Source organism: Ahaetulla prasina, chromosome 2, assembly GCF_028640845.1.
Source record: "Ahaetulla prasina isolate Xishuangbanna chromosome 2, ASM2864084v1, whole genome shotgun sequence".
In the NCBI taxonomy this organism is placed as follows: Eukaryota; Metazoa; Chordata; class Lepidosauria; order Squamata; family Colubridae; genus Ahaetulla; species Ahaetulla prasina.
In genome coordinates, this window is record NC_080540.1 from 102,801,358 (window position 1) to 103,089,715 (window position 288,358).

The following is a 288,358-nucleotide window of genomic DNA, read 5'->3' on the forward strand; positions in this document are numbered from 1 at the left end:
TGCAACTTGCTTCTCAAAACCTATTTCCCAGTTTTTCCAACCCACAGGTGGTTTTATTTACTCACATGTAGTGTGACTACAGTTTCCAGAATAGTCAGCCAGCATGGCAGTTTACAATTCTGGGAAGATTGCTCTGTACAAATCGTAATTGACTTTGTACAATTCCCCCGCAGTTATCTTGTTTATGATCTGATAAAGACTTTAAACTGCATTGTACAATTGGCATTATTATGCCACGTTTAGTATTACTTTAACCCTTAGCTCACTGTCTTTTTTGGGAACTGTTTACAGACCTCTTCACAATTTCTCCTGTTGCTATCCTAGGCAAAAAAACAGGTTAGATGCATGGTTTGCCCATCTTCTTAATTGGTGGGATGGAAGGGGCATGAAGTGCTGCATTTTTAGGCTGTCACTTGGGCAATGTCTGACAATTCTGAGGTCGTGTTAATTAAGGCCAACATATGTTGATTTAGTCTTTTTAATCAGCCTGAAATTTAAATGCTGTTTAGCACATGCCTACTATGAGAAGTGGCTGCTCGTTTTCTTTCTTTCTTTCTTTCTTTCTTTCTTTCTTTCTTTCTTTCTTTCTTTCTTTCTTTCTTTCTTTCTTCCTTCCTTCCTTCCTCCCTCCCTCCCTCCCTCCCTCCCTCCCTCCCTCCCCCCTTCCTTCCTTCCTTCCTTCCTTCCTTCCTTTCTTTCTTTCTTTCTTTCTTTCTTTCTTTCTTTCTTTCTGATTTCCCTGTGATCAAAAGGCCTGGAATACTTTAAAGGCTCAGTGCATTTCCAAAACAAAGCAAAGCAAAGCAAAACAAAACAAAAAAACCCAAACATATCTTCTGAGCTGCTCCTCCTTCTTCCTCTTTTTCTTTTGGTCCCTTCAAATATTGACTCCTAGACTAATCCCCACAGTTTTGTTTATTAGAGCTGAAAGGGAGTGACTACCCCAAAGTCACCCAGCTGGCTTTGTGCCTTTGGGACTAGAACTCATGGCCTCCCCATTTCTAGCCTAGTGCCTTAAAACCACTACAACAAACTGGCTCCTGAGCTGTATTTGCAAGTAAAACTCTGTTCCGAATTGCTTAATCCTGGCAGATGGAACGCCAATGAAATCCCAGGTGCTACGTTTTGTTCAAAGTTTCATTTCAAAATAATAAGTAGTAAAGACAATGACTATTTTCCTACTCAATCTACCACCCCTTGCCTCCAAAAATGCAGGTGCATCACTAGAGAGCAGCAAAAAGATACAGAGAACATTTTTGCAGTTCACTGCAGGGGTGCTATTCAGCAGGTTCTGACAGGTTCTGGAGAACCAGTAGAGTAAATTTGGAGTAGTTTGGAGAACCAGCAAATACCACATCTGGCTGGCCCCTTCAAAGTTTGCATCATTTTGTAATATATAAAATGTATATATATAACGTAACTTCCTCCAGAAGTTGTAAATGCTCCAACACTGGAAGTTTTTAAGAAGAGATTGATGCACATTTGTCTGTAGTGGTGTAGAGTTTCCTGCCTAAGCAGGGGGTTGGACTAGAAGACCTCCAAGGTCCCTTCCAACTCTGTTATTCTATTCTATTCTATTCTATTCTATTCTATTCTATTCTATTCTATTCTGTTCTGTTCTGTTCTGTTCTGTTCTGTTCTGTTCTGTTCTGTTCTATTCTATTCTATTCTATTCTATAGTTTGCATCATTTCAGCTTATCAAGCCTGGTTTCAGAGAAAATAAAAAAATGTTTCTGCTTAATATCTTATCCTTTTTCGAGATGGATGGAAAAGGTTAAACATAAGAAAAGTTTTTATAGTTAATACGGCCATAATTTAACTATTAATGAGAGAAGGTTGAGTGAGCACTTACTTTACGATATAGCTATTGTTATGAAATAACATAGGGTAATAATATTGTTTCCAACAAAATATAGGAACAAATAGCTAAGTTTTAGCCATGATGATCCATAAGTGCATCTTTGAAATAATAATTTGAAAGTTATTAATTTTAATGTAAAATTGCTGAGCTTTTATTTATTATTTATATTTTATTCCTTTTTATAGTTACCTTTGATCATTTTGAAATTCTCAGAGCCATTGGAAAAGGAAGCTTTGGAAAGGTATGTTTTTGTAAACTATATCTTTGTTAATCATCTAAAGAAATAGTTCCTTCTTACCAAATAAGCATAAAATATTGTCCAGAGCTACATGCTAAATCTAAATGGCTTGCAACCGGAGCCTTGTTCCTTGTATGCCTAAAATCTTCAAATAATATTACAAGACATCAAATTGTCCATATTGATAACTCCAAGCTTCTGAATGTGTGTGTGTGTGTGTGTGTGTTTCTAATAAATGCAAACCTTCTCATAGAGCAAATTTGGGCATGCTGCATTCTGCTTCATTTTCCTCTTCCAATTCCCATCATGTTGTTTTTGTAGAGGATTTATATGAAAAATTATTTCCACTTTAAGTCTGTTTGCAGCCATTGTATTAGATGTGAGCATTCATGATTCTCTTGGCTTGTATTATTCTGAGAGAATGTATCCGATACTATCTGGGGGACACATCTAAGTCAGTAATGTGATCTCATGTGGATTCCATCACAGAATGGATCCCTTATCATATCTCCTACATAGTCCCAGGTTGCAAAACAAAGAAAGAGGATGAATATCATTGTGCCTGTTGTTAAAGGCATCAGAAATTCTGCAGTTTAATCTCCTTCATGGAAAAAGGAAACCTTATTCTAGCCTGCAAGCCATGGAGCCAAGGATTGTTGCTACAAATAACATAAAACATTGTCCAGCCCTTCTCTATAGTTTTATCGGAGCATAACTTGTTTATTTATTTTAACAAATTTATATAGTCAAAACATTAAAAATCTCAGTTAATAATTCACAGCTTAACCTCCCCCCAACCCACTCTGTAGTGGCAACAAGAGAATCAGACAAACATTTGATGGGCTCTAAATGCCGACAAAACTGTGTCTTCAAGGTCTTGAGAAGAACAAGAAGATGGAGAACCAATCATACCTCTGGGGGAATGATATTTCAAAGGAAGGGAGCCACCGAGAAGACCCCTTTTCTAGGTCCCATCAAATGTACTTCCTTGATAGTTGGGGCTTGCAACATGCCCTAACTTCTGGTGGGCTGTGTAGATGTAATTGGGGGAGAGACGGTCTATAGTCTTGTATTTTCATTTATTCATTTGTTCTCCATTTCATGTCAGAATTGACTTGTGAAAAATGATAGAGATCTTGCCCCAGGTACTAAAAAGTACTGTATGTTATCTCAAAGACAAGCAGTTGGACAATGATGAAGCCTAAGAAATAGAGGCTCTGACTACCTCTGGGTTAATTCAAGTGGGGATCAGATTACTAATTAGAAGGACATCTTTGAAACAATTTGAATATTTTCACCTTATATCATATTTTCCCTGAAAATCATCATATTTTCATCATATTTTCCCTGAAAAATACTAGCTTTGGTATTGGCAATTTAGCAGCCTTGGTGGAAATATTAATGTGGGGAAACATAATTTCCCCCAAATAGGATTAAGCCCCATCCCCAAAGGCCCTTAAGACCTGGGTGTACTCCTGGGGCTTCCAGGGAACTGGAGGTGTGCTCAGATACCTCCTTTGTTGAGGTGACTATTTTTATCGTCTCTTTGCCTAGGGGTTTGTATATTTTCTTTTTTTATACTGTTTATTTCTTAATATAGACATGTTATATATGTCGTTTATATATATTTGTGACTCTGGAAGGTAAACAACAATTATTTGATTGTTGTGTACCAGTGGTGGGATTCAAAAAAATTTATTACCGGTTCTGTGGGCGTGGCATGGCTTGGTGGGCGTGCTAAGGGAAGGATACTGTAAAATCTCCATTCCATCCCCACTCCAGGGAAAGATAACTGCAAAATCCCCATTTCCTCCTGATCAACTGGGACTCAGGAGGCAGAGAATAGATGGGGGCGGGGCCAGTCAGAGGTGGTATTTACTGGTTCTCTGGATTACTCAAAATTTCCGCTACCGGTTCTCCAGAACTGGTCAGAACCTGCTGAATACCACCTCTGCTGTGTACCTTCCAGAGTCACTTTGTTGAGATGGCTCTTCATATTTAATTAATAAATAAAGAATAAATCAGCAGTACTCATCTAGTCCAGCCTTATAGTTCTCATCATGGCCAACCAGCTGCATAAGAAAGCCTACTAATTTCCCTGCAGATGGTCTTCAGAGGCAAATCATACGTCTTACACCTAAGAATAAAAACTGGGGAAATGAAGTTGCAGCACTGAAATAAATGTTAGCTTCTACTGAAGACGGGTTATAGAACAATCTGCATTTCTGCTATATTCGTTCTACACATTCCATTTTATGGAACACGATACTTTGCTTTATTCCTTTAGGTATGCATTGTTCAGAAGAAAGATACCAAGAAAATGTATGCAATGAAGTACATGAATAAACAAAAATGTGTGGAACGGAATGAAGTGCGAAATGTATTCAAAGAGTTACAGATCATGCAGGGACTGGAACATCCTTTCCTTGTAAACTTGTGGTAAGTAACACACATTCCTTATGAGCATCCACCTATCCGAGTATTGCAGCTTCCATTATTTTTCTGGGATTATGTTGCCTTGGTTTCTCTGTAAAGCGTAGTTTTGTTTGTTTTTTCTAACTACATGACAATTGTTCATCCCTGCTGTTCTTCAGTGTTTATTGGTTTCCTCTTTTTTTGTTGTTAAAATAACCCAGTTTTCTGAGCGGGCTCTGAGAGCAACAAGAGATTCTTTCCAAAGCTACCTGTGGTTCAAATTAATACTTGAAGCAGGACCTTGATAATAGAGCTCCCGCTCCCCACCTTCCCACTTTCATCTACTTCTGTTATTAAGTTATTGCTAACCTCAGGGTACAAATGTTATATGTTTGATTTGTTGTTGTTCTTGTTGTTCAAAAGAAGAAATTGTAATGTTTTCTTCAATGGTGCTGGATCTAGCAAGAGATCTTTTTGGACAGGTTAATGTTATAAAAGAAGGCCTTGATTAGGCAAAGCAATGGTCTGATATCAAAATTTAACAACAATTCACATATTTCAGCATTCTTGGTTTTCTTGCTGATGTGGGTAGACTACAGTGGTGGGTTGCTACCGGTTTATCAGGTGAACTGGCAGAGGCAGCAGTGGGAGGCTCTGCCCACCCGCCTGGACGCTTCTGTACATGTGCAGAAGCTTCTGTGCATGTGCAGAAGCTTCTGTGCATGCGCAGAAGCATTGCACATGAGCGCATACACGCCCACGATCAAACCGGTAGCGACAGGTTTTGAAACCCGCCCCGGTAGATTAGCAAGCTTCAGTACTGATTAATTTTTATGAACTAATATATTGTGACCGAGACTTATAATGATATTGAACTTATTAATAATGCAGTATAGGTAATGATTATCCTGATTGTTATCAATATTTTTAAATCTGTTTATGATTAATACTGGATATTCTATGCAAAGAAGATAATATCTGGCATATTTTGTCCCTGGGAGAGGACTCCAGGTTTCAAAGTGACATAGAAATGTTTAAAATTAAATTAATAAAACAATTTTAAAGACATTAACTGTTTTAATATTTTCAAGTACTGGATCTTGTGAATTCTTTAAAATTTAAAATTGAGAGAAGAAGAAAAACCATTCTATTGAATGTTGTAGGAAATCAGTCATGATATTAAGCAATCCTGGGGTTCTTTCCTTCTCTGGCAAACTGTCCATCTTTTGTTATTGGACCCAACATCCTTGTTTCAAATGCTTCAAAGTCACTTCTAGAGAATGTCACAGGGAAAAACCATTGTCTGCACAATTCTGATCTTTGCAGATACAGACAAATCCTGCCATATGGATATCTTTTTCAAAGTTTTCCTTGCTGCTCTACCAAGTACCGGTTGGCAATGTATTTCTACCACTTCAGTATCTTCACTGTCAATTCTAAGACTGGTGACTGTAGCTGTTGGTATTAGTTTTGCCTCTTTAATTTCATTCACATTTTTTCTGTTCCTGGCCTTCAGCTATCCTTTCAGCTGAGGATAGAAACTGTGTGTATCCGCCCTAAATATTCCTGCAGTTGAATACCTTGCTCTCATATGTCAAAATCTCTTTTGTTGAACTCCAGTTGCAATAAGCCCATGAAGTGGCTGCATCTGAAGAACCAATTACTACATTGGCATTATCTTTGAAGAAACAAAATCTTTGTTAGCACAGATTGTACATTAAATCAATTGTCCTTTGCTAGGAAAAAGGAAATAGAAGAAAATTGGTTGGCTGGAACACTAGACCCTACAAGTACCATCTAAGCATGCAATCTATTCTTGCAATTGGTGGAGGCTTTTCCCTTGATTGGCAACATTTGAGTCTCACTGTTGATCACAGTCTTAGAGGGTCCAGCAGAAATATACAGATCACAGCTATACATTCCAAATGGCCATTAAGAACATGGGAATAGCATGGTTTATGCCAACATGGTTTCTCCCAGCTTCAGGAATTCATGGAAAACTGGACGTGTAGCTCAATCCTTAGAAAGTTCTTCACCACCCTCTCTCTTCATTTGTTCTTTAAGTCCCTATTCTATATTGTGTCTGAAAACCTTCACCAGGCTTTAGGACAAAGCAAGTTTTGAAATCAGCCTCACGGTCTGTTTACTTTCAAGACGTCTGTGCTGATCAGAACACTAATAATACATATTAGAACCTTCCTCTTTTTTTTTTTTTTGATTTAGGAAGTGCTCTTTGGCTCTAGGGGCCTTGAAACAGAAATAATGAAATACAGGCTTTTATAGAATGTAACTGTTAGAACCCCAGTCTCCTATTTTGATTATTATTTCATTCAGCTTTGGGTTCTAGGTGGCGTTGCTGGCAGAGTGTTGAAAAATTAGCTGTCGCAAAACCTCTTAGATGGGGGCGGGGGGGGGAATGATAATGAAACAGATTTCAGTGAATTTCAGCAAAGGTATTGTATCCAAACTGACACCTGAAACTGACACCTGAAATGAGAAGGCAAATGTTAAAGAATCAGATATTTAAAAAAAATCATGCTTGATTTGTTTTAACACGTGTACACGTATCATTTGTCTTTTTTAATGCAACATTTTTTCTGACTATTGGGAATGCTGTTTAGTCTGGACAGTCATATACTGTAAGCTTCTCTTTGGGGAATTGGGTGATCTTAACAGTTCTAATCAGTGGTGAAATCCAAATTTTTTTACTACTGGTTCTGTGGGCGTGGCTTGGTGGATGTGGTGTGGCTTGATGTGGCAGGGGAAGGATACTGCAAAATCTCCATTCCCTCCCCACTCCAGGGGAAGGATACTGCAAAATCTCCATTCCCACCCCACTCTGGGGCCAGCCAGAGGTGGTATTTGCTGGTTCTCCGAACTGCTCAAAATTTCCGCTACCGGTTCTCCAGAATCTGTCAGAATCTGCTGGATTTTACCCCTGGTTCTAATAATTTAGGCTAGTTAACTAATTTGCTGTATAACAACAATAAAGCCCTTGATTAAAAAGAGCAAGAACCATAATATTTCACAATGAGATGCAATGGAAAGCATCATTAGGCGTCACTAATGTTTGGTTTGAATCCTGGTGACTTAATGTGGGTTCAGTAATAAATTGTAGCCCTTCTAAGGGCATTTCTTCATTTCTTTAATCCTGTCTATCCATTTTACTTTGTCTTCTACTTTTCTCAGCCTTGCCAGGCCTAATATTTTCTTCCGGTCCATAATGGAAAGCTGTGATTTCTTAAATATGAACGAGCTATGAAGCTCTTCCTCGTGGCCACATTAAAATGCTTTCTTCTGATCCTTGAAGGTGAAGAAATGTAGCCAGGATAGTTTGTCTTGTTTTGCCTAAGTAATGAAGCCGGAATTGTGTTGTCTTTATTGCTTTAATGTGGGTTACATTAAGGAAAAGTGATTGGTGATTTCCTCTGATTTCATTTACCTTCCCAGCACCGCCAGCTGGTGGAAAGAAACTCCTGCCAATTTCTCTCCTTATCATGGGGAGGGGTGGAGGGAGAAAATTTTTGATAGGTGTCTGGATTAGTGGATTTAGCAATGTCTCAAACTTTGTTCAATTTTTGTGCAAGCGTTTTGGGTGACTATATTCAAAAGGCATGATATAATATTGCTGCTATGGAATGATGTTAAGGCCATGTCCAAAAGGAATTGTCAAGTTTTCTTTGACTGCAGCCATGCAAAAGCTTTGGGCCTTTTGTTCAGATAACTTTTTTGTTTAAACTGTGCTAGTCTCTGCATGAGGATTAAAAATAAATTTCCTGTGTTCTGCACAGGACAGTCCCGGTCGAAACCGGCAGTGAGAAAAAGACCAGAGTCAGTCCGTAGGTTCTCAAAGTCCAAATGAATTCAATCATCCTACTTCCCGGAAGGGTCAAAAAGCTTGCTCCAATTGAGCATTCTTATAACCACTGAAAATAAATCACTCTGCTTTAATTACAGAAGCAATAGTCAGCAATCACAGCAGACTTGCTTGGGCCCACCTTTGCCATTGGACATTTAACTTGAATGCTACTATCAAATAAATGTTGTAGTTTGAAATCTGAGGAAGCTGGACTTTGGAAATAGAAATGGACCCTAGCTGTTGTATTGCACTATAGAAGCCAACAGTTCCTTAACATATGAATTTAGCAACCCTATGGACACCTATTCAGGAGTAAACTAGAGTTTTATCCTCAGTTATGTTCTTCTGAGGCTGTTCTGAAGATAGCATTGGAATGCTCGAAATAAGTAAGAATGACAGCTAGGTACTTTCATACAACATGCCAGTCAAGTCTTAGACAATCTCAGGAATGCCTTCATTTTTATTTTTATTTTGTAATCTGAATTGTAACACAGATAGAGAGGAATAATGGAATTTTAACTATCCTGATTTAGAATCCAATTCTCTTATCTGCTATTTGATTTGGGGAAAAAAGTATTCCATTTTTTTCCCCAAAGGGAGCATGTTCTTCCAAGGCAAACAGCATCTCTAGAAGGTTCATCCAAAGTGGGATTAAAGTGGGGAAGGGAATTAATGCCTATAATTGTTGTTTACATTTTAAAATATTTACTAATTACATCCAACTGAGTTTGTTCCTATTTGACATAGAGAATAGATAACCTAAAAAAAACCCGGAGCCTGTAACTTCAAGAGTCCAAAACACATTGCAAACGGCTGAATCTCTAAATCTAGCAACCAAACCAGAGTGTCAAATCTGGATTGCTGCCTACTTCATATTTAAAACACAGAATTTGAACCTCTCCCCTACCTGTGATCCCTCCTCCTGCCCTCCACCTTCAAACCAGTTTCTCCTTAGCAGTTTTTTTCATACAGAAAATTGAGATGGGAGAGTCCTACGGCAGCTCTTCCTGATCAGTGTTTCTGCTGTTGAATTGCCCATATGTGCTGCTTGAGAAGAAATTGGTACATGGTAAAGTGGTGCTATCATTTTATTTAGTTTGGTCCCCAGGTGCCTCTATTCCTTTTCATGAGTCTTCCCGGCATGTAAAAGGTTTCAACTATTTGTCTCCTCTGGTGTTAATTTTCTTAGTGTTTATTTTTCCCTGTTTAGTCTATCTAGCCTGTATAAAGCAGAAAGCAGCAGCCTGTCACTAGAGAGACCCTGTCTTATAAGCGCTCAATGAAGAAAACAGGCAACATGATAAATGAGGGCATCTTATGATGCTCTTTTAGCTGGAGCAATAAATAACACCTGCCTTCCCTGCTTCTCTGAGCTGTTGCCCATTGACTATAAATAATATGTTTTTGGCAGTCAATAGCAAAACGAAGGTAAATTAATTTCCCCGAGCAAGTCTGTCTGTGTGTCTTTATTTATTTATTTATTGAATTGATATAGTACCTATTCACCCATGCCGATTCAAGGCAGTTTACAGAATATAAAACTACATTTAAAACAATAAAACTAATAAAAAGAATCAAATAAATTAATATAGTATAATTTATTTATTTATTTGCATTTATATCCCGCCCTTCTCCGAAGACTCAGGGCGGCTTACACTATGTCAAGCAATAGTCTTCATCCATTTGTATACTATATACAAGGTCAACTTATTGCCCCCCAACAATCTGGGTCCTCATTTTACCTACCTTATAAAGGATGGAAGGCTGAGTCAACCTAATAATATCACCCCCCCCCACCCTCTGCCCCAGCAACAGCAGATCACACGAGCCATTTAATGGGCTCCATCCCTCTCTGGGTTTCCCAGGCCTACTGGCAGAGCCAGGTCTTCAACACCTTCTGGAAGAGTACTAGAGTGGGGGCCATTCTAATCTCTGGGGCAATGATGTTCCAGAGAGAGGGAGCCACCACAGAGAAGGCCTTTCTTCTGGGTCCCATCAGATGTATCTCCCTTGGGGATGGGACCTGCAGCGTTCCCTTCTTCCCCGCTCTGATGGGTGGGTAGATATGACTGGCAAGAGACCAGATAACCTGGTCCCCAGCCATGAAGGGCTTTAAAGGTAACAACCAACACCTTGAATTGTACCCGGAAGCAAATTGGCAGCCAATGCAGCTCCCGCAGGAGAGGTGATACATGTGCACACCGGGGTCTGTACAAAACCATGTGGGCCACTGCATTTAGCACCAACTGGAGCTTCTGGATGCTCTTCAAAGTAGCCTCAAACCCATGGATGTTGAATGGATACTTTGGACACAAATCATTTTAAAACACAAGCAGCCTCGGTAACTCACTTGTGCTAGAATTTAAACTGGGATTTTCTCTCATTATGGCCAGGCCAACCTCTTTAAGCAGAAATTACAGAGTTAAACCTTCATTCAAACTGGATTGTATTTTGTCATAGATGTGAAAAATATTGAACCATGGATCTTCTTAGGTCTATGCTTTTATGCCTGCCTTGGTGAGAATTTATTGCCTGGCCCTTTAGGCTGGAGTTACTTAACTAGCAGGTCAAGGCTATAAATCCATCAGACTGTGTCACTGTTGTAAATGCATTCTGAATTCAAAAGGAATTGGGTTCCTGTGGGTAGCAAACACTGTTTTCATTGAGCAAGGCAGGGTTCATTGTCAGAGTCAAGCAAGGGTTGATATTTCTAAGAAACCTTCACAGTGAGAGCCAGTTACAAAAGATGCTCAGCTTAAAGTAACATACAAAACCTGCAAGGTTGGGTTATCAAGAGAAATTATTCTAGGAAGGCCATAGATAGGTGGAACCTTATGGAGAGGGGAATTTTAGTCTCTCCCCACATGCAATTAGCACTGATCAGTCTGGATTTCCATCTCTTAGTTGCTTCTGTGTAAGCTTGCAATTGCATCCCTGAATAAGTGAACACTTTTGCACTCCCTCGTTTTCTGATTCTTCACACAGAAGTGTTATGGGAAGATGAGGGAATAGAAGGAGAACTTACCAAATTTGTGGATAATATAAACTGGCAGGAATAGCCAACACCCTAGATCAGGGGTGTCAAACTCGCATCGTCATGGTGGCATCACATGATGTATGGTGACTTTTTTCCCTTTTGCTAAACCGGGCGAAGGTGTGGCCAGCGTGTGACACATCTGGCCCATGGGCTGCAAGTGTGATAGCCCTGCCCTACAGGATAGAATTAAGATCCAGATGGATCTTGACAGACTTGAACACTGTGCCCTATCTAACAAAATGAAATTCAATGTACAGAAAAGTAAAATCTTACACTTTGGCAAGAAAAACCAAAAGTACACATATAGACTGGGTGAAACCAGGCTTAATAACAGTAACTGTGAGAGGGATCTTGGAGTTTTAGTGGATAACCAATTAAATATGAATCAACAATATGCGACAGCAGCCAAAAAAGCCAATGCAATCCTAAATTGCATTAACAGAGGGATATAATCAAGATCAAGTGAGGTACTAATACCACTCTATAAAGCCTTAGTATGACCACACCAAGAATACTGCATCCAGTTTCGATCACCATACTATAAAAAAGAAGTTGAGACTCTGGAAATAGTGCAGAGAAGAGCAACCAAGATGATTAGAGGACTGGAAGCTAAAACATACAATGAACGGTTACAAAAACTGGGCATGGTTAGTCTAGTGAAGAGAAGGACCAGGGGAGATAGCAGTGTTCCAATATTTGAGGGGCTGCCACAGAGAGGAGGGAGTCAAGCTATTTTCCAAGGCACCTGAAGGCCAGACAAGGAATAATGGATGGAAACTGAACAAGGAGAGATACAATCTGGAAATAAGGAGAAAATTTCTGACAGTAAGAGCAATCAACCAATGGAACAGCTTAACTTTGGAAGTTGGAGCTTCATCACTGGAAGCTTTCAAGAAGAGACTGGACTGTCAGGTGTCAGAAATGATGTAGGGTCTCCTGCTTGGGAATGGGGTTGGAGTAGATGACCTACAAGGTACCTTCCAACTCTGTTAATCTGAATATAAGTGGTGGTGTCTCAGGGGTCAAGAATATATATAGTGTCTTGCCCTACCAGTATTAGTGAGGGTATGGCTTTCTCCTTGGTAGTTCCTTAATTAGGGTATTGTTTTTCTACTTGATTGTGTTAATTCCCTGGCAGGACACACCTCTGTATAGATATAGGGAGTAAACCTCAGACTCTCACACTAATGATGTTAACTAGTAGGGTCATGAAATGTCTGCTAGCAAACAATCACAGTCAGAGAGCATCAAGGAGTCCACAATTCCTCCCTGAGCTACGTATTTCTCTTCTTTAAGAAGCAAGATTTCCAAACAAACAGTTTTGAATGGCACAATCATTAAAAAAAATGCTGGGCTGAATTCAAAGCAATTTTGCAAACTTGCCGTTATTTGTTATTATCTTTATTATAAACATAATTAAGTAGTTTGCAACATAAAAATACAATTTAAGGTAATAGAATGAGTCCTGGGACTAGAGTTGTTTGCTTAGAGCATTGGTTGATAGAAATGCCTTTAAAGAATGTTTTTCCCTTTTGTACTACAATCTCAATTTATCAACCATGTTTTAGAATTCTAGGTTTTCTTTGTCAGCTTCTGGGAGAATTCAGACCCTAAGCTCCTATAAATTGAACACAATGGCAATGATGTCGCCTTGTATTGCACATTTCCACGAAGTGTCTTCTTGAGTTAATCTGTTTTCTAATGAAAAAATGTCCTGGATCTGTTCAGAAGAAGGAATCGTGACTCAGAGATTTAGCTACTCCTAGTTGTTACTTGGTTATCAAGCACCTTCAGTGTAATTGAATTGGTGGTTTATTTTTCAGCCAGTGGAAGCACCTAGTCCAGGATCATGTCTGGTTAGTATTTGGGTGGAAAATTTCCAGGTAATCTTTGGACTGTAAGCTACAGTAGGAAATAAGAAATAGCTTCATCCTCATCATCCTCATCATTATCATCTCAGGAGAAGGCAATGTACTTCTCTATTACTGTTAAGAAACTACATGGATGTGTCCATGAATTCCAGGAAAGAAGCTAGACTGAAATGAGACTTGATTTATTATTTACAATTCCACTTACATAGTGAGCAACCAAGCTTGGTTGTTTTCTTGAAGACCCAAACGAGATAACATCATCAGTGCAGATAACATCATCTATATCAGTGCTGCTGATGTTACCTAGTTTATTTTATTTATTTATTTATTTATTTATTTATTTATTTATCAATTATATATCAGATAACAGGTAAAAGTATAAACATAATTTGGATACATGAAAAGAGTAAGTAAAAAGGAATATTAGGACAGGGACGATAGGGACATAGGTGCATTTATGCACTCTCCTTACAGACCTCTTAGGAATGGGGTGAGGTCAACAGTAGACAGTTTAAGCTTAAAGTTTGGGGAGTTTGGGGAAGAAACTACAGAGTCAGGTAGTGCATCCACTCTGTTACTGAAGTCATATTTTCTGCAATCGTTTGGAGTGGTTTACCTTGAGTTTGTATCTATTATTTGCTTGTGTATTGTTGTGGTTGAAGCTGAAGTAGTCATTGACAGGTAGGACATTGTGGTAGATAATTTTATATACTATGCTTAGGTCAGACTGAAGTCAGCATAGTTCTAAGTTGTCTAAGCCCAAAATTTGGAGTCTGGTGGCATAAGGTATTTTATTGCGAGCAGAGAAGTGGAGGACTCTTCTTTGACTTTTCTTTCATTGGGTAATGAAACGCCTGCATGAAAACAACCAAGCTCAGAGAGCGCCAAGGACCCCTCATTTCAACTCTGAGCAGCAAATATTCTCTTTTATTGATAGTGATCAGCAATACCCCTGTTTACTGTTGTTTTCTTTTTAGTTTATTTCTTGCAACTCTTTCTCCTTTGGTTGTCTTGTAACAATTGTATTGTTATCAATGTTGTTGCTGCTGCTGCTAAATCTTCCAAGGAGATTTAAAAGATCACATGGATTATATTAACAAGAAAACAAAACTTAGATAATAATATACTAACAACTTGCCCAACTGTTGGCTGTCTACATAAACTGGTCACGAAGTATGAAAGAGCTCTGTTTCCCAAAATTAAAGCCACATAAATATGCCAAAGACTTTTTTTGTTTTCAGAGTGAGATGGGTGGCATATGCATTTATTAAACAAATAAATAAATAGAGAGGAAGTTGCTTTTATCTTTGCAGTATTGATGAATACAAAGAGACAACCTGGGGAGAAACCATCTACCATGATTATGCACTAGTAAAGTATCTGATTTTCTGACCTTAGAACATTTGATGCTCAGCAGTCTTTCAGTCCTGCATGTAATGAAAAGAATTATTTTGGAGTTGGCAGGCTGCACTTTAAGGAATTGTTTGCTCTTTCTCTCTTTCCTGTTTTAAAAGATAAACAACCTTAAAACTTCTAGGTTGATAGAGATTCCTGTAGAGAATATTATGACCACGTAACAACTCAATTGTTACATGGACATCACCAGATGGTCAACACAGAAATCAGATTGACTATGTGCTCTGCAGCCAAAGATGGAGAAGCTCTATACAGTCAGTAAAAATAAGACCAGGAGCTGACTGTGGCTCAGATCATGAGCTTCTTCTTGCAAAATTAAGGCTTAAACTAAAGAAAGTAGGGAAAAGCACCAGGCCATTCAGGTATGAACTAAATCATATCCCTGATGAATATACAGTAGAGGTGACAAATAGATTTAAAGAATTAGATCTGATAGACAGAGTGCCTGATGAACTATGGATGGAGGTTCGCAACATTGTACAAGAGGTAGCGACTAAAACCATTCCAAAGAAAAAGAAATGCAAGAAAGCAAAATGGCTGTCTGAGGAAGCTCTGCAAATAACTGAGGAAAGAAGGGAAGCGAAAGGCAAGGGAGAAAGAGAAAGATACACCCAGTTGAATGCAGAATTCCAGAGAATAGCTAGAAGAGATAAGAATGCATTCTTAAATGAACAGTGCAAAGAAATAGAAGAAAACAATAGAATAGGGATGACCAGAGATCTATTCAAGAAAATTGGAGATATGAAGGGAACGTTTCATGCAAAGATGGGCATGATAAAGGACCAAAATGGCAGGGACCTAACAGAGGCAGAAGAGATTAAGAAGAGGTGGCAAAATGACACAGAAGAACTATACAAGAATGAGCTTAACATCCCTGATAACCACGTTGGGGTGGTCACTAACCTTGAGCCAAACATCCTAGAATGTGAAGTCAAATGGGCCTTAGGAAATATGAACAACAACAAAGCTAGTGGAGAAGTCAGTATTCCAGCTGAGCTATTCAAAATCTTAAAAGATGACGCAGTAAAAGTGCTACACCCAATTTGCCAGCAAATTTGGAAAACTCAACAGTGGCCACAGGATTGGAAAAGGTCAGTTTACATTCCAATTCCAAAGAAAGGCAATGCCAAAGACTGTTCAAACTATCGCACCATTGCACTCATTTCACAGGCTAGTAAGGTTATGCTTAAAATCCTACAAGCTAGGCTCCAGCTGTATGTGGATCGAGAACTACCAGAAGTACAGGCAGGATTTCGTAGAGGCAGAGGAACTAGAGATCAAATTGCCAACATACGCTGGATCATGGAGAAAGTTAGGGAGTTCCAGAAAAACATCTACTTCTGCTTCATTGACTATGCTAAAGCCTTTGATTGTGTGGATCACAACAAATTGTGGCAAGTTCTTAAAGAGATGGGAGTACCAGACCATCTTATTTGTCTCTTGAGAAACCTGTATGCGGGTCAAGAAGCCACAGTGAGAACTAGACACGGAACCACTGATTGGTTCAAAATTGGGAAAGGAGTCCGGCAAGGCTGTATACTATCACCCTGTCTATTTAACTTATATGCAGAACACATCATGAAAAAGGTAGGGCTAGATGAATCAAAAATTGGAATTAAGATTGCCGGAAGAAATACCAACAACCTCAGATATGCAGATGATACCACTCTAATGGCAGAAAGCGAAGAGGAACTAAAGAGCCTCTTGATGCAGGTGAAGGAGGAGTGCAAAAATTGGCTTGAAACTCAACATTAAGAAAACTAAAATCATGGCATCCAGCCCTCTCAATTCCTGGCAGATAGATGGTGAAGAAATGGAGGTAGTGACAGATTTTATTTTCCTGGGCTCCAAGATCACCGCAGATGGGGACTGCAGCCAAGAAATTAAAAGACGCTTGCTCCTTGGGAGGAAAGCTATGGAAATCTAGACAGCGTACTAAAAAGCAGAGACATCACCCTGCCAACAAAAGTGTGTATAGTCAAAGCTATGGTTTTCCCAGTTGCAATGTGAAGGCTGTGAAGGTTGGACCATAAGAAAGGCTGAGCGCCAAAGAATTGAGGCCTTTGAACTCTGGTGCTGGAGAAGACTCCTGCGAGTCCCTTGGACTGCAAGGTGAACAAACAAGTCAGTTCTAGAGGAGATCAACCCTGACTGCTCTTTAGAAGGCCAGATCCTGAAGATGAAACTGAAATACTTTGGCCACCTAATGAGAAAGAAGGACTCACTGGAGAAGAGCCTAATGCTGGGAAAGATTGAGGGCAAAAGAAGAAGGGGCCGACAGAGAACGAGGTGGTTGGATGGAGTCACTGAAGCAGTAGGCATGAGTTTAAATGGACTCCAGAGGATGGTAGAGGACAGGAAGGCCTGAGGAACGTTGTCCATGGGGTCACGATGGGTCGGGCACAACTTCGCAACTAACAACAACAAACAACTCAATTGAGCACCAGATTGATTTCTTATACCCTTCTCTGTTGAACAGGATATTAAAACCACACTACCAATCTACTGTGATACCAATTCCAAGGGCTGGACCACTTGTTCAGAAACACTTACATTGTAACCATTGTAACCACCCAAATAGTTCATTCAGATGTTTAATCTTGACACAGCAGAGCAAGTAAAAAAAAATCCCTAATACTTTTTGAGACAGTTTTTATAACAACTCTCTTGATCTGCAAGTAAGCAAATACATTTCTTTGTTTTAACTTTCACAATCTATGTTTTCTACAGTAGAACCATATTTATTTGCAAAGCAAGTACAATGAGCTATGGTTTGAAAAGGTTCACACATATTGCAGTCCTATGCTCACTGCCCATTTAGTAAGGAAATAATTTGGTGTTTCTCATACCCTTTGCCACGATACATGCAAATATTTATGCACGTACAAATACGTTAAGTATTTATGAGTCTAGGAGTTCATTGAGTTGCAAATATTTTTAAAACATGTAAATACATACTTCAGCTATGTGTAATTATTGTTTTGCTATTGAAAGTGGCTTTATTCTGAGTCGAACCACTGGTTGATCTATTTCTAAGGATGTAAAAAAAATATGTTGTGATTTGCAGTGAGAATGAATTAACTTGATCCACCAGAACTGATCATGTCATGGAGTAGATGGGCAGGAGTGCACAATGCATTGCACAATGCATTATATGGGAAAGATGTCTAAGAAACAGCATGTACAGAATGGGATAAATTTTAAAAATGATCTATTGATTTTTTTAAATATATATATAGAGTTATTTGTGTTTTCAAAAACCTTATATTTCAAGAAATTATGTACGTCATCATATACAGATTTTCCAGTAGCAATTGTGTATTTGTAGAAAATTGACAATATCTAACATTAAGACTAAAACATACCAGATTTAGAATGATTAGCTTATCACAATCTAGAGATAAATTAAAATTGGGCCATGTTTTACAGGACTTTAGGCTGTAAAAGTTTTTCCAGGACTGGAAATAGCCAGGACTGAATCTGAGAATGGTTTTTTTTAATTATTGACTTACAGTTTCTCAAATTGCAGATCATGACTCTGTGAGGGTTATGAGCAATATGTAAGAGGGAAGGTTATGAGTTTTGTGAAAACACGATATAGATGTGTGCAGCCAAACTAAAAGCAATTTAAGATTCATTCCCAGCTTTGCTGCTTGCTTTGTCTGTATAAACTGGCCATAGGCTTGCCCAGAAAACAAGATTAAATTTTGACAGCATTGTTATTTTTCCACCAGAAATATGCACTGGGTGACTTTGTGGTCCTGCAAAGTTTGAGAAACATGATTATGCTTTAATTATTAAAATTATTTATCATATTTATTTCTAGCCCAAGCCTAACTTCAATGAACTGATCAGTTTTATTCATGGGAGGATGTATATAAACTCATTTATCATTTCAGGGTGTTCTGAAAATTTTGAGGGACTCTGGATTACCAATCTGTCCTGAGGGAGCAATATAAATCCAATATAGTAGGCTAGTTTATGTGTTCTTTCTGATTCTGAAGAGGTGATTTTCTAGAGCAGTTCTTCACCATCTTGTGCTAATAATATGTATTGGATGACTCTACCCAGAGTTTTCAGATAGCATGCCAAATCTATTGTAGTGTAGACTTTTGCCTTGCTTCTTATTCTCATGAATTTTGCTTCATCCATTGACTTAGAGATGATGTGTTTGCCTTGTATTTAATTATGTGGCTCCTTAGGGAATCTCTTGGCTTGGCAGCAGCTAACTTTTCTCTCTGTGTTCAAAAACAGTGACTGTTCCAAGACTAAATGTATTGATTTTTTTTAAGCACATGTCATTTGTTGGCTTTTTAAAGATGTAGATATTGAGAGGAAATTTTAGGAGAATGTATAAAACGAAATATGAGAAATTAGCAGCAGGACTGAATTTATAGCAAGACTCAGTTCTACAACTTTTCTGTCTAGTGACAAAGCTTACTATGGGAATATACAAAATATATACTCTTACGTTTGCACTATTTTTTTCATGTTATTGCAGAACTTAGTTATCAAATAAGGCAAAACTATTTCCAGCAACAATTCATGATAGCCTTCAAAATGAGAAATGCCATACTAATTATTAGTCAGGACATAGCAATACATCTTTTTACGAAAATATTATTTCAAAAAAACATTAAGAACCAGGTGAGTCATAACAATATAGTGTGAGGTCATACTATTTTAGATTACAGATTCCTGTTCCTTTTTTTTTTGCTTTGAAACTCTTCTCTTTTTATGGTTTATTATGCTGTACATCCACAAAGTAATGTCCTGAAGCAGAATCATGCAATCCAACATTCCTATCAATGGACTGTTTTAGGGGTTTCTCTTATGTATTGTGTATCCTTTTCCAGGTACTCATTCCAGGATGAAGAAGACATGTTTATGGTGGTGGATCTGCTTCTTGGAGGAGATTTACGTTACCACCTGCAGCAAAATGTCCGTTTTGAAGAGGAGACTGTGAAACTATTCATCTGTGAGCTAGCACTGGCATTGGATTATCTCCAAAGCAGGAACATCATCCACAGGTGAGTCATGGGCTGGAGAGTTACATTAATAATAATAATAATAATAATAATAATATCATCAGAGTTGGAAGGGACCTTGGAGGTCTTCTAGTCCAACCCCCTGCCCAGGCAGGAAACCCTACACCATTTCAGACAAATGGCTAGCCAACATTTTCTTAAAAATTTCCAGTGTTGGAGCATTTACAACTTCTGCAGGCAAGTTGTTCCACTGATTAATTGTTCTAACTGTCAGGAAATTTCTCCTTAGTTCTAGGTGATTAGTTTCCACCCATTGCTTCTTGTTCTACCCTCAGGTGCTTTGGAGAATAGTTTGACTCCCTCTTCTTTGTGGCAACCCCGGAGATATTGGAACACTGCTATCATGTCTCCCCTAGTCCTTCTTTTCATTAAACTAGGCATACCAAGTTCCTGCAACCTCTCTTCATATGTTTTAGCCTCCAGTCCCTTAATCATCTTTGTTGCTCTTCTCTGCACTCTTTCTAGAGTCTCAACATCCTTTTTACATCGTGGCGACCAAAATTGAATGCAATATTCCAAGTGTGGCCTTACCAAGGCATTATAAAGTGGTACTAACACTTCACGTGATCTTGATTCTATCCCTCTGTTTATGCAGCCCAGTATTGTGTTGGCTTTTTTGGCAAGTGCTGCACACTGCTGGCTCATATCTAAATGGTTGTCCACTAGGACTCCAAGATCCCTCTCACAGTTACTACTATTGAGCAAGGTACCACATATCCGGTAATGTTTTCAATGAGTATCAGATGATGGCTTGCTGGGCCACTGAATCATAGATAGATTGAATTTCACTAGTAAGATGCAAGCCCATGTGTCTCCCTTTTAGGTAATATTTGTGACTGTATGGTATTCACAATACTCTCTGAAACAAAGAGATTTGAACCAACAATATATTTGATGAACGTATCTTTTCTTTTATGTACACTGAGAGCATATGCACCAAGACAAATTCCTTGTGTGTCCAATCACACTTGGCCAATAAAAAATTCTATTCTATTCTATTCTATTCTAAAAGAAATATTCAATATTCAAATTGAATATCTTAATACAAATATTTTCTTTTATTTCTTCTTTTTATAACCGACCATCCTATTCTGCAATACATACACAAATCTTAACTACTTGTCCTGTAACTAATGGTAGACAAACTTTCAGAGTATATCTATTTGATAGACAAACTTATACATATTTTAAAAATGCATATACTCATGTATAAGCTTTTCTGCTAACTTGACTGGTGTATGTCTACTGTATGTGTGATGTGTGTGTATATATTTATAGTTTATATTTCATACATATTAAAAATGGGAGAATATGTGATTGAGAATGAGTAGTATAGCTTGGCTTTCTATGAATCCCTGTATACCAACCCTATTATTCCTAAATTTGGAATACTTTGTTCAAGTGATCTAGAGATACAAATTCATTTAAATCAATGCATGTAAGCCTGGCTTACATGGCATACACCCATGTAAATATGTACACATATCAGCCTTATGAAAGTTGTAAGTAAAACAGTTCCTGGAAAACAATTTGAATGTGGGAAATGTGATGAAAAATGCTAACCTTTTGTTACTCTTTTTGTTGTAACTCCTGCCGTGTGAGCTTTCCCTACTCTTGAGAAAGAAATATGTACCATGAACACTGTGGAGAAAATAGAAAAGTCTATTCTATACCCTTCCTCTGTGAACCGTCATCCACTCCCACAAAGACTGGTAGTTTAAAGAAAAGATAAAGAAAGCTTCATTACATATAAGTGAATTTTGTTTTTAAAAAAATCTGGCCTGATATTTTGCATTTACAAAATAGCTTCTGTAATGATTTCCACAAACACTGTAATGTTAAAAAAAAAAAAACTTCACAGAGTGAAGTTCGCATCTATCAATTGTTTTGACAGGTGATTCTCTAAGATTAGCTCTTTGGCCGCAATTGAGTCTCTGTAAGTCCCATTATTTCAAACAAACATTACAAGTGTCACATCTAGAAAACCAATTTGTATCACAGAAGGCTTAGATCATCCTCTCCTCTTCCTCTGGCATAATATTCCATATTATTTTAAAGTCATCTAGTCTTCAATATATTTTATTATGTCAATGGCATGAATCATGGAGCACAGTTATTTAAGAAATATATCTAAAATCTTATTGGGCAAGATTGTGATCATATTTACTGTGCTTTCATCTGGGAGTCTTTAATACCTAATAAGGTTGTAGAGAAATATCACTAGGACAGGGGTGAAATCTAAAAATTTTCCCTACTGGTTCTGTGGGCGTGGCTTAATTGGTGGGTGTGGCTTGGTGGTCAGGTGACTGAATGGACATGGTCAATAATAATAAATAACAAAAATAATAAAGTATACAAAACTTGGGAGGCCCTGGTCTACCTTCTTTAAAAATAGAGGCCCCAGTCTACCTTTTGCCTTTTATTGAGAGGCCTTTTATTGAGAGGCCCCGGTCTACCAATTGCCTTTTAGTGAGAGGCCCCAATCTACCAATGCCTTTTACTGAGAGGCCCTGGTCTACCAAGTGCCTTTTACTGAGAGGCACCTGTCTACCAAGTGCCTTTTTTTGGCAGGCACCGGTCTACTTTCTTTAAAAATAGCGCTGATCAGCTGTAGTGCAGCCCTTTGAAGTGCCGTGGCAGTCATTTAAGGCCGTTTGCAGCTATATCACCACCGAGAGCTTCAGGGACAGAGAAGAGGAACAGCGAGGCATGGGCAGTGGGGCGGGGGCAGGAATTTTTGCTACCGGTTCTCCGAGCTACCTGCCCCCATCGCTACCAGATCGCGCGATCCGGTCCCAACTGGGAGCATTTCACCCCTGCACTAGGAGAAATTTAGTAGAAACACTTTAGGACTTAGAAGTCAAAAATAAAGTGCTAGTGGAATTTTTCCCTATGTAAATACTCTTAAATGAATAATGAAAATATTATTTTTAAATTTAAAAATTAAAATTGTCCAAATCATTCAAGCTGATAGCACTATCAACTAGTGATTATAAGATAAAAGACAGAAATGAAATCTTTTATTTTAGCTTTCTAAGGGTGTGTGGCTTTTCTTTATCAGACAGGATGTGGACAACAAAAATCAAAAAGATTGCACGTATTATTTAAAAGAGATGAAACATTTCATACATGGTATCATATTTACTCAAAGAAATTAGAAAGTGATCAGGTTGAACAGACGGTTTTAAGCTAACAGCATTTTAAAAATGTAACCTAAAAAGCATTCAAAGTGATGTCTTTGCAGTTTTTATTTATTTATTTATTATTTATTTATTTATTTTATTTGTCACAACAGTACATATAAGCATAAGCATGAAATAACTATACAATATATAAGTGTAAATATAATCATAAGTATGTGATAACTATATGAAATTGGATACAATCAAAGGGAACATTAGGACAGGAATGGTAGGCATGTTGGTGCTCTTATGCACGCCCCTTACAGACCTCTTAGAAATGGGGTGAGGTCAATAGTAGATAATTTTTGGTTCAGCTTTGGGGATTTTGGGAAGAGACCACAGAGTCTGGTAGTGCATTCCAGGCATTAACAACTCTGTTACTTAAGTCATATTTTCTGCAATCGAGATTGGAGCGGTTCACATTAAGCTTAAATCTATTGTGTGCTCGTGTATTGTTGTGATTGAAGCTGAAGTAGTCTTCAACAGGAAGGACGTTGTAACAGATGATTCTATGAGTTAAACTCAGGTCATGTCAAAGGCAGTGGAGTTCTACATTTTCTAAACCCAGGATTTCAAGTCTGGTGGCATAAGGTATTTTGTTGTAATCAGAGGAGTGGAGAACTCTTCTTGTAAAATATTTCTGGACACACTCAATTGTATTAATGTCTGAAATGAGGTATTGGGTTCCAGACAGGTGTGTTGTATTCTAGAATTGGTCTAGCAAATGTTTTATATGCTCTGGTTAGTAGTGTAGTGTTTCTGGAGAAGAAGCTACGCAAGATTGATGAACGTATCTTTTCTTTTATGTACACTGAGAGCATATGCACCAAGACAAATTCCTTGTGTGTCCAATCACACTTGGCCAATAAAAAAAAAATTCTATTCTATTCTATTCTAAGATTAAGTTTACAACTCTTAAAGCCTTTTTTATGATGTAGTTGCAGTGGGCTTTGGCACTTATATCATTTGATATGAAAATTCCAAGATCTTTAATAGGGTAGGGGTCATCTACAAGGTAATGTCCATCGAGCTTGTATTTAGTGTTCAGATTCTTTTTTCCAATGTGTAAGACTGAGCATTTGCTGGTTGAGATTTGGAGTTGCCAAGTTTTTGACCATTCCGACACAAAGTCAAGGTCTTTTTGAAGGGAAGCTATATTGTTGGTAGTGTTAAATAGTTTAACATCATCAGCGAAGAGAACACAATTACTTATAATATGGTCAAGAGATCATTAATGTATAATATGAAGAGTGTTGGTCCAAGAACGCTGCCTTGGGGAATGCTGCTATTGACAGGAACAGGATTTGATAGGGCACTGCCTATTTTGACCACTTGTTGTCTGTTTGACAGGAACGCTGTTATTCAATTGTGGAGGGGTCCGGAGATGCCGTAGGATTTTAGTTTTAGGAGAAGTTTGTCATGTACCACTGAGTCAAAAACTTTACAGAAGTCTATGTAAATAGCATCTATTGCTTTGCCCTGATCAAGATTTGTAATCCATATGTTTTTGCAGTGCAGAAGTTGTAAATTACAGGATAATTTTTTTCTGAAACCAAATTGTTTATTAGAGAGTAGGTTGTTTGTTTCTAGGTGGAGGGTAATGGATTGGTTGATGATTAATTCCATTACTTTGCAGGTGATGCAGCATAAAGAGATTGGTCTGTAATTTTCAGCTAGGCTGGGATCTCCTTTTTTGACGACAGGGATGACTGTGGCTAGTAACCAAAGTTTGGGAAGGGAGCTGGTCGTTAAAGCTTTTTCAAAGATTATGCTTCGGGGTTCTGCTATATTAGTGGAAAGCTTTTTTAAGAAGTATGCACATAGGCCATCAGGTCCAATAGATAGAGATGGTTTCAATTTGCGAAGGGTTAGGGTTATGTTTCCATGCTGAAATGTCTTTCAGGCTTCTGGGCAAGTTAGAATTGTCTTGCTGCAGTTTGTATATTTCTCAGGAGCTTTGTCTGTAGGTACCCATTTTAAAAACAACATAGTTGTGTTCCATTCTGCTGTATTTAACTGTTGTACCTGGACAAATCGAGTTGCTTGTGTTGCACCTTCAGAGTCAGAGGTGCTTCAAAGCCAAGTGAGCTGGTAATGAAGGTATAAGATTAACTTTTTCTGCTGTGCACCTGTTCACCCAGCCAACAAATAATGAATGAGGATAAATTACACTTGGCGAGACAGAAAGATTCCAGTTATTTAGCACAGGGTTTGAAATTGGAAATTGGCCAAAAAATGGATTGTTTCATTTAAAATACAAACAAGCTTGATAAATAAATAAATAATTCAGTTTGTGGCTTGTCTGTTTTTACTTTATTATCTTTAGCAAGAAGTGTCCTAGATTCAAAATGATGTTGAGAGAAGAAAGGGAGATATATATATATTTATATATATATATCTATATCTATCTATATCTATCTATTTCTATATCTATATCTATATCTATATCTATCTATCTATCTATCTATCTATCTATCTATCTATCTAGAGAGAGAGAGAGAGAGAGAGAGAGTGAGAGAGATTTTGTAGCTTACATCTTTCACCATTTTGGTTTTCAGACCAATTAAGAGATCAGCGAGGTGCTCTGCTGAGGAGTGGAGTTATGCGTTATAGCTCACTTGATACGTTTGCTGGATGGTGTTATCCAGTGTGATGGAGAATATCAGATGATGATGACTATAAGGAGACAGAATTTGGTGCCAGACATATGTTGACTTTTTTCATAAGGAATTACAGGACCATTTGAGTATAGAGCTAAATAATCAGATGCTTTGAGATCATTACTTCGTTGCGTTGATAAATTAATGTTTGACGACCTTTCTCACTGATTCCTAACACTGAATTCTTTCACAAGCCTAGCTGTATAACAAAGTATGAATGTTTAATGCTATATTTTAGAATTTTAGTTTTTTCCTGACTGATAGGAATCTGAATCTGATACCCCCACTTTGGCTTTCATAAGCAAACTTCTGTATTTCATAAAAATGAAAATTGCCTGCAAATTCATTGCACAGTGGTTTACGTCCTTTTAATACTGTAGCAACTGTTAAATCAATTTAATAATAAAATACTGCTTTGGAAAAAAAGATTCCACAGAATCCTGAAATAAGACTGGATTCTAACTAAATGAAATTCTGTCAAATGCATGTGACTGCACAAATGTTTTGCTATAAGTTGGAGTGAAGTAGTTTCATTGCTTCTGAATTACAAAAGGCACTGAATTCTCCTTTTCAGTACATCCTCATTATTACTTTGTAATCCAGGCTTTTTCTCTGGTTCACATACACATATATGCACATGCGCACTTTATTCCCAGAGCACCAGACTCTAGGCTTTTAGTTTTCAGGATCCGCTGAAATATTACAAAGTGAAGATCAAATTTAAAATTCTTCTGACTTATTCTTTGGACTGAATATTATGCCAAAATTAAAAAAAATAAATGGTTAGGGGAATGTTGTGAAATGTGATTATTTTTTCATTCTAGGTTCAGTTTCTATGTGCATCCAAGAATATAGGAAAAGAGGGAAGAGGGGTTTGAAAATATAGGTCCAGAAGATAGTTTGGGGTAAAGATAATACAAACATCACACTGCTGGACATTTGATAACAGTCAGGGCTTGAGGTGGTGCAACACAAGAGCAGCCACCTTCTCCTTTCCCCCATTTATTGTGGGATCAGCCTTTTTAATGCTTCTTGGCCCTGCAAAACATTTCCAAGGGAATATTTTCTCTCAGAGCTATGCTAGGAGGAACAGAGGAGGCAACCCCAGTGAGTGCCACCACTACTGTTGTGTTGATGTAAGTTCTCTGTAGACCCACCATGCTTTGAAGGAAACAGTGAGTGAGTGCCACCACTACTGTTGTGTTGATGTGAGTGCTCTGTAGACCTACCATGCTTTGAAGGAAACATGCCAGTCTTGGTATCCTGAAGCAGCACTACAGCCTTGTCACATCAGCAGATGTTTGCTAATGTTTTTACCTCAGCAGTGAAAACAATAGTCATACTTCTTGATGTGCTGAGGTTGCTTTCAGTATGCTCCAGAGGCGATCTTTGCTTGACCTGATAAAATGTTTCTACTTTTGCTGGTTGTTATTGTTGTTTTTTCCTTTTAGCTATTTTATTTATTTCTCTTTTAGTGAGGAAGCGGTTAATTGTTTCATTACATTATAGAAAAACAGATAATAGCCAAGTAGAGTGGTATTTACACAATAGGAAGTAGAAACTATGAACACTCTAATGATGAAAGTAAGTTAAACCTTTCAGAATGGAAGATGTATAACAATGCTAAATATGATTTCTGAGATGTATCCCTTATGAAGATAGGATGCTACTAAAATGCTCTATTTAAATGCATAAAAGTAGACTTTTGATTTTGTTGGGATTTAGTTACATTATCATCAAAATATTATTTCTTGAATGCCTTGAGGAAGGAAACATAGTAAAAATTTTATAAATTTAATGCAGTTTGTGTGTTGCAAACTATTTTATTTTAGGTGTGCTTGTTTGGCTATAAACAGGTTTTATTATTTTATAAACTTAAGGCACAGTTTGTATGTTGCAAAGTGTTTTATTTTAGGTCTGCTTGTTTAGGTATGTTATCTTATTTCAAAGGTAGTTTTAAATATTTGTATAACTATTTCCTTTTCCTTCCTCTTCAGGTAGGTCAGTAGTAAGTGCTGAGTAGACTTTATTTATCCTTTACTTATCTGTTAATAGTTTTGCAAATTAGATCACCAAATTGCCTTTTAAACTGTCTCTCAGTTTCTTTGATGATTGGTGACAGCAAATGACTGAGCCTTTTTTTCTCTCCACATTTGTTGCTATTGTGATGCTCTATTTTATTTTTTTGTGGCAGAAGTGGTTGAGAAATTAAACATTTAGAGCATTTTTGTCAAAGGTAAAGTTTAAACGTTTAAAGGCTCAATTGTTCCGGGTGACTTCCAAGAAGGATGTAGGTAATTTCTTTTTATTTCCTCTTTTCTTCTCTTCCCTGTGTGACCTTTTTCTTCCTTTTCTCAGGGGATTTGTTTTCCCTGTGGGTTGTGTGTGCGTGTACAAGTGCTTCCCTGCAGCTTAGTGTGTATTCAGTCACCCTGTTTGTTTAATGTTATGGCCTTTTGAGCATGCAGTTGTTATTGCAGGATATCTGTTATTTGGAGGACACCTGCTCCATTGCAAATGGTAATTTCCATTGTGCTAAATGTCATTTGAAGGCAGAATGCTCCCCTTATATCTGTAGATGGTTGCTACATTTATATGCAACTACAAGGAAAATGATTAAGATCTATTTTCCAGGGCCACATGAATACACATATCTAGATTTAATTTAAACTCAAGGATAATATTCCTGACCATAAGGTTATTATTATTAATAATAATAATAATAATAATAATAATAATAATAATAATAATAATAATAATAATAATAATAATAATAATATCAGAGTTGGAAGGGACCTTGGAGGTCTTCTAGTCCAACCCCCTGCCCAGGCAGGAAACCCTACACCATTTCAGACAAATGGCTAGCCAACATTTTCTTAAAAATTTCCAGTGTTGGAGCATTTACAACTTCTGCAGGCAAGTTGTTCCACTGATTAATTTTTCTAACTGTCAGGAAATTTCTCCTTAGTTCTAGGTTGCTTCTCTCCTTGATTAGTTTCCACCCATTGCTTCTTGTTCTACCCTCAGGTGCTTTGGAGAATAGTTTGACTCCCTCTTCTTTGGCAACCCCTGAGATATTGGAACACTGCTATCATGTCTCCCCTAGTCCTTCTTTTCATTAAACTAGACATACCAAGTTCCTGCAACCGTTCTTCATATGTTTTAGCCTCCAGTTCCCTAATCATCTTTGTTGCTCTTCTCTGCATTCTTTCTAAAGTCTCAACATCCTTTTTACATCGTGGCGACCAAAACTGAATGCAATATTCCAAGTGTGGCCTTACCAAGGCATTATAAAGTGGTATTAACACTTCACGTGATCTTGATTCTATCCCTGTGTTTATGCAGCCCAGAACTGTGTTGGCTTTTTTGGCAAGTGCTGCACACTGCTGGCTCATATCTAAATGGTTGTCCACTAGGACTCCAAGATCCCTCTCACAGTTACTACTATTGAGCAAGGTACCACATATCCGGTACTGGTGCATTTTGTTTTTTTGGCCTAAATGTAGAATATTACATTTTTCACTGTTGAATTTCAATTTGTTAGATAGTGTCCAATGTTCGAGTCTGTCAAGATCTTTCTGTATCTTGAGCCTATCTTCTGGAGCATTGGCTATTCCTGCCAGCTTGGTGTCATCTGCAAATTTGATGAGTTCCGCATCTGGTTTGTATAACAGTGGAACAGTTTACCACTGGAGGCTATGGGTTCTAATTCTAGGAGGATTTTTTTTCCTTTTTAATAGCTGAGGTTGGGTAGCAACTTGGTTTAATTGGTTTTCCTGGACATTGCAGAAGATTGAACTAGTTTATTCTTGTTGTCGTTTCCGATTCCAATTCCAATAAAGATGATTAGGGTACTGGAATTTAAAACATATGAAGAACGGCTTCAGGAATTGGGTATGTCCAGTTTAATGAAGAAAAAAAAGGACTAGGGGAGACATGATAGCAGTGTTCCAATATCTAAGGGGTTGGCACAAAGAAGAGGGAGTCAAGCTATTCTCCAAAGACAGAACTAAGGCAGGACAAGAAGCAATGGATGGAAACTAATCAAGGAGAGAACCAACCTAGAACTAAGGGGAAATGTCCTGACAGTTAGAACAATTAATCAGTGGGCCAACTTGCCTCCAGAAGTTGTGGATGCTCCAATACTGAAAGTTATTTCAGTAACTCTTCAGTTAAGAAGAGATTCCAATTGTCTAAAATGGTTCAGGGTTTCCTGTCTGAGCAGAAGGTTGGACTAGAAGACCTCCAAGGTCTTTCTCAACTCTATTATTCTGTTAATTCTACATTTATGTGATTCTTTGATAGTCTTATGCAGGTAGCACATTTCCTGCATAAATTTCAAAACTTAGATCTAGTATAGATTAAAGTTTCCTGAATTCCATTATATTTTCATGATATTTTCTGTCTGCTAGTAAAATGATTCTTAACTGGTGCTGCCCATACCATAAAGGGAATTCAAAAGAGCCCTAAGGCAGCTTGCTGAAACTTAAGAAAGTTCTTAAAACTTACTTTATATGATAAACAAGAGGATAAAATACCAGCAACCATTGGAAAAAGTAAACATTTTGTTCCTGTAATGGTGGATTCCAGGTTTGATGCCAGAATAATTGGTGGGAAATTTGCAGAAGGTTGTGAACTGCTTGAGTACATTGTGTATTATTTGGACAAGTCACAACCATGTGATAAGTCACAATTTTCTTTCTTTTTTTTTCTAATTATAAATTTAACCAGTGGGATTAAAGCTATTACAAGAAGGCTAGTCACCAATTTCCCAGAATTCTCACTCTAGAACAATTTATTTGCCCCAATTCTACCTGTAGAGTACTTGGGTGTTGATTAATGTTAAAAGTAATAAATATAAAAATTCAAATTAATGATTCAATTCCCAGTGCATGTATGTTACAGTATAGTAAATTATATCCCTGTCATTTAAGCCCCCTGCCCCCAATCATTTTGCAAATAGTATGTTGGGATTTTAAGAACATTTAGATAATGAGATGGCTATTTGGATTGGCAAGCAATATATGTCATGCCTTCAAGACACAAATGAATTCAGAATTCAAGACTCTTGGTTTCAGTTAATTCTTGGGTACCTTTTCAAAATGATGAAATCCAAACGTTTTTGGCCAGCGTGGGAGGGAATCACAAGCCATTTGAAAACTTTAGCACAGTGTGGAAAACAGGTTATATAAATGAGATAAATGTAACATGATGAAATAGTTTTGGCCGTCTGGAAGATTTTGCTAGTCATGTAATTAACCTTATTCCCAAATGAAGTGGCATTAAATTGATAAAACAGCTTCTTATCTGTAGAATACAACATCTGTCCTTGAAATCCTCAAGAGATGGTCAGGTCAGTGTTTACTCTGCTCTATGGGGACTGCCGTAAGTCAGTCTGTGTTTTTAAAATATCAGAAGACCTGGTGAGGGGAAGATGGGAGAATATAGCTAAATAACCTGGACTCACGATACAGACTTTTACTTAGCTGGCAAACATGCGTTGGTGAAAGAGAAACTAGCAGGGTCCCTTTTTTCTCAGTGAAAGGGGATTTATCTGTTTGCATGGTGTTTTCCATGTTCTCTGTATGGTGTGTATTAAATTACAAGGTGCTTGACTAATTCCCATGGCAGGCGCTTGGAAGCAATGTAATTAGCCTATTAAGCTCAGGTAATTTCTTGTAAAGTCAATCAAGTGCACAGAGCAGACAGATCAGTTGTCACTTTAGTCCAGCAAAAAAAGGATGTTTGCCTTCCTCCACAATTTTTGAAAACTATTCTTTCTCCCCTAGTTATGGGGGTGGGTGGGAGAGAGAAAGGTCCCTGGTTTAACAATTGCAAAACATGTGGAAAAATATTAAGTTTGGTTGATTCGGAACGTATTTTTATTGCTTGAAAAATACGCATCCAAGTGATACCAATTAAGAAGTTGGCTAGAGCATTGGGGAGGGAGGAGCCTTGAAAACAAGGGCATGTTTTTTTTAATGCTTGTAATTGACTTGTTTTGGGTGAATAGACAGAGGCAAGAATTGACTAGGACAGCAGGACAGGATGCTTGTGGAAAGAGAAGGAGTTTGAAGTAGATCTAGGTAGTAAAATGCTCTCACTAGTGCTACCTCTAGATGCTGCCTTTCTCTCTGCTGCAGAAAAAACAGTGGATCAATCTACATATGATAACACATGTGCAAACTTAAGCATTTTAAAAAAGAAAACAGCTGTAACAGAGACACTGTTTGAGGGGAAGGTAGAATTTGTCTTTGAAACTCTAAACTGCTATTGGCATTTGGAAGGGATCTTCAAAACATGAAAAGAAAAAGTCTAATATTTTAGACTTTAATCTAAAATATTCGTTTTAGACATTTTTTTTCAGAGAAAAAAAAAATCAGGAAATGTCCAGGAGTGCTTTTAATGAAGAAGTACAGGTAATCCTCGCCTTATGACCACAACTGAGCCCAAAATTTCTATTGCTAAGTAAGATATTTGTTCAGTGAGCTTTGCCTATTTTATGACATTTTATGACTTGCCATAGTTGCTAAGTGAATCACTGCAGTGGTTAAGTTAGCAACACAGTTGTTAAATGAATCTGGCTTCCCCTTTGGCTTTGCTTGTCAGAAGATCACAAAAGTGATCATTTGGCACTGAATCATCATAAATATAAGTCAGTTTGCCAATTGTGATCACATGACCATTGGGGATGCTGCAAAGACTGTAAATTTGAAAAACAGCCATAAATCACTTTTTTCAGTGCCATTGTAACTTTGAATGGTCACTAAATGAACTGTTGTAAATCAAGGATTACCTTTTTTAAGATTTTGTGAACTGCAGCTCACTTTATTCCAGTGGTAGGATTCAGCCAGTTTGCACCACTTCGGGAGAACCGGTTGTTAACTTTCTGAGCAGTTTGGTGAACTGGTTGTTGGAAGAAATCATTAGGGCAGAGAATCAGTTGTTAAATTATTTGAATCCCAGCACTGCTTTATTCAATGCATACAGTGTAGCCAGCACATTACTATTGTTAAGAACTTAACAAACACGATAGGTTTCTAACTTGATGAACATATCTTTTCTTTTATGTACACTGAGAGCATATGCACCAAGACAAATTCCTTGTGTGTCCAATCACACTTGGCCAATAACATTCTATTCTATTCTATTCTATTCTATTCTATTAATTGATAAGGCAGTTGTATTCTGTCATGTAACTAACCTTCCCATCACTTGTCTTACATTTTACATCAATCTAGCCACTCTGTGCAGATGAAGTGATGCAAGGGACCAAACTTAAGGGACTAAAAAAGAAAATAAAGAAAATAAAAATAAAAAGAGTTATAGTCAAGATGAGGTGGATTTCAATATGCACTCTTCCGCTGTGCAATACTGTGTGAATTGGAAATGATAATATGTAGTAAAAATGCTAGCTTTTTGTGCTAGGTGGGTCTGCTCAGAATAGACTTCTGTTTGGCATAGGAATTGTTCTGTTATTATATGTGCAATAGTGAGTAAAAAGTCATTAAAGTAAAATAAAATCTAAAGGAACAAAAATAAAAGGCAAGAAACCAAGTCATAGCGTATTTTATTATTTATTTATTTATCTTCCACATTTATTGTTTTGATAAATAGTGCACTGACACATATAATATTCCTTTGTCCTCCTATTTTCCCCATAATATCCCTGTGAGATAGATTGGGCTGAGAGAGCATGACTGGCCCAAAGTCATCCAAACCAGCTTTCATGCTTAAGACAAGATTTGAAGTTATGGTTTCCTGGTTTCTAGATTAGTGCCTTAACCAGTAGATATACCAGGTTTCATAGCAAAAAAATAAGTTCTGAAATAAACTAAGCTTGTTTGTGATAACTGTGTTTCTAGAGCTGACAGTTTTCTCCTCTTGTCAAAGTGTCTGCTTTACTACAGATCTTGGTTTTAAAGGGGAAAATAGTTTAAAAGTCATATCCAGTGGAAACCCTGTTTACCCAATTTTTTTAAAAAATCAGTCCAGCTGAATTACAACTTTAAACATATACATGCATTCAGAGACATATACAAATACATGCAAACACATAAAAACATAAACTCCTGCACAGGCAATCTGTATGCAATTATTTAAGAACAATAATTATACTGAAATATTACTTGAGAAAGACTTAGCAAACGATGCAAATTCAAAATATACAGAAATAAAGATATGCTTAGAAATATGCTCTGGTGTTCCACTATAATGTGTTCCATTATAATGTATTTAATCCAGTCCTCTTCTTCCAGGTTTATTTATATATTTTATTCCTAACAGAGATCATCAAGAATTATCCTGAGATGAAATTGTCTTTTGTTTGGATACATGATTTCATTGTCCTTTGAGAATAGAAATCCCAACCATACATAAGAGCCTACTGAGTTGGAAATCAGATATCACCGAAATGTATACTTAATGTTTCTTAGATGAAATGACTGTAATTAGTAATTGTAAAAAAAGAAAAGAAAAGCTAAAGCTAATTCATGACACTTATCATTAGATTTTCACTCTCATTTTCCTGATAACTTCTCAGTTGCAATTAGCTCTATAAATATCGTAAATATTCCTAAAACCATGCTAAAGTATATGGCAACGTTCTTTTAAAAAATAACGAAGAGGTTTAACAAAACTCTTTTATTTACATTGGAGGTTTGCTGTATCTGGGAGAGAATTGAAAGTGAACTTTCTTTTTCCAAAAGAAAAGGAAAAGAGATGCAATCTGATTTCAAATTTCTCTTTTTTCTTTAGTAAAATATAGCCACAGAAAAAGTTAATTTGGATCAGTGACACATTGTTTCAGTTTATTCATTCATTATTAATTGTAAAATAAAGAAGAAAAAATTAAATATGGGTTCTTTCCTGCTCCCCTCCTTGTGAACTAATTATAGCATCAATGCAGGATTGCAAGAGGGTTTTAAATTAAGAAAAGAAAACAGTGACTCCTATTACCCCTTCTGTGATTTAAATTACTCCGCTTCGACTAGTTTTAATCAACTATCAAAAAGCCTGATTGTAAATTGTATTCCTCAAAATATTGGGGTTAGAGAATCAAGTTGTCTTCTTTATTTAAATAGAAAAAGAATGTTTCCTTATTTCTTTTACTTCTTGATTTGCTTGCTCCCATGTTCCTTTCTTCCAGTGAAACTCAGTGAAAGGATGGATTTCCAAGGATTCCCAGTGCTTGGAAGGATTCTGTCTTTCCTTTCCATAGGCAAGTCCAGAGGGTTCCTCCACAGAGGGTCCTGACACACAGCAATAGCTGTAGCGCTTAGAATTATATACTGCTTCATAGTGCTTTACAGCCCCATCTAAGCAGTTTACAGAGTCAGCATTTTGCCCCCAACAATCTGGAACCCCATTTTATTGACCTCAGAAGGAGGGAAGGCTGAGTCAACCTTGAGCCAGTCAGGATCAAATTCCTGGCAGTCAGCAGAATTAGCCTGCAATACTGCATTCTAACCCCTGTGCTACCACAGCTCTCACATAACCTCTTTTCTTTTTGCCTAGAATAGGCAGCCAGAAAATAAAAATCAGTTAAGTGTATTGTCCTCTGAGTATTTTAAGGATCTGTTTTAGAACATACTGTACAGGTAGTCCTTACTTAGCAATTGTTTGCAGTTATGACAGTGATGAAAAAGTAACTTTGCAAGCAATCCAAAAATTAAAGTCTTTGTAGGTCTGTAAAGCAAAGGATAACTGAAGTAAGATAATAGGCATAGTCATGTTTCCTGGCTGCTTTGCTTAAGACAATTACAATTAGGTAGTCCTTGTTTAACAACCACAACTGGGACCAGCTATTGTCTTCTTGCTAAAAATTAAGTTATTTTTTCCTCATCTTCCTCTGAATAAAGGGCATGTCACTGTCTATTTTGGTAATCATGAATATACAGTGGGCAGTAATATAGTTCATGTATACATGAATTATATATATGATAGTTTTATGTTTACATGTGTGTGTGTGTGTATATATACAGACATATATATGTAATATTTTAGTTAAAAACATTTTAAAATTTCTCTCTCCCCTCCCTCCCTCCCTCCCTCCCTCCCTCCCTCTCTCCCTTCTGCTGTCCTGAAATATTTGTGTTATGCAATACCTGTTTGTATGATTAATATAACTAAAGTTTGATTAATATAACTAAAGTTTCAATTGAATTTTCTGCTTATATTTACCTTAAAAATACATTAACATTTATATCTTCCTCCTTTGTCTCTCAGGATATAAAATTGAATTTTAATGTTGTTGGCATTTATTCTCCTATTGTACTCCTATAATAATTATTTTTGTATTTATATTCCACTTTTATGTTTTTACAACTCCAGATAGTATGTATAATGCCTCTACATCCTATTTTCGCCTCCTATTTTGGGGGGAAAGAGAGTGAGGGATTAAGAGAAGGCTAACACCCATAGTTGCCCAGTTTCTAGTCCAACATTTTAACCATTATACCAAATATATGCATATAGCATGCTATTTTTGGTTTGTGTTCAAAAGCGATACAAGGTTGGACCTTCTGTTGAACAGGAGACCAATGGAATCTATAAAAAAGAATCAGAAATGTTGCCAGAAAAGTCAATGGTAGGGTTAGGGTTGAATATTGAAATGTTCTATATTATTGATCTTACTTACTTAGGAAATAAAGACCTTTTTATTGAGGCTGTTGAGTGGAAGGATTTCGCAATAGCCTTCTCATATAGTATTTTAATTTTCCCTTTATATCCTGGATTTTTTTTTGTACAATCTTAATATGGATTCTCTGAATTATCTCATAATCTTTGTTTATTACAATGAAATATTGATGTCATACTTCTGAAAAATAGATAATCAGGATGCCAATCTGACTAATCTTTTGGTTTGTATATGTAAAGCACATGTCCCAAAAGATTCATTTGAGAATTCATGAAGCAATCCTTCCTTGTTTTTAAAAATGTATACTTGCAACCAAATTCTAACAGTGCATAATTCAGTAGAGGAATTAATGGCTATAGCCAAAGTCTTATAACTTGTGATCCCCTGTAACTTTTGGAGTTTATTACAGATATTCTTTTTAGCTTACAGAATAGCTTTTTTTCAAACGCCAACTTAAATATGTTTCATCAAATATTCAGTATGGTAGATTTTTTTTTTAAAAAAAAACCATCTCGCAAAATTTTCTGTATTGGTATTGTTCTTGAACGGTGGATCATATTTTATTCTATTGTAAATTTAATAAGAGCCTCCAGCAGGTTGTTGCATATTTTTAAATCAAACCCAGAAATAAAGCAGAGATACTTCTGAGTATGTTACAACACAAAGGTAGCAGCCAGATGTTTATTTTATTAAAGGGTTTGAAGAGTTTTATGTAATATTTAAGAAATATTCTATTAGATAAATTGTTTTATCTAATGCAAACTTTATATTTGTAACTTGCTATTGGGCCTTTTTGTCTGTAATTGAAACTGAAACTGAAACTGATTATGGATTTTTTCCCCACTCCTCTTTCCCACGTGTATTTTATTCTCACAAATACCCATGACCTGAGTCAGGCTGCCAGATTTTGACTGAGGATTCAGTAAGATGATGATCAAATGCCTTAAACTGAGCACTCCAAGAAGTGTAAAATATGGTTGCAAAATGCAAGTGGCTCCCAGTTAAACTAACAAAATAGACTTCAATGGAGCCTGTATATGGCATTATTTTATATTAATTAACAGTAATACTTTAAAGAATTCAGTTTATTTTTTAATTTTGGAAGTTCCCTCCTTGTTTTAAAAACAGACTTACAGTTTGTGAAATTTCATCAGTTATGTGGAAACAACTAGTAATAAATAGAAATAGAAAATATTTTAAATCAATACATCAATAAAACTGTGTTAACTTTACTAAAGAGAGAACTGGCATAGTTTTATCTTCTTTAACAGTACTATATACAGAATTGATGATTGTGGCAAGAGAAGACGAGAGGCATGGAGAAAAAATATTGCTGCCTGCCAGAGGATTAGAAAAATCATTAAACATGGAAAGTATAAGAAATTCAGTGACTACAAATTAATGAAAACAAAAACCAAAACTATGTTTCTAGTTTTATTAGCACTCATGATCCCAATAATGAGTTACAACTAACAACTGCATGTAGAACGAAACTCATTGATAGCATTTGCAGAACACAGAGCAATTGGGGGATACTTTATGAAGCTCTTACATCCTACTCTAGATCTTTATTGTTTATTTTTATTTATTTATTTATTTTTGTCACAACAATATACATAAGCATCACACAGAATGATTATATAGTATATAAACATATATATGAGGAAATATAAGGAAGTATAAGCATATATATATAAGAAAAAAACCACAATAGGACAGGAACGGTAGGCACGCTTGTGCTCTTATGCACGCCCTTTATAGTCTTCTTAGGAATGGGGTGAGGTCAATAGAAGATGTTTTTGGTTAAAGCTTTTGGGATTATGAGAAGAGACCACAGAGTCAGGTAATGTGTTCCAAGCACTCATAACTCTGTTACAGAAGTCATATTTTCTGCAATCTAGATTGAAGCGGTTAACATTAAGTTTAAATCTATTGGTTGCTCTTGTATTATTGCAATTGAAGCTGAAGTAGTCTATGAGTTAAACTTAGGTCTTGTCGAAGGCGATGGAGTTCTAAGTTTTCTATACCCACGATTTCAAGTCTGGTGGGATAAGGTATTTTGTTGTTTTCAGAGGAGTGGAGAACTCTTCTTGTAAAATATTTTTGGACACGTTCAATTGTATTTATGTCAGAAATGTGGTTCCAGACAGATTGTCATAATTTTGGTTTTATTGATGTATTTTCTCTTTTTTAAATTTCTATTTTAGAGACATAAAGCCTGATAACGTCTTACTGGATGAGCTGGGTAAGTGACAATTATATCTGGCTGCAGGAACATGTATATGCTTGCAACTGTATAGCAAAATATAATGTTTTCTGTAGGATCATGACAGGCTTTATGAAGCCATCTTCTAGTGAGATGGAAAACAAGTTCAGGCAAACTGTTATCCTAGCTCTGGTGTTTTTGCTGACTAAAGATACAAATAACACATTTCTACGGATTTCTTAATGTATCATAGGTTTTATTTTTTTAAAAGATCATGTAATCTGATAGTGCAGTCGTTAGTGATCCAGTTAAGAGAGCAATACAATGTTCTGTTATTATTTTTATGATGCACGCTGGGTCATGTTTTAAACCAAAGGCAATGTAATATTATGCAATAAGAGATAGACAACATTATGTGTTTTGTCTTTTGTTACTCTGTTTTAGCCCCTACAGATGCTTGAGATTTAATAAGGCGAATCCAATATATATTTCTTAGTAATTTAATAAATTCAGTGGAACGTATTTCCAGGTAAATATGTATTGGATGACACACTTAATTCTACACATCCTCACACGTCCCCAAACAAAAGTGAAAATAGGACAAGTTGATGAAAAATACAGTATCTAAACAAGGTCTTACATTGGGCCAGAGATCCAGCCACCCCAGCCCCTTATAACTCAGTGATTTCTACCAAAGAACATGGTTGAAGAGCAAGCTTGTACTAAGGGTTATTGCTATGTATGGTGATTAAATATGGAAGTATTTTTCCTTTGAAAAATATTTAGGTTCTTCTGAAAAAGTTTCACAAATGTGTTGTTGTGACCGGGGCCCAAGTAGTGATTACCAAACACAATTCAATCCTGAACAAACTTATTTTATTAAAACAGCTGAGAATTAATTCATTCTCAGCTTAGTTCAAAACAAATTCTTCATAAACAGTCCTTTGGCCTTATCACCAACCTTTGATATCTTTGGCAACCAAAGGCTTTTCTTGAGAAAAACCCCACAAAGTTCAAGAGACGCTGACAAGAAACACAGAAATTAATGTTTTTCTACAAAGAACCCAATGGCTCGTTGCTGCTCTTTTAAGCCTTATGGGAGGGGCCAATCATCTTCTGGCCTTACTCCCGAGTTGTTCTTTTTGCTTCAGCTGCTCTTGCCTTCTGGTAACTCTTCTCATGCGTGGACTAGAAACAGGCTCCTCCTGTGCCTCTGCCTCTCTGCTGTCCACCTCTAGAGGCTCTGGACTCTTTGCATCGCTCCCAAATGGCCCTGGCCCTACCTCTGCCTCTGACGCAAAGCCCTCGTCCGGGCCTTCCTCTGACTTCAGAATTGGCCCATTGTCCTCTCTAGCCTTCTCACTGTCCGACTCCACTACCAGGTCCACAGGGTGCTGGCAGACCACAACACGTATTTTGTTTCATATCTTAGCATAATTTTCTTGCCTGTTCTCGATGAAATGAAGTGATATGCAGGAATAGCCTACTTTGTGGTAAATAGTGTTTATGCTAATTGTAAACTACCCCTGGGTTTCCCCAAAAATAAGACATCCCCTGATAATAAGCCCAATCGGGCTTTTGAGTGCATGTGCTAAAATAAGCCTCCCCCCGAAAATAAGCCCTCCCTGAAAATATTTAAATGCAAAGCTATTTTCATTTGAAATCAGATAAGATGGCAAGAAGAGCCCCATCTTGCTCCATGTGGTCCAAAATAATAAGACCTCCCAGAAAAATAAGGCCAAGCGCTTATTTTGGGGTTCAAAAAAATATAAGACGGGGTCTTATTTTCGGGGAAACCCAGTAGTCAAAGACTAGCCAAAACTAGTTCAAATGTAGGATTTGCATGCCCCAATGTTTTAATCCACGCTGTTATTGTGACAATGTTGTGACCAAGGTATGGGTTTAAAGGAGACCATTGAAATCAGTACTTTTGCAAAGGCTTTCAATTTAATGCATTTTAGCTGGTTATTTTAGAATATATTTGGAATTGTCTTTTCTCCGTTTGTCCTTGAAATGAGGTCATTCTAACTATTTCCTCTTTGCAATTTCTCTGTGTTTCACCAACCATGGCAAGAGAGGTGTGTAATTCCATTCATGTGTGCAAAAAGCCTTTTACCTATTGTTCAATTTTTTCCCCTCCGAGACATTGTTTTTGCAGCCTATGTACCTATATTTAGACTGTTAAGACTGCTTGTTTTCCAGTGGCTTTCCTTCCTTGGAGGATCATATTTCAAACTCCAGCCCAATCTTCTGTAGTTTTACTAAGTTTATGTGATGTGATTTCTAGGGTATTCACTACCAAAGTCTTATTAGCTTATTAGCTACAAAATCCAAGCATGCTGAGATTAAAATAAAACCATCATATTGCTAGTTAAGATGTTAAAAAGAAAGTTAAAATTTCAATTATATTAGGCATATTAAGCTGATTTAAAAAGCTACGCTCTTAAAGCCTTCTTAAAAGTATGTGCACAATGCAGCCTCAGTATTCCATTGAGAAGCCTCATCATTAAAAAATTCAGGCCTCGTGCAGTAGACAGATTGTTGCTGTCAGAGATAGAGATCCCCAAACAATTTGAATAGATAGTGGGAATTCTATGAGTTTAGAATTCATATTCTAAAGCTATGATATGAGAATATGATTGGGCTAAGTCAGGAGTGGGTTCTACTTACCTTTACTACTGGTTCGCATCGTGCCTGCGCGCATTAAATATGGAAGCTTCTGCGCGTGCGCAGAAGAGTTTTTATGACATTTGGGTCAGTGGGCGGAGCGTCCCGCCGTTTTTACTACTGGTTCTATAGAACCGCTCTAACTGGGGGCAACCTACCACTGGGCTAAATCTATCAGGCGAATAGAAACAATAGCAATGTTTTCCATCGTATAAGGGCAGCCCTGCTTGGAGCACATTACCAAAAAATCAAGTATTTAATTAGTAGAGGGATCACTGTTGTTACCTACTAGGAAAAGATGCTTTTGGCATACAAATTGAAATTGATTAGAAAGCAGTTCTGGCCACAGATATCGCCTGAGATATTAGCTATAGATCCATATTAAAAATAATTCCCATGCTATATATCCTGAAGGAAGCTTTCCTGAAGGAAAGGTCTATAACGCTCTTTTCATCACACTCTTTTTATGTACAACATATACTTAATGAATAAACTTTATGCTGAGCTAGTGGTTCAGATAGATAGGAGCAGATCAATATTCTCAAACTGTAAGGTAAGTGTAATAAGAGAGAGGTTTAGAAATTGAACAGCAGTAGTATTACGTATGTTTAAACCATATGAAATAATGAAAGATTATAATTAGATAGAAATGTTTATTACTATTAGAAATATATAAGCTGGGTGAATGTGATAACTATGATTAGTAATATTATTTTATTTGTCCTGAAATGTATGGAATGTTGTTATGTATATGTAATATAAAATAAAAAACTTGATAAAAATAATATTCTAAAACTGTTCCATGTGGCTATCAAAAATATGGCTTTGGGATAATGATTAATCATGACAGATTAGTATGAGTATTGTATTCCAAGCATTCCAAGGACTGATTATTCTGTTACAGAAGTCATATTTTCTGCAATCTAGATTAAAGCGGTTGACATTAAGTTTAAATCTATTAGTTGCTCTAGTATTATTGCAATTAAAGCTGAAGTAGTCTTTGACAGGAAGGACATTACAATAGATGATTCTGTGAGTTAAACTTAGGTATTGTTGAAGGCGACGGAGTTCCAAGTTTTCTAAGCCGAGGATTTCAAGTCTGGTGGGATAAGGTATTTTATTGTTTTCAGAGGAATGGAGAACTCTTCTTGTAAAGTATTTCTGGACACGTTCAATTGTATTGATGTCAGAGATGTGGTGAGGGTTCCAAACAGGCGAGCTGTATTCTAGAATTGGTCTAGCAAATGTTTTATATGCTCTGGTTAGTAGTGTGGTGTTTTTGGAAAAGAAGCTACGCAAAATTAGGTTTACAACTCTTAGAGCTTTTTTTGCTATGTAGTTGCAGTGGGCTTTGGCACTTAGATCATTTGACATGAAAACTCCAAGGTCTTTAACGGGATGGGGGTCGTCTGTAAGGTAATGTCCATCTAGTATGTACTTAGTTTTGGGTTCTTTTTTCCTATATGTAAGACTGAGCATTTGCTGGTTGAAATTTGAGCTGCCAATTGTTAGACCAAGCGGTTAGATGATCAAGGTCGTTTTGAATGATAGAAGTATTGTCTGTGGTGTTAAATAGTTTGACATCATCAGCAAAGAGAACACAATTACTTGAGATATGGTCACAAAGATCATTAATGTATAGTATAAAGAGTGTTGGTCCAAGGACGCTGCCTTGAGGAACGCCACTCTTGACAGGAACAGGATTTGATAAAGCATTGCCAATTTTGACCACTTGTTGTCTGTTAGACAGAAAAGCAGATATCCATTTGTGGAGGGGTCCTGAGATGCCATAGGATGTTAGTTTTAGGAGAAGTTTATCGTGTACTACTGAGTCAAAAGCTTTGCAGAAGTCTATGTAGATTGCATCTATTGATTTGCCTTGATCTAGATTTGAAGTCCATATGTTTTTGCAGTGGAGAAGTTGTAAGTTACATGATAATTTTTTCCTGAAACCAAATTGTTTGTTGGAGAGTAGGTTGTTAGTTTCTAAGTGTGAGGTAATGGATTGGTTGATGATAGATTCCATGACTTTGCAGGTGACGCAGCAAAGGGAGATCGGTCTGTAGTTTTCAACTAAGCTGGGGTCTCCTTTTTTGAAGATAGGGATGACTGTGGCTAGTGACCAAAGTTTGGGAAGAGAACTGGTAGTGAAAGCTTTATCAAAGATAACACTTAGGGGTTCTGCTATATTAATGGAAAGTTTTTTTAAGAAGTATGCACATAGTCCATCGGGTCCAATAGAAAGCGATGGTTTTAAGTTGTGAAGAGCTTTTCCAACGTTATCTTCTGTGAAATCTATATGAGTTAAATCATCATAATCATTGGTGGTTCGTTTGTGGAATGTCGGATATGTGTTATCGGAGTTAACAAAAACTGAGCCACACCCATTGTGGGTGGGCCTGGAAGGATGAGGATTTCTTATGTCCTATTTCCTTCTTTAGGTTTTCTCTAAGAGTTTTGCATATGCAATACTTTGCATTATGGTTCTGTAATGTTTTATGAAAAGCTTTAAAGAATGAGAAGGCAACATATTCATTTTTTGGAATATAGCACATAATCCACATAAAATTCCTTGCTTCCCTCTATGTTATAGTTGTATATGGTAGAAACATTTGATTGACAATTTATCTTTTTATATCATTCTTAGGGCATGTTCATGTAACAGATTTCAATATTGCTACAGTGATAACTAATGATACACAGATTACTAACATTGCTGGCACGAAACCATATATGGGTGAGTAGTCAATGGATGCAAGATATTTGCATGGCATTGTTTTTTGTTTTTTTTTTACATTTATATCCCGCCCTTCTCCGAAGACTCAGGGCGGCTTACAGTGTGTAAGGCAATAGTCTCATTCTATTTGTATATTTACAAAGTCAACTTATTTTGTTTTTGTTTTTAATGGAGATTTTAAGCTTCCTTTAAGCTTCCTTCTTAGTAAATATTAAAACAGTTTTAAGAAATAGAGCCTGATTCAGAAAATACTTCAAGGCTGATCTGGCTTCAGTTCTGCTAACCTTAAAGGACCTTCCATGGATGGCTGATCTGACCTCAGTTTACCTTCATGAAATCCTATAAATCTAATCCAAAACTATAGATAGAGTTCTTTGGTTTCTCCATGTGAGTCACAATTGACAAAACCCATCCCACATTGATGTTAAGGTACACATGGGGCCAAAATATTACTTTTGACAGGTAATACCAAATTATACCAAATTAACAGGATATCATAGTGACATTAATTGGATTTATTGATGCTTCCTCTCGAACCGCTGTTGTTTCCTCTATTCTTGTTAGTTACTGAAGATTATAACCAATTCACCACATATTCTTAGAATCAAAAAAGTATTAATTGCAGCTATTTTCTATTCAATACACTTGCCAGCAATGTGGCTGGGGGAGGTGACCAGTGATAATACCAACCTTGGATTAAAACTATATACAGTCAGTGTCACTTGCTTGTCCCCTTCTATTTGCTCTCTATATATTATATTTCATTTTAAAGTGTGTTGAAATATTTCAGTGGGCTAGGGGGTAGAGCTAGTATTTTCCTCAAAGTAATAATCATTTTAAAATAGGAAGGAATGTTTCAGATAACTTGAATTATGTTCAAGCTTCATCTTATTATGCATGTACCTATTAAGCAGGTGCAAAATATGCTCTTCTCCAACAACAACAACAACATAGTAAAGGTGGCCCTTTTCATGCTTTTGTTTCTATATGAAATAGCTAATGAGTTAGTCAAAATGCAACCTGGAGGTTGTGAGAAAGAGGTGTGAAAAGCTTTATGCGAGAGTAAGACCAAAGAGTTCAAGGGCACAAAGTACAGTACATTGTACAATGACCTTCTGAACAGCTATGTTTTTTGAAGAATTTGGGAAAGTCTGTTGGTTCTCATGTTGTTGTTTTTAAATTTAATAAGACAAAGTAAACTTCCTTTTTTAATTACTGGGAGATGCAGTTTTGTCCTAGGTCTGACTGGATCTCCTCCAAATGCTGTAATTAGACTAGCATGATTCTGATTAAGGAGTTAGCAGTATGATGGTCCAGATTAAAATTAACTGAAAAAAGAGGAAAATTGTTTCTCCTGAACTTTCTAATAATTCACACATAAGAAAGAGAGTCTGACAAAAAATTATCTATCCCAGCATTTTCTTCTCATGCAGATCATCTCAGGAAAGCCAACAAGACCATAAATGAAGAAGGTCACATTGACCAGCAGCTGAAGATGTTCTGGAGTTGCTTATTGCATAATTCCAGAGAGAATTTCTTATGAGAACTTGTATATCAGTGGTGGGATTCAAATAATTAAACAACGGGTTCGCCCAGGGTCAGGTTGGCTGTCGTGGGAGGCGTGGCCCCATCCCCGTCTTTCAGCTCCACCGCATATGTGGGGCAAGCCTCCCGTGACAGCCAACCTAACCCTGGGTGAACCAGTTGTTAAATTTCCACCCTTTTGCCAAAAGGATGTTTCTGAGGGTGCTTATGTGCCCGTTGGTCTTGTGGCTGTTTTAGCCTTCTGGACGCAGCTCTTTTAAGAGGTGAGTTTTCTGAGGAACAAGGGGAAGGGTTACCATAGAGACAAGGAATTGATGTTCCTGAGCTCGTGCAGGAAGATGAAGAATTGGGGGAAGTGGAGGGAGAGACTCCCCCCCTCCCCATGGAGCTGTGTGCAAGGGATGTTGGTCAGTCTTCAGGGAAAAGTGAGAAGGGTGAGTAATTTAAGTTGTCAGCACGATCGAAGCTGGGCCCAGGGTTAGTTTGGCCAGGCAAATTACCCCTGCTATCAAAATGGATCCTGGGCACTGCGCTGCAATGGAGAAATGGACAATGAAGTGGCTGGTGCAAGGGAAGGAGGAGCAGGGAGAAGAAAGAGGGAAAGCAGCCTTCTCCTTCCCTCATGCTGGTCACTCATTGCCCATTTCTCCATTGCAGTACAGCCCAGTGCCCAGGATCCACTTTGATAGCAGGGGATTGGTAATTTAACAACTAGTTTGCCTGAACCAGAACAAACCGGCTGAATCTCACCACTGATAAGACTATGGAAAGAAAAACCAGTCATCTTGTGGAATATTCTGTCCTAAGGCAAACCTTAAATTTCTCTTTTTTTGCAGCACCTGAGATGTTTACTGCTACAAAAACTTCAGGTTATTCCTATGCTGTTGATTGGTGGTCATTAGGAATTACAGCCTATGAACTCCTCAGAGGCCGGGTATGGTACAGTTAACATATATGTATTATTGGACCATCCATCCATTTATCTCCCTGCTCATGATTTCACCACGTTTAGACTATTCGGAAACAATTACTTTCCAGATCTGCATCCACTGTATACAAGTAGTCCTTGACTTACGACTACAATTGAGCCCAATATTTCTGTTGCTAAGTGAGACGTTTGCTAAGTAAGTTTTGCCCCATTTTACAATCTTTCTTGCCACTATTGTTAAGTAAATCACTGCAGTCAGTGGTGGGATTCAGCCAGTTCGCACCACTTTCGGGAGAACCGGTTGTTAACTTTCTGAGCAGTTTGCCAAACTGGTTGTTGGAAGAAATCATTAGGGCAGAGAACCGGTTGTTAAATTACTTGAATCCCACCACTTACTGCAGTTGTTAAGTTAACAAAGTGGCTATTAAGTGAATCTGGCTTCCCAAATGACTTTGTGTGTCAGAACGGCGCAAAACGGGATCGCATGACCCCCAGAATGCTGCATCTGTCATAAACATTAGTTAGTTGCCAAGCATCCAAATTTTGATCACGTGACCTTGGGGATGCCCCAACTGTCATACATGTGGAAAATGGTCAGAAGTCACTTTTTTCAGTGCTGTTGTGACTTTGAACGGTCACTAAATGAATTGTTGTAAGTCGAGGACTGCCTGTAGCAGGGTCATTAAAATTCTAAAGAGAAGCTGTTCTGCTTAAAGAGATTAATTTACTGATAAATATCAATGTGTGCTGTAACGGTTATCATAAAAATATCATCAATTCAAAAGCTATAAAGGGAAAAAAAATGGAACTATACTTCAAAAGACCTTTCCCAATTATGGATCAAGGATGCATTCTGAAGAAGTGGACTGCTGTGTGTGAATTAGTAACCCAACACATTTCATGTTGCAATGAGCCTCATTGGTTCATTGGGTCATAGCATATTTTCAAACTGTGCAGTGGATAGTATAAAAGACAGTAGGCATTTTATGAAACATATGAATAAAGTAGGAAATTTATTATCGTGTAAATATGCAAGTTCTTATTTGTCCTGTTCTGTATCTTAGGGATAGTAGGGTATCACATTTATAACTTCCTATTCAAGGGTATTTGTGCCATTTTTAAAAATTTATCTAGGCATATATGATTCCATTAGAAGCAGTGTGGGGATGGGGGTAGGGTGATTTTGTTGGAGCTGAGTATGTGGGACAATTCCAAGTAAGTAACATGATGCTTGTCTGATTATTGGAGGGAGTTCAAATTTCTAAAGCACAACACATTTATGTTCTTTTGTTTTACAGTAATGCTTATGTCAAGGGAATATTAATCTTTAATGCCATTTGCATCTTATGTAGAGGAGAAAAAAAACTAATTTCTTTTATAATTACTTCTAAAATAGTTGCTTAATTTTCAAAATGAAACTGAATTATTACGATTCAATCAAAAGTTTATGTTGTTTAAAAAAAAAGCTGTAAAAGCAAATGGTTATCTTGAATACATGGTGCCTTATATTTTCTGTATTCTTTGCTGTTGTTCTGTGTACACACAAAGCGAATTATACCAAAGTTAAGCATTACTGAATGTGTGCCTAGATTAATGGTTTTCAAATCTTCCTGTTTCGGTCGTCTCCCCATGCTATCTATTTTTCTTAATAGAATTTTACATTTATCAGGTTGCTTTCTGTAGCACATAACTAATATTAAATAGGTTCTAGATAAAGTTTGCATCTGAAATGCAAAATCTTGGTTATTGTAAGAAAAATGCTATTGAAAAGCTTGCATATGCCTGGGGCACAAATTCCAACGTAGTCAGATGATTGAAGTGAGAAGCTATGTCTTGAACTGTTCCATAAAGAGACGATGCCAAACTGCATCCTGGAAATGTAGGGAATGGAAGTTGCCAATGATTCTGAAATAATAGCATATCTATTTTCCCCTACGTGCCTATGACACATTTTCTTTCATCCTCACTTGTCATTCTGCTGCACTGGTGGTAGCAGACGACAAATTGAGACTAGAATTTGACAAGGTGGCTCTTTGCTCTTTGCTCAGGCGCAGGGTGGGCTTCAAAAATTTTAGCAAGGGGTTCTCTGCTCGGGTGGTGGGTGGGCGTGGCCATGGTGGGTGTGGCCTAGTCAGCATCCTGCACCAAAGCAGGGGGGCGTTTTTGCCCTCCCTGGGCTCCGGAGGTTTCTTTTGAGCGTCCGGAGAGCTTCCAGAGAGCTTCCAGAGCCATTTTCGCTCTCCCCGAGCCTCCCTTTGCGCCCTGCACTTACCCTGCATCCAAAATGGGTCACGGGGGGGGGCTCCTGGGAGGTGCAGGGGGGGCGGAGCCAGCCAGGATGGGATTTGGGGGGACTCCGAACGGAACAGAATCTTAGCTAGAGGTTCTCCTGAACCCCTGCGAACCCCCAGCAGACCAACCCTGCTCAGGGGTAGCTAAAGGTTTTGCTTTTAATTTCTGAGGTAGGCATAGGCAAATGTGGCAAGTGTGCTTGCATCTCCCAGTATTGCACAAATTCTAATGGCTGGCACCATTTGTGCTGTTCTTTACTACAATGCAAGAACAGGTTGAAAATGCTTTTCCATTGTTTAATTTTCTTTTCAAAGTTGAATGAAAATAGCTCACTACTGCAGGCATGCTGAGAAAATACTCTCCTTAATTTAATTGATTGCATTTATGTCCTGAAGATTTATTACAAAACATTTTGAGAGCATGTTTAAAACTGTGTCATTTTCATTCTGTTTTGTCTTATTTCAAAAGAGAATATATTTCAGTTCAGAAAAAAAATACAAATTTTAAGTACGGTATTTCTAGGAATGTTGAAAGAATTCACACCTACCACTAAAATGATTTTCCTTGACTCAATTTGCATAGAGTGAAACACCAATTGCACAATGCTTGATGTCTTGCTGTTGCTTAGATATTACTTTTTAAGTGTAACTTTTCTGTTGTCTTCCTTTCCTATGTTGATCTGTTCAAAAAATTACCCAGTGTCACAATGCCTTAACTAAGAACATTAGTGGACTCTGAGGAAGGAGGAGAGACAGAGCAAAGTCTCTTGGAGAAGTTGTCAGCCCATTACAGTCTAGTGTTACTTTTTTTCCTCTAAAAAACCTAAAAGAGAGAATTCATTAATTTGTTCTTGTTGGATGGTGAACTGTGTTTCAGCGTCCTTGCCTTCTTCTCTCCTTGCAGAGACCATACCACATTCGCTCTAGTAATTCTGCCAATGAAATTTTGCATGTGTACAAGACGGCCACCATCATGTATCCTGCTGCTTGGTCACAGGATATGATCTCACTGATTAAAAAGGTGAGTGAACTTTAGAAATCAGATGTTGGTTAAGATGCCTTCTAAGCCTTTTGACTCATTCCACCAGGAGTAGAACATTACTGGAGATTCAGGACTGCTGCTAAATATGGAAGCTATGAGTAATCCTACATTTCCTTCCCCCTCCCCCATGGAATGCATTTTAACACCTAGTGTGATGTTATTTTACACCAAACAGTGTCACACAGCCATTGCACTTGATTGGCTCTGATTTTAGGAGTGCAGGAAAACCTAAAATGCAGGATCATTTGAGGAACATAGGAAACTCTTTTATCTTACACTGGATTGGACATTTCTTACTTGATTCTCCTTCAGTTTATTTATTTATTTATTTATTTATTAATTAAACTTTTATACCGCCCTTCTCCCGAAGGGCTCAGGGCGGTGTACAGCCAAGATAAAAAGCAATAAGTATACAAAGTTAAAAATCAATTTAAAATACCTATTCAATAATGGCCGAATTAAAACCGTCAAATTTTATTTATTTTATTTATTTATTTTTCAAATTTATATACCGCCCTATCTCCCTAAGGACTCAGGGCGGTTCACAGGCAGTTAAAATACATATAAATACAGATTAAAAACAACAATTAAAAAATTTATTCTATTGCCCAAATTTAAAATAGTATAAATAATAAAAACCCCTTAAAACCCATAACTTTAAAATCTAATCCAGTCCCGCGCAGATGAATAAGTGTGTTTTAAGCTTGCGACGAAAGGTTCGGAGGTCCGGAAGTTGACGAAGTCCTGGAGGGAGTTCGTTCCAGAGGGTGGGAGCCCCACAGAAGGCCCTTCCCTGGGTGTCGCCAGGCAGCACTGCCTAGCTGACGGCACCCTGAGGAGTCCCTCTCTGTGAGGCGCCTGGTCGGTGAGAGGTATTTGGTAGCAGTAGGCGGTCCCGTAAATAGCCCGGCCCTATGCCATGGAGCACTTAAAAGATTGTCACCAACGCCTTGAAGCGCACCCGGAAGGCCACAGGTAGCCAGTGCAGTCTGCGCAGGATAGGTGTAACACGGGAGCCACGAGGGGCTCCCTCTATCACCCGCGCAGCCGCATTCTGGACTAACTGAAGCCTCCGGATGCCCCTCAAGGGGAGCCCCATGTAGAGGGCATTGCAGTAATCCAGGCGAGATGTCACGAGGCGTGGTGACCGTGCATAAGGCATCCCGGTCTAGAAAGGGGCGCAACTGGCGCACCAGGCGAACCTGGTGGAAAGCTCTCCTGGAGACGGCCGTCAAATGGTCTTCAAAAGACAGCCGTTCATCCAGGAGAACGCCCAGATTGCGCACCCTCTCCATCGGGGCCAGTGACTCGCCCCCAACAGTCAGCCGAGGACTCAGCTGACTGTACCGGGATGCCGGCATCCACAGCCACTCTGTCTTGGAGGATTGAGCTTGAGCCTGTTTCTCCCCATCCAGACCCGTCGGCTTCCAAACACCGGGACAGCACTTGATAGCTTCATTGGGGTGGCCGGTGTGGAAAAATACAGCTGGGTGTCATCAGCGTACAGCTGGTACCTCACACGAAGCCACTGATGATCTCACCCAGCGGCTTCATATAGATGTTGAACAGAAGGGCGAGAGAATCGACCCCGCGGCACCCACAAGTGAGGCGCCTCGGGGCCGACCTCTGCCCCCTGTCAACACCGTCTGCGACGGTCGGAGAGATAGGAGGAGAACCACCGATAAACGGTGCCTCCACTCCCAATCCCTCCAACCGCGCAGCAGGATACCATGGTCGATGGTATCGAAAGCCGCTGAGAGGTCTAATAGGACCAGGACAGAGGAACAACCCCTATCCCTGGCCCTCCAGAGATCATCCACCAACGCGACCAAAGCCGTCTCCGTGCTGTAACCGGGCCGGAAACCGGACTGGAACGGGTCTAGATAGACAGTTTCATCCAGGTACCGGTAAACTGATATGCCACCATACTCTCTACAACCTTCGCCTGGCCAAGGTTGAGACCGGACGATAATTACCTAAGACAGCGGGTCAGGAGGCTTCTTGAGGAGGGCCTCACCACCGCCTCTTTCAAGGCGGCGGAAAGACTCCTCCAACAAGGAGGCACTCGTAATCGCCTGGAGCCAGCCTCGTGTCACCTCCTGAGTGGCCAGCACCAGCCAGGAGGGCACGGGTCCAGTAAACACGTGGTGGCATTCAGCCTACCCAACAACCTGTCCATGTCCTCGGAGCCACAGGGTCAAACTCATCCCAGAAAATGTCACCAAGACCACCCTCAGGCGCCTCATCTGAATCGCCGCAATTTTGGTCTAGACCGTCTCGAAGCTGAACGATTTTATCGTATAGATAACCGTTAAACTCCTCAGCACGTCCCTGCAGCGGGTCATCCCGCTCCCCTGGTGAAGGAGGGCAGGTCACCCGAACAGGCGGCTGGGCGGTTATCTGCCGGCGCAATGAGGAGGCGTAGCAGCGCCTCGCTTCCCTCAGTGCCACTGGTAGGTCCTAGTATGGGACCTAACTAGTGTCGATCAGCCTCTAAGCGGCTAGACCTCCAGGAGCTCTCTAGGCGTCTTCTCCGGCGTTTCATCCCCCTCAGCTCCTCGGAGGACCAAGGAGCCGGTTGGGATCTGCGCCGGGTCAGAGGCCGCAGAGGCACGACACGGTCAACACGCCCAGCCGCAGCCCGTTGCCAGGCTGCGGCTAGTTCCTCTGCCGTGCCGTGAGCCAGACCCTCAGGAAGTGGCCCAAGCTCCGTCCGGAACCTCTCCGGGTCCATCAGGCGCCTGGGGCGGAACCAACGTTGTGGTTCCGTCTCCCTGCGGTGTTGAGTGGCGGTCAGAAAGTCCAGGCGAAGGAGAGAGTGATCTGACCATGACAAAGGTTCTATGACTACATCTCTCAAATCCAGATCCTTCAACCACTGACCAGAGATAAAAATAAGATCCAGAGTGCCACCCCCGATGTGAGTGGGGCCATCCACTACTTGAGTCAGGTCCAAGGCCGTCATGGAAGCCATGAACTCCCGAGCCACTGTCGATGACGAGCCGGCAGATGGCAAGTTAAAGTCCCCCATGACTAAAAGTCTGGGGGTCTCCACTGCCACCCCGGCAAGCACCTCCAGGAGCTCGGGCAGGGCAGCTGTCACGCAGCAAGGAGCCAGATACGTGACCAGAAAGCCCATCTGACACCTATGACCCCATCTCACAGAGGGATTCACACCCGGCGATCTGAGGTACAGTGGTCTCCCTCGGCTCTAGACTCTCTTTAATAGCAACCGCCACCCCCCCACCCCTACCCTGGGCCCTCGGCTGATGGAATGCACGGAAACCCTAACCTAAAATACCCCATATAAAATTACAGAAAATTTAAAAATTTAAAATTTAGAAATTTAAAAAATCTAAAAAATCAGTCCAGTCCCGCTTGGATGAATAAATAAGTTTTTAATTCCCGACGAAAGGTCCGAAGGTCAGATATTTGGCGCAAACCGGGGGGAAGGTCGTTCCAGAGAGTAGGAGCTCCAACTCTTAGTTTATTCATACCAATATTTTTGTCTAAAACAATAATATAGAATGTTGCAATCTTTTAAAGAGTTTAGAAGTGCTGGATAGGAGTTTAGAATTTGAGGAAAAGTCAGAGCAGGATATTCACAACCCTGCTCAGGGGTAGCTAAAGGTTTTGCTTTTAATTTCTGAGGTAGGCATAGGCAAATGTGGCAAGTGTGCTTGCATCTCCCAGTATTCTGGGAAATTCACAAATTCTAATGGCTGGCACCATTTGTGCTGTTCTTTACTACAATGCAAGAACAGGTTGAAAATGCTTTTCCATTGTTTAATTTTCTTTTCAAAGTTGAATGAAAATAGCCCACTACTGCAGGCATGCTGAGAAAATACTCTCCTTAATTTAATTGATTGCATTTATGTCCTGAAGATTTATTACAAAACATTTTGAGAGCATGTTTAAAACTGTGTCATTTTCATTCTGTTTTGTCTTATTTCAAAAGAGAATATATTTCAGTTCAGAAAAAAAATACAAATTTTAAGTACGGTATTTCTAGGAATGTTGAAAGAATTCACACCTACCACTAAAATGATTTTCCTTGACTCAATTTGCATAGAGTGAAACACCAATTGCACAATGCTTGATGTCTTGCTGTTGCTTAGATATTACTTTTTAAGTGTAACTTTTCTGTTGTCTTCCTTTCCTATGTTGATCTGTTCAAAAAATTACCCAGTGTCACAATGCCTTAACTAAGAACATTAGTGGACTCTGAGGAAGGAGGAGAGACAGAGCAAAGTCTCTTGGAGAAGTTGTCAGCCCATTACAGTCTAGTGTTACTTTTTTTCCTCTAAAAAACCTAAAAGAGAGAATTCATTAATTTGTTCTTGTTGGATGGTGAACTGTGTTTCAGCGTCCTTGCCTTCTTCTCTCCTTGCAGAGACCATACCACATTCGCTCTAGTAATTCTGCCAATGAAATTTTGCATGTGTACAAGACGGCCACCATCATGTATCCTGCTGCTTGGTCACAGGATATGATCTCACTGATTAAAAAGGTGAGTGAACTTTAGAAATCAGATGTTGGTTAAGATGCTAAGCCTTCTAAGCCTTTTGACTCATTCCACCAGGAGTAGAACATTACTGGAGATTCAGGACTGCTGCTAAATATGGAAGCTATGAGTAATCCTACATTTCCTTCCCCCTCCCCCATGGAATGCATTTTAACACTTAGTGTGATGTTATTTTACACCAAACAGTTCCACACAGCCATTGCACTTGATTGGCTCTGATTTTAGGAGTGCAGGAAAACCTAAAATGCAGGATCATTTGAGGAACATAGGAAACTCTTTTATCTTACACTGGATTGGACATTTCTTACTTGATCCTCCTTCAGTTAGTTTATTCATACCAATATTTTTGTCTAAAACAATAATATAGAATGTTGCAATCTTTTAAAGAGTTTAGAAGTGCTGGATAGGAGTTTAGAATTTGAGGAAAAGTCAGAGCAGGATATTCACAACCACCACGTATGGGCTGCATGGAAATTCTTGAACTGTAAACATTCATGGGCTGGAGGTTCCCTATTATGTCTGAGATAGATAAAGAGGCACGTATCATCCTTTTCTGTATTCAGTCTGCAATTGTGTTCTATTCTGTGTTCTGATATACTTAATAAACTGCTTTAATTCTAACCTCTAGTTAGTGGAAATAAATTCAGAAGAAAGGTTTTTTCAACTGAGTCATATCCAGGAGTTTCCTTACTTGGCTGATATCAACTGGGATGCTGTTTTACAGAAGACAGTATTGCCTGGATTTCTTCCTAATGTAAGAATTTTAGTTTGACTGTTTTCTTAATTTAGAACCTAGAGTTATAACGATGGTGACACTATGGCAGGTTTCTTAATGCATAAAGCAATAAACTATCATCGTGCAGATTTCACACACCAAGAGAGTAAAGTCTGAAGAGAAACATAAATTTCTTAAAACCCAAAATCAATAGTTTAATTATTAAGATAAATTAAGTGGCACAACAATTCATTCATTCATTCATTTATTCATACATACATACATAAAATTTCTAGGACTGCCCAAAAGTCAGCAACAAGTACCTCCCCAAAGCAACACAATACTAAAAGCCAGCTAAAACAATAACATGGCAACCAGATTAAAATATATAGCAACTCAATCAATTGGGATTCCAGGCCTGCATGGGCCAGTCATATATTTGGGAGGGGGGGGGAAACACTGATTTTTAAAAAATAATCAGGAGTTGCCATCCGGAAGACATGTCTTTGAGTTCCCATCAGGTGGCTGTGTCTTGATGAGAGGACCTGTAGTGTGCTCTCTTTACTGCAGCCTGAAGGACTTGATGTTTGTGTGGAGTTACAGGCTTTTATACTGTTACAATTATTGATCCTAGCTGTCCAATTCAAGCTCTCCTCTATATCATATTTCAATTTTGAAATTTCAGAGAGTCCTAATAGTTTTAATTGGGGATCTGTTTTGGTTCACTTTTATGGTGTTCAAACACACCACAGAATGTCCGTGCAAATGTCTTTCTTTTAGTTTATTTTATTTGGGGGGGAAAGGTAACAATTTCTCTCTGCATGTGTTTTCGTTCCTAGAAAGGGAAGTTAAACTGTGATCCAACCTTTGAACTTGAAGAAATGATCCTGGAGTCAAAGCCACTTCATAAAAAGAAGAAGCGCTTGGCTAAGAAGGAGAAGGAAAGCAACAAAAATGAATCCTCAGAGGTAAGGCACAGAGAGTTGGATGCCTGAATTGCCCAAAAGACGTTTGGCTGACGTAAGGGTGCCTGCATTTTAATGTCTTCCACTTTCATTAAGTATATTGATCTAAAAGACAGAAGTCAGATCTAAATCACACTGACTTTAATGGCAATGCCCCAAATGAGTAGGACAGCAGCCAAAATATGCAGTCTGTAACCCTCTGTGCTTTCTTATTCTTGGCATTTAAATTATGAATTGGTGCTATAGTATATTTATAATAGTTTTTAAAATATAAGAGCACCTTTTGATACCTTTGCAAAACTGGGGAAAGGCCCATAGATATACCAGTTTTAGATTTCTGGATTATTTTAAATTCTATGAGCAATACCTTACATCAAGGTTGTGACAGCAAAGAATAAGAATAAACCAGCTTTCCCAGTCTAGCTTTACACAGTCTCTGTCTCTCTGTCTGCCTGTCTCTCTCTTTTTCTCTCTCTCACACACACAAACAGGTTTGATCTTTCTTTCCTCCCGCTCCCCCACCCACCGGAGAACCCTGGGTTCCCTTCCAACCCTGCCTTTCCCATATAGGTACCACCCACACAAGTGATGTAGAATTGGCCATGCCGACTCAGTCATATGACCGTCCCCCAGCCATCCAGTCATTAGGGCAGAGAACCAGTTGTTTAAAAATTTGGAGCCCACCACTGAATAGACTAGACTAGACTAGACTAGATTAGACTAGACTAGACTAGACTAGACAAACAGGATAGAATAGAAAATAATAGAATAGAACAGAACAGAATAGAATAACAGGATAGAGTAAAATTGTCTATTTTTTTTTAGCTACCTTTAGGTTTGGTGAGGGGAATAGAAAGAAAGGAAAACCCTGGGAAAGGTAGAGATAATAAGAATAAGTGTACAATGATTTTGGCAATTTTTCCTAGTTTCATTAGTTTTGAGTTGAAAACTATAGCAAAGCAAGGAAAACACATTATCCTTTTTTTGTGAAAAAGAAAGAAATCAAGAAATAGAGCTTCCTTGTTTCAGATTTGTATCTCCTTTCTCCCCCTCTCTACACCAATACTGGATATAAATAAAGCCAGAAAAAAAATAGATATTAAGAGGGAAGAAAGAATAGAATCCGTGCCCATAGCTTCTGACTCTAGCTACTCCCAACAGAAACTACGGCATCTTCATTATCACTGCTACTAAGTGAATTACTTTCACAAAGCAAGATACATTGAGGAAGGGCATTTATCTTTAGTCTATTAGTGAGGAAGGACATTATCCTTAGCCTACTACTACTACTAGAGCCCTCTGTTCAGATAAACCAAGATCTAAAGAGATCAGGGTAGATTCTAAAAATTGGATTGTCAACTTCTGAAGAAAATAAACTAGAAATAATACTTGATCAAATTTGATGCATTTGATCCAGGTTCTTAGATGAATTTCGTTTCTGTTAAGAGAGATACACAACAGTCAGCTAATAATTTAGTGCATGGATCAATCATATGAATTCCTCTGAAATGTCTTTCTTGATAAGTTTAGTGGCTTCTTGCATCAAATACTACAATGATGAATTCTCATTAACCGATCTTTTTTCTTTCTTAATATAAGGCCTGCCAGCTGCAGAAAAACCTGGAGTCAATACAAAGAGACTTCATGATTTTCAACAGAGAAAAGTAAGCATTGACCTGAAAATATAAACTTTAGCTCAGCACATCAAGATTACTTAGAACTAAGGAAATCTGATTACTGTTCCTCAGATAATTAGGTAGTGATTTTGGCACAAAATCCATAGAAAAGCACTGGAAGCCTGGCACTGCTGTACACTCTTATTTGGCGGTTGCTGAAACTATTTCACTGAGGTAGGAAGCCTCACTGAATTTAAATTTTGAATATCTTTCTGACAAAAATATAGAATGACTCAAATGGCTTCATTTTACCTTTTTCTGCCTTGTTCTCCTTCCAGAAAGAAATTGTATCTGCTGTAGTTAGGTAGTAGAAGTTGAGCAGATGTTCAAACAGTAAATATTTTCCTCAATATATAAGTAGTTCTTGATTTACCGCCATTCGTTTTATTATTCAAAGTTACAGCGGTGCTGAAAAAATTAAGGTACAACCAGTCCTCACACTTATAATGTCACAAAGTCCCTGAGGTCACATAATCAACATTCAGACGCTTAGCAACTGGCATGCATTTACAATGGTTGCAGCATTTTAGGGTCATAAAATCACCATTTATGACTTTCCCGAGGGGGATTTTTGATAAGAAGAGTCAATGGGAGAAGTCAAATTTGCCTGATGTGATTTGCTTAACAGCTAGGGGCATAAAATTGGGCACAACTCATTTAACACATTACTTAGTGACACAGGTTCTGGTCTCAATTTTTGTCATAAGTCGAGGGCTCCCATAATTCCATTTCTTGACTTTCTGAGACCATTCTTATAAACATAGCAAAGCCAACAATAAATTGTGTGATTACCTACTTTCTAGCATAGCGAAATTTTCATTGCATAGCATATGGAAGTTATAGGGTGTTATGGGCTGGATTTTTAAGTATTGATCGGTGGCTTAAGAAATTCAATTAATAGATACTTGTAACAAGCAATAAATTCTTGAAATGGATGGTATACAGCCTTTATAACTGGAATCATAGCAAACCTGATAAAAGGAAAACTGATTGTATCTTGGCTAATGCAGAAGGTGAGAACAAATTTGGTATCCTGCTTAAGATACCAGGCTAGAAACCAGGAGACTGTGACTTCTAGTCCTGCGTTAGGCATAAAGCCAGCCTGGGAATACTAGGAAGAAGGCAAGGGCAAATCATTTCTGAAGTTTTGTTAAGAAACTGGAGGGACTGGTCCAGAGAAACTCAGAGGCACACCCTGTCCCAATGCAAATGGTAAGATTTTTGAGAACTTTTGGACTTTATTGCTATCTGATCATGGACTTTGGTTTCTCTTATATGCGTTTTAGGGCACGACAAGAACATAACAAAATGCAGGAAAACTTGACGGTGACCCAAACCAAAGACAACGAAGTGACCCAAACCAAAGACAACGAAGTGACCCAAACCAAAGACAACGAAGAAGATGATGACCAAAATAATAATCTTTGAGATCAATGTAGTTTTTGCTCAGGTGCTGCTACAGAAAAGGGCAGGCTTTTACTTTAGCTCATGGAGCTTAGCAGATAAAATTGCACACTGCTTTCAAGACAAGGCAGATACCTTGCTAAGGAACCTTGAGGCTAGATGCCGAGTCTCTCTTCCCACCATAAGGATTTATGGCCTACAATCCTGCAGAACTACTTAAGGCACAGATTACTGTCTTTATGCCTGTTTATTTTTTTAAAGCCACTTGACCATTAACAAGAAAGAGTATGCTCTTTAAGTACTGTGCAAAAGGCACTCCAAATAGGGAAAGGTTAAGTTCACTTTATAGGTATAATTTCTGTTGGTAAAATGTCAAAGTTGCTGATAATTGGGTTAAGTCCACTGCCTATGGGAAAAAGGTCTTTGCAGGGCTGCTAGAGGGGGTAGGTCTACATTTTCTTAGAAGTTAAAAAAAAATAACTCTGCCTTAGAGTGCAATAGACTTCAAAATGAAAATCATATTTAAAATACTTGTAACTGATTGTATACAATATATCAGACACAGAATAAGAGGAAATAATATTTTTGCTGTGGGGTTTTTCCACTTATTGGTACTTTTAAATAAATTAGTTCTTAAGAATACATCCAGTATATCTTCAGATTGGGAGGTCTGTGTGTACACTATGTGAATCAGGAAATGGAACAATGGGACATACAAATCAAGATAAATTCACTAGGGCCATTTTATAAGTAGAATTCACTAGCAAGTGCAAGAGGTCATTCCATTTCTTGCAAGGGATGGATGGCAATCATTAAAAATGTTTTAAGTTTGTAACTATCATAAAGAAATATTAGCTGTGATGATCATTTGGTAAAAGACCATTGATGGCTCTTGGGATCAATAGATGCTTGGTACAGTTAATGACAAACTATTAACTTTGTACCCTGAAGTACAGTTTGTTATTATATGTAGTTGGGAAGAGACATCAAAAATCCAGGTTGTTGGAAATTGGCAAGAAAAGAGTATATTAATGTTACAAGTACCCCAGGTTAAGCATAATTCTTTATGGGAAGCAATTTTATAAAATTTTGCTCTGCTTTGCTTTATGGCTCTAGTCTTCTTAGTTCTCCTTTCCCTGTTCTTTCTTCCCCAGATACAACATTGTTAGACAAGAGCCTGGCTAATACAATGGAAGTAGGAAATTACATTTACAATTATTGTACATTGTCAAGCTGAAATCTTTTTCTAAGCCTGTTTGTAGTTTAAGTCGAAATACCACTGTGAGGTCACTTGCTATCGAGTGACTTTCGATTCTTTGTTTTGTTCTCTGTATGTACAAAATGTAAAAGCATTCTCAACCAATACAAACTCTTTGATTTCCACAGAACAGCGAATGGATTATGTCCACCCGGTGTGCAGTATCATTAAGAGAATATGGATGGATTCTGTTTACCGGGATAGCCCAGTAGGCAGTTGGATCAGTGGATGCTTTCTGCATTCTTTTAATCCTAACATTTCTTTGAAATTTTCCTCTACAATAAAGTAGTTCATCTGAATGCAAAGGGTAGCAAAAGGTGATGGAAGATCTCTTTTCTCCTGATTGCTTAAAACAGGTAAATCTGCTACCCTGCAAATGGGGGGAAATGTACAGTAGTTCACTTAGACTTATAATTTAATAAGCTCAATAACTAGATCCTTACTGCATTTGTAGCTTTTCTCGTCCCATATGGACTGATAGCTAAGCAATGATTCTTGGGTTCCATTTTGCCACTATCATTCCGTTTGGCCTGCTGAACCAGACTGAATGATCAGGGCCTAGCTGTTCACTTCAGATACTCCTTCCTTCCTGAAACAGATGGGTAGATATGGTTCCAGAAAATCAAGCCCAGGATTGGGCTCCTTCCGACTGAAATGGAATGTAATTTTAATGAAAATCAATGGAGTTCCCACCATTAAGCAGCACAAATCACACAAAACTTTAGTGCACACCCTAAAATTGATGCAGCAACATTTTTGTTGGGTGGGGCAAACAGAAAATCTTGACCCTTCCTATGTACATGTTGTAGTTCCATCTACTTTACACAGTTGTTCTGACTATTGTGGTTCCATGTCCTCCTCAGATATAAAAGGTAATCTACAATAGACATTTCAGATTAAAAAGGATGTGTTAATGGTTATTTGGGCCCTTTAAGAGCATATATACGGATTATACCACTACTACCTGCAATTCTGATCTCATCACCACCAAATAATCTTCCCAGGAATAGAACACAAAGTAAATGTAATATTTACAAGAGTAAACTATAAATACCAATTAATGTTCCTTTGGTTCAGTTAGGTTTAAAGGGCATCATTCTTCTGATGGAAAGAGAATAGAACAGCTTACATATCTATTAAAAATGTTAAGAAGTTGCTAATTATGTCTACAGTTAATGAGAACGTTAAAAGTAGCATTTCCCCTCTCTTCCATGTTATAAATTAAGTTGGTTACCCTTTCTGTAAGGACCTTTTACAGTGCACTAACCTTTTTCATTTTTAAAGCCTCAAAATAAAGTTGTATTAACTCTTAGTTGCAGCTGTGTTCCATTGTATCCTATTTTTTTCAAAGCTCGATTGATGGATAATAATTTTTATAGCCATAAAAAACTAGCATTTCAATGAAAAAACAAACAAACCCGTTTTTAAAACAATGATCCACTCTTGTTTATCTGGTCCATAATGGAGAGGTTGATGCAAATTGTGACTCCAAACCCTGGGGAAATTTCCTCTCCCCCACTGTTTTAGATCCCGTTTAGATGCCAAGTCACAATGGAACATATTTGGATGAAGTACATCAGCAGTGATTTAGCCAGTCCTTATGAGTACTTGAAGTAGCATGATAGGAAAAATCCATGGAAAGGCAGCACTAAGCAGACCATTGGGAGTCCAGATTTTGGCAGTTGTTAAGCCATGAAAATAATGTCTAATTCATGCTTTTTTGGTAGCAAAAATACTCCCAAACTGATCTTCTACTAGACAAGACCTGGACATTTTACATCTGTCCTTATCTGGCCCAAATGAGGTCAATTGGAAATTAGAAATCAAATATAGAATGTTAAAATAAAATATTAAATATATGTCATGCAGACAATACAACTACATTGTTTTTATTTTGAAGGCAACTATTTTTCAATTTACACATGTGTGTGCACCTTTATGGCCCTATTGGTTCAGTCCTCCATTACAGTCCATTTCTCACGTTGCTTCTTGGGAAAATTGTCCACCTGTCCTAAATTAATCCACTCTTTACTTCAAGTATGGCCTCTCTAGTTGGGCAGCCAGAAGCAAGAAATTAATCCATCCTGAACCAATCCAAGAGGCCCAATTGTGTTGGTTTGTTGAAACTGAACCTGCCACAGAATAAGACAATAAGCCTAAATAAATTCTGAATATTGTCAGAACATTAGAAAAAGCAATGGAAAAGCCATAGAAAAGGCTGAAGGGCATATTTAGAGAGCATTTTATTGGAAACCTTTCATAGCTTTCATTATAAACATTTTGTTTCATAAAAACAGTATAGCTTGCATGTTAAGCCTCATCATGTATTTTGAATAGCAGTTTCCGCTAAAAACATGAGCATTATTTACGTTGTGCAATTTTCCTTAGTAAAACTTCTAGTTTTTGACATATTTTTTTTCAGTAAAAACTCATTGCTGAGCACAGAAAACAGTATCTCCTCCAGATAGCAGAAAAGCAGTTTATCTTTGTCACATAACTGCTCCAAACACACAGCTGTTTGAGATGAGAAAGTCTGGTATTTGCTATCTGAATTTCAAAGAATATAAATACATATTTTCCCTTAGTTGTCCCTATCCCCATATTTTAGCAGACTGCTTTTATTTGTTGTTTGGCACCACCATGTGGCAACTTGAAAAATACACAAAAAATATTCGTAAATGATACAAAACCAAAACTAGAAATCTGAATAACTAGAAGTTACCTTAAAATTGGAATTTTCTATGAAAGAAATGCATTTTTCTATTGAAGAATATTAACATTTACATTAAATGCATTTATGACTCTAAAATACTTAAGATAACAAAGGGCTTATATTATCATCTGTTAAAAAAAAAAGCAAAATTGGAAACTTGTTGGCATTAACTTTACAGAATTGCAATTTTAATTCTATATTCAAACTATCCTGCAACTAATTAGATTGAGTAGCAATTAAACATTTTTAACTATGTTGTTGCACATTAATTCTAGAACAATCCACAAGAGTAATATATCTATATACCATTCACAATATAGGGATCAAAAGGAAAAGGTTTTCTTGCTGTAATAGTAGTAATTGCTTATAAAGTTACCTTACAGAAATAGCAGGAATGAGGCAGGTAAGATTGGGAACACAAGCTTTTCTCTTTTTTTGACATCTGACCTTTGTATACAGGTCAGAGACATTTGAAAGATTTTGAAGAGAGATATTTGACAATATATAGGACAATACCCAGGTGCAGACAGTCCTAAGTGGGTGGATGAAAATCTACTGTTTTATTGTAATAGCATCCTTTCAAGCTTTTTTTTTTTTTAATGAACTCTTCCCTTCAAAGAGGTACTCTGCTAATGGCAGGAAGAAATGAGAGAAACTGGAAAGATAAGTAAGGTTGTTTTCACTTTGCTTGGCACTTGTTTACTTAAATAAACACAATTTCTCAGAGCAAATTAAAGTGTGCAATATTCCATTGCTGCAAAAATGGTAATCAACAACTGATGGACCATGAAGTTATACAAGGGAGGAAGGTATGATTTGTTCTGCAGTAGACAATCTTTTCAAACTTCAAAACTGAAGTGGCAATTCTACTGATTTGAGAGCTCTGCAAAATCAAAGGCACCCAGATTGCTCTTAACTCTTCCACAGTTGGAGGGAGAAATGAAAATACTGAAAGTATAGCCATCAGGCCCTCCTGAAGAAAGAAGATGCTACAACTTCCTTGGGCAAGTCACTAATAACTTTATGTGATGTGAAAACAGACAGCATGGATGAACATTAAATAGGTTAATGCAAATATCAATCCTAAGCTAATTGGATATATTCTCCTGCAATCCAGAATCACATCCTTTCCCCACCACCATCTGCTTTGTCTCAAAGGAACGGAAATGAAAGAGACACACATTACTTTGTCGAAGCAAGTCAATTAGAAAGAAAATGTCTTTCAATTTTTTATTCAATAAAATGTACGAAGTAATAAAATTTCTAACAGGAAAATGTGATACAACAGAGCCATTACAAAGATGATTTGAGTTTTCCAACAGCCTCATGATTGTTTTGAGGCATCTTTGTCTCATCAGCACTGAGTGGAAACAGAAGAACATGGACACAATACAAAGATCTACTGGCCCCCCCTCCCCCAATCCACCTCCCACTACCTTGGCCCACCGTCTTCTGCCCCCCCCTCCCCATACTAAACTCCTGGGTTGATTCTGCACAAGCACCCTGGCTAAAGAGCTCGCTCATGCCATTCCCTCTTTTCTCCAGCCCCTTTCTTACGAGTTCCTTGCACAAGCACTCACTGTGTACAATTACATATTTTTAACTTAATCACCTGTCAGATTTGCATGCATGTAAAAAAATGGGGAAAATATTAAGGCTATGAATAAACGAAAAAGGAAACCCGCAATATTTTTTTAAAGCTAGGTAGCGAGTAGCATTTTATGAAACATAAGGCTTGAGGCTTATTGATTCTTCAAAATCTGAATTCTCCATTGCTCTTTTTTTTCTTAAATATCAAGGTACCATTGCTCTGTTTTCCCAAATAATGGTTTTCCATTTTCTTTCTTTTCCCACTGACTGGAAGCTTAACTTAGAGATGTTATATTGGAACGCCCCCCAGGAGGGGCTACTATGCGCTTGCTGGCCGAGCGAATACCTTCATCAATCTGAGTACCTGCGGAGCATATATAACAGGGGGGGAGGAAAAAAATATGCATGTTAGAAGGCTATTAATATACTGCTCTTCCATTTTGAAAATCTTCTGGAGAAATAATACTTAGCTTATTATGTACAAACATGAATTCAAGCAAACTTGCCGGTCAGCTCTGGATATATCTGTGATTACCATGTAGAAAGAACCAGAGATGGATGACACATGTAGAGGTGAGTCACCTCTCCTGTTGTTCTTATGAATTGGCTTCCTCACATATCATTCGTTATGTAGGAACAAAATAGTAGGAATATAATCTATGACTAGTGTCAGCAATATGCTCCAGAAAGCCATAGCATGCATATACTCCTCTTTTTCCAATCTAACATTTGAGGCCTACCAATGTGGCACAGAGGCAAAGATTTTGGAGTAACTAGGGGAAAATATACCAAATATTACTGGGACTTCTTGCCTTCTGTTGCAATCAGTGCAATCTTGTCATACTTACCTGATAAACTAAATCCAGACTGGTGAAGATTCCTTACAGGTGCTGTCTGCCTAGTAGGAGAACCTCGAGTAGAACCTGCAGGGGTACCTCCTTTAGGTGTGGTAGTCAAATCAAACACAGGCCCATCATACATGCCCCTTGGCACAGCATGCATTTCAGCCATCTGTCGGAAGTAATGAAAGGAAGCAAAATTTACAACTGTAATAATTACCCTGGACTTCCTCTTATGAGCGATAGAAGAATGTTCAACATCTTGGATAGATTTTCACACAAAAATCTCTTATCACCATCTTATACACACACACGTTTGGATATAGTGGAAAACAGCATGTTTGCAATTAAATATACAAAAGCCTTTTTGATGTCTATTTTGTTACGATACCAGGCATGTGATGGCGGGTGTGGGGAGGAAGCAGGCTTATTGCCACAGCTTGCTTGATGAGTTTCATTCTTATTTATAAAATGTAAAACAGCTAATATAATCCAGTCGCTGTTGGACTTCTAAACACAGAATCATACTACCACATAAAAGCAATACAGCAACAAGAAGAAAATGGAAAGTTTACTGAGGAAACTAAAGGTGTAATTAGCTTATGTCTTTCACTAACAATTTTTTTCTTCTGCTCTTCCATTCAAATGTGTCTAATTGTAAGATTTTTGAAGCACTGATGTAAAGACTAGGGATTTATTAGTGGAGTCCCAATGCAATTTAGGAATCTCCCAAATGCTTTCAAATGAAATGATGAAATATTGCAACGGTCTGAATATTTCTCTTGTCCCTTTCTTTAACACTTTTTCAGGCAGTAATTTCATATTACAATCCAGGTTTGTCTTACCTTCCTCCTTGCTTTGATGCGCTTGTAGACATAATCTGAAAATGGGATGCCAGGAATGAATCGTCCTGTCCCTTGTGTTATATGAAGGTTGCCATCTTCAAGCATGATCTTTCCCTGACATATGACAACCAGTGGGGCTCCACGGAGCTCCATTCCTTCAAATATGTTGTATTCAGCTGCCTACAACATACGATCGTCAGCATTGTTATTATGCAGTTTATGAAAATCAGTGCCCAATCTTAATTTTATATTTAGGTGAGATGAAAATCTAAAATAGCTAGAGCAAAAAGGATGGACTTTATTATGAGTTAAAGAAATAAATAATGTAATATCAAACTTTTGGAAAAAAAACCATTATCTAAGGGGGATTTTGGTTTTAAGGATTACAAAAACAAAGATTCAAGATCTTATTCTATCAGGTGAAAGGCATTTTGTTCCCATGAATTAAGCAAGTGAGTCATTCAAAAAAAAAATTAAAATTACTTTTTAAAAGTGATCAAATTGCAAAATCATTACATACTTGAAACAGTAATTGTTTCCCAAACTGGAAACTCTTACCACTAGCTTTTCCCCCCCAAACAGAACCCATGTGAAACAGATGTTCATTTTACTCACAAATTTAACCCCTGAGTTGTGAACTGAATTCCAACAATTCACTTGTGGCAGCAAATTAACTGATTCATCCATTTAGACAATTATTGTATAAAAAAACTTACTGACTGGTGGCTTTTAGCAGATACAATTTTCACTGCATCAGGATCCCAAATGACCAGGTCACTGTCTGACCCAACAGCAATCCTGCCCTTCCTTGGGTACATGTTGAAGATCTTGGCAGCATTGGTGCTTGTCACAGCCACAAACTGGTTTTCATCCATTTTCCCTGTAGCCTGTAATAAATGACCCATAGAAAACAGTTTGAAGCAGGCATATGTCAGGAATGGGTAGGACTGAAGTTATATCCATCCAATGTTTCTCCTATTCACATAAAGCTCTACACACCAGTTCTCACTTTATTTAATTATCTATCTTACGCAAGTGAGTCTCAGTGTCTCACAATTAAAATAACAACAACCAAAAATAATCAAAATGATGAATAAACAGAACCATTAACATGTAATTAAATATCCTTCCTTTTATTGATGTTTCTTCCCTTTTCTCTTTGTAATCTCTCCCCAACAAACAATTAAAAATTATTTTAGTACAATTAGATACAAGAATTGGGGAAAAAAATATTAACAGGAAAGACCCTGCTACAATAGTGGAAGAGGGATCAAGGCAGGGATTGTAACGGCTTAGGCATAAAAACTGTACTAGGCACATCTATTCCTATATAAGAAACCCTATCATAATTAAATATTTCAATTTTAAAGGAAGGGGAAAAGAAACAAAACCTAGACAAATACTCGCTGTTGTAGTATGCAGCAGCTTCTTTTATTGTATCTTCATTTTTCATAGCTGAGTTAGTCTGAGCCAGTTGCCACAATTCACCTTTATTATGAAGGTCTCACAGGAATTTCCTGTCACATTATCCCAAGCTTAACTACATGGCTGCCTTCTTCCCATAGCTTCTTTTTCTTACCACTGCTTTGTCCCATATAACAGACATCCGTTCTTCAATGCCATTGGTCCCCTCTGGAATGGCGGTGAAGTTGTCTTTCCCAATTGCTTTCTGTGCTGTACTGAATGTACAATGCGCACTTCCAGAGACTTGGAGGTCCCCACTGGCTCAGAGACAAACCAAAAGGTTACATATGCCCTTGATCCATTCAGGGTTTTTATTTTGCTCTACAGTTATTTGTAATCTGTTAAAAAGTTTTAATGACCACAAACAGGAGAGGCAAAAGATATGGAGAACATATAATTAATGTTTTTTTAAAAAATACATATTGTTCCTTGATACAAAATAATTACTTTATTGAAATTTTACTCTTCATAGTATGTGGCCACTTTGTGAAACAGATCAATTAATATACAAGGGTCACAGTCAGGCAAGGGCAAACAAAAGCAAGAGATTCATAGAAATGTATCAAGGAAATAACTTTGCTTTTTAAAAAGGAAAACAGGAGTAGTAATTTCTTTCTTATTTTAACACTCAAAAAGGAAAAAAAAATGATACCAGACACTCCAGTATCTGAAATGTTACAATATAGTTTCTACTCGTGGCACAATTCTCTTAAGAAAGTTTTTTTTGATGTTTTATGAAAGAAATCCTAATAGGAAGATTTATTCCTGCTTTGATTTCAATGACAAGAAATGTTAGTTGTGTAAAGTTGGAGAGGACTCTGTTTTTTTCTGAATCCAGATCTAAGCCCTTGCATTGTAAGGAGCAGGCAGAACAGAATTGTTTTTGGTTGTTGTATGTGAAAGAAAATCAGGATAGAGGGAATGGAGCAAGCTTGATACATGCTGCCCACTCCCTCACCAAATGCCATGGCAACTTATTGCACCAGCTCCCCAACCTGCCCAACAATCTTCCCCCTGCTTTCTCACTGCAGCCAGAATGCCAGGACCCCCCACTCTTCCTCCCCATAAGTGTTGCTCCTGCTAATATTACACCATTCTACTCTTGACCTTCCTGATACCTTCCCTTCCTTCCCCTCGGCCAGTAATGCCTCTTCCTCCTGCTTCTTCCCTAACCATAATAATTCCTGCTCAAAATAGTGCATTTAAATCTGTGCTCAGCACAAACTGACCCACTGCGTTTTATTTACAGATCAAAGATATAAAGCACAGATGTTTTGGTTTGGGCACCGACTCCCTAAACTAGCTCTTCTAAACACAGAAGAGTTTCTCCACATAACATGTTGCATATCCCTTAAGTCAAAAAGCTGCATTTAATTTGTCCTTTAGAGTAAATTTACTCTAGTCACACGAACAACATAACATGAAATGTTTGCATTTCCATGAAAACAAACAGAAAATAACGGTTTTCATGTTCAAAAAAGAGGAGCTTCAGCCTATACTACAGTAATTCTTTGTTAAACTTTGTTAAACATGTAAAAGCTTGTTAACTATGCTCAAGAGCATGTCAAGAGCAGATACAATCATATTAAAACACTGGAGATCCTAAGACTTTGACTATATCACACAGGTACTTCATAAGATTTATTTTATGTTCTTGAAGAGGAGTGACTCTGTAGTTCAAAGAGTTAATAAGCAGAATGTTACACAAATGTTTTACTGTTTTTGCCTTGACTTCAGAATGTTCTGAATTTTGTTTGTATCATAATTTCTATGTGGCAAGGAAGGACAAGGCAAAGGGCAATATCAGCACCACAGCTGAATTTTGTAACAGCCACCGTAAGGATGATATGCTCAAACCTTTGTACAGCTCAGACTACATATATATCTCCGAAAATCTATGTGGTTGTAACAAAATGCAACCACTTGAATTGTTTCAATGTTAGAAAAGCAGTGGTTAGTTCTAGAGGTGATGCAGATTTAAAGCAAACCTTTCACAAAACTTTTCATATTGGTTCCCAAACCAAAAGTTCTTTCTTCTGTTTCTCAATGAATCATGTGCAGAAAGCAATTTTGAGCACCCAGTGTTGAAAAACAGCAAAGGAAGCCAAAATCTAACTACTCAAATGGCTAAAGGCATAATGAATTGTAACAAGCTGCACATCACATGACCATAAATATATACGGCAAGGAAATAATCCTAACATCCATGACCCAGTTCAAGATGCCAGATGAACCTGTAATGCAAATTGATTTAATATATTTGCTCTTCACTCCCAGGAGCCAACCTGAAGATCTAACAGAAGCAATTCCCAGGGAATTATTTTCTAAATCTCAGCAAGAGATGCTCTTGATCTCTTATAGCGCAGCAGGATAGTGAATAATCCCTCAGTTTGATCCTTTTCACAAAATGTTGGCAATAGTTTCTCACAGAAAACATGGTAAAGTGGGAAGCAGAGCTGACGTGACACATACCTTTCACTGCAGGCTATCCCACCCGCAAAGGAGGACAGCTCATGATGGTTTCCTCATCTGATTTCTGCCAATTAGAGTTGTAGTTTAACCACTTCCCTATAAAGTGCGACTGGTGACTTTTGCTATTAACTTGCAGATAAAGAACCAGAGGCTTTTCTAATTTTCTCTCTCCTACAATTCTCTTTGTTGATGATTATCCCAAGCAATGACAAGTGAGAGCTATTTCACTTTATTTATCAGAGTTGCTATTTAAGTCCCCAGTGCCAAACAGAATTTTGAAGGAGCTTCAGAAATAAGGCTGGTTTTGGAGTTCATTAAATCTTTGACATTAAACTGGGTCAAAGAATGGCATTCTATAGATACCACTAGCAGGTCAAGAATACACCTGGGAAGGTCCCTACAGGATGACCCAAGTATAAGCACTCCAAGATGACTTCCTTCAAGTGTAGACATGCCATTGCTGTGGCCATACATTTGCAAAAGCCATTGTGGGATTGAAGAGCAAAAGGCAAAATATAAACAAAACAATGCACAATAAAGTAAAGGTATTGGCATTGGTATATGATATGATATGATAAAAATGTGAAAATTAGCATTATACAAATCAGCAGAGGCAAACCATAGATCTTTAAATGGAATTCAAAAACTATAGCAAATGTGACAATCCCAAACAGAAAGAGGTCTGGAAAGAACTCAAGTAATGCGAGTTCAAATATATCCAGTATATTTATTTTTCTTGGGAACAGTGAAATACCTGAATAGAACTCAACAGAAAGTTTGTTATATGGGAAGCCAGTTCAAATGCCTTCCCTTTAATCTCCTGTTGGAAATATTATGGAAGCAGCATATAATTCAGCAGAGACGGTGAATTAGAGAGTTCAGAACGGTAGCTTTTGAAATAATGGAAATGTCCCTCTGTGATTGTGGCAAACACATGACAAAAGAAAGGCACAAATGCATGGTGAAAGCAATAGAACATCTGAGTCAACTGCTACTAATCTCTCTTGAGGTATTCATAGCCTGCTCTTAATCCCTAAAGGTATAACTGTGTCCTTCAAAGCATTTAAACCTGGCCCCACAGCAGTGCATCTGGAAAAGAGAATCTTCAAAATAGTACAGTCAAGATAATTTGCAAAAGTTCAACTTCAAAGTTGAAAGTATGTTTAGGAAAATTGGGGGGGGGGGAAAGGATGACAAAACAAGTATTTTGGAGAAGCTGTAATGCACTACCACTGTGGAGATCAAAGAAAAACTGAAGTGATTTGTGGAAGTATGTATGAAAACAAAGGTGGTGAGATTCTAACCAAACATACTGAATTCTGTATAGCCATAGAATTCTATACATGTGGATTACAGAGAACGCAGCAGAGAAGCAAGACTTTAATCCAGCACTTGGTTTAAAAATCCATGTATTTCTTTAAAAACCAAGTAATAATAAGTGTCTAAGAATTATCTTTATTGACAGTAGGGGGCAGCAAAAAATAGTAATAATGGACTTAAGGGTTGTGCACAGATTTTTATGGAAACTTCCTGTTTCCTGACATCTGTTAGTTGCCAAGGAATAAAGAACTGAAAGGATGTACTATAATTAAGAAAGGAAAAAAAATCCTTAAAGCCTTGTCTAAACAAGAGGAAAATTATAGAAAATCTTTGGCTTCCAGATGGACTGTTTGTCTTATTTTTCTGAATCAAAGGGATGATTAAATCTGGATCTCTAAACCAAAATTTTAACCCAACAATAATCTTAATCTTCTCTTAATAATTTGGTACCAAATACGTTTTCCTGCACAGAGAAATCTGTGTCAGTTAGACCATTTTACTAAATATAAACAGAAGCAAAGATTTCTGTCATACAAACCTCCCGAGGGCCGTACCAAAACAGAGAACAACAGAGTAGTTATCAGAAGCAGATGTAGCTTACTTCACATGCATTATCTAGATAAAATGTATTAGCAAAACTATGCATAGAACTCACTCAGACACAGGTATACATAAAATGTCCCATGGTTCCCAAGTAACCATGGCCAAGGTTCCATGTATAATTTCTATTACCAGAATGGCTATTTTTACTATGATAGTCAGTTTTAGCTCTGTTCAAAGAATGCAACGTATTTTAGTTGCCCATTTAATCCTGTGCCAGAATGCATTTCAGTTAAACATTACTCTCCTAACTATTGGTTTATTTTGCTTTTTGGTGATGTAGTGTTGATAAGGAACTGGGGAGACACAGGATCAAATCCATTTTCAACAAAGAAACCTCACTGGATGACTTTGGGTTAGTCACTCTGTCTCAGTATAACCTACATTACATAATAATTGTTAATGAGGTTGTTGCGAAGGGAAAATCACTGTCAATTCTTGAAGACTGAATCCAAAATAATTGTTTCCCATTCATGAATCATTGTGGGACTCACCATTGTCCTCCATTTTAGATGTATTATATTACTCTTTTATATCTAAATATACAGCTTTGTAATCAGGGACATCTGTGTGTATGCTATTGCCAAACTCTAGGCAGCAATACATATTCTTTTAATTTTTTTAAAGAAAGGTAGCAAAAGAAGAGCTTTCCCTTTCCTTGCCATTACCAACCTGGCCAATAAGGAGTTGATGTAATCTGGAGTTGTTGGATCTGGACTCAAAGGTGGGGAGGTCACAAACGCAGCAGCCTTTGCCCAGTTCTTACTCCAATAATGGGTTCCATCTGTTCCAAGACTGGCTGTGATTGGCTCACCAAACACAACATTGCCTGGTGATTGTCATGGGGGAAAACGGAAGGGAGGGGGGGAAAGGACAAAGAACATGCATTACAGAGAAGGGAACAGGAAATCAGATAACGAAACTTTTTTTTAAAGACAGCAATCACTTATTTCTAATGCCTCCTTTGGTTCTGTTGATCCAAACCATGACAACCAGATTTCAAAGCCAAGGACAAAGCACCTGGTCTTAAAAATTGCTATGTCTTCCAGTTTGCTTTTAAACCCAGATCAGATAAATTTTCGCCTTTAAAGAGAATGAGTTACAGACTGTTTTAAAGGAATACTCTTAGCATGAGACCTGCTAAGTTGAACATTCTGTGTCAGGTAACTAGATACATCTGGGAACCTTGCAAATAAAAATGTAACTGGAACTAAGACTTACAAAAGTGACTCTACCGTATTCTTTCTTACCGTACTTAATATCCCTCCAAATACAGTCATTTTTTTTCCAGTTCTTCTTACCAACCTTACTGCTTGGCAGCTTCCAAGATTATAAAAAGTTTTTGCATCCTTTGAACAATTTCAGAGATGTTCTTTCTCGCTTTACCTATGGTCCTGTTCTGTAGACTGGGCAAGGTGCACTTAATTCAGGGTGCATTTTGGGCTATCAGGTTGAGTGCAAGTTCTGATGAGCCAGAAAATACGATAGAGTTGAAGATACAAAGCTGAAGCAACGTACCTTTTTTCCGGGCTTGTGATATCAGATCAGCTGCACTCTTGCTCATCACTTTAGTCACATACAAAGGGCAGTTGGTCTGGCTGGCAATGGTGATGGCACGGAAGACAGCTTCAGCCTCCAACTGAAAAAGAGGTTAGTGAGTTCATACACATTGATATAGGATAAATAATCTCATAGGACACAATGAATTCATTTTACTGCATAAGGCTTTGTTTTCAAGAACATAAAAAAGACATCCAAAATTACCCATAAGGTATAATTTGTATATAAAACAGACATGATAAAAACAGGTCCAAAATTTTTCTAGCACAATATCAGTGTTTCGTTTTCTCCGGAAATCTGGCACTACCTTGGTTTACAACCATCTGTGCATTTTGTAATACAAACCCAATGCTTTACTATATACAGATGATGATTTTGGCTTTCCAGGTGACACTGTATTTTTACATAATTGTATAAATTGTATGCTGTAAGGATCTTGAATGTGTTGCAGAGTAATTAAATGAGTTTGTTGGATGGAGAAAACATGGGTCTATAAAACTGCCAGCTATTTAAATCTGGGAAAGCAGTGAAACATTTATGAAGGTGAAAAAGTTTATTATGTTTAGCGAAATTGCACAATAAAGTGAATGGGCCTGAATTATGGAATGATTAGTATAAATATGGAGTTGAAGGTTGGCTGTTGAACTCAACAGAGCAGTCCACAATGGAAGCAAAGCATGGCTTAGAATAAATTGAATATTTAGTATATAGTTTCATACTGGACAAGAAGCAAGGCAAGACAAATTAACTTCCCTGTGACTGTTTTGCGATTATATGGCTAAATCTATCAGAAAAGTTTTTCTTAACAAAGTGTTGTTAGGAAATATAAACGTTTGAACCCTTCTGCAAAAAATATCATATAATCTGAAAACCAAAATTAATTGTAGTGTATTTTAGGCTGACTATATGACATAACAAGGAGAAATTATTTAAACATTTCAGTATCACTGAAAATAGAATACAAGTTATACATAAGTTATGAATAAGCAAATGAACTTATGTATATTGACCTATGGACATGGTGGAACAAGGATGGAAAGGTACAGACAGGTATAGTTTAGTGAGGTTGGTGGACTTAGATTTTTCTTTCATATCCTCTTATCTTCTGCTTCTTAATTTATTTTGCTTATTACTTTTCCTCCCAGCATTCTCCATAAGGTTGCTTATCTTTCAGAGAATGAATGATGGACATGAGTTTATATATGGAAAACAGTATGAAGAAAAAAAGAGGTATTATAAATGTAAACCTTGACCAAGTGGAATAATATTAATGTAATATTTAATGTAACATTAATATTAATGTAATATTTAATGTAACAGAATGAATTAATAATTGCTTTTCTTTCTAATTACTATATTAATACTTCTCTACTGGGCACACATTTCAATCTAACAAGTAATTTTTAAACAGCCTTTGCTAAGATGATGAAGACCAAAGTGCTAAACTCCCACTGCTATAATTGCTAACCTGGAAAAAGCTGGGTTAAAACACTTCTGCCCTAATAAATTATGTATTTTGATTATTGTTCTGTCAGAGACTGGGGAAATATTTGCACCTGGTTGTTTATATCTGTTGCGATTATAAGGGTTTTTCTACCTTTCCTGTGAGCCTGTTGGCCACTTTGGCTTTCCATGACACAGTTGGTCTGTACTGCTAGAACTTTCAACACTTCATCAAGTGAGCTAACTTTGGAACATTACATCACTGACTAGTCAGCCTGACTTCAATGGAAATTGCCTTCTGGCTGTCCAAGTATTTAGCAGAACGGGCTAAATACTGTTACACAGGAAAGGGGAAAAACAAACAAAGAGTATCCTGAAAGGACACTGTCCTAAACACACAAATTATTCAAGGCTCCAAAAATGCGAGGCTATTAAAAAGTTTAGCTTATTGCTCAGGCAGCTGTATATGAAGACTATGTTTTTCTCTCTTGAAGTATGAACTCAAAAACTTGGTTTCCTTCCCTAATAAAATCTATGTATCCTAGAAACATTTCATATGGAATGTAAAAGGCTTTGCCAAGAAAATCATATTTACATGTCCTATTTTGATTCTGAGTATACTGCACAATGGAGCTAAGAAACTGTGAATTCAGCATCTATCTCTAGAAGTACTAGAAAATGTATCATATAAACTCTTCAAAAGTATGGAATTCTATTGATGAAGGCAATTTGAACATGCTGCTGCCTAAATAGTCGAAGACGGAATTTTATGGTAAATATGTTTTTCTGAATCATTTTATTGTGATTTATCACAACAATGTTCAGTTCAATTTTAATGTGTTTGTATTGTGCATATGTGCATCAATGTGTGTCTGCATGTCCTCTTCAAGTCAGTGTTGACTTCTGGCAACTGTCTGACTAATCCCTGATGCTTTCTTGTCAATATTTCAAAAGTGTGCATCTTCTCCATGAATATTATTAGGTGATGACTGAATTTCAAAACCACCTCTTATATACCATCAGTCTCTTTACTAACAAAGACATTTGTTAATCAATATAATTGTTTCACAAATAAGATCTGAATCAGGCATAATTATGCTACTAAAGAGATTCAGCATCCCTAAAATGCCAACAGTACCACATAAACCTGGGGAAACTATTTCCTCCAAATCTTCAATGTTTAGCAAGAAGAGAAAATGTACAACACTGTACCAAGATGATTGGAGTAAAGTTTCTTTTAAAATCAATAGTAAAGGTACGTTATCATTTAACATTCTCTTAATTTCCTAGTTAGATAAAACTATTACTTTCAAACAATGAATTTTATTTCTTTGTGGATACATAATATTTTATTGTTACACATTGTAATTTTCATACTTCTTTGTGAAGCAGGATCAAGTGGCCAGCATAATAAAACAGCAGTAAGAGTATTAACACTGTATTGCCACAAAATAATGATTACCCATAAATTAAAATGTTCAGGAATTTACACACCAAAGAATAATACATTAATAATAATTAATCTAATTGACACTTTTATTTCTCCGGCATGAATTTTGATTTAAATGAACTATGGCTCTTAAACTGAATTGAGAATTTAGCAAATTTCTAGCAACTGTTTCTGCAAACATGTGCTCATGGAGGTTTTTTTTTAAAGAATTGTCTTAATTTTTAATACCCACTTCTCAAATCTAAGCTTTCTACTGCTCACTGGTACATGTAAAAAGTTAAAGGTTCATGGAACAGATAATATATACAGATGTGCAGTATATATAGATTCTATGGATTATTTTGAACACTATTCTGATTCATGTCTTTAACAGGAATTTGCACTACCTAGTTCTTCATATAGTTGTAAATTTGCATTTAAAAATGCATGCATATAGAGCGTATAATTCCCAACCAATTGTATAAATTATGCTTTTTCATTCATCAGCAATATATTACCTCTTCTGGTCTACTTAGCACATGACCCTCTGGGCCAGTTATTCCCATCTCCAACATCCTAGCTTGCTCCTAAAGAACAGAATAATATTGAGATCTGAATCAGAAACAAGTTTCATTATTTCTTGATTTAACTGTTAATTTAATTGCTAAATGTATTGTGAATAATTTAAAACAATTGCTTTACACCTACCTTTCCTTCTCTTAGTATTAATTTTAAACATTTAAATAAGAAATTTGAAAAAAATGATTGAAATGTATACATATAATTGAACTTTACATAGGTAGCGTTATCTATTGTTTTGTTTTTATACAAATTAGCTTTTAGGAAATCATATGAATGCAACATTAAAAGTGTGACTGAAGTGTAGCAATAAAGATTTCAAACAATTAATTAGTACAGATAGTTCTCGATTTATGACCCCAATTGAGCCCAACATATTTGTTGTTAAATGAAACATTTCTTAATTTACAATTTTTCTTGCCACAGTTGTTAAGTGAATCACTGAAATTGTTAAGTTAGAATATAGTTATTAAGTGAATCTGGTTTCCCCACTGACTTTCTTGTCAGAAGGTCACAGAAGGTGTGCAGAAGGTCACTGCAACCGTCATAAATATGAACCAGTTGCCAATTATCCAAATTTTGATGCCGCAACAGTCGTAAGTGTGAAAAACAGTAATAAGTCACTTTTTTCAATCCCATTGTAACTTTGAATAGTCACTAAATGAACTGTTTTAAGCCAAGGACTATCTGTATTTTTGAAAAATCTGGAGATGGTCAAGCTTGTGTATCTAGGAAGTAGACAGGCCTACAACATTAACTCAGAGACTGCTGCAGCTCTACTAGTTATTGGCAATGAGAAAGCCCACATCAAAACAAGGTTATTTGAAGCTGAACTGATACAAAATTAAGGCTAAACATACTGTACAACTCAAGCATTTATAATGTCCAGTTGCAATCGAAGGACTCACTTGACTTGTCAAATAAATCTATTCAGGAGGCCCTCAGTTTCTGACCACACTTTCCACTGCTAAGCAAGACGGCTGTTAAGTGGGTCACACCTGATTTTACAGCCTTGTTTGTCATTATGATTAAGTGAATCACTGCAGTTATTATTAAGTAAAGTAACACAGTCCATTAAGTAAATCTGGCTTTCCTCTTTGACTCTGCTTGTTAGAAGTAGGCTGGGAAGATCACAAATAGCAATCAAAGGACTCCAGGATGCTGTAACACCCATAAATACATGTCGGTTGCTAAGGACCCAAATTTTGATCATGTGACTGAGGGGATGTGGTGGTGATTGTTAACTGTGAAGATTGGTCATAATTCACTTTTTTCAATGTTGTTGTAACTTTGAACAGTCATAAACAAACAGTTGTTAACTTAAGGGCTACCCATGCAATGTGTCATAAGGTATTCTTTTCACACAGTGCAATATTTCCACATATATCTTTATAGTGTTGCTTGCCTGTTTATTTATTTATTTCATATGGCACAGCAAAATGTAGCATTAGTGCATAAAATTCACAGAAACCACAAATCAATTGTATACGTGCTTGCTTGCTGTTATTTGGTCAAGAAAAGGCAGAACATTACCTGTGCAATTATGTCCCCATTTTCAGCATGAACCTGAGCTACTGCACCAAGTTCTCCTAAGAAACTAAATATCTCATACAGCTGAAAAACAGAATGCAATAAGAAAGGCAGTATTAAGGGACTGAAGATTTATCTCTGTACAGTAATGTCTCAAATGAACACATCTGTTAAAATTATGGGCTTTTAACAAATTAACCATCGAATACCTGCTAGTAATAGAAAAAGAAAAAAGAAACTGATGTTTATCCAATGCACTACTGGCTAAAGCTTACAATTTCTAATTACAATTATATTATGTGTAGCATCTGCTTCATAATTACCGGTAGATGTTTTGAAAAACATTTAAAAATTAATAACAATAACAAAATTGGTCCTCGAAACCAATTTTGGAACCAGTTTTCTGTTCCTGCTTCTCTAACTTCTCTAATCGAACTTGGCGGTCCATCTTCTTTTTTGATTTACTATTCTTATCAAGTGCCTCTTTAAAAACTTTAAAGTTATTTACAAAATGTATAAATAACCATATAACACTGCAAATTATCATCGAAACTCATCTTCTAAGAGTGCACTGTTTCCACTGAAGGTAGAAATATCTTATAGCTCATTCTTGTTATATGGCCAGAAACTTATCTATTAAATATTTAAAAATCTACCTTATATATTTTAATTGGAGGGCTTGAGTAAACAACATAATAATTTTGGCATACATCATATTTTTATTAAGGAAAGTTAAATAATTGGAGCTATCACACTCTGATAAAGTTATGCTACTTTTGAATATGGGAGTATGATTTCTAATAACCAATATGATGTCTTATTTTTATCAAGTGTGGCTACAAACCTCCCATGTGGGATTATATACATCATTAGTGTGATTTTCTTTTCATTTATTTCTAATGCCATTTCTCTTGTTTTTAATTTCACATGGGATCACTAAGATAACATACACCCTTCCAAATTAAAATACACTAAAAATCGGAATAATTTTTATCAGTCAAATGTTCAATTTTTTATATGAGTACAATAATCCATTTCTTACCTCTGTGTTTGACATCTGGTACAAATCCTTATAGGCCATGTAAACCAGGAAAGAGTTAACTCCTAAAGTACGGAAAGATTATACAACACAAGTATTGGCAAAGAAGTAATATAAAAATATTCTGTATACAGAGTGGAATGGCAGTCTTAATATCTTAAATGTAATGAAATATATTGCTCACACTCTGGAAAACAACCAGGGTGGAAAACAACCAGGGTGTTGTGCAATCCACTGCTCCTTCGTTTATTATTTCTCGTAAGATTACAGAAATAATACCCACACGATGAGGATCACTTCTGAAAAGATGAAAACATTATCCACTTTGCATATTATGGTAAACTATAATTTATGTTTATGCAAAGAATTGGTTCCTTTTAGAAGTCCATAATGCTGGGAAAGGGGAAGAAAAGTAAAAAATCAATGGTGATGTGTGTATTATTGGTAAAGAACCAGATTGGTGAAAGAGAAGAGCATCTGACTTGATGACAATAATTTAGCTTATAGGTTGCTCAAGGATGTTTTCCAAAGCATTGAGTCTATATATTCTCAGTTCTGTTCTCCTCAGATAATTAGGGAGGAGGTAAAACAGACTTATAATGGTTTCTGGTGTTGTAATTCCAGGTAAACCAGGAATTGTAATTTAAAATAAACTTTAGAATTCATTGACAGACAATCAACTAATAAAAAACAGCCAATAGTTCAGTCAGTCAGTAAATTAATTTTTTAATAACCAAAGGGAAAAAAAACTTGTGGCTACCATTTACAAAGCTGTTTATGAAAAGATATAGTGATTTGGAATCACTCTTTGGATCAAAATCAAAATTTGGAATGGGGAATGCATTTGGAGTGCTAAACAATTGATACTACTCTTTGTAAATAATTGTTTACACTTCATATACTATGAAGCTAAATTCACAGTGAAAAATAGCTTTCATTTGTAAAATGAAGAAACTGCATTAATTGCAACTAAATCTGAATTGCAAGCTTTTGGTCCCTAAGTCACCCATCCAGAACAGTATTTTATTTCTTGTTACAAAGAACTGAAGATACTTTCCTAGAAGAATGACCAATAAGGAATTTAAAAAATTGTTGCAAAAGTTATTGTGTGTGTGTGTGTGTGTGCGCACACACACATTAATAAATAGCAATTAAGTTTCACTCCAGTAAACTGGCTGGAACAGAGTGTTAGTTTAGGTTCACTGTTGTATAACTTATTACTCAAGCAGAATAGCAATTAGAATGAGAAAAGCCAAGAGATCTTGGAACTAACAGACCTTTCTCTTTGATGAGTGTCTGCACTTCCTGCTTGACGCTGTCATTCCAGTGGGTGATGTCCACATGCAAGGAGTAGTCACAGCAAGCTTTCCCATCACCCCATTCTCTCCATTTCTCATAAGCTTCTACCAGGCTTGATTCAGTTTCAGGTACAACATGGTCAACTGTGAAAAAGAGTAAATGCTAGCAGAGAGTAAAGAACAGATGACCTTTCCTCCAGGGGTGAAATCTAAAAATTTTCCCTACCGGTTCTATGGCTATGGCTTAACTGTTGGGCATGGCTTGATGGTCAGATGACTGGGTGGGCGTGGCCAATAACAATAAATAATAAAAATAATATACAATGTATACCAAAAACCAACTTTTACACTTTACACAAACACACACACACAAAATACAACACAACTGACTCATACACAATGTAAAAGCATCTGCACTTCACCCAAAATGGCCCCTGCAACAAGCAGGAATCTCACACTTTCACACTTTACACACACACTTTACACACACAAAATGCCACATACAGCTTTTAGATTTTGTGTGTTTGTGTAGTTAGAGCAAAACACTACAGAAACACACCAAAAGCTGCACAAATATTTTATTTTATTATTTTTATTTATTTTTTTAGATCAGGGGTCTCCAACTTAGTAACTTTAAGGTTTGTGGACTTCAACTCCCAGAGTTCCTCATTCAGCAAAGCAGGCAGTCAAAGCAGGCTGTAATCAGTAGCTGAAGCATGGAGTTGCCAGCTGGAAAGGAGCAGTAATTATAGGTAAGTGAGGAGGGGGCACTGGGTGGGCATGGGTGGGGGCTCTTGTAAGTGGGGGCTGTTAAAAAGTGAGTTTAAAAGCCTGTGAGGATCAGGAAACTCCTCTGGGATCGCCAGAAGAAAAAAAGTTTTTAAAAGCTCCTCTGACAATCTCAGCTGAAGTTCCCTCATAATTTTTTTTTTAATATCAGCTAAATAATTATTTTAACAAGCTCTTTGGCTGTAGAAAACATGTTTTTAAAGGTTCTGGTGATGAGGAACTCATCTGGGATTGCCAGAGGAGCCTTTTAAAACCTCTTTTTTTTTCTTTTTTTCCCCTCCTTCGGCTGAAGAGGTTTTTTTTAAAAAAAACAAAACTTTTAAAGGGTTCTGATGATCTCTGCTCAGCCGATCGATCATCAGAGGGTTTTTTTTTACTTTTAAAGGCATGAAGAAAAACTGCTTTTAAAAGTGAAAAAAACAACAACCTCTGCTGATGATGCAGCTCAGCAGAGGCAGGGGGCTGGGCCAGGGATTTTTGCTACCGGTCCTCCGAACCAGCAGCTGCCATCGCTACCAGACCGGGTGAGCCGGTCCGAACCGGGAGCATTTCACCCCTGCTTTCCTCTCAAATTTGTCTACTAAACTATGTCCTCAGTATCCCAAATAAAATGTCCATTCATTGTGAAACATTGTTACTCACAATGATTAAAATACTCTGTCTGGCTAAAGGGTTAAAAAAACCATAAATACTTCAGAGATCAGCTAATTAAATTCTTATGGCTTCAGTGTCTTATTTAGAATATTGCTTTTGCAGTCTGAAGAACAGAAGAGGTATTATTTTAGTCCTCATTCTTATATAAAAATAAGAAAATTGTTTAGGTCAATTCAGTGAAACTCATTAATTCAGTAATCTAAGAAACGGGAAAATACTTGAAGTTTAAAAACAGTTTACAACTGTGCAGAATAAACTTTGCATTTTTCACGTTTATTAGCTTTTATGTAGCAAATGAGCCAAAAATACATCTTATTCCTTGTAGTCTCTCACATAAAGTGAATTTGCTGGACATGAATTAAAAAAAATAAGGCCCTAATTTAATATTAGAAATATTCTAGGTGCTTCTAGTAGATTTTGTTGAGATTCCAGCCTCTCTATCCTCTACAATTACTCATTTTAAAAAGTATGTGTAGCTCCCTAAGATAAATCCAACACTTTTTGCTGTGACTGCTGTAATCTTCAATTTTCATTTAAGACTTTTCATATGGCAAACACCTTCAAAAAGCATTAGACATGGCAAACCAAGAAGGAAACTATTGCATTAACTGTTTATAATTGAAATTTATTCTGATTTTTTAAATGCAGTAAATCAAAAGGCTTCAACAAAATGCTAAGCTGTGGACTAGACTTCAGTGGTGTTAAAATGACTTAAAATGTGAGTCAAGAATTTCTCTTCCATTTTAGTGTGGTCTGTTTGTTCTGAGACATATTTGGCCAAGTGCCTATTTCTTTCTGCAGGCATTTACTATTTGTTAAGGATCATAGCAGCTGAAATCTTGGTATGGGCAGAAACATTTATTAGCTATTCTGAACTATTTAAGGTTTTCCTTATAGATTTTAACCAAAATATGCAAATCTCTTGCTTTTCAAGCATAAAATGCAAGTATTCCAAATCAGTTTTTTCCAACCTGGAAATTCAGGTCATAAAACATATGGAGGACACGAGGACATCAAAGATCTCAGAAAGACTAAGCATTCTATAGCATTTGAAATATACATTCCACTTGTCTTCCATTTCTCTGGATGAACTTGATATACTTGCAGATAAGCTGAAAAATTTAGGTATCAAAAATTGATTTCAGCTATTTACAAACAGGAGTACACAATAATACTTTTAAAAAGTATTTAATCAAATAACATGAAAACTGCAGCACTTGCAAGTAAGCCAATTGTAAAACTGCATATGAAAATTCTGAGAGCTTATATACAGATTGTGCATTTTGGTGAAAAATTTGTGGCTTCTTATATAAATGGTACTAAAACTAGTCATTACGTAGTGTGTATACACATATGCACATACATTCATTATGTATATAAAGTGTATATTACAATGTATTATGTAAAATATATGGGGTGTGTGGAAACTGCAGTTTATTCTAAAGAATGGCCACTTAGATGACTGAATACTATAACAACTGAAGATTGTTCCTAGACTTCTGAAGTAGTTTTCAGAAGTGCACAAGATCCTAAAAAGGGCTACAGGTGCATACCCTGTTTCCCCGAAAATAAGACCCTGTTATTTTTTTGAACCTTGAAATAAGCGCTTGGCCTTATTGCCATGCGCTCAAAAGCCCGATTGGGCTTATTATCAGGGGATGTCTTAATTTGGGGGTTATATAATAGGGTATTATATACCAGAAATTGAGCTTGCATTATCATCATCATCATCATCATCATCATCATCATCATCATAATACGGGAGTACTATTTAACAATGGATATTCAATGGATATTGAATATCAATTGATATTGAATGGATAGTATTCATTGAATGGGTATTCAATGGATACTATTGAAAATGGATAGAAAAATCCTCCTTGTACTTACTGATCATGGTAGTCCCACCCGCCAGAGCTGCTTTTGTCCCCTGGAAGAAGTCATCCACAGCTGTCATTCCTTTGTATGGCATCTGCAAGTGGGTGTGGACATCAATTCCACCAGGGATAACCATCCTCCCATTGGCTTCTATAGTCTTCACTCCTCCAGGGACTATTAAGTTGTCACCAATTTGCCTGATTGGGAAAAAAAAATCAAAATAGGCACATCCATTTATAATGAAAAATGAAAACCCTTCATAGGATTGTATGTATTTATTTGTCTCAATTTGTATCATTCAAATAGTTATTTTTAATTTATTATTAAATGTACACCCCAACAATTTGTGTAAACTCACAAGGCAGCTTACAAAAACATAAAAAATTCAAAATATAAAACATATCCATGACCCCCAAATTAACAGAAATAAAAATATAACACTGATATTAAAACAATGAACTTTTGAAAGTTCAGAGCTTCAGTTTTGGCAACAGGTTATCTGAAGCCCACACTTCTCCCTGATTATATCAGCCCACCTCATTAGGAGTCCTTGGTGCGCTCTTCAATTCTGAGCCACAAATAATCTCCTTTACTGGCACCCTATTACTTCTGGCAGAGAAGGCATGCTGTGGACACTATCTGCCAGGGACCTACATTTGGATGGTGCAAGAGGGTGGGTCTTCTCTATCCTGTGCCCATCCAATCAAACATCCTCCCCACCCCCAAAATTAAATAAACTCCATCCCTCTTGGATGGCCTCGGAAGTCCGTCAATATCAGATTATGTCATCAGGCCTGGGAGCCCCAGGGAACCAGTCACTTGTCTAGATGGCTCCATAATTGAGAGAATATATTCATTTTCTCTTTGCTGGAGCGTTGTTGTTGCTGTATATATTTCACCTTTAATTAACTTTTTATTTTTTAATGTTAACTTTTTTATTTTTAAATGATTTTATTTAATTATCCTAAAATCGCCCAGAATCCCTGATCTGATATGACCAGTTTTATACATTTGTTTGATAAAGCAATGAATGAATAAATAAATACATAAAATTATTACTTTACAGAAGCTCAAAGGTATTTTACTCATACTTTATTCTGCAAATAATGTGTGTCTCTTCAAGAAAAAGAATGTACTTTATTAAATAAAGATACAAACTTTTTTTTTTACCAGAGGTGTTTTGTATATCGCAACAATAATGTTACACATTAGGTTGAGACCCAACAAAATCAGCAGATACAAAGCTTTTCTTCTGCTTCTTATTGTCTCAAGGAAAAGCAACGGGAAAATATTATGGAATAGTTTGCTTCAGATTTCCCTAAATTGCAAAGTTGTGGGAGCAGGTAAAGGGTTCAAGTAAGAAGGTTAGAAGGACCAAGTCAGATAGATGTCTTGACAGGCATTATAAAAGCCATACAAATGCCAACTGCTCCTCCTTTTGAGAAGCTACAGGTTGTCAGTCAGTTTCAGCACACAGGTGGGAAAAAGATTTGAACTATGGAACTGATATGAACTCAAGCCTGTTGGCAGTTGCTGTTTTTCTTATTTAATTTCAGTTTTTCTAGAATCTGTAATATAATTAGCTTTTGAAAGATAATGTTTTTGAATCTGTGCTTCCTGTCTTCAAGCACAAGTAACTATGTGGATAAAGCTTACCACTGGATTTTCAAAAACTTAAGTACAAGTATTCAACATTTGGTTTCACCTTACCTAGAAAAACAGTAAGCAATTTTTAATACTGCAATTGCCATTTGTTTACCTCTTAATTCATCCTTTTTTGCTATATTGTCTTCCCTTATTTTACTTTATTTATTTGCTTGTATCCTACCTTTAATATTACAAATAACTCAAGGCAGCAAATATACCCAACACAGTTTAGTTCTGTTTTTCCCACAGTAACAAAAGTGAGGTAGCTTGGGCTGAGAGAGAATGACTGGCCCAAGATTACCCAGATAACTTCCATGGCTAAGGTGGGACTTGAACTCACTGACTCCCGCTCTCTAGCCTGGTACCTTAACCACTAGTCCAAATGTGGCTCCCTACCTTATTGATGGGGGAAGGAATAGCAACAATCCCCAAGGATACTTAGCAAGTCAGGGCTATGCCTAAGGGACACTGAGAGCTTCAAATATAAAATCCTGCACTCAGGTAAGTGTTCTTCCTCACTTTCAGATTCTTCCCTCCTTTGCATTCCTCTACATCCCTTGCAAGTGTGTTTAGAAGACTGGGTTGGAAGTACTATTGAGGTCTAAAGAGGGAAGGAGCATTGGCAAAACACTGCTTTTCATAAGCAGGAGGATGCTGAACAAACTTCATTTAGAGCCAATACAACACATTGAAAAGTCTTGTGATAATAGCAAAACATACAACAGTGTACATAGAAGCCATTTCCTACAACAAAATAATACTGTTTCCCTAAAAATAAGCCCTAGCATATTTTTACATGTGTATGTAATATAAACCCTACCCACAAAATAAGCCCTACTTTTAAGAACCTGTGCCGCTGCCTGCCCAATCCGTCTGGTTTCTCGCAGTGACACAGCCACAAAGTGATGCTGGGGGGTGGTGGAGCTCCCCCATGTGCCCCACACCAGATTACCTTACCATAGCCAGGCCATCCACACCCCGACACCTGCCTTGTGGCCATGAGCAGGAGGAGCCCACGTTATCATCGGCCCACTTCTGCTTGCTCGTTGCTGCAACAGACCCCAAGGTGGTGTACTGGTGCTGCGGCCCATGAGGTGACACAGGTTTTGGGGCATGGATGCCCAGATTGTGGGGGCCCTGAGGTAGGCTGGTGTGGGATGCATGGAGCACACCACCCGCCCACTTCACCTCATGACCGTGGCACATCATTCGGCCTCCTGCTCCATTGCAGCTGCAAGCAAGCAGAAGTGGGCCAATGGCCACACGGGGTCCTGCTGGATGGGGCTGCTGGAGCTGAGGTGAGGCAAATGTAGAGGTGTGGGGGCCCTGAGGTAAGCAGGGGCTTGGGGCAGCTCCACTTTCCCTGCTTTGCAGTGGCGCACGGGTGCATCACACAGCCTCCTGCCCCACTGCAAACAAGCAGAAGTGGGCGTCCAATACATGGGAAAAATAAGATACCCCTGAAAAATAAGCCCTAGTGCTTATTTTGGGTTCCAAAACAAAATAAGAACCGGTCTTATTTTCGGGAAAACACAGATAATCACAATGAAATTTCATTAAATAAGCTGAACTGATAAAGGCATGGCATAACAAAACTGTCATCATCGAAAATAGATAAAATCACTGTGAAAAGTATTTTTTAAATGTGCATATTATATTTTCTGGAAAGTTGCCTAATATAAAAGGCAATTGACAATAATTGACAAAGTGACAAAATTAGTGGACCAGAGGAATGCTGTCGATACAATTTACTTGGACTTCAGTAAAGCATTTGATAAAGTAGACCATAACCTACTACCAGATAAAGTAGAAAAATGTGGCTTAGACAGCACCACCACCAGATGGATTCGTAACTGGCTGACCAACCGCACTCAACGTGTAGTCCTCAACGGAACTACAGCCACATGGAGGGAAGTATGCAGCGGAGTACCCCAAGGCTCTGTTTTAGGCCCAGTACTCTTCAACATCTTCATCAATGACTTGGACGAGGGGATAGATGGGGAACTCATCAAATTTGCAGATGATACCAAGCTGGCAGGAATAGCCAACACTCCAGAAGATAGGCTCAAGATACAGAAAGATCTTGACAGACTAGAACATTGGGCGCTATCTAACAAAATGAAATTCAACAATGAAAAAAGTAAGGTTCTACATTTAGGCCAAAAAAATAAAATGCACAGGTACCGTATATGAGGTACCTTGCTCAACAGTAGTAACTGTGAGAGGGATCTTAGAGTCCTAGTGGACAACCATTTAGATATGAGCCAGCAGTGTGCAGCAGCTGCCAAAAAAGCCAACACAGTACTGGGCTTCATAAACAGAGGGATAGAATCAAGATCACGTGAAGTGTTAATACCACTTTATAATGCCTTGGTAAGGTCACACTTGGAATATTGCATTTAGTTTTGGTCGCCACGATGTAAAAAAGATGTTGAGACTCTAGAAAGAGTGCAGAGAAGAGCAACAAAGATGATTAGGGGACTGGAGGCTAAAACATATGAAGAACGGTTGCAGGAACTCGGTATGCCTAGTTTAATGAAAAGAAGGACTAGGGGAGACATGATAGCAGTGTTCCAATATCTCAGGGGTTGTCACAAAGAAGAAGGAGTCAAACTATTCTCCAAAGCACCTGAGGGTAGAACAAGAAGCAATGGGTGGAAACTAATCAAGGAGAAAAGCAACTTAGAACTAAGGAGAAATTTCCTGACAGTTAGAGCAATTAACCAGTGGAACAACTTGCCTGCAGAAGTTGTGAATGCTCCAACACTGGAAATTTTTAAGAAAATGTTGGATAATCATTTGTCTGAAATGGTGTAGGGTTTCCTGCCTGGGCAGGGGGTTGGACTAGAAGACCTCCAAGGTCCCTTCCAACTCTGTTATTATGATTATGATTATAGATTATGATTATTATTCCTTGCTTCAAAATTCAACACCTTCTTTCTATTCAAATAAATAAACAAATTATACCATCATATTTGAACTAATAAAAGAATTTCCGAATCTCAAAACAGTATTAATCTCATTCAGCATACTATTTTCAACAGCAAGCTATAGTTTCTAAACTCATGACCAGGACTGCAGGGAGTCTCTAGCCCTGTTATTTCTTTACAGGTAGTCCTCAGTTAATGACAATTCAAACAGTGACTGTTGAAGTTATAGTAGCGCTGACTGAATGGTGGTTCCAGCTGTTCTAGCTATGCCAGCACCCCTGCGATCACATGATCACAATTTGTGACTTTGTGAATGTGCTTTATGCTTTCATCACTTGCAACAGAAATTCTGGTCCCAATTGCTGTCATAACTGTTGGACTATCTCTGTCCAATATCAAGTAGCATAATATTTCTCAATACAGAGAAAAAGCTACTACAGACTACTTAATTTGCATAATCTTTCTTTATATTCAATTTGAGATGAAGAGGGAGAATCAACTCATTCAAAGCTCAGCAGGGATATGAATTATGATATCCTTAATCCAAGTAGGACACTACTTTACTGAAATTCTCTATAGGGTTAATGATCCTCAACTAAATATTAAGATAGTAAATTCAATTATTACTTTACATTAGTATGCACTATTTTCTACAACAGCATTCCCTATGCTATATTGGAATAAAAATACAATTTTTCTTTTTAAAATTTGTTTTTCTGTGAAACAAAGAATTTTGCTAAAAATATATCAAAACTGAACTATAATTTGTATGTTATAAATAACAGAATTTTAGGAGATTAAATTCTTTCTTAATATGGACTCATATTCTACATGAGGCTACTTTTAAAGGGCTTTTTCAAATAGTTCAATTAGTTTAAGAATCCTGTAATATAACAGAAGCCATTTTTTGAAGATACAGTTTAGATGAAATTGCTTCAACTTAAGTTCTATGACCTTTCTCTTTTTTTAAATGATCTAATACATTATGCCGTTAGCAACTTTGACTTTCAGTTCACAATGAACTCCACTTTCAAATGCTAATTCTTACTTCCAAGGTAGCATTTACGAATGTTTTAAATACCAAATGGCAAATATGTCAATATTTGAAGCACTGAATAATTATTTGAAAATTACAAAGTATATTGCTGATGGCACAATATATGTTTTTTTTAATAAACCAGCAGTTACTAAGTTACACTGGACAAACCAGCAGTTAATAAATTACATAAGAAACATGACAGACCTTAGATGTAAAACATTCCATAATGATATTGGGCTTTAATCCTAAGTACATATATTTATAGATTAAAAAAACATTGCTTTTAATCAGTATAAGTGGTTATAAAGACTTGGGAAACACAGACAGCAGTCAGATAAAAAATAAACATCAGATATTGTAGCCTTACTTAAAAAATCCCCTTCAATTTATAATGAAACAGCAAGTCATAATCCTGACATAAATTAACCTTGTCCCCTGTTCTCGTCACCAAAGAATGCTTCAATACTATGAGAGTTTAATTCCAGTAAGTATGAAGTAACAGTAGATGATCTAGGATGTTCAGTCAAAACCCAAACAGAAGCTGGTAACAAAGGATTGCTGGATTTCTCTCTTCAATTGTTTTTTTTTAACAAGCTTTGGAAAATTTATACTTACTTTATAAGACCATCCTCCATGTAAATGTCAGCATGGAATGACTGGTCATCATTGACTATTCTTCCTCCTTTAATAAGAAGACGGTCACTCTGTGTGAAAGAAAAACAAAGAATATCTGTGTAGTAATTATACAATTAAAGTGAATGTCATTTTCTATCAATCTATCCCTTTCCAGAGGGAAAAATACAAAATTCAAATTTTGAGCTGAATTAAACCATGCCAAACTTGATTTTCTACATTTTCAAAAAGGATAATTTTAAAAAGACAGGAACTTCAGATCATCCTATGGTGGTTTGGGATGATAAATGTAACAAAATGTAGCAAAAGTCAATCATACTGCCCTTAGAAATTCCAGCATTCAGTTTACATATAGCATTGAAAGGTTTAAACTAAACATGAAACTCTTAGAAAAAAGATTAATAAAACAATTTGTAGAAAAGAAAAATGACTTATTTTATGGACAGAAGATTTCCATCAACATAGCATAAATATTCCCTGAAAAATATGCATAAAGGATGCTCAACACATGGTTTTGAGCACTGTGACTTCCTTTCTCGTCTACAACCTGTCTAGACCCAAGATGTCATAAGATTTGTTACTTCTGATATATTATGCGTTTTGGTGTGCATAGTTTAATACATTATTTTAATTAAGAAATTAGTGATAAATATACTTTGAAAAATCCTCCCATATTCTTTCTATACTCGGTATAGGACATTGGGTTACAAACTGCCCTTCCACTTTCTTTGTCTGTCTGAAGTATTCTCACTGCTGTTTATGAACAATGGGTCTCATTGTGTTCCGACTGAAAATTCCTGTTAATTATTTTCTAACAACATTCTTTTTGAATGATGTGTCATCATTATATTAGTACCACATTTTAAAAAGTTAATCAGCTTCAGAGAATGTGTTACAGAAGCAAAAATCTGAACAACTGATAGACATTAAATCTTTTGCAGCAGAGTTATTGGTATTCATTTGGCAATAATCTCACCACTGAGTCAGAATCTTATCTAATGCCACAACAGCAGCACTATATATAGCAAAGAATATAATGTACCGGTTCCCAAATGCATGCTTGGACTGAAGGAGGAGGTCAGATTTGAGAAGTTAAAAAGATGATTACCACAGAACAACCAGGATAAGCCTCTGCATCTCAAGCTATTAGCAGGCTTATGGCAGAACAATGCCAAAGTGATCTGTTTATTCAGAAAAGTTTTGATTTGTCTTTAGTTGACAAAATGATGGGAGTATTTTCTATCTTTACCAAATATTAATTCTATATTAAAGTGTGGATAACACCAAAAACACCAAAAACTGCTCTATTCAGCCTGGCTCAAGTATTTTTATAGTATATTTTCTTAAATTCTTCACTTTCGAATCAGTTTGCTGATTGCTATAAATACAGCTTATTTCTGAATAAACATGTATGATTAAATTATAAGCCCCCAAAGTGTATTTGAATGAAATTCTCCTTAGAAAAATATGCTATAAGACAGCAGCACCTGACCTTTTGGGCGCCAGGGACAAGTTCTATGGAGGGTGTATTTTCCATGGAGTGGGCAAGCATGGTTTTGCACTCACTGCCTACATCTTGCGTGTATGTGGATGGGGTTTCGTTCACTTGCATGGCCTGGTTACTGGCAGTCCTGAGTCTAGTACTAGTCCGTGGCCCCGAGGTTGGAGGCCCCTGCTCTAAGACATTGCTTTGTATGTATAAAAGTAGTACAGGATTTGACTAATGTGCCTATACATCTACCAATCTCTTGAAAATATTTAATGAATATTTTGAAAAGATACACAATGCATTATTTGTAATTAATAACATAACTAAATGATGACAAATCACTGTTTCTCTGAAATGTACCTATTTGCAAGAATCAATTCAGCTGTCCCTTTTTCACCCTTTATTCCTTGTTCATGTCAATATCATGCACATTTCTGAATATGCTTTAATGCCAAAGTAAATAATGTAGGACCTCCTTACAAGGAATGCTGTGTGCACTGCAGAACTTTAACAATTACATTGAAAAGCCAGAATGACTGTGTGCTAGAAAAGCCAATTTATTTTAGTGTGAAACTAATCAACCTGAATTTGTTTAGGAAAGTTAAATGACTGTGTTTTTCTATTTGCAATATCAAAAGTCATTCAGAATTTATAGTTAGAAAGCAATTAAGGTTGTTACCTGTAATTTGCAAGTAATTTAAGATGTAAAGCCTTCTACTAATGTATCATTTATATACTATTGTGAACTCAGGGCTGAATTATTGGGTAATAAATCAGAGAACTATCATGCTTTGGTTTGTACAAAGAACGGAAAAAAATCTCAAGAGGAAAAAAAATGCCCCCCCCTCACCCATCCAAAAAAGATTTGAACGAACTTGATGACTACAAATAGTAATTCTCCAGAGAAATTGGGATTAGTGAAAACCCACTAGGTGGTAATGAAAAGATATATCCTAAAAGAGCCTGCAGATGCAACAGCCTAGCTAAAACAGGAATATTACACATAGCAATTCCTTTGGTGTGTCCAACATTCTTTCATTCTTAAGAATCACATTATGCTACAGACTGGTTTTTAATTTATGGAAATTATACTGAACGAAACTGGGAAAATGTTCTGAAGTTTGGATCCAGAGGGATGTGGATAGGTAAGAAAAGGTGGTGATACACCTGTTTCCAGAGTTCTTCCAATAAATTTTCAGTAGGACTGCACTATGCCAGGTGGAACTTGTGTGCATTTTTTGTGGGGGGAGAGGGGGAGGGCTCCTGGATTTCTGGTTTTTGATCTATCAGCAAATAGCAGCTAAAGATACATTTCATGTACCAATTTTATCCATTATGGCCATTTTCACAGCCACTCAAACCTGAGTCACCTCTTGTATGTGCTCTGTATGGGGTTGCTCTTGAAGACCTCTCAGGAACTTCAGTTTATTCATAATGCAGTTGTGCAAAAAGTTTCATGTGTATCTTGTTTTGTCCATGTGACATCTGGGTTCACAAGTGATGCTGGTTACCAATGCAGTTCAACGTGCTAGTTCTCATCTATATTCAAGCCCTCTTTAAAACCTAGATACTTAAACAACTTTCCTTCTTGGATGTTTCTGCACATCTAGCGAGATTTGGAAAGTATACTTTAGCAAAGTAATGCCATCTTGAAGGACCCAGAGAGATTCCTTTTCTGTAGCTGCACCAGCCTTTGGAATACTGAGTCTGCATAGCCCTATTGGCACTATTGCCTTTTAGGAGAGCCCTGAAGACCTTGATTGACATATGGCATACTGACTTGTGATCCCACTTAGTCCTTGTTGTTTTGTACTATTGTTTCCTTGATATCAATGCATTAAAGTTTTATTATTGATGGCTATGCTTATGCCTCTTTTACTGTGGATTATATTATTCCAAAGGTTGACACAGCTACAGACAGGGAACCTCTCCGGGCTCCTTCAAGATGGCGTTACTTCACTGATGGGATTCCAGAGCACCACAAACTTGCCAAATTTTACTAGATGTGCAGAAAGTCTCCAAGAAAGGAAGTTGCATAGGTATCCAGTTATAAAAGAGAGGAAGGGCAGGCTAGGCCAATGGAAGATACAATACAATGTTATTGGGGATAGCTATGGGGAGGCAAGGAAAGGAAGGCACTGGTAAAATCAGATGTTGGCATGGCATATCCAGTGGGATATGCCATGAATAAAAATCAAGAACAGCTAAGGGGAGGCAAGAAAGGGATAGAAGGAAATGCAGGAAAGTCATTCATATATATTGTGCATCAAGTATTGTAGCGATCGTTGACAGGAGAAGGAAGGGAACGTGTTGGGAAGATTAGGGCTGGATATACTGATGGGATAAGCCATGCTGGAAGCTACTGATGAAAAGCGGATGGTATGCACCAGCATTTCCCTATTCTCCCTCTAAAATCATTCCAATACAGACCTTGACTTATGACCGTGCATTCAGTGACCATTTGAAATTACAATGACATTAAACAAACAATCCTTGCCCAAAGTTCCAACTTCCCAAAGTTTAGCACCCAAGTGAACAAAATTTGGTGCTTGACAGGGCATCCACTCTTACATCATAGGAGGGTTGCAATTTCTCCTTCCCGACTGTGGACCAGGAGACCTTGGCCAGCTAGGTGCACTGGTGTGTGGAAACCTGTCACGGGCTGGAAGGTTTGGCTAGCTAGGCCCAACGGCATGTGGACCTCCTCTCTTTCCTCCATCATGCTTCCTCTTTATTTCTCATCAAGCCTCTCAGGAGTGGTGGTAAGACAGGTAGAAGATCAGGCCTCTCAGGATTTGGAGGCGGGGCAAGGAGGAGGTCTATACACTCCTGGACTAGCTGGGAGAGGCCTTCTGACCCATAGCAAGTTTCTACATGCCAGTAGGCCCTGGGCCTCCCAAGACTCCCTTACCCTAAGGCACCTCTTCAGTTACTTAACAACCATAATGTGGAGAGTTGGGTGGTAATTGAGTGAGGCAGCCATGTGGGTGTGTCGCTTAATGATCACCGTGAGTTATAATCAAAATTCTGGGCTCAACTGTGGTTGTAAGTTGAGGACTACTTTTATTTGTGGGCTTTATTTCAAAACCTAGGAAAATGATGGTACTCTGGGTTTTGTTTCTGCCACTTGACACTTGAGAATGGTTCAGCAGAACTTCCAGAAGCTCAGGTGGTTGTTTTGGCTAAAACCCACTGTATTACTTGTTTTATAAACAAAATGTAAGTTTTTGGGTATGTCAGATTTATGCACAATCTCTGAATTTTTCAGGTTTCTTTTTCTAAAAAGTGAATCTGAGTTTATCACTGTTAATAATTTTGAAAGGATAGAATGTACCAGATCAGGAACAAATGATTCCCATTTTAGAAATATTGCAATTATAACCATAAAGAGCTTGATTGTGAAATCAGACGTATTTATCCATTGAATAAAGGAGGGGGCGAAATCTGCTTCAAACTCATCCCAAACATTAACTGTGAAGCAGAAAGAGAGGATATGTACAATGACATCATGTCTATTTTAAAATGGAACATCCTAGATACATTCATATATAAGAGGAACTAAAGAGGAAACCAAATCATTTAGAGGAAAAGGATTTAGTAAAGCAAGGACTTCAACTTGCTTATTGAGATCCTCTGGACTATTACAATAAACACACTGTTCATTCTGCCAAAACTCATTTAAGCTTCCCCACACCCAACCATGTTTTCCTGCCAACCCTGTGTCAGCTTGGATCATTAGCCATTATTAGCCTGAGACAAATACTATCTACAGAGTGCAGATAATAATCTCATTCATGAAGTCTACATAACTAAAGCACAACCCCCCCCCAAGTCTCCTTGTGTTTTCCACTGACTTAAATAGGACTTAAATCTTCTAAATCCCCAGTATAAAATGTTATACTCTACTATTACACAAAATTTTATTGCTTGTGAACTCCCACACAAAAGTAACAATAGTCAATTTTTTTTCCTAGAGAAAGGGAGAAGACTACCTTCAATACCAACAGGTTGTGAGATAACCTTCATGATTTAACATTGTAAGGTTCTACAATATGATTAGTGTTACTGTACTGTTTTCAAATATCTTGATTCTAAAACCATACTGGCCAACAACAGTTCAATGTCATCACTTCTAAATCATCCTAATATGAAGGTTGGTTACTGATTTGTTTGTTTGTTTATATCAAATTATATGGCTGCCCATCTCATATCCAAATATGAGTGACTAAGAATTAAAACATCAATATAAAATAATAATTTAATGACACCTAAAAAAATTGATCTAGACCCGTGATGGCAAACCTATGGCACGCGTGCTAGAGGTGGCATGCAGAGCCCTCTCTGTGGGCATGCACGCCGTTGCCAGCTGCTCTTCTGGGCGTGCACATGTGCACCACCCAGCTGGTCTTTGCGCATGCCAGAATACCGGAACCCTGGCCAGTGCGTATGCCAAAAAAAAACCAAAGACCAGGTGGCCTGTGGTGCATGTGCACCAGCCAGCTGGCCTTTGGGGTTCCAGTGCTCTGGCGCACACATTCCAGTTTGGGCATTCGGTGGCAAAAAGGTTCACCATCACTGATCTAGGCACTTACAAGTAAGATTGCAGAAAATTAAGGCATTTGGATTTATTATTTTGCTGGAGAAAATTAACAGAACTGAATATAAGATTCAGTCCAAAACATAGACTTGCAAAAAAAAAAAAATCATATCTGACAACTTATCCCAAAAGAGAGACTTCTGCCAGATTCCTTAAAAGAGACAACCTAATTGATCTCTATTTAAAAATAATGTAGAACATATAGACCACTATTAGATTAATCAGAACAGATTAATGAAAATAAAAGTCATTTCAAAATATTTCAATTACTTAAGGTAGTTTAAACCTGAATTTATGATGAAGTAAATGCCACTCTTCAATTCAAATTCCTTTGAATCAAACTCCATGGACATATCCAAGTAATTTTCTTGGCAACAACACAGCAGTGGCTTGTCATTGCCTTCTTCTGGGATATTCTTCTTTTTTAAAATTAATATTATTATTTGATTTCCCAGCCTAACCTAAGTCTCTGAAATCCCTTTGAGATCTCCTATCCAAGTGTAAACAGGGACTGTCACTGCTTACTTTGGGTTGGCTAGCAGCTAAGAAATACTAAGATACTGTAAATATGTTTAAACAAAAAAAACATTTGATCTAAAACTAGATGTTTAAGATTAAAAAAATAACCTGAATTCTATATTAAATATGAGCTAAGAGCAAAATTATGCATAATGTATGATATACTTAGTTATGGTATGATATGATGAGATGATATAAGACAGATTTGTAAGGTTTCTGGATTTCCACATAACCAGGAGGAATAAGCCCAAATTAATTTTCAACTTAGCAGATAACACCATCACTAAATAAGCCAGAAATTATGATTTTTTAAAAAATATTTTATTTATTTGTATCCTACCATTATTTTTATAAATAAGTCAAGGTGGTGAATAGATCCAACATGCCTTCCTTCTCTTATTTTCTTCACAACAATGCTGTGAGGTTGGTTGGTCTGAAAGAGAGAAACTGGCCCAGTCACCCAGCTGGCTTTCATGACTAAAATGGGACTTAAACTCAGTCTCCTGCTTTCTAGCCTGGTGCCCTGATCACTGCTAAACAAAATATGAAAACAGCATTTCAGGTTTGTTAGAAATGGTTCAGAGTTTATTTGCTGAATTTTATTCTGTACATAATGTCAAACCATGAAGCTGCTTTTGAAAACAAGATTGAATTTATGGGGCACGTGCAAGACTGGCATATTAAGCAGTTGTCTGCAGTGCTTCTGTTCAGTAGAACCTCCTCTTAACTGGAAATAAGCTACGTTAGTGCAGAAGTATGAGCAACAAAGGCATTTTTATAGTTAGTATATTACATTTTAAGAGATAGCCAAAGTCGTGCCTCATGGTCTTCTGCTGCTGCTATATTGGCATGTAAATTGACTGGATGAACCATCGCTTGGCAGACCTATCTAAACTGTCCCGGATGGGTACAATAAAAATGCATCTCCTTGCACACTTCTCCATAATTTTCTTCTTATTTGAATTAAAAAAGGGAAGTCCTGATGCACATCATATTTGAGCTCTTATAATTCTAATAAGTAAATAAACCAATAAATAAAGTTGAACATATTCTATCCATATTCAATCCCTATGTCTGCAATATTTAGCGTGTCATAAGACTGACACTGAAAAATAACTAGACACATATTTATATTGAGGTTGAGAAAAGAGCTGATTTACCCTTGTCAAAGCCATCCAGTACTTTCCATGTTTATAATACTCCAGGCACATTTGTTGGAAGAAAGTCAACATTTTAAAAGTCATTCCTCTTACTGAAAGAAACATTCAGTAAGAATCACCATAGCTGACAACTATAGGGGCAAACAACTGCTATTGTACACAGTACACAAGCCCCATGCTCTGTAGTCTGGGGCAGGTGTGTACACTGCCAGAATGCTGCCCATAGTCTGAATTAAGGAGTGTTTTTCCAATGTGTTCATATCTACTATAGTTTCCTTAATGCAAGATTAGACAATTAATGCTTTTGCCTATCCCACAACATACCCCTAGCCATTTTGACTTTGGGGGAGGGCAGTTAGTGCTAGTTTTCCCTCATGGTAACTACATGGAGAAGTCCATGCAGTATTCTAGGCAGCATTTCCAGAAGAGGTTTGCCATTCTCTTCTTCCTTGGGTTGATTGGCTCCAAGTCCTTCACCTGACTTCCATTCCTAAGGCAGGGCTATAACACAGGTTTCCTGATTCTTTGTTCAGAATCTTAACTACTAGAGTTAATGAGAATTAATTTCAAAACAATTAAAGGGCACTGGGTTGCCTCTCCTGGTCTAAAGCTCCAGTAAGATGGTGCTTCTGAGGGCCTCCCCTAGCAGGATCTCTGCACTTTCCCTTCCTGTTCACCCTGAAAATAAAGTAATCTCAGCCTTGAAATATAAGTAAAGATGAGATGAACTGTCAATGAAAAGAAGGAATGAGGTGTTACTATCAGGTGCAATAAAACAGGAACCAGGATTGTTCAAATGAGTACCAGTTTATCCATGCTGCTTTAAACAAGAATCTGTCAAAGCAAATTGGTGGTAGATAAGAATCAATAGAATTCAAAGAAGGCTGGTATTAGATATCTTGTTGGCACTAAGGGACTCCAAACTGATGCTGCGCCTGACCCTTCCCTCATGCTTAGCCTGGTAATCTGCTATATCCATCCGACTTTTACAGCTAGAGATGACCATCAAAGTAGATAAGTAGTAAACAATTATCAGACAGTGAAAGCATCCTTCAAAACTGTTTTGACAACTAGATAATTCAAAAAGATAAAGCAAGTGTGTTTGTAAAGCAGACAAATTAAGGAGACAAAGCAGTGCAATGGAAAATAGAAAACAAAGAGTAGGGTGTGTCTGTATTTTTATTTCTAAGTCTAGGTGAGTTGTTCTTCTTTCTCTGGATTTGTTCTTTTATTTAGACTATATTTAGATTTCATCTCTCACATTCTAGATCTGGACCTGAAGATAAAGTGGGGGAGGAGGATATTAATCCCTCCAAAAAGGCAAATCTTTTTGCCTTCTGTGAACTAACACTTTGCTGGGTTTAAAGTAGAAGTCTGTGGTTCAAACCATGATTGCAACATGTCTATAGGTTTCCATAATTCAGTTTCACCAATTTCTGAAATGGCTATTTTGTGAATTATCATGTCAAAGGCAGCCATTTTGAGACAACACCCATAACAGTTTCAAAAAATTCAAATATAAACTATGTTGTAAAAGGAATAAAAATGTACAATAAAGTTACATTAGAAAGATTAATGTATGTTACATATTTTTCCAATTTCCTGAAAACATTTAAGCCAAAAGCAGTAACTAAGTGAGCCAATTGTCACAGAGATGCACTATGGTACTAATTCGATTAACACTCCCAAACACAATATAGAAAAAAATATAATGTGCTTTTAGGGAGGCATAATTTTCTATAACCTTAAAGAGTATACAATGAGTTTCAAGATAACGTGTTGAATTAAAATCCCAAGTTCCTTTCCTATACTTTTTGGAGACTTTCAACAGAATCTACTATTTTTAACATTTCTTCTTTTGAGAAGTTCTCTTGATTTTAATCATTTAACATTAAAATAATTTCCATCAACATTTTCTAGATTAAGAACTCATGATTAATTTAAGAATAAATTACTACATTTATCTGATCTGAAATCAAGCTGGAATTTGACATTGTTTTATACAATATATCCTTGATGGCCAGCCTATTAAATAATGAGGATATTATGAATTGCTTTCAACCTGTATCATCTATGCAGCAATCCGCATGTACCTATATATAATCCTGATCCACAGCATTTCTTTCTTCTTTGAAAAATATGTTCCTTTATGGCAATAGGTGCAGAGGGATTTGAGAACTTTACTCAGAAGACACACCATTTGGTCTGCTGAGAATACACTTCTTTAAGGTGGTCTCAGTGTTCCTAAAGAAGCAACTTCTGAGCACCTCCCAGTAGAATTATAGATCCTTGTATTTTGAGTAAGGAATATTTGCATAATACCTTTGTACAGACCTATCACCAATTGTGCATAAATGCATACACATATTTGATCTAGAAAATTAGTTTCTTTCTTCATTTGCCGCCTCAGAATCTTTTTTTCAAATGACCTAATTTAACCCATCCCATCCTCAAAATTTTAGGATTACTTTCTCAGCAAGAATTATTTCTCTTCAGTTCTTCTAGAAAGATAGGCAAGCATTAAAAATTACACAAAGCTATATACACATAACTGCACTTAGAAGACAGAGTATAAATCCTAAGGCCAAATTCACAAATATTTTCTTGTTTTGAAGCAAAATACACATTATACCAATATGGACCCTGATAGAGGGGTTCTAGAATGTGATTTCTAGATTCTAGATAAGTGACCAAACCCTGATAAAAATGGATTTCCCAGCATTTCAAAGAAAGTGTTGGCTATGTCGAATACCAAAGTAGGTGTGGCAACTCTGCACAGATTATCAAAGAAGCAGAAGTACTGCAGTCAGGTGCAGCAGCACAAAAGAAAACAACATCATGGAATTTAACTAATGGATGTGGATCACACCTTGAAGACCTAAGGGGAAAGAAAATGCATGAGTTTCCCAAGGCTGGTCCTTTGTATTGGGTTCGGTACGTTTGTCTCGTTTCTGGATTGCTCAAACTGAAAAACAGCAGATAAGACTGATTTAAATAGCAAAAATATTGATCCATAGTGGGTACATCATGGTAATAAATCAATTATATTCAATATGATTCTTCAAAGAACTATGAGTGAAGATGTTATGCTTTCTTGAAATAACCAGGGAGTGGATCCTCAATATTATTGCATGTTAAAATAAACAAACAAAACCCATCCCAAGTCTGACCGAATAGATTCTTTACGAATTCTATTTTTATGGGATAAACAAACAAGCTAAAATGGCATATTTTATTCAGTAACTCAGTTATTTAAGATCATAGGGGAAAAACATGCTTCACTCGCTGCAAAATAAATCTGTAACTTGTATAATCATGCTTTTCAAACTTAAAAAACAAGGCACCCGATAATTAGAAGATTGGTGACTTTTAAGCAAAAACATTTTTTCAGGGAAATTATATATAGATGTTAAGCTTTCAGTCAAGTGTTATGTTTTTTTTGTGTGTATGTGTGTGTGTGTTTCATTGTGCTTCCTTTGTTTGCTACAAAGATGGAGTAGCCATCCATTCCCCCAATGCATATCCCATCCCACAAAAGATTTCATTAAAATGCATTAGAGACAAAGTACAGCTGCACTCCTTGTATCAGAAGCCAGTAACAAAAAAGCCCAGGCCTATTAAAAACCAAGGGGGTACCCCCAGTGCAAGGCGTTTCATTGCATCAACAATAAGTCAGGGTGGAGTATGAATCTACTGGAAAGGCATCTGCAGAGCACACGCCAAGAAAGATGCAAAATACTGCAATATTTCAGTCTCTCTCTCTCTCTCTCTCTCTCTTCCATGCTTTGCAGTGAATATATTTTTCTTCAGGTTAGCAAACATTGTATTATAAATGAACATTCCTTATATTAGTTCATAAATCTGACTTCTTTTTTTATAAAAGAACCAATTCCTTTTTTCCCTCGTTGGTAGTCAAAGCACATGACGCACCCAAATTTGCAAGAAATAAAAAAATATGCCGCAGACAGCTTGCAGATAATAGCATCTTCTTTAAAAAAAATGAGAAGAAACAAAAATAAAATGACATAAAATAAAGTGAGGAAGGATCAAGCGTTTGGGTTAACCCCCAGCTCAACTCCTCCCCAAAGAATAGGATCTCAAACCGAACATCTACTTCCCCTATGTAAGTTTGTAAATAGAATGTCTTCACTATGCTATAGACACTTCGGACAACAGGAAGTGTGGGGGGGTGTTTAGCTGATCAGAGCAGTTTAAGTCTGTATTGCAAATAAACAACAGTGCTTTTCATAAGCACCCTACATTTTAATAAAACGATGTCAGAACACAAAATGAAATCCTTACAATCATCACTTGCGCAGATAACAGAAATCCCCCATTTGTTTACTTGGGGGCCATTCCTGCAAACACTCTCTTTCTTTTCTGCATGCTGACCGGCTATCTCCTTATTCTTACTAAAATGCATTCTAGCACCTCTGAAGCAACGCAGCTGGCCATATTGCTGACATAAACCGTAGCAAATATAAAAAGAATGCATAACAAAACCAAGAACAGAAGACAGGAGAGGTTAAGTCACTTACAGTTATCCTGGGGATATTCTTCTTGCCCTGGTAACCAGACATGATGTGTGGCTGTTGTTGCAGCAGCAGCAGTGCCGGCTCCTACCTTCCAATTCAGAAGCAACACTAGCTTGCAAAAAAGCTCGAGCTCAGGTAGAACAAATGCCGTTCCTCACGTTTCTCTTTTTCCTCCCTCTGTTCTGCCCCCTCCCTCTTGATTCACACAATAGTAAAATTCTCTTTCTCTCTCTCTCCCGCCTCCTTTCCCAGTGACAGCTGGGTCCCTGTAAGACAAGAATGGCTGATGAAGCGACTCCTCCCTTCTTCTTTCCAGTCTCGCTTTCTCTGTGCATTGATTTCTCTCTGCTTGCCTCTTTTGCCTCACCCACTCTTTTATTGCTGTCACTGCAATAAGGCGTGACGGCCACTAGAGGGCAGCAATGCAAAGACTCGAACATCCTATTCCAAAGGGAATATATGTGCAAGGATCTGTAAACCCTTTTACAGGACTAAATGTCTATGGAGATTCTCGTCATCCAGGTCCCAAATGTCCTTTTTCAAGAGGCAAGTGGACTTTCTGGTTTTTCTTTGAACACGTTTCGCTTCTCAGCCAAGAAGCTTCTTCAGCTTTTGCAGGATGTGGCTGGTTTCCAGGACAAACGCAAAGAACAGCTACGTACACACTTCCAACAATATACGCAACTAGAAAATGGACCCAGGATTAGGGATTACTCATAATCCCACAGTGGGAAGTCATTCAATAAATCCCAACTCTATGCAACAGAATTCTAAAGTAGAATGAGTCTTGCTGGATCAACCCATAAGCCTATCTAGTTTGGTCTTTCGTATAAAAACTCCTTATTTAAAAGAAAGTGCATATGATTTGAAGAAAACTACTGAGCTAGCACTTAAAAGGCTAAAGTGAGAACTCTGTAAATACAGTTTAGCCAATTCTGAAATATTTCAATGATGTATTATCACTTTATTGTGCATTAGTCTTGTTAAACATATTACTGCTAATATTGCACTGCTATTTTTTTCTAAGTAGTTTTTCATACACCTTGAGAGCTTACAATTTTAATATATTTTGGAAAGAGGCAAATTCCAAGGAATTCATCCACATAGTTTTAAAAACTATGATTACTGATATGCACTGTGGCCCATACAATGAGGACCCAGATTATTGGGGGCAATATGCTGACTCTGTAAACTGCTTGAAGAGGACTGTAAAAGCACTATGAAGCAGTATATAAGTAAGTGCTATTGCTATTGCTATACTGTAGTTCACACTTGACAGTAATTTTTTCCATTTGCAAAACTCAGGTATCTCCATTGTATATCAAGGTGAAAATATATATTTGTATTCAGTCAAAATACATGAAAAAAAGCGAACCGCTTTAATTGAATTCTAAAATTACTGTATAAACATCCAGTCTATTAATCACTACTCTCATAATCTTGGGCCTAAGGTAGCAAAACATTCATGACAGTGGTGGGTTGCTCCTGGTTCGTTCCTATAGAACCGGTAGTAAAACCGGCAGGAGGCTCTGCCCACCTGCCATGACATCATCATGGGTGATTTGTGCATGCGCAGAAGCTTCTGTGCATGTGCAGAAGCGCAAGTGCGTGTGTAAGCGAAGACAGCACACTCCCATTGCAAACCAGTAGTAAAGGTAAGTGGAACCCACCTGATTCATGACTGTAGGTGCAAAAAAGTAGCACAAAGTTAGTTACATATATTAAGACAGCTGTGGTTCCTTGCTAATTCTTCACAATAGAAATGGAAATAGTTAATTGCTTTTACTTCTGTGAAAAGAAAGATAACTTGGCCTGTCACTGCAGAAGCTACCTGCCAGTCCTGTAAGCCATCTTTTACTTTGGATCATCAGGCCTGCCACTTAAATTAAAAGCTACTTAAATTAAATTGTGAATTTGATTTGTGTAAGATAAAGCCAATTCTAATTGTTGAGCAATTAAGAGAAATACGAAATTAAGTCTTTTCACAGTCAACAACTTTTATATTTCATCAATTTGTATCACCCTGAAAAATCAAGAAAAAAACAAAACTCAATCAAGACATGAACTTTTTCCTTTTATGGATGTGTACATGTTCCAATTATTCTTCATTCCTCTACTATACCACTTTTTAATTTTACTCTCTCAACTACTTGTACATAACATAACATAACATAACATAACATAACATAACATAACATAACATAACATAACATAACATAACAACAGAGTTGGAAGGGACCTTGGAGGCCTTCTAGTCCAACCCCCTGCCCAGGCAGGAAACCCTACACCATCTCAGTCAGATGGTTATCCAACATTTTCTTAAAAATTTCCAGTGTTGGAGCATTCACAACTTCTGAAGGCAAGTCGTTCCACTTATTAGTGCTTGGAACATACTACCTGACTCTGTGGTCTCTTCTCAAAATCCCCAAAGCTTTAACCAAAAACTCTCTACTATTGACCTCACCCCATTAATTGTTCTGTCAGGAAATTTCTCCTTAGTTCCAAGTTGCTTCTTTCTTTGATCAGTTTCCACCCATTGCTTCTTGTTCTACCCTCAGGTGCTTTGGAGAACAGCCCGACTCCCTCTTCTTTGTGGCAGCCCCTGAGATATTGGAACACAGCTATCATGTCTCCCCTAGTCCTTCTTTTTGTTAAACTAGACATACCCAGTTCCTGCAACCGCTCTTCATATGTTTTAACCTCCAGTCCCCTAATCATCTTTGTTGCTCTTCTCTGCACTCTTTCTAGAGTCTCAACATCTTTTTTACATCGTGGCGACCAAAACTGGATGCAAGATTCCAAGTGTGGCCTTACCAAGGCATTATAAAGTGGTACTAACACTTCACGTGATCTTGATTCTATCCCTCTGTTTATGCAGCTCAGAACTGTGTTGGCTTTTTTAACAGCTGCTGCACACTGCTGGCTCATATCTAAATGGTTATCCACTAGGACTCCAAGATCCCTCTCACAGGTACTACTATTGAGCAAGGTACCACATATACGGTACTGGTGCATCCCTTCCCCAAATCTCTATGGTGAAATTGCACATTCCATTATAAAAAAGCCAATCCTGATGTGAAGATTAAAAGTGAACCAAGGGCATCTGTCAACATTCTCAAGATAAGTTTATTCCTAGGGACAGGAAATTAATAAAAATCCGTCTTCATCACTCCTGAAGTTTGAGCAGATGGAAAGTTTGCCAAACACAACAAAATCACAAGAGACTACTACCATGTAGTTGAAATCCATATTGAGGAATCTTAATACTGAATAAAGTTTACTTAATTAGAAGAATTAATGAAGAGCTGTGGTAATACAGTGGTTAAGAAATGCAGTATTGCAAGCTAATTCTGCTGACTGTCAGAAGTTTGATTCTGACCAGCTCAAGGTTTATTCATCCTTCTAAGGTTGGTAAAATGAGAACCAAGATTGTTGGGGGAAAAATGCTGATTCTGTAAACCACTTAGAGAGGGCTGTAAAGCACTGTGAAGTGGTATATAAATTTAAGTCTTACTGCTATTAATTCAGGCAGTACTGACTTATGTACACTCTATGCAAAAGTTTCTGTAAGTGATCTCTTCCAATATGTACTACTTTGTATTAATTATGTAGCACAAACTAGATGAATATTTAAGATGCTCTGTGCTTGGTTCAATATGAATTTATACAGAGCAGTTATAGAAGTTGGAGAATGATTGAACAGATGAATGGAATTTGAACTCATGGTAAAAGGTAAAAACCATTAACTCATTTTATTATTTAACAAGGGTTCATTATTTTAATAATTGCAAGTGTTTTTCCTTGCATTCATAAACATTTCCTCAGAATGCCAAAGTGCATTAGAATGAAGCATACGTGCACTTCATTAGTCCCTTATTATGAATTATAAACTAAATCAGCTAACTAGAAATCAATTTGTGAAATTTGTGTTCCCCCACTTCACTGTTCCAAGTTCTCCCTTTCCAAAATATGTACCTCTCCCCAATTACTAATAATCAGAGAATCCTCAGGTATGGAAATGAAATTATTGGTAAAATATGGACCAAAGCAGCTTCTATTTGAATAGTACAGAATTGTATTTGTTAATTCTGCTATGAACCAGATCTAGCCTAGTAATCCCTCAGAGAGTTGAAATTCTATCTATTTCTAATCATAGAGAGTAAAACTGACAAAAATAGATAAATTAGCAGTAAAATTAGAAATAACACTGTCTATGGAGATTCTCAGTCATCCAGGTCATGGTTGTCCCAAAGGTGCTTTTTCAGGAGGCAGATAGACTTTCCTGTTTTTCCTTTGAAGACATTTTGCTTCTCAGTGAGTCGTTAAGGCAACCTGGAAGTTTTATCTGTATCATCAGGGTCACCCTTCTTTCTCACCTCTCATCTTCCCTATTACCTTCTCCTACTGGTATATTATGATTTATCAATTGTTGTTTATATTTTATGGTTTATGATCTATGAAGTATCACAGTTTTTTGTATGCACACTGAAAAATTATGTACCAAAGTCTAATTCCTTATGTGTCCAATTACATGGCCAATAAAGAATTCTATTCATTAAAAAAAAATGTTTCTTTTCTTTTCTTCAGCAGTATTTACAACCTTTTTTCTGAGCTGATGAAGAACACACTCCGTCACAATGGAAGCCGGAGAGGAGGAAGAAGATAGGTGTGTGGAGATATGCACTGGGAAAACATGCAGTCAGAGTATCATTACGCTAAGCAATAGTTCCAGTCAACTGAAGGTGAAATGTGGGGCAGGGTGGGGGGGGGGAGTTCTTCATTTTACAAAAGAAATAGAACAAGTAGCATTTGATGATCATGTCAACCTTCCAATTTACCAGACTACAGTTTGTTCAAGCTGTACATTTTCCAAGCATGCTATATTCATCAGCAAGGAAAGGAGACATCCTTTTCCACATAAAAGTTTAAGTGTTAAGAAGTTTTAAGGCAGTTGATGGTTATAACAGAACCCTGAAGTAACAACTGTTTACTCATTTACCTTTTTCCAAAGCTGTTCTGGGGCCTGTTACTACTGAATGTCCCATTTGCAAGGTCAATCATGAGGCCAATAATGGGGCTGTAAGGGGAAGGCCAAATACTTTTAACAGATTTCCTTTATATATGGAAAATACAGGCCTTTTTTACATTGTACTATTTGTTATGCCTATATCATATGATACATAGGAGCAGTTATAAAGATACATGAATACTTATTTACTTATAGAAATATAGTGTTCTAAACGTTTGAGAAGCATTGTACAAATTCAAATTATTTAAAAACATAATGTGTAAGCATATTAGTATAGACTGTAACTCAGCAGAAAAGTAGTATCATTTACACAGATGTCCAGGTAAAATCACAGGTTATTTTCTAAACTGGAGATGGGAACTGGCAGCATACTAATGTGAAATTCTCAAAGCTTTTTTAAAAAAGAAAATAATAATAAAGTATAATTTTGAGTAGCAAGACTTTATAATGAAAAGTGGGGTTTTTGAAGAACATTGAATTTTCTGTATTACTAATCCATCAGTTACAAAAGACCTGGGTTACATCTTCAAATCAATTTACACTATCTTGTTAGCATTCAGTCTGTCCAGTGTACGGAAGAGAATAGTGTATCTATAAAGCAAGGATGCCTTCTTAGAACTCTACTAGTGTTCAACTGTTCACTCACATAAATGTGTTTGGTACAAGTCTCACTGTACACTGAAGAGGTTTGGGTGGGAATCCCATTTTCTACTTTCAATGTATATGCACACTGGCATGATTCCCGTTTTGTTTTGTTTTTTTTGCTCAGTTTTTGCTACCAATTTGTGACCAGTGGGATCACAAACGAAAAAGGGTGGGAATTAGTACATGTGAATTCTCATGTCCTTTTCCTTCATAGGCTCCAATGCAAAATATATGAATGAGTTAAATTATTTAGAGCAGGGGTGTCAAACTGGTGGCCTGCAGGTCAGATGCATCACACACAGGCCATGCCTACCCCAGCTCCGCAGATGGGAAAACATCACGAAATGTCACGTGACAGCAATGTGATTTAGAGCAAGGGCAAATAACTCATGATAACAGCATAGAATATACAAGTAGTGTTCGGATTACCATGACAATTGGGACTTGTGCTAAATGAGGTAAAGTGCAACGTCACATTACCACACTGCTTACTCATGGCAATCCTAACAGTCCCTGCTGTTATTGTTAAGCGAGGATTGTGTGGGTTGTTACGCAAGGACCATCAATTGCAACATGAGTAGAGGTAGAAATCCCTAAGTACATGCTTATATGTCACTGAAACTGCATCCCAGGCAAGCAGGCAGGCACTATGAAGGGTGGGTGGGCAAATGCTACAGAGTATGAGGTCTCCATGCCATCTAGGGGCTCTCTGAGAGAAAAGCAGGATGGAAGTGACTTGCAACCTCCTGCATTGATTGCTTGTGGGAAGCTAGCAGGCGATAAAATAACCTGCAAATGGCAATGAAATAACTGTGGGACCCCAAGAAATCCATAGTAATTCTTAGCTGGCTGACAAGTACCCAAATCATGATCACATGTTCTCAGGGACACTGCCGCAGCTGCAACTTTGAAGATGGTTTTAAATCTCCCTCAATCAGTGTTGTCATAACTTTGAACAATCACTGAACAAGTCATCACTAAGTGAGCCTTATCACCTGATTAAACAGCATGTATCGGTAATCATGGGAAGTAGAGTCTGACAATATCCAGGAATTATATAGGAACACCCTATATAAAAATTGTGTGGAGATTATATATTATCATTGGAATTAAAAGTTTTATCAATTTTGCAGCCTGGCTGGGTCTATGATATCACTAGGATGGATGACTTGGACAAACTGGTGTCAGTATGGAGCAAGAATAGATTTAGCTTTTTCTGCTGCCAATATTTTGCTGCCATGCTTACAGTGAGGGAAAATGAGTTTAGTAGGGAAAGTCAAGTAGAGGTGTGGTTTGCTTATTCATCAGAGGAACAAGAAAATGCAAGGAATTCAGTCTCACAATATGCAGGGACATTTTTTTCTTTCTGAAGGCAAGAACTGCACATGCTGCAAATGTAGACTGATTCCCCTCCTTGAAAAGAATGAGAGGAGAAGTGAGGAGAAACTGTTCAGAATTCCTCAACTAAATACAGGGAATGCTTTCTAGACAAAGCCAAGCAAAAGGAACTATAAATTGGACAACATAACCAGAAAATCGTAGTCTGTCAAGAAGAGCTAATTCTCTAACAGCTTAAAAGATTTCAGGGCCCCCACACTGGTGATGTCTCTGGACTCCTGGGTGAAAAGCAACTGCTGCAAGCTCACAGAAGTAGCAATAGAGACTCCATGGCTCTGCATAGAGAAGGATTGTTGATTTTGCAATCAGCAAAGGAAGGAATTGATAGTTCCTAAATGAGAACTGGGCATTTTATGGTCCCCAAGCCACATCCTGCCTTTTGGCTCTCCCTGTCCAGCCCATGTGAGGTCAATTGGAAATTAGAATTCAAATATAAATAAGTGTATGCTGTAAGACTAAGCTGAAGCTGCCATGCCTAAAGATGAAGCAGGCACTTAAGCTGGTGGACCAAAGCCAGGAAAAAATCCTTAGGGAGAGTAGTTGGAACAAAGGAACAAAGTTGTTAAGGAAACAAAGGAAAAAATGTTACCTATACCAGGCAAAACAATTGGGCCTGAACACATGAACAACCCTTCCCCAAATCCCATCAACCAGTCTTGAGAATCAACAAAGGAAAGATAGAAGGGATCCTGAAGCCCATCCACTCTAAGTTGTCTTTGGATCCAGACTTGGTAATTTCCCTCCATCTGGCTAGTGTCTACCAGCCTAGCTGAAAAGCACATGGGTAAATGTGGATGAGCTTGCGTGTGTGTCTGTGAAAAAGTGCAAATATGTATCTTATAACCAGTAAGGTTTTGCTGTTATTTTAAATTCACTGGATCTCTAAAGAACCAATTGTGCTTCAGTATTTGGTTGAACGTGATTTCAATGTGCCTATTTCCAGGACTGTGAGTGTGTGCATGACTATAAGCCAATCCTAACCATTTGTGTAACACCTTGCACACAATATAACTGCATTCCTTTTATTTTGTATTTCCAGGACTGTGAGTGTGTCAGTCACCATAAGCAAAACCTAAGCATGTGTGTAACACCATGCCTGCAATATAACTACATTCCTTTTATTTTGAAGGCAATTGCTTTTTTTTTTCAAATTTCAATTTATTTATGTGCTTACATGCATCCCTATGCAACTTCACAGCATCATTAGTTTGGCCATCCACAACAATCCTAGTTTCTCATGTGGCCCCTTGGGAAAATTAATTACCCACTTCTGTCCTAGACCAAAGCAATCCCCCTCATGATAATTGATCAATATGAGAGCCACTTTTTAGGAGAACAGAAGGCAGAAAATTGGTAGTGATCAATGGGTCAAGAAAATTAAACAACATTTTGGACTCTGATAGAAAAGCATGATAGAGATCGCATTAGAAGATGTCCTGCAACCCTGGAGACCTCCCTGTGAAGAAAAAGACCACCCAGACAATAGATCAACACCAAGAAAGTAGGAATAGGTGGAGAAGTTATGTTTACATGATGGAGAAGAGGGAGAGGTCCTGCTTTATTTTGGCCTTGTCCCCAAAAGAGAACTATGTTAAAATGGGTTTTAAATAGAACAATTGAGAAAAGGAAGGAAAAGTATCTCAAGGCAAGCAGGGGATGGCTAATGAGCATCTGGGTACCATGAATGATTTTATAACTTCAGGACAACACCAATTATATACATCCAAGTGTTTGAAGGAGAGTGTACATGTCATCTTAAAAGTCCCTTTCTGTGATCTTTGAGAAATAATGAGAGGTTGGGAATAGTATCCGAGGACAGGAGTTTAAATGTTCCCATTTTTAAAAAAGACGACTCAGATAAATACAAAGTAATACCTGTTGTCAATACTAGGCAAAATCGTGGAACAGATGATTAAACAACTGGTTTGTGAATATTTAGAAAATAATATATTGCTTGGAGGTAGCCAGCATGGATTTATTAAAAATATTAATGGCAAATCAACCTGATCTTCTTTTTTTGATGAATGAACAGTTAGGTGCTAGTGTGATGGATGGACACTGCCCACCTTGATTTCAGCAAGACATTTGAAAAGACTCCCATAAATGAAGACATATCTCAGACTGAACAACTGCAGCTGAATATGGTACAATGGCTCTGCATCAGATTGCCCTAAACATAGCTCCAAAAAGGCCTTCAATTTCTAAACCGACAAGACTAGTTATTTATTTATTTGGCAAATTTATATGGTCACCCATCTCACACAAAGTGGCTCTGCACAGCATAGAATAAAATCCACAATTATCCACAATTAAAATATACCATCAAAAATAATAAGAACAATTGAAACAGTAGACAAGAATAAAAACAAGATCATGAGAAGAAAAAAATATTACATATAATATAGTCAATGTGTGTGTGTTCCCTATTATCAGGAGATCTCTAGGTTTGATGGGAAAAAAAATATTTTCTGGGGAAAAGGGAGTTTTCTGAAAGGCCATGAGGGTTGGGCTAACCTCAGCTTGGGACAGATTATATTGAAGAGGGCAAGTGCCATGAATGAAAAGGCTTCCTTCCTAGGTCCTGTCACATAGAACTCTTTTGGAGATGGGATCTATAGCATGTATCTCCTGCAAGACATTATGAGATGGGTAGACGTGATCACGAAGACGCAGTTTCTCAGATAACTTAAGATAACTTTAACATTAAGACTCAGCAAGTGCTCAAGTGAAATTTAGCTTTTGAAAAATAAAAGTTTAGTTTTCTTCCAGGCTATCCCCCTGGGCAGACCCCACAATCATATTAAATGTATCACAATAACCAATGCAAGCAAATTATTTACTTATTACTAGGTAATAGAAAAAGGGTGTTGGCTTACCTGGACGCCTGTTCTGTCAATGCAATAGTTTAATGCATTTTAGGGAAAAATACAAATTAAAAAATTATTGAATACTAAAGTTGAGTATGGCAGTGAAAGAGCTAATAGTGTAATAGCTGGGGGGAGGGGAATTCTGTGGTGGCTCTCTTGCCTCGATGTCTTAAGCAAGTGCTTACTTTGTTTAATGGTTAATCCAGGGTTGGGTGAATGTGAGCCAATGGAGTGATGCAGCTAGCAAAATATAAGAAGTACATGAAGTAAAATAGTAAATCAACGGAAGAATAGAATTAGTATTGGAAGAAGTTAATGTCTCTATTTTGCACTGGTCAGACCATGGCTAAATTCAATGAAACCTCAATTTAATGCATTGTAGATTCTGCCAAAAAAAGAGCATTTTTCATTGCTCTGTGAAAACAGAAAGCTCTGCATCCTGAATATGTTATCATGTGGACGAGCAAGGGCATCTGAGGATTTTGTGAATTGAGCCAACTCAAGGGAACCCCTCCCTGCTTCATAAAGTCATTTCCTAAATAACAGAACGAGTAGTTTTTCAATTCTTGGTTGAATTACTGGAATGCACTGTACATGGATCTGCCCTAGAAGACCATTTGAAAGCTTCAGCTGTGCAGAATGCAGTTGTACGGATAGTGACGTTTGTCAGGTATTTCATGCATATAACATCCCTACTGTGGTGTGCTGCATTGGTTCCCCATGTGTTGCTGGGTGCAATTGAATGTGCTGGTTTTTGCCTTTAAAGCCCTTTGTGGCTTGATACCAGATTACCTGAGGGATCATATTCTCCCTATTGTTCCTACCTTTCCAATTTTATCTGGCAAGTTGGGCATGCTATGAGTCCTATCAGCGGCAGGGATTAGGAGATTATCTTTTCTAGCCCTCTGGAACATCCGCCTCCAATGATCAGAATGGCAAGTATCCTGTTCTTGGTTACGTTGAAATCTATGGTTCTAATTTTTCTTGGCTTATATATTTCCCAAGTTTGATTTTAACTGATTTTATGATTGTTCACCACTTGGAATCATTTGTGAGATGGGCAGCTATAGAAATTGATTGATTGAATGGATGGATGACAGATCATTTTATAAAGTAAACTTTTTTAAAAAACAAAACAAAAGTAATCCTGACCTCCTTCCCATTGCCTGAAGAACTGACAATGCAAACAAGAGCCATTTTTAGTGCTCAAGACCGTATTTTCATTCTAACTTTCTGATTGCTGTTGCTGTATTAAATGCACAAAATAATAACAACTATTCTCCCAGACAGTGGGAAAGTGGCTGGAATCAAGGTCTGCAGCAGCTTGAGTGGTTAAGTGATGAGGAACAAGAACCAATATTTTCTTGTTTTCTCAATTCAGGTCCAGGAAAAAGACTAGATGCTTTGGGAGTCTTTTTAGATCATTCTTCTTTCTATCTATCTATAGCAATTGTACAGTCTTCTCCATTCCTATGTATAGATTTTTGAAATGTATGTAACAAAACATATTTATCCCATTTTAATCACTGGTAGTAAATTTCCCTGAATTTAAAACTACTGTAATGACAACTTCAATTAGCAACACTTATCCTCAATTTAGAAATTGTATTGTGTGCACAGACTGAATCTCATTAAAATCTGATTAATTTTTTTTTAAAAAATCACAGAATTATCACATTTGAAGAGCAGTTTCATACAAGGCACCTAACCCATGTCACTACTTGGTAAATGAGCAGTTTTTGACAACCTCTAACATAAAGTTTTTCTATGGAAATGGTTAGGTAGTCAAATATGACCATTGACCATATAACTTTCAATGTCAGTGAAACTCTCACTAGAGAAAGAATTCAAATAGTATATGAGATGTGAACCTTAAAATAGATTTTATTAGCAACCACATCCTTCATCCATAATTATGATAGCCATCATTCTCTTTTCTGCTGAGGCAATGAACTGAGTTCAGCTAAGGCAGCATACAAGGGTGGAGGATTTTGTTTATTCAGGCATGATAAGGGTAATGCAGTAGGTGATTTCTATGAAGGCTTCTCTTTTGTGACACTCTGGCATCCACACTCTGAACAAGTCTGAACAAGCCCTGATGAAACAGCATAGTAGGATTTGAGGGGGAATATGAAATCTAGTTAGTTCTAAAACTGAAATAGATAGGGAAAGATACCTATGTAAGAGTAATCAGGGCAGTGGTGGGATCCTACAACCGGTTCGCAGAATGCACGTGCACAATTTGCAGAAAATTGAACTTCTGCATTGCTGAGAGCAAGGAAAACAGCTGGGCCACCTACCCACTCTGCCACTGCAATCAGCTGGGTTTTGAAAGCAGAAATATAGGCGAGTATAACGCAGGAAGGGTAGGTGGGCCCACTTCAAAGAAAGAAGAACCGGTTCGTTCATGACTGAAAGTTGAAGATAACAGTTTGCCCGAACCGGTCAGAACCAGTGGAATCCCACCGCTGATACAGGCCCCTGGGGTGTTTCTATCCATTTACTGTAACAAATTTAATAAAAACAAGTAGATTTCTACAAAAATCAGCCATCCAATGTTTTTCAGTAGCAAAGATTGAAAAAACTCACTCTTGATGGAAATCTAAAACTATTCATAATCAAAAGCAAAATCTTAGTCTAATTAAGTACAATAACAATATATTTATTAAAATATCAACATGCAAACATTCCCTTCCTTTCTGATTGAAGTGATTAGTATAGCTACAACTTTAGAATCCTTCTACAAGTATAAAGTGCCTTATTACTAACCATGATAGGCAGAAGATAAACCATCTCCCTATAAATGTTTAATTCCTAGTATTAATTCCATTCCCTTTGCTCTCAATGTCTGTCATGACTAGTGGCTTCAATCTGGAAAACACGAAGTTCAGGGGTGTCAAACTGGCAGCCCATAGGCTGGATGTGTCACATGCAGGCACGCCCACCCCAGCTCCGCAAATGGGAAAAAACGTCATGAAGCACCACGTGATGGCAACATGATGCAGCGAGTTTGACACCTGTGATTTAGTTGATAAAAAAAGGAACACATCTGAAAGTCTTGACTGAAGAGAATTCACTTGTACAGGCAAAATGAGATTATGCTGCATGTCTTCACATAAACCTGCTGGTATGCATAGAATGACCTTGCTTTCATTGAATGTTTGCTTCATTGCCTCTGGGTACATACAGCAAAAACAAAAAGTGTCAGAGAATCATAAATTATTGGTAAAGTTCCTTAACATATAAGCAAGCTAAAATTCTGAAATACAATCATGTAGCCTTAGAAACAACCTTCCTAATAAAATATTTTGAACTTTTGGTCATAAATAAAATTGATTTTGTCAGAAAAGTATAATTTTTTTCTTAATATTTTGGCCTTTGGAATTATATTTTTTTTCTTTCACATCACAATTTATCTAGGTGCATGAAAATAGTGTACACTTTTAAAACTCTAAAACTATCTCAAGGGAAGTCTGGAAGTTGAGTCATGGTAACTGAACTGAAATGTTTTGCTCTTATCCAAGTAAAGATAGAGAAGTGTTTAAATATTGTTTAAAAATTCCTTATCTAATAACTTGCAACTGGTCCAATGAAAAATTGTACAAAAGAGATGGATTGCATCCATCAAAGAAAGGGACTGAGTTACTCAGCAATACATTCACAGATTTTCTGGATAAACATTTAAACTGAACAGTGGGGACAGAGAATTAACTGATATAGAAAATTTCTGTCCCCAGCAATCGAAAACTAAAAGGGTTATCAGTGCATGTAACATAGATGTCTGTATGGGTAAGACTATCAACCATGCTATCAAGCAAAACCAAGCATTTAACAGTGAGTGCCGTACCATGTGCACTAAACCAACAGGTGGCAAGAAAGTAGGGGCAGTCAACACAGGTTATGTAGACAGTAAACACAAGATCAATCCAAATGGACTCAAATGTCTATACACCAATGCACAGAGTATGAGGAATAAACAGGGTGAATTAGAAATCCAAGTAAATGAGGGTAGATATGATATTGTTGCCATTACGGAAACTTGGTGGGATGAAACTGACAAATGGAACATACAGCTAGAGGATATAAATTATTTAAAAGAAATAGACCAAATAAAGAGGAGGTGGAGTTGCACTATATATAAGAAATAACTACATCTCTACAGAAATAGAGCACAACAATGATGAAAATCATCTTGAATGTATTTGGGTCAATATAAAGGGTGAAAAACGATATTGCCATAGGTCTATACTATAGGCCACCCAACCAAACAGAGCAAGTAGATGAACTTTTGCTAGTCAGCTAACTAAGGTATGTAGGAAGCACATCACAGTAGTAATGGGGATTTTAACTACCCTGACATCAACTGGGAAACAAACTCTGCACCAAGTGGAAGATCCAACAGGTTCCTAACAAACCTAGCAGACAACTTTGTTTCCCAAAAATAGAGAAGGCGACAAGGATCAGCCATATTGGACTTAATTCTCACTAACAGAGATGAAATGATAGAAGGTGTTGAAGCTACAGGAACCTTGGGGCAAGTGACCACGCAATATTGGAATTCAACATTAAGCAAATACAAGTAGTAGAACAAAGTCAAACTAGAGTCTTGGACTTTAAGAGAGCTAATTTCAATAAACTTAGAGAGAGCTTGAGAAGGATTCAATGGATGAGAATCCTCAGGGGGAAAACAACTCAAGAAGCTTGGGAAATTTTGAAAAGTGAGATTATAAAAGCACAGTCTAACACAATACCAATGAAGAAGAAAAATAGTAGATCTCAAAAGAAACCAGCATGGATGCATAAAGAACTATCTGACAAATTGAAAGACAAAAAGGACAAATATAAAAAGTGGAAAGGGGGCAAATAACTAAGGCAGAATATCAGCAAATAGCCGAGCCTGTAAAGATGAAGTGAGGAAAGCTAAGGCTCACAATGAACAAAGGCTAGCGACAAAAGTAAAAATAACAAAAAGCTTCTTCCAACATGTTAAAAACAAGAAAAAGTCAAGGAAACAATTGGCCCATTGCTGGGAGAAAGTGGCAAGAAGATGACAAGCAACAGGAGAAAGCAGATCTACTTAACTCATATTTTGCATCTGTCTTTACACAAAAGGAAAAACAATCCAACCTATCAAAAAGAGCACTACAAAAAACAGATTAGAAACACAAGTTAAAATAGGGAAGAAAATGGTAAGTGAACACCTGTCTACCCTAGACGAGTTCAAATCACCAGGACCGGATGGATTACACCCCAAGGTTCTGAAGGAACTGGCAGACGTGATCTCAGAACCACTGAACTATATCTTTCAAAGATCCTGGAGCACAGGGGAGCTGCCAGAGGACTGGAAAAGAGCTGATGTAGTTCCCATCTTCAAAAAGGAAAAAAACAGATCCAGGAAACTACAGACCTATCAGTCTGACCTCAATACCGGGGAAGATTCTGGAAAAGATAATCAAGCAACGAATCACCAAACACCTAGAAGCAAACAAAGTAATAACCAAAAGCCAACATGGGTTTGTCAAAACAGATCATGCCAGACTAATCTTATCGCATTCTTTGACAAAATGACAAAATTAGTAGACCAGAGGAATGCTGTTGATATAATTTACTTGGACTTCAGTAAAGCATTTGATAAAGTAGACCATAACCTACTACTAGATAAAGTAGAAAAATGTGGGTTAGACAGCACCACCACCAGATGGATTCGTAACTGGCTGACCAACCACACTCAACGTGTAGTCCTCAACGGAACTACATCCACATGGAGGGAAGTATGCAGTGGAGTACCCCAAGGCTCTGTTTTAGGCCCAATACTCTTCAACATCTTCATCAATGACTTGGACGAGGGGATAGATGGGGAACTCATCAAATTTGCAGATGACACCAAGCTGGCAGGAATAGCCAACACTCCAGAAGATAGGCTCAAGTTACAGAAAGATCTTGACAGACTTGAACATTGGGCGCTATCTAACAAAATGAAATTCAACAGTGAAAAAGTAAGGTTCTACATTTAGGCCAAAAACAAAATGCACCAGTACCGTATATGTGGTACCTTGCTCAATAGTAGTACCTGTGAGAGGGATCTTGGAGTCCTAGTGGATAACCATTTAGATATGAGCCAGCAGTGTGCAGCAGCTGTTAAAAAAGCCAACACAGTTCTGGGCTGCATAAACAGAGGGATAGAATCAAGATCACGTGAAGTGTTAGTACCACTTTATAATGCCTTGGTAAGGCCACACTTGGAATATTGCATCCAGTTTTGGTCGCCACGATGTAAAAAAGATGTTGAGACTCTAGAAAGAGTGCAGAGAAGAGCAACAAAGATGATTAGGGGACTGGAGGATAAAACATATGAAGAACGGTTGCAGGAACTGGGTATGTCTAGTTTAACAAAAAGAAGGACTAGGGGAGACATGATAGCTGTGTTCCAATATCTGAGGGGCTGCCACAAAGAAGAGGGAGTCAGGCTGTTCACCAAAGCACCTGAGGGTAGAACAAGAAGCAATGGGTGGAAACTGGTCAAAGAAAGAAGCAACTTAGAACTAAGGAGAAATTTCCTGACAGTTAGAACAATTAATAAGTGGAACGACTTGCCTTCAGAAGTTGTGAATGCTCCAACACTGGAAATTTTTAAGAAAATGTTGGATAACCATCTGACTGAGATGGTATAGGGTTTCCTGCCTGGGCAGGGGGTTGGACTAGAAGGCCTCCAAGGTCCCTTCCAACTCTGATGTTATGTTATGTTATGTTACTTTGATAGGAACCATTTAGTATTATTTGCCAAATTATTAGATTTGGCTCAGCAAATCATAATCAGTAAAGGTCTCTTCTGAATCCATCTGTTTTTCCAACAAGTATTTCATGAGTAGTGAGCACTCAACCCCTATAGGTAATGCCTAGATTTTTAGATTCACCTCTATTATTACACCATTACAAAACAAATAGCTAATCCAAGAATGAAAATTAGTATCCCCATCTTGATTCTGTCAAAGACAGATAAATGCAGCATTTATTTCTAAAACAGTGGAATTGTTCCAATGCTTAGAATTACGCAGAAAATTTAGTAATCCTACAAAAATTTCCATCAAATCACCCTATTTCCAAGGAATTTAATCCAGATAATAACTTAGCTTCCTCTATACATGATGACCATCTTGAGGGCATGTCTTCAATGTCTTGAGAATTAACATAAGAATTCCTCACATTACCTCAAAAAAAGAAAAATAAAGAAATAAAAGAAATAAAATGGCTTCTCAGCTATCTATTTTCTCTTTGCTAGTAAATAAAATAAAGAGCACTTTCATAACTGAGCCATTCTGAATCCACTATCTGTTTAATACAAGCCATTTTATGTTTATATTTACCTAGACGTCACCTACTCTGATGTATCTTAAAAGGCTTTTTTTCTTTTCAAGCTTTCTATTACTCTTCCTAAATTGTATTAATACCATTATATTGAACAAAAAAATATCCTGAAGGATATTTTACAAAGAAGTGAGCCCACAGTCCAAGATAGGTTCATTTGTCCATGTGCAAAATGTCTCAGTACCTATGAAATGGCCAACAATCCCCCCCCCAAGGTTAGGAAAGTAAAGATTGGAGAATATAAGGAAATCTGGGTTGTGTGTGAGGATGGTGTGTGTGTGTGTGTGTGTGTGTGTGTGTGTGTGTGTGTGAGGATGGTGTGTGTGTGTGTGTGTGTGTGTGTGTGTGTGTGTATCTCTGTGTGTGATCTTAAACAAGACAGAAAGTAAAAAGTGATTTCATGTTTATGGCTCTGTTCCCCCTCTTGTCCACACCTCAGAATCATAGGGCTTACTGCTTTTTTCTATCTCATCAATTTTTCTGTAAGATTTAGTTGCAGCAATCACATTAGCTATTTTATCTTACTATTTAAAGTATCTTAAAATTCCTAAAAATAAAAAAAAGTTGGTGATATATATTTATTACTGATAAAATAATTTAAAATCTGTGGGTACCTCTGTGGGTATCTGCCACTTATTAAAAAAGAAACCCAGTCTATAAATAATAAATACAATTTTATTAACAGCCTTTAATTTAATCTCCTTCAATATAATCAGACTGAGACCAAAGCTGTTCTTCCTCATTCCATGGGCACTCTTGGTATAAGACATTACATATATTATTCTTTCCATAAATTAAGAACTAATGTATGTCTTTTAGATTTCTTGCTTCTGAAAGATACGCTTCATACTAGTGTCTGTGCAAATCAATCATTTCTATTCAAACATTAAAGCAGCCACATCCTTTGCAAGGATTGCCCAGGCTGTCTCCCACTATCTGTACTTGTGTGCATGGAGCTTGTTGAATCTTTAAAAAGGATGAAGCTGCTTTCACAGTCCAAAGAGAAGTGTTACAATGCAGGAACACATTTTGGGGAACATCTCTTTCAAACACTTTGCACAGCCCTACTATAAATTACTCAAGCCTCTGCAAATAAGATTATTTCTTGTAGTTTTAATTTAGTCTGAATTATCAGTAATAGACATGTGAAATTCAAACATAAAGAAAAATGACAAAATTACACATTTGGATGATTAATGAACAATTTAAGTGTGGCAAATTGCAACAGATACTGTACTGGCAAAAGAATGGATTTATAAAGTATGGTAACTCTCATTTTAATGAAAGCTATACTTAGCAACCATTGCGTTTTGCTGACAAAGATAATTTGTCTCTACAAATTGGATCATTCCTGTGCTTAATACTACAAAAAGTAATTTGCAACTGTAATAAACCCATTTTGTAGCATAAAAAACAGCTGTCATGGGGGGAAAAAACATTGTGCAGAAGAATTACATAAAGTTAGAAAAGGCGAAAAACAGATGTGGAAGAATAAATATTTCTCCGATTTGGTTTTGAAATAACTAAAGAGGCAACACTCAATGTAACAATGCCAATTTTGTCATGTTTTCCAATACTGACTAACATTCTAGTTACTATTCCAATTTCTAACAATTACTCATTTAGATTAATAAACCAGAATTACAGCTTAATATGAAAATCAAATATCCTTTGCCTAATGCCCAATTCACTACTCTTGACTGTGGGAATGTTTAAATAAACTACAGAACATCTATCTGTGATATTTTTGTGTTTTGTCTGAATTATGATTCCTAAATTTTTTGTATTAATACAACTGAACATGAAACAGGACAAAACTAAGAGTTCTGCTTAAGATACAATCCAATTCAAATATAACACCATTTCCATAAAACTATCAGGAAAGTATAATTTAGAACAGTGGTCACCAACTGGTGGTCCGTGGACCACTGGTGGACCGCGAAAAATTTTTGGTGGTCCCCAGAAAAATTATTTGCATTTTTTATATTTTACTAAATCAGGGGTCCTCAAACTACAGCCCCTGGGATGGATACATACAATGAACATTTGCGTTGTAGCAGAGAGTCTCCCCCTTTGAGGTCTTTTTGTCAGAGGGGGACAGAAATTCCAACTTGAGGTCTGCTTCAGTCTCCTGGTGCAGGGCTTTGGGCAAAAGCTGGAGGAAAGTGCTGCTGGTGGCAAAGAACCAGAGGGCCTTGTTCCAGTGGGAAAGCATCATGGCCTGGAACTGGCTGATCATTTGAGCTCCAGGCCCAAGTACATGGCCTTGCACTCCCGCAGGTCTTCCCTCTGCTTGGAAAGCCTATGCTCATAGTCCTCAGTGAGGTGCTTCTGCTGAGCCTCCTGCTCGGTCAGTTCCAATTTGAACTGAGCCAGCTGTTTTGCCAACTCTTTCTTGAGGTGGCTGCTTAGCTCCTGCAACTGCTTCCTTTTGGGGCCTTACGGAGCCTGGATGGGGAGGGGAGAAGTGGCTGGAGGGGAGGGCCAAGTAGAGGCTGGCGAGGCACACCTCAACGTAAGTGACATTGAGTTGACCACGCTCACCCAGTCACATGACCACATAGCCACACCTACCCAGCCGATCATTAGGCAGATCGTATTAGTGGTCCATGAGATTTAAAATTATGAATTTAGTGGTCCCTGAAGTCCAAAAGGTTGGTGACCTCTGATTTAGAACTTCTGCTTTAAATGCTGTATTTATTTTGACTAATACATCAATTAAGCCATGAATTACTTATAATTCCAAATATTTATTTATTGGATTTAGACACCTCTTCTGGATAGAATCATTGTTATTCAATAAATGAAACATACAAAGGTATTACATAAACACCTATAAAACAATTTAAAATAGTTTATATAAAAGTTTAAATGAAAACAATTAGTCTCTCGATTCCCTTTGATTTTTATAGATCAAGATTCTTGCTTTCATATTATTATCCAAACTAGTTAAAGTTTAACTTTATTATTATTGCTTTCAACAAATGAATCATTTTGGATTATTTAGCATTTAATTCTTTATTCTTCTTGAGATCTAAGGTGTTCTCTAACCCCATCATTCAAAGGGATCATTATTTTAATTCAGTATTTCTGTCCTGTTTTTAGAGCTATATGTTATGACCAAGAAAAACAATGAAATTGACTGTACATAGCTTTATTGTCAATACTATATGTCAATACTTTATCTAAAACAGTCAGAAATTATTTTTCAAGTATGAAATATATATTTCATAACAACTGTTACCATCTCTATGAATTTTTGAACCTAGGAAGATAAATAATTCTGTTATTACTTTGACAATATCTTTGCTTATTTGCACTGATTTGGCATTACATGTTGAAATATTTCTTTTATTTTTTAATATTAAGGAAAGACTGACTTCTGCATTCTAACTTCTCATAGGAAATTTCTTAAATCTTCCTTGTTTTCAGCCATCATACGGTATTATCAGCATATCCAAGACTACTGGTGTTTCTTCCCACAACTTCTGATTTCAATTTCTATTTCTTGTAGTCCATCATTTCTCATCATATATTCTGCATGTAACGTTATAAAGAGGGTCACAGTGTACAACTGTGATGTTCTTTTTTCCAGATTTTGAACCCCTGAATAGCTCTATATTCTGTTTTAATTGTTGTTTCTAGTCATGTAATAGCTTCTTTGGGTAGATAAGGCAATTCAAAACATTTTAAAGGGCTATCCACAACATCTCTTGATTTCCAAAGTCAAATGTTATTATAATCAATAAAGCACAAATAGACATATTTTTGGAACTTTCATGCCATTTTCATTAAATGTCACATGTTAGCAATATAAACTCATGTGCTTCCCAAGCTTATCCATCTGATAGTTTTCATCCTATGTACTAATGAAGTCTAGACTGCAAAATCTTGCTTTGGTAAGGTTTGATCTTTTCCAGTCCCTTGATCACTGCTGCTTCCAAATCACATATAGTTCATCAAATCCTCCAGCTTCATTAGCAGTGTTTTTATAATGCCATTATAATATCACATGTCTGATTCTGATTCAGTGATCAAATTTGAGGCAATTTTTTTCTTGTTTCTTTTTGTTTCTGTTTTTTTTTCAATGTTATCATCAGATAGCCACTACATTTTTTTAACATTCCAGGATATATATTAATCATGACACAAATTGCAGTCCAGAGTTTTTCAGTTATCCATTTATCCATTCAATATATTAATTTTCCCATGTAATCACACAGAGTAATACTGAGATTGCTACTAGTTTGTATGATAAGTTTTAATTTTACAGGAAGTTTACAATTTGAACCACAATAAATCTTGGTTTTGTTGAATGAATAGAGAGCTTCTCCATCTTTATAAGAGTATATAAGAATACATATGTTACATATCACTGTGGAATACTATATTCACAATTAACTTTGGAAAGTTACCAGAAACATCAGCTGATTTAGCAGAGAAGGAATTTAAAGGCCAAACACAACAGTAAATCTTTTCATTTATTAAAGAACTACCATAGTGGCTGGCAGTTTGCTTTCAAAATACTTATCAAGTATTAAATCAAAAAGAGATAGTCTGGTTTGCACCAAATATTTGGAAGTAAGAATGACATGGAGTAAAAAAAAAAAAAAGGTGCTGAAACAAGAACAAGAACTCAAGTCCTACCTTCACTAAAGAAACTCTTTGTGACTTCTTCTCACAAGTCATTTTTTACCACGCCATCTACCCCATGTTATATTTGTGACAGATACTTATTATTTTTTCATTCTGGTACGATAATCTTGTAACTTGTTAGTTCTATATGTACCTCCTTGAGCTTCTTATAAAGAGTTATGATTTTTTTTAAATTATTTGCATTTATATCCCGCCCTTCTCCGAAGACTCAGGGCGGCTTACACTATGTCAAGCAATAGTCTTCATCCATTTGTATATTATATACAAAGTCAACTTATTGCCCCCAACAATCTGGGTCCTCATTTTACCTACCTTATAAAGGATGGAAGGCTGAGTCAACCTTGGGCCTGGTGGGGCTTGAACCTGCAGTAATTGCAAGCAGCTGCTGTTAATAACAGACTGTCTTACCAGTCTGAGCCACAGAGGCCCTATTTTCAAATCAAATACTTTTCCCATAATGCTACAGTATAATTACAATTTTTTACTGTGATGAAAAGATACAATACTTGCATTCTATTTAAACAAATTAAAGGTTAACTGCATATTTCCATGTAGGAAAAGCAGACAGAAATGTAATTTCTATCTGCTGTGTGCCTGGAGATGAGGTTAAGAGGCAGTTGACAAAATAAGAAAAATAAAAGCAGATAATCTATAAACACATACACACATAAATAAAACAAACAGACAAACCCATTGATAGCCTTCATAATTGTTCTGCTAGAAAGCACTCAGGGGTTTTCCCTGACTCATCTCTAAACAGAAGCAACTTATATATTACCTATTAATCCTTTTATTGTTAAAGTATTAATTGTTCATAATCAACTGGTTCTCTAAGTAAATAAGACACAGACTCTAATACCCTACCCCCATGTAAAGTATAGTAACACTGATAGAAGAATCAGCAAAAAAGAGATAACCTCAATATAAGAACTGTTGGAATGATGGCCGTTTTGAATTTTTAAAAGGCATTCATCTCCAAATTAAAAACTGTGCCATTTCTGACTAAATAGATCTAATTTCACTATACTGTCCCTAAGCAATTTCATCCAATATCTTTCTCTTCCAGCTGGATGATTTTTACTCCTCTGTTGCAGTGATTTGAGCTCTTATTTCCTGTTTTTTAAACCCACAATCCAGAAACTATAGAATGCTTTTGATTTTCTACTCTAAGATCTGAGAGAAAGTTCCAGACTTAGATGAGAAAATTCTTTTTCCAGCCTTTCTGCTTTTTTCCCCCGATGTCAAAAAGGTGGGACAGAGCAAAGGTCATTCAGGGAGACCACAGAACCTACTGTTTCTAAGGCCACTGGCCTATCTATAGTCCACCTAAATAGTATGGCTGTATATATCTTGCAATGATTCAGCCTTTGTAATAGTTTTAAGAATATTTTTCCCTGTTTTCTGACAGCCAAAGCTAAAATAGCTATTTTTTAAAAAAAAAAGTGAACTGCAAACCCTGATACCTAGCAATATATCTGAGCAAAATCAACACCTGAAAGCTATCAAAAGTACTCAGTCTGATATTAGGGTATGATATTTAAATCAAATCTATTTTAATGATATCAGCCTAAGGTCAAGAGTTCAGATTTGATTTTCAGGCCTGTGATTATAGGAAGCCCATTTTCATTATGGAAGGAAAAAAAATGCTTACTTTAAAATAACCAAGCCTGGCCAAGTTTATGCTACTGCCTTCTGGCAGTTAGTTATTTGACCATTCTTGGAAATTCGGCTTACAGCTTTTCAGTTAATCACTTGAAAAAACGCTGACACACTTTGTTATAGGCTGACAGCAAGAAGGGGAAAGAGCCTTCTTCTCCTCCTCTTGAAAAGAAACAGAAGGAAGTTAAACAGAGCCTCTATTCGGTTGTTACTTCTCTCGGTTCACCCCAATCCTACGGTAATAAGTAAGCGGGAAAGGAAGGCGCAGCCCAAGACCGGTTTGTGAGTAACGGATTTATTCACAAGCCGATGGGGGTGAATAATTAGACCGGGGTCACGTGACCCCCGTACCATTGAAACCTGGGCCGCAGGAAACTTCACTGAAGACGCTGCAACACGCGAGGGCGATTCGGGAAACTGCCGGGAGAAAACTCAACCCTGTACCACCAAGGTTCCTCGAAACGCTCAACTTTTATTAAAAGACGCCTCAGAGCCCGTACGCCCCCACGCGTAATTAAGTTATTGGGGTTTTTTATGCGTCAAGAGGAAAGAATTAAACCTTGGAAAATAGAGCGCCCTGCCCTTGCTTGTAACCGCCACTAAGCACAGCCCTCCCCCCCCCTTCGCCACCGCCACAACTTTGGGGGCAGGCCGGATAGAAGTGGGAGCCCACATCTGACCCCGGCTTCTCCTCTCCCTCCCCTCCCCCACACGAACCCCAAGCTCTTTTGCAGCACTTTAGGAGGACGCGTCGCCGCCGTCGTTGGAAAGATGCTTTTTGGGGCGGAGCGCGCCAGTCTCTCCCGTCTAGTGCACATCACCCCGGGGAGGGCGGGATTGACTCCCGGGCAAACGGCCCGAGCATCCCCCCGTGCATCCGGAGCAAGGCGGCGTTTCTCTCCCCCCACACACACCCCGTGCCTTCAGCCACGCTTCCAAGGCCACCCACCCTCCTCATCCTCCATCCCTCGCCGAGACCTCCGGGGGAGGCTCCCCTCCTCCGCCCCTTCTCTGACCTTGTAATCCTCGTGGCCGAGGTTTTGCAGCCGCTGTTTGCCTGATGGGGGCCGGATTTCCACGCCGCCGGCCGGGGGCTCCTTCGGGGTTGCCTCCGCCTCACACTGCTGCTGCTGTGGCTGCTTCTGGGGCTCCTGGTCCCGAGATGGGGTGCGGCGGGCTCCACGCTGCCCCACGCTGAGAGCCCCGAAGTCCAACGTCTTGCTCTCGAAGGCGCCCTCCACGTTGCAGAACATCCCGCCATACTTCTGGCGGGGCACTTGGTCGGCGGTGCCCGGGCGCGCCAGGTAGACGGGCAGATCTTCCTCCCCAGCCGCCGCCGCGGCGGGATCCGGCCGCTCCCGGCCTCTCCGGCCGCTGTGGGAAGCCATGGCCGAGGCCGGCAACCGCGGGAATCACTGGGGTAAGTCAAGCCGGCGACTCCGTCTGCGAGGCAGAGGAAGAAGGGCGGGCGGGTGGGAGGGAGACTCCCCGGGCGCCGCTGGCTAGACTCAGGCGCGGAGTGACTGATGACTGAGAGAGAGAGAGAGAGAGAGAGAGAGAGAAAAGAAGCGCCTGCTGGGAGGGAGGGAGAGAGAGAGAGGGAGGGAGGCGGCGGCGGCGGCCACGAGGACTTTTCACACCCGCGCCGGCGCTGGCCGCAGATTTGGCTGGGGAAAGCTGCGCTCATGCACGCGCTGCGCTGCGCTGGGCGAGCGGGGAGTCTCTTCCCTTCGAAATCCCGGGCGGGATAGGCTTGATTACTTTCGTTTTCCGCCCCTAGCGGATTCCTGACTCCGCCAGAGAGGCCGACTCTCTATCCCATCGTCCCCGGGCCTCCTGGCAACCGTTCGCAGTCCCCCCACACGTTAGGAGGGTGCTTCCTTAGATGGGGGAGCAGCTTTTGGGGTCAGTGGGGACAATTCCACGTCAGGAAAGCATTTTTTTCTGCGTTCTTTCGCTTAGCTTATAAACTGGAGAGGGGTGTCAGATGAGAAGTAAAACGGCCATTTTTTTTAAAAAAAAAGAAAAAACTTTGTACGCTTGAATATTTAACAGGAGCCGCATTCCCAGAAGAAACATTATTTTGCCGGTCTTACCTGTGTGGTTGGGTCTCTGGTTCATTGGCAAAATCTACATTAAAAGGATGATCAGGTACAAAGGTAAAAAGCTGCAACATCATACCTAAAATTAAAGTTTTCATCAAGCTGAATTTCATTCTTTAGGTCTATGTGGGGAGATTCCTGTGTTTCTTTGGCAGTCTGTGGAAGTGATTTGCCATTGTCTTCATGATTTTTATTTTAACTTTCCAGTCTTCAATAATTATCTTCTGAACATGGGACCACAAGGAAGGCCTTAGGTCAAACAAAAGAAGATGATCCCAAAGTCCCACACCGTTTTTAACTCCTTTTTTAATCAAACCTGTCCCTGACTTCAGCAAATTTCATGGACAAAGAAACTTTTTGGGTTATTAATTACGGTACTCATATGAGAGTCATAATGTGCTGGTTTGGAGTCTAAAATGTAAGTCATGGTAATAGAATAGAATAGAATAGAATTTTTTATTGGCCAAGTGTGATTGGACACACAAGGAATTTGTCATGGTGCATATGCTCTCTGTAGTTATGTGGTTCATAATAAAGTATGTGGTTCAAATAAAAAAAGTTTATTTGTTTGTTGGTTTAGTTGCTAAATGTATATAGTTGCTAATCTCATCTAGGTGAACTTGGGCATTGTACGCTGTTAAACATTGCCACAAATAAAACAACCATAACAAAAAGAATTGTAAACATTAAAAGCATTAAAACCACAAAACATAATTTGTGGATGAGAGCAATCAGTTTCTTTAACAATATAACTAACTTAACAGATTCCATATCCACATTACTAGATCCCTAAGTCAGATGGCACAGCTATATTAACAGCAGTTCAAATAAAATCTCTACAAGATGATTAACATTTTAAGGTACAGTCATTCCTAATTGAAAAATGTTGATGTTAACACTAATCATATCTTAGTAGATTCACATTCAAATTAGCATAACCTAAAAAAAGTAGTTTCTTCTGGAGCAGGGGTTCCCAAACTCTTCAGCTCATCAACACTTTCATAAAGTTTCAGATCGTTCACTGACCTGCCCCAAACATTTATTATATGTTATAATTTAATAATTACTGTTTTAACTAATAGCATTAAGTATCATAATATTGGCAGTCTTACCAATTCTTGTGCATTGATACTTTCGGGAAGCTTGTTCTAAAGCAGGGGTGTCAACTCAAGGCCCACAGGCCAGATTTGGCCCTTGGCTGCTCTGGAAACAGCTAAGGACTAGTCCACGGTGCTTCTGCCAGTAAAAACGGAGCTCAAGAGGGCCACATGCGGCCCCAAGTTCTGTTTTCGCTGGCAGAGCGCTCGGGCTGCCACAGGTGTCCCCCCCTGCCAATGTGTGATGTTGAGCTGGCCGTGCCCACCCTGGCCACGCCTATCCCAGCCCCCCCATGTCCCGCCCGATGCAGCCCTCAATAAAATAGAGTTTGACATCCCTATTCTAAAGCCCACCCAGCAGTTCACTTTCAATTCTAAAAAGATGATTTGAAGTGCACAGAAAGGTAATTATACCATAGGTTTGCCATTGTTTAAAGCAATTGTATTTTTCTAATGATTGCACAGTTGCCACATGATCCCAGAAAACTATATGGCTGCTTTAAAGAGTGGCACACTGATACTACATTTAAACTGTCACATATTGCTAAGACTCTTTAGGACCTAAAATCCTTAGCATAGCATAGCCCTAGACTGTTCTTTATAGAGTAAGTAACTTTCTATAATTTAAAAGCCATTACTTGGCAGATTTCCATGAAATATGCTGATGCATAATTTAGGATTGCCATCCATACAGAAATGTGATTACAAATGCTATTTTATGGAATAATAGCAAGATACTAAGCTGGAGCTAATACGTTAGGATGTTGGTTTTTTTGTACAATTTTCTCCTTGATTCCTGTTTGGAAATGAGATAAGTGGACTTTATTGTTGTGAGCCAGATACTTAATAAAATTGAATGTAGTACACTCTGTATTCTAAGTATGTAAAGAAAGTAGGACAATTCAGAACAAAATAATCCACTTCATAATTTTTTTTAAGACGATGGAAGAATGTTAAGAGCATGTGCTTCAATCTCCATCATCTGGTTCAATCATGTTCAACATGGTTATAATAAAATTTTATTTTGTGCCCTACATTTCAAAGATGATCCTGTTACTCAAAGAATGTTTGAAATTTTGAAAATATGTACATAATCTTGCCATATGTTGTTAAAAAGATATATTTCATCCACAGAATTATTGAGTTTATTTTTCCTCTTAGCAAAGATTACTGTCAGCTTTGGAGAAATCTTCTGAGAGAAGATAGCTTCAAGGGAAAATACATTTTGAGGCTGGATATAGCACTTTTCCTAATTTTAAATTGTGCTCACTGTTTTATAGAAATTGAAAGCAATTCAGTTTTGACATAAATTGCACTATTATAAGGCTTTCTATGTGCTTAATACTAACCCTAACACTCCCCAAAAAATCAATAGGTTTGGAAATCATGGAAGAAGCTAGGTAGAAAAAGAATCTGAGCACCAAATCAGATGAACATTAGCTATGTATTTAGTCTGTATTATTTCTTTTTCTGTCTCCTGCCCCATATTTTTATAAATATAATATAAGCTATTTTAATAGGAACAACCTGAGGGGGGTAGGTGCATAGCCTTTGAAACTGGCTCAGTATTTTAGAGCTGATTTTTGAAAGGAAAGGGGAGAGGGAAAATTAAGATTGATTTATAGTGCTTTGGGGAAGGAGAAAGAGTTCTTTAGTAAATTAATTCCATGGAGGATGGAAATGAAACCAATGATTAGCAAAGCTGTGAAGAGGTTAGAAAATGAAGGAAAGACCTGCCTCTGAATTTAAAGAAAAGTAACCTATTTGGATGGTAACTCGTAGAATATACTACCCCTAGGAAAGATCTTTCAATAGTTTCCTAGCGAAACTAAGCACACAAATGTCAATAGAAAAGCTACGAGCTATGTCATGTGGACAGTATGCAAATGTCACAATAATGAAATTCTGTGGTACTGCTTAATACAATCATGCAGAACATACTTCTAGCAGAGAAAGGCACCATGGTTTTCAGATGTGACATTTTATATATATTCAAAAACTGGATTTTAATTGTGTGTATATCCTGGCAGACATGGGAAGAGGAAGATTACAAAAGGCATGTTTTTGTTCACTTTTTTCTTTTTCCCTATATAGTACCAGCCTGCAGTCTATTCTTCAGTCTCTAACAGCTAAAGGTAAAGAAATACAATCTTTAATAGAAAAAAGTTACTGCACCTGATGTTATCTATTTTGTTTATTTGTTAGATTTATATCATGCCTTTCTTTCAGGCACTCAAGTGGCTTGCCTACTGTTCCTTTCTCCATTTCCCTCATCCTCTAATATGTAACCTGAAAGAAAGTGACTAGCTTAAAATCATCCAATTTCGGTACCTGAGTGATCTTGGGCCTATGTCAGTCCAAAACCTCAACCATATCTTATGTGACTGAACACTTTAATACAATAAGTATCTAAAATCCCTGTCTATAATTTTATCAGAAATATACCTAATAGTTACAGTAATGGGTAGTATATTCATATTGTTAGAAATTCTGTAATTATGTTAACATCTTTCCTATTTAAGTTCTTTTTATGTCAATGTAAATTTTCACGGTTGTCATGCTGCTTCTTTGATTGTTAATCAGACATCAAATGCATGCCAAATGTAGTCATCATTGTTCACTAATAATGGTATATGATTTACTGAACTAATGTCACTCTCTAATTTGTGACTAAAATTCTTAACCATGGATGCTGATAGAGCAGGATAAGACTTCAGTAGGTAGGCAAAATAAGGTTTCAGACATACATTTAGATTCAACAGATACTTGGATTGGACAGGCATACCCTTCACTGAATGGTCTATTCAACTCAGGTTTTGCTGTACAGTTCTGTGATTTTTTATCTTGTACTTTTATGGATTCTTCATCTGTGCCAACCAAAAGCTTCCCCATCAATAAATTCAGCAATAAAACTCTCTTAGATTCCTAGACCAACTACTTAATCTCTGACTCTCATCAGTTTATTGATTATGTATGAACATCTGCTTACTTGGCTCCATGACATAAAAGAATAGTCCATATCAGCTGCTAATGAAATTTTTATTCATCAGACAGTGCCTATATGCAGTAACTTGTTTGGTTTTTCTTTTCAATTCTACTTGCTTTTTCCTTATATTAAAAAAGTTTTTTATTTTCCACAATAATTCCCACAATTTGACCAGTGTACAGTACAATCACTTATCCAACAATCGATCCTATACTCAAATTATGCTCAATCGGGCCTGCTCGGTCGCCACTCCCTTCATAATCCTTAATTAGTTGTTCGACCTTCTCATCCTCCTTCTACTTTCCCCACCATCCTCCTCCTCACTTTCCTACTTCCCCTCCTCCTTCCCACTTTTCACTTCCATCCTTTCTAACCCTCTATCTTCCCCTCCTTCTTCTCCTCCTATCCTTTCTTCCCCTCCCTTCTTTCCTACCTACCTACCTGCCTACCTACTTTCTTCCATCTTTACTCCTCTTTCCTTACCCTTTCCCTTCCAGAGTGGTTACCGAGCAGCCCCGACTTTACACCATTCCAACTTATTTAATTCTACCATTATTCCTGTACAATGACAATCAATCAATTTATAATCTTCCCCCTTTACTGAGCAAATAGATCAACAGATGATGCTGTTAATATGGCTCTGCACTACATCCTACAACATCTTGAGTTTCCAAAGACCTATGCAAGGGTCCTCTTTGTAGACTTCAGTTCAGCGTTCAATACCATCATTCCAGACACTCTTCTAACTAAGCTAAACCAGCTACAGGTACCGGAACAGACTTGTAAGTGGATCATAAGCTTCCTAACAAACAGGAAGCAGCAGGTGAAGCTAAGCAAGATCACATCAAACACCTGTACAATTAGCACAGGGGGCCACCAAGGCTGTGTGCTCTCCTCACTTCTCTCTGTATACCAATGACTGCATCTCCAATGATCCATCTGTTAAGCTACTGAAGTTCGCAGATGACACAACAGTGATTGGTCTCATTCGAGACAATGACGAATCCGCATATAGACGAGAGGTCGAACGACTAGCCTTGTGGTGCAACCAAAACAATCTGGAACTGAACACACTCAAAACCGTAGAAATGGTGGTAGACTTTAGGAGAAACCCTTCCATACTTCCACTCTCACAATACTAGACAACACAGTATCAACAGTAGAAACCTTCAAATTTCTAGGTTCTATCATATCGCAAGATCTAAAATGGACAGCTAAGGGCCTCTGGTGGCTCTACAGACTAATTTATTTTATTTATTTATTTTATTTTATTTGATTTGATTTTTATACCGCCCTTCTCCCGAAGGACTCAGGGCGGTGTACAGGCATAATAAAACCAACAATACAATATACAAGTTTAAAATACGATTTAAAAAACTTATTTTAAATTAGCCCCATGATTAAAATTTACCATGCTAAAAAACCCCGTTTAAAATTAATAAATTTACAATTAAAATCCCAATTTAAGCCAGCCCCGCGCGGATAAAAAGATGAGTCTTGAGTTCGCGACGAAATGTCCGAAGGTCGGGTATTTGGCGTAAACCCGGGGGAAGCTCGTTCCAGAGTGTGGGAGCCCCCACAGAGAAGGCCCTCCCCCGGGGGGCCGCCAGCCGACATTGTTTGGCGGACGGCACCCGGAGAAGTCCCTCTCTATGGGAGCGTACGGGTCGGTGGGAGGCATGTGGTAACAGCAGGCGGTCCCGTAAGTACCCAGGTCCTAAGCCATGGAGCGATTTAAAGGTCATAACCAACACCTTAAAGTGCACCCGGAAGGCCACAGGCAGCCAGTGCAGCCTGCGCAGGAGGCGGTGTTACATGGGAGCTACGTAGCTCCCTCTATAACCCAGCAGCTGCATTCTGGACTAACTGAAGCCTCCGAGTGCACTTCAAGGAGCCCCATGTAGAGAGCATTACAGTAATCCAAGCGAGAGGTAGCGGCGCGCATGAGTGACTGTGCATAAGGCATCCCGATCAAGGAAGGCGCAACTGCGAACCAGGCGAACCTGGTGGAAGGCCCTCCTGGAGCGGCCGTCAAATGGTCTTCAAGCGACAGCCGGTCATCCAGGAGGACACCCAAGTTGCGCACCCTATCCTTTGGGGCCAGTAACTCGCCTCCAACAGCCAGCCGCAGCTGCAGCTGACTGAATCGGGGTGCCGGCATCCACAGCCACTCCGTCTTGGAGGGATTAAGCTTGGGCCTGTTTCTCCCCATCCAGACCCGTATAGCTTCCAAACACCGGGACAGCACTTCAACAACTTCATTGGGGTGGTCCGGGGTGGAAAAGTACAGCTGGGTGTCATCAGCGTACTGCTGGTATCTCACCCCGAAACCACTGATGATCTCACCCAACGGCTTCATGTAGATGTTGAACAGCAGGGGCGAGAGAATCGACCCCTGTGGGACCCCACAAGTGAGGCCCCTCGCGGTCGACCTCTGCCCCCTGTCAACACCGTCTGCGACCGGTCAGAGATAGGAGGAGAACCACCGATATCGGTGCCTCCACTCCCAATCCCCAACCGGCGCAGCAGGATACCATGATCGATGGTATCGAACGCCGCTGAGAGGTCTAATAGGACCAAGGCAGAGGAATATCCCCTGTCCCTGGCCCTCCAGAGATCATCCACCAATGCGACCAAAGCTGTCTCCGTGCTGTATCCGGGTCAGAAGCCGGACTGGAACAGGTCTAGATAGACATCTTCATCCAGGTGTTGGGGCAGCTGTCGCGCTACGGCACTCTCTACAACCTTCGCAACAAAGCGAAGGTTGGAGACTGACGATAATTACCCAAAATAGCTGGGTCAAGAGGCTTCTTAAGGAGGGGTCTCACCACCGCCTCTTTCAAGGCGGCAGGGAAAACCCCATCCAACAAAGAAGCGTTGATAATCCTCTGGAGCCAGCCTCGTGTCACCTCCTGAGTGGCCAGTACCAGCCAGGAAGGACACGGGTCCAGTAAACATGTCGTGCCGTGAAGCCTCCCCAACAACCTGTCCACGTCCTCGGGAGCCACAGGGTCAAACTCATCCCAAATGTGCTCAACAAGACGTGCCTCCTCTCCCTCGCTTGGATCATCCCAAATTCGGTCCAGACCGTCCCTCAGCTGAGCGATTTTATCGTATAGATAACCACTAAACTCCTCGGCTCGTCCCTGCAAGGTCATCCGCACCTCCTGATGTAGGAGAGGCGGGTCACCCAAACAGGGCGGCCGGGCGGTTATCTGCCGACGCAATGAGGGTGGGCGTAGGGCGCCTCGCTTCCCTCATTGCCACTAGGTAGGACGTAGAATAGGTCCTAACTAGTGTCCGATCAGCTTCGGAGCGACTGGACCTCCAGGTGCTCTCTAGGCGTCTTCTCCGGCGTTTCATCTCCCTCAGCCCCTCGGAGAACCAAGGGGCCGGACGAGATCTACGCCGGGTCAGAGGCCGCAAAGGCGCGACACGGTCCAGGGCCCCGGCTGCGGCCCGCTCCCAGGCCACGACCAGTTCCTCAGTCGTGCCGTGGGCCAGATCCTCAGGGAATGGCCCAAGCTCAAGACTAATGCAGTCTGTTATTAACACAGCTGCTTGCAATTACTGCAAGTTCAAGTCCCACCAGGCCCAAGGTTGACTCAGCCTTCCATCCTTTATAAGGTAGGTAAAATGAGGACCCAGATTGTTGGGGGCAATAAAAGTTGACTTTGTATATAATATAAAAATGGATGAGACTATTGCTTAACACATTGTAAGCCTCCCTGAGTCTTCGGAGAAGGGCGGGATATAAATGCAAAAAAACAACAACATGAAAACATCATCAAAAAAGGACAACAAAGAATGTTCTTTCTGCGCCAACTCAGTAAGCTCAAACTGCCCAAGGAGCTGCTGATTCAGTTCTACAGAGGAATTATTGAGTCTTTCATTTGCACCTGTACAACTGTCTGGTTCGGTTCTGCAACCCAACAAGAAAGACACAGACTTCAGAGGATAATTAGAACTGCAGAAAAAATAATTGCTACCAACCTGCCTTCCATTGAGGACCTGTATACTGCACGAATCAAGAAGAGGGCCGTGAAAATATTTAAGGACCCCTCGCATCCTGGATATAAACTGTTTCAACTCCTACCCTCAAAACGACGCTATAGAGGACTGCACACCAGAACAACTAGACACAAGAACAGTTTTTTCCCGAAGGCCATCACTCTGCTAAACAAATAATTCCTTCAACACTGTCAAACTATTTACTGAATCTGCACTACTATTAATCTTCTCATCGTTCCCATCACCAATCTCTTTCCACTTATGACTGTATGACTGTAACTTTGTTGCTGGCAATCCTTATGATTTATATTGATATACTGACCATCATTTGTGTTGTAAATGCTGTACCTTGATGAATGTATCTTTTCTTTTATGTACACTGAGAGCATATGCACCAAGACAAATTCCTTGTGTGTCCAATCACACTTGGCCAATAAAAAATTCTATTCTATTCTATTCTATTCTATTCTATTCTATTCTATTCTATTCTATTCTATTCCTCCCCCCACATTTCCCCCCCCCCCCGAGACTTCCCAGAACAGAATACAGGGTATAGTAACTAACAAACACACTCTAAAATATAACAAAAAACATAATCCATTTCACGCCATCACACTATCAATTCCCTTCTTTCTTAAACTCTAATACATGGCAAATCCTAACTTCACTCAAAAACTAATTGGTATTTTAATCTGATACTTATTTTGAATATAATTGATCCACTTTCTCCATTCCAAAATATATTTTTCTTGTGTATAGTCTTTCAAGTAGGCAGAAATTTTTGCCATTTCTGCTAAATTTGATACTTTACTAATCCATTCTCCAATTGTAGGTAAGTCTTCTTTCTTCCAATATTGTGCAATCAATAATCTTGCAGCAGTTATTAAATTCAAAATCAGTTTTGTCTCTATAACAGTGCAATCTGGAATTATTCCTAATAAAAAGAACTGTGGAACAAACTTGATCTTCTTTTTCAAAATGTTCTGCATAATCCACCATATTTTAATCCAAAAGGCTTTAACTTTTTTGCAAGTCCACCATATATGATAGTAGGTAGCATCCTCACAATCACATCTCCAACATTTTGCTTTCACATTTGGATACATACATGAAAGTTTTTTAGGATCTAAATGCCATCTATAAAACATTTTATAAAAATTTTCTCTTAAATTTTGTGCTTATGAATTTAACATTCCTCACCCAAATTTTTTCCCATGTTTCTAACATTATAGGTTGTTGAAAATTTTGTGCCCATTTTACCATACAATCTTTAACCAACTCCATTTCTGAATCAATTTCAACCAATACATTATATAATCTCTTTATATGCAGTTGACCTTGATCTTTTATTTGTTTTACCAAATTATCATCACTTTGCCTTATACCAATTTTCTGATCTATTTTCCATCTAGATTGCAATTGTCCATACTGGAACCATGTATAATTTCTCCTTCATCCTCAATTTCTCCTAGATTTTAACTGTAATTCCCCTTTTCCATAGTCAAAAGCTCTTTGTAAGTAATAACTCCATTTTTTGTAATATATTTATATTCTTTATCATATGTCTGGGGATGGTCCATATTGGTATCTTTCCATCTAACTTATATTGATATTTTTTCCAAACCCTCAACAAAGCACTTCTAACCATATTATTCTTAAATGTCTTATCAATTTTCTTGTCATATATTACATATGCATGCCATCCATATAACAAACCATAACCTTCTATATTCAAAATCCTTTCCTCTGTTAAATTAATCCAATCAGAAATTAAAGCTAAAACAACTGCATCATAGTACAATTTCAAATTAGGCATTTTTAAACCCCCTCTTTCCCTAACGTCTTGCATTATTTTAACTTTATTCTCGGTTTTTTTCCCTTCCACACAAAATTATTAATCCCTTTTTGCCATTCTTGTAAATTTGCATCTTTCTTCAATATTGGAATCATTTGAAACAAAAATAAAAATCTAGGCAAAACATTCATTTTATAGCTGCCACTCTTCCCAACAATGATAATTGTAACTTCTTCCATTCTCCATTTCTTTAATTACTTTTCCCCACAATACCTCATAGTTATTTTTATATAACTTTACATTCGATGCTGTAATATATACTCCTAGGTATTTAACCTTTTTAACTACTTCATATCCAGTTATTCTTTCTAGTTCTTCCCTCTGATGTGTATTCATATTTTTAATTATCATTTTTGTCTTCTGTTGATTCACTTTAAACCCAGATACCTTACTATACTGATCAATTGTCTCCTTTAGATATACAGCTGATTATATTGGTTGAGATAAAGTAACAACCAGGTCATCTGCAAATGCTCTTAACTTATAATCTTGATTTTTAATTCTAATTCCTTTTATTCAATCTAAACCACGTATATTACTCAATAATATTTCCAAAGTTAGAATGAATAATAACGGTGACAAGGGACATCCTTGTCTAGTCCCTTTCTCAATCTTGAAAGATTCTGTTAATCCACCATTTACTATTATTTGAGCTGTTTGCTTTTGATATATAGCCTTAATTGCTTGAATAAAATAATCCCCAAATTGCATTTTTTCTATTACTTTAAACAAAAACTGCCAATCCAATCCATCAAAAGCTTTTCGCATCCAAAAGAAGAGTGCTGTTGAGACCTGGCTGTTTCTTTCCTAATAGTCAAGTAAATTTACAATTTGTCTCATATTATATCTCATGTGCCTCCCCTTAATAAATCCTGTTTGATCATTGTGTATTATTTGGCATCAATCTATTCGCTAATATCTTAGCAAATATCTTATAATCAGTATTTAAAAGTGATATTAGCCTATAATTCTCTGGTTTTACACCATCTCGATCTTTAGGTATTAATGAAATAAAAGCTGTCCTCCATGAAGGAGGAACTTCTCCTCCCCTTTGTATTCTGTTAAATAACTCCTTAAGTGGTTCAATCATCTCATTTTGTAAATTTTTATAATGTACTTTTTATGGATTCTTCATCTGTGCCAACCAAAAGCTTCCCCATCAATAAATTCAGCAATAAAACTCTCTTAGATTCCTAGACCAACTACTTAATCTCTGACTCTCATCAGTTTATTGATTATGTATGAACATCTGCTTACTTGGCTCCATGACATAAAAGAATAGTCCATATCAGCTGCTAATGAAATTTTTATTCATCAGACAGTGCCTATATGCAGTAACTTGTTTGGTTTTTCTTTTCAATTCCACTTGCTTTTTCCTTATATTAAAAAAGTTTTTTATTTTCCACAATAATTCCCACAATTTGACCAGTGTACAGTACAATCACTTATCCAACAATCGATCCTATACTCAAATTATGCTCAATTGGGCCTGCTCGGTCGCCACTCCCTTCGTAATCCTTAATTAGTTGTTTGACCTTCTCATCCTCCTTCTACTTTCCCCACCATCCTCCTCCTCACTTTCCTACTTCCCCTCCTCCTTCCCACTTTTCACTTCCATCCTTTCTAACCCTCTATCTTCCCCTCCTTCTCCTCCTCCTATCCTTTCTTCCCCCTCCCTTCTTTCCTACCTACCTACCTGCCTACCTACTTTCTTCCATCTTTACTCCTCTTTCCTTACCCTTTCCCTTCCAGAGTGGTTACCGAGCAGCCCCGACTTTACACCATTCCAACTTATTTAATTCTACCATTATTCCTGTACAATGACAATCAATCAATTTATAATCTTCCCCCTTTACTGAGCAAATAGATCAACAGATGATGCTGTTAATATGGCTCTGCACTACATCCTACAACATCTTGAGTCTCCAAAGACCTATGCAAGGGTCCTCTTTGTAGACTTCAGTTCAGCGTTCAATACCATCATTCCAGACACTCTTCTAACTAAGCTAAACCAGCTACAGGTACCGGAACAGACTTGTAAGTGGATCATAAGCTTCCTAACAAACAGGAAGCAGCAGGTGAAGCTAAGCAAGATCACATCAAACACCTGTACAATTAGCACAGGGGGCCACCAAGGCTGTGTGCTCTCCTCACTTCTCTTCTCTCTGTATACCAATGACTGCATCTCCAATGATCCATCTGTTAAGCTACTGAAGTTCGCAGATGACACAACAGTGATTGGTCTCATTCGAGACAATGACGAATCCGCATATAGACGAGAGGTCGAACAACTAGCCTTGTGGTGCAACCAAAACAATCTGGAACTGAACACACTCAAAACCGTAGAAATGGTGGTAGACTTTAGGAGAAACCCTTCCATACTTCCACTCTCACAATACTAGACAACACAGTATCAACAGTAGAAACCTTCAAGTTTCTAGGTTCTATCATATCGCAAGATCTAAAATGGACAGCTAAGGGCCTCTGGTGGCTCTACAGACTAATGCAGTCTGTTATTAACACAGCTGCTTGCAATTACTGCAAGTTCAAGTCCCACCAGGCCCAAGGTTGACTCAGCCTTCCATCCTTTATAAGGTAGGTAAAATGAGGACCCAGAGTGTTGGGGGCAATAAAAGTTGACTTTGTATATAATATAAAAATGGATGAGACTATTGCTTAACACATTGTAAGCCTCCCTGAGTCTTCGGAGAAGGGCGGGATATAAATGCAAAAAAACAACAACATCAAAACATCATCAAAAAAGGACAACAAAGAATGTTCTTTCTGCGCCAACTCAGTAAGCTCAAACTGCCCAAGGAGCTGCTGATTCAGTTCTACAGAGGAATTATTGAGTCTTTCATTTGCACCTGTACAACTGTCTGGTTCGGTTCTGCAACCCAACAAGAAAGACACAGACTTCAGAGGATAATTAGAACTGCAGAAAAAATAATTGCTACCAACCTGCCTTCCATTGAGGACCTGTATACTGCACGAATCAAGAAGAGGGCCGTGAAAATATTTAAAGACCCCTCGCATCCTGGACATAAACTGTTTCAACTCCTACCCTCAAAACGACGCTATAGAGGACTGCACACCAGAACAACTAGACACAAGAACAGTTTTTTCCCGAAGGCCATCACTCTGCTAAACAAATAATTCCTTCAACACTGTCAAACTATTTACTGAATCTGCACTACTATTAATCTTCTCATCGTTCCCATCACCAATCTCTTTCCACTTATGACTGTATGACTGTAACTTTGTTGCTGGCAATCCTTATGATTTATATTGATATACTGACCATCATTTGTGTTGTAAATGCTGTACCTTGATGAATGTATCTTTTCTTTTATGTACACTGAGAGCATATGCACCAAGACAAATTCCTTGTGTGTCCAATCACACTTGGCCAATAAAAAATTCAATTCTATTCTATTCTATTCTATTCTATTCTATTCTATTCTATTCTATTCCTCCCCCCACATTTCCCCCCCCCCAAGACTTCCCAGAACAGAATACAGGGTATAGTAACTAACAAACATACTCTAAAATATAACAAAAAACATAATCCATTTCACGCCATCACACTATCAATTCCCTTCTTTCTTAAACTCTAATACATGGCAAATCCTAACTTCACTCAAAAACTAATTGGTATTTTTTAATCTGATACTTATTTTGAATATAATCGATCTACTTTCTCCATTCCAAAATATATTTTTCTTGTGTATAGTCTTTCAAGTAGGCAGAAATTTTTGCCATTTCTGCTAAATTTGATACTTTACTAATCCATTCTCCAATTGTAGGTAAGTCTTCTTTCTTCCAATATTGTGCAGTCAATAATCTTGCAGCAGTTATTAAATTCAAAATCAATTTTGTCTCTATTACAGTACAATCTGGAATTATTCCTAATAAAAAAAACTGTGGAACAAACTTGATCTTCTTTTTCAAAATGTTCTGCATAATCCACCATATTTTAATCCAAAAAGCTTTAACTTTTTTGCAAGTCCACCATATATGATAATAAGTAGCATCCTCACAATCACATCTCCAACATTTTGATTTCACATTTGGATACACACACGACAGTTTTTTGGGATCTAAATGCCATCTATAAAACATTTTATAAAAAATTTCTCTTAAATTTTGTGCTTGCGTAAATTTAACATTCCTCACCCAAATTTTTCCCATGTTTCTAACATTATAGGTTGTTGAAAATTTTGTGCCCATTTTGCCATACAATCTTTAACCAACTCCATTTCTGAATCAATTTCAACCAATACATTACAGTATATAATCTCTTTATATGCTGTTGACCTTGATCTTTTATTTGTTTTACCAAGTTGTCATCACTTTGCCTTATACCAATTTTCTGATCTATTTTCCATCTAGATTACAATTGTCCATACTGGAACCATGTATAATTTCTCCCTTCATCCCTCAATTTCTCCCTAGATTTTAACTGTAATTCCCCTTTTTCCATAGTCAAAAGATCTTTGTAAGTGATAACCTCCATTTTTTGTAATATATTTATATTCTCTATCATATGTCTGGGGATAGTCCATATTGGTATCTTTCCATCTAACTTATATTGATATTTTTTCCAAACCCTCAACAAAGCACTTCTGACCATATTATTCTTAAATATCTTATCAATTTTCTTGTCATATATTACATATGCATGCCATCCATATAACAAACCATAACCTTCTATATTCAAAATCCTTTCCTCTCTTAAATTAATCCAATCAGAAATTAAGGCTAAAACAACTGCATCATAGTACAATTTCAAATTAGGCATTTTAAACCCCTCTTTCCCTAATGTCTTGCATTATTTTAACTTTATTCTCGGTTTTTACCCTTCCATACAAAATTATTAAACCCCTTTTGCCATTCTTGTAAATTTGCATCTTTCTTCAATATTGGAATCATTTGAAACAAAAATAAAAATCTAGGCAAAACATTCATTTTTATAGCTGCCACTCTTCCCAACAACGATAATTGTAACTTCTTCCAATTCTCCATTTCTTTAATTACTTTTCCCACAATACCTCATAATTATTTTATATAACTTTACATTCGATGCTGTAATATATAATCCTAGGTATTTGACCTTTTTAACTACTTCATATCCAGTTATTCTTTCTAGTTCTTCTTTCTGATGTGTATTCATATTTTTAATTATCATTTTTGTCTTCTGTTGATTCACTTTAAACCCAGATACCTTACTATACTGATCAATTATCTCCTTTAGATATACGGCTGAATGTATTGGTTGAGATAAAGTAACAACCAGGTCATCTGCAAACGCTCTTAATTTATAATCTTGATTTTTAATTCTAATTCCTTTTATTCAATCTAAACCACGTATATTGCTCAATAATATTTCCAAAGTTAAAATGAATAATAACAGTGACAAGAGACCGTTGTCTAGTCCCTTTCTCAATCTTGAAGGATTCTGTTAATCCACCATTTACTATTATTTGAGCTGTTTGCTTTTGATATATAGCCTTAATTGCTTGAATAAAATAATCCCCAAGTTGCATTTTTTCTATTACTTTAAACAAAAACTGCCAATCCAATCTATCAAAAGCTATTTCCGCATCCAAAAAGAAGAGTGCTGTTGAGACCTGGCTGTTTCTTTTCAAATAGTCAAGTAAATTTACAATTTGTCTCATATTATATCTCATGTGCCTCCCCTTAATAAATCCTGTTTGATCATTGTGTATTATTTGGCATCAATCTATACGCTAATATCTTAGCAAATATCTTATAATCAGTATTTAAAAGTGATATTAGCCTATAATTCTCTGGTTTAACACCATCTCGATCTTTAGGTATTAATGAAATAAAAGCTGTCCTCCATGAAGGAGGAACTTCTCCTCCCCTTTGTATTCTGTTAAATAACTCCTTAAGTGGTTCAATCATCTCATTTTGTAATTTTTTTATAATAAGTAGTTGTCAAATCATCTGTACCTGGTGCCTTATTCACTTTAAGCTGCTTAATTGCAAACACTATTTCCTCTGAAGTAATTAATTGGTTCAATTCTTTCCTTTGATCTGCTATAATTTCTAAGATACCGTGGTCTTGTAAATATCTATCTATATCTTTATCATTAATCACATCTCTAGCGTATAACTTAGTATAATATTCTAAAAAGGCTTTTTAAATCAAGTTTTGCTGATATACTTCCTTACCTCTATATTCTATTTTATCAATTATATGTCGTTTCTGTTTCTTTCTTAATAAATATTCTAACCACCTTCCAGGTTTATTAGCATTATTAAACAAATTATGCTTTGCATATTGTAAATTAGTTGCTACCTGATCTGCCATTAACATATTAAATTGACCTCTTAATATATTTATTGACTCTTTTATTTTACTATCTCCTGGGTTACATACCAATAACTGCTCCTTCCTTTTAATTTCCTCTTCTAATTCATTTCGCTTTTTCTGCAATCTATTTCTATATTTATTATTCATATCCAATAAAATTCCCCTCATATAAGCCTTGCTAGCGTCCCAAACTATCTCTATAGGTGTCCCCTTATCCATATTCAAAGAAAAAAATTCCTTCATTTGAGTTTTACATTCATTTACATTTTGTTCATATTTAAACAAATTCTCATTCATCCTCCACGACCTCCTGGCCTCCTTTTCCCAATCTAGCTCAATCCAAACCGGGCTGTGATCAGACAAAGTTCTAGAACAAATTTTAGTCTTTTTCACTCTGAAAAACAAATCATTAGTAATTAAAATAAAATCGATCCTAGAAAATGTTTGATGTCTATCAGAAAAAAAAGTAAAATCTCTCTCTTTTTCATTACGCCATACATCTCTCAGTTCTAAATCTTCCATCAAATCAAAGACAATTTAACACGATTGGAAATATTTCTAAGACTTCTTTTATCTTTCTGGATATCCATCATTCCATTCCAATCACCCATTAATATGTAAGTTTTATAGTCCACTTGCTTTTTCCTGAAAATAAGACCCTATCTTATATTTTTTTGAACCCCGAAATAAGTGCTTGGCCTTATTTTCGGGGATGTCTTATTACTTTGGGGCACATGGAGCAAGATGGGGCTCCTCTTGCCGTCTTACCTGATTTCCAGCTCTGTCTCCCTAACCCTAACCAGAGGAAATGGCGGGGACTGGCTGCACAAGCATTTAAATATTTTTGGGGAGGGCTTATTTTCGGGGAGGGCTTATTTTCAGGGGGGGCTTATTTAGCACATCCGACTGGGCTTATTTTCAGGGGATGTCTTATTTTAGGGAAAACAAGGTACTAAAATGCCTGACTCATTTTTATGAATGAATGAATAAAAATCTTAGTTATTTGGGGAGTGCTGAAGAAAGCTCACTGCAATAAAAGATTGCCCATCACTTTGAAGGTATGCACACATACGCATTGATTTACGTGACTAAATAAATCATAGTTTTGAATGATTTTCATTTTCAACTATAAACTCCTTGCCAGCCAACTTCTACTTTTTATGAGTTTTTCAACCTCATTTTTGAAAAACGCTTAAACTAGCAAAAGTTAACATTAGCCTGAAGCATTTACTTTCTGGAAAAATGTAATAATTTCAGCTTGTCCTGTAATTGGGCCATTAAGAGTCCCTCTCAGTGATGAAACCTGAACATATGCTTCAGGAAGAGTTTGGAAGGCAAACTCGGCATTCTTACTTTTTGCAGGACACTCAGAGATGTTAAAAGACAGTGTCATGCACCACTTCAGTTTTGACTGGGTCCTCTAACATAAAGAATGTGATTTTTCTGTTTCTCAGCCTCATTTGCTGATCAAGTACACACTTCTACAGACAGAAAGAAGGGAGCATTATATAGGATATGGAGTGGAATTAAGTAGTGAATATTCCATATGGGTTATTGAGTGGAATTAAGCAGTGAATATCCAGAACTAGCCGTGATAAAGACAAAGAGCAGCATTTTAATTGAACAGACATGCTGAAGTTCCTAATGGCATTGCTTCAATGCTACATTATTTATTTACACTGTTGAGTAATGATAAAGCTCTAATTGACTGTAAAATAATTATTCCTGGCATACGAATAACATCCAAGCAATATTACTCAATAGTGTATGATTCAATTGAAAGAAGACAGTATTTTTCAAAATTAACCTCATTGTCAAATGGCTGAAAATTTGAGGTTGTTATAGAATAATGCAAGAATGGAAAGCTTATAGACTAATAATTAACCAACTAAATAAAAACTGTGCAGTCATGTCCTAACATTTGCAGATTAATTAGAAGTTTTAATATAAATAATTAATAAATTGTTACTTTTAAAATGGATTAATCTTATAACTAGTGATATTGAAAATGGAAACAAAAGTGTTAGTAATATAAAATAATGATGGTAATAGGCAGAAGAAACAGTACCTCATATAGTATATTGATCTTTTGCAAGGAAATTTCCCAAACTTATTATAATAGTCACCAAAACAGTTCACTGAAAGACCTGTAACTATTATCATGTGCCAGTAATTTAAAAATTGGTGGAAACTTAGAGTTGAAAAAGTAGTTGACAATGAGCAGGTTACAATATTGTGGGATTTCTGCATATAAATTGATGAAGACTTGGCTCATAGATTTCCATCAGATTTATCTGTGGTTGAAAAGAAGAAAGTGTGGATAATTGATGTGAATAGCAGAAGGTAGTAGAATAAAAGACAAAAAATTGGAGAAGATCCCAAAATCCCAAAATCTGAAAAATGAAATTGAAAGATTGTGGCATAATCTAGCCATGGTAGTCCCAGTGGTTGTTAGCATGCAGGGTGCCATACCAAAAACTCTTAGAGGGCACTTAGAAAATATGTCTATTGATAACATTTCTATCTGTTAATTACAAAGGACACTATTGCTTGGATCCACACATACACTATGCCTATGTATTATGACATCCTAGGTTCTTGGGAAAATAACAGTAACAGAGTTGGGAAGGACCTTGGAGGTCATCTATTCCAACTCCCCTGCTCACACAGGAGACTTATACGAGGGATTCGAACCGCCAATCTTTCTGATTGACAAGCTCAGTGTCTTAGCCACTGAGCCACTTAGGGAGCCAAACTTGACCAGCTAAAGACCTGGCAGCTGTAATTTCACATTTTTATGTAAATGATACTCGTAGTAATACATTGTAAATGGACATATACAGTACATCATTTTTTCAGCCATGTATGATTAACATTTACAACAGAAATAGAAAACACAAGTTTATTTACTTAGTTCCATTAAAATCAATTTACATAATGGTGAATGAAGTACATAGCATTGCTCTCAATTTACATAGCACATAGAACCTACCTGTAACATATACATATCTGGAGTAACAATAACTTGAAAGAAACCAACAACAAATAAAATAGTCCTATATGGATATAATGGAAGGGTTGGCAGGGGCTTGAAAATCATAAAAGTCCAACCCCACAGCTTCATTTCTTGTTCTTTGGCATCTTGTGGCTGTCCTTTAGACATGCTCCAGCTACTTAAAGGACTGCTTAACTGTTGTGCTTGGAATAGCATACTGTATTATAGATGTGGTCCAACTAATTCAGAACTGAGAAGAATGATAGCTTCTCTTCATCTTGACATAACAGTTCTGTTAATACAACCTAGGATTGACTTGCTGTTTTTGCAGTTCAATAATGGCTTGTATCCAACCAGAGATCCAACAAGAACCCATTTTCCAGATGTACTGCTGCCCAATATAGTTACCCCTGTCCCATCCCCGTCCCCAGCATATTTATTTTATTTATTTATTTTATTAAATTTTTATACCGCCCTTCTCCCGAAGGACTCAGGGCGGTGTACAGCCAAGATAAAACACGAAATATATACAAGTTAAAACATTTAAAACCTAGCAAATTACAAAAAGGCTGAATATTAAAATTTAGTTTTAAAATTTTAAAAATATTAATAAAACCCCAAATTCCAGATATACCCATGCCTTTGATTTTTTTCCTTACAGATCTGTTTATACTGAGAGAGGATATCCAGTGGTATCTCTACTGTAGATCAGTATTGTTTAAATCACCTGGCAGGGATTTCCAGAGTTTCAGGCAGAAGTTATTGTGAGGGAAAGAACAAGTCTTTTTGCAACGTGAAGTAATTTTTTGTGCCTTTGCACAATACCCAACAGAGGCTAACTACGATAATGACTTCGTTAGAGATTAAAAAATTAACAATTGCCCCTCATTTTTGTGTTAATGTTTACTGAATAAAGTTGTGGATAATCATTTGCAGTTCTGCAAATCACAGAAATTACAATGTTCTACTGCCTTAATTGTAGATTATCCCCTTGCCAAAGTATAGGATAAATGCCACAAAATATTTTCTATTGTTTAGTTTAATTTCATTATCTTCCCCAAACATTTGGTTGGATGACTCATTCAAACACGTGCGGTCAAACACCTTTTTATTTTTAGTATGCCTCTTTTTCCAAGCTCTCCATGGAAAGAAAACTATATGATAAGAATTGAATGAACAATGGGAGGAAGTGGAAACATCAGCCTTCATTTATTAAGTTTTCCTAACAACTGATACATCTAATGAAGTCCAGTCTTCTGCAACATTAAGCAATTAGAAAAGACTTAAACCCCCCTCCCTCCCTCCCCCCATCTCTCTTGCTTGCTCAGTCCTATTAGTTACTGATTTCATCAAAAGCCTTCAAAATTGAGGTTGCTAGTAATACCAAATAAGCAGAGGTGGGCATCACTGTAATAACCCGTTCGCCCAGAAATGAAAATGTGACCACATGCGGCATCGAAAAACCAGCCATTTACATAGAATGAGATAATGCTGGGGTGGGTGAGCGGGCCCAGCCGCTGGTGGGAACTACCGGTTCACCCGAACTGGCAGCAGCCCACCTCTGCAAATAAGTTTTTTTCAATGAAGTTTGTGATTAAGTGAAATCAAGTTTTATTTAATTGATTGCTATTTCAGTTCTCAACTTATCCTTAGCTTTTTTTTCTCCTCATTCTTTTATTTCATATACATTAGATGATGTACATGAATAAAATACTTTATATTTCATCCAACTTATATGATATGGAAGACCCAATTTAGTGTAGTGATTAAAGCACTATGCTAGAAGCTAGAAGACTATGATTCCTAGTCCCACCTAAAAGTGGAAACCACTCTTGGAACTTGTAGACTATTAATTTAACATTATTAATTTTTAAATGAACTCATTCCATTGTATGGTATCTTGTCTATGTGAACCTTAGAATGATATGTAATTCTTGCTATGAATATCAAGTAATACACTACCAGTAAAGACCAACTCCTTTTATACACTGCTGGTATTGTATTATTTACTTCAAAATATGATAGGTTAGTTAGCCCTGTAACATTTGGGAGTCCTGCTTCACATTCTACAGCCCTAGACTTTGCCCTGAAATTTTTCAGCACTGCTTGTTTATTTTGTTTGTTTATTTTATGCTTACAGCTGTCTTCTAAGATGTTTTGCAGAGGAGACTTCCTTTGCTGAGCAAAGATTGAGATTTGACCTTACTCCAATATTTTGACCACTATATTCTTTCACCATGCTTCATTCCTTTGCAATTCTATAAAATGATACAGGTTTTATCATTTTCATCAGTCTTTCTCAACCTTGGCAACTCTAAGATGTTTAGACTTTAGCTCTCAAGAGTTCTATGCCGCTTGGAGAATTCTGGGAGTTGAAGTCCACACATCTTAAAGTTGCCAAAATTGAGAAACTCTACTCTAAAATAATATAAATTGTTTAAATAAATAAATGAATAAAGCATTTCTCCATCCTTGAGGAGAAATGAGCCAAAACTAAAATTCTTTCCCTTCGCCTTCTCTTTTACAGAAGGCATTGAGGAAAACAAACAGCTTATTCCAAGAAAATAAAGTCCTCAGGGAATAAGTCTTCTTTTCCCTGCAACTATATTGATGAAAAATGATATTAAAATGGCTTTCTGGTAGACTTGGAAACCACATGTTTCTGTAATTATACACAAAATGTTTATAATGAGGGGCTAACTAAATTGGCAAAACTGATACATAGTTAATTGCCCAGATAATCCATTGAAAATGCAATAAAGGAAACCATAACAGGAAAGATATTTCAATTACATTTGTCTTCCAAAATATAATTCTGGCAAAAGTGAAGCTCGCTCTATATGATTCTTAATAAAGATAAATGTTGAAAATAAAGATGAAAGTAAGCAGATTCCCTTGACATTTCTGTATGCTTGCAATGCTGTAGCTTATTGCTTAAAGTAGTCTGAAAACACTCCAAGAATTATTTTAGAGCGAGATTTCTTAAGTATCTTGGAAATCCATTTTTCCAAGAGGATGTTATTCTGAAAGTTTAGTTGCTCCTCCTATTTGCACCAAAAAGCAGGATTGTATTAATCCTTAGAGTGAGACACAAAATGTTCTGGCCATTTTCCTGCCTAGCTTCCATGGATATTGTTTTATAGAATTCTTTCATCTCTCCCTCTTTCTTTACATCACTGCTGATAGTTCTATTCCTCTGTAATACAGTATAGATGAATATGATTTCATTGGGACTACCATGAATAGATACTTCTTTGAGAACTTTACACAGCATTAAAAACTGAAGTGCTTGAACAATTCTGGAGCATACCTCCACCTCCAAGAAATCCAAGACCTAAAATTCCATTAAAGATAATCAAATAAAAAATAATGCCAGTTACCATTTTTGGACTATAAGACACACCTAAATTTACAGGAGGAAAACAAGAAAAACATAGTTTTGGCCTCCACACGTCGGATTTTTGCCCTCCCAGACCCCCAGAAATACTTTGCTGTGCTCCAGTCCATTTTTGGACTCTTAAGCCCTCTGTGCGTCGCATTTTCACCCTCCCAGGCCCCCAGAAGCACTTTGCAGGGCTCTGCACAGCCTGTTTTCATCAAAAACGTGACTGTTTTTGGCCTGCAGAGTGCTTCTGAGAGGCGGAGAGGGTGAAAACGTGACATGCAGGAGGCCAAAAACGCCCGTATTCGGTCTATAAGATGCACCTAAATTTTCACCCACTTTTAGGGGGGGAAAGTGTGTCTTATACTCTGAAAAGTATGGTAGATACTGGACTGTCTCCTGCTTTCCCTGCTCCAACCATTACGAACTGAAAGAGATGTCACAACTCAAGCACTCTCTTGTGGTTCCTCAGAGGCACACTTCATATAGGTGTATCTGTCCTGTGGGACAACATACAGCCTGACTGTTGAACACTATTGAACAGTAACTTGCTCTCTGGTTTATTTTGTTATAGTCCTCAACTTACAATCATTTGTTTAGGAACCACCCAAAGTTACAATTGTACTAAAAAGCGTCTTACAACTGATCTTCACATCTGATCAAAATTTGCGTGCTTGACGCCTGGTGGGTATTTATAACAATTGCAGTGTCCTGGAGTCATGTAATTATCTGCAACCTTCCTAGCTGGGTTTCGACAAGCAAAGTCAGTGAGAGAAGCTGGATTCATTTAATGACCGCAAGATGCATTGAACAACTGGAGCGATTCACTTAACAACTAGCAAAAGTCATAAAATTGGACACACCTTACTTGACAAGTGCCTTTCTTAGTCACAGAAATTCTGGTCCCAATTATGGCCATAAATTTAGGATTACCTGCAATTGTTAGATTCTGTCATTAACAACACACTACACTTGTCTGTATTACAGCCAGTTTCTTGTTTCTTGCTAATATTATTTGTATGGTTGTTTTTAAACCTCACATATCATGTGGCTATAACTGTCTCCATGATTGAAGCAACATACAAGCTGATCAATAATTAAAAGCCCAAAGTTGGACACAATTTTTGTCCCAACTCTGAAATACAACCTAGCATGCACATTGCAGAATTGTTCCTACCGCAGTTTCTTCTGGACAACTTTGAAGTTGTCCAGAATGCTGTGGTAAAACAGAAGTGGAAGAACCCTAAAATGATAGGGTGTCTTTTTGAAAAATGACAGGCTGCCTTTTAGAAAGAAAAAGGCAGGCAAATTCTATACAAGGGAACTCTGTAGGTTCTGATTTCCAGAGGGAAAAAACCTGGATATCTTGCAAGATAGCTGAAGGAATTATGGATTAAATTCTGTGGAAAGGGAAGATAAATGACAGTTCTCTTGGATTTTCTCAAAGTTCATGCATCTGTCTCTATCAGGACATGTCTTGTATTCGTTAAGTCTTGAAGAACAGGAAATAACTGAACAGTGAACGATATAATCAGTAAAAATGTTTAGCCTTGAGAGTACATCCGAGTTTAGTCACTGCACAAATATCTACTGTATCCTGTAGATATAAATATAAAATTGTAATTTATCACTTATGTCCTAAGCCTATCTTGCCTTTCTTCCCTTATTGAGGGAAAACATGCTCATTTTTTGGAAATGTTTTTATAACTTACATTATTTATCCAATAATAGAAAAGAATTTCTAGCAAACTTACCTCTACTAACAACTGGATGACTTCAGTATATCCAAGAACATAAGAGTATAAATTACTATGGTAGTATTGGATATATGTAATCTTTGTTGTTAGTGTATATTCTAGGCAACTATTTCAGTTTCCAAACAATTTAAATTTTACATGCTATTGCAGAACTATAGGTAGTCCTCAACTTACAAGTGACCAAAGTTACAACAGCAGTGAAAAATGTGACTTATGGACGTTTTTCACAGTTACGACCTTTGCAGCATCCCCATGATCATATGATCAAAATTCAGATGCTTGGCAACTGGTTCATATTTACGACCATTGTTGTGTCCCAGGGTCATGTGATCTCCTTTTGCGACCTTCTGACAAGCAACCTCAATGAGGAAGTAGATTCACTTAACAACCAGGTTACTAATTTAACAACTGCAGTGATTCACTTAACAACTGTGGCAAGAAAATGGGGCAAACTCACTTAACAAATATCTCCCTTAAAGAACAGAAATTTTGGGCTCAATTCGGGTCGTAAGTCTCACCACATTTGTTAAGTGAATTACTGCAGTTAGTAACACGGTTGTTAAGTGAATCTGGTTTCACCATTGACAGGGGGCTGGACTAGGAGACCTCCAAGGTCCCTTCCAGCTCTATTCTGATTCTATTAAAAGGAAATCCCATTTACATAAATATTTACTTACAGAGGATAGCAGTACAGGAAGGGAAATATTATATAGTAGGTACAGTAGAGTCTTCGTGGGAAAACCCTTATGATTGGAATATAATTACAAGATATTTTACTCAGCTGCTATGTATTTTAGTGTTTGCATTTATGATTGTAATTGTTTTTAATTTTAACATTGCTACTCAAAATCACTAGTTGAGATGGGCAGCTGCTTTATATAAAACTCATTAAATAAATTAAAGATACTTGTTTTAGTACTTTTGTCAAACAGAATCACATCACCAAAAATGTATTTCCCATCAAATTTAGGCATTGAAAAATGGGGCAGGGCATATGAAACCTGCAGGTCATGGTTTGCCCTCCCTGATCCAGTTAACCATGTCAGTTTCTGTATGCTTTTAAAAAAATAAATAAATAAATTTATATACCGCCACCTCTATTCAAAGCAACTCTGGGAAGCTTACAAAAAATAAAATAATAAATATGAAAACATTAAAATTAACAAGAACTAAGCAAAACTAAGACTCAAGGGCAAAAGAGGTTGCAAGATGGGATCTCTCTATTACTCTACCAGCTACCTCCAGGATAAAGTATCCAAGCTAAAGTTTTAAGATTTTTAGATCTCACATCTGGTGGCAAGGTGTTCCAAAGAGCAGAATAAGAGAAGAAAACCAACTTGCTTACCAGAGTACAAGTTACTGATTGATAGATTGATTAATTGATTTGGAGACCACCTGGCTCCCAAAAGAGTCTGGGCCTTTTATAATAAAGGAAAGGAAGACAACATTTTTTTAATGTATATCTGGCAGACTAAAACAACCAAAAATATCCCTAAGCAGGAAAGATGAATAAACACTCAACAATCCTCCATAGCTGGATTGTAATGGGTGGAAACTAATCAAGAAGCAATGGGTAGAAACCAATCAAGGAGAGAACCAACTTAGAACTAAGGAGAAATTTCCTGACAGAACAATTAATCAGTGGAACAACTTGCCTCCAGAAGTTGTAAATGCTCCAACACTGGAAGTTTTTAAGAAGAGATTGGATAACCATTTGTCTTAAGTGGTGTAGGGTATCCTGCCTAAGCAAGGGGTTGGACTAGAAGACCTCCAAGGTCCCTTCCAACTCTGTTATTCTATTCTATTCTATTCTAAGCCCTAGGGCCTAGGCCTTTGAGCAAAGCCATGTTTTTAGTGATGTCTGGAAGAATTACACCCAGAAGCTAATTGGCAACCAGTGCAACTCACAAACCAGGGTTATACATGGCATAATACCACCCCTGCCACCACACATTAGGCCAATTGTAGCTTCCAAGTGATCTTCAAGGGCAATTTTTTTTAAAATTTATTTGTCACAACAGTATATATAAGCATAAGCATGAAATAACTATACGATATATAAGCATATATATAATCATAAGTACTGTATGTAATAACTATATGAAATTGGATACAATCAAAGGGAACATTAGAACAGGAACGGTAGGCACGTTGGTGCTCTTATGCATACCCCTTACAGACCTCTTAGGAATGGGGTGAGATCAATAGTAGATAGTTTTTTGTTAAAGCTTTGGGGATTTTGGGAGGAGACCACAGAGTCTGGTAGTGCATTCCAGGCATTAACAACTCTGTTTCTGAAGTCATATTTTCTGCAGTCAAGATTGGAGCGGTTCACATTAAGCTTAAATCTATTGTGTGCTCGTGTTTTGTTGTGATTGAAGCTGAAGTAGTCTTCAACAGGAAGGATGTTGTAACAGATGATTCTATGAGTTAAACTCAGGTCATGTTGAAGGCGGCAGAGTTTAGGGCCCGTGGCAGTAATCTAGTCGAGAGGTGACAATGTGAATGATCCCCTAAAAAGAGTCCTGCTATAGGAAGGGGCGCAACTGGCGCAGTTGTCAGCCCTTCAAGGTAAACCAGTGGCATGTAGGGCAGCAGTACTTTCATAAACTTTAAAAAGCTATAATAACAGAATCTGGCAAGTCTGAATTTGTCCTCCCCCTTAACGTTATGAGTACTAGGAAGCAGTTTGCTTGAGATGTTTACTCACATTCTTGCCTAGACTCAAACCCGTTCTATGTTACTGTTGCCTTTGCAGTGGGTCTTCCTCCTGTTCCTCTTCTCACCAAATTCACAGATGAAACCTGCACAAAGATCTTCCTGTGCGCAATTCTCACCTGATCCTTGGGCAAAACTTGTGAGTCCATGAGGACTCCATATTGGACATCAGTCTTCAAAAAATGTCCACCTCCATAACCAAAGATAAGAAATCCTCAAATTGAGGGGAACTTAATAAGCACAATCACATAGTCTTGTCAGGATTTTACTATTTATTTATTTAAAACATTTGCATAGCTGCCCATTTTTTAATCATCTCTGGGTGGCTTCCAATTATAGACCAGAAGATTCAGCCTGAGTTTGTTCCTGCTCATCCAGACCTGAGCAGTTTCCAGTCCCTGTGTCAGGACTTTGACAGCCTAAGGTCAAGATACACAATTCAATATCATCAGTGTTTAGATGATGCCAGAATCAAACCACTAGATGACCTCACTGCAGTTTGATGTAAATATTAAACAGAAGGGGCAAGAGTACCGTTCTCCTGATAGAAGAGTCTGGCTGCCCGCTCTCTGCACTAGATATCTGCAGGGAGTCGAAAAAGGACTCCGTGGTGGCGCAAGTCCTGGATTGGGTTCGCAGGGGTTGGCCGGATAGGGATGTGCAACCAGAGTACCTGCCATACATTCGCAGGCGGAACGAGCTGTCTACCCAAGCCGGTTGTTTATTGTGGGGTAACCGGGTCGTAGTTCCAGTGTCCCTGAGGCCACAAATACTAACGTGCCTACATGCAGCTCACCCAGGGATTGGACGCATGAAGGCCCTGGGACGAAGCTACGTTTGGTGGCCAAACTTAGACCGGGAAATAGAGACATGGGTAGGTAGATGTCACACTTGTCAGCTGTCCCGGGCGGCGCCCCCTGGGGCACCGGTCCAAGACTGGGAGACACCCAGAGGGCCATGGGCAAGGATCCACGTAGATCTCGCTGGCCCCTTCCAAGGACGGACTTTTATCATTATAGTGGATGCTTACTCTAAGTGGGTGGAGTTGTTCCTAATGACCTCCACCACGGCTGATTCCATTATTAGAATATTAGACAAACTGTTCACTACCCATGGACTGCCGGATGTTATAGTGACGGATAATGGGCCCCAATTTTCTGCGGCAGCATTTCAAGTGTATTTAGCGGGTTTGGGCATCAGACATGCTCCCGTGGTGCCGTTCCACCCGGCCGGAAACGGCCTTGCAGAACGAGCCGTACGGTCAGCAAAGGAAGCCTTGGGACGATTGGGCACTTCTGATTGGCAGCAGAAAGTCAATCAGTATTTGCTGGCCCAACACACCACCCCATGCCAACTGACAAACCAGACTCCCGCAGAGTTGCTGATGGGCCGCCATCTTAGAACCATATTGGATAGGCTACACCCCTCATACACGCCTGAACGGGTTCCAGGACTGGGTGGCCGGACTAGGCAGTTTACCCTGGGGGAACCAGTATATGCACAGTGTTTTGGGGGAACAGAGAAGTGGCTACCTGGTCACGTGGTTCACTTATCTGGGCCGTATTCTTATAGGGTCCAACTGGCAGACGGCCGCATCTGGAGACGCCACATTAATCAACTAAGGCGTCGCCTGGCCACCGATGGGGAAGACCAATCAACAGTGAGGCCTCGACAAGACGTCTTTCCCCGGCCGACAGAGTTTTTGAGGCAGACACCTGCAGACCTCACGACTGACCCCTTTGTTCCCAGGGGTCCCACAGCCAATAGTGATAACCCCATGCCCGATTTGGCATCACAAGCAGAAAATGCATCTCAAAGCACTCCACCAGGGCTCCCAGAAATCCAGAGAGACACAAGTCAACGCGGGCAACACCTTTCGCACCCTACCGACTCATTCTCATCGGAAGTCTTACCTGACGATACTTCCGGGCCGGCTGCCGATGATCGCTGTCCGTCGACGGAGACGTCCATTCAGGACAAGGACAGTCAGGTGCCTTCCAGTTCTCCGCCGCAGGTTGTACTCAGACGTTCCAGTCGTAGCCGTCGTCAGCCAGCTTACTTGGCTGACTATGACTGCGCGATCCGAGGGGTGAGGGGTGTTGTGTCCTCGCACCTACGACCGGTTGCAGCCAGGATGACTCACGACCAATCAGAGTGCTTGAAGCGCCGGCAACCGAAAGAGCGGGAAGCCGAGGGAGTTCCTATTGGCTGGCGTTTTGACAGCTAGCTAGCCGGGGTGCTGAAGTCCTGTCAGCGGTTATTCAGTTCAGTTCTGTGTATTCCAGCTCCGTTAGAGCCGTGTATGTTTTATCTTCCTGTTGAGCCTGAATAAAGGAGAGGTCTGTTTGAACTAGCTGTCCGTAAGTTCTCTTGATACTTAATACTCGTGTTTTGTTGTGATTGAAGCTGAAGTAGTCTTCAACAGGAAGGATGTTGTAACAGATGATTCTATGAGTTAAACTCAGGTCATGTTGAAGGCGGCAGAGTTTAGGGCCCGTGGCAGTAATCTAGTCGAGAGGTGACAATGTGAATGATCCCCTAAAAAGAGTCCTGCTATAGGAAGGGGCGCAACTGGCGCAGTTGTCAGCCCTTCAAGGTAAACCAGTGGCATGTAGGGCAGCAGTACTTTCATAAACTTTAAAAAGCTATAATAACAGAATCTGGCAAGTCTGAATTTGTCCTCCCCCTTAACGTTATGAGTACTAGGAAGCAGTTTGCTTGAGATGTTTACTCACATTCTTGCCTAGACTCAAACCCGTTCTATGTTACTGTTGCCTTTGCAGTGGGTCTTCCTCCTGTCCCTCTTCTCACCAAATTCACAGATGAAACCTGCACAAAGATCTTCCTGTGCGCAATTCTCACCTGATCCTTGGGCAAAACTTGTGAGTCCATGAGGACTCCATATTGGACATCAGTCTTCAAAAAATGTCCACCTCCATAACCAAAGATAAGAAATCCTCAAATTGAGGGAAACTTAATAAGCACAATCACATAGTCTTGTCAGGATTTTACTATTTATTTATTTAAAACATTTGCATAGCTGCCCATTTTTTAATCATCTCTGGGTGGCTTCCAATTATAGACTAGAAGATTCAGCCTGAGTTTGTTCCTGCTCATCCAGACCTGAGCAGTTTCCAGTCCCTGTGTCAGGACTTTGACAGCCTAAGGTCAAGATACACAATTCAATATCATCAGTGTTTAGATGATGCCAGAATCAAACCACTAGATGACCTCACTGCAGTTTGATGTAAATATTAAACAGAAGGGGCAAGAGTATAGAGCCTTCTTTGTTGAACTAGTCTATTGTAAGTCAGTATTTTTCCTCCTTGTACTAAAAATACATAAATAAATTTCTGTTAGAAATAATTTAGTTGCATATGAAATAATGAAAGGCATGAACTCTTATCTACAGAAGATTAGATGATCTTGTTTTTAGGGAAGTTCACAGTCAAGTTCCCTACCAATCCAGGATTCCTGCTCTTGGATGCTGGAGTTTCTTTGCAAATTTCTTCTTTGCAAATAAGTGCTATTTTTAATTTCTCATGTTGAGAATATCAATATTCATAATATTACATTTTGTGTGTGCATATGGTTGTGGCAGAGATGGGTTTCAGCAGGTTCTAACCAGTTCTGGAAAACCGGTAGTGGAAATTTTGAGTAGTTCAAAGAACCGGTAAATACCACCTCTGACTGGCCCCGCCCCCATCTATTCTCTGCCTCCAAGTCCAGCTGATTAGGAGGAAATGGGGATTTTGCAGTAACCTTTCCCTGGAGTGGGGTGGGAATGGACATTTTACAGTATCCTTTCCTTGCCATGCCCATCAAATCATTCCATGCCCACCAAGCCATGCCATGCCCACCAAGCCACGCCCACAGAACCAGTAGTAAAAAAAATTGAATCCCACCACTGTTAGGTGGAGAGGTGTGTGTATATGTGTATGTGTAAGATCTGATAGCAAATTTAACAGCTTTTAAGGGGGGAAACATACATCCAGTGGTGGGATTCAGCCAGTTCGCACCACTTCGGGAGAACCGGTTGTTAACTTTCTGAGCAGTTTGGCAAACTGGTTGTTGGAAAAAATCATTAGGGCAGAGAACCGGTTGTTAAATTACTTGAATCCCACCACTGCATACATCTCATTTCCACCAAAGGCAGAAGAAAAAAACGAAGAAAGAAAAAGCTAATCCTACTTTTGTTGTTTAATGTTGTTGTTGTTGTTAGTTGCGAAGTCATGTCTGACCCATTGCAACCCCATGGACAACTTTCCTCCAGGCCATCCTGTTTTCTACCATTCCCCGGAGACCATTTAAGTTCACGCCAACTGCTTCAGTGACTGTTGTGGTCCGCCAGCACCCTGCGGAGCTGGCAGAGGAGTTGGAGTGAGGAGTGAGGAGGCTGGGGAGGACAATGGGTCAGTTCTGAAGTCAAGAGAAGGCCCGGATGAGGGCTCTGCGTCAGAAGCAGAGATGGGGCCAGGGCCATCTGGGAGCGATGGATGGATTCCAGAGCTTCCAGAGGTGGACAGCAGAGGAACAGAGGAGCCTGTTCCTAATGCATGCATGCGAAGAGCTGCCAGAAGGCAAGAACAGCTAAAGCAAAAACTATCACTCAGGAGTAAGGCCAGGAGATGATTTCCCTTTCCCATAAGGCTTAAAAGAGTAGCAACGGCTCTTGGGGTCTTTGGAAAGCAACATTGCTACAATTGTTTCTTGCCTCCTGTTTCTGAACTTCGTGGGATTCTTGCCAAGAAAAGCCTTTGGCAGGGTACCAAAGAAGACAAAGGTTTGTGATAAGGCTGAAGGACTTTTTATGAAGTCCTTTTTTGGGGACTTAATTTGGACTAAGCTGAGAATGAAGTAATTCTCAGATGTTCTAATAAAATATTTATTTATTTATTTATTTATTTATTTATTATTTAAATTTGTATACCGCCCTTCTCCCGAAGGACTCAGGGCGGTTCACAGCCAAGTAAAAATACACAATACACTATAAATACAATTAAAATACAATTAAAAAACTTATTAAATTGGCCACAATTAACATTAACATTAATATGTTTGCTTAGGACTGATTGTGTCTGTTAATAACTACTTGGGCCTAGATCACAGCAGTGACTCCATCCAGCCACCTCATTCTCTGTCGTTCCCTTCTTCTTTTGCCCTCAATCTTTCCCAGCATTAGGCTCTTCTCCAGTGAGTCCTTCCTTCTCATTAAGTGGCTGAAGTATTTCAGTTTCATCTTCAGGACCTGGTCTTCTAAAGAGCAGTTAGAGTTGATCTCATCTAGGACTGACTGGTTTGGTCACCTTGCAGTCCAAGGGATTCGCAGGAGTCTTCTCCAGCACCAGAGTTCAAAGGCCTCAATTCTTCGACGCTCAGCCTTCTTTATGGTCCAACTTTCACAATCATACATTGTAACTGGGAAAACCATAGCCTTGAATATACACACTTTTGTTGGCAGGGTGATGTCTCTGCTTTTTAGTATGCTGTCTAACTTTGCCATAGCTATCCTCCCAGGAGCAAGCGTCTTTTTATTATTTTATTTATTTATTTATTTATTAGATTTCTAGACTGCCCTTCTCCCGAAGGACTCAGGGTGGTGTACAGCCTTATTTAAAACACATAAATACACAATATAAATCCCAAATTTAAAATACATTTAAAATGAAATATTTAACAGGCCAATTTAAACTAAAACGGTCATAGACCAGTATAAAACCCTTAAAATTTAAAGATTATAAATAAATTAATACATTTAAAATTTAATTAAAATCAAATTAAAATAAATATTAAATTAAAATAAATATTTAGGCTAATCCCGCCCAATTGAATAGTAGAGTCTTCAGTTCCCGCTTGAAGGTACGGGGGTCGGGAAGTTGGTGTAGCCCTGGAGGTAACTCATTCCATAGGGTTGGTGCTGCCACAGAGAAGGCTCTCCCCCTGGGGGCCACCAGCCGATACTGTTTGGCTGATGGCACCCGGAGCAGGCCCACTCTGTGGGAGCGCACAGGTCGTTGGGAGGGTATCGGTGGCAGTAGTAATTTCTTGGCTGTAGTCCCCATGTGCAGTGATCTTGGAGCCCAGGAAAATAAAATCTGTCACTACTTCCATTTCTTCCCCATCTATTTGCCAGGAATTGAGAGGGCCAGATGCCATGATCTTAATTTTCTTAATGTTGAGTTTCAAGCCAACTTTTGCACTCTCCTCTTTCACCCGCATCTGAAGGCTCTTAGTTCCTCTTCACTTTCTGCTATTAGAGTGGTATCATCTGCATTGATATTTCTCCTGGCAATCTTAATTCCAACTTGTGTTTCATCTAGCCTCGCTTTTCTCATGATGTGCTCTGCATATAAGTTAAATAGGCATGGTGACAGTAAACAACCTTGCTGAACTCTTTTCTCAATTTTGAACCAATCAGTGGTTCCGTGTCCAGTTCTCACTGTTGCTTCTTGACCCCATATAGGTTTCTCACGAGACAAATAAGTTGGTCTGGTACTCCCATCTCTTTGAGAACTTGCCAGAATTTGTTGTGATCCACACAATCAAAGGCTTTAGCATAGTCACTGAAGCAGAAGTAGATGGTTTTCTGGAACTCCCTAGCTTTCTCCATGATCCAGCTTATGTTGGCAATTTGATCTCTAGTTCCTCTGTCTCTTCGAAATCCTGCCTGCGCTTCTGGTAGTTCTTGATCCACATACTGCTGGAGCCTAGCTTGTAGGATTTTGAGCATAACTTTGCTAGCGTGTGAAATGAGTGCATTTGTTATTTAATAGTTTGACTCAAAAAGCAAAATTCAAAGTACAGTAGTGCCTGGAATGAAACAGAACTGTCTATTAAACATTTGGTTTTGGTTTGTTCTTTAATGCCAGCCATATGAAAGAAGGAAAGTCTACAGAGACATATTTTGGCCAAAAAAATGAGACTAGATATTGGCAGAAGTTTGTTTTGAGAAACAGTTGCTGCTGGACAAAGTAATAACAGATGAAAATCTGTTTTAGTCTTACTGTTCTAAATAGAACATGCTGCATATCTAAAAAAGCAGATGGTCTAAATTTTGGGCACCGAATTTCATTTTAAAAAAAAGTTAATTAAAAAAAATCCTGTTTCTTTGTTTCAGCTGCTGAAGATATTTATTGAGGCAATATTATACCCTTTTTTCTTGTTTTAAATGACTACTGATCGAAACTGACAATATTTCTACTATATATCCCAATTTCTTCATATGGATGATCCAGACTGCAGATTACTAAATGTATGATACTGACCTAGCATATTATTTGCATTATTTGCTGGCAGAAATAATATGAAATAACAAGATTTCTGGGAATAGTTCAGAGGTTATAATAAAACTCCATGTAATCTGAAGAATTATAGTTTCTTATGTAATACTGTATTCTTGATTTATTTTGTGTTAAAATTAAAAAATAGTTTATTACGGTATCATCTGGAAAAAGAAACAACAAATATTCATTAGAATAAAAAGAATGCCTTTAAATAGGATCAACTGGTCCAATTAATTGATTTTACAGAAAAGTAAGCTCATCCCTCCAGTTCATGAATGAAAATACAGCAAAATTAAAATTAGGGAGCATGAATCTTAACGGAGATGTTCGCTTGTAGAGTATTCAATAGCATCTTATACTAGCCAGAGAAAGCTGTCCACCTTCATCAATCAAGGAAAGACAGTTAGGCTCCAGGATTTAGCAAGGGAAACTGAAAGCATGAAATGAATGAGTTCAAAGCCTTTGAACATTTGAAGAAGCTGTTATGTGGTATTGTGCTGATGTAAAGCACAAAAGCTTCCTAGCAGAATGGGAAGAAACAAGCAACTTGGCAAAAGCGAAAGAGCTCCCACAGATGCTCCATTCACAGCCAGCAATGACTTACTGAGAGTAATGCATACTTAAGTATTCGATATATTTAAGGTTATCATTCATGTCAGTTCTGCATTCATTTGAACTTGTCCTCTTCCTTTGTAGTGGCTGCCAAATAACATTATGGGAGAGAATGTAAAGAAAAATCTTGTCGGGAGAAACAACCACATCAGGAGGACAGTCAAAACCCCTTAAATTAACCACAGCAGTGATAAACTGAGCACTCTATTGAGCATCATTCTCAGATCCATACTACCTGGCACTGTAAGATTTTACTTGCAAATTCAGGCTAACATTATGCACATCAACATCAAAGATCTTAGAGAAGATTTCTGTGACTTTTATTGTGAAAAGTGATAGCACTCACTTGGAAAATATATCCAGACAAAACCTTCTCAATAAAGCTGAATTAGAACGGATTTGCACATTTTCCCCTTGGGAAATTCATGACTGTCAAAACCAAGCTGGGGTATATGTGCACCTGGGAGGGGATCCTCATCTCTGTCTTCACAGAAACAGTACTGGAGCTATAGTAAGGATAAGATACCATTCTATTAGCAAAGAAAAGGTAAAAGACTTTGGGTCTTAATGTTTAGACAGGAATAGCTAAGGCTTCAAAAGGCATGCAAATTTGTCAAATTCTCAAATTATAGGTTATGACTTTTATTTATTTATTTAATCTCGGAGTTGCCTTTTTTTTTTTTTTTTGCAATAATGGTTATTTCAACATAGTACATCGATGTTGGCTTATGAACCTATAAAATGGTTATTGGGAATTTTTCCTGTCAATTAATGGAGAAAGGACTGTGTGCTCATTTCATCAGTACAAACTGAGAGTTTTGCAATAAAGTTATTAGAAGTGGCCATCCCCAAAGACATAAATAAATAATTTTGGAAGTTCCGTTAAATTCTTCTGCACATTAATCAGTGCAGGACAGTTAGATTTCTATTTATTACTCAACCAGGCCACTGGTGATAGGGAGATCTGATGTGTGTGTGTGTGTGTGTGTGTGTGTGTGTGTGTGAGTGAGAGAGAGAGACAGACAGACAGACAGACAGACAGACAGACAGACAAGATATCCTCATCCCTTTTTACAAATGTGCAATGCCAGCACATGTCCAACAGAGGTGGGGCTTAAATGCCAATGTTGTGCCCACCATCTTGCCTGTTTTCATCCCTCTTGCAAATGCCATTGATTGGGTGAATTTATACATTCCTTTCCATGTTCTCATCTATGAAACAAAAATAACTTGCTCCATTTAGCAAATCATCATAGGCTTTTATTCACAGGTTGTTCACGTATTTTTGTCAGCTTGCATCCAGCAATACAGTGGTGTAAGTTTCAATATTCAGTTTAAGTCAGATAGTGAAGATTGTTTGATTGAATTCAGTTTTAAACAAAGAAAAATCTGGGAGTTCATGAATAAAAAGTCTCTTCGTTGAATCAGATTAGATTCATGACTAAACTTTCACATTTTCCACTAAAAGAAACAATTTCCCTGAGAATTTGGGCAACAAGAACAGGAATCCAGCTGAATTAGAATACCCATTTTGCTCATCATCCATTTTCCATGGAGGTCAGCTAACAGGATGTTGTCAAAAGGATATCAGGACAATTGTGCTTAAGGATGCTGGAAATTGTAGTTCAACATCCACTGGGATGTCAAAGGTTGTGCATCCCTGGTCTGAGGTACAGAGTGGAATGCAATTTAAACAATTGTTTACATTGAATGGATTCATCTTTCTAGCTTACAACTAGAGGTTAATAGCTTTCAATACTTTCAAAAGCTTCTCAAAATGCCTGTCTTTTCCAGTTATTAAGGAAATATGAGAAATTAACCATAAGTGTTCAGAGACTCAAAGCTTCTGCTGGAATATATCTCCAAAAAGAATGCCTGAATCCCAATGATGGGAGACAGGTTGTTTCTTCAAATGTTAAGAGTCCAGCATTCAATTAACTGGGAAGAATACGATCTATTATTTAGCAAAAGAATGCATTATATAGAAGCTGCCTCATTAGCCTCTTGCAACAGAGAAAGCACTTTGAGAGAGAGACTTCTTGCTAATTGTTCCCAGGCTGCATTGGAGATGTAAAGGCATAGTAGAAGAGTTAGGTCATCACATTGTGATTCGGAGATAGGAAGAAACCTGAACTGAACAAGGTGGTGGTGATCTCTCTCTCTCTCTGTGTGTGTGTGTGTGTGTATGAGAGAGAGAAGGAGACAGAGACAGAGTTTTGCATCTCCAAAAACAGAAGACTAAACTAAGGTGTTGCCAACAAGGATTTCCTCCCAATCTTGAAAAGACTAAGGCGATAAAAGACAGCTTGGCATAGTGATTAAAGACACCAAGCTAGAAACCAGGCATCTGAGTTCTAGTCCCATTTTAGGAAGGAAGCCAGCTGGGTGACCTAGAGCCAGCACACACTCTCAGCCCTAAAAGCAGGCAAGCACAAAGCACTTCCAAAAAACATTTTCAATAAGACTGCTGAGATTTGTCCAGGCAGTCACCAAAAATCAGCACTCTTGAAAGTGTGTGTTTGTGTTGAAACTTTGACAAATCTGATTTTGGGAGTAAGGATTATTCTTCCTATTTATTTTAATAGGTCACAAGTCTTACCTGAATCAGTGGTGGGTTCTAACAGGTGTTACCACCAGTTCGCTTCACCCATGCGCTTTGTCCGTGATCAGCACGTTTGTGCTCCTTTCACTTGTACGCACGCCAAACTTCTGCTTTGCACAAGCACATTGACTGGCTGAACAGCTGAGGCATTGCAATCAGCTCTGCCGCACCTTTTAGCTGGGCTAAAAACGGAGGAATAAAGGTAGTATAGCACAGGACGGGCGGGAGGGCCCAGATGATTGTCAGAGTGAACCAGTTTGCTGTCATTGCAAAATCTCTGCTACCAGCTCTCCCGAACCAGTAGCAACCCACCACTGATCTGAATGTGTATCAGTTCAGCTGCTTGAGTTGAAGGAACAGGAAAACGTTTTATTACTATAGGTAGTTATCAACTCTTGACCACAGTTGGGATCAGAATTCCTGTCATAATTCATAGTGGTGATACGCTGAGGCACCACATGAATAGACTCAACTTTGACTATTTTTATGGCAGTTGTTAAGTGAATCCTGAGGTCATAAGTCTGAGTTCACTCTCCCAAATGGGCATTTTTAAAAAATTTTTTATTTTTATTACAATTTTTTTTCATAACAATTGTATATATTCAACAGAGCTGTGACATTATTGTATATTTCGGATCTACCTTCCATATAATTTCTATATACATTATATACATCTAATCATCAATAGCCTTATATATATTTTGTTTTCTATTTCTATTGATTGTTCATGTGTACCAGTTTTCCCAGACCGCATAGTATTCTGAATCTTCTTTTTCTTGTAGTTCTATGGTAAGCCTGTCCATTTCTGCACAGTCATATACTTTTTGGATAATCAAACTCTCTGGTGGTATGTTACTAAGTTTCCAATATTGCGCAAACGTAATCCTTGCCGCTGTTAGAATGTGCAAAATCAAGTATCCTGTTTTTTTATCTAATTTTGTCTTAAATATTCCCAAAAGAAATGTTTCTGGATTCAGTTCAATTTGGTATTTTGTTATATCCTGTAACCATCCCTGTATCTTAAGGGCATTTTTTTTTTGCCATTAAACAACAGGTCATAAATTGAGGACTGCATGTACTTCTATTACAGATTTTGTTTTTTGATCCTAAATCCTAAATATGATAATTTCTATTACAAAATACAGGAGGCTGTCTTGGCAATGGTACTATTAACTTTCCAAGTCAGGCTCCTAGAACAGAGCTGCTAGTATCAACGAAGCAAAAATATAATTGAAAAAAAAACAGGGAAGCATAATCTTATTAAATAAATTATGATTTAAAAAAAATAAATTAAAATAAGAATACACACAATAAGTACATTCAAATCTACTGCATTTAGGTTAAACTTACTTTAAAACCATGATCAAAATGGTTAACAAACCGGAACTAGTTTACTTTTTTAATTTTTTTCTCAGTCATTCTAATCAATCAGAAATTGATTTTTAGGACTGGAAGAACAGGAAGAAGTATTTATCATTTGGCCTTATTAAAACAGCAATTTTAGTGTGTGGGATGGGCCTTGCCACTCAAAGGATTCAGTTTTGATTGCAGTTTTTATCATTTTATCTGTATATTTCTCTAAGGATAACAACCTAGCCATTGATTGCAGCATTGGATTTCTAATAAGGAAAGGTTGGACAGACGGCCCTTCAGGTTAAAAGGCCATCTGGTACTCTTTTAAAGTAGGTATGATAATGTCTGCTTGTTTCATCTGCCCTCACAAAAAGCTGTGATCAGCATGTAATTAGGGAATCCTTAATACCACAGATTAGGAAGTCTTTTCTCCCAGGACTCCATCTGTTGTGGTACAACTCATAAAAGAAGCTTTACATCTCTGCACCTAACCTTGACTTGAGCTGTGCTGCAGTTTTGGTGCAAAAATGACTTATGGTATGTAGTTTGCTATTGGAAATCTTCTAAAGCCGTTTATTATTTATTCGTTTATGGCAACTTTATCCCCACTTTATTACTTTGCTTTTTAAAATGATAGGTTGTTTTTTTCCCCAACTCTATAGGAATTTTGAGGGTGTTGGAAAACCAAGGTATAGAATTCTACTTAAGAAAAAGAATGTGTGGGTGTTTCTTCAGAGGGATGTCGTTTCTCTTTGCAGGTCAGATTGTCCTTTCAGCGTATTTGATTGCAACACGCAAAACACCTTTAAGAACACAATCTTTCATTTCACTTCTTTTGAGACCCTTTCTTCACTTGCATGGCGCTAAATGGTTTCGTTAAAATGGCCAGTCTTTCAGATTTTAATTTGATTCTGCACAATTCACCATGCACAATGGAGCAAGCGAAGCTGAAGGAAAATACTTTCTCTTGGGCCATGCAAAAAATTTCTGTGAATTTGATCCTGATATTTTTTTAAAAAAAATAAATTTATTTCAAATTTTGCTGATTAAGCAGACTGTTTGACTTGGTAATGTTATGTTTTAAGTTGAAGTCTAGATCCTGTCAAATGTGCTTTTATTTATGAATATTTCCTTTTTTTCCCTATAAACATCTTTTGGGAGTTGACAATATTAAAAAAAATGTGGTATGGTAGTCTTGAAAAACATTGGTTTGAGCTGGTAATCTCAAAAACCTGTGTTATGTGTTTTATGTGTTCTCACTAATATCCAGTATTCAAGAATGTCTTTTGAGGCCTTACACATTAGTTTAAGAATGTTTTACTGTAAAGGCCAACAGCACACTTCCAAACATTTAAGCTTAGATCAGCTCCAGATCCTGTGTTATGTATTTTATTGCCTTAGCAACATACACAGCAATATGTTCTTGTTCTAACTCTTAATAAAGTCAGAATATTTGCATCCATTTAATTGTTTTATGTGCATAAGAGTTCCTTCTGATTTATACTGGAGCAAACTTTTGGAATGGACTTTCCCATTGTTCAGTGAGTCATAGAGAACAATATTACACATTACAAAAACCACGAAGATACAGTTCTTTAAAATTAAAAAAAAGTTTTAACAAGATTGTACCAATAAGATATGTATATTATTTGTGAACTGTGTTTGAACTATGAGAACTATGAAAAAGCAAAGCTATGGTTTAAAGCTTTTAATTAACCAAATCTTTGTAGTTATAAAATGCATATTCTGTTTCTCTGCTGAGCCTTTCTGCCTTTTTTTCTTTTTCGTTTTTGCAAACTTCCTCTTCAAGAAGCCTCTATTGTGGAATAGCCTGTGTGTAGTCATGTATCATACTCTTCTACCTACGAGATTACACACTTAGCCAAAAAATACATAATATTTTGTCTCTTTGACAACAGATGCAATAAAAGCAAAACTCAGCTGCCATCTCAGGAAGAAATGTGAAAAGGATCTTTTTGTTTTCTCAACAGGGATGAAAATTTCAACAAAAACAGCATGTGATTTAACTCTTCATTAGAAGAAGATGAAGTTTTCATCATCCATTCTTCTTCAATGAGCATTTATTTTAGTTGACAGTTTTCATCCAAACAGGAATCAAGAGAACTCTATCTACCAGAGAAGGCAAGGGACGAGACTAGAATTCGCACCTACCCCCTACATGGCAACTATAGGCTGGAATTCTGTAGCATTACAGAATAACAGGTTTTAAAGGACCTTGGAAGTCTTCTAGTCCAACAACCAGCTCAGGCAGGAAGCCCTATACCATTTCAGAAAAATGGTTGTCCAATCTCTTCTTAAAAACTTCCAGTGTTGGATCATTTACATCTTTTGGAGCAAGGTGTTTCACTGAATAATTGTTCATATTCACCTTAGTTCTAGGCTGCTTCTCTCTTTGATTAGTTTCCATTCATTGCTTCTCGTCTTGCCTTTTGGTGCTTTGGAGAATACATTGACTCCCTCTTCTTTGTGGCAACCCCTGAGATATTGGAACACTGCTATCATGTCTCCCCTAGTCCTTCTTTTCATTAAACTAGGCATACCAAGTTCTTGCAACCGTTCTTCATATGTTTTAGCCTCCAGTCCCCTAATCATCTTTATTGCTGTTCTCTATACTTTTTCTAGAGTCTCAACATCTTTTTTTACATTGTGGCAACTAAAACTGAATGCAGTATTCCAAGTATGGTCTTACCAACGCATTATAAAGTGATACCAGTTGCTTCAGACTGTGGTGGATTCACAAAGATATTTCATTGATGGGTATGTTAAGTTTTCTGAAACTTAACATTAATTCTTTACATTCTGGAGCGCCTCTTAAACTGCTTGGAGTGACATATTCTTCAGTTAGTCTGCTACATTGGTAAAAGAGTTGTTGATTCACAATATTATCTAGGTGTTGTGTCTTGCCCGCTCTCACCGCAGCCGGGGTCTGCTTATCTGCTTCCGAACACTGAAGAATGTCCTAGCATGCCTCCCGGCCCCAGCCCTGGCTCCATGCCCAGACAGGCTGAGGAGGGGGCATCTCCAGGCCCCAGCCCTGACTCCATGCCCAGACAGGCTGAAGAAGAGCAAGTATCTCCAGCCCCCAGCTCTGGCTCCATGCCCAGGCAAACGGAGCAACTAGACCCCTCCCCCTCCTCCACAGCATGTGAGCCTGAGGAAGGTCAATTACCAACAGCTGCCAATTGGAGTGACCCTCGCGTCAGAAGACTTGATAGGCGGAGGCAACAGAAGGAAGGGAGGGGCAGGCCTGGATAAGTGCTGAGTCATGGAGCCACATCCCATGGCCTATATAAAGGATCTGCTTTCTGGCATTCTCTGAGTCAGGCAAAGTCTAAACATATCTTGCTGAAGTCACTTTCTGGTCTCCTGCCTGCCTTGAGGACTTTGCTAGGACTTTGGCAGAGCTGCAGAGGCACACCTGATTCGGATTTCCCTGACCCGGCCGTCAGCGGAGGAGTGGGACACGACACTAGGTGGGTTGGAACACCTAGACTTACCTCATGCCTGTTTAAACTCCATTATAGCCGAAATGTACATTTGACCTCCTGAAAGCAATAGGGTATTCTCGGCCTGTCCTCCTTGAAATAGTTAATGGATGAATTTCTAAGCATGTTGAAAACAGTGCTGGAATAACAAGATGTTAGCATAGATTCATGTAGAGCAGGGCTGTCAAACTCCCGCCCTGCAGGCTGGATGTGTCATGTGCTGGCCACGCCCATGCCTGGTTTTGCAAAGGGGAAAAAAGTTACTTTTTAAAATTTATTTATTTATTTTGTCACAACAATATACATAAGCATCACACAAAAAGATAGTGTTGTGACCCAGGTTCCTGGACCCAGACTCCTGGACTCGGATGATTCAGAAAATGAGGGAGAAGACCTGGCAAGCCCTGTTTCTCTTGAGCCCTCTCCCTCCCTGGCACCCACTCAAAGGGAGGGGCCGGCACGGCCTGATTCTCCCGGGCCTTCTTCTGATTTGGCAACGCCCCAAGAACAGTTTTGGAGGGACGCAAGATTACGAAGGCTTGATCGACGTGCGCAGCAGCGGAAGAGTTGGGACAAAGCCAAGTCATAATTGTCATGCAGTGACATCTGCAGAGACTATAAATAGGAGGCGGGACTTCCTGGTTTTTTGTCTTGGACAAAGCAATGAATTTGGCGCGAGCTAACTATTTCATGGAGGGAAGAATATATTCGTGAGTAATTCTGGCCTTATCTATAATTTCCTCGTTATCTCCAGAAACTTGGCAGGCCCGTGGGTAGACGTGGCCAGGACATGTATCTATGTAAATAAAAGGAAAAAAGGAAGGCCTCTGACGGACTCTTTGCTGGGAGTATTGGGGGAAGGGAAACAGAACATTTTGTCCAAGACCTGACTAAAACATCTTCCACCAAAGATGGATCAGCAGCAGGTACAGCAGCAGTTAGAGCAGCTACAGCGGCTAATCAACAGCTCCAGCAGCAAGTGGCTCACTTGGCAGGCCAACTTGCTGCCAGGAATGTGCCTGCAGCCCCCCCCCCATCCTCCCACCTCCTCCTCGCCGCAAGTGCCCGATAACCGTGCGGATAAGTTTTCTGGGCAGCCTGAGATGTTCCCGACCTTCTTGGGACAGTGCCAGCTCTACATGGCTATGAGGCCAGAGGATTTCCCAGACGACCGGGCTAAGGTGGCCTTCGTGATTAACCTTCTTTCCGGCTCGGCTGCTCGATGGGCCACGCCCCTCTTGCTCCAGGACAGCCCCCTGCTGGCGGACCAACAGCGTTATTGGCAGGACCTCGCACCATGTATGAGGACCCGTTCGAATGCTGACGGCAACCAGGCGCCTTAAGGAACTCCGTCAAGGAAACGCCCCTGCAGGAGTACATCGCGAATTTCGTCTTTTGTGCCAGGACTCTGACTGGAATGATGCAGCGCTGGTGGGCGTTCAGGAGGGACTCTCAGAGGAATTGCAAGACGAGCTGGCCCGCGTGGGCGCGCGGACCCTCGACAACTTGGTGCCCTTTGTCTCCGCCTCGATGCCCGTCTGCAACGGCGACCGTCCCGTCGCACCCCGGGACCCTCCGTCGACATCTGCACCCCACTTCCTGCACCACCAGCACCCAGGGTCGCCCCACGTTTGTAACCACTGCGGAAGAGCCCATGGAGTTGGGAGCGGCCAGACCTCGCCTAACAGCCCAGGAGCGGAACCGAGGCGCCAAGGGGATTGTGCCTGTACTGTGGGGAGCCCGCCACGCCGCTTCTTGCCCCAGAAAGCGAAGTGGGGCACGCCGCCGGTCCCGAATCACAGCGTGACCAATCGGGAAGCGGAGCAGGCCCGACCGGGAAACCCTAGGTCGGGCACGCATTAAGCCCCACTGACGCTATGGAAGTAGACTCTGGGCCCCTCGGCATCTGATTCTGGACACACGGATATGGTTGGGGAACCAGTCGGACGGGCTCCAGGCGCATGCGCTGGTGGACTCAGGGCCACAACAAACTTTATGGACCAGGCCTTTGTGACCCAGTTTGCGGTCCCGTGGTTCCGTGGACCCTCCGATGCGGGTAGAGACAATTGATGGGCGAGAACTGGTGTCCGGCCCCATTAAATTCGCCACCCAGCCTTTGCGCCTGGCTATTGGGGACCATGAGGAGGCGATCCAGTTTTATGTCACGGCGGACCTTCATTTTCCCTTGGTCCTTGGGTTGGCCTGGCGGACCCACGATCCTCAGGTGGCCTGGTCGCGAACGCCATCTCTTTCCCGAGTCTGCAGTGCGTCGATCACATCCGCCACACCTGTGCCGGCCAGAACGTCCCCACCGCTGCCATCACCTTGCCTCCTGAGCTGACGGACTTCGCCGGCGTGTTCAGCGAGAAGGAGGCGGACCGACTACCCCGCATCGGCCCCACGATTGCCCGTGGACCTTCTGCCCAACGCACCACTGCCTGTGGGACGCCTGTATTCCATGTCGGAGCCCGAGTTGGCCGCCTCAGGGACTTCCTGGACAAAAACCTGGCCCGAGGGTTCATCCGCCTTCAAAGTCCCTCTCGGCCCCGGTCCTCTTTGTGAAGAAGAAGACAGGGACTTGCGCCTATGCTGTGATTACCGCCGGCTAAACGCCATTACGGTGCGGAATCGCTACCCCTGCCGCTCATCCCGGAGCTACTGGAAAGGTTGCGGGAGGCCACGATCTTCACCAAGCTCGATCTCCGGGGCCTACAACCTGGTGCGGATACGAGAAGGAGGCGAATGGAAGACGGCATTCGGCACCCGATACGGACACTACGAATACACTGTCATGCCATTTGGGTTGACCAATGCTCCCGCCGTTTTCAGCACTTCATGAACGACGTGTTCCGAGACATGTTGGATCGGTTCGTGGTTATCTACCTCGACGACATCCTGATTTACTCGGTCCAGGAAAGCCACCTTCGACACGCCAGTCTGGTTCTGCAACGCTTGCGGAGCAACAACTCAATGCGGCTGGAGAAATGCGTCTTCTTCCGGACTTCCATAGAATTCCTCGGGCATATCATCTCGCCCGAGGGCATAGCCATGGACCCATGTAAAGTAGAAGCTTTGTGTAGCTGGGAAGCCCTCGTCGGGTGAAGGATGTTCAGCGCCTACTGGGCCGCCAACTACTACCGGACCTTCATCCGGGCTTCGCCACACTGACAGCTCCACTTACCCAGCTCCTCAGGAAGAAGGTTGCATTCGGTGGGGTCCCCGCAGCAAGAAGCATTCACAGCCCTCAAGAAAGCCTTCGTCACGGAACCCGTCCTGAGGCATCCCGACCCGCTCCGGCCTTTTGTGGTGGAAACGGACGCGTCCAATGTGGCTCTGGGAGCGGTGCTGCTACAGGCTCCGACGAATGGTGGCACACTTTTCCCTGCGCTTACTACTCCCGGAAACTCAACCCTTCCGAGCGCAACTACACTATCTGGGAAAAAGAGTTGCTGGCTATCAAGGCTGCATTCGGGGCTTGGCGACACCATCTGGTGGGGGCCCGACATCAGGTGGAGGTCCGAGCGGACCATCGGAATCTCGAGCACCTCACCACAGCTCGGAAGTTAAACCAGCGGCAGATCCGGTGGTCGTTGTTTTTTGCCCGGTTCAACTTCCGCGTGACCTACATTCCCAGCGGTCACAACCGGAGGGCGGATGCCCTGTCCCGCAAGCCAGAGTACCTCTGCGCCAAGGACCCCTTCCTCCACGGACAGTGCTGCGGCAGAAGCCTTGGCCGCAGCACGGGAGCCAGTGGACTTGCGGGCCCAGGTGCGAGGCGCAGCGCCAGGACGCCTGGTCGCAGCAAAGGAGAGCGGAGGTGGGCCCCACGTCTCCTTGGACCTTGGAGGAGGACTTACTCAAGTTTGGGCGATTATATGTGCCCACAGGACCACTCCGAGCCCTCGTCATGACCCAGTGCCACGACAACCCTGCAGCAGGACATTTTGGGTTCTTCAAGACCCTCCACCTGGTGACACGGACCTTTTGGTGGCCCAGTGCGGCATGATATACATGCCTACGTGACATCCTGCGTACCGTGCCGGCAAGCCAAGACCGCCACGGGGCCCCTCCCGGCTCCTCCAGCCCTTGCCGACACCCGACAGACCCTGGGGCGATCTCTATGGATTTCCTGACAGACCTGCCGCCGTCCTCTGGGTTCACCACGGTGCTGGTGGTGGTGGACATGCTCACCAAGATGGCACACTTCATCCCATGCCGCGGACTGCCCACAGCCGCAAAACGCCCGTCTCTTTCTGCAGCACATCTTCCGCCTCCATGGTCTACCGGACAGGGTGGTTTCGGACCGCTGGAGTTCAGTTCACAGCCCGCTTCTGGAAGAGCCTGATGGCGCGTTGGAGGTGCAGGTATGTCTGTCGTCATCGCACCATCCGGAGACCGACGGGGGTACAGAGAAGGTCATCGGTATACTGGAACAGTATCTCCGTTGCTTCATCAACCAGCAACAGGACAACTGGGCCGACTACCTGTCTCTGGCGGAGTTTGCTTTTAACAACTCTCAGCACACCTCTACTCAGATGACCCCGTTCTTTGCCAATCCATCCGCGGCTCTTCCCTCTGGCACCACCGGACTCTCCTGTTCCCGAAACGCAGACCTTCCTGACGGAATTGCATGCGGTCCAACAGTTGGTACGTCAGCAGCTGAATCGGGCAAAGGAGGACTACAAACGGTCCGCTGACCGCTCCCGACGGGCAACGCCCCCGCTGGCAGTTGGAGACCGGTGTGGCTCTCCACCAAACACCTCCCGTCCGACCGCCGGTAAAGAAGTTGGACCACCGATTCATCGGCCCGTTCCCTGTCGAGGCAGTCATCAACCCGGTAGCCTACCGACTGACCCTGCCACGATCCATGCGGATCCACCCGTTTTCACGGTCCCTTCTGGTTCCTGAGGCCACACCGAGTCCCCGGTGCCCAACAGCACCCGTCACTGTCGCCGAGGACGGGTCGGAGGAATCTGAAGTCCACAGCGTCGAGACTCTCGCTGGCTAAAGGCTCGTTTCCAATATTTGATCGCGTGGAAGGGATACGGGACTGATTTCTCCTGGGTAGATGCCTCCGACGTTCATGCCCCTGACCTGGTGCAGGCCTTCCATGAGCAGAACCCAGCCCGACCGCATCCCGATCGTCAGCCCCGGGGGAAGGGCCCTGCGGTGAGGGATAGTGTTGTGACCCAGGTTCCTGGACCCAGACTCCTGGACTCGGATGATTCAGAAAATGAGGGAGAAGACCTGGCAAGCCCTGCTTCTCTTGAGCCCTCTCCCTCCCTGGCACCCACTCAAAGGGAGGGGCCGGCAGCCTGATTCTCCGGGCCTTCTTCTGATTTGGCAACGCCCAAGAACAGTTTTGGAGGGACGCAAGATTACGAAGGCTTGATCGGCGTGCGCAGCAGCGGAAGAGTTGGGACAAAGCCAAGTCATAATTGTCATGCAGTGACATCTGCAGAGACTATAAATAGGAGGCGGGACTTCCTGGTTTTTTGTCTTGGACAAAGCAATGAATTTGGCGCGAGCTAACTATTTCATGGAGGGAAGAATATATTCGTGAGTAATTCTGGCCTTATCTATAATTTCCTCGTTATCTCCAGAAACTTGGCAGGCCCGTGGGTAGACGTGGCCAGGACATGTATCTATGTAAATAAAAGGAAAAAAAAAGGAAGGCCTCTGACGGACTCTTTGCTGGGAGTATTGGGGGAAGGGAAACAGAACAGATTATATAGTATATAAACATATATATGAAGAACTATAAGGAGGTATAAGCATATATATATATATGTGTGTGTGTGTGTGTGTGTGTATATATATATATATATATATATGTGTGTGTGTGTGTGTGTGTGTGTGTGTGTGTGTGTGTGTGTATATATATATATATGTGTGTGTGTGTGTGTGTGTGTGTGTGTGTATATATATATATATATATATACATCTTCAGGCTTCAGCTTCATGCTTCTGGGAGCATTGCTGCCAGAATATATATATATATACATGAAGTAGAGGGTCACTTACCAAAGCCAGTTTATATGGCTGGTCAATTTTGCAAGGGTGAAAGGGGGTGTGGAAACCCACCACTAAGAATATGGGATTAAGTGACAATGCTCCATGGCAGTACACTCCACAAAGTGAAGGACAGGGGGAAGCTTTGTATTTGGCTAGAAGACCTCTCCTCAGGCTTATTTATCTATACTTGGAAGGATTGAATTCATGGTAGTAGAGCCTCTTCCCTGAAGTCAAGATGAAAGGAGTATGTTTCCATCAGCTGTAGCACTGCAAATTTCATGTGTCTTTTCATGAATATCTGCCCAGCTGATAAGGCATATAGCTGCTCATGGATTTTCTTCTGCCCAGATGTTTTGATCACCCATCCCCTTTCTTTAGTAGCTGGATTTCATGTTCCCTAGGGATTGTCTATGCGTGGAGCTCCCCTAATTTTCCTCACCCTCTGCTGCCTCTCTCCTCCTCCTGCCTAATCTACAAAGTGTGTGATGCCCAAGCACTCTTGCAAGTACATAATTGCATTGGGATGAAAGCCTCTTGCATAGCAATGCCTGTAATGTATTTAGGAGGAGACTTTTCCTGTTTGATTATAGCATCTCTTTGATCTTTCACTCTTTGAACCTTTAAACTATGACATTACTTTTCTGCCAGCACTCAGGAAAAAAAGGAAGGCCTCTGACGGACTCTTTGCTGGGAGTATTGGGGAAGGAAACAGAACAGATTATATAGTATATAAACATATATATGAAGAACTATAAGGAGGTATAAGCATATATATATATACATGAAGTAGAGGGTCACTTACCAAAGCCAGTTTATATGGCTGGTCAATTTTGCAAGGGTGAAAGGGGGTGTGGAAACCCACCACTAAGAATATGGGATTAAGTGACAATGCTCCATGGCAGTACACTCCACAAAGTGAAGGACAGGGGGAAGCTTTGTATTTGGCTAGAAGACCTCTCCTCAGGCTTATTTATCTATACTTGGAAGGATTGAATTCATGGTAGTAGAGCCTCTTCCCTGAAGTCAAGATGAAAGGAGTATGTTTCCATCAGCTGTAGCACTGCAAATTTCATGTGTCTTTTCATGAATATCTGCCCAGCTGATAAGGCATATAGCTGCTCATGGATTTTCTTCTGCCCAGATGTTTTGATCACCCATCCCCTTTCTTTAGTAGCTGGATTTCATGTTCCCTAGGGATTGTCTATGCGTGGAGCTCCCCTAATTTTCCTCACCCACTGCTCCCTCTCTCCTTCTCCTGCTGCCTAATCTACAAAGTGTGTGATGCCCAAGCACTCTTGCAAGTACATAATTGCATTGGGATGAAAGCCTCTTGCATAGCAATGCCTGTAATGTATTTAGGAGGAGACTTTTCCTGTTTGATTATAGCATCTCTTTGATCTTTCACTCTTTGAACCTTTAAACTATGACATTACTTTTCTGCCAGCACTCAGGAAAAAGGTTGGATAAGACTATAGTTGTACGTTCACACCATTGACAAAAGCATTGCCAGATGGCATATGAAGCAGAAGGATCATGTGGATCAGACAGACAGCATGCTATACCTCCTATGGTTTTGGGTATTCCCTTTCTCTATCATACAAATGTAGTTTGTTAACAAATATAGTACAAGCAGACCTCAGGTTAAGATTGAAATCAGTTCCTAAATTGGTCTTTAAGTCAAATTTGTATGTAAATCAGAACTTGTACTTACAAACAAGTTGCCTAATGAAGTAGCGTTCTCATTGTTCAAGCCAAAAAACTGTTGAAGCAGTACAATACTTTCATGAATCACTGAAAACTACTGAAAACAGCCTGCATATTAAAATATGTGGCTTCAGTGGTGTCCACCATTTTTTTTAGAAATAGGCAGCTATTTGTAAGAATGAGTTGTCCATTAAGTAAGATGCTCTTTACTGGAGATTGCTTGTGAATAAATACAGGAATAAATAAATAGCTTCTATAGTTTCTCATAGATCTTTGTTGCCTTTGCAGGCAATAAGTACTAGAGGTAGCATGGGGCGTGTTTCTTGATTGCCCCGGTGAGATTCAAAAGATAAAATCAAAACTTTTCCCATAGCACAATTAACAAGATAAAATTTGTTTAATTGTGAGTATCCATGATGAGTCAGTTCAGTTTTGAGCTAAACTGATCCCTTTTGGAGTCACTTTTCTTATAGTATGTTCTTACAGCATACTACCCCTTATCTCATAGCCCCCATTAGACCATATAAGCATATTGGGCAACAGAGCTTGTGAGTGTCTTTCTGGCTTTTGTTCGTTTTTTTGTGGTGTAAGTGCATCATTGTGTCGGCATGAAATAAAACCATCCAGACTATCCTACATATATGTGAGAAATCCCGTGATAGCAGAACTTATTTAGTGCTTTTTGAAGCAGCTTCAGTATGAGGGCCAATAAGGGGTTTGGCTTAACTAGAGATGAAAATAAATAATGTGTATATTTAAAGAACATAACATGGGAAATTCTGCTTAATGTGGATGTTTCCTTAATCCAATGTGAAATAAACTACAACGGTGATGTATGTGTTGGATAAACCAGGAGTTATTCTTTCATTTAACTTTCAATTTGACCCAGTTCCAAGGGTCTCTTTCTTTCTGCAACCTATTTCATTGTTTCACTGTCCTTTTGCTGTCTCTTCACCCCTCCTTCCCTGTCCCATTTCTTAACTGAGTAGAAGAAGCACAATGGAAGCTGTTCACAGGCAGATTAAAAGGAGGTGCATTTTTACTGAGCTAAATAGCTAATTCCTGCCTTGGAAAACACTTCACACATTTTCATTAAAAAAGAAGTCCTTTAGAAGCCAAAGGATCACAACTAGTTCAAGGAGAAATATGTCTATGTGTGTAACAAAGAAAACCCTTCTCTAAGTGTAATTGAAGGCTGTAAGATGAGATAAGGTGAAGCTTTTTTTTAATGTTTTCCTTTTGGTCAGTAGTAGATAATAAAAGGAAGGCCAAGGAGGGACTAAGAATGCTTCAAAGTAACTAATGTCTGGGTTATATTTTTGCAATCACGATTGGCATTGTACCAAGTGAGATGTTTTCTTATTATCTAGCCCTCCACAGTCTACCTGACCCCCTGCCAATTCATTCCCTTTGCCTTAAACTGTTGGCATATCTCTTGCATTACCCTTTACAAGATTAATAATTCTGGAGAGTTTAACAGCATCTTTGGAAAAGCACATTCAGTCTTTAGTGGCATCCTGCTTGTTTGGCAATAAGCCTGGGACTGTAGAGGTGAAAAAAAAGGAGAACTGACTACAAGGTAACCAGTGTGGGTATAGTTGTTAAGGACCAAGTTAGAAACTGGGAGGCCGTGAGTTCTAAGCCAACTGGTTGACCTTGGCCCAGCCACTGTCTCAGCCCTAGCAAACAGGCAATGCCAAACCACTTCGGAAAAACCTTGCCAAAAAACCTGCAGGAACCAGTCCAGCCAATTGCCAAGAATCAAGAATGATTCAGAAAGAAGGGCTCTCTAAATATGTAATTATTTTCCCACACTTCATATATTTATGGCAGGGATAGAGACTATATAGTTTTGAACTCCATTCCACCCCCCCAAAGATGATTAAATTTATATCACAAGATTATATCATTCAATGATTTTCGGGGGAAATTAAAAAGAAATCTTTTTGGACACTGATTACTTCAACTATATAGATACGTGTTAGTGATGTGTGCGTGCATGCACGCACATGTGTGTGTGAGGCATCCTTTTCAATAGGGGAAAAATGGATCCACAATCCTTTCCATCCTATCTGATTACATTATTATATATCTGCCCTATCATTCAGAGGTGGGTTTCAGCAGGTTCTGACCAGTTCTGGAGAACCGGTAGCGGAAAGTTTGAGTAATTCAGAGAACTGGTAGTAAAAATTCTGACTGGCCCTGCCCCCATCTATTCTCTGCTGCCCAAGTGCCAGCTGATCAGGAGGAAATGGGGATTTTGCAGGAACCTTCCCCTGAAGTGGGGAGGGAATGGAGATTTTACAGTATCCTTCCCCAGCCATGCCCACCAAAGCATGCTCACCAAGACATGCCATGCCCACCAAGCCACGCCCACAGAACCGGTAGTAAAAAAAATTGAAACCCACCACTGCTATCATTGTAGCCCTCAGGCACTATTTTGTGTTTTCTGTTGGGCTTTGTTTACATGTGGCTCCTAGTTGCTGAACATTGTCTGCCTCTGTTTTGAATACAGCCACCCTCATATGCACACTGCTGTGAAGAAGTGGTCCTTTTCCTTGTGACCAGCCTGTCTATGAAAGGAGTGCTCCACATTGTATCCCCAAGCACGCACACACTCACTCACCCACCCACCCACACATATGAGGTTATTGTTCCTGCCCATGATTTGAGTTACTGCTGATTCATGTTATTTATTAAAGTTCACCAATCACAACAGGATGGAGGAACGGAGGCAGAAGGCATATGGACACAATAAAATCCTTTATTCCACCTTAAAACAGAAGCAAATGCCTCCAAAGGTTAGAAGTTAGAAAACGATTCGGATGGAAGTTTAGCCTTTTTGTGATTGCTGAACTTCTGAGAGTGCAGTTAATCAATTCCAAGGTTTTATATTCTGAAAGATGAGCCACTAGGATATGGAAATTAAACTAGCGTGCTTGTCACACAGCAGGCTTAAGTATTAGGCAGAGAAGTTAAGACTTCATGCAAAGACCAATCTGTCGAATAAGAATTTTCCCACACTCTTTTGGGACACCACAAAGATGCTGGCACTGTGTCATATTTCAAATAATTTAGGATTTGGGGTTAATTTGGACACAGAAGAAAACACATAATATCTAGATAAAGAGAATTATAAGAATTAAACACTGGATTCACAAAAGTATCTTGATTTTCCACCCAAATCTATGTTTGTTTGAATGACAGCAAATGGCTGCCACCTTGTGGATAGAATCAAAATCAGAATTAAGGCAAGGATTGCAGTGTATATGGGTACTGAACTACTATTCTTTTAACTATCTGAATTATCATTTTGTTTAAAAATATCTTTAAATATTATATGGTAGGCAAATGTGGGAATGTCTATATTTTGAAAAACATAGCCATCAGGATATTTGGAAAGGAGAACACATGGTTTGCTTAACCATTTTTGTCTAAGGCATCATATGTAACACACTGAACCAAACCATTGAACTAAGCACTTTATCACCTGAGAACAGCCATTAATGAATAATATGCATGTGCATTTATGCTTACACACATATATACATGCATATGACACTATCCTGTGTGTGTGTGTATGCTTGCATCCGTGTGTGTGTTTACATACAGTACATACGTACACCCAGGATAGTGACTGCAGTTGATAAAACAGCTGGTTTTAGCAGATGGTCTTTCTACTTAATGGCAAATGTACTAAAATTTTTGTTTGCTAATGCTAATTACTTTCCTATATAAACACTCATCAGAACTTAAAATTCTTCCTTCACTCAAGAATGCAAAATTCTATCCAATCATCAGAAACGGTTTTATATTGAATTAAGAGTACTGATCCTCTAGTTTACAATTGCTTATACTTCAAAGTTTCCAAATGTGGTTTCTTTGGTCTTTTAAGCATTTGGGATCTTTTGTCACTAGTGATTCTACAAAGGAATCTTATTCATGCAGGTTGGGTGCATTTTCTTGTACAATGGTATACATCGTTTTGTGTCCAGTGATGTGTTTGACTTCATCAAGTTATTTTACTTAATTGAAGCATCCTAGGTTTTTAAAACCATGCAGTTGGTTTAGAAGCCATTGTGGTTTGTCTTCCAGTCAGAAAAAGTCTACTGGGGCAGGAAGATGCCATTGCTCAATGTTTGTCAATCTCCATAACTTGAAGATTCATGGACTGGACTTCAGCTCCTAGAATTCCCCAGCCGGCAGCTGGGAGCCAAAGTCCACAGATCTTAAAGTTGCAAAAGTTGAGAAATATTGGCTTAACTTCTGAAAAGGGCTCAAGTGCACTGCTGTCCTTTTCCTAAATTTTAAAGGTAATGACTTAATGGTGAATAAAATTAACTTAGCACATATTCAGAAGCACACAACTTTATTATTACTTCATATATACCAGGACGTTGCCCTGATCATTCCTGGCAAGAATACAGCCCCAAGCTGAAAATCTGCTCATTTTGTGATTATAATTTGCATGTGGCAGGAAGCAGATGGGATTTTATTGCTCTCTTGCCCTCTGTATATAGTGTTCTAGAATCAGGTTTTAAACAAGCTGTGGGTAATACATCCATTAATGTAAAGTGAAGTTTTAAAAAATGCTGCAGTTTTATTATTTTTTTTTATACAAACTAAAACACCAGTGGTCATTGAACCCTATATTAAATACATAAATTAAAAAATAACCATCCATAAAACTTTACATACAGTAAGGATCCTCATCTACACGTTAATACATACAGTACATATACATGGGTCCCAGTGTTTATCAAAGAGTCGTTCTGCCAAATAATTTACAATTCTCTTCTGGAGGTATAGACACAAAAAAAGGAAGGAAGTTATTTACAAGGAGAATGCAATAGAGAAAGTAGAATTGCAGTCGAAGAATAGATTAGCACTTTCCTGAATTTCCATTCAGAGAGATAAAAAGGGGTCCGTTATCAGAGTCCAAATAGAAAATAACAGAGGAAAATACTATTTTGATTCACCAGAGCAATTGGTTCACAGGTGGCTCGCTGCCCTTGAGAAATTGAAAATGTTACCACACTTGCAGGAAAACTATGCTGCATTACCTTTCCATATGTCAAAAAGGGAACGCTTGGTATGGTGAGTGTTGAGAAAACTAATACTGCTGAGTTGCACATGAGGCTCTTTTGCTGAGTATTTGCCACTCCAATGTACCTCCTCCTCCCTTTTCCTTTCAAAAAGGCTAATTTGAGACATCTTCCTCCATAGTGATGTCAATGGAAGCCACATGGTGTTGATGCTGAAAAGAAAATATTGTGGGGTTGTCAGTGAAATGTCAAATTGAAAACACAAGGAGCCAGTTGTGATGGCTTAATCCATCTGGCTTTATTTTAGGAAAAAATCAGCAGGGAGGTCCTTCCAGTGGGCCTGACCAGCGGGGTCTGGTGGGTTACAAATACTTGTAGGGTTAACTGTACATACACAAAAAGGCTTCCTGTGCTAGCTGGTGCTATAGGGCCACTTTCATTAGGATGAAACTGCAAATTCACCATTGCCTTTCTCAGAAGCTTCTTGCCTCTGAAACACCCTCTTCATCCCACAAACTCCTTCTTGGAAATGGAAGTACAGTTTTATAAGAGGTAAAAGCATACTACTATGTACACAGAACTATATATATATGTATATATATGTACACAAAATATGAATGTATTGACATACATATGTATATAAGGAAACTAATTTTGACTTATGGAGAGTTTGAAAGTCAGTGTCAAGAGGTGGATATTAGGCACAGATTGGGTTTCACTGAGCAGAGGGGGAAAAAAAGCCCCTCCAGGGTCCAAGAAGACCGCTGAATGTTCTCCATAGTAAACCTTCATGTATGGAGCTGGGGTTTAACTGTTCTCCTCCACAGCTTTAATCAAAAATCTGGTTGTACATATCAGAGAAAGCGGGCTGAACATGCATTTACAAAGAACATATTGCAATACTAAAGGCAGAGCTGAGAAGATTGTAGTTCCTTCAGCATGCTAAGACTGCTCCTTAGCATTTCCTTAAACCATATCATCTTTTCATACTTTTCGAAGGATGGAGGAGAAATTGAAATTAAATTCCATGGGAATAGGAAAAACACAACAAGGGACAAGTGTGACAAAAGACAACAAGCCATACGCTATCAGAGCAAGTCTCTTGCCCAAAAATGAACAACTTATTTTTCTGAAATGTTAAAAGGATGAAATCTCAGTTACTCCATACAAAGGAAGTCAAATGACAAAGGCAAATTATGTACTGCATTGTCTGATGATAATAGTTGCAGAAAAGAAGATTTACAGGGGTGGGCATACACAAGAGCAAATATATTAATAATATCAGCCGTAATTACCTAATAAAGTTATATGTTTATATTTGGATGCAGTTGCATTTTGACGCACTTCTTTTAAGAATAATCACTTCCATCCAGTTAGTGGTCACAAGCAAATTTTCATGTTGAAAACACAACTGAAATATAGACCTGGGTATTTATTTATGACTCAATCTTATAAGAAAACCAAGACATTTGAAAAATGGTAGCTGTGGCTGAAAGTCCCAGTAGTATAAAGAAACCATATTGCTATATTCTAAGTTTCATGGAAGGTGTTATGTGGGTCCTGAATATTCTTTTAAATATCACATCATGTATGTCTTTGCCTATGTCTGTGTATCTGTGTATGTGTGTATACATCTGCATGTTTTATTTCAGTTTTATATTACACTATATAGAGGGAAAATGCTAAACCAGTGTTTCCCAAACTTGGCAACTTTAAGCTGAGTGGACTTTGACTCTCCAGAATTCTCCAGCAAGTTTGAGAAGCACTATTTTAGACTGTCCTAAGAATTCATTGTGCGTATCTTTCAGTGTGTTGTAGTTGCCAGTATCTGGACTGAGGCAATCTATAACACTCTTACAAAACAGGAAATAGTCTGCAAGCTGAATATTTCTTCCTCAGTTATTTTAGAACTACAAAGGACTTGAACGTTAACATACACAGTATATGTTCCCCTACTGTATCTGATAAGAAAATGAAAAGGAATAGTGTAGGGTTCTTTTTATCATCAGGTTTCCTTTCTATTTTCATTTATTAACAAACTTTATTTAAAGCAATTTATCAACTGTGTCATGTACAGATTGTGTAGATTGCAGAAAACACTCTGCCACAAATGTTTTGATAGAGCCGTGGTGACGCAGTGGTTAGAATGCAATATTGCAGGCTAATTCTGCCCACTGCCCACTGCCAGGAGTTCGATCCTGACAGGCTCAAGGTTGACTCAGCCTTCCATCCTTCCAAGGTCAGTAAAATGAGGACCCAGATTGTTGGGGGCAATATACTAACTCTGTTAAGTGCTTAGAAAGTGCTGTAAAGCACTATGAAGTGGTAATATAAGTCTAAGTGCTATTGCTTTGCTACATGGATAAGTTTATTTGGTTCACTTTCCTCTACTTCCGGGTAGATGGACCAGAGCAACAAATGGTATATCAAGTCCATGTGCTTGTGGTCCCTTCAGGCTGTAGCAGGCAGCTTCACCAATTTGCTGTCCTCCACCTTGGCAGCAAAAATACAGCAATAATATGTTAACTAGCAATTAGGATCCCAAATCATATACTAAATCAGGGGTCTCCAACCTTGGTCCCTTTAAGACTTGTGGACGTCAACTCGCAGAGTCCCTCAGCCAGCAAAGCAAAGCTGGCTGAGGAACTCTGGGAGTTGACGTCCACAAGTCTTAAAGGGACCAAGGTTGGAGACCCCTGTGCTAAATGGTACAGGTGGTAAATAACATGCCTACTACGCATATCTCCATAAACTCTCTGTTTTATATAGATATCAGTCATCATGAATTTCCTCCATAACTTCTGGAATTTTCCTGACAAAGACTAGGGAATTATTAAAAAAAATGAAAATAAGTATTTAAATATTAGCAAATGTATGTAAAGATAAAATTATTAAATATGATTCTCCTGAAAAGCCTTCTAGTGATGATGATGTAAATGATTTTTGTTAATCACAGCACTATTGTATTGAGAAGCTTCATATGCCATTTCTTAATCTTGTGCTGACTGACAGAATTTATGCATTTTGCGGGAAGACAAAAAACAATATTTAGGTCAGCATATTTTCCTATATGCTCATATGCTACAAAGGATTAAAGTGGTTTATTCCTGAAGTTCACTGTGATGCGAAGAACACTCACCCATGTAAGGCCTTTGAGACAGATTATATTTGACCCAAGGAAGCCGTCATCATCCTAATTTTTTTACTGGAACCATATGACAATGGAGAACAAAAGGCAGATGAAAAATGTCAGTTACTAGATAGAAAAAAAATGTGGGGTTTTTTGGAATATCATTAATTTTGCTGAATAAGTTATATAAATAAGTTACATAAATAGATCGTCTTAAACTGCTTCATCTAAAGTTGCTCTTTGGAAACCTAATCATATTCTGCAAGGTATATTATAATAAACGCAGAATGAATAAACAGTTTCTTTTAAAACAGATAATATTAGGGAATCCTCAAGGAATAAGATCGGAAAAGGAAGATATTTTACTTTTCAGTACTATTGTACACTTGTGTGCTGTGTGTAACCTACAATATATTCTCAATTAACAAGGACAATTTCATGCCTGGACATTTCCCAGCCAGCTCTAGTTGCATGCTTAGGTTCAGAGCAGACTGGTAGATGTGGAAGAATTTTCTTGAAGTTGGAGTCCAAAAAGTAATTTATCATTAAGCAATTCAAAGTTTGACACATACCTCTTTTCTCTTTACTATGTTTTTAGTTTTAGGAGTCTTATTCAATGAAAGTCTGAAAGGAAGGGACAACTCCAAAGATAGTTTGGGTCTAAGTAAGATTTTGGAATTATGTGATGTAAATTTATCAAAGTATATTAAGTATATATTTTGAGATATGCAATACGTATCAAAACTTTCAACGTACCAACTGATTGACTACAAGGGCTGAATCCCTGTCTCCTTTGGAATGAGGGCAGATTTTAGAAACCAACCTGATATGTTCTTTGGTTGATAGAACAAAATTGATTACACAGACTCAACTCAGAACTGTACTTGAGAAAGAATAGACCACAAGACTCCATTTAGTAGTCCAGTTTTCTGCTATTACCACAGTTGTGTGATAAATAACAAGCCTTTTCCTGGATGGCTAAATGCTAATTGTGTGGTCTATCTCATTAGCTTAAAATCTAAAGTATCTGAAAGGGTCCCGTAGATAAATATTTCCAAGGTTTGCCTGACCCTCTAATGATTTCTCAGAGGCAAAGTTCACCAAATTACCTGTGACCCAAGCGAGTACTAGGAACAGATGGATTTTTAAAGAGCAGGTATGAGGCCAGGTATGGGTGAATAAAGGGCTAAGTAATGTGCTTGGATTATCAAATCAGGCATGGTGGTGACCAAGCAGTAGATGCTCAAAATTTTAGGCATTCCAATCTTGGATTGGAAGAGATTTTGCTAGATGACTTCAGATTGATTTTGAGTGCTAAGCAGCACATAAAGTACATCTTTAAAGATAGATGCTATTATTATTGATATGAGTTCAGGAACAAACATCCAGATGAAAAGTAAGATTCTTTCTTTTATTTTTAAATGTAATTAAATTAAGCCGGTTCATGGGTGACCGTCCAACCCTTGTTATCTATAAGGGGAATAAACAAGTCTACCATATCTGGACTGTAGATAACAACAACAACAAAAATCCAGCAAAGAAATGCAGAAGACTCTTTGTTGCCATCTGATGGGTCATTTGGATTTTTACAGCCCAGATGTGGTAGCCTAAGAGGAGAATACAAATAGAAAAATTGGGCAGTGAGGATTTTTAGGAGCAGAAGTGGTGGGATACTAATCTCCACTAAGCTCTCCTGCTGCCTTAAGTGCAGTGACCTGATTGCCTTGAATGCATGGGACTAGTAAATGGGATTCCCCCTCCCCCCAAATACAAGCCAGTGATTTCAGATGAACATTTGCATGACCAAGAGATACTTCCACAAAGAAAACCATCAAAATTGAATGTAACACCTTGTCACCAAAGAAAGAATTGCTGCATTCAGGTAGAGCTTAATGCTAATTTCAGACCTATTCTCACAAAATAAATTTGCATTTTTACTGCTTGCAAGTTTGCTAATCAAGAGGTGTCCCCATTAGGATTCTTGCAGCCAGTGAAGAAAACAAACAGGATGAGGGAAAACAAAATGCTTATTTCATTAGTACATTAACTGCTGAATGAATTCAAGGATGAAATTTTGTGAAGCTGAAGTCTCACTAAAGGTGTTTGCTTCTTCTCAGATCCACTGTTTCTTACCCTTCTATCCCAGTTCCTGAATAGATATTAAGCAGCTAGTTAAATTAGTGTTGCATTCTCGGAAGAGTTTTTCGTTTGACGTAACATACATTTCTAGCACACAGTTCTTCATGGACGGTTTTCATAAGACTACAGCATTGGTCCTCACAAGCACTGTTAGCCACTCACACTAGGCCTGATCTTCCTTGATCCAGCAGGCAGCCGTAGGTTAATTTCATTTATGTCTATCCTGTTGTCCACCCAGTTTGAAACAAAAACAAGAGTCTTTTGTTCACATTGCAGCTGTCATTGTTCCTGAGTTTAAAAACAGAAAAAAAGTGTCCCTGTATTAAGAAAGCCAATTTTTTTTCCCAAATGGATATTATCGTAATGGTCCTCTTAGAACTCTAAATACTTTGTCCCCTCAATTATTGAAGACTTTCATGGGAAGTTGATGTTTTATGTTTAAAATAATCCCCCTGCACAGCAGGGATTGATAGTCTGTAGTCACTTTGGTTCCTTGCCTGACATACTTTTACTCAATCTGCTGAATGTGGCTTCTTGCTGATTTTTTTTTAAATAAACCTAGTGATGTATGCTGCTGGGATATTCTCTTCCTCCTCGCAGAATTTCCTTAAGTGCAGCTGATATTGTAGCTTTAGAAGGAACTGTCAAGTAACAAATCTTGAATAATGGCTTTGAACTGCATGGTGGGAGTGGTCTTGATTGCAGAGAGTTGCTTTGCTTTAAAGTAGTTGTAAACAGTGGTTTTTTGTGTGGGTTTGGAAGCATCTACCCTCTCAGGACTTTTCTGTGTAGGTGATCAGTCTGGAAAATGACCAAAAAAATTAATAATAATAATGCATAGTTGAGTGAGTCTGCATTAGTGAAATTTAATTACCCATCTACTGCAAGATCCATGAACTCTAGAGTACCTTATATTGGATTAAAATAAATTCTCATCTAGTCTTTAAAAACTGGTTATTGCATTACCCAACGTTTGCTCTTCAGAGCTCAAGGATACATATCATGGAATTGCTATCAAATTTATTCCTCCTATTATAAATAGTAATATGAGGTTGCAGAGCTACAAAAGTCACTCACTGAGCTCTGTGATCATGTGTAATCCTCCACAGGGCTCTCAAGCTGCACAAGTTACTATTTTAACCATTATGTTGCCCTGGAACCAAATTTATAATATGTCAATATTTTGACATTTTGTAACCTACATAGATAACAGAATAACAGAGTCAGAAGAAAACCTTGGAAATCTTCTAGTCCAACCTCCTTCTCAGGCAGGAAACCCTATACCATTTCAGATAAATGGCTATCCAACCTCTTCTTAAAAACCTCCAATGATGGAGCATCCACAACTTCTGAAGGCAAGCCGTTCCACTTATTAATTGTTATCACTGTCAGGAAATTTCTCCCTATTTCTAGGTTGGTTCTGTTCTTGATTAGTTTCCATCCATTGCTTCTTGTTCTGCCTTTAGGTGCTTTGGAGAATAGGCTGATACCCTTCTTTGTGGCAGTCCCTTAGATATTAGAACACTGCTCTCATGCTCACCCCTAGTCCTTTTCTGTAAACTAGACATGCTGAATCCCTACAACCTGTTCTTCATGTTTTCTCTTCCAGTCCCCTAATCATCTCTGCTGCTCTTCTCTGCACTCTTTCTAGAGTCTCAACATCTTTTTTATATCAGGGTAACCAAAACTGAATGCATTATCCCAAGTGTAGTCTTACCAAGGCAAAGGCTGATCAGTTTAGATTAAATGAGAGATGTTGGATCTGCTAAAAGTCATATATCATTCAACATTTTTCTGCCACAGTGGGCATCCAGACCCATTGGAATTCACATATTGGAAATAAGTTCATCAGCTTCCTTTCATTTATGATCTCTAGCAGTGGTATTTGGACATTGATTTGAGTGACATAAACATTGGATTATTTTAATTAATGCTCTCCTTGCCCATTGTGATTTCATGATAGTTAATTCTATATATATACTTAATATTTGAGCTTATATTGGTTTATTTGAGACCTGTTATTTGTCATCTTGGATTTTTTTGCCAATATTTCTATAGGAACAATAATAACAGGAGGAGAATATAAATGTCTTGTGCCATTATTTATTTGAAAGAATGAAAAGTTCTCCATTGGCTGAAATTGTTTCTGTGTGCCGTCAATATATGTACTTTTGACCCAAGATCTGAACTCTTCTCTGGCATTTATTTTGTTCAGAATATTTTTTTTATCATGTTGGAATACATTCCTCTCATGCTTTTATTTTATAACAATATGAAATTATTCAGTATAATGAGGTACTTAAAAACTATATTAGGACAATAAATCAATTACTCCAAATTACAGTTTTGTATTTGAAAATCTAACTCACAAATAACTGCTATGAGGAAAAATAATAATGCATAATAATGCATACTAATACTAGATACATACACATTCAGACAGACAGACATTTCACTGAGGGGAAAAAAAACATTCCATTATGTATTACATTCAAAATAAATTATGCTTTAGATTTTTAGGCACATATTTAAAAGTATTATGTGTCCACCTAGCACACACCTGAATTTTATTTAATAAACATGTACCTGAATTTTACTTAATAGGTAGCTGAAATTTGCTTTGATTGCTTTTGCAGAACTTTTGCTGTCGATGTAACATGTAAAAAGTAACAGACCTTTGTGAAATATTTGACAGTTGCTCAATTTATCCTTCCATTGTCATCTCTGATGTGAGTTCAGATATTCACATAATAACTATGCTACTTTGGAACTGAATTGGAAAAGAGTATTTTGGTGTCAAAAAAGAAAGAAAGAATCACCCTTACCTTTCAAGAGGCACATTGACATCAAGGCCAAAGAATAAAGGCAAGAGAGAAGAACAAGAACAGAAACAGAAACTGCAAGAAAAAATAGTTTTAAGAGGTTTTTATTATCATAGATACGGCATATAATTTGAAATGAATAAAATCCAATAGACCAGGGCTGTTAAACACTTGGCCCACGGGCTAGATGTGTCATGCTCTGGCTACGCCCACATCTGGTTTAGCGAAGGTGGGGGAAGTTCCAATATGTCATGTGATGCTGCTGTGACGACGTGAGTTTGACACTATTGCAATAGTCCAAGAAATCATACAGCAGTAAAATTTAAGGCTTCTATTTTACTAGCTAATCCCCTTAATGTCAATCTAATATTAATGGCTTCAGTTTTGGTGATATCATCTGATCCACAGGTGGGTGTTTTCTCCATAGAGGAATTCCAAATCACTTCGTTGGAAGCACTCAATCCACAAGATATCTTTGTCTTTAAATTTCTATTTCCTAAATTTCATTGAAACTCCCTTTTTGATTACATTACTAATTTAGGGCAAATTATTTACGTTTTTACAACCAAACTTGTTTAACAAGAAAACCTAGCAAAATGATAGCATCGTGAGTAAGCTTTTGTGTTATGAACAACAGCTTTTCATGTTTAATCATTATGGACAGGTGTTTAGTCTTCTCCTTGAAACAATATCCATCATGATATAAATGAACTATAAATGAGCTATTTTGATTTTTGTTTTAAACTAAGATAAAATATTAGTTAGCTAAAATCATCTACATGTATTGACTGATTCTAACTTAGTAAAATAGAAAACAGTCCATTAAATAAAAGGGCAGATTGAAAAAAGAATATAGTACCACTATAGTATAATAATAACAATTTTAAGCTGACTATTCTTACCATGTTCAAATTGATACAATGGTAGAATAATGGGTAAAATCTGATTTGTTATTTTCTTATTATTACAGTATGATTCTAAAGCAGGGGTCTCCAATCTTGCAACTTTAAGACTTGTGGACTTCAACTCCCAGAATTCCTCAGCCAGCTTTGCTGGTAGTTGAAGTCCACAAGTCTTAAAGTTGCCAAGGCTGGAGACCCCTGTTCTAAAGGGAATCTGAACGAGGAGAAGAGATTAGATAGTGATTCTTGTATCATTAGAAGAAAAATGACACCTAATAGTCACATTGAAAGCCCTTTCTGGATAGTGGGGCACATAATTTGCCCTGGTTGTGTTCTTCCAAACATCATCAACAGGTCCTCATAATACCTCTGAAAATGGTGGTGGAGTCCTAGTGTTATAAAATAGGAAATTATTAAAAGTATTTTGTTTTTTTTTAGAAATGTAAAACAACCAACCTTTTCTTCCAGATCCTTTATCTGCCTCTTCTGGATGTCTGTTTTATCTTCTAAATCTCGGATCCTCTAGAAACAAATTGAATATATCCGTAAACAATCAAATAAATAAATAAAATTATGTCTTATGAAGTCTGAATTAATTTTCTGAAGAAAATTAATTTAAAAATTCTAAACTAAAATTCATACATATGAAAAATAAGCATCACTCTAATTGCACGGGTTTCAGCCTTTTCCAGGTTGAGGGACAAACTTGGTTTGTCCCTCAAGGATTACACTTTAACATGGAGGGAATGTGGCCTGATAAAAACTAACAATTTTAATTTGATTAAAATTTATATTTAAATGTTGATTGCTCTGTAAAAAGATCAGCAAACTTTAATAATTATTTAATCATTTCTTTCACATTTTTATTTCAACAATAAATACCATGAAACCCATTAGGGAATCCCTAATGTTTTTCTATACACTGAACCTCACCTGATGTGCCTGTTGAAGCAATTCCATTCTCTCTTGGAGGATTTGGCAGTCATATTCTCTGCTTTTTCTCAACATTTGTCTTCTCAGTTTTTCTACGGCAGTTCGCAGTTCTTCCTGCTGCTTTTCACTCAGCAGTTCTCCAAACTTTATCACTGTTTCTTGTTGCAAAGCATTGTAAAGGGTAGCCTCAAGCTCCTGGATTCTCTAAGTAATAGCATAACAAAATATTGGAAGGGGATTACAATCGGGTCAAAACCATTTGTTTGTCTCTGTAGATATTTTAAATCAACAGAACCACCTGGAATGAACAGACAATAACTACACTTTGTGTTTCTCTCAAATGCAGTCTACTACATTCAACGCCTCAAATCTGATGATTACTAATAGCACCATATGACATCTGAAGGTAATTATTTTTTTTACTCCCACTACCTATCCTCCCTCCTTTTCAGGACATACCATAGGTTTTTCCATGCATTCCAATGGCAAATAAACATTTGCATGGACAGTGCCCCACCGTTTTGAAGTTAACATGTAATGCGCTATGCCTTTGGAGTAGAAATTCAGATATTCACTGTAGCTCTCACTTATGTAAGGAGAACTCTTTATTTCATAGAGAGTTCTCTCTCTCTCTCTCTCTCTCTCTCTCTCTCCTCTCTTTATGACCCTGAAATGCCTTTTATCGAGATGGGATCAGGGTGACTGGATAAAGCTGATTGTTTACTGGCCAGATGCCCTTCCTAACACCTACACGTAGTTCACAGCATATTTTTTTCTCCTTGCGCCCTGATACAGAAACATCTACTGCTGTTTAGGATTGAACTCTCAAATGCCCAAGTGTGAGACGAGCTTCTTCACCATGTGTCTCTCTCCCCCTCATCTAAAAATATCACATTAATTTGAAGTTTACTTTAATTAAACTTATGTGAGAACATACTGCAAGCCCATGCATTTATCACTGGAATGCAGCAAACTTGCATTCTGAAGTGTACTTTTGTTTCCATCCTTGGCTTTCAAATTACCATATAGGCTTGATCAAGAGCTTGTTTCCTGTAGTCCAGTTCTTCTTCCAGATAACCTTTTATTTTACAGAACTGCTCCTACATGGAATGACAGTTTGGAAAAAAAAATAACTAGTTTTAATATTCTTGAAATAAGAAAATATATACAGATAGTCCTTGATCAGGACTACCGGTTCGCCTTGGATTGGGTGAACTGGTAGCGGCGGTGGTGGGACACTCAGCCGCCACCCCAGATGCTTCTGTGCATGCCTAGAAATGTTGCACATGTGAGCGAGTGCGCATGCACCCACAAGCGAACCGGTAGCAACGGGATCTGAAACCCACTACTGTCCTTGACTTATGACTGCAACTGAGCCCAAATTTCCATCGTTAAGCAAGACAGTTATTAAGTGAGTTTTCCCCCATTTTATGACTATTTTTGCCACAATTGTTAGGTGATTCACTGCAGTTGTTAACTGAATCATGTAGTCATTAGGTAAATCTGGCTTCCCCCTGCTTGCTCTGCTTGTTGGAATCCAGCTGGGAAGATCACACACGGTGATCACATGACCCAGGGACAGTGCAACTGTCACAAATATATGCCAGTTGCCAAGGGCACATGACCATGGGGATGCTGCAATACTCATAAGCGTGAAAAACAGTCATAAGTCACTTATTTTCAGTGCCACTGTAACTCCAAATGGTCGCTAAACAAATAGTTGTAACTCGAGGACTACCTGCAATAATACTCAGGCAAAAACAAAGGATATTCCAGCAGGCAACTAGCAATAAGCATGGGATAAAGTGAAAACTGTCCCCATCCCCAAAAGGTTTTCTTTCCTACCATGTCACTTTCCAATTCCATCATCTTCTGGTGCAGAGCTGCTTCAGCCCCCTCAATCTGCTGTATCCACTAGGGGAGGGGAAAAAAAGGAATTATTAAGTCCCCGTTCCAGTTCTATTTTCAGGATTATAATATTGCCAAAAGTGCTGTCTTTCCATTTCATCAACTATAAACTCAGAGTGTAGAATTTTGACTGCAGTTGCTTCTAGCCACTTGCTATCAGCTAATCATCAAGGAACAAGAGGAGTGAGAAATGAACCTGGCTACATCCTCTGACCAGGAATTGACACATAGAGCTGTGGTGGCGCAGTGGTTAGAGTGCAGTATTGCAGGCTACCTCTGCTGCCTCCTGGCTGCCTGCAGTTTGGCAGTTCGAATCTCACCAGGCTCAAGGTTGACTCAGCCGTCCATCCTTCCGAGGTCGGTAAAATGAGGATCCAGATTGTTGGGGGTAATATGCTGACTTTGTAAAACCGCTTAGAGAGGGCTGTAAAGCACTGTGAAGCAGTATATAAGTCTAAGTGCTATTGCTATTGCTACCTCCAGATTATATGGTGGCTAGTTACAATTGTGGAATGTCCTGTACATGATCAGAGGTGTATGGTTGCTACCTTTTAGGTCTCAGGTCTGAAAATATTTTCTAAGCAAAGTCTTGGCAAGTCTTGGGCTAACGGTATGAATTTATTCCTTCTTGTGGATATTTTTGTCGTTCCAAAATATCTATTTTGTTCTGTGCTGCTGTACTACTAAATGCTGACCGATTTGTATTATTATTAAACCCTATGCAGACTTAGAACCATAGACTTCAGAGACATCTGTCCTGTATTTAAAGTACAGATTGACCTAGTTAGTGTACATTACTACAGCAAGCATCATAGTATGCTATTTTTCATAATTCCTCTACTTAAAAGGAAAATCCAGCTAGCTGGCATACTTAAATGTATCATTAATTGCTCCCTTATTATTCTATAATGAAGCTTCTCGAATCAAGCAGTTCTTATATCTAGACATTTATCCGTATAATTAAATACTGATTTCCTGAACATGGACTGCAGCAAACAGGCTCAAGCAAGCTGTGACTTGGACAATTGTAAAACGTTAAATAGAGCAAATTAAAATGGTTGCCTTAGTGGAAGTTCAACTTGAACAATAAAAGCCAGTTACTTTTTCCTTTTGGGGAAAGACGCATTTTGGATAACATTTCATTCTTATTTGTTCACACCACACATACAGATTTTCCCAAAGATTGCATTTTTCTCTTCGTAATTTGTACCATGTGTTAACTTTCTGATTCATATTAAATAATATACATGAGATATAAAATATATTTAAAAATACCTTTTCTGCCAGAGATAATACAGTACTGGCTTGAATTATAGCCACTTGCTCTTCATTTCTCAAATTCTGAAAATTCAAGAGGCAGAAAATCAAATTATGAAAGCAGCAATAGTTTTCCATGCAGACATCTAGCCAACGTCAGAAAGTTTTGCTCTAGTGCATCTTTTCTTGATGCAGGGATTTTGATACACTGCAAAACTCCTAGTCTTCCACATTTATTTAGACAGGAATCTCCAACCAGAAGGGCCTCTTGTGGCTCAACAGGCTAATGCAATCTGTTATTAACACAGCTGCCTGCAATTACAATTACTGCAGGTTCGAGTCCCACCAGGCCCAAGGTTGACTCAGCCTTCCATCCTTTATAAGGTAGGTAAAATGAGGACCCAGATTGTTGGGGGGGCAATACAAGTTGACTTTGTATATAATATACAAATGGATGAGACTATTGCCTTACACAATGTAAGCCGCCCTGAGTCTTCGGAGAAGGGCGGGATATAAATTCAAATTTTAAAAAAAACCAAAAAAACCTATGAACAATCCCCAAATTTCATTTTTGACCCTCTGAAAAATCACTGAGATTTTCTGTTGCTTTTTGGCATAGAGTTAAGCCACAGAATAGGTCCATTAAGTTTTGAACGTATATAACACTCCTAAAAAATGAATTGTAAAAAGTGAAAAGCATAAAGAGAGAAGATTCAAGTCAAAACTCTCACTGTTATGGTTTTAAAGTTAGTCCTGCAGCCCTTGTAACCAAAGCTGCTGATGTTTATTGTAAAAATATAAATATCTATCACAATGGAGGTACTGCTTAAATAGAAGAAACAGCTCTTTGTATATCAAGAGCTGGGAAAATATTTTCCATCCAAATGAATGGGAAAGCTGTGGGTGTAGTGTTTGCACATATATTTTACCACGAAGTCAGGAATGTTTAAAATGATAACCAACCATAAAAGTTAGAGCTTCAGAAAAAAATAATATAACATCCCAAGTAATTTGACTTCCTAAATAAAGTCTCATCTATATAAACTGTTAATATATATGATCGTCTAGAAAAAAATTAGAACAACATTCATAAGAATTAAGTCTCGTCTTTCTCAACTTGGTGTCTTCTAGATATATGTGTAAATAGCAGATTGAGCACGTTGATTCTAGTCTATTCTAGTCTGAGACCTTCAGGTTTTTTTATTTTAAAAGTTTTACAAATGCTATAGAAAACTATCTTAGTAGGCCATTAAGAGATAATTCAAACAGGGCAAGCTCTTTATTTATAAAAATAGGGAATAATGGAGCAGGGAGGAATTATGAATGAAAATTCATTTATTTTGGTTGATCTTTTATTCTGCAATACTACACATTTTCTAGAAGGTGCTTTACACACCTTGTTAGCTATCCATATCACTTACCCCATTGTCACCCAAGATATCTAACTGCTTTATAAGGTCTGGAATGCTAACATCCTATAAAAGAGATGATAAAATTCAGAAAAGAAGGAGCAAAGGTTTTCATAAACAGTATCTATTTTATAATATGGACTTGATGATCTAGTATTTAGGACTTAGTATTTCCTAAGTGAAGGAGCAGAAAAGGCCCCAAAGCATCATAAAAGGGGTGGAGAAAACTTTAATGTACAGCGCTCTACATGGGGTACTAGCAAAAGAAAAGAAATGAAGAAGTACCGTGTTTTTCACTTTATAAGACGCACTTTTTTTTCTTCCCAAAAGTGGGTGGAAATGTCTGTGTGTCTTATGGAGCGAATACAGGTGACAGGCAGCAGTGGCGAACGATGGCAGCGATCCCCACCGCCTGGAACAGCTGATCGGTGGTATTCCATGAGGCCTATCCAACCGCCGATTAGCTGCTCAGAGGCGAAGGCTCCATACACAGAGGCAGGCAGTTTGCTGTTTGCTGCTAGCCAAATGAATGCCACATAGACCAGCGGTTCTCAACCTGTGGATCGCGACCCCATTGGGGGTCGAATGATGATTTGCCAGGGGTCGCCTAAGACCATCGGAAATATGGGAAGTATATTTGCGACTCGAAGAATCGTGAATTCGGCTTCAGGTGCGATGAATTAAAAAAGAGAAAAATCTTTGCTCTGATGTCTCCCTCTCAAGCCAGCTGCAATCACTCTCAATCGCTAACCTAATCTGGCTTCAGGCGCGATAAACTTAATAGGGGAGGAGTCTCCGCTTTAATGCCTCCGTCCTCAAGGCAATCGCAAGCAGTTCAGTTTGCTAGCCAATACGGTTTCAGGCGCGATAAATTCAAAAAAACAGTTTGCCGCTTTTTCCCCCCTTCTGCGGCTGCTGAGGCGCGCTGAGATCGCTGCCTAAAAAAATAATAATTTTACGGTTGGGGTCGCCACATCGTGGGGAATTGTATTAAAGGGGTCGCAGCACTATAAAGAGAACCACTGACATAGACGCTGGGAGCAGAGGCATATTTTTTTTTCTTGTTTTTCTCCTCTAAACCCAGGTGCATCTTATGGTCAGGAGTGTCTTATGGAGCGAAAAATATGGTAATTATTTGTGTGAGAGGGCTAGTGTATAGAAAATCTAGCATTGAGGAGGAAGAAAAATATCTAGATGAAACTTAAAAGTTTCTTTACAACTTTAAGACTTTACAAAAACATCTAACTTATTTATATCATCTAACATTCATACGACACTATATATTTGTTGGTAATCAAATTTTCCATTTCTGAATGGTATCAAATGTTTTCCTGTATTTGAGAGTAGACAATGCTAGCCTAACATAGAATGTTAATCAGAATTCTAGCATGGCTCTGTATTCTCTATTGCCACTTTTACTTCAAGGAACATTATATATTTCCATTTTCTACACCAACACTATAATCTTTTATAGATTTTATAAATTTGCTTAGAAGGCCTTTTGAATTCAACAATGCACAGAGGACAATATCAGTAGGTATAAATGCTTAAACTGCTTTGAATTCTTGCACGTATACAATGAATCAAGAATAGGTTATGTAGAGTAAAACTGTTGGCAACATATTTAGAATGTTCAAGATTATAGGATCTGTATCCTTTATTAACAAAAACGTTGCCTGCTCTTCAGTGTACATAGAAGAAGTATTACAACCTGCCCATTTTCTGTACTTTTAAGAGTCTTCTATGCAGGGGTGAGATTCTACCGGTTCAGACTAGTTTGGGTGAACCGGTAGCTTCGACGATCAACTGGGAGCGAACCGGTTCACTCTGATGATCAAGTCAGCCTGCCCACCCACCCCTGCGCTTTACTTACTTTTATTTTCTTAGCTGATTGGCACAGCAGAGTGGATTGCTGCACCTTAGCTGGGTTATTCCCAGAAGGTTAGTATTTGTAAAACTGTACACATGTGTGTGTGCGCACAGAGCGTGCGATCACTGAACCGGTTGTTAAACCCGCAGCATTCCACCGCTGCGTCTATGCATGGAACTCAAGTTTTAATTTGAGTTGCAATTTGTAGATTACATATACAAGCTTTCTACAAACATATTATCCTGAATCTTTGTAGGCGAAGGACAGAACTGATCCCCTATTCCCTCTCACTCCATGTTTTGAAAACTATCAAGATATATGATGTCACACACTAAAAAACCATAATTATTTTTAGTGACCTCATGTTAACATACCTTGACACCTTCTTTCATACAATAGATTTGTAGAGCGCTTACACCATCAGAGAATGGATGGATTTGTAGATTAAAAGGTGGAGATCTTCTTTCTCTTTCCTTGAAACAAAAGATAAGGTAAAACATTTAATACTTTCTGTTTGTTTGATTTTTCCCCCCCGAAAAGTGTTTTGCTTTTGGAGTAAAACCTTGTTGATTCAGAAAGAATATTCTTTTGGTTAAAATTTCTGCCATACTTAGGATTTAGGACAAGTTGCACTCTATAGTTACACTTACTTCTGAAAAGAATGTTGTTTTGAGATTGGCCATCCCTATTTTCACTGTTGCAGTTCTCAGAACCTGCAGAGCTTGACTTGGTTGCTTTAGATGTTTTTTTTTAAGAACAAAACATCCTGTATCTCTATTTTTCTGAGGTTTTACTCAGAGCTCAGGATAAACTAGGGGACGTAATTCTATGTTCTTTTAAGCGTTGGCAAGCCCCTGGTTGGGTTGTCTTTCTTTAAATTCAGAATGGGAGATATGTTTGCCTATGAGCGATCAACCTTTTTCAATTCCCATTTTCCCATGGCAGAACATTTGAAATATTTTTTGTTCCAAGGTAGAGCTATTTATTTCTCACCCTAGAAATTTTTTCCCATGTTCTGCACATTACTATATATAACTGTTTTGTGGATAGACTTGCATAATTTATTAAATCTGTATGTATCCCATCCCCATTCTCTGACTTAAAAAACTTAAGGTAGCCTAATAGCACTCCTTTTTTCTCTAAATAATCATCCAAATTATTTTGGATTAAAAAACTGTGACTGTCTCAAAATCACCCAGGGGCTAGGGGTAAATTGAATTTAAGTGTTCCTAGTCTAATCCAATGTCTTAAGCATTATACAATGTGGTTGAAATGTGTTTGAATATTAGTAGCTCGGGTTGGTAGTTAGGCTGTTGGTTTGAGCTCCGAATATATATTATACTTCACTATAGCCCAGCAACAACAGCCAGCCAATCAAACAGTTCGAAATCAAAGCATGACTCAGAAATATCTGAACAAACAACTTTCAGGCTGCTTTGCATCACACAAAAAAGTATTTAAAAACCTGTGTTCTGACAGACGAGCACAACTCAAAACGTACTGACAATGTCTCCTTGAATGGTGACAAAACGTTTGCAGTCAAATTGCCAAGCTCAGAGCTCAACAGCCTAACTATACAACATGTCTTATCACATTAGGTTTCATTGCGACGGTTTTGAGACCCAAGTGCCTATAGCCCACTCTAAATTCCTCCAGCCAAAAAGATAAAGATTATGCAAGTGAGTTTCAGTTTTCTTATCCTTTAGTATAACTGAATCTGGTTTGGTTTTGTTTTAAATAAGAAATTAACTTAATTTATAAATATAAAATGCAGTCAAACATGGAGGGCAGGTTAATTTATATGAAAGAAAATATTTGGAAAAGCATATGACTGCAAGAATATTTTCTCCTTTAAAATGTTTCCTAGTCCCCCAGAGTAAAATTAGTAAGTTCTTACTTCAAGTTCTAGATTTCGAAATTCCAAGAGTTCATTCTGATCTCTGGCATCCTGCAGCTCCTGTTGCAGTCGATTGTTCTCTACTTCCAATTTTTCTATCTAGAAAAAGATCTAAATATATAATTTGTGGAAATGATTCCAAGACATACTTGTTTAGACATTTATGACCACTGCTGTTTTTGCTCCCTCCTACAAGTCTCAATCACCGAGGAAGCAAGCTATTCAGTTATTTTAATGTTATTATCAGCTTTATTGTGGGAAGCATAACATCTACAAAAGTCACAATTCATATCTGAAAGAAATAATTATCTTATTATAGAAAGGCTACATCAAAAGCAACTTGGCAAATAACAAAAGGATTCATATTTGCTGATTCAGAACCTTTGGGAATTCATTGTTTACTTGTGGTTCAGACAGTAAACTTTCAAAGGATAATTTTGCATATTATTTTTGATGATTCTGCACCTTCATTTTTAAATTTTACATTATTATTATATTTATATTATAAAGAGCATTTGAGAAAAATGAGCAGTCTGAAGGGCAAAAATACAAAAGATACTTTCAATCATATGGTCTGATGGTGTAATAAAAATCTGAATGATTATTTAGAACTTATTTCTTCAACACTTGAATTTTGTAATTAATGGACTGTTGCCTAGAACAGATCTTATAAAATAAATGGGAGAAGTTAGCCATGACTAACAGGTTTCAACAGATTAATCTAAAGATAACTAAATCTATTCCAGTGTGTGTCATCATTTAGTGAAATTACAAAGGAACTAATAGAGTCTTATTTTGGAGTCAGAATTTTGAATTGATTTTGGGACAAAGTAAGGTACAGATATTAAATAATGTACAGAAATTTCAGTTCTAAACACCACTCGGAATTCACAGTATCATATGTCAGTACAAAGTGCCTAGGATTATCCTTCTCAGTGCCTAGCAGACTTCTTGCCCCCTCCCAAATTATTTCAGTTAAATGAAAAAGAGGGTTTCCTAGTAGGAACCCTGGTGGCACAGTGGTTAGAATGCAGTATTGCCGGCTAACTCTTCCTATAGTCTGGAGTTTGATTCTGACCAGCTCAAACTTGACTCAGCTTTCCATCCTTCTGAGGTCAATAAAATAAGAAGCCAGATTATTGGAGCCAATATTCTGACTCTGTAAACTACTTAGAGAGGGCTGTGAAGCACTATGAAATTGTATATAAATCTAAGTGCTATTCCTAAATGCTGTGATGGTGCAGTGGTTAGAACACAGTATTACAGGCTACTTCTGCTGCCTGCCTACTGCCTGCAATTTGGCAATTCAAATCTCACCAGGCTCAAGGTTGACTCAGCCTTCCATCCTTCCAAGGTCAGTAAAATGAGGATCCAGATTGTTGGGGTCAATATGCTGACTCTGTAAACCACTTAGAGAGGGCTGTAAAAGCATTGTGAAGCAGTATATAAGTCTAAGTCTAAGTGCTGTTGCTATTGCTATTTTGTGAGGATACCCACAAGTATTCCAAATGTGTCCCTCAACACAAAAAGACTAGCAACCTCTTTCTAATCATTCAAGCATGAACATACCTTATCCAAAAGCTCTTGATTCCTCTTAATAAAAAGTTGTTTATCTTCTACCCAGTGTGAGTCCTATTTATTTTTTTAAAAAAGAATAAAATATAAAGAGATATTTATATATGGCTTTGTTAATCAGTTTTATTAAACTGAATTTAATTTACCATGAATAAAATTAAATCCACTAAATTACTGAACTATGGCTCAATCGATCGACAACTATGATTAAAACTTCTGTCACTGCACAAAATGCTAAAACAATTTAATAATTCTGCTAAATCAATGGAAACAATTGTTATTGGGAATTATTGGAAGCATCAAAGTAGCTGCAATTCCCACAAGGACATCTACAGTATACAGTTATGCTCACACAGCAAGATACTTTTATATATTTATTTATAATTGTTTACAGGCATCCTTTCAGATACTTGATTCATATGTGCAAAATGTATCTTTCCTAGATAACAAACTAATTCTAATCTTTAAGTAATTGAGACAAACCGTATTTTGTAAAGTGTCTACCTGTCCTTTCTGGGCCAGTGTTTTTTCAAGATCTTCTATTTTTGCTCTATATCTCTGGACTTCAGCTTGGAGTTGCTCCTGTGCCTGTTAAAAAGAAAAAAAAGTAGTTTCATTAATCATGTTTTTAGATCTCATCAAACTTTCTGAATTAAATTATCTTTAATTCATTTGCAGCTCCTTCTTTACCTCTGGCAAGCAGCCATATTGCTACTTTGTGCTAATGAAACGGTCATAACTCTTGCAATACTTTGAGTTTTGAGACCCCATTCCATTCTACTCTGTGTTTTTCAAGCAGCATCTTTTTCTGTGACAAAGCTCTTAGCATGTCTTACTCTCTATTACTTTAAAATGATTTGTCTGTGTTATTGTTATCCAATTGCATGGAAATTTTTGTAGTTTTGCTATAGGTTGGTTGAATGAATTAGAAAGAAGATAGAGAGGCAGATAGATGCACATACATGTTTACGGAATGCATTTGGGTGACAGCTGTGTTGACCTTGACAGATACCAACCTTGGCTTCCCTTTCTGCATCTATTATACCCCCAGTTTGCTCTTGCAGTAACGCATAGGCTCTCTGCAGGGCCTGATATTCTTTTGTTAATTGTCTAAATCGCAACTCTGATTCTTCAGCTGCTAAACTCTGAAAAAGAGAAAGTTTCAGATAAACATTAAGTGTAGTTTTGTAAAAATCGCGCCGACGGCACCCTGAGAGTCCCTCTCTGTGAGGCGCAGGTCGGTGAGAGGTATTCGGTAGCAGCAGGCGGTCCCGTAGATAGCCCGGCCCTATGCCATGGGCGCTTTGAAGGCGTTCACCAACACCTTGAAGCGCACCGGAAGGCCACAGGTAGCCAGTGCAGCCTGCGCAGGATAGGTGTCACGTGGGAGCCACGAGGGCTCCCTCTATCACCAGCGCAGCTGCATTCTGGACTAACTGAAGCCTCGGATGCCCCTCAAGGGAGCCCCATGTAGAGAGCATTGCAGTAATCCAGGCGAGGCGTCACAAGGCGTGGTGACTGTGCATAAGGCATCCCGGTCTAGAAAGGCGCAGCTGGCGCACCAGGCGAACCTGGTGGAAAGCTCTCCTGGAGGCGGCCGTCAGGTGGTCTTCAAAGACAGCCGTTCATCCAGGAGAACGCCCAAGTTGCGCACCCTCTCCATCGGGGCCAATGACTCGCTCCCAACAGTCAGCCGTGGACTCAGCTGACTGTGCGGGATGCCGGCATCCACAACCACTCCGTCTTGGAGGATTGAGCTTGAGCCTGTTTCTCCCCATCCAGACCCGTCGGCTTCCAGACACCGGGACAGCACTTGATAGCTTCATTGGGGTGGCCGGTGTGGAAAAGTACAGCTGGGTGTCATCAGCGTACAGCTGGTACCTCACACGAAGCCACTGATGATCTCACCCAGCGGCTTCATGTAGATGTTGAACAGAAGGCGAGAGAATCGGCCCTGCGGCACCCACAAGTGAGGCGCGCGGGCCGACCTCTGCCCCCGCCAACACCGTCTGCGACGGTCGGAGAGATAGGAGGAGAACCACCGATAAGCGGTGCCTCTCACTCCCAATCCCTCCAGCGGCGCAGCAGGATACCATGGTCGATGGTATCGAAAGCCGCTGAGAGGTCTAATAGGACCAGGGCAGAGGAACAACCCCTATCCCTGGCCCTCCAGAGATCATCCACCAACGCGACCAAAGCCGTCTCAGTGCTGTAACCGGGCGGAAGCCGGACTGGAGCAGGTCTAGATAGACAGTTTCCTCCAGGTGCAGGGAAACTGATATGCCACCATACTCTCTACAACCTTCGCCCATGAGCGGGTTGGAGACAGACGATAATTACCTAAAACAGCGGGTCAGGAAGGCTTCTTGAGGAGGGCCTCACCACCGCCTCTTTCAAGGCGGCGGAAGACTCCCTCCACCAAAGAAGCGCTCGTAATCCCTGGAGCCAGCCTCGTGTCACCTCCTGAGTGGCCAGCACCAGCCAGGAGGGCACGGGTCCAGTAAACACGTGGTGGCATTCAATCTACCCAGCAACCTGTCCATGTCCTCGGGAGCCACAGGGTCAAACTCATCCCAAACAATATCACCAAGACCGCCCTCAGACGCCCCGTCCGAATCGCCACAATTTTGGTCCAGACCGTCCCGAAGCTGAACGATTTTATCGTATAGATAACCGTTAAACTCCTCAGCACGTCCCTGCAACGGGTCATCCCGCTCCCCCCGGTGGAGGAGGGGGCGGGTCACCAAACAGGGCAGCTGGGCGGTTATCTGCCGGCGCAATGAGGGAGGAGGCGTAGCGCCTCGCTTCCCTCAGTGCCACTAGGTAGGTCCTAGTATAGGATCTAACTAGTGTCCGATCAACCTCTGAGCGGCTGGACCTCCAAGAACTCTCTAGGCGTCTTCTCCGGCGTTTCATCCCCTCAGCTCCTCGGAGAACCAAGGGCGGTTGGGATCTGCGCCGGGTCAGAGGCCGCAGAGGCACGACACGGTCTAAAGCCCCAGCCGCAGCCCGTTCCCAGGCTGCGGCCAGTTCCTCTGCCGTGCCGTGAGCCAGACCCTCAGGGAATGGCCCAAGCTCCGTCCGGAACCTCTCTGGGTCCATCAGGCGCCTGGGACGGTACCAACGTAATGGTTCCGTCTCCCTGCGGTGTTGGGTAGCGGTCAGAAAGTCCAGGCGAAGGAGAGAGTGATCTGACCATGACAAAGGCTCTGTGACTATATCTCCCAAGTCCAGATCCTTCAGCCACTGACCAGAGATAAAAATCAGGTCCAGTGTGCCTCCCCCAATGTGAGTAGGGCCATCCACTACTTGAGTCAGGTCCAGGGCCGTCATGGAGGCCATGAACTCCCGAGCTACTGTCGATGACGAGCCAGCAGATGGCAAGTTAAAGTCCCCCATGACTAAAAGTCTGGGGGTCTCCACTGCCACCCCGGCAAGCACCTCCAGGAGCTCGGGCAGGGCCGCTGTATCTTTCCTAGATAACAAACTAATTCTAATCTTTAAGTAATTGAGACAAACCGTATTTTGTAAAGTGTCTACCTGTCCTTTCTGGGCCAGTGTTTTTTCAAGATCTTCTATTTTTGCTCTATATCTCTGGACTTCAGCTTGGAGTTGCTCCTGTGCCTGTTAAAAAGAAAAAAAAAGTAGCTTCATTAATCATGTTTTTAGATCTCATCAAACTTTCTGAATTAAATTATCTTTAATTCATTTGCAGCTCCTTCTTTACCTCTGGCAAGCAGCCATATTGCTACTTTGTGCTAATGAAACAGTCGTAACTCTTGCAATACTTTGAGTTTTGAGACCCTGTTCCATTCTACTCTGTGTTTTTCAAGTAGCACCTTTTTCTGTGACAAAGCTCTTAGCATGTCTTACTCTCTATTACTTTAAAATGATTTGTCTGTGTTATTGTTATCCAATTGCATGGAAATTTTTGTAGTTTTGCTATAGGTTGGTTGAATGAATTAGAAAGAAGATAGAGAGGCAGATAGATGCACATACATGTTTACGGAATGCATTTGGGTGACAGCTATGTTGACCTTGGCAGATACCAACCTTGGCTTCCCTTTCTGCATCTATTATACCCCCAGTTTGCTCTTGCAGTAACGCATAGGCTCTCTGCAGGGCCTGATATTCTTTTGTTAATTGTCTAAATCGCAACTCTGATTCTTCAGCTGCTAAACTCTGAAAAAGAGAAAGTTTCAGATAAACATTAAGCGTAGTTTTGTAAAAAGTATGGAATGTGCAAGAACAGATTGTATCACAATAAGATTGGAATTTATTATGTTAGAAAAACAAAACATTGTATTCTGGAATACACAGGTTAAGAAATCATTTACAGAGAGTTTCCAGTGAGGATTCATGGTGAACTAGATGTCTCTGAAGGAGCAGGGAAGACACTGAAGAAGACATCAGCAGCCAGACATGAATTCTGGCTGACGCAGTTTCACCCATAAAGGAGAGATCACGTTCTCCCACTCGCACACAGAATACCTCCTCTTCGTAAATAGAATGCAGGGACTAAGATTTTTGTGATCAGTTTATGAATTGCGAGGGTGGGAGTTGTGAAATTTCAGTTAAGCTCCCAGCCATAATGCAGCCTATATGAACATAAGGTTTGCACTAGGCCTAATTTCTTAAACACTTTCAGATGTAACTAATTTACAGCTAAAGAGAGATTTTCTGAGTGGTAGGATAAAAAATAATCCTGGCTGAGTCATTCCTTCTGGAACGGTTTTAAAAAATGTTTTAAAGACTAGTTGCAAAAAACTTAAGAGGGAGGGAATATAAATTTATACCTTAAAGGATAATTATTTTGAAAGATTGTTTTTGGTAAAGTGCTTTTGAATTAATTGGAATTAAATTGACAAACAAACTAAATCCTTTGTGGAATGTTTTCTGGGTACTATTAAACAGTGCTGACACTTGGTGGATTTTATAAAACAAAGGAAAAGTAATTTGAGCCAGAATAGGATGCTTGCTGTAATTATGGAGTTCCATCTGAACTGAAAGTGATAAAGGCACAGAAACACAAAATAGAAAAAAAACAAAGAGGGGGCTTGCCTTTTCTCTTTAATTATGATTCATAATGGTAGCCACCAGAAAAATGGCAAAAATAGAGAGGAGACTTGTTAGAGCAACCTGCAGAGAGAGGGATTATACCAGGTTTGCTTCATAAAATGTTTGAACAACTGGCCAGTAAGTTAGCTGAATCACCTGATACTAAACTGACGGCTTTTGAAAAAAGAATGGATGAAAGATTTGTAAAGATGGAAGAGGACATGAAAGAAGAAGTTGAGAAGATGGAAGCTCCGTAAAACAATGCAAAGTGGAAGTTTTGAAGAATAAAACTCTCTTATAAAAAGTGTGTTGGAAAGTGAACTAGATAACCTGTTCCTATTGGAATTTAGAGAGTGAAGAAATTTTGTTTGAGATTTGGAGTATCCGAAAATGATTCTGGTGAAGATATTAGAGAAAAAGTTATTAAAACTTTGCCAATACTTTTGGTTGGGTTTGAAGAGGATACAGAGGTTAGACAATGATAAAGTATATAGAAGAAATACAAAATTTGAAAGAATAAGAAATGTTCCGAGGTATGTTTTGATGCACTTTGTTAGGAAGAAGACCAAGTTTTACAATATATGCAACTGTTTTTAAAGAAATTCCTATTAGAATTTTGATTAAGAGAAAAAGTACTTTTGACTGAGAAATTAAAGCAAAATAAGATTCCACTTTGACTATTTGTCCATTTTGATGGGACAAGTTGGAAGATGTGATTTTTTTTAAAGAGCAGAGTTTCTTGACTGAATACTGTCCAGAAATTGAGGGAATTTCTAGAAAAAAAGTAAAGAGGAATTGGAGGAGGTTCAGATGGAGGTTTTGAAGGACACTACATAAAAAACAAACAAACAGGTGCAAACAGAAATTGAAAGGGATGATACACATTTGGTAATTATTCAAACTTTATAAAAATAGAGAAGAAAATCTTACTTCATCTAGATCTTCATCTGGTGTTGCTGGTGTTCTGTCTGTCCTGAATGAAGCCATGGATGATGTCTCAGAGTCCATAGAGTCATCATCACCCCCATAAACTGTGTCCAGAACATGCCTCTGTAAAAAAAGCCAAACATTCTAACTCTGCCACCAGCCTAGTTTTCTAGCACAATAATACTCCATCAGATGTCCTCAGTCAGGTATTTGTTGGAGATGCTTCATCTGGGTGACAACAAAATGGGAGCAAAGAAATACAGGAACCCATCTTTCTTTTCTGCCGTGTAGTATTATCTGGATTTTTGAAACCCTATTTTGTTATGAAAACCTAGAATTTGAAGGCAACAAACTAGCCAAATGGCTCTGCTGATGATGACTGCAGAAAATAAACAGATATATCACCCCTGGACAGGGGTGGGCTGCTGGGGGTTCGCAGGGGTTCGGGAGAACCTCTAGCTAAGATTCTATGCAGTTTGGAGAAACCCCGAATCCCACTCCTGGCTGGCCCCGCCCTGCCCACTCCTCCCCTCCCAGGAGTCCCTATGCAGCCCATTTTGGATGCAGGTAAATGCAGGGCACACGTGGAGGCTCGGGGAGGGTGAAAAGCGGGCCTACCAGAAGTTCAGGAAGGCTGGAAACAGGCGTGTTTCAGGCCTCCAGAGGGCCTCTGAAGCCTGGGGAGGCCCGGCCACCCACCCCCCACCATGGTGCAGGAGGGTGACTAGGCCACACCCACCATGGCCAAGCCCACCCATTAACCGGGCAGAGAACCCCTTGTTAAAATTTTTGAAGCCCACCCCTGCCCCTGGATAATTTGTCCTTCTACTCCTCATTTCCAGTTCTGGCATTCACAATGCAGACACAACGCCAAAGGTTCTACATAAAAGGCCCTTACAGAGTACAACAGGATAGACTTTGGCTCTGGGGAAGTTGAAGCCTAACAATTGACTTAGGAAACTGAAGGAAACTGAGATGCAAATAAACAAGGAAGGATTTTTTCCCCAAGACCATTTGCTTCCTCATTAAGCTTGCTTGTTTGGTTATGCAACATCATTTATAGGTCTTACAATGCTGTGAAAATAGCTGCTGTCTTTTGGAGCCCCCATTACAATTCAGTGGTTTAAAAATAGCTTTAGTGTATTCAGACTGACTAACTTAATTAGCAACATCAAACAAGAAAATGAGTCATGCACCAAGCTGACAGAATTGGTTAATCAGCAGGTTGGATAGCAAAGTACTGATGATTTCAGCACTTAAAACTTGCCAAAATGAGTCATGGAGAAGTCTGATCAATGAGAATTTAAATTTAAATTCTCTAAATTAAACACTTATACTACTATGTTTTTGTTCTCATGTAAAAGATAAGACTTACAGAGTATGGTCTATAGTCAGTTTTGCAGCTTGCAGAACCACAGATGTTAGCAAGAAATTGGCAATGAGTTGCATACATGATAGACTTTTTGTTTAGTTTTCCTGCCTTCATCACTTAGTAAGCACAGCTGGATTTACTGTTAAATGCGCAAATGCTTGAGCAAATGCTTTCTTTCTTTCTTTCATATATGGTTTCTACGAGACCTAATATCTTTCCTTCTGAACTTATTGAGAAGTGGGCATGGAATAGAGTAATTTCATGAATCGGGAATGAAATAAAATTTAATTTATTTATTTTATTTATTTTTATTTTATTTGCATTTATATCCCGCCCTTCTCCAAAGACTCAGGGCGGCTTACACTATGTCAGGCAATAGTCTTCATCCATTTTGTATACTATATACAAAGTCAACTTATTGCCCCCCAACAATCTGGGTCCTCATTTTACCTACCTTATAAAGGATGGAAGGCTGAGTCAACCTTGGGCCTGGTGGGACTTGAACCTGCAATATTGCAAGCTGTTGCTATATATTAGTGGGTTCAATATAATATGTAAACTTCATTTACCTTAATTGGTTTTGAACTTCTTTTATGCTTCCTCCGACGAATAAGTTTCTCTCTATCCTAGATAAGAAAACCAAGAAACAGTTACCACTCAGGATACAAAGATAACAGAATAACAGAGTTGGAAGGGACTTTGGAAGTCTTCTAATACAATCCCCAGCTCAGGCAGGAAACCCTATATTATTTCAGACAAATCACTGTCCAATATCTTCTTAAAAACTTCCAGTGTTGGAGCATCCACAACTTCTGGAGCCAAGTTGTTCCACTGATTAATTGTTCTAACTGCCGGGAAATTCTCCTTAGTTCTAGGTTGTTCTCTCCTTGATAAGTTTCCCTCCATTGCTTCTTGCCCTGCTTTCAGGTGCTTTGGAGAATAGATTGATCCCCTCTTCTTTGTGGCAGCCCCTTAGATATTGGAACACTGCTGTCATATCAGCCCTAGTCCTTCTTTTCATTAAACAGACATACCCAGTTCCTGCAATCTTTCTTCATATGTTTTATACTCGTCCCCTCATCTTTGTTGCTCTTCTTTGCACTCTTTCTAGAGTCTCCACGTCTTTTTTTTAATATTTTGACCAAACCTGGATGCAATATTCCAAGTGTGGTCTTATCAAGGGATTATACTTGATATTGAGGTATTAACACTTCAAGTGATTGTGGAGCTCTTAAATGGACATATGAGAGTAAACCATTCACTCATTTGACTGATTGATTCATTTATTCATTCCAAGTCCCAGTTCCATTAAATTTTTTTGAATTGAACAGAACCACAAATGGAAGCAAATCAGATGAGGAGGAGTTGGAATTATTCAACTAACCCATCCTTTCTATTAGCTATAATATGATAATAAGCATGATGAAGTTATTCCCAAGGCCTCTTAAAAAAGCTTTTGAGAGGTGATCTGAAAGAAATAAAAGAGGAAACATATGGAATTTCTTTGAAATCTAACTTACAGAATAAGTATTGTATAATTCTAAACAAAAATGGGTCAATTTCAGGTTCCTAGGATCTATTCTGTATTTTTCCAGAGACCAAAATCCATCAAATGAAAGAATAATGGTTTATACAACTTTCAGTTAATGATTTCTGAATATATCACAGCTCAAGTATTTGTTTTAACTGATCAAAACTCATTGTTGTTTCAGCCACAAGCACTGAGCCATTTTTCATTTCAGTTGATAAAAAATGACTTTTTCATTGAATGCCGTTATTAATTCTGGAAGGAGGAATTTTTGCCAACTTAATGCAAATCTACTGAGAGATTTATTTGTAAATCCTCATACAGTGTATTCCTACTTCCAATTTCTGTTCACCTCTTTGGTTTATGAATGACATCATTAGATGAATGGGGATCAATGAGAGGCAGACAAGACGAAGACAATTTTAAAGGTAAGGATTACAATATCTGAAATAATTTACAATATTTGAAAATGGATGGGAAGCCAGAAAAGAATTTTACAAAGAACCCCTCCCTCCCTCATTTCAAGAATACAGAAAATGAAATAATGGGTTTAAATTACAAAAGGATATTTTGTACAAGTTTTTGTTTTTAAACAAGATTGCTACCAAAAGCAGTTTGACATGACACCAATTATTTAGAATGAGGCTTCATTCAATAAGTTCAGGTGGAAGTTAGACAGATATCCATAATTATGCTTTAATCTAAATTCCTGCAGTAGGCATCGAGTGGTCTTTACAATTACTTTGTAGCTGTAGGAAACTTTGATTGCATTTCTGAATAAAGTACGGTATAATTGTCACCTTCCATATTATTTCCTAAGAATGTCTTGAGGCATTTGTGGGGACCTCTATTTCCTCCAATCTTGTAAATAGAGGTGATGTTGACTTCTTGACTTTGCTTTGCAGTTTACCAGATATCAATTTCCTTTTATTCCCCTAATCTCACAAGATCAGACATGTCTATTCTGGACTGTGTTTCACATTATTTGGACTTTGTAAAATTCAAAATATCTGTGACCATCTAGTTTAGAAAATGCTATATTAAAATATATTATTCACAATGCAATTTATTTTAAGTTATATAATCCTACAAGATCTTGTTTCTTGGTTCTTAGTTGATGAAGACTTAATAAACTTACTCTTGTCAGCTCATCAATTATGTTTTGTTGTTCTATAACTTGGAGCTTCAAAAATTCGGTTTCTTGTTCTTCATTTGCTTGATCAAGATCATTGAGCGATTTTAATTTCTTCAGAGGAGGATGTGATACCATCTTTTCTTTCTATACAACAACAAAAAATAAAATCAGGAAAGCCAGATTTCTTTTTATATTTTTAATTTTTTTTTACTTGATTGGATATCATACTATATTATTTCTCACATTTTATTTTGTCACCTGTCTTAAACATTGAAATATAGTTTTTAGAGCAGGGGTGAAATTAAGCAGGTTCTGACAGGTTCTGGAGAACCGGTAGCGGAAATTTTGAGTAGTTCAGAGAAGTGGTAGAAGAAATTATGAGTAGTTCAGAGAACTACTCAAATACCAGAGGTGATATTTGCCAGTTCTGGTATTTGCCAGTAGGGTGGGAATGGAGATTTTACAATATCCTTCCCCCAGGAGTGGGGAGGGAATGGGGATTTTGCAGCATCTTTCCCCTGGAGCGGGGTAGGAATGGGTATTTTGAAGTATCCTTCCCCTGGAGTGGGGTAGGAATGGAGATTTTGCAGTATCCTTCCCCTGCCACGTTCACCAAGCCACACGATAGTAAAAAAAATTGGATTTCACCACTGTGTTAGAGCTATTTTTTTCCCCATAGCATGTTTTTAAATTACTGTTGTGTTGAGAGAAGGGGAGATACACGTCTCTTTATGGAAAAACACTCAGCAAGGCATTCAACTATGGATATTGTGTATATTTATAAACAAATAGACAAAATCAAACTCACTGGGCCTTCTAATTACAAATGCTTAGGATATAATGGCCTAGCTTTCTGAAAAAATCATCCAGGCCATTGTTTATTGCATCTGTTTCATTCCTACATATAAACTGTAGCAAATGGCTTTTAAAACATGAAAAAACAGGAATGGGAAAAAAACAAAAACAGCAAATTGTGATCTGGGAGATAGACACTTGAATTGCTAGAAAATTCAATGGTTCCAAGAAAATAGCTTTTGTAAGGTTAACCCTGGAGAATCAAGGGAATAATGAAAATGAATCCCAGAGCAATCGTTTATTTTGGAACTAGAAGTTCAATTCTGAATCGAGCATCCCTGTAGTTCCTTCTAACTCATGTCCATTTTGCTAAACTGAAGGGGGGTACCGACAACCCCAGGATTAAAAAAGTTTTTTGTGACTTCTAGACCCCCCAATCTGAATCTCCAAATTTGATTCAAGTTGTTGCCATAATTCTATGCCATTTTGAGGAAATAGGCTGTAGTTTAAAATAAAGAAAAATATCTTTAAAAATATCTTTAAAAAAAAACACTGAAACCGAATGAAAAATTATTTCACCCCATATTGGTTGGGCATGATACATTCTGCTTTTTTCTTTGTTACAATTTTTTCTAAACATAAAACGTCAGGATAACATTGACTGGATGTTAGTCCTTTCGGCTCTTCATATCCTGTTATGACACCAAAAAAGGCTATTATCAAAATAGGATTATGGCATTTCCTTTAATAGCTATATTCCAAGAACTGAAAACAAACGAATGAATAAAAAACAGAATAAATATGAATTCTTGCTACAAACCATCTCTAAATTTTCCTTAGTGATTGCTTTAAGTTTCTCCTCCATGCGCTGCAACGACTGCATGAGTTCATCATTTCTTTTAGAGAGGCACTTATTTCTTTCCAGAAGAGGTTTGCATTGTTTTTCAGCTTCTCGAACACGTTTCAACTGCAAACAAAATGCTAATTAATTAACTAGATAGATAGATTACAAATCTAGAGTACATGCATCCACTAACACGTATGCAGGTAGTCCTCAACTTGCGACACAATTGAGCCCAAAATTTAGGCTGCTAAGTGAGAAATTTGTTAAGTGAGTTTTACCCCATTTTACAACTTTTCTTGCCATATTTGTTAAGGGAATCACTGCAATTGTTAAATTAGTAACAGGGTTGCTAAGTGAATCTAGTTTCCCCATTGACTTTGCTTGTCAGAAGATTGCGAAAGGTGATTATATGACCCTGGTATACTGCAGTCATCATAAATGTGAGTCAGTTGTCAAGCATCCGAATGTAAATCATGTGACCATGGGGATGCTGAAACAATCATAGATGTGAAAAATAGTCATAAGTCACTTTTTCCAGTGCTGCTATAACTGTTGTGACTCGTCCTCCCTCCTCTCCTCAACCGGGCCCCTCCCCCGGGCCTGTTATCAGACTCTGAATCTGATAATGAAGATGAATGGCCTGTCATGCCTTCAGCCCCCGGCCTTGGCCCCATGCCTGGAGAGGATTCCAGGAGTGGGAGGACAAGCCCGATAAACCTCACTCATACAGCGTGTGTTCCTTTGGCTCAGCCGTCAGAGCAGGAAGCCAGCCAGGTATTGGAATTGGTCGGGCCTACGCCTTCTGACCCCTCCCTTTCCCAGACAACAGATCCAGCTGAAGACAATTCAAAGTGGGAGGATCCTCGCTTCCGGAGATCTGAGAGACGACGCCAGCAGAGGGGCAGGCCTGGATAAATGCTGAGTCATGGAGCCACACCCCACAGCCTATATAAAGGACCTGCTTTTGGCATTCCAACCTTGAGTCAAGCAAAGTCTTATCGAGTTTGCTGATACTGGACCCTATCGCTGAAGTCACAACTTGGACTCCTGCCTGCCCTGATAAACCTCGAAGGGACTTGGCAAGCTGCAGAGGCTTCATTGCCAAGTTCACGGACTTCCTTGACTCGTTCGTCGGAGTGGGGGGTGGGACACGACAATAACTTTGAATGGTCACTAAGTGGACTGTTGTAAGTCAAGGACTACCTGTACATTCTGATTGACAAAAATATATATTTATATAGTTTCTGGAATGGAAATGTTTAAAACATTATTTCTTCAAGAAGTTATCATGTTGATTCATATATCACACTAACTTCAAAACAAACTACAAACTATGGCTTAGAATATTATATGAATCAGATCAATAGAACACAGTTTGAGTTGTAGTATCAGGCTTTGATTTTTTTTTATGATGCCATCTGCAGATCTGATAATAATGATAATGTCATTTGGATCTACGAAACATGTTTGATCAGCGTTAAAAATATTGATGAGTTCATTACACAAGAAATGCCACTTCTAACTTTCTTACAATTATTCTCCTGAAATGTTGTTAAATATCTATAGCCAAAAAATAAATTTAACATAAGAATCCAACCTAACTACTGCTCATAACATTGAATGAAAGGCCATGTCATGCCTTATTTCTGATCATTCTTCTAAGAAGACAAAGAATGGTTGCTATTCCATTGCTCTGGTTGTAGTTTGGTATTAAAATAGGTATAATATCTAGTGCTGGAAAATTTATCATGTGAAATCAAGAAGAGGGGCTATCTGTCAGGGACTGATTTTACACCATTATTTATGAAATAAATCAGAATTGCCTGGGTTCACACAACACACAGTGCTACAAAGCATGAATTATGGAAGATAGCAGTCAGATCTATAACAGGATGAAATTGTTATAGTGATTAACCTAGGTTCATGTCTACCTATGGGCAAGGAAATTTACTGGGTAAATTTAGATCAATCATTCTCAGTCTAACTCGATTCAGATAGTTAACATCAGTTGTCCTGCTCCTAACTAGAGAACTTCAATCGTCTTCCACTGAAATGATCCCACAGGAGATCATGAACTTTAGTCCCACCTTAAGAACAAAGCCAGCTGGGTAATCTTGAACCAGTCACTTCCTCAGTCCAATCCACTTTCAAAAAACCTTGCCAAGAAAATTGCAGAAACTTATCCAGAGAATCAGACATGATTGAACAGAAGAAAAATAAGTATGAACAAGGCCGATGCACCTCTGCAGCATTATTTATCATTTATGATTTTTTTCATTGATACCCCAGGTATTTTACATTAAATAAAAGGTTCAGAAACTGCTAAGGGACCATACCAATTCATTACGTTCATCCACAAGTAGAGTGTTCCTATCCTCAAGCTTCCGAATAGTAGCATTGAGTTCTGCCATTCTCTTCTGATTTCTACGTAGATCCTACAAATGTTTGTCAAAGAAAAATAATTTGACACACGTGTTATTTAGAGGCAAGTGTTGAGACCTGGGAATGTATATGCTTTCATTTGTGAAGATAGAATTGTATAGGTTACACAAAGCCAAATAGCAACAAATATTGTGAGGTTCTTGGTGGTCTCTAAATTTGGTTGCTTTCTTGCAGATATTTCATTACCATATTTGGTAACACTATCAGTGTACTGATGATGTTACTAGTTTGGTAAAAAAACAACAATCAAGCCCAGAGAGCACCAAGGAACCCACAGGCCAACCCTGAGATACAAATATTCTCTTCTATTAGTAACAAATACTGACAAATACAAATCAGCAGTGTCTAGAGAACTACATATCATGCATCCTTGGTAAACATATAATGTATTTTATATAAACAAGAATGTGAATGTATGTTTCTAAATCAATAAGTGGCTTTAGGCAAGCTTTTATGTCACAACCTCAGTGTATAATTTGATCTTCAACAAGGGAACATTAACAGCAGGTTTTTACAAGCTCTTTTATAAACTGTTGAGTTAATTAATATAGAATTTTTGGAATGTTTTAAAGGCTCTGCATAAATGCCAGTCATTTTCCTCCTCCTCCTCCTCCTCCTCCTCCTCATCTCTCCTTTTGAATGAACTACACAGTTGAATGAGAACTGAAATGCAGCCTTCGAATTACCACAAGAGGGAGTATTGTATAGTTCATGAGTAGATGCCACTCATGGAAAGCAGAGGAATGATGCAATAAGTGGACCCAATCAAACTCCCAGTGTGATGAAATAGAACATGCTTCTTACAGGACTGCTGCAGTGTTCTGAACCATCTCCTGCTCTGCCAGGGATCTCTCTTTTGGGACTGCTCATGTTGCATTCAGCCTCCTTAACCAAAAACAGTTGTTCATCCAATGCTTCTTTCTGTAGCTGAAGCTTCTGGACATATCCTGTCAGGGTCTCCAGCTCTTTCTCCAAAGAAAAGATAGTTCTGTCTTTTGCTTTGATCTCATCCATCTGAATGAAGATACACAAGAACAGTGATATGGCATAAGTACAATCATGAATGCATGTATTTGAATACATTTTGCAAGTAACGGATCTTCGGGGTTCATATGTTACAGCATTTGTTACAGCAATTTCTTCTCTGAAACTATAAGAGCATAAAATAGTTCAGTGCATGTAAGGATATGCCTATTTAAAATGAAACATGATTTTTAAGTTACGTATTTTGTCAGTACCATTAACTTGTTTTAATGTAATATCCCATGGCTCAAATAATGGCACAAAAGAATACAAATAATCAAGCAAATTTGCATGTTGATGTTTTAAATGTAATTTTTAATTGTCCTTAACACTGAAACCAGTGGCAAGTGTAAAGCCTGGAATGTCTATAGGTGGCTTGGTACAAAAATCACCTAATTCACCAAATATCTCAGGTTTGAGAAACAGCCTGATCAGTTCACATCATTCTGAAAATATTCTGGTTTGACCCTGAATCTTGAGTTAAATATGAGAAATAGAACTCAGTTCCACTATAGCGGGGTGTCAAACCCGCGTCATCACGTGACATATCACAACTTTTCCCCCTTTGCTAAAACGGGGATGGAAATGGACAGTGTCTGACACATCCAGCCCACAGGCAGAGAGTTTGACATCCCTGCACTATAGATAAAATCTAATGAAAGTCTTATTTACTGGTTATCATTCAGCTAACAAGAAAAATGTGGGAAGACTTTATGGCAGTTCTACATTTGATATCCTCAGCTCTATGAAACTGGTGAATCTCTCAGTTTTTCATCTTTGGTAAAGCCAAAACTAATATTGGCTGTGCAATATAAGTAGCACAGTGTTAGCTAGCAGAAGCCAAATTCTTCTAGTTAAGAATGCAATCACATATTATGGAAATTATGGTGATATTTATCAAGAATGGGAGCTTTGTGTTGAATTTCCCATAAATTATAACACAGAAAGGCGAGTTTGGAAAATACAGAGGGAATATAACTTGAAATTGCCAGTCAGAGATCACTCGTTAAGCAAATAGACTAGTCTTCCTCTGCTTCATTGAATAGAAACTATTCTGATCACTAATAAGAATAATACAGGTCTATAAATTTTGTTATCTGGACCTGTCAAACTTTTCAAAAGATCCAAGAATCAAAATCTTTTATCATTTTGATTAACTATGATCCATTCTTGCTAATGGTGTAGGCACATTCAATTCAGACTAGCACCACCCTAGAATTAGGTATTAGATATTGTATAACTGATTACCACAAACAGCAGAAGCATCCCAAGATTACTATATCTGTGTCACTCCCACGGCAGTTTCTGCCTCAAGCTGCCATTTTCATTCCCTCCTGTATATCCTACTCCAAATGGGAGCAACAAAAGGATTTATTCTTTAGAGAATACATACACGTAGATGCTGCTATAGGAAGCTTCACAGAGTGATGCATTCTGAGTTCCTTGCATTAACCTTTGTTCTAAGCATCACCTCAGGGTGATGCCTATAGAGTGGCTGGCTAGGCTAACCATCTGCCTTGAAATTTCCTAGCCTGAAAGTTGTTGGTGGCCCAGTGGCAGAATGGATTAGGGCCATCCAGGGTTACTGTTCTTTGCAGGGGCTTCATTTTGCCTAATGATAGGGCCAGCTTTGACAATCAGAGAAACTGCATGATGATTCAAAGATCCATTGATTTTGTCCACAATTGAAAGAACATTCTGGGGAAGAAAATTATTTTCATTGGATGAGAAGAAAAAACAAACACCAGATCAAATAAAGAGCTGCAGAAGTTTCTATATAGAATTTTGCACTCTAAATCTTAATAGCTGCTTTACAAAAATGAAGCAACATATTTGAATCAAGACGTGATTTTTAATATGTTTAATTTGGTAAAATGTGCTTTGACCCAACAAGCATGGGAGACTATACAGGTGTCAGAATGTTTCTATCCGTGGCTAGTTTTAACTCAGATGCAGTGTAGTGGAATCTATACCTACCCAAGATGTTACTGACATGGTGAAATATGCATTGTGATGTTATGACCCAAGTTCCATCCTTCTGTACTATAACATAATTTTGTTATGATGTTGCAATGCACATTTCTTCATTTGCACATCTTTCTCAGTGGAAACTTATGCCTAAGAGAGCTGAATTCAGATCTACATCCCTGCTCTCAGTCACAGAAGTTGGGGCTGACTTTGGCATTTCTTCTTGATTTATCAATGAAGATGTTACAGGTTGCATTAGCATTTGAAAATATCAGTTACTACAGTTCTGTATGGATTATTCCTTCTTGTCTTGCAAGTCTAAGCATGAAATATAAATTGAAATAAAATACTAAATAAAGAAAAAAAAATCTTCTTTAAACTAGCAACAAATAACCAATCAGATAATTTATTTAAATCTAACTTCCCATTTTCTAGTACTCCATGTTTTTTCAATACTTGTAGCCAGCAACTATTCCCACTTGGAAACAATATATTCATTGTGTGATACTAGCTAATCAGAGATCACATGGTGAACATACCATCCTACGACTAAAGCAGAAACTGCAAATGATAAAAATACTGTCATGCCCATAGTAGTAAAACACAGTGTTCAAATCTGAAAATGCATATCAAATTCTAATCAACTGAATTAAAATCCCTGCTAAAGATACCAGTTTATATCTGGCACACAGAGTTTAAATTAACAAATTTCCAATTGTCGTCCACAACTAAATTATCACAACAGAGTTGCCACTATTTTTCCTGGTTGACATATAATATCTCAGCAGTACTTCTGGCTGATAAAGGTATTCTTTTAGATGCTTCAATCCCATTTTTTTGTTTATTTATTTGTTCTTTAAATATCACTAATTATATCATGAATAGGAGTTAATTACTAAGTTAGGTCCTGTAGAAATGGGCCCAATATATTATCTGGCTGCTATGTTTCAGATTAACTGAAAGTTCTGATACAATGTTAAGGGTATTCTGAACCCAAAACATGTATATAATCCAAGCAGGAGTTTAGCTGAGCTGTAAGCATTTCTGCTCTAAAAGCTATCCAGCATATTTCCTGAAATTTCAATTATTCAGCTTGTTGGGCACCAGAAATACACCCCCAATTTTAAACTTAACTGTAGTAGTTACATTGCACTTTTGCTATAGTCCAACTTAGTCCAAGAAGAATGTGGAAAGGTGACACATACAAACAGAGATCCCATGACAAGTGGTATAACGATAATGGCATATATACTTAAAGACATATCTTGTAGAAAATATTATCTCTGTATTCTTCACTTCATTCAAAGAACTTCCTGCTTAATTGCATAGGGGCATCCCACATCATGCCCCAATATTCAATTAAACTTGCTGGGTCAGCATAAGAGAGACCTGGCCTATTTGTCTTAACAAATGGGCATATTTCCTTTCTTCTGCCTCAAAAGCTGTCCTTCTGCGCACAGTTTTGTACTCTTTTATTAAGATGAGTAGAAGCAATAATTAAAAAGAAATGACCTCACATCTAAACTACTGAAACATGTTCTGTGTGAGGCTGTTCTTGAAGTGTATTTGGAAGCTTCAACCAACACAAATATGAAGCCAGTTTACCTGGTACAGGTGATTCCACTACTTTGTGAATTCTATTGGCTGCCAGTGTATTTTCAGGTGTAGTACTGATAGTCACTTTTAAGACCTTTCAAAGCATAGGGCTAGATTAAGGAACCATCTATATCGATATATCATATCTGGTCCAGCCAAATGGGCATTGTCTGGATCCCATCAGGTAAAAAATGTCAGTTGAATGGGGCTCAGAAGATGAGCCTTTTCTGGCCTAGTGCCTGCCCTATGGAACATTTTTCCTCTGGAGATTGGGTTGTCCCTGATACTGCTGGTCTTTTGTAAGGTCGAAAAGGCCTCATTGTGTACTCAGGCCTGGGGCCCTGAGTGAGTGAAGGGATTTGACTCCTGACCAGACAGCAAATAAATAAATAAATAAATAAATCCAAAGGCGGTGACCATGCTAATGAAACATACATCTCTCCATTTCAACTCAGCGCTAGAACAGATGCAACTGAAAATATTTTGCCCATCAGCTACCTGTGTTTCAGTTTATTGAATTGGAGTAGTCCAGCCTTTCTCTTTCCACTGTAGTACCTTATGACACACCTCAAGGGTGAATAAATTAATCTGAAAATAAATTATTTAGGTCTCTAATGAGCAATTGTTCATCGCTGTATACTAGCAGATCTTTCCACATAATTAAGTGACAACAGGCAAAGATCACTGTAGGAAAAATATGTCAATATTTTATGAGAGCAAGAAGAAAACACAAAACAAAACAACCAAAATGGGAGTTCGGTAAAAATAAATTATTCCTGGAGGCAGAAAAACAGGCAACACTACGTAGATCTTCAAGACACATCTTTTAAATATAACTGAAAAGCCAGTTTGGTCTAGTGCACGGGTGTCAAACTCGCGGTGTCATTTTGCTGTCACGTGATGTATCTCGGCATTTTTCCCCTTCATGGAGCTGGGGTGAGTGTGGCCTGCATGTGACGCATCTGGCCCATGAGCTGCCAGTTTGACACCCCTGGTTAAGGTTTGGTCTAGTGGTTAATGTCTTATTAAAAAATACAGCTTATTTAAGTTTTTTTTTAATGTGGATCTCCATCTAGTACATTTTAATTATTAGTGAACTGTTGGTTTTAAATCCAAAGATTTCCTCAACACCAAGTCATTCAAAACTCAGGCACCAACCTATATAAGTTGTGAGAGAAACAAAATTTCTCTGTCTTTTTTCTGTGCAGAATTCCATGGCAATTTTTCTAAAGTATGCATGGAGCTAAAACTTCAATGGCATGTGGAAATGCTTTTTGAAGACAAGATACACAATTGTGGATATTAGTTTAAACACTCATATGATTTTGAGTAATATTCATTGAGAATTTTTTATTGTCACTAAATGCGTATCGTACCAGCACAAAGCAATGACAGCATAAACTGGTTCAATAAGATGCATGAAGATAGCTGTATTTTTTTTTAGTGGACACAGTATGCTTCCCCCTTCTATCTAATATAATCACATTTGTTTATTTTAGAATCCTTATTCTCAGTTCAGCCTCTTATTTTTCAGTGCAACTTTTGTGCCTGAGTATTGACTGTTAAAAGTGTCCTGTGCTGGTAACAATTGGAAAGATGAACTACTAATTTGTTTTCTTCACATTGCTATTACAGGCTAATTCTGATACACACAGAAGTTTGCATTATAACATACTTAAAATGAATGAGAGGTTTGGAGAGCAGGTCTCTCTAATTTAGCAATCAAAACCTTTGCATGTAGTGTAATGAGAATCACAGGAAAGGTTATGCAGGATGCACATTGAGCCATAAATATGGCTGGATATTTAGACACGTTACTAACCAGCCTGCGAATGTCCCTCTCACTCTCCCACTTGATCTTAGAGATTGCCTCCTGATGGGACTGATGCTCACTCCGGAGATCTCCAGCTTTAATCTTATCAGCTTGGATCATGTTATTTAGGGCTTCGTCCACCTGCTTCTTGGCAGACTTCAGTTCAGTAATTTCTTGCAAAAGTTTAAGGCGCTCAGAGTCAAATTGTTTCCTGGCCTCTTCACGAGCCTCAATGCTCAGGGCTGTCCGTACTTTATCACTACTCCCTTCCCGCAATGCATACAGTGCTGACTTGAGTCTCTGGATTTCACTGTCTCTGATTTTCATTGTCCGTGCCATTTCTTGCTCATGCTGTTTGATAAGGTTTTCCCGGACAGCTTGTAGCTCCTTCATCTTCTCCTCGTGGAGTTTAGCTTTGAGTTCAGTGATCTGCACTGTCTGTTTGCGCTGTTCTAATTCCCGGATCCGCTTTGTTTCTTGGATTTTTTCCCTTTCAAGTTTGTTCACCTACAGAGTAAGACGAGAAAAAGAAGAGAAAATGGATTCCAGCAGCATTATTACCATCACAGTCATCCAAAGTCTATAATTACACAGGATCTCCAGTTTTATAAATGTTTACACAAGCTGTAATTGGTGCACAATTGCAAATAACTTTTAGTTACCAAAGGGGCTAAAAACCAGTTCAGAAGTGTAACAATGTCTTATGCTTTCAACCAAACCTTAATTGAAGAATGCACTATAATTAAAAGGTAAAGGTAAAGGTTCCCCTCGCACATACGTGCTAGTCGTTGCCGACTCTAGGGGGCGGTGTTCATCTCCTTTTCAAAGCCAAAGAGCCAGCGCTGTCCGAAGACGTCTCCGTGGTCAAGTGGCCGGCATGACTCAACGCCAAAGGCGCACGGAACGCTGTCACCTTCCCACCAAAGGTGGTCCTATTTTTTCTACTTGCATTTTTACATGCTTTCGAAACTGCTAGGTTGGCAGAAGCTGGGACAAATCACGGGAGCTCACCCTGTTACACGGCAGCACTAGGGATTCGAACCGCTGAGCTGCCGACCTTTCGATCGACAAGCTCAACGTCCTAGCCCCTGAGCCACCGCGTCTATAATTAAAATCACTATAATTAAATAAATATATATATATATATATTATATAAATATAATAAAATATATATATATATATATATATAACATATATATATATAATTATATAATATTATTATTATATAATAAATATAATAAAATCACCACTATAATTAAAATCTATTAATTCATATCTTATGAAAAAGTACACATTTATCTTTTTATATCTATTTTTGGGGAACTTATACAGAATTATAGGGCTGATCTATAAACTTAAAATGAAATATGCTATTGGTGTTATTTTGTATTCAAATTCAGTGGATTTTAGGATGCCAGACTATATAATCCGCAGAAATAATATTTTCCTTAGTATCTGTTTGTTGAAAACACCAAAATATAAAAGTTGTGTATTCAGAGAATGTAATAATATTTCTCTTTATATGACCAATGACTGATGTGACGAACTGAGAAAACAAGACATTACCAAAACAATTATTTTTTCCTCAAAGCATCATCTGAGAAACGGTTTCAAATATAGTAAATAGGAGGCTGAAAGACAGTTTGATTTAATGTTAAATATATTGGACTATAAACCAGAAGACAGCAAGTTCTGATTTTATCTAAGGTATAAAGCCTGCTGGATGACTTTGGGTCAGTCATTTTTTCCCCCAGTCCTAGGAAGAAGAAGGCAATGGCAAACCATTTCCAGAAATGTCAAAAAACCTGCAGAGATTTTAATTGGCACGTCAATTACCCCAGTACCTGGATGAAACTGTCTATCTAGACCCGTTCCAGTCCGGCTTCCGGCCCGGATACAGCACGGAGACGGCTTAGGTCGCGTTGGTTGATGATCTCTGGAGGGCCAGGGATAGGGGTTATTCCTCTGCCTTGGTCCTATTAGACCTCTCAGCGGCTTTTGATACCATCGACCATGGTATCCTGCTGCACCGGTTGGAGGGATTGGGAGTGGGAGGCACCGTTTATCGGTGGTTCTCCTCCTATCTCTCTGATCGGTCGCAGACGGTGTTGACGGGAGGGCAGAGGTCGACCCCGAAGCACCTCACTTGTGGGGTGCCGCAGGGGTCGATTCTCTCACCCTTCCTGTTCAACATCTATATGAAGCCGCTGGGTGAGATCATCAGTGGTTTCGGTGTGAGTTACCAACTGTACGCTGATGACACTCAGCTGTACTTTTCCACACCGGGCCACCCCAACAAAGCTGTCGAAGTGCTGTCCCGGTGCTTGGAGGCCGTACGGGTCTGGATGGGGAGAAACAGGCTCAAGCTCAATCCCTCCAAGACAGAGTGGCTGTGGATGCCGGCACCCCGGTACAGTCAGCTGCAAGTGTGGCTGACTGTTGGGGGCGAGTCATTGGCCCCAATGGAAAGGGTGCGCAACTTGGGCGTTCTCCTGGATGGACAGCTGTCCTTTGAAGACCATTTGATGGCCGTCTCCAGGAGAGCTTTTTACCAGGTTCACCTGGTTCGCCAGTTGCGCCCCTTTCTGGACCGGGATGCCCTATGCACGGTCACTCACACCCTCGTGACATCTCGCCTGGATTACTGCAATGCTCTCTACATGGGGCTTCCCTTGAGGAGCACCCGGAGGCTCCAGTTAGTCCAGAATGCGGCTGCGCGGGTGATAGAGGGAGCCCCTCGTGGCTCCCATGTGACACCTTTCCTGCGCAGACTGCACTGGCTGCCTGTGGCCTTCTGGGTGCACTTCAAGGTTTTGGTAACTATCTTCAAAGCGCTCCATGGCTTAGGGCCGGCTACTTACGGGACCGTCTGCTGCCACCGATTGCCTCCCACCAACCTGTGCGCTCTCACAGGGAGGGACTCCTTAGGGTGCTGTCTGCCAGGCAGTGCCGACTGGCGACACCCAGGGGAAGGGCCTTCTCTGTGGGGGCTCCCACCCTCTGGAATGAACTTCTCCCAGGACTCCGTCAACTTCCTGACCTTCGAACCTTCCGCCGCGAGCTTAAAACACATCTATTTATCTGTGCAGGATTGGACTAGAATTTTAATTTTAAATTTAATTTTAATGGGGTTTTATCATTTTAATTGTAATTTTAAATTTTGGCCTATTTAAATAAGTTTTTTAATTAGTGTTTTATCTTGTATTATATTTGTATTTTTATCGGGCTGTAAACCGCCCTGAGTCCTTCGGGAGATAGGGCGGTATAAAAATTTGATTAAATAAATAAATAAATAAATAAATGTAGCCTCCAGGAGTCAAGAGTGATTTAAAGGAACACATACAAAAGAATGCTGCATCACTCCCGCCCCCCTCAAAAGGACCAATTCTTAGAATAGAGTGTTATAGCATAATTATTTATTTAAAATAAGCTCATTTTTTTAAAAAAAATGATACGATCAAAAGGAGGATCAGATCTTTATTCCAGTTTATAAATATTGTCCAAAGTTGAGAATTGGCTCAGGCTTGAGTCAAAAATTAAGTATCTACAAAAACCAAATACAGAACAAAAGATTGCATCCTACTTTATATGAACTCTCTATTTTCTAATGTAGTAATACTAATATACTCTACTGAAATTTTTCAATATCTTGACTCTCTTGGGATTTCAGACAAGGGATATGTACATGGGTGCTTTTTGTATGTGAGAGTGTGCGTGTATGTTCTGTTTGGTTACTGCGGAATCATTTTAAAATTTGATGAGTCTTTTCTTCAGTCTTCCACAAAGTGAGGTTCATATGGTGAAGTTAAGACCCAAACTGGAAATCTTTGGGACTGTTTGAAACATTTGGGATTCTGAGAAGATTTTTGTAGGCCAAATTTCCCCCCCCCCTCAAGCTGGAAAACTGTTGACATCTGCCTTGCCACTAGTATACACCCAATTCTGTCTTAACTTTGCTTCCTCTGATTTCTCATATGGGCCCTATATGAGTCCAAACACATTCTTGTAAATCCAAAATGTGCTGAATATGCTTTTCATAGAGTACATCAAATCAGAATAACAGAATAATAGAGTTGGAAGGGACCTTGGAGGTCTTCTAGTCCAACTTCCTGCTCAAGCAGAAAAACCTGTTTCATTTGAGACAAATGGTTGTCCAATCTCATGTTAAAAATCTCCAGTGTTGGAGCATCCACAAATTCTGGGAACAAGTTATTCCACTGATTAATTGTTCTCACTGTAAGGAAATTTCTCCTTGATTCCAGGTTGTTTCTCTCCTTGATTAGTTTCCATTCATTGCTTTTTGTTCTGCTTTCTGGTGCTTTGGAGCAGGGGTCTCCAACCTTAATAACTTTAAGGTTTGTGGACTTCAACTCCCAGAGTTCCTCAGCCAGCAAAGCTGGCTGAGGAGCTCTGGGAATTGAAGTCCACAAGCCTTAAAGTTACTAATGTTGGAGACCCCTGCTTTGGAGAATAGCTTGTCCCCCTCTTCTTTCTGGCAGCCCCTCAAATATTGGAACACATATGTCACCCCTAGTCCTTCTTTTCATTAAAGTAGGCAGAACAATTCCCAAATCACCATTTATGTCTTTAATAATAGGAAAATACTTTAAAAAATCATGGCAAAAAGTTCAGTAGATCTCAAGGAATGTGTCCTGGGAATATTAGTTTTCATGAGCTCCAAATTGTCTAATCATGAGTTAAAGACAATTTTAAAAAGTTTATTCCTAGATATATACCTCAATGTGCAAAAGCTACTCAAAATATTGGCCACCTAAAAAGTCAGGAATATTTAAAAAGTGATGGAAAATATAAAACAACAAAAACTAAATGATGATGAAATGAAAGTAAAGTATAAACTATTCAGTTGGTGACTTTCTCCAAGCAAGCTTTTTATTATGGTGGGGGAATACAAGTTTTATGAAGAGAAATTGGGGTCCCCAAGTGATAATATAGGTGAAGAGACAGTTATCTACTTGCCATGGTTCCAGTGTGGCATTCTCATTATCTTGCTGTCATTTTTTTTTATGCTTTGCCTCAGCTAACCATGTGATAAATGTCATATCTAGTCTAGCCTTTGGGTAACAGTTTTTTCCTTTCATTTACCTGAAATCTGATGACAAGCTTCCTGCAGTGTGTATAAATCCCAACCTGAAATTATGACTACAGTTTCCACTCCCTATCAGCCCAATGGCAACATACAGTAGATCTTGCTTCCTCCACACAGAGTTCAAAAGAATCATAATGCTTGTCCCTATAAATATTTCATGGTACATTTGAAAATAACATAATGCCTTCGTGCAAGGTAAGCGGCTTTTAGCAACCTCATGAGGGTAGACCACAAATGCAATGCAGCAATAACAAACACAGTTCAATAATGGAAAATTTCTGGGACATTATTTTGATTTAATGTTAAGACTGACAGATTTCTCTAAACATTGTTGGCTGGGAAAAGGCTTTAATTATATAAGAGTTTTCTTTGTCTTTTGAATAGTTCAGCAAATAGATAGGGGGACATTTGTGGATTATTGTATTGTATTAGAATATTGGTATTGTGGAGTATTGAGGATTATTATAAGTTGACTTTGTATATAATATACAAATGGATGAAGACTATTGCTTGACATAGTGTAAGCCACCCTGAGTCTTCGGAGAAGGGCGGGATATAAATGCAAAAAAAAAAAAAAATTATAGCCACAGATGCCACTGATAACGTCAAATAAACTAACTCAGTGTAATATGGGGATGAGGAACCTGTGACCTTTTAGATGTTTCTGAATTACAATTACAATTACAATTATATCTATGAGAATTACAATCCTCATAGATATAATCAGCATGGCCGATGAGGACAAAGATTGCCAACTATAGTTCAGAACCACCAAGCATATGAAAAGTTCCTTGCTGTTCCTACACTGATCATGGTAAAATATTTATGAAACAGTACAGAGATCAACGAAGAAAGATGAAAGAGACAATTGTTGAGGTTTTTGTTTTTATTTAAAAAAATTAAATACATTTTATTCAAGCAAAATTCAGTATTTCACATGAAGAGAGGAGAAGAGGAATGAAAACCAGTGGTGGGTTGCTACCAGTTCTCCCCGGTTCCAGAGAGCTGGTAGTGGAGATGTTGAATTGACAGCGAACTGGTTCACTCCTACCATCATCTGGGCTCTCCCGCCCATCCCTGCACTATACCTACCTTTATTCCTCTGCTTTTAGCCCAGCTGAAAAGTGCGGCAGAGCGGATTGCAATGCCTCAGCTGTTCAGCCAGTCAATGCGCTTGTATGAAGCGCAAGTTTGGCATGTGTGCGAATGAAGCAAGCACATGTGCACCGATCACGTGCAAAGCACGGGCGCGAAGCAAGCTGGTGGTAACACCGGTTAGAACCCACGACTGATGAAGACATACATGTATGTAGAAGAGAATGTGATTTTCTCTGGTGAGATAAACAGGATAATCAGGAACAAGAATTTATAACTACTTAATTTCAGCAATTCAATGGAGGTTCTTGAGATCTATTTATAACTCTAAATAATATAAATATACACTTTTTATAACCATATTTTATTTTATTGCTTTTCTTCCATTCCATTCTAATTTAAGTAATTTCAGCAGGTCCCCGTTTTCTTTTCTTTTTCAAATTGTCTCCCAAGACTCGCCCTCTGATTGTCAATATAACTGATACAATAATCAGCTGTCAATGCAATTTATATGCTCACTGCTGTGGATTTGGGGACATTCCAGATTATTTTATGTATATATCCTGCCAAATCTTGTCACTAATAGAGGTTTATACTGTACAAGTCATTAAAACATTACAATACAATTAAAGCCATACACAATATAACGCTGTAACATCAAAATAAATAAACAGTAAATAGTTCCAAATACACTGGCAACTATCCAACAATCTGTCTTGGAAGATTCTTTTGGTGTTGAGTCAGGCTGAGGTTGACTAGCATTTCCTTATATTTTGTTAGATAATCTTGTCATAATTCTTCAGCTTCCTTTTCTAGTTCAACCACATTCCAGTCAGAGCTGGAAAATGCCCATTTATCATCACCTGATCTTTGAAACAGTGATGCTTCATGAATAGGTCCCTCATCTTATTCAAAGAGCCCAGTGGTTACAATGCAGCATTGCAGGCAAACTATAGAAGATGACCAGGCTGAGCCCGAGGGAGGGATGAAATGCATTATAAGTCATGAGTGACCCCCTTCATCCCTGCTGGAGATCTAAGTCCAGCCACCTTGAATTCCTTTCTATTCTTAACCTCCACGCATTTCCCTTAATGGTCACTTGGCCAGATTCTTGTTGAGAACGTAAGCTTGCAATAAATCTTCAAACTCATTTGAACTGCCTGAATCTCCTGATTTTCTGGATGCTTGACACAAACTTTGCCCACAGCCAGGCATCGGATCATGACTGTCTCAGGGTTGACTCAGCATAATGAATGCTGATCTGCTTTCAGTCTAACCTTTTTCAGAAAGTCCTTATGGACATAAAATGGAGAGATTTCCTGATATCCAGATTTCCAGTTTCTGAGTTCCTTGGAAAATATTTATACTCTTCTAATAGGAAAGAAATGGATTAAAAATAATTGCTTAGTTTTCCTTTGTACATTTTTATAACATTTACAACAAGGGATGATTCCAAGCCAAGGCTATAGCTAGAGACTATAACACTACCAGTAGGTTAGATATTCTTCTTCTATATATTTCATTGCTTTCATATGTTCCATATATTTAGGTGTTCCTCTTAGTTAATGAGCGTGCACCTATTTTTATGGTATTAGGGTTTAAACTAAGTAGGAGTGCATTCATTTATAGTAGTTCTTAATAAAGCCCTTAATAGTATAAGGCCTGGTCATCAAAGGATAATCTGTCTCCTGCCCAGCTATATGATTAGGCACTGTTGACATGCTCCATGTCCCACCCATGATAGTGTCACCTGATGCATGTCTTCTCTGTTGGAGTGCCTGTCTCTTTAACCCCATCCTTACCCTCAAGATATCTCTGACCCCCTTACCTGGATTCAATGCCCTGAAACCTGTCTATTTCTTCAAATCTTAAATCAGAGGGGCAGGTCCTGCATGGTGAGATCTTTTAATGGTCATTTTTCTTCTGTCATCTGGATTTTTATATGATTGTTTTTGCTGTATATCATCTATAGTTATTGTAGGATTGGATGGCCAAATAAACAAATAAATGTGAAAGGACAGAATATCTCTGTGTGGCCTTTAAAACATTAGTCATTCTACCCTCTTGGCATTTAACTTTGGCTCTTTAGACACAGTCACATTTGTTAAGGATTTGGGGGAACCTCTTAAACAAAGTTTGTTCAGGAAGCCGCAGTTAAGAAGAAAAGAATGAAAAATGCATGAATGAAGATTTGCTTGGGCAATGTTGGATGCAGCCCAGAAGTACAATTTAAGGAAAAAGGATTTCATTTAATTTTTTGTTTCAGAATACACGAGATTGCTATCCCTGAGCAGCTTTCTTGTTATTACAAAAATTAAAAACTAACAGTGATGAATAACACAATTTTTTCTCCTCTACTTAAACTTCCCCTGACCCAGAGCAATGCCCTCTTACATGCAGATTTGGTTGCCCTGGTGCTGAAAATATTTCAATCTCTTTCCTATAACTAGGAAGTCCAAACATCTTTAGTGGTAAACACACACACACACACACACACACACACACACACACACACACAGAGAGAGAGAGAGAGAGAGAGAGAGAGAGAGAGAGAGAGAGAGAGAGAGAGAGAGAGAACATGAGAATCAATTTCTTTTATATTTAATTCTTAGCATAAAAGTTATCTGGGTAGATGAAAATGTAGCATTCATCAAATTAACCTGCTCCCACCCATGCCTTCTAGAATCTGGGCAATTATCCCATAGCTCTTAAATAAGTCAGCCAATTTCTGTCTGAGTGCTAAAACATTTGTATCAATGACGAAAAATGAATTGCCATTCAAGATTACAGCAGAACTTCCACGTGTAGATAATGTGCAGGATTATGCACCATTTTCTACTCATTTGACATGATTTTCTGTTATTAAAATGGGCTGCAAATTGAATCCTGAAACTTATGGAAAGATAAAATTAGCAGTGCTCTGGGGTTTGTTAGCCTTTAGCTACGACTAAGCACAAGAGCATCTTTCTTTCATCCCAATTGTCCTATGGTGCAAGAAACTGATATCCAGAAAATTGTCCTCTAAGGTAAATGGTAACCTTGATAAATAACCAACCCTTAAAGGTTTTCATGATGAAAGACTTTGTGCAAGCTAAAAAACTGCTGCTCAGTTATAGTATCTAATGGTGGCTTAGGTTTGTTTCCCCAGAAAAAGAATGATTACTGGCAAAAGAACGAAAAAGTCTGGGTCACAGAAGTCAATTACCTCTCTCTGGAAAAAAGAAGAAGAAAAATCTACTTCAAAAGAGCAAGAATACTCTCAAAATCAGTTTTGTTGTTTGAAGGACTGAAGATGACAGCCCCACAAAGAAGGATACTAAAATAGCATGATCCATACACAAAGCAAAATGAGGTAGAAGAGAATGCAGAGGTGATACAAAGACTGAGTGAGGAAGACAGGGGATTTCTGTAAATGCTGTCTTATTTAACAACAGCAATAACAACAACAATGCACAATTGAATGCAACCTTTAAGAAAAGATGAGGAATTCAAGGCAGACAAAGGATTGGACTGTCTCTGAAAAACTCTGGTGGGGGTGGGATAACATGAATGACCGATAACTGAAGAGGAAAGCCTCCCATCATATCTTGTTTTAATTGTTTTTATGCTTGTTCAGCACCCAGTCACTGGTTTGAGATGAGCAGCCATGCAAATCGAATTAATGAATGAATAAATACATTTCACAAAATCTTCTCCTCATATCATTACTTTATCTTTACCGAAAAACTCAAGAGAGTGAAGTTTCCTGCCCTCTTATAGCTCAACAATAACAGATTGGTATAGAGCCTGCATGGAATCTTTTCCTTCCTCCAAGGAATGAAAGGAAAAGCTATTTATCTGGGCTTTGCATAAAAGGATATGTCACCTATGCCAAAACAAAGGTGACTTTGTAAGTGCTCCAGAAAGAAAGACTCCCAAGGAAATCTCCAGCCACCTTAGACTCCTTAAACTTTCCCAGTTAAGAACTGCCTTACACAGGTCAGCTCTGCTAGTTCTGACTGGGTGAAATGCAGGAAACCAAAGTCAACTTCTTGAATATTTTGCATGGATATCCAGGCTTCAGCCTCCTTACATTTTATTAAATGGCCACCTTTTCCTCAAACAACAGTTTTGGAATGGGGCAGAGGAATATTATACAGAATATTCTGTCAAGCAGAACCCATAAATGCCCTGCTGTGAAGTTTAATTGACACTGAAGTACTTGTCCACCATATGATAATGTTTATACAACAGTGGGAGAATTGTCAAAAGGAAACATTTCCTTCAGACTCATCTGAACGTCATTTTCTAAAATATGAAGGAATGGATCAATCAAATATCAATATCAATCTAGAAACTCAATCAGTGAAGAAATTAAAACTAAAACAGTAAGACAACAATATGAAAATCTATGGAGAGCTTCCAATACATAACACATTCAAGGATCTTTCAACATACTTCTGAGCTAGAAGAGTTCTGTAAGGAAAAATGGAAAACTCCTAAAGTACAAACAGAAAAAAAAAATCTTAAATGACTACAAGAAATATTTGAATACTATTTTTCTGCAAACAGAGATGTTAAAAAGTATGTATGCAAAGTCTTCCTGATTAAAGAACCATCAAAGTAGAAACCACTGCCTAAAACCACTCTCTAACCAAGACTGCTAAATATAAACAAACTCTATTTACCCATGTATTGATGATGTTACCCAGGCTGGTAATGAAATGTCTGCAAGAAAACAACCAAGCTCAGAGAATATCAAGAATCCCATATTCAGTTTTCCTAGGAACTATGAGGAAGTGCTGCTTATAGCATATATGTACTTAGTACAATCTTCCTATTTGTTCCTTATAGTACATGTGTTTTTTTCCACATATTTTTGTTTTGTATGATCCTTTGAATAATCCTTTTCCCCCCTCCAACAGGTAACAAAAACATTCCATTCCATTTTGAATCTTTAAAAAATATTCCAATTTTAGACAAAAATCTTTCTATACTGAGCCACGGTAAAATGACAATAGGCGGAAAACAAGTATGCTCTGGAGACAAGTGTTGACTCAGCTGTAATTCATTGATTGAGTTCCCCTTGATGTTTACTCTGACAAATGTCAGCAATAAATAAAATGTATTTTTCTAGTTTTCTTCCTCTCTTCCAGAATGAAGTGAGGAAACTTTAATTCATAATTTGCCATGCAACCACTATTTAAATCCCCTGTCATCAGTGCTTTACTTACTTTAGACTTCTCTTGATGAAGCTCAATTTGAATATCCGTCAGCTTAGTCCTGAGATCTTCATTGGCTGCTTGTAAGGACATAATCAGAACTTCAGGCTTTTCAGCCTTGCTGCGTCCTTTTTTGGACATGGCTGTTTGCAATTGCGAATCTGTGCGTGAGAATCCTTTTTCAAATTGAAATATCCATTTTTTTTTATTTCTTTCCATCCAACATGTTGTGGCATCTACAAGGTGACATTACATCTTCTCATTAGCTCCTTGGGCAGTCCTGTCAAAAACGATACAGTATATTTGTTAGTAAAAATGAAATGACTGATAACAAAGAAAATATCATGATTAGTTTGCAAAATTCATAGCCTGGGATTTCATCCAAGAATCCATTTAGGCCTACTCTGGTTATCTTTAGAGTATCAGCCAAAGTAAGCTGGCATTGCCAATTACTTTGGGAAATAAACAATTTTGAACATTTGGTCTTTGGAAGAAATTGCCCCTAATGTAAAGTGTTTTCCACAGTAACAGTTTATTTTTGACTAAAGGAAGGACTAGTGAACTGCCCTACTGCACCAAAACTAATCTTGTTTCTTTCCATAGAGAGAATATAACACAAAACCACTTTCTGGTTTTTCTTTGAACGTGTTTCACTTCTCATCCAAGAGGCTTCTTCAGGTCTGACTGGATGATGGGAAATGGAATGGTATAAATCCTTCCATTCCCCACCATCCAGTCAGAGCTGAAGAAGCTTCTTAGATGAAAAGTGAAATGTCTTCAAAGAAAAACCAGAAAGTCCAATTGTCTCTTGAAAAAGCACCTTTGGGACAACCATGACCTGGATGATTGTGAATCTCCATAGACATTCAGCACAGGATCAGCAATACCTCTCGTCTAGTATTAATAGGGAAATAGAAACAAACAAAACAAAACAATTGATGGCTTCTGCATCCATATCTTTTCTTTTTTCATATGTACAATAAATCAAACTGATTGGCAAGCCATTTCTGAAAGTGGTTTCCCAAAGGAACTGTAGGAACTTGTACAGGCAAGAATCAGACACGATTGAACAGCGCGCGCGGAGGGGGGGGAATCTATGAATGCAGCAACTTACTAGCAAGTAAGACAGGGTGGTTTGTTTTTTGATTCGGTTCACCTTAGTTTTCTTGGAACCACTTCTATTTGTTACAAGCACAGCTCAAGATGAAGATAAAGAGAAATTATACCTGCTGTGCAGTGGTGGGTTTCTACCAGTTTTTTTTGTTTTGTTTTTTTTACATTTATATCCTGCCCTTCTCCGAAGACTCAGGGCGGCTTACAGTGTATAAGGTAGTTCACCCCGGTTTGGGCGAACCGGTAGTGGCAGCGGCGGGAGGCTCTGCCCACCCGCCTGGACGTCATCACGGATGCTCTGAGCATGTGCAAAAGGTTCTGCGCATGCGCAGAAGCGCCGTGCGTGCTCAGAGTTCGAACCGGTAGCGAAGGTAAGTTTAAACAAGAGAAAGGCATTCAACTCTTCTATAAATACTGTGTAGCATGAGGGACTACATTATTACTATGAAATATTACCCTCTTGCAGAAACAACATAAGTTACAACAGGTTTTTTTTTCCAGGCTGCACTTTAGAAGGAGGCACGTTCCAAACACTGGGAAGGGACAGAATTAAATTAGATATGATTTATGTTCAATGTATGTAGTATTAAGTTTAGTTACTATGATCGCATGAATCCCTTGTATTCAATTACTTTCCTCGTCTGACACATTAAAATTATAATTCTGTGGCTATTTTTACAGAGGCTTTTGAAGGCTTTGGGTATAAGTATAAGCTATACTGCTTATAACTGTGAGTTTCATCTTATTATGAACTCCTATTTTATTATGCTAGGCCAGTTTGTCCTGTATACTTTGCAATGGAACTTGCAAAGGATTTATATTAAATGAATAGTCATGATGTCAGAATATAAATTTTTCAATCATTTAGAAAGGAATTCATACTCTATGAGACAATTTAGACAATTTAGAACTATGCAGACTTCAATCTGACCTAAGCACTGTACATAAAATTGTCTATCACAATGTCCTACTTTAGTCAATGACTACTTTAGCTTCAACCACAACAATGCACGAGCAAATAATAGATACAAACTCAAGGTAAACTGCTTCAAACTTGATAGCAGAAAATATCACTTCAGTAACAGAATGGTCAATGCCTGGAATGCACTACCTGACGGTTTCTTCCCCAAACCCCCAAAACTTTAAGCTTAAACTGTCTACTGTTAATAATAATAATAATAATAATAATAATAATAATAATAATAATAATAATAATAATAATAATAATAATAATAATAATAATAATAATAATAATAATAATATTTTAATTTGTATACCGCCCTTCTCCCGAAGGACTCAGGGCGGTGAACAGGCAGATAAAATATAAATACACACAATAATTAAAAACATCCCTTAAAAAACTAATTTAAATGCCCAAAATGTTAAAAAACGTACTCCCCCGTAAAATCACAAAATTTTAAAAACCCATCCAATAAAAATAAAAATCAGGCTAGTCCAGCCATACGAAATAAATAAGTTTTAAGTTCGCGAAAGGTCCTAAGGTCAGGTAATTGTCAAGTCCGAGGGAAGTTCGTTCCACAGGGTGGAGCTCCCACAGAGAAGGCCCTCCCCCGGGGGGCCGCCAGACGACACTGTTTGGCTGACGGCACCCTGAGGAGTCCCTCCCTGTGGGAGCGTACCGGACGATGGGAGATAGAAGCCGGCAGTAGGCGGTCCCGTAGATAGCCGGTCCTAAGCCATGGGCGCTTTAAAGGTGGTAACCAATACCTTGAAGCGCACCGGAAAACAACAGGTAGCCAGTGCAGTCTGCGCAGGATAGGTGTTATGTGGGAGCTCGAGGCGCTCCTCAATAACCCGCGCAGCCGCGTTCTGAACTAGCTGAAGTCTCGGGTGCTCTTCAAGGGAGCCCATGTAGAGAGCATTGCAGTAGTCCAAGCGAGAGGTAACAAGAGCATGAGTGACTGTGCATAAGGCATCCCGGTCCAGGAAGGGGTGCAACTGGCGGATCAGGCGAACCTGATAAAAAGCTCTCCTGGAGACGGTCGTCAAATGGTCTTCCAAGGACCACCGTCCATCCAGGAGAACGCCCAAGTTGCGTACCTTCTCCATCGGGGCCAATGATTCACCCCGACAGACAGCCGCATCTGCAGCTGACTGTACCGAGTGCCGGCATCCACAGCCACTCCGTCTTGGAGGATTAAGTTTGAGCCTGTTCCTCCCCATCCAGACCCGTCGGCTTCCAGACACCGGGACAGCACTTGACAGCTTCACTGGGGTGGCCCGGGGTGGAAAAGTACAGCTGGGTGTCATCAGCGTACAGCTGATATCTCACCCCAAAGCCACTGATGATCTCACCCAGTGGCTTCATATAGATGTTGAACAGGAGGGGTGAGAGAATCGACCCCTGCGGCACCCCACACATGAGGCACCTTGGAGTCGATCTCTGCCCCCCCGTCAACACCGTCTGCGTCCGGTCAGAGAGGTAGGAGGAGAACCACCGATAAACGGTGCCTCCCACTCCTAACCCCTCCAACCGGCACAGCAGGATACCATGGTCGATGGTATCAAAAGCCGCTGAGAGGTCTAATAGGACCAGAGATCATCCACCAGTGCGACCAAAGCTGTTTCCATACTGTATCCGGGCCGTAAGCCAGACTGGAACGGGTCTAGATAGACAGCTTCATCCAGGTACTGGGGTAGCTGACATGCCACCACACTCTCTACAACCTTCTCCGTGAAGCGAAGATTGGAGACTGGCCGGTAATTCCCTAAAACAGCTAGGTCCAGGGAAGGCTTCTTGAGGAGGGGTCTCACCATCGCCTCTTTCAAGGCAGCGGGAAAGACCCCCTCCCGCAAAGAAGCATTTGCAATCCCCTGGAGCCAGCCTCGTGTCACCTCCTGAGTAGCCAGTACTAACCAGGAGGGGCACGGATCCAGTAAACATGTGGTGGCGTTCAGCCTACCCAGCAACCTGTCCATGTCCTCGGGAGTCACAGGATCAAAGTCATCCCAAACCACCTCAACAAGACGGGCCTCAGAACCCTCGCCTGGATCTACCCAATTTTGATCCAATCGGTCCCGAAGCTGCACGATTTTGTCGTATAGATAACCATTAAACTCCTCGGCACGCCCTTGTAGGGAGTCCTCCCGCCCCTCCTGTTGAAGGAGCGAGTGGGTCACCCGAAACAGGGCGGCCGGGCGGTTATCTGCCGACGCAATGAGGGAGGAAACGTAGGAACGCTTCGCAACCCTCATTGCCACTAGGTAGGTCCTACTAGTGTCCGGTCAGCCTCAGAGCGGCTGGATCTCCAGGCACTCTCTAGGCGTCTTCTCCGGCGCTTCATCTCCCTCAGCTCCTCGGAGAACCAAGGAGCTGGTTGAGACCGACGCCGGGTCAGAGGCCGCAAAGGCACGACACGGTCCAAAGCTCCAGCCGCGGCCCATTCCCAGGCCGCAACTAGCTCTTCATCGAGTCGTGGGCCAGGTGCTCGGGAAACGGCCCAAGCTCCGTCAGGAACCTCTCCGGGTCCATCAGGCGCCTGGGACGGAACCAGCGCATTGTACTGTTGACCCCATTCCTAAGAGGTCTGTAAGGGGTGTTCATAAGTGAAAAAGAAAAAGAGTAGATAGAAAAATACGCTCTCTCTCACAAAAATCCTACGCAGTGCCCAGCTTCTGCAGTTTGTTAACTTAAAGATGTCAACTTCAACTGAAATCATTGTAAAGATTTCCCCCCCTCTGGTAAATATGGATATACAGCACATGTAAAAGTAAGTGCCTCCATTAATTGATGTACTGGCTTCATGTTGCAAGTAACTTACAAGTGCAACATAAATATTCTTGCAGATGAAAAGGCTGCAATGAGAAGAAATGGGGAGGGGGGAGAATATGGAGTGGAGGGGAAGGGAAGAGGGAATCACAGAGAGAAGGACAGGAAGGAGAGATACTCCTTTTAAGCATTACTAAGAGGGCTAAATTTACCAGACTACTAGGCAGTCTTAACTAACAGCTCTTTATCTCAGTGAATATAAGATCCAAATAACAGGTAACCAGAGTCGGGGGGGGGGGCTTTTCCCTCATTATTAGCAGAATTTAGTAAATGTATTTACTTTACTTTTATGTACACTGAAAGCATATGCACCAAGACAAATTCCTCATGTGTCCAATCACACTTGCCCAATAAAAAATTCTATTCTATTAATGTTAAGCAATTGTAGCACTTTCCTGTTAGCAATCCTTCCCACCCATGAAAATATACTGGTAGCCAATGCTTAAATCTCAAATACCAGAAGTAAATCAAAAGACCTCCATATTTGTTCTGTTTTTGAACAATTGGACTGGAAATAACAGAGCTTTTTATGTCTGAAAAACTGTTTGGAAACCTCTCCCCGAGAGAGACTTATCACAGTTCTGTTACTGTCAACCATCAATATATTCCATTATGGTTATTTAATGTGCAAAGCCATTCCTTTGTTCAGATTAATTCTAGTGTTGATTTTGTTGCTAGAGAACCCATAGTTCTGAAGTATAATAGTATCACTACCAGTTTCTTGTACAATGTCCTTTTTTGCTGATTTAGTGATTTGCAGTGTTATGGTCTATAATATGAAAGCAATATTCTCTTTCTTCCTCACGCTCCTTCACAAATATATTCAGAGAATGAAAGAGAAACAGAAGCAAAAAGAAGATGAATTTTCTTTAGACCTGTGATGTATTCATTGATGGAAAGGGAAATACTATACAAACACACCAGAGTAAAAAGGAACAATGGGAAACAGGACAATTCCTCCAAGTGATGCTTATTTAAAGCTAGTGGCTTCAGCAGCATCACCAAACTCCATCACAGCAGAATGTTCTCCCCACAATTTAAATATCTTAACACTGCTGCAGATGGCACACAGTGCCAACTGCATTCCTGCAATATGAATATTGCTTACTGTGCTGGATGGGCTGTTTTAAGGTCAATCTACTATGAGGGAACATTGGCACATAAAAGACAGATGTTTTTGCTTCTGCAATAAGATAGCCTGAGGGCATAAAGAATGCTGATTAAACATTATTGCCACACAGATGGAATGTCTCAGGGTTACCCAGAGAAAATGAAGACAAGTGAAAGCACACATATGAATGTTGATTTGCTGGAGAAAAGCTATATACTGCAGAAAAAGGAAAGAAGTGTGTGTGTATGTCTGTCTATGTCTCTGTCTCTGTCTCTCTCTGTCTCTCTCTCTCACACACACACAGAGACAGTCAGCCATCTTGGACTTTGCCTGGATTAACGTCCATGTCAGATATTGGGGAACCAGGACATTGAATAAATCCCTTTTTTTGATCCTGTAGTGCCTATTGGGTAAAGTGTCTGGGCAACTGGATGGAGTGCATTGTTCACTAGCCGGATGCCCTTCCTGACAGCTATGTGGGGTTCGCAGCAAATATTCTGTTTTTGTTTTGCACCCTAGGAGAGAAATATCTGCCGCTACCTAGGATTGAATTCTCAACCTTCTGAATGGGATGCGAGCATCTTCACAAATAGACCACCACGCTGCTCTGCATAGAAAACCCTTATGTTACATAAATATGTATTGCTCTGTATTATGCTGAAAGCACTGGACTGTAATGGGCTATAAATGGAATACATCATTTGTTGACATACATTTTAAAAATAACTTTCAGGAATGTATAGTTTGTATACTATATTACATATTACTGAAACTGTGAATGACAACTAATGGAATAACACATGAAAATCAATTATGCTGAGGCAGACCACGTGGTATGTGGAATGAATGCCCAATGATTGCGGTATGTCAACTGCAAATTTTTGGCAGATTTGTGATAAAATGTAAAATACACTGGCTGCTCATTATGGACAGATTAACTGTTTTTGCTTTCTTTCTCATGCATAAAAGGAACATGTGGTTTGTGTACTGGAGTAGCTTCAGGCAAAAACTTTCCTGAAAGCAATGGTAAAAATAAGCAGGAAGGTCTCCCTCAACCGTCTGCAGTGAAACTCATGTTTTTCTGAAGATTGCAAAGCATTTGCAAGGGTGATCGGATAAGTGTTATTCTAATCCATATTGCACAAGAAAGTACTATTTTTTTCCCTAATTCCATAAAGTTTGGAGTTGAGAATAAATTGTAGACAATAGAGATGGAGAAGAGAACTGCACTCACTTCTGTAAAAAGGAAGCAGCAGTGTGTTTGCTGTAACTGTCCATTTACTGGATAGCAAATTCAGCTACCATCTATCTTGAAGAAATATTGACTATATAGCAAGGTAGAAATCCACATTGCAGGTATGGTTACTACTTATAGAGCACTCTACAAAATATGAATTTGGTTTAAAATTGCCTTATTCAGACCACAGGGATTCCTTCAGAGCAGGCAGGTACTTTCCTGCTCAAAGAGATTTAGCTGCTTTCCACTATGATTACTTTACTGCCTCATCATTTTTCAGTAAAGTGGCCTTAATGTCCTTTTTTCCCCTCATAAAAAAACCAAAACCATTTGGGCTTTAAACAGTAGATACACGTGGTTTGAGATGAGGGGAAATCCTAGTCTCCTCAGGAATAAGCCTTATCCCCTGAGGAGTAAATATTCACAAATGGGGTGCCCCAAAGTTTCAAAGCCCTGCGTGGAGAAGATGTAGAAAGCTGAAGAAAATTAACCACTGAACATTCTGCTATTCCCCCCAGTCTTTAAAGACGTCCAGGTCTGCTGCACGGGGAGTTAAAGCCTCAAAGGATATTAAACTCCAATCCAGGAGTTGACTGATCTCTCTGGTTAAAGTGGTTGCCTGGTTTCTAGTTTGAGCTACTGAAGATCCAGTGGGAGACATTATTTGTTTTAAAACCTTGTCCCCTGGGAGTTTGAAGGGACAGATGGGAATAAAACAACCTTCTCTTATTCTTCAGTATTTCTGTGCCTTCCTACCTTTGTCACCGCTCCCTGCTTCTTTATTTTGAGATGTTCTGCACCTCACTATATATAAAAGGTAAATTCAATGGAAAAATAACTGCAGATGGGACACTAGGAAACAAACCATTTTCATGAAGAATTTCTTATGAAGGAAAGGATCTCTTTAAGGTTTTTGAGAGTCTGAAATGTTGTTTATCCATATGGGATTCCCACATATAGGGTAATATGGGGTCACATTCATAAACTGAACTCTTTTCAGAATCTGTCCAGTATTATGATCATTTTCACTTCTCAAAGCCTCAGTCACACTTTAAAGCTGACCCATGGTCATCGCCATTGTCACCAACCTTGTGACATGCTTGGGATCAAGGAACAAAGAGCATAAAATAGTCATTGGTCTGTTTACAGCTGGTTGGGACGGGGGAAGGGAAGAAGGAAAAGCTTCTTTCCCTCCCTTCACAGACATGAGAAATACAGAAATGACAAGCACATGCTCATCCTCATTGTTATTCTTTGTTTTAGATGTGCAGAAGGATAGAACCACTGTTCACCATGAAGACTCACTTGCACAGTGTCTAGACAAACCTGAGTCACTGGGGAAATGCAGCAAGAGACCCTTCTCCTGGGGAATTGACTGCCCATAAATTCTATGAATCACATCATTTCAGTGTAACAAGACCAAAACTAAACCTAAATTGAGTGTGGGTGCTACACAGAGCTTTAAAAAAAATAGGTTCATGTCTCCAGCATTGCTGATACTGTTGGACAACAGAGAATGGAATCTGTTTTCAACCAAGAATATTGTTTAGTATGTTTCATTTGCAATCCAGGAAAAAAAGGGATTGGTTGATTTGCTTTTTACAGCTCTATTCTCTCCTGCTTTTCGTGTTTATTTTTCTGCTGCTTTAGTTTTAAGTTTTAAAATGTAAGGTTTTAAATTAATACATAATTACTCAAGGCTAAGTTATTGGTAGCAGAGGTTAGAATCATGTTTCTTTGCTGAATACATACCGATGATGTTTCTCATTATCACAGAATGTAATTAACCTGCTCTTAAAACCGAGATTTCAAATTAAAGCAAATTTGGAATCCAACTATTTCTTATTCACAGATTGTTTTACTTGACCAAGAATCATTTATTGGAAGATTGTTTTCATCAGAGAGAAAACCATTGTAGTGTATTAGCAGTTACAGTCAAGAATAGTATTTTAGAACAGACTAGAATAGAATTTTTATTGGCCAAGTGTGATTAGACACACAAGTAATTTGTCTTGGGGCATATGCTCTCAGTGTACATAAAGGGAAAGATAAAGAATCATAAGGTACAACACTTAATGATAGTCATAGGGTACAATCAGGAAACAATCAATATAAATCGTAAGGATACAAGCAACAAAGTTACAGTCATACAGTCATAAGTGGAAGGAGATGGGTGATAGGAACGATGAGAAGATTAATAGTAGTGCAGATTTAGTAAATAGCTTCACAGTGTTGAGGGAATTAATTGTTTAGCAGAGAAAGGGGGAGGGGGGAAAGATAGATTATATAGGCCAAGTTAAAAAAAAACTGAACCAAAACAAAGATAAGACTGTGAATATGCTATTTAGGACTAGGCATGCATTTTAACATATAGTGTGGATGTTGTTCAAAAATAAGAGGAAATGTTAACTCAGCATGAGGACAATACAGTAGCATTAATATGTTCTGAAATTTCCCATGATAGTTGATCATCTTTTTAGTTTAAATAGATTTTAAATCTAAATATTAATTAAGACATATGAACAATAATGCTTAAAGTTGAAGTATTTTCAAACAAACCTGAAAGATATTAGTCCCAGCCAATTGCCATAAAATAGCTATCACACTTTATTTTTTGGAGCATAATTTCTGGTCCAAAGTATTAAAAGTATATATCATGATGGTGAATCTGTGGCACGTCTGCCTGAAGTGGCACATGGAGTCATGTCACCGGGCATGTGCGACGTCACCCGTTCCTCTTCCATATTCTGGTGCAAGCATGTGCACCGTCCAGCTGATTAGCGCATTCACATGAGCGGCAGTAACCGGAAGACTTGCTGGAAATACCTTATCTGGCGTGTGCTGGAAGTACCTTATCCGTACTTGTGTATGGGGACACATGCACGCATGTGTATGCATGCCCCCTGGGCAGCTCCTCTTCCTGGTCACACCCCTGATGAGCGTGCACGGGCAAAGCGCATGAAGTGCTCCCTTTTTGGTACTTGGTGCCCCATGCGCATGTGCTCCCTTTTTGGCACTCAGTGCCAAAAAGGTTCGCCATCACTGGTATATACAGTACTAGACTGTACCATACTCTACTATATTATACATTAAAAACCAAAATAATTTAATATTAAAATTGTTTTAAAATGTAAAAATTTGATGTGATGTGATGCGATAGGGTAGGGTAGGGTAAGGTAGGGTGGGATAGGATAGGATAGGATAGGATAGGATAGGATAGGATGCAATCCGATGCGATGCGATGCGATGCAATGCTGTTATATATGAATCTTATATTTAGAATCTTTCTTAAATGGCTGCTTAGTTAGAGCTTAATTGTGGCAACCCCTGTATATTATTCAGCTCAGCTTCCTCTCAGTATTCCCCTTGGCCAGCTAGGCCCACAGGATGCAATTTACAGTCTCAGCTACCAATACTTCTCTCTTGGCATGAAAGGCCAAGAAGCATGACATGGGCTGTATGTTATCGTCTCTTACTGTTAGCACTTCATCCTTCAATACCTCTTGTTAAAAGATCTCTGAGAGTTCCCATTATAGATATATTTCCTGGGGCAGAGAATGCTTCTGGTACCATTTTTATCAGGCCAGTAACTACATCCTGGATAACCATTAAATCCTGGATGAAGTGAGGCAATCAAAAAATTCTGAGAATGTATTTGCTACAGGCAGGCAGGGAGAAAAGTCTTCCCTCAAATCTCTCACTCCAAAAGCATTAGATTTCTCACTGATTTATCCAGTTCCAAAACTGTTATATTATTAAGTAGTTTAGGCGGTCAGGGCTTAAGGTTCCCATTTCTCTAAAAATTTGGAAACCTGCTTCAGATCTATTTTCCCAACCCCAGAATCTTTGCTTCATAGTAATACAATTTTGTTCACCAGAATGTTTGGAATTGTCTGTCTTTTCTCCATGTGGCAAAACTTACTGGTAAATCTTTGTTGTAAACCTGGACTTACTAATTTTACTCTAAGACTGAAAGGCCAAAACACTCAATTATCTTTGAGAGTTTGGACCATCTGAATATGGATTTACCCTCCTAATGTAGCTGTTACTCTACTCCTGTATGGAATTACAAATAGTGTATGATAACGGGGGGGAAACTCCAATTTATGAATCATCCAAATTCCTTTAATTATCTTGTTGTCATGACCATATATATAATATTTGGAATGCACTGGTAGAAAAAAGATAGGTATGCTCATTTTTCAGATAGATATGAGGATATGCATTCAAATTTGCCTTTGTAATTAAGCTTATGCCATAATGCCTGCAATTTATTTAAAACCACTGTAACACTGCTTCCCACCCGTCCTAAATTTATTACTACAATTTTGGGGCATATCTTAAATTTATAGTCTGTACTTGGATTTAAATGAAACTAAGCTCTATACGTTTGCATTATTTTGTTGGAAGCATGTTGAAAATTAAATTTTTTCATTGGATCTCCTATTGTTCCCTGTGATTATTTTTTTTTAAGTTCATAAACTTTCCGTGAGCTATTAAAGACCATCTCAGGCCCAAAGGAAAGCTAGACTCTTTGTTTTATACCATACAAAACATTAGTTCCTTTCACTTTCCTCTTGAAAGCATTGCTCCAAGCAATCCAAGTGCCTGAATAGATTCTGCTAAGCAAGCAAACACTTGCTTTCATGAGCCACTAAAGATATGCTGTGATTCTAAAAAGATTTTTCCAGAAAGAGATGCTTCCATGTTTGTGGCAAGAGTGCCTAGGGGTCGGGAGATTTCATGTACAGTACACATAAATAGTTCCACATGATCTGGAGCTCTCCACTGTCAGACCAAAGCTCAGAGGGGAGCAATTGCATGTAGAACTAGCCTTTTAGTTGCAGTCCACTGGAGTGTGAGATGGAGATGTCTCTTATGCCCAAAGCACAATTAAGAGAGAACAGCGGCTTCTCATAAGTTCCCATGTGTTGAACCTATAGCAATGATGCTTTTCAGAACTGATCTCCTGTATCATAAGTGTATAAAGCAATTGCTGAAAAACAGAGAGCAATGATGCACGCTTGTTTTATCAATGAAGCACACAGATTAATACTTCTCTTTGTGCATTAGTCATATTTTTGTTTTATCAGTTTACTAAAATATATTCATTCCTACTCTCAGCTGTTTTCTCTTATCAACAACTATTTCCAACAGTTTGGTGGCCAAGCTGTGATTAGTAGCAGCCTGACCCATTTGTCAATCACTGCCATAATTAATGGAATTGGAATTGATTCTTCTGGACTAACTCAGACATGCTAAATGTTTTTCTATTTCTCCTTGCCAAGGTCATAGACAAAAGAATCCCCCACTGATAGACATTGGGTCTTACTTTTAGCACTTAGGGCTTAGACTTATATATCTCTTCACAGCACCTTACAGCCCTCTCTAAGTGGTTTAAAGAGTTAGCATATTGCCCCTAACAATCTGGATCCCCATTTTACCAACCTCAGAAGGATGGAAGGATGAGTCAACCTTGAACCAGTGAGAATCGAACTGCCAAATTGCTTTACTGCATTCTAACCACTGCACACTCTACTTTTGCAAACACTTCATGATAAGTCAAGAATAAAAATCTGGTGCCCCACACAGGACCATTATACAAGGAAAATCTCGACAGGTAAAGGAGTTAGGTAGAGCTGTGTCTTGGCCCTGTTTTTGTTTAATCCTTATATAAATCTAGTGTCGGTTCCAGATAAATTGGCAAATTAGTCTACCACCACCATCAGCAAAAATGGCACACAAACACATTTTGACTTTTCTGTATGCACATTATTATGCAATTTTGGCAGGCTGAGGAGAGTTTTTTAGTTTCCTGCAGAGTTCTTCACAGAGGAAATTCAAGGGATTAATTATCCTCGGTTTTTGCAAACTACCCAACATTTCAAAGGTGGATAGGTTAAATTGTTAAGCTATTTTGGAATAATATGTGATGCCCAAAGGATCAGGATATGACCCTTTAGAATGCACTGAAATCATTGATGGAGTCCTTCCAAATTCAGGTATTGCAATGTGTAGCTTCAGTTAGCAGCTAAAATATACAAGTTCAAACCTATTTGGCTCAGTAGTCAGAACTACTGATTAAAAATAAAATCTATTAGACTGATCCTCTAATTTCCTTTAATAATTTCACAAGTAAATGAGAAAGTGTTATTCTACATAAGTTAAATGAGGATATTCATAGGGAGTAACATGACCCTAAGGCGATGATCATGCCACAGCCAAGTTCAGGTAGACCATAATAGATATAGAAAGTCAGAAAGCCCAAAACTGTTGCCTTCAGGGGTTTATCTTGGTACTTACCCTCTGAACATAATACATGCAAAATACAATACAGAATATACAGAATACAGAACATTATACATACAAAAAGCCAAATAATTATTAGAGGACAAAGAACCCCACATTCTAGAAAGACCAACCCAATATAGAGACTAGACAATCTGATCAAGAGAACCCTCAATGACTTAACCAAGAAAGAACAAATCACAAAAGATGAACAGTGGCAGATGAAAAGCAGAGGATCCATCCACCCACATTTCTATGGACATCCCAAAATGCACAAACCCATCATACCTCTTTGTCCAATCGTATCATTACCAGGGATCCCAACACACAACATAGTCAAATAACTTACAAAAAAGCTTGGCTATCTCACAGGCAGAATCACCACTATAGTACCTCCAGAAAATAAACACCTCCAAATAGAATATGAAATTATGTATTCATTCAATGTCACAGCCCTCTTTAAATCCATAGACCCAGAACTAATTAGTGAAATAATCCATGGCAGCAGTATTACACAACAGACCCACCTAGCCAAATACACTAAGACCGAAATACTCAGAATACTCATCAAACTCTGCCTATTTTCAGGTTGATGGACAAAAATGCCAACAATCCAGAGGAACACCCACAGAATCACCATTCTCATAATATAGCCAGAAGTGGTATTCAGCAGGTTCTGACCAGTTCTGGAGAACTGGTAGCAGAAATTTTGAGTAGTTTGGAGAACCTCTGTGGCTCAAACTGGTAAGACAGACTGTTATTAACAGCAGCTGCTTGCAATTACTGCAGGTTCAAGCCCCACCAGGCCCAAGATTGACTCAGCCTTCCATCCTTTATAAGGTAGGTAAAATGAGGACCCAGATTGTTGGGGGCAATAAGTTGACTTTGTATATAATATACAAATGGATGAAGACTATTGCTTGACATAGTGTAAGCCGCCCTGAGTCTTCGGAGAAGGGCGGGATATAAATGCAAATAAAAAATTAAAAAAAACAACCCAGTAAATACCACCTCTGACTGGCCCCACCTCCATCTATTCTCTGCCTCCTGAGTCCCAGCTGATTGGGAGGAAATGGGGATCTTGCAGTAACCTTCCCCTGGAGTGGGGTAGGAATGGAGATTTTACAGTCTCCTTCCCCTGCCACGCCCACCAAGCCATGCCACACCCACCAAGCCATGCCATGCTGACAGAACTGGTAGTAAAAAAATTTCAATCCCACCACTGAATATAGCAGAGATAAAGGTAGTGACTAGAAACTCTAGTACTCATGCACATATTATCAAAAATACAAATCCAGTATGTAGATGACACCTTTATCATAATAAAAAACAAATAGAGAAAACACATGAAACAATCAACAACATCGTCAAAGGAGTAAAATACACAAGGGAAGAGGAAAACAACAGCACACTACCCTTCCTGGCTATCCTTGTCAAGAGCTGTGAAAAAACATTACTCAGATGAATATAGCAATAGCAATGGCACTTAGACTTATATACAGCTTCACAGTGCTTTAAAACCCTTTCTAAGCAGTTTACAGAGTCAGCATATTGCCTCCAATAATCTGAGTCCTCATTTTACCAACCTTGGAAGTATGGAAGTCTAAGTCAACCTTGAGCCGGTCAGGATTGAAGGAATTGAACTCCTGGCAATGTGAGCACAGTTAGCCTGCAGTACTGCATTCTAACCACAATGCCACCACAGCTCTTAATATAAAGACACTGCTGTAACCCAGAACACCAGAGAAAGGAAGAATGTTGTATAGGCAGAAACAAACTGCCTATACAACATCTTCCAACAAAATGGATACCCACACAAACTTACCATTCAACCTTGTCAGGATATAAAGAGTTAACAGCTGTAAGCTGATGGGAAGTTGTAAGCAGAGACAGCCAGAAGCTGATGCAATAGAATCATTATCTGTTATTTATAGTAGAAGGCTCTTATGTGCTGTGTTGGTCCTGGGTTTATCTCATAGTACTAGTTACGCTGCCTAAACTCTGACAAACCCATTGTAGCAGAATCAATGCAAGTGATGAAAAGTATACAGTCACGTGCATGTGCAGCGGGGCAGGGTCTGCGGGAGCGGCATTGCATTATGGGTGTGGGCACGTGCGCATGAGCAATAGCGCACACACACGCTTTTGGCATCTGAGGAAAAAAGGTTAGCCATCACTGATATATGGCATCATTGTAGAATATAAACCAACTAAACCCCTCCAAAATATCTTAAAAGACCCAGTAGCCCAAGAAGAAAAAAAGGGAGTCATCTACAAGTTACAGTGTAAGGACTGTGACAGCCACTATGTAGGATAGATAGATAGATAGATTAGCAGAATGCATCCCTGAGCACCAAGTGTAATCAGAAGATACAGTGAAAATCCCTTCACCTCACAACACAAGAACCATAATTTCAACTGGGAAACTGAGAGCATCCTAGATCAAGTTAAATCCAAAAACAATTGTGGATTCTTGGAAACTTGGCATTCAGACAAATTAGCCATCAATAGACACATAGAAATAAACCACATTTACATGCCATTCAAAAAAAAATAAAAAGCTAATAAGAAGGAAACAAAAAAGGCCATCCTCTCCAGCAACCAGCACTCAGAAAAGCAGGGATTAGCATCAGACAGATAATCAAGCAGAAAACAATATCCTAATCAAAGAACTATCAAGGTGAAAACTCTTCTCCCATCAACATTGGCAGGGTAAGGTACTGAATATAAACATGGAGTAAAGCCATGCTCTCTAGCACTGAAGATGTAATATAGTCACGTAACAAAATGTTTGCAAACAAACAAAGTTCAGAGAGCACCAAATATTCCATTTATTCTTTGAATCACAGCCTAGACAGATATCTAAGACAAACTGAAATGCCCAAATATAGATAAGCGATGACATTAGCACAGTTCAATATCCTATCTACTGCTGCTTTGGAAGAGAATATATGAAAATCCCTTTTAATGAACAGCTTTGTCCTTGAGAAATTGGCCAGTTTGAAATGGCTGCTCATTTTTTTTTTGTAGTGGCCCTTGAATCATTTATGCACGTTATTTAATGCCATTATTAATAAATTGCTCAGGCCAACCAGATGAATGCTATTCCTGGTATCTTTTGTCCGTCAGAAATGATACAGTTATTTTGAATGTTGCTAAAAACTCATGCTGTAGATTACCTATAGATTTTGGGAAAAGGGAGAACTGCTTGACTAATCCCAAGAGTATAAAATCTGTGGTTTTTATTTATGTCATTAGATATAATTTGAGTAAATTTTTTGAAATATACACATTTTTGTGGTATAGTATAAATATGAAACCCAAAATACTAGAATAATTTACCCCATTTGCAGTTACATACTTACTGGATTAATGCATTAAGTTAGATATTTTAGATTCATTTTTATAGGTTAATAGGATTTAGTAGAATTATAGTCTTAGTCATTTGGCTTAGTTTTATAGATTTTTGATATATTTTATTTATATTTGCCTGACTGTTTTATTATACTGTATCATATGCTGGTATTTGATTGAATAAAGAATTTTCCTTTTCTTCTAGCCATGGCTTTTGACACATCTTGATAACTTTTGTGACATTGCATGTCCAGACTACGTCCCATCTTGCCTTAGGAAAAACAATCTTCAAAAAAGCTTGGGAAATTAGGATAGGCAATTATGGTTCTGAGATGTTATTGTAAGTATTAAATCTGATTGAAATGTCATTTTCAAGTATGATTTTTTTTTTTTTGCAGATCATCTAATAAAGCTGCCCTAAAACTTTGAAACTACCTGGCCACTTTCATGCCTTTAGAACAGTGGTCCCAACCTTTTGGGCACTAAGGACCGGTTCTGCGGAGAGAGGTTTTGCCACGGACAGGAGGGAGCATGTTTCATGAGCTGTCTGCATCACCCGGATGGGGTTTCGCTCGTTTGTGCGGCCTGATTTTTGACATGCCATGGCCCGATGCTGGTGTTGGTATTTGGACCCCTGCTTTAGAAGGCCAAAACTTGCCATTTGCATGGCAAAAAAAAATAAAAATAGACATTCGTTACTATGAATAATAATGGCTCAGCAAAAGCATAAACAGAGATTTATTGGATCAGTCCAGATTATCTTCTGCAGCAGACTAGATGACAGCTATTCATGTAAGACATGAAAGTTCTTTGAGCAAAGACCTGAAAATGTTTAAGGAAGTCCCCATAGCTCAAATGAGTTTCAAGCCAGTTTCAGTATAATAGAGCTTAAATGAAATAGATGAAAGCAACAACATTTTTCTTTCGGGATGAGACAGAAACCTGCAAAGCCAAATTGTAATAATGAATAAAAAAAAAAGAGTTTGCGTCTGGGTGAGATCTGGAGATGCTTCTTTTGAAACAAAATGTGTCAAAGTGTCTACTGCCCTACAATTTATAGACTAGTTCAACGGATTAACAGAGTTGGAAGGGTCCTAATAGGTCATCTAGTCCAATCCCTGGTCAAGCAGGAGACCCTATGCCATTTCTGACAAATGACAGTCCAATCTTTTCTTGAAAGTCTCAAGTGATGAAGCTCCCACAACTTCCGAAAGCAAACTGTCCCATTGGTTGATTGTTCTCACTGTCAGAAAGTTCCTCCTCATTTCTAGGTTGAATCTTTCCTTGGTCAGTTTCCATCCATTACTCCGTGTCTGGCCTTCAGGTGCTTTGGAAAACAGCTTGACCCCCTCCTCTCTGTGGCAGCCCCTCAAGTATTGGAAGACGGCTATCGTTTAAGTTATCATTTTATATAAATTATAATTTATTAAATTTATTTAAGTTAATTTATCAGTTAAGCCAGGAATTAAGCTGTTTCCCTTTCCCACTGCTACCTTTTGCACTAATTAAAGTCAGAAGTTGGCTTCTGCTTTGAGGTAGGCCAGAAAGCAAAAATAAACTCATATTTCCTAACATGTGACATTCAATATGGGATGGAAGAAATAGCTTTCGTGTTTTGTAGTCATTAAAAGCTTTATATTCCATCCATTTATTCTGCTTCCTTTCTCCCACATTTCCAGGATCAATTTTCTTCACATATTTATGAATGAATAAACATATTTATTCATTCAAGCAGGACTGGCATAAATAGTTGATTTTAAATTGGGGTTTTAGTAATATTTTAAATTTTTAAATCTTTTAAATTACCGGCCGTTTAGTAATAGTTTATTTTAATTTCTTTTAATTGTATATATTTTGTATTTTATTCCGGCTGTACACCGCCCTGAGTCCTTCGGGAGAAGGGCGGTATAAAAATTTAATAAAATAAAATAAATAAATAAATAAATAAATACATATCATGTGAACATAATTCATGATTTTTTTTTCATCTTGTTGATTCATACTAATTGGAATAAATCCATTTGTTTAATAAAGAATTACCCCCTGATTATACAAATGTGGAATCAAAAGTTTGATTCTAGATATGGAGCAGTAAAATAATATTGTAAATAGTTAATAGTCTACCATAAGTGCTTGTTTGAGATTATTTTTTTTATTATTTGAAAATATCTGAGTAGATATTTTGAATGAGAATGATTAATCTTCAATTGTATGTTCAAATTAGTTATTATTCCCACTTTAGTGCAACAATGATGCATATATTTCTTTCTTACCTACCACTTCTTTGTAAAAGAGAATTCAATTTTTCAATTAATATGCATAAAGATATGCACACTCTTTGATTAAGAACAGTTTAAAGATTTCATTTTTACATCTGACTTTTACCAGTTGAGGATAGGTGAAGGCTTAATGAATTATATTATTATAATAATAAAACTTAAGATGAACATTTTGTATAAATGTTAACTTACCCAATGTAATTTTAATTTATAGTTTGAGCTAAATGGACAAAAGTGGAATCTGGTTTAATCCTGCCAGGGCAGAATAGAGGGTCATTTAAGACTCAATTGAGGCCACTGACTTTCCAACTTTGATTCTGGACGAAGTCTTGTTCCCCTGGACTAATTCTTGCTTGGTGAACAGAAGAAATATATGAGTAGAGTTATGCTTTTGCGTAACTCATCCCTTGGTCCACTTTCAGCTGGACTACTGCAGTTTTCTGTAGCTGGGGCTGCCTTTGAAGGCTGCACAGATGCTATAACTGGTCCATATGCACCTCTTCATTTGCCCAAGTAATGCCATTACTGCAAGAACTGAAGTAGTTGCCAGCTGACTTCAGGTTCCCGTTTATAGTGCTGACTATCATTTTTAAAACTCTACATAGCTCAGGACCTGGATACCTGCAGGACCAACTTCTCCCAGCATTTTCTATCAATTCAAATTGTTTAGTAGGGAGGACATCTTTTGCATTCCTTTTTTGAAGGAATGTACTCATTACAAGTGCGTGCCTTTGCTACTGTCCCTCCTTCTTAGAAAAGGGTTCCACACCCAAGCCCAGATTAGCACTTCACTTTTTTATTCTCTGGAAAACCACTTTGGTTTGATAATATGGTGTTTCTTCCCCCTCCCTTTCTGTGGGGTGTGATTATTGTTGTTCTTATTATTGTTTTTTTCTCAGCAAGTTACTGGGTAAGGAACAATTTTCCTTGTTTTTTATTTTTCCACCCAGATTATTTATAAGGTGATTAGACTTTTTTTTTTTAGAACTGAGGGACACATAACTGGGTTGGAGGAATAAGTAGATAATTGTAAATTGTCACAAGGAAGCATATTTTGATCTCAGTATAGAGAGACTTCTCTTCCTTGTTTTCAAAGGCTTGTCATGAAATTTGGCTCCAAATAAGCAGCATAAGAAAAAACAAAGCACAAAGTCTAAGAATGACCTTGAAAATGTTTCTGAGAAATACAGCACTTGCAAATTCAGAGGATCAATGCGCGCGCGCACACACACACACACACACACAAATGCTCATCTCAACAAATGATTTGTTCCTGATATATGTATACCATGACATTCAAACTCACCCCACTCCCATATTCAACTTTGAATATTTATTAAATATTTCAGTCTCAGTCTAATTTACTAATGCAGTATATAGAAAAACACTCTTATTTTTCACTCTTTAAATATCCAGGAAATGCAGACTTCATTATACTTTAAAAGCCTATAATAATTAATTAGGAAACTGACCTAAGCTAGCAGGCTCGAAACTGTGAGACCATGAGTTCTAGTTTTGCCTTAGGCACAAAACAGCTGGGTGACCTTGAGCTAATCACTTTCTTTCAGCCTTACGAAGAAGGCAATGGCAAACTATTTCTGAAAACTTGCCAAGAAAACTGCAGGGACTTCTGAAAATTGGACATGGATGGCACATTTCACTATTAATTTGTACTTTGCTAGAAGAGACAATACCAGGTTTAGAATTTGAAATTGAATGGAATTTTATATGGATATTTATTATACTTATTATGTTCTCCTCATTCAAGAGACATTCCAAAAGGCAACCAAGTACTAATATAAATTATTTAACATTTTGAATAAGAATAAATTGTACAAGAAGGACACCCATGTGCACACATACACACACATTTCACTATCCCTCAGAATACACATGGATTAATATACTGTAGTAATTTATTAGCAAGGATAATTCACAAAGAATGAGAAATTAGTAGTGATTCATATGCATGTCAAATAATAATAATAATAATAAGTAGGGTATGCCAAGCCAAGCCTAATAAAATCACCATACCCTAAGCATGATGTCTTGTGATAAAGGAAGCCAAAATGTAGCATTTATCTAGATAAACATTTTACAAGGCAAGAGAAAGGTGCATGATTTTCAAATATCATTTCTCAACCAACGAAGTTACAAGGAAATGATTATATTGATATGCTACGCCAGAATCCAAATGATTTGTGAAAGTCATTTGTGAAGAAAAGGCATTTAAATGCATTGCTGCAATTTTCCTCTGAAAGATAAATACATGCACATACGGAAACCTTGCCCCACTATAAAAATCATTACAGAGTGAATGGCAAAGCATGGATGCATAAAATTTGCCTTTTGCCTTTCTAATTATTCCATTTGAGCAGATGTCTCTTGAGCAAAGGGATCAAATCTGATTGAAATGAGAAGATCTGTGTCACTATCACAAGCGAATAAACGTAATAATGGAAGTCTGCTACAACATATGGAAATCTTTGTGAAATATCTGAGGGAAAATAGTAACTATTATAAATGTTCACATGTTTTTTAGTATCACTATTACTGCACAAATGGTAATAATTAAAGATAAATGGCTAATTCCTAGTTAATAGCTACCACAATAATCTTCATTATTTGGCTTGAAATATTCAACATGAATATTTGGTTGAAACTGGAAACAATAGTTAGTTTTGGAGTGCAGAAAAGGAGTTAATGGTTCTCATAATTTTTGAATCTTCCCATCTGTTCTTTAATCCTGGCAGGCTATAAAATTTGCATTTTCAGTTTATAGAAATATTCAATCGAAAAGGACGAAACAAACTGGTAAAAAGGAATCCAAACAGAAATGTTAAAAAAAAACCACAAGGCTGATGCGGATTTATTTTATATATCCCACAATGCTTTCAAGAATAACAATCAACAAACCAAAACTACATAAATTAATAAATTGGTGATGTAGAAGAAGTCAATTTGATATATGTACTATTGTTGACAATAGGTATATGCAACACATTTGCAAGAGATATTTTGAAAAGCATGTAGTTGAGCGACATACACTTCCTTGGAATGTTAAAGCAACCGTATCATTTGCAAGTTTCACAGTCCCTGTGAAAATTATTTCTCATGGAATAGTAATTACCAAAACAATGTAAACCTATTTCAACAAACGAAACAAGTGCCTATCCTCCACAGTAGAAAATTGCAACGGAATGGGCAAGAGCTCTGCCATTTTAGATTGCCTTCTCATTTGAAAGCAGAGTACTCTCTAGATTCCATAGATGTTTTTGTAATGAATGTTTTTCTAATACACTTTATACAACAGCTGTTAGATTCTTGCTCCTGGGATTAACTGTTTCCAGTCCAGTTGGAAATAGACTGTAAGGAGAGAAGTTTGACATGGACAATTCTTCCACTAGGGCAGCCAACAAAGTAAAATGGCATAGGGGTAGATGGGGATAGTCTTTGAAGCAGATGCATGAGTAATGCAGCTGTGTTAATGCTTCAAGGAGGAACGCTTTAGTTGCCGCAACAACTTTGTGAAACAGTTTTTCTTGTGCTTTTTGTGATTTCTCATGATCGGTTGGCCACTCTGGGAACAAAATCCACTCAAAGGCCTTTGATGTGTTCCAGCAAGGCCCATCGGCTGTTGCCAGTACAGGTAAGAGTATCAGCTGACAGCTATAGCTGGACCTCTGTGTTGGTTGTTTGATTCTGGACAAACATAGTCACTGTAGTTCAAGTGTTGCAATGATGCTTAGGTTGCTTTAAATACATGTTCTTGAAACTTAAGGAAATGAAACATAGCAAGCCAGGAGTCAATGTGATTAATTTGTCCCCCCTCCCTCCTTTATTAAGCTTCTCTTTCCCTCTTGAATGAGTAATCTCTTCTTACTCCCTGGCTGGTATAGATTACAAGCTGGGGATAGAATGAATTCATAATCTCTCTTGCTCTGTCCATTTTGCAGCACACCTCGTTTTTCTCTTTTCAGAAATTGAAAAGTAAGGGCTTTAAATTTTTATTTACTCTAACAGAGCTTAAATAAAGCTCCAACTCCAACTGGTTGGAATTTTCTGCCTGGAAATAAGAATAACTCTTGGAGAGGACAATCTGAAAACTACTACAGCTCCCGAGATTCCTTCCCAGGATCTTTGGATTGCAGCCTTAAGTCATAAAGTTCCTTTTAATACAAGAATCAATGATTGCCAGAGTACCATATTTTTATTTTTCTGCTTAATTAACTCCAAAGCAGCGCACCTACATTCACTGCAGAGATTTTAGCCTCAGGACAAAAAGCTTCAGAAACATGATTTCCATAAATCATGGTTGGTGGAGTAGAATATTATCAGAATTGAAGTGTATTTTTTTTAAAAGATACGTATTTTAGACTTCTCAGCCAAGAAAAAGAGCAAGCAGGACATTTTGGCTATTATTCTTTTACCTTTGCTTGATTCGGAAATGCTTCTAATTATATTTCAAGATGGATCCCAGGTATTTTGAAGGGCAGCAGAGACTGAAAATCGCACTACTGCACATTTTTTTCCTCCATTTTGCAGAGCCCTGGAGTCAAATGCTTTCTTTGTTAGGTTTTTAGCCAATGTTAAATTATTTAAGTATTGACATTCATTTTATGGGAAGCAATATTAATAAATCATTAACTGAATAAAGATGGATGTAAACCAGCAAATAGGCCATGACTAGAGCTGTGTCATTAAGAAGGCCGATTTAAAAATAGCAGAAGTTCAGAGGCCGGTTTTTGGCCTTTGCCTCAAGCTTACATTTGGGGTCATTCAATGACCGTCATTGTTTCAGAGATATTTCCATCCTAAACAAAGAAAGACCAGGAATGGGCAAAAAAACAATGGGAATGAGAGACTTCTTCCTGGTTTGACCATGACTGACCATCCTCTAGCACAGGGGTCTCCAACCTTGACAACTTGAAAACTTGTGGACTCTAACTCCCAGAATTCCTCATCCAGCTTTGCTGGCTGAGGAATTTTGGGAGTTGAAGTCCACAAATCTTCAAGTTGCCAAGGTTGGAGACCCCTAATCTAGCAGCCAAGAGCAGGAATAATCTACCTCCAAATGGGAAGGATGGGACTGGTCTACCTGATCTCCAGTAACTGAAAGAAGGTCTGGTCTACCTAGGCTGGAAACTAGGGCAGGATCAGTCTACTGAACCTCTGGGCAGCAGCATGGCAGTGCAGCAGCACTGAAGCAGCCAGAAATTTTCCAAATTTAAATCCTATGGGAGTCATTAGTCATAAGTTAGCCTATTTAAGGTACCTTGTTTCAAAAATTGTTGCCACATGATGCACCATTTCATCCAATTGAAGGTTATGGACAAAGAGTCAGGACACCTTTAATAGTATATAGATATTCCAAATGAATACTAATGTCACAGTATAGTGTTGGTTAAATAACACGGCATTCTTCCAGAAATATTAAGATATATTGGGGAAAAAGGGGAAAGAAAATGATAGAAATTGTGATATTGCATTGATACATGATCAGTTCCAGAAACTCTGGGGAAGCGGCTCCAATCTGCTGAAAACAGAAGAATTATCTTAACCATATTGCGAAGTTTAAAAAGTAAATGTATTACTAGAGATTTTTCCTAGCAAGGAACATTAGCTAGATGGGCTTTATTAGAACTAGCATTCATCTTAGTATAATTCTGCTTCAGGAAAACACCCAAATATCTTCTCAAGTATCTATGATATAATTCTTTTAATCCTTTTCAATAAGAACAAGATATTTTGGCTTAAATGGGTACTATTTTATCCTGATAAAATGCACCTTTCTATTGGGGACACCTGTGGATTTACTCTGAAAATTATAATTCCTAGTATTTCCTGGGGAAAAAAAAAGAATAAGTTATTTATGCTTCATCCAAATGCTGTCCATATTCTGAACTTGCTCCAAGAGAGATCAACATTAAGGACTCTGGATGTTCTGGAAGAGTTTTCCATCCCTGCTTGGAATTCTTTCCATAAAATATTGAAGACAGTCCATTTTAGGAAGGCATTTGAAGAACATTTTAGTGGTAGCATCAATTGTAATTAACAATAGAGCAATAAATAGTATTTACTGCTTTTAATTGCTTATTCTTTTTAATAAATATTTTTATTTTATTAGCTCTAGGCACTAAATGCCTATGGAGATTTTTAGTCATTCAGATCATGGTTGCCCTAAAGATGCTTTTTCAAAAGCCCCCCACCTCCCTCCAAAAAAAAAAAAGTCCAGTTGCCTTTTGAAAAAGCACCTTTGTGACTCTAGGCACTAAACTACCTAGAGTTATGAGAATATTCAGAATACAGATAAAGGTAATGAGATAAATGCTAATTGGATTCTCTGTTTAAACATTAACCAAGTGACTGCTATTCTATACCTTTCCCACATTCCATCTAGCCCCATTAACTCAGACATATACAAAGAAATAAAGAGAAAAACAGATTTCTAATCAAGATAAGACTTGATGGTTGCAGCAAAATCATAGATTCTTTACAGATATCCGTGGGCTCATTTTGAAAACTAGAAAACTAGAAAAACTAGAATTCTTTATTGGCCAAGTATGATTGGACACATCATACAGGAATTTGTCTTTGGTGCATATGCTCTCGGTGTACATAAAAAGACTAGACACAATCATCAAGAATCACAAGGCACAACACCCAGTGACAGTCATACGATACAAGTGCTTACATACGGTAAGCATTCAAATCATACTAGGAAACAATCAATATCAATATAAATCGCAAGGATATAAGCAACAAGTTACAGTCATGCAGTCACAAGTGGGAGGAGATGGGCAACAGGAACAATGAGAAGAACAATAGCAATAGTAATGCAGCCTTAGTGAATAGTTTGACAGTTTGAGGGAATTATTTGTTTGGCAGAGGGATTGTGTTCAAGAAAAAACTGTTCTTGTATCTAGTTGTTCTGGTGTGCAGTGCTCTATAGCGTCATTTTGAGGGTAGGAGTTGAAACAATTTATGTCCAGGATGTGAGGGATCTATAAATATTTTCATAGCCCTCTTTTTGACTTGTGCAGTATACAGGTCCTCAATGGAAGGCAGGTTGGTAGCAATTGTTTTTTCTCCTGTTCTAATTATCCTCTGAAGTCTGTGTCTGTCTTGTTGGGTTGCAGAACCAAACCGGACAGTTATAGAGGTGCAGATGACTGCCTCAATAATTCTTCTGTAGAACTGGATCAGCAGCTCCTTGGGCAGTTTGAGCTTACTGAGTTGGCACAGAAAGAACATTCTTTGTTATGTTTTTTTGATGACTTTTTGATGTTAGGTGTCCATTTTAGATCTTGAGATAGGATAGAACCTAGAAATTTGAAGGTTTTTACTGTTGATACTGTTTTTGTAAGAAAAAATAGTAAAATAAGGAAAGGATCCTCACATGATACCTGGTGATAGCTGTCGTGGAAGTTCAGCTGAAAGTTTATGAACAGGAAGGATAGCTCAGTGGAGGGAGATAATAATATCAATTTTTTTTTTTGAAATAAAGTCATCCAAAAGTATATAATTAGCTTCAGTGGTCTCTGAAGCAGGGCAGGGGGAGATCAGAGATATGAAAGCAATGTTGCAGCATTGTGATGCAATCTTGCCCTCTTTCCGGATGGATTGGGATAGTACACGCATGCCCCAAAGAGGTAGACCCTGTGGCAATGAAGCCCAGATGTTGCTTTCATTCTTCTAATGGAACTGGCAAGATCCTGCAGCTGCCATTAATTGGAAAAGACAGGGATACAGAAAAGTTCTTGACACAAAACCTGCATATTACAGCTGTAATATTATATAATATCAATGAACAAGATGGCTTTGCTAGAGGAATGTGAGGAGATACATTTTCCTCTAGAAGAGATTCTCCTCACAAACAAGCTATGTTTTAAAGAAGTGTAAGAAAGAGAAGCAGAAAACCAGTTCTAATCAAGTGGGGAATATTTGAGATACGTAGAAGTGAGTCTGTATAGTAACAGACAACTTGAAATTTTAAAATTGAGGGATCAAGATGAACAAAGGAGATATGACAGGGGCATATTTCAATTAAAAACACAACAACATATTAAAGTGAATCTTAATGATTTTACCTCCTACATTCCTGGTGATGAGCTATATATTTCCCTGAATAATTTCAAAGACCTGCTAAAGGATAAAAATTTCAAGGAAATGTATTCCTATTTGTATACCAGGAGACACAAGTGCCTAATATTTGTATTGGCAAACTTTCTTTTGTCCATTAAGAGCAGACTGATTTAAAAAGTCCACAGTGCATTGAAGGGATGATAGTTTGGGGACCCGCAAATGTTTCAGACTATTGTTTCCAAAATCTCTTTGTGTAAGAGAGGTTGCTGCGTTCTCCAGCAGAACTATTGCACAACCCCTGTGTAGATACTGGTTTCTGATCTGTGATCATTAAAATCATTATTATATACAATATAATAAGGCTTATTAAGCAGTGGTGGTACTCAGCCGGTTCTATCCGGTTCGGACGAATTGGTAGCAGTGGCTGCCCATTCACCTGGACGTCATCATGTCCCATTTTTAATGCTCTGCGCATGCGCAGAGTTGGTGTGTGCGGTCTTATTTGCGAACCAGTAGCAAAAGTAAGTGAATAGCACCACTGTTATTAAGACCAAAATTTTAAAAGAAAACAACTATAAATCAATATGGCTTCTGCAAAGGGATATTTTTTATCATCAACATTTTAGAATATTAGTATGGTATCAAAGAATATATAGATAAGATTTACCTGGTAGATCATGGACAGGTAAATTTTAAAACATTTTTCATAAATCCTTTGTTAAAGCCTTCTAAAACATGTTTCAAGATGTTGAAACGGACCGTCTTACTGACTGTGAATTGTGGGCTTCATGGAAAAATTAACAAATGTGACATACTTTTTAGCGGAATGGTCTGAAGTTGGCTCTGAGGCTCCTTAGTTTTTATAAAGAATCTGGAATTTTAGGTTATGAGAAAATTGGTTATTTTATAATACTTTTCCTATAGCAGTTGTGTCTTTTTCTTTGGCATTAACTTTAGCTACAGTGTTAGTTAGTTGCGAAGTCATGTCCGGCCCATTGCGACCCCATGGACAATGTTCCTCCAGGCTTTCCTGTCCTCTACCATCCCCTGGAGTCTATTTAAGCTCACTCCGACTGCTTCAGTGACTCCATCCAGCCACCTCGTTCTCTATCGTCCTCTTCTTCTTTTGCCCTCAATCGTTCCCAGCATTAGGCTCCTCTCCAGTGAGTCCTTCCTTCTCATTAGGTGGCCAAAGTATTTAGTTTCATCTTCAGGACCTTGCCTTCTAAAGAGCAGTCAGGGTTAATCTCCTCTAGGACTGACCGGTTTGATCACCTTGTAGTCCAAGGGACTCGCAGAGTCTTCTCCAGTGTATCACAATTTAAACCTGCAATGGGTCATCTTCTGTTTCTTTTGATTTAACTAACATTTAATTTATTAAAGATTAGGCATTTTGAGCTAATTAATAACTATCTTTTAAAAATGTACTTCTTAGATTAAGCCAGTGGCAACCTGCCAAGAAATCTACTTTAATGTTCCAAAGCTTTAGTCTGTGTCTGTATGTTTGTATTTAAAAGCTTTCCCCCCAATTTTCTTCTTCAGCCATTGTTGGATAATTGCTCTGGGGATAATTACTATTAGAAAATTCTTGTTAGACTAGCTAAAATTAGAGCTTGATTCACCAATGCAAATATATTTATGTTCATATAGGAATGGAGTCCACCTCTATCCCATGAAATAGGCAAACATTTTTGGTCTTAAGAGAATTGCTTAAGAGAGTTTGCCATTGCTGGAATTCAGCAACTTTATTTTTTCTAAGTCTGCCTGCCCCAGTCTGATGCTCTCGGAATATATCAGCTCCTGTCATTCTCAGCCAGCACACTAAATACTCCCTATTTGTTAGTATTTGCTCATGTTTATTCACTTGCTATACATATTTTTCTACTGGTTTCTTCAGCAGTGATTTATAATTTGCTAAACCTTCTATCAATTTACCAAACTAGGTAATGCATAGATCCTTTCTTATTTGAGTAAGAAAAGTTTTAAAACTTCAAATCCCTAACTTTTCCCGCTAAAGTGCTTGTATTAATCTTTTTATAGTACACAGATTACACAATATCAAGCAACTGTTTTATCTTATAAAATGGGGCCCTTTGTCACATGTATTTATTCATTACAGTCAAAGGAAATATAAAAATAGATTAGGAAATCTGTAATTTGAGGGTGTCAATTAATGAACTGCAACTCATTTGAAATGGATATTTTTGAGTATTTTGAACTTATTTCTTATATATACAGCTATTTTGGTATCAGGAATAGCGATCTTGTGGTGAAAGGCCTTTGAAAATGAAATCTTAACATAATAAAATATTAAAATAAATAAAAACAGCTCTTGGAAGTTTAAACCAACAACTAAAAATATAACGCATGAGAAAACTGGGGGGAAAGCACCGGAACTTCATTTTCTCTCTCTAGAAAAGGCGTTTAATGACATATGGAAGACTTCCAAAGATATAGACTGTATCTCTAGTATTCACTACCCTAAACTCAGCCTTGTGATAATCTCATTCTCTATAAAATCTAATACTGGTGAAACCAATTTGAACTGCTCAGTTCATTTATAGCTTTAACAGTTAAAAAACCCGTAGTTCTTAGTCTCCTTGGAACCACTACAGCTGATTTACCATTGATGTGAAATGTACACTATACATTTCCCAACAATATCTCTATTTCATGCACAGCAAATCTTGTTGAACCAACTTTAGTAGCAATCCATATAAAGAAGATATTTTTTCATTGATTTCACCAGCTGATGAATATCTAGGCAACATGCATTGTTTCCATATGCAACCTAAGGTGATAAATAGCATTCCTGACTATTATATCATTGGAGCTTCCTAATGTATTCAGAAGCATCCCACTTACTGAACAAAAAGATGGCTGTATATCAGATAAACGCATCATTTCACACATGTATTTGAATATTCAAGAGAAGTGTAGTGTCATCTTCCACCAGAAATATTACTGCAGATGTATACAACGAGGTGTATAACTATCCAGATTAATTCTATTTTCTATCCATAGTATTTCCATTTTTTTAATTTATTCAATCTGTATAGCTGGTAATCTCAGATGAATGACTTATATGTATAAAAAGTCTTGAGTAAACCCTCTGTGATTATATTCTGGAAAAAACTTTAAAACTTTACTAAACCAGCCATTGATGTGCAGATATACCTGCAATAAAAGTCCTACTGGATTGCAGTAATGCACATTTTTCATTAATAAATACATGTGAGTGAGATTTCTACCAATAACACTTAGCACAAGAGGGAAGGGAGAGTTGAATGGAGAGCCATCATATGAGAGGGTGTCAGAGACATATAAGTTTAGCTTTTATTTTCAATTTTTTCCTCCCTCCCTAGAAGAGAAACCTGGAGGTATGCAGAAAGAGAAATCTTATATAACCTTCACTAGATTCTTTGTGTGTATCCTACTGCAGTGTGTCTGATCTCACCTTCCTGTCCTGATTACCATTGTTTCTTTTTCTGTAGCGTGTACCACGACAGCAACACCTTTATGTACAAGGTTACCAACAAGGGTATAGAACATTATTACTGGAACCAATCATTCTTTGAAACTTGCAATTTTTTTTAAAAAAAATCAATATTCTAGAATCTCCAGTGGGATTAATACCCAAGTGGCAAGGTTCTGTTCTCAGGAAAAATTGTATTTTTAGTTTGTTCAAAGCAATATTCATAAATTTTAAAAATTCAGTTGTCTACAGAAAAAAAGGGGGAACGTTTCTCAGCGTAAACTATGATCAGATCTTTTGGGGGCTACCACTTTGGTGGTAGCACTCAAATATTTTTTAAAATGTAATTTTTTAAAAAATGACTAATTTATGAACTGTAAACATGTCATAATGATTAACAGGTGCAATTCTTAAGCAATGCTCATGCATGTTTAAAATGTTCAGTGTCTCCTATTTTCCATCTACTTGTAGATCTACATAATTTTTTAATGGTCATTTCATTATAAGTAACAAAATAGAGCTATTCTCAGACTTCTGATATCAAGAGGGTGAAGAGGTGCAGTAGGTTCATAATTAGGGACTTACTGGATCTTGTGGGGTGTGTGTGGAATCTTCCTTAGAACTTTTGAGTGAGAATGTTACCATCAGTTTTGTTGGAATGGGTTTTGATTGGAACAGGAATTTGAAAAGAAATTTACTGATTTCAGGAATTTCTCATTATAGCAATTTCATGAATTGAGGGCATTGCTGGAAAAAAAAGCTATCCAAATGCTGCATGTAATATGTATGTTTTCTGCCACCTAATTGTGTTTGCATATATGTTTACACAGGGATACTATTCTCCTTTTTTTTTTACCTCGTTCAGTCTTTATTCAAGAATGAATAAATGATGAATGAATGTGGAGTGAATATAGAAGTGAGTGATCGCTTTCAGTGTGAAAGAAGGAAACAAGAATGATTTGCTGGGATAGTACAGTATAGACAAGCATGGGGTAAATTAAATATCTTCAATTTTTTTCTTATCTCATGCATTTAATTTCTTTGTGTTATATGGTTAGTTTATCCTTTTTGCTCTTTGCATCCTATCCCCATTAGGAATTATCCTCCTTTATAATTGAAGAGCTATGCTGCATGGCTGCCAATTTTCAAAAAGTTTTAAACAGATGGATGGGGAAGTGTACAGCATGACATATATTCATGTAATGGCTATTCGTGTCTGCAATTAGTTGTAATATTTTTTTTTCAAGGAAATGGCTTCTTATTTAGATAACAAATGAAGAAAACATGGTAAATTTTTCTCAATGCTTTTGCAAGAGCTACTCTTGCTTTTAGAGAGGGGAGATGTTGGTGTTATCTAAACTTTATTAGAATACCCAGATAGATTAAATTGGAAAAAGCCATCTGTCCAAAGCAATTTTCTCTGAATAAAAATGATATATATTTAATCTTTTGCAAGTCTTCTTGAGGATAGTTCAGGTATAAATCTGGTTGCTACATGCATGTATAAATGATTCATACCTGCCTACTAGTAGTTGTCATTCAGTAGTTGTCTGGATTTTTGTCACCTACGTAGGGTAGCCGTAACCTTCTCCTAGAAGAATGAAGTATTTTGGGAAATATTAAAAAGGCAGAATATATTTCCCTGGATGAGACCTGGAGAAACATGTTTTAAAGACGAAGGTGCTCCCACCTTCCTGCCTCCCCACCCCTTTGTCAATAGGCCAGAGGCAGAAGCCCAATCCCCCCATCTTTGTCAATGGACCATCATCTGCAACACAAAGGACCCATTTAGCAACAGAAACTCCCCACATGGCATCTAGGGAGATTACATAAGCCAGCAAGGCTAGCTATGACCTCTGACAGCAACCAATCAGGATACTTTCCCTGTGCCCCAGAAAGTTCAAAGCCAGAGAGGGTATAAAATCCAGGGACTTTCAGCATCTTGTCCCTTTTCTGCTCAGGAACTCAAACCATGTGATCCTGTCCATCATTAAACCATCTTTCCAAGCAGTCTTTTTCCCCACTTGGAACTGAATCCAGAAAGATATTTCTTCCAACAAATATACAAACGTCCTGCTTGTATTCCTTCCAACTGCTAAAGTAATTAGGCTGATAAACGCAAGGGCTAAATCTTTCTTGGAGGTATCCGTTTCAACTAGGTGGTACTCCTATCAGTGAAAATTCTGAAATAATCAATTTGGACTGCGAAAGTGTCCCAGCATTTTGTTATTCATAGAAAGATAAGATTTGGTATATTTGTTCTGTAAATTAAACAGAAAAGTATTACAATAGCTAACAAATCTGTCTCCAACTTTGTTCAGTTCAAAAGGCTTAGATATAAATTCTTTCCAGCAAGCATTTGGGATGGGATTCCTTGGGGTTTTAACAGGGCAATTTCATATTTGTTTTTCTGACACAGAGGTTGAAAGGTGTTGAATGCTAGAATAACTATTTGTTATTTATTGATAGAATAACTATTTGTAACTTTGAAACATTTGGTCGATTGATTGATTCTTGCCTGACGGTTTCAACTTCTTTCAACTTTATTCAAATTCTGGTCAAGACTCTTTTTAGAAAATGCAGTATTTCTGGGTTAAGCAACCCTTCTAGCTGACTTTGCAGGCTAATTTGCTCAAGGTCATACAACAAGAAAAATTGGGGTGAAGGAAAAGGTCAGTACCAGGCTCATTGGAATCGGGAGAGGAAGTCATCCTCTTTCTCTGGCACATGGTCTCAAATAGCTCAGGTTCTGGCCAGAAAAGAACTTATAACTTTGTTTACTTATTCTTTTATAATTGAAGAGACTGGCCTCAGGCCAGAATTTTATTTGCTCACTTTGCCATTACCATTTTCTTCACTGCTGCTTCCAAAGGTAATGTCATTTTATTTTTTTCTGTATTGATAACTCTGACCTAGGAAATGGGAGTTTCAGGAAAGTCCAATATTGAAAACTCCATATTGAGTTTTATAATATAGCTCATTGCCTTTACCGGCTTAAACTAACAATTCTGATCCATTGAAACATTTCAGATACTTTATTTGGATGTACGCAGGATGGGGAAGATATCCACCCAAAGAGACACTGCCATTAGTTTTGTGAGATATAAGACCCAAATATTTTAATCCTCACAATTCATAAACAAGTCTGGTTCACAAAATCAAAGATTTATTGGAGATAAAATGAAGAAAAATAAAAAGCGGTTGCAAGCGCCAATTTTCAAAAAGTTTTAAACAGATGGATGGGGAAGCAAAAATGGGAGTGTAAATTACTGTGTCTCTTAAAATAATGTCTAAATTCTGTTCCAATTAACATCTAAGTTTGAGATGTCAGTTAACATATGGATTTCAACCAGCTATTAGGACTTCAGGTAATATTGGCCAAGATGCCCAGTAGATATGGTAATAACATTCCAGATATTACTAAAATGATTGTGGAATATGAGGACTGTTATATAATAGGCTTGTGTGAGATGTCCCGGTTCCTGATCTTTACACATTAAAGAACTTTACACATTAGAGGTGATGTATTTTTTTCATTGAGATGAAGTGATAGAATTTGCCTCCATTAGGTTTTCTCCTGACCTCACAGTTTCAATTGGCTTGTTATTGTTTGAAAAGGTAGTTGGACTGAGAGCAACAATGGAACTACACAGCTTCGCCTTTACATAGAGCCTGTGATGATTCACAAAGCAGTTTCAAACTAGTGTTTTTCTTCTGTATCAAAATGAAACATCACTTCAAAAATTTGCTCAGCTCTAGTATAATGTGTATCTAAATAGGTTACGTTCTATTATACACAGAAAACCCAGGATTATATTTGAACAGCTATTTTGAATAAATCTGGATTTTAAGTCCCAAAACCTCTTTCTGTTGCATCTTGACCCACCTATAACAATTAACAATATTAGATCAAAATATTCAGTAGTATTATAAAATACTATTGAAGGAGTAAAATAGACTTTGATTGGCATTTGCCTTTATTTTATTTTACTTTTTTATTTTACTTTTTTATTTTATTATTTTATCTTTTTATTTTATTTTATTTTGGAATTTTTTGTTTTATATACTCTGGAAATAAGAACCAAAGAAGTGACCATCCCTTTTCAGTATCCTGCATGGGAGATTTTGTTCAGCTACCGTGTTTCCCCAAAAATAAGCCCTCCCTGAAAATAAGCCCTTCCCAAAAATAAGCCCTCTCCAAAAGTATACGCATGCGCAGCTGGTCCCCGCCATTTCCTCTGGTTAGGGTTAGGAAGACAGAACTGGAAATCAGGTAAGACAGCAAGAGGATCCCTGTTTTGCTCCAAGCGCCCCAAAATAATAAGACCTCCCCAAAAATAAGGCCAAGTGCTTATTTGGGGGTTTGAAAAAATATAAGACTGGGTCTTATTTTCAGGAAAACATGGTATTCAAGTGTAGAAATCAGAATGCCGAGCCTGTCATTACAATACTTTCCCTTCCTCATGGTACTCAGAAGGAATAGAAGTGAAATAAGAGGAAGATCTTCAGCACTGACTATTGCCTGTTTACAAGCCACATAGAAAATAAATCCTAATTTCACACCATCTCTCAACTTTAGATGATCAGTCCTATGGCTTACTGAGGACAGTTGCTTATTAACTGTTATTTGTTTGTCTCAAAGTCTTGTTCTGTTAGAGGAGATTTTCTCAACCTCAACAACTTTAAGAGGTGCAGATTTCAACACCCAGATCTTCCCAATCAACCTCTTAAAGTTGCTGTGGTTGTGAAACACTGTATTAGAATACTGCAAGAACCATAGGTATAGATCCGTGATGGCAAACCTATGGAACGTGTGCCCAAAGCCATGTTGCCCAGCATGTGCAGCCTTGCCTGTTTGTCTTCTGGTTTTCTGCTGCGCATGCGCGTGCGATGATCAGCTGTCCTTTATATGCATGGCATTGCCGAAAACTGGTGTGCACATACATGCTGGCCAGCGGATTGTCAGGTGTGCTTGCGCTCCAGAACCTAGAAGTTTGGCTTTTCCAGAGCACAATCCCTTCGCGTGCGTAGTAGTTATGAAAACTGGCCTGTGCATGTGGACCGGGACAGCTGATCATCAGGTACGCATGTGCGCTAGAACCCGGAAATTTGTCTTTTCCAGAGCTTGGTCCTGATGAGCGTGTGTGCGCATGTCTGCCATCCCTGGTATAGATGAAAGTTGTCTAAGTTAGGTACAATGAATGGGGAAGGAGAATAAACTAATGATTTTTCCATTCCACTGATATCCTTTCAACCTCCACATGGTGAAGGCAAACTGTTAGAAATATTTTGTTTATAGGGTCCCTGGGTTTCAAACCTCCTCTGGGCATATTTCCTTCTTTGTGTATCTGATTCCTGCTGCTATCCTCTATCTTACACCAGGTATCTCATCATTCCCAAACCCTGATGTGTCTGAGATGTAGGTCTTTTATTGTGCTATCTTTCTGATAGACACATTCATGACCATGTTTATTTTTGGTTTTCTCTCTCATATGTGTGTTGTATCTGGATGAAGAATTTGTAGTCCTTACATTTTTTCAGAAAATAAAAATTTCAATAGCCTCAGCCAACCAGAATCCAATAGAGATGGCTTCCAGAATCTTTAATTCTTCAGTCTCTAGGGCCGTGATGGCGAACCTATGGCACCTGTGCCACAGGTGGCATGCAGAGCCATATTGGTGGGCACGTGAGTGTTGCCCTAGCTGAGCTCCAGTGCACATGCGCATGCTGGCCAGCTGATTTTCGGGCCCACCGGAAGTCGGAAAACAGGCTGTTTCCGGCTTCCGGGTGGCCTCCAGGGATGGGGTGGGGAAGGATGTTTTCGCCCTCCCCAGGCTCCAAGAAAACCTTTGGAGCCTGGGGAGGGTGAAAAATGGGCCTACCATGCCCACCGTGCCATTGCATGCCAAAAGTAGGGGGAGCATTGAATTATGGGGGTGGGCACAGATGTGGGAGACCCCTCTGTGCTCCCCTCACTTTGGCACATGATGGCAAAAAGGTTAGCCATCACTGCTCTAGGGGGACCCAGGTGTTTTGGTTTTCTTTTTTAGATTTTTAAAATTCTGCCTTTATAAATAACTCTAGATAGAGAACATAACTAATACACATTCCTTCTCCTATTTTCCCCCAACAGTCCTGTGAGGTGAGGGGCTGAGACAGTGATTGGCCCAAAGTCACCCAGCTGACTTTCACGGCTAAAGCAGAACTAAAACTCACAGTTTCCTGGATTCTACTCTGAAACCTTAATTACCAGACTAAACTGTGTCTCAAAAAAACAGAAAGAAAGAAAAGAAAAGGTAAAAAAAAGTAGAAAAAATATAAACAAAGTTCCTCAAATATTAAAATAGAACTCTTGGGCCACAATGCTGATGTTAAATAAGAACAAATAATATTCCTTAAGCAAAAATTATGGAAAGTGTAAGCAAAAGCCACATATGTATAAAACATTTTTAGTGCTAATTAACAAAAGAGCTGTATACTCTGTCATACTCTACAGGGAACACATAAAAAAATTATAGCTTTGATTTGGAAAGTGCATAGCATATTTAATTTAAAGTTTCAGGGATGCTATAGAGTTTTAACATTTAAATCAATGTAATCAATAAAGATTTCAGTATTTCATGGAGCAGTCTCCAATGTAGGCTAGGGTCAGCTTAGTGGAAGAGCACACGTTCTACATACAAAAGGGCCCCCAATGCAGCTTTTGCTGGTTGAAAAGTAATGTGATACCTAGGAGAGATATTTCCAAAAAGAATAAGCAGTCCTGGGATAGATAAACAAATAGTCTCCCTGAGTATTAATGTAACCCTTAGTAATCTAAATTCAGATATTCAAATTTACACTGAAAAAATAAAACAGAATCAATGTTTCAAACTGAAACTCCTCAGACATAAAGTACAATTAACCTTAAGACAGTCAATTGCTGTAGCCATTTTTTTAAAAAATCACGATGCAAGTATCCGTGAGTAACCAGTGCAAGAATGACTATGTTCTACCCCAATGATTGTTTCATGAATAACCATCACTACTAAGATCATTATCATCGGTGTTTATGTCTTATGCATGTAACTTTTCACTGTTGATAGGCCCTCCTGCTCCAGTGATGAGAACTGTAAGTTGTACACATTTTGTTAAGTCTTCAAGAGGCTACATGGTCACTTTTCTGAAAAGCCACAATCAGGCATTAAAAGTTCATATATGAAAAAGAAAATATACAGGATAGGAGGTTATGAGCGGAGGTGCTTCACGGCTGCACCAATCTCCCCACTGTTTGAGTGTCTGGGAAGGACTGTCTGTCTGCTCAAATGCACATGCTTAGAGTCCTCCCACTGATTTGGAAGATTCTAAGTGTGTTCAGCTGAATGCAAAAAAGAATTATCCTTCAGCACCCTTTCCAGGGACAGCAGAATCTTGACGACCAAAGACATTTGCAGTCTTCAAGTCACTTATGCATACTAGCCTTCCTCAAGTTGAAGAAAGACATTTTTTATGGCCAGGCATAATGAGCTACCATTGTCATTATCAGATTTGTTAAAATTTCATTTTTTTAAACATGCCTGCTCATGTTACTATGGGAAAAAAGAAACTGTCCAACATGAGTTATTTTGGTGGAATTTCTATAAGGATCCGGGCACAGTTTACATATAGCTCTATCTACAAGGCTTCCCAGGAAGGGGACAAAAAGATTACACAATCTTCTTCTCTACGACTCCAACCATGCTATCACCAATATAGTAGCCAAATTTTGTGTGGCTGAAGTAGAAATATAGTGACAATTCATTTAATAGTGATAACTTTTCCACCCCTAATACGTTTTATTGCTTTTATGTTTATTGTTTTATTTTTAGCAATAGGAATAGCACTTAGACTTATATACCGCTTCACAGTGCTTTACAGTCCTCTCTAAGCAGTTTTACAGAGTCAGCCTCTTGCCCCCAACAATCTGGGTTCTCATTTTATGGAAGTCTGAGTCAACCTTGAGCAGGTGAGATTTGATCTGGTGAACTGCAGCTAGCAGTCAGCTGAAGTAGCCTGCAGTACTGCACTCTAACCACTGCGCCACCTCAGCTCTGTTTTTCTTGGCATTGTTTGTGTTTTATCATAACACGTTTTGATTAGATTCATTCTGTGTAGGAAATTGAATCTGGTATAATCAGAGATACTGGGTCATAGTAGGGGCATCTCATTTGATGGATTCTCCACATTTTATTTCTAAATATGTTCTGTGACTAGGGCTGTAATTTCACACAGTTTCTTTTGTTGCCTCTGCAGGAACATTTCCCTGAATGACCATAAATTTCCCTGTTTCAGTTTCTTTCCTCTTGGTTATCTAAAACAAACTTCACACATCTGAGGTCTTGGAATGCTAAAAAAGCTGGATTTATGGTTATTCCTGCTACCTTTAATTTAGGCACTACTTTTTCAGGTGCTTGAAATGTCCCTTCTAATTGACACTATAACTATGATGTCATCTTGGAAAACTTTGTATTTTCTGATCTGATCCAGTATGATCCAGTTAATCAAACTTTGAAAAATAACAATGCCTCCATGCAAACCAAATAAGGACATTTTGGTAAACTGGTGTAGCCCTTGGCTAGTTACAAAAACTGTTTTTTCCCTTTGAATTCCATTTCTAGGGGGTTTAAAAGTACTCTTTTGTTAAATCCAAATTAGGTAAGTATTTAGTTCCATCAAGTTTGCCTTGCAAGTCATTCACTCTTGGTAGCTATCAAATTGTGCCCAACTAATTAATTCAACTGTGATCCATGGAAAGTCTAACTTGGATAAAAATGAAAACTCATGAAGTAAACAAAGGATTGTTTTAAAAACAACCACTAATTTTTCAGTAACTGTGTAACACTTGCTTCTAGGGTGGATAACTATGTTTTCATCTGGGAAACCAGAGAAAAGTACAGTAAGAGATTCAGTATGCAAAGCTTACTTGAGCACGCTGTGAAAAATAGAAGTAAGCTGGGCATAACAGTAGGATACAATTAACATAAAGATTTTTATCTTTGTAGGAACAAAGCCTTATTTCTAATGTTCGACAATAAGGATACCATAGCATGGTACTACTCTGCTGAACTTTACTACTTGAAGTCTGTACTATCCAGAAAACCATAACAATGTAAAGGAACTTAGAGATGATATAAAAAGTATGAAAATACCATTAAGGAGGGACTTGCAGAAAATATTACAAAGTCCAGAGATTGCAGCAAATAGCGATAGTACTTAGACTTATATACCGCTTCACAGTGCTTTACAGTCCTCTCTAAGGCATTTACAGAGTCAGCATATTGCCCCCAACAATCTGGGTCCTCATTTTACCGAACCTCAGAAGGATGGAAGGCTGAGTCAACCTTGAGCCAATCAGGGTCAAACTGCTAGCAGTTGGCAGAGTTAGCCTGCAATACTACATTCTAACCATTATGCCACCAGGGCTCTTGTGAGAAATGTGATAAAGAAATTGCAAATAACCCTGCCTTGCTTATATTTAATATATTATATTTAATATAAAAATAGACCATCTTTCAAGATTCTGGTACTATGCCTTCAACAATGGAATCATTATTCCAGGAATCCTTGTGTCTTGGCCAACCTTGCATGGTTGACAGGGCCGTAATAGCTCAGGCTGGTAAGAAGCCTGCTATTAGAACACAGTAGCCTGCAATTACTGCAGGTTCAAGCCCGGCCCGAGGTTGACTCAGCCTTCCATCCTTTATAAGGTAGGTAAAATGAGGACCCAGATTGTTGGGGGGGCAATAAGTTGACTTTGTAAATATACAAATAGAATGAGACTATTGCCTTATACATTGTAAGCCGCCCTGAGTCTTCGGAGAAGGGCGGGATATAAATGTAAATAAATTTTTAAAAAAAGATACAGAAGTAACGTTTATGCATCTGTCCTGTTTAGACTTGCACAGACAAACATAGAGAAAACACACCCTGGTTAGATATTCTGGAAGAATATACATTCATCCAATATTAATTCATTGCACAGAAGAAATACTGATGTCTCCTATATTTACTCCCAGTAAAAGAATGGGAAAAAACCCCTATGGTCTGCATGATTTCCACATCATATTTTAAAGGAATAAAGATTTGCACAAAGCTCACAGTGCGAGTCTAAGATTATTTTAATTATATTTACAAACTTAAACATTTTTAAATTATGGAACAAGGTGGTGGTGTTTTTTTTCAATTTCCAGAAAAAAGTTAACTTAATAAGTTCCAAGACACCAACTAAGATTCCTGTGGCAACAGAGACTAAGTTGTTATAACCTAGATTTTATTGATTCACACCTATTTTTTTAAATACATGGAGTATGGTATTGACTGAGAAGTTAATACAGAAAGAAATGAATAGGAACAGAGAAAGAAATAATAAATTGTGTCGTTCTCTGAAAATAAAATGTACATAGACAGAGAACGTGATATTGACTACTCACTAAACATTGAGTGTGATGCTATATAAGCATGATATATTATAGGCATCTATATTCAGGTCACCTCACTTTCCTGCTCAGTTCTTTGTTCTATGTTTTTCATAGCTATGTCCAGAGCAATAATGGAACAAAAAAAAGTGTGGAGTAATGTATAGAAATATAACTTCAGGCTGAATTATTCCCTGGTTAGGAGTATTTATTTTATATTGGGATCCACAATAATTATAAGAATTAGAATGATTCTAAAAACCAAACACTTGCTTAAGTTAAATGTTCATAGTTTGGATTTTTTAAAAATCCTACTATGGAGATTCTTGGTAGGAAAAATGGTGGTTTACTTTTACATAACTAAATAAATCAAGTAAAGTAGTTGTGTTTGCAGAAAATTTAGGAAGGCCATGGTTTGAAGTGGGAATCTTTCTGTAGGCTTTCCTCAAGTGATTAGAAAAGCAAAAACATTTTGATTTGATGTTTTTGCAATCCAGGTAAGGATTGATTATTAGACCTGTTTCTTGGCCTCGCCATTTTTAAAGTTGGCCCATAAATGAACATGAATTTGGGCAAACTTGGGAGGCAGTGGAGGATCAGGGTGGTGGTGGTGACCTGCTATGGTCCATGGGGTCATGGAGATTCGGACACAATTTAGTGACTGAACAACAATAAATAAATGCAGGCAAATAAGGCAGTAAAATGGAATGTGAAACTTCAGTGATTCATCCGCAACAAATTTTAAAATGAAGAATACAGAACAGGGCAGTCTGGAAACTATCCAGAAACTCCTGCAGGACTCTGAGGAAGATTAGATCTGGGATGGGTGAGGAAGACTCTCCCAGGAGCATCTGTAGAAGTGGCTACAATCTCCATTTTTATGAAAAGAAACCAAAATAACGTTACCTTATTTTAATGCCAAAATTGAAACAAAAACAAATAGCCAACCAATGACTGGAATATTCAACTCTTGGATGAGGGCTTTCTTGTGACACAAACGCTGGCTCACCTAGACTTTACACACTTATACTGAAAGTTGTCCCCATATTTGCAGTGACAGCACATTTATGAATATTTTATAATATAAAAGGATCAAATTTTAATAATCAAAACTTACGCATATGCAGATGCCAACCCCATGTTGTTTACACCCTCATACATTATCTTAGTTTAATAAGCAGTAAATTAACCAATCAGCTTGGCCCAGGCTGCTACAACTATCACTTTCTTCAACTATATACTTTTAAAGCACTAATCTATTTAATGGCAAGAGTTTATATACTAGATTAGCAAAGTAGGAGGCTGTATTTGGCAAATTGTCATAACTACTGGATGACTGGGGGGGGGGAAAAGAATTTTAATAGAAGAGAAGAGAGAAAGTAAACATTTTTTTCCTCTTGCCCCATTGGTTTTCTCCCAACTCTTCCTTTTCTAGTAAAGGTAGAAGGTAAAGGTTCCCCCGCACATGCGTGCTAGTCATTTCCGGCTCTAGGAGCGGTGCTCATCTCTGTTTCTAAGCCGAAGAACCAGCACTGCCCAAAGACACCTGGTCATATGGCCGGCATGACTCAATGCTGAAGGCACACGGAACGCTGTTACCGTCCCACCAAAGTGGCCCGTATTTTTCTACTTGCATTTTTTATGTGCTTTCAAACTGCTAGGTTGGCAGAAGTTGGGACTAGTATCGGGACCTTACCCTGTTACACAGGGCTAGGGATTTGAACTGCTGAACTGCTGACCTTCTGATCGACAAGCTCAGCATTTTAGCCACTGCATCCTCCTTTTCTAGTAGCAAATCTCAAACTAGAAGAAGCAGAACGGGATTGTAACATGTAGTCAAAGGTTCCCTTCTCCAGATTTTGTCATTATAATAGTTAAAAAAGAGAGACAGAAAACTGACATATCAGTTGAAGAGCTTCGGATGTCTCTCTGTGTACTCTTTTATTTGAGAACTCTGAGTGTAGGAAGCAAGCTGTTGAAGCTTCTCAGAGAACAATGTGCACTTCAATTTAAATTAACCTAAGATTTAAAAAAACCAACTATTTGTATTTACTTGTTTTCATAGAATTATAGATTTGGAAGGGGCATTTAGGCCATAAATCCAAACCCCTATGCCAGTGTCCCAAAGGTGCTTTTTCAGGAGGCAACTGTACTTTCTTATTTTTCCTTTTTGAAGACGTTTCGTTTCTCATCCAAGAAGTTTCTTCAGCTCTGACTGGATGGTGGGGAATGGAAGGATTTATAATCTGTCCCAGTGCTCCAGAAGGTCAAATAATACATTCCAGACAAATGGCCATCTAGTTTCTAGTTGAATACATCTATGAAGGGAAGCTAACCAACTGCAGGGTAATTGGTTCCACTGCTTTTATTGTTTGAAAATAATGCTATTAAAACTTCAGTCAGACTCTACATTTTACATCATGTGGCACATTATGAGAGAACAGGTCTTGACTTTCCTATAGATGGCATATGTAAAGATAGTTAAAGGGGACTATCATATCCCTACCTGCAATCTTTTCTCAAGACTAAACTCTTTCACCCTCTCTTCAGAGGCCTTAGTTTTCAGTTCCCTCATCACCTTTGTTTTCCTTCTTGTAATGTCAGCCTGGAACCCATCTTTTGCATTGGCTCTTCAGGCCTGCCACATTTACTGCTGTTGGAAACTGAGAGGGAGGATTGTGTGGAGCAGAGGTGATAGTCATAATAACATTCCTTACTCAGAGAGTCAAGGACATCTTGCCCCGCACACAGGGGCACCTGGAGAGGTGTGGCTGGGAGGCATCTCCAGTTGGGACCATGTGATGGACATGTGGGTGCTGGGGCAAGGACTTGAATTTTCCTTTGGGTGGGGAAAACGTGGAAACTTTCAGATTCGGGTTTTCCCAGATGTGCCAATATGACACCTCTAATAAAATGGAACTTTGAGGAACTTCAAGCCTTGGAGTCTTCTTTCATTGGGGATATCACTTGGAACCCTGACCTGTAATTTGTTCCAGTGTTATAAAGTACAGTACTCTGAAACAGACTCAATACTTTCCTCATTCTGTTTCCTCCAGATGTGTCAGTTTCTAAAAAATCCCAGCCAGAATGTAGAGTCATTTGGAATGAAGAGTGTCATGTTAAGAGAAGCTATCATGAATAATTGAATACCAGTGCTATTAGCCATATAGGAACTGGCATGAGTGTACATTATAGGTAAATAAAACTGGTACATTACTAATACATAAAAATGGTGAAAATTATTAAGAATTATTCAGTTATAACATATCCAATATATTGCTGTATGTGCATTACTACAAAATGGGGTAGAGTATTTGTGGCCATATGGGAGAGTTTAGTTTATTGATTTCTTGCCATTTTTTCTGATATTGTATTTTCCATGGCAAAAATATGAGCTCACATGACTTACAGTAAAGCCGAGCAATTTCATAAACAAAATTGTAAAGAGGTAATGTTACTCATTGCCTAATGAAATAAAATGCCCAGATGGGCCTTAAAAGATTGATTGTTATTTTGAGGCTGATGTTGTTAGTCATGTTACATATATTTTCAAGACTTGAATGTCATGAGTTTAGCCAACCTTTCTAGAATTAGGTTTCTTTAAACTTGATATATAACATGTTTTCCCTAATAGATCATAGTCTTAATAATTTTATTTCTTTATTGAAATTACGTGCCTGCCCATCTCAGCAGTAAAGAAAGAATATGTCTTTTATGCATCTTTTTTAACCAGATGTAATTTTCCCCCTATTCCACAGAGATAAAAACGAAACAAATATACTGCCCACATTTGGACACTTTTGGAACTATGGTTCTATGATGGACTAAAGGAACTACAATAATAAATGCTGACCAATTTGTAATATGCACTGGGTATGTACAGCTGTATACAGGAGAAATCTTGTTACGGACAGAATAGCCAAGGTGTACTTTATCCCCCTTCTTAAGTAGAAATGCTACTTGATGCATAAAAGACAGTGGGGGGGGGGGGAGAGAAGAAACAAATATTAATTTTTAAACATTCAATTAATCCACTTGGTAATACAGTACATGCATTTTAACCCTACAACTGCAAAAATTAATGGTTTACTCCCATGATGGCGAACCTATGGCAGTGCCCTCTTTGAGGGCAGTCAGAGTTCAGCTCTGCCGCGCATGCACGCGTGCCTCCCACCGGACAGCTGGTTCTCTGCCACACATACGCAGGGGATAGGGCACATGCTGGGGACCTGCATGCACATGTGTGGGGCAGAGCATGTGCAGGGCCTGTGCATGCATGCACAATGGGGCAGGGCACCTGCGGGGGGCATGCAAGCATGCGCAGGGGGCAGAGTATATGTGTGGGCCCCATTCATGCAGGGGCAGGGGCAGGGCACATGCATGGGGGCGGGCGTATGCATTGCATTTTGGGTGGGTCTGGCGCGCTTTTGGCACTCAGCCCGGAAAAAGTTAGCCATCACTGGTTTACTCCATAAATGCATCAGGTTTTTGGGTTTGGTTTTTTTTGGTTTTTTTTGCTGTCGACAAAGGTTCAGTTTGGCTCCAACAGTTAAGCCATCATAATACTCCTGTATAATGTCTGGCTGGGTTCTGAACATTTTTTTCCCTGGGCCAGGGAATTGCATCCCTTGATCTATTATAACCCGCAGTCCTCCAGTAGTCACAAGAGTCCTTTCTAGCTGTGCCATTGTATTCTGGTGTACGATGACGTAAAAATAATGTTGTGGTACGATGACCTAAAAATAATGTTGTGGTTTCTTGACAATTTTTTAATGTACTATAATTCTTAACTCAGGCTTAATGTATCCCCAAACCAATAAAATATCAGATGTTCCCCAATGACTGAATCTAATTGTATCATTGCTTTTGCCACTGTGGAGTTTGTCCCTGAAAAAAGTAAAGAACTGCTGAAAGGTTGCCCACTCCTCATCCTAGATCCATTGGTTGTCACTTTCTGCAGTTTTTGAAAAAAAAACCACATTCCCTCTTTCTTCTGTTAAATTTATGTCCCAAAATGTGATCATTAAAAAGATGACAGTCCTAAGCTTATCTGTAAGGACATGCCAGGTAACAATGGCAATGGCATTCATTGAAAACTACAGAAGCTACCACTGCCATTTCCTGCCATTTTTTGTCTTCTGCTTTATTTGGTCATCTGGGAAAACAGGAAAATTTCGGTTCAAGATTGTATGTATGTACATACATGTATGTATGTATGTATGTACGTACGTATGTATGTATATATGTATCTCTTTTATAGAACTGTCCATCTCATGGAGTGATTCTTGAAAATGCTCTTCAAATGTTAAAAGAGAAGTTCATGTCATTCTTTTGCTTAGTCTCTTACAAAGTATTTTTTTAATTACAGCTGAAGCAACATACAGTCACATTTAGCCAATTTCAGGTTAGAATTAGCATTTATAATGAACAGCTGCAAGGGCCTCTATGACCCAGCAGAGCTCACTAAAAGCTGACATTTGCCTTGACTTCCATCACACATTTAACTCACTAGACTTTCCCTGCCTACATGAAATGGGAACTGCTTGCCCTAGCAGTAATATGAATTCCTCAGGAAAGATTGCCACCAGGGGTACTATAGTGGGCTGGTTGCTGAGTGGCCATTTGGCTGTGACTGGCATCGGCCAACCACCCTATTGTTTCTTCTGCAGTGTTGTAGTAAAGATGGCCACCAGGTACCAATCCCAGTTGAACAGCTCTTTGGTTCCCAATAGTACCTGGTAGAATAAACAGGTAGAATTAACAGTAACAAAGTTGGAAGGGACCTTGGAGGTCATATAGTCCAACCCCCTGCTCACGCAGGAGACCTGTAATAGGGATTTGAACCGCCGAACTGCCAACCTTTCTGATCGACAAGTTCAGTGTCTTAACCACTTGAGCCAACTACAGCCTATTGATTTGGTAAGTAAAAGTTGTTGGCCACTGGTTGCAATAACATCACTTTCATGGGCACTCCTACCAAGAATGACATCTAGGCTTATCACAAATATATTATTCACAATGCAAGCAACAGGTGTTACACACATTCCACCCTTTAACAGTGGAGGAACAATCACATTTTCCTCAGAATCACATTTTTTCAGGAAATTAATTATATAATTACATTAATACTCTCTCTTTGTGGTGTGTGTGTCCATGTGTGTATATTTCCAGTTACATCCAATCAGAGGAAAATTGGACCCAAACCTTAGTATATGAAGGAAATCTGTCTTCCCTTTATTATGCCTTTCCAGCATGAGCTTCATTCCTGCACTGGGTAGGGAGTGCAATAAATGTAGCTTGACTTGCCAACTACGTAGCCAGTCCTAGCTGTCTGTTGAACCTTTTTGCACAATTATCCCTTGGCTGTGACTGTCATTTTCATACTTTCATTTTAAAGGATATTCCTACAAACACAGTGTATTGCATAAAGGCTCATGGTCTGGAGAGAAGATTTTCTGATCATATTTTGTCATATCCATTCATTGCCTGACATGGTTCTCCTCCGCACGCTCGGTGGCCCACTAGAGCATTCACTACATCACTGACAACAAAGGAATGTGATTTTAATAACCTGACTTCCTAAGCCAATCTCAGATTCATTTGCCAAATATATCTCCATGAATCAACATACTGATTGGACTTCTTTTAGAATAGGTTTTGAGTCAATGTAATGAAATATGATGTTGACTAACACTGGATAAAACCAGGTTCTAATATTGGCTTACTAAATATTTTAGAGCCAATCACATATATTCACTCTCTCTGCCCAATGGACATCCTATCACCTGAATAAAAGGCAGTAATGTTACAAGACACCCATATGTAATGATGTTAGGGTCCCCACCCCCACCCCGCTTGCACCTTGAATCTCAGCTTAAAGCACCTGTATGGTGTGATTAAGATGTTATACTAGCAATGGAGAGGCCATAAGTCAACATCACCTTCAGATACTGAGGCTCACTGGGTAGCTTTGGGATATTTGCTGTCTCTCTACCTAACTTGCCTCATGGGGTTGCTGCTCTAGGAAAAAATAGGAGGAGGGTATACTACAGTGTGTATTGTCATGGAATTTCCATCACACATGCCACCTTGAAGGAAAGGGGGGTTGTAAATAAAATCAATAAATAAATCCATGTCGATTTAGTTAAAAGTTGCCTATAATAAATCTCTAACAAAATCCTATATTGTAATTTTTATAGAAAGTATGTGCATGTAGGTGTGTGTGTGTGTGTGTGTGTGTGTGTGTGTGTGTGTGTGTGTGTAGGTGTTGTATATATATGTATGTATGTGTGTGTGTGAAGTGTGTATAAAATGAATTATGGATATGTACCCATGCTTTTTCAGAAATGTGTCTCTATACATTCTGAAATCTATATTGTCATACATTTTGGACCTACTTGTTAAATTAATACTACCTAAATACTTTAAATTCACATGGCATTAGTTTAATGCTGACATTTAGATTAATTTTTGTTAGCAAAACAAGAATGAGAAACCGACCCAGAATGAGAAACCTACCCAATGACAGTAGTTACAACATATAATTGATTATGATCAAAACCAAAATTATTAGTTCAAATTAATGATTCTTACATGCTAGGCTACTTTGTAAACTTGAGCAAGATGCATATATTCAGATAGAATGTAGCCTAAACAGTGAAAAAGAGAATCTGCAAAAAAAAAAAATTGGATTCTTGGAAATTAGATTTGGGATATCAAAATGGTGGGCAATTAGATATGGATTGATGTTACATTTTGTTTGAAAAAACAACAACAACCCAATAGCATTAATATTCAATACTTCAGTATTTCTGTAAAGGACATCAAATGAAAGCTCTCTTACTAAGAATGCTCTTTTCCCTAAAGGCTAATCAGATGCCTATGGGAAATCTATGAGCTGAACATGAAGGCAATAGAATAGACACGACAGTCAAGAAACAGAGGCTGTGAATTAGTGCTGTACGTGGTACCAAATGTACAATATAGATCTGTCCTTTGTGGCTGAAATGAAACCAAGGCACTATCAATTCCTTCTATCAGCCCAAGTGGAATGCATTGTCAGTCCATCACGGCTTTAAATACACTCGTATGTAGATGCTACAAAGAGATCCAGGTGTGTGAGGCTCACACACACATGCAGGTATGGATCCTTATGCAGAAAGTGCATCCCACCCAAATTTTTTGGCAATGCACTTCATGGATTTAATACACTTAACCATCCAACACATACTATACCCACAAATCAATCATGGATGCAATCGACTGCTGGCTTATGGCTATCTCTGCTGCCAGCAAATTGTACTTCGCGGAGGCCCAGCCCAACGGACAGGGAATTAAAAGGAGGGATGAAAACCCGTCTCAGAAATGTCTGCATTCCCAAACTGAAAGGCACTTGCCAAGCATCTCGTTTTTCAACAGAAAGGGTAAATAACGGCTCCATCCCCTCCATCTGCCTGTGGATACTTACAATTCAGCTTTACCAGAGACAGCTTGTCAGCAGCCTTCATCCCTCTCCATCTTCCTTTTCCTTCCCTCTCACACCACATCCCCTCCCCTTTTTCTTTCCTCTCCTCCTTTCCAGCAGCTTAGATGAAAGTCATTGTTCCGAGGGAGGATGCTAACACCCAGAAGAACTGCAACATCCAGGGCCCTTAGACTCGGATGATGGCAGCTGCAGGAAAAGGCAGCAAGGGTGCCAGGAGGGGCCGATGGCTGATACTCACCGGGGTGAAGCCAAGAAGAGACGCTGAAAGGTGAGGGAGGGGCGATCTGGATCCATTTCCCCCTCCACCAAGGCTGCTTCCCAGCAAACCATCAGCAGATGCTCCCCCTCCCTTTCCTTCAGCTGAGGAGGGAATCCACCCACCCAGCAGCAAGAGCCACCTCCCTCCTTGAAGGAGGAGGAGGAGGAGGAAGAGGAGGAGGAAGAGGGTGATGAGCTCAGGGAGGACGGAAACAGACTGGAAATTGCAGCACGGGCCGCCTCCTCCCCTTCCCTGCTGCGGTGCTTAGCTCTCCCTGGGTGCCATGGCAACGGCCATAAAAGATGGCGGGGAAGCAAGAGATGGGGAGGGTGAAAGAGAAACTGGAGAGGGTGGTTACGATGAGGAAAAGCTGCTTTTGACAGGCAAACAAATCACTTCACAGGCTGCTGATATTATTGATGGGGAGGAGAGAAAGGTAAATTAACTTATTCAAGGAGGTCGGGGCAGGGATCTACATAATATTCATTCCTACGAAGGGGAAAGCGAGGCCCTTTTATCGGATAAGTGCTAATTCAACCCTGGAAAAGTCAGAGCAAAGGCCACAGTCATTTCAAAGGTTTATCAGCCATGGTGATGAACTTTCTTGGCTTCTTAAGATAAATGGAATGGGATATGGGGATGGAAATAGGATCAAAATATACATGGAAGTCTTTCTCAGTGATGGTAGCATTGGGCCGTAATCCTCCATCCTGCCTCTGCACAATAAACATGACACACATTCACATTTTGGTCTGGATGCTTGCAGTTATAGATTGAATGTTCTGCCTTTACTTATCCAGTTCACCCCCAACTTTTGGAGGGATGAGTTGAAAACTATCACAGGTATCTGTCAATGTGCATGCTGGCTGGGAATAATGGGTTCTGGAGTCCAGCACTTCCAGGCTGTGTTGGTCTGGGGAAACCGAATATATAATTTCCTTTTGGTTTTAACATTCCATCCAATGCAGGTAAGAAAAATAATAGAACAAAGAACCATAAAACGCCTGAAATATCCAGAGCAAAGAACAGAGAAAGCGGTTCATTAAAAAACACAACAGATTAAACAGCATGTCAAAAATGAGGGGGGGGGAAGAAATCAGATTAAGTTTTACAGAACAAAGGTATCAAAATATAGAAATTATATATCTATAAGTCTATCTAACTCTCAACAATTAAACTATTTATTCTACTGGGAGGGTTTGACACATCAGAAAAAAAAAACTAATTTCAGCATTCGTATAAGGAAATAGTAAAACAAAACTGTTTAATTTTTCTGTTTACAATTTGCATTTATATGACACATATGCCCCATAATTATATAGCAAAAAGAGTTAACATTACAAGACACACATGACCATTGGAAGGAAGAGGTGAAGAAGTGTTAGATCTATTTTTCTAGCAAAGAACCACATCATTAATAAACGCTCCATTCCTCCTGGCACATATTTCCCTCTGTAAGCACAGAGAAAGCTCCATGGGTATATCCAAACCGCTGTGGGTGTTCCTCATCCAAATTGGATGTTTTGGGATCAGCAGCCCCTTTGTTAATAAAAAAAAAATGCCCAGGGACATATTCTTCAATAGCACTAGGAGTCAACCAGTTAATCCAGAATGAAATTGCCCCATGAAGCCAGAATGCCATGGGGGTGGGGGCGCTCAGACTAATCAGAGAGGAGGCTGAATAAATCTATTTTTGACAGAGCATTCCAAAGCATGGCTAAGGCTGTTAATCATATAGTTGGAAATTATATTTCTCTCGGTTAGAGAGGCAAGGAAGAAAACCTCCCTGGAAGACTTAGGGAGTCAATCTTGATTATGTAATGCTACAATGTGGATCTCTAAGATTTGAAGTGTGCAGAGCTTTAAAGATAATAATACCTGAACTGGACTTGGAAACAAATTCATAAAACTGATATAACAGAGAGTAATTTTCCCTCAGTTTATGCTAGTGAACTCTGAGTTGGCACAAAATCAATTAAAAATCAATGTTTCCAAGTCACATTCAAGAACTATCCCACAAGAAGCAGGGGACTGCAAATGACATTGTTTTTTCCATCTTTCTAAATAAAATGGATTAAATATTCTTATTTTTTATATGAACCCCTGCCTTTGGGTTCTGTGTCCACAGAAGGATCTTATGAATATTTGATGGAGCTCAATACTCCTTCCCTCCCTCTCATTGGTCTTCATTGGGAGTTTACTATGCCTCTGGTTATTTCTGATAATGGGATTGTTGAATGCAATTGTAATGCTCTAAAAACCCAGTAAACCTAATCTAAAATCATTTGCATATGGAAAAAGAAATTTTATGGGATTGGTTACAAGATCAGGGAAATTAATGCTCTCTATGTGACAGACTGGCAGAATTCATACATAACATGGCTTGTTCTTTTTTAGATTAGCATGATGTTTGAACTGTGCCACTATAACCTTTTAGTTAAGAGGTTAACTCCTACCTGTTGTTTGATTGTTGAAACAAAATAAATAAGATAGTAGAAAGTTTAATAATATAGTTATTAACTTACAAATTCTGCAGGCTCCCTTCTGTATTGTTGCCTTTCAGTGGCAGCAAAATTCTGGCAACAAGGTACTAGGAGCTCCTATAGTACATTATTTATTTATTTATTTATTTATTTATTTATTTATTTATTTATTTATTTATTTATTTATTTATTTATTTATTTATCATATTTGTATACCGCCCTATCTCCCAAGGGACTCAGGGCGGTTTACAGCCAAGTAAAAATATACATAAATACAAGTTAAAACCCCAATTAAAAAACTTATTAAATACGGCCGAATATTAAAACCCCAATAAAATAGTAAAAAACCCATTAAAACCAAATTTAAAATTTAAAATTCTAGTCCAGTCCTGCGCAAATAAAGAGATGTGTCTTAAGCTCGCGGCGAAAGGTTCGAAGGTCAGGAAGTTGGTGAAGTCCTG

General features: G+C 38.5%; 3 protein-coding genes across 5 annotated transcripts; 1 reads left to right on the plus strand and 2 right to left on the minus strand.

Moving 5' to 3' along the window:
• The first annotated feature begins 2,055 nt into the window (after positions 1–2,055).
• On the plus strand, positions 2,056–57,516 carry STK32A (serine/threonine kinase 32A). The gene is made up of 10 exons (XM_058174086.1): positions 2,056–2,103; positions 4,388–4,539; positions 19,555–19,728; positions 38,435–38,472; positions 43,748–43,837; positions 46,219–46,316; positions 49,506–49,622; positions 54,797–54,922; positions 55,723–55,851; positions 57,448–57,516. Exons 2-10 carry the CDS (start codon positions 4,421–4,423, stop codon positions 57,514–57,516), a joined length of 960 nt encoding a protein of 319 aa, XP_058030069.1. The 5' UTR covers positions 2,056–2,103; positions 4,388–4,420.
• A 6,569-nt stretch (positions 57,517–64,085) lies between these two features.
• On the minus strand, positions 64,086–127,876 carry DPYSL3 (dihydropyrimidinase like 3). Of its 2 annotated transcripts, none has more exons than XM_058174077.1 (14): positions 127,413–127,876; positions 90,460–90,548; positions 84,241–84,425; positions 80,887–81,051; positions 79,613–79,674; positions 78,574–78,654; positions 76,980–77,048; positions 73,548–73,668; positions 72,702–72,858; positions 67,753–67,894; positions 66,890–67,060; positions 66,174–66,353; positions 65,338–65,500; positions 64,086–64,853 (listed from the first exon to the last, which is right to left on the minus strand). In XM_058174077.1, exons 1-14 carry the CDS (start codon positions 127,782–127,784, stop codon positions 64,765–64,767), a joined length of 2,046 nt encoding a protein of 681 aa, XP_058030060.1. In that variant the 5' UTR covers positions 127,785–127,876; the 3' UTR covers positions 64,086–64,764. The 2 variants fall into 2 exon arrangements, with proteins under 2 accessions (XP_058030060.1, XP_058030061.1); XM_058174078.1 differs by lacking the exon at positions 127,413–127,876 and adding an exon at positions 102,781–103,091.
• A 63,998-nt stretch (positions 127,877–191,874) lies between these two features.
• JAKMIP2 (janus kinase and microtubule interacting protein 2) lies at positions 191,875–235,646 on the minus strand. 2 transcript variants are annotated; one of them, XM_058174075.1, is made up of 20 exons: positions 235,518–235,646; positions 224,112–224,609; positions 218,507–218,716; positions 217,597–217,695; positions 215,237–215,383; positions 213,625–213,765; positions 211,528–211,584; positions 209,590–209,709; positions 207,655–207,783; positions 207,142–207,225; positions 203,596–203,658; positions 202,027–202,125; positions 200,504–200,602; positions 198,272–198,325; positions 196,869–196,934; positions 195,531–195,599; positions 194,708–194,785; positions 193,686–193,889; positions 193,209–193,274; positions 191,875–191,925 (listed from the first exon to the last, which is right to left on the minus strand). In XM_058174075.1, the coding sequence occupies exons 1-20, from the start codon at positions 235,644–235,646 to the stop codon at positions 191,875–191,877; spliced, it is 2,463 nt and encodes an 820-aa protein (XP_058030058.1). The 2 variants fall into 2 exon arrangements, with proteins under 2 accessions (XP_058030058.1, XP_058030059.1); XM_058174076.1 differs by lacking the exon at positions 203,596–203,658.
• Positions 235,647–288,358: the final 52,712 nt, after the last annotated feature.

Excerpts from the sequence above, each read along its gene's own strand:
- STK32A (XM_058174086.1), top strand. The coding sequence starts at position 4,421 with ATGTATGCAATGAAGTACATGAATAAACAAAAATGTGTGGAACGGAAT. Across the intron at positions 38,473-43,747 it reads CGTCTTACTGGATGAGCTGG|GGCATGTTCATGTAACAGAT; the intron begins GTAAGTGACAAT and ends TATCATTCTTAG. Across the intron at positions 54,923-55,722 it reads TGCCTGGATTTCTTCCTAAT|AAAGGGAAGTTAAACTGTGA; the intron begins GTAAGAATTTTA and ends TTTCGTTCCTAG.
- DPYSL3 (XM_058174077.1), bottom strand. The coding sequence starts at position 127,784 with ATGGCTTCCCACAGCGGCCGGAGAGGCCGGGAGCGGCCGGATCCCGCC. Across the intron at positions 81,052-84,240 it reads GGGTGGGACTACCATGATCA|TTGACCATGTTGTACCTGAA; the intron begins GTAAGTACAAGG and ends TCTTTTTCACAG. Across the intron at positions 67,061-67,752 it reads TTATATGGGACAAAGCAGTG|GCTACAGGGAAAATGGATGA; the intron begins GTAAGAAAAAGA and ends CATTTATTACAG.
- JAKMIP2 (XM_058174075.1), bottom strand. The coding sequence starts at position 235,646 with ATGTCCAAAAAAGGACGCAGCAAGGCTGAAAAGCCTGAAGTTCTGATT. Across the intron at positions 224,610-235,517 it reads TTCATCAAGAGAAGTCTAAA|GTGAACAAACTTGAAAGGGA; the intron begins GTAAGTAAAGCA and ends CTTACTCTGTAG. Across the intron at positions 200,603-202,026 it reads TTCGAAATCTAGAACTTGAA|GAAAGAGAAAGAAGATCTCC; the intron begins GTAAGAACTTAC and ends TTTTGTTTCAAG.